Raw genomic sequence first — 288,358 nt, 5'->3', positions numbered from 1 at the left:
CAGTATTTTATAACCTCAGTTCACCTTTTAAGTTAGCAGGATAATGTACCATTCCATAAAGCATGCTGGTTTCACAAACGTAACGGTAATTTCAATTTTCTCTAATGGCCCACACAGTCTCCAGCTTCCAATCCAATGCAACTCCTTTGGAATGAGGTGAAGGTTGACATTTGTATCATAGTTTGTGAACAGAAAAATCTGCAAGATCTGCATTCTGCTATTAAGTCACCATGAACCTTAATCCCCAAAAATGTTTTCAGCGCCTTGTTGAAAAGATTTAGAATGTTTTATTAGCAAAAGTGGGTCCTACTCTGGTGCTGGGTGGTTGTACTTATACATAGTGATGAGTAAAACTCACTGGATTGCTTCTCCTTGAGTTCAGAAAAATGGCAGAGAAGAATAGAAGAATTTCAACAAACTCAGCAAAATGTATTTAAGTCAATAGGGAAGGAAAAACTGAATTAGTTTTGAGTACATTATAATGGTGCAATGGTCTTTTAAGTGTACCTTAGGGCTTAGGAACTGTCTGCCAAGTATTCAGGACCGATTATTGTGTACAAAACTGTGACCTGAAGTACAGTATGAGACAGCAGTGCTAATCACTGCACTACTATGCCACATGGACAAAACTCATGGAAATTTTGGGTCACACACAAGTGTCATAGCTCACGGTAATAAGACCCTTTATAAGTGATTGAATTGTGTGATGTAATTAGCTTAACGTGTCTGAGATGCTTCCCTCATGCAGCCCAACCCATCTGCAGAGCCAAGCTGCTTGAAAGGGGCACCACAAAATGTAGAGCAATAACATATTTTTACACTAGAAGTATTACAGCCATTGTGCTTTTATTTCATCAGTGAGCATGTTACACTACTGTCCTTCGTTGATTTTTCCTAAATTACTGTGCTTTAAGTGCATTTTGTTGCAACTCTGCAGTTTTATTCAGAAAACATAACTGACAATATATTTTTTTTATTGTACTACACAAAAGACAACCTATTACTGCCTTAGGCAACACAATGGAACATTGGTGCTCAGGTGCAGATCAATGTCTTGTTTCCTTCAACTTGTACTTGACTGTTTTCACACATTCTTTTTTCTCACCAAATCCTCTCCTGCAACTGAAAATTGAACATTGTTTCCCAGATGTGAATCTCTGTCTTCAGCAGACAACAATGAAATAATCAATGAAAAAATGTCACACTTATAATTACTCACATTGTTTCACTTCGCATGATGAAGAAAAAAACCAAAGCGGAAAACTTGAAAAGTCATCACAATGTTTTTCAGTACACACCATGGAATATGAAGTACACAGAAATTGTGAATTTGATGTGGGGAAGGAAGAACATAAGAAGTGGCACATAGTGGATTGAGAGAATTAGCCACAAATGAAGAGCACAGCAATGGACAGCAGCTCACTTACAATGTTTTCAAAGACATGGCAGATTTGGTGAGCTTACTTTATTAAAACAGAAGTACTGATGCAACATAGTTCTTAACAGTAAATGAGGCACCTTTCAGGGGATTTGAGTACTTAAATGCTGGTGCACATATTGAAACATATATCCACTGTTTATTTTCATATTTGCATACCTTGTCATGTCTGCCGTGTCTGTCAAAACATTGCAAGTGAGCTGCATTTACTCGTGGATCAGTATAGCCTTGCATTTACTTTAATTTTCCATTAGTTAATCCAAGAGTGAAAACACAAAAGTTTGTGTGAAGTGAGGTTCAATACACAAGATACAACAATACACAAAATACAGCAAAAAATATATATTCATCAGAAAAAATGTATGCATGCAAAAGAGGAGGGTCAACATAGGGAGAACGCAGAGTAACAATGGAAAATATCTGAAACAAACTCTTGCTTTCCCTGTAAGCCTAATTAAGCAGTTTCTTCTCCTGTCGAGATTGGCTAATGTCTAGATAAATAATTAGCATTTAGATTTTTTTTATTATTGTACTTAATATTATTACTGTTTTCACATTGTCCACAGCCACATATATATATGCAGTGTGTTCATATTTTAAAAAACACATAACATATAGAACAAAATGTTGATAGTTGTAACGACATTCAGTCCATCTTTTACTAGAACATGTTTCACTCCAAATATATTCTTCCAGGAATTTCAGGCCCATTATGCTCAGCAGGTCTGACTTCCTACTATTTTAAGTGCCTTTCTATCCAAGTGAGAATTTTCTTTTAAATTGCCTTCAAACTGTGAAGAAACTTGACAGATTCTGTAGTAAATGTTTTAAACATGAATTTATTTTAGTTTTTAAATGTGAGCCTGCAACTAAATGGTTTCAATATCTTTCAATAGTTTAGCACATTTGTAACACTTTAAGTAGGAATCTAAAAATGCCCCATATCTAGATATTGTTTAATTAGCTTGTGAAATGAGTAATTGTGTTATTCCTGCTAATATAAGAGGCCCACTATAGCTTTATTAGTGTCTATGCGCTGCAGGGAGTTCTCAAAGAAATATAGTGATGGCAGTAATTTAAGATGAATGGAACAATATGACTTTCTAAATTGCTTAAATACCTATATAGGTGCAGACTTAACAAATATCTAAGGGGAGTTTTAAATTTAGATCAATGGAACAATATGACTTTCTAAATTGTTTTTGTTCTGGGGAAAAATATTTTTTCATGTTTATGTTAGGGACCTAGAATTCTAGATTGAATACAATTCAAAACCTCTTCTACGCAGTGGTGTGCTGGGGAGGCAGCATTAAGAGGAAAGACGCCTCACGTCTGGACAAACTGGTGAGGAAGGCAAGCTCTATTGTTGGCATGGAGCTGGACAGTTTAACATCTGTGGCAGAGCGAAGGGCGCTCAGCAGGCTCCTATCAATTATGGAGAATCCACTGCATCCACTAAATAGTATCATCTCCAGACAGAAGAGCAGCTTCAGCGACAGACTGCTGTCACTGTCTTGCTCCACTGACAGATTGAGGAGATCGTTCCTCCCCCAAACTATGCGACTCTTTAATTCCATCCGGGGGGGTAAACGTTAACATTTAACATTATACATAGTTATTGTCTGTTTTTCACCTGCATTATTATCATTCTTTAATTTAATATTATTTATTGTATCAGTATGCTGTTGCTAAAGAATGTGAATTTCCCATTGGGATTAATAAAGTATCTATCTATCTATCTATCTATCTATCTATCTATCTATCTATCTATCTATCTATCTATCTATCTATCTAATTCCCAGAGAAAATAAAATTTGCTTTGTTCCTGTCCTGTTAACTGTCTCATACCAAGTAACAGCTAAAGCAAATTGATAACATAGAATCAGCTGTGTTGTGGTTGGTAAATGTTTAGTTATGTGCCCTATCCCCTTAAAATACAGTTTCAGGGGGCATGGCCACCATGACATCACCATCCTCTGGATTTATATTCTAGTGGAGGAGATGAGTCCAACAGTGGTTCAGTGAGACTTGGAGTGCTAGCTCATTTCTGCAAGTATTGTTTGGATCTTTCTGTTTTATGATTTGTTTTGCTTTGTTCTTGGATTTCAGATTTGGATTTGTTAGCCTTGAGTTGCCTTTACATTCTTTGCTTATTTCCTGCCTTTTCTTTGTCTTTTTTCCTTTTTAATTATTTTTTTTAATTTATTCTTTTATTTTATTTATAAAGATTCATCATTGACCCTGTCAACTGGAACCAGAGTTTTGTATGGTTTTCTTTCCCTTGAAGTGCATTTTTGTGGACTTAGGACATTTAAAATGTGTTATTTAATTTAAAAATAACTGAGGCACACTTTGTGCCTTGAAGCCTGCCTGTTGCATTTAGGGTCAGGCCTATTTTAGGGTCAAACTGTGAGGTCCTGGGGCCTCATGTATAATGCCGTGCGTAGAATTCACACTAAAACATGGCATACTGACAAAAGCAGAAATGATGCTGTGTACCAATAATCTGATCAGCTGCTGTAGAGATGTGATTTCACACTCAGATACAGTGGGATAAATACTCTGAGTGGTGCATTGAGAGGAACAATGCTAAAGCAGCTATGGTATTTGGAATAGTTTGGCCATTCCGTGGACCATTATATTGTTACAGGTTAATTACAATCAGATGCTTTAAACTATTAAACTCTATGAGGTTAATTTCAGTGTATTTCATAAAGCCGCATAAGGGATCTGATTTAAAAAAGAAAGGGAAACCACACTGGAAGAAAAGCACTGCTTTGATGCTGGGTGCTGCCAGTTTGCAAAACCGAGCAGAGAACTTGTGTACGCCAAGCATTTAGCTGGGGTGAAAATGTACGTGGCTTTACGCCAAGTTTAATAATAATAATAATAATAAATTTTATTTATATTGCACTTTATATTTTAGCAATCCCAAAGTGCTACAGAGTAAAAATAGAATAATAAAATAAAAAAGAACAGAAGAGTCTATAAAATACTTTAACAAAATGACTTTCTAAAAAGATGAGTTTTTAGGTTTCGCTTAAAGGCCTCAGTCGACTGTGGGGCTCTCAGGTAATCAGGGAGGGCATTCCACAGCCTCGGCGCCACCGATGAAAACGCCCTGTCACCCATGCTGCTGAGCTTAGTTCTGGGGACTTGAAGAGTGTTAGTGAGTACAGAGCGGAGGGAACGTAAGGAGTTATGGGGGGTAAGGAGTTCCTGTAGATAAAGAGGGGCATGTCCATAAATGCACTGATGGGTAAGAAGGGAGACCTTGTACTCTATTCTGAATGAAACAGGGAGCCAGTGAAGGGTTTTCAGGATTGGGGTGATGTGATCATACTTTCGCACCCTCATCAGGATCCTGGCAGCGCTGTTCTGAATATACTGGAGTCTCTGGATACTCTTGCCAGGAATCCCAATGAGGAGTGCATTACAGTAATCCAGCCTGGAAGAGACAAAGGCATGGACGAGCTTCTCTGCATCTGCCAGGGTGAGTAATGGGCGGAGTTTGGCGATGTTCTTGAGATGGTAAAAAGATGACTTACAGAGATATTTGATGTGGGTGTCAAAAGTAAGTTGGGAGTCCATTCTAACACCCAAATTAGTAACAGATGTGGAAAGAGGAATATTTTGGCCAGAGAAAGTAATACTGGTGATGGTAGAAGAGCGAAGATGATGTGATGTACCAACTAAGATGGCTTCTGTTTTGGATCTGTTCAACTGAAGAAAATTGAGCCTCATCCATGCCTCTATCTCCTCCAGGCAGGTAGACAATGTAGATGTTGGCAGAGGAGCAGTAGAGGAGGTGGGAGTAGTCCTGAGGTAAAGCTGAGTGTCATCGGCATAGCAATGGAACGATAAACCATGTCTGCCAATGACAGTTCCAAGGGGGAGCATGTAGATAGTAAAAAGGATAGGGCCCAGCACAGAGCCCTGTGGAACACCACAGGCGACGTTGTGGGTGTGGGACTTTGCGCTGCCAAGGGCGACATGCTCAGTTCTGCCAGTCAGGTATGATGTAAACCAATTTAGAACAATTCCTGAGAGTCCAATAGTGTATTGCAGGCGGTGAAGAAGGATGTTATGGTCTATTGTGTCAAAAGCAGCTGTCAGGTCAAGGAGGATAAGTAGTGAAGGTGAACCAGTATCTGCCGTCATCAGAAGATCATTGGTGACCCTGACCAGGGCTGTTTCGGTGCTATGGCCAGGGCGAAAACCAGACTGAAACTTTTCAAACAGATTGTTCAGTTTGAGATGATCGTGAAGTTGTGCTGCAACTACTTTTTCCAGAACTTTGGAGAGAAATGGAAGATTGGAGATGGGCCTATAATTGGAGAGAACTTCAGGATCCAAGGTGGATTTTTTCAGTAGAGGTCTGATGACAGCAGTTTTTAGTGCAGAAGGAATATGGCCAGCCAGGAGGGACTGATTTATTATCCTGGTGATAAGTGGAGAGATGGCAGAAATGTTGGCCCTCAGCAAGGGTGAGGGGAAAGGGTCCAGGGAACTAGTAGACGGTTTCATTTTCCTGATGACATCCTCCACCTCTTCCCGTGTGGCAACAGAGAAAGAGCAAAGAGGATGGACGGTCTCGGACAATGAGTCAACAGTTGGGAAGGGCAAGATATCCTTGGTAGAGAGGTGTAAACGGATATTATCAACTTTTTGTTTAAAAAAGTTGATATACATGTTGCATCTGTCATCAGTGGTCTCAGAATGGGCAGGTAAAGGAGGTTTGACAAGATGATTTATGGTTGAAAAAAGTTTTTTAGGGTTGCTGGAGCCATTTCTGATGATGGTGGAATAAAACTTGGACCGTGCAACCTTCAGAGCTTCTGCATACGCTCTCATGTGTTCTCTGTACGCCTGTTTATGGACAGTCAGCCCAGAGGCCTTGAGCCGCCGCTCAAGGACACGCCCAGCCGCCTTCATTTTTCGCAGCTCGCAGGTATACCAAGGTGCTGAGCACGAGAATGAGACGGACCTAGATGTTAAAGGGGCGTGGAAGTCCAGGAGACTGCTCAGGGACTGGTTGTAAAAATCCACAAGGTCAGCAACAGAGAGGGAGCTGATAAAGTCAGAGGAGAGAAATGTAAGGTCCAAGGCCAACGCATCCACATTGATATTCTTCAGATTTCTGAAGTAGATCTGTCGTTTTGGTTTGATACGGGAGGAGAAAAAGGGCAGCTCCAATGACACAACTTTGTGGTCTGAAATACCAAGATCAAATACCTGTAGATTCCTGATTGGGGCACAGTTTGAAATGACCAAGTCAAGAGTGTGACCCCTAGAATGTGTGGGAACATCAACATGTTGTTGTAGGTTGAGAGAATCTAGCAGCTCAAGGAAATCAGCAGTGAGATAACCTGTGGGATTGTCAACATGAATATTTATATCTCCTAAGATTATGATGTTGGCAGAAGTAGCACAGAGTGTTGTGAGAAGATCAGTAATTTCCGGAATAAAGGCAGAATTGGGTTTTGGAGGTCGATAGATAAGGAGAACAGTCAGGGGAAACGGGGGCTTACATTTAAATGCAAGGCACTCACAGGAAGATATTGCAGGTATCGAGATAGGGGACAACCCCAGGTCCTGACGGTGGATAACAGCTATACACCACCACGCCCAGTGCTGCGAGCTGCCTCCAAGTAACTGTAGCCAAGTGGACAGGCTTCATTTAAGGCAGAGTAAACCTCTGACTGGTGCCAGGTTTCTGTCAGACACATGAAGTCAAGTCCTTTTTCCCTGATGTGTTGTTCAATCAGTATGGATTTATTGCTGATAGATTGAGAGTTAAATAGTTCAAATTTAACCAATGACTGTGAAGTAAATCTCTGTACAGGACGCAGAACATTAAAATCCACTCCACGCAGCTTAGAATTCATTCCACAAAATAAATCCAGCCGGGGATGTGAAGACCTCGCGATATTTCTGTCAGTGGCTCGGGTGTATCCCATGCTAGAGTCCAGAGATCTCACGATACTTCCAGTGTTGATAGTAATTGGAGCGACTGTGCTCTGATGACGCGTCAAACGTGCGACAGATGACCAGAAAGAAGGAATGTTGGTAGTAGAACACTTTGGGTGGTTATAGAAGACGAACTTTCGGCTGGATCCTCTGTGAATGTAACGAGGACGGCGAAGAAGTCCCAGTTCTTTGATGTGAGCGTGGAAACTGGCCTACACAACATTTTTCTGCGTACGCACCGTTTATACAAGGCCCCTGGTCTAGCCTTTTTGCCAGTTTTGTGGCCTGCACCCTCTTTGGTCATTTTGTGTCTAGTAAATCATAACATATGGGTGTATGTAATACGCAGAATTTGGAAATACGTGCATGTGACCATTACTGCGAATATAGGATCTCTAAGAACCATGTAATAGAAAAGAAATGTCTCAGAAAATATTGGATGTTTTTAAATTTTATTAACACTAGAATTACCAGAGCCAACGAAAAAACTCGTAGATCCGGCCCACCTTAAATCGCTTCTTAAATCCATTCACAACTCTCCGCCAGCGTCTTTTGTCCTCTAAATGTGCTGATAAAGACAAGCTGCCAGCAGCCGGCTAGTCCATCCCCCCACCGACTTAGAATGTGCACGAACTTCTCCCAGCTCATGCCTTGATTGATTATCTGGGAGTGAAGTGGAGTTTTAGAGTGGAAATAATAGATCGTTATTTGGAACACACACATTTCATGTGTGTTCCGTTTCTACAGTAATCTGTGTAAATACATTGTTAAAACAGAAATTTTTCATATTTTAGTAATAAATGTTACAAAATGTAGGCATAAACTATAGAATGTGTAAAGCCTGAGTTCCAAAGATCAAATAAACACTTTCACAAAAGGTTCAAGGATGATACAACAGTTTCCGTGGCGTAGCGCGCTAAGATTTGCCTCCCAGACGTGAGTTTGATTCCCCGCTGGGGATAAAGTGTTACTTTTTTTTTCTTTTTACCCTCAAATGGACATAATATTTATAAATTGGTATGTACTGTCAGTTAATGAGATCGTTATATTTTCATGTGGGATGCTCCTTTTAAAATATTATTTTAACAATTGAGACTGCAATTAACATGAACAACTGTTCCTTATAACTGTTATGTTTAACATCCATAACACACAGACAGACAGAGCACTGCGTAATAGAGAGACAGACAGGCAGAAAAGTCACTAGATATATAAATAAACAGGGAAGGCACATGTACTGAAAGAAAAAAAAAGATCAACATGTGCGTTGTTCCTGCTGCACTGAATAAGCTCACGCGCTCTAACATCACCCCTCCCCCCGATCTGACTCTCTAAGTAACAACACAAGTACAGACGCAAACCAAGTGCATGTGTGTACTGTATAATATTAACAAAAAGAGCTCACTGATGCCCTGATCCAGAGCTGGGAGGGGATCCCTCAGGACACTATCTGCTGTCTCTTCAGAAGCATACAAGTATGTGGGGGCCATACACACTACAGTGGTAATATTCACGCAAGTTGGATCAGCCTGTGATTCCAACTTTTTCAGTGTGATGTTGAATCCAGCCCTCAATGGTTTGGTGATTTTGGTTTCCATTGACCGTTACTACTTCATTTTGTTCTCCACAAATTACACAGTATTACTCAGTAAAGATTTTCCTCTTGAACATTTCATTCATCGAGATCTGCTTTAATTTTTAAACCAGGAAACTCAAATAAATAACAATACTCAGGAAAGAGACTCCAACCATGAACAAGGAAATACTGCTTGAGCTTCATCTTCTCTTCATCTTCTCCCAGTAAAAGGGCTCAGAAGTAGTGATGCCAAGGTGGCCCCACCACTTGTGGTACCAGTCACAGAACACAAAGAATAAACTCATATTTAACACTAGAATTCCTGAAGCCTATAAAAAAAGTTGTAATGCCAGGACACCTTAAATTCCTTCGCACCTTGTCATCAGCGCCATTGTTTTGTTCTTCAGTCTTCACACAATATACACTTCATGTCAGAATTTTGTCATTATTACTATAACATGAAAAAAGTTTCTGTTTTAGTTATGTGTTCAGTATTTCTTGTCTCACATTTCCTGTCATCCTACATTTACATAAATCATCGTATCTAACTTCAGCTTTGTTAGTGGGGGATGGGACTGCCTACTGCCAGTGCTGTTTGACACATTTGCAAAACAAAGGTGCTAAAGAAGGGGTGTGAAGGAATTTAAGGTAGCCTGGCATTACAACTTTTTTCATAGGCTTCAGGGATTGTAGTGTTAAAGCAACAGTAGGCCTATGCAATTATACAATACAATACAATTTATTTTTGCATAGCCCAAAATCAAACAAGAAGTGCCGCAATGGGCTTTAACAGGCCCTGCCTCTTGACAGCCCCCCAGCCTTGACTCTCTAAGAAGTCAAGGAAAAACTCGCCAAAAAAAAACCTTGTAGGGAAAAATGGAAGAAACCTTGGGAGAGGCAGTTCAAAGAGAGACCCCTTTCCAGGTAGGTTGGGCATGCAATGGGTGTCAAAAGAAGGGGGTCAATACAATACAAAACAATACACAGAACAGAACAAATCCTCAATAAAGTGTAAAAATAAAAATTTTAGGAGTACGGAGCAGCATTTAACAGTAGATGATATCACATAAGAAGATTTGGATATATTTAGAGTCCTGGAGACTTCATCTATCAAGCTGCCTCCCCCATTTGGCCATTCCATGGCTGAAACAGCGCTGGGCCAGCCAATCCGATGAAAGGACCACTCCTTCGCATAATTCCTGCGATCCTCCATCAGGGATGACTTTACCTTAGGCAGGCAAAACAACTTGACAGGTGGGCCGTGGCACCAAGTGCCACATTTGAATACCGAGAAGAGAAACAGAATAGGTGAGGGTTAGTATCCAATTATAACATATCATGTTACTTATCATGTGCTAATGACTAACAACAGAGATGCAGTCTGTACAGTTAATCAGCAGCTTTAGTCAGGATATGCTAAACTGAAGTAGTGAGTCTTCAGCCGGGATTTAAAAGCCGAGACCGAAGGGGCATCTCTTATAGTAGCAGGCAGAAGCATTCCACAGTTTCGGGGCCCTGTAACTAAAAGCTCGACCTTCCCATTGTTATTTTATAAATCCTTGGAATCATAAGAAGACCGGGATCTTGAGATTTTAATGTGCGCTCTGGTTTGTAAGTCATGATAAGTTCAGACAAGTAAGCCGGACCTTGGCCATTTAATGCTTTATATGTTAAAAGGAGGATTTTGAAATCTGCCCTAAACTTAACTGGGAGCCAGTGTAAGGATTTAAGAACTGGAGTTATGTGTTCGTATTTTCTTGTTCTTGTAATAATTCTTGCAGCCACATTTTGGATTAACTGGAGGCTGTATAGAGAACAGTTTGAACATCCAGTGAACACCGCATTGCAGTAGTCAATCCTACTAGAGATAAATGCATGAATTATTTTCTCAGAATCCTGTTTATTTAGAAAGTGCCTTAATTTCCTAACATTTTTAAGATGGAAGAAACATGATTTGGACAACTTTGTAATATGCGCTTTAAATGACATGCTAGAGTCAAAGATAACTCCTAGATTGCGGGCTGATTCAGTAAAATTAATGGGGATTCCAACTGAGTTAAATGATGAGAAAATATTGTTATGATCAGCATCATTCCCTCCAACAATTAACATCTCTGTTTTATCTGTGTTTAAAGACAGTAGTTCTCATTCATCCATTCCTTTAATTCGCTAACACAACTAATTAAAGACAACGTTGGAGAAACTTCATTTGATTTAAATGAAAGGTATAACTGGGTGTCATCTGCATATGAGTGAAAATTAACATTATGTTTCCTAATGAGAGATCCCAGTGGAAGCATGTAAAGTGAAAACAATAAAGGTCCCAGTACTGAGCCCTGCGGGACACGATATTGAACTTCTGTGTATAATGATGGAGTACTGTCAGCACATTTCTGTACATATTGGAATCGATTTGATAAATAGGAACTAAACCAAGCGAGCACGGTGCCTGCATTTTCTAGCCTGTGCAGTAAAATAGAAAGGTCAGTGGTGTCAAATGCTGCACTTAAGTCCAACAACATAATTACAGTGGAGTTTCCTTCATCAGAGTATATCAGAATGTCATTTACAACCCGTGTTAGTGCCGTTTCTGTACTATGACCAGTGCGGAAACCAGATTGGAATTTCTCAAATAAATTGTAATATATAAGGTGTGACTGAAGCTGACTGGCGACTACTTTTTCTAGTATTTTAGAGAGAAATGGTAAATTTGAAATAGGCCTATAATTATTTAGTATGTGTGGGTCTAGGTCTGACTTTTTAAGTAATGGTTTAATGACTGACACTTTTAGTGCATCAGGTACTGTGCCATGCAATAATGAACTATTGATAATGTTTAGAATAGGCGCTGCAAGAACATCCATTGCACTTTTTACTAGTTTTGCTGGCACTGGATCTAGGGAACAAGTAGTGGGCTTCATTTTAGAAATTAAAGTTAAGACTTCCTGCTCAGTTACAGGATTAAAATTATTAAAGTGCTGAATGCAATGTGAGGCAGGGTCTGCTAAGCTAGTACTTGGTTTGTAGTGTGATGCAGAGATCTGGGATCTTATATTTTTAATTTTCTCATTGAAGAACTTCATAAAGTCTGTACTGCTAATATCTGTTGGTATTTTGCACTGTTGATCTGAATTTCCATTTGTTAATTTAGCCACTGTTCTAAACAGTACCCGAAGATTTTTATTATTGCTATCTATTATTGTAGAATAGTATTCTGAGCGAGCTTTAAAGAGGGCTTTTTTACATTTATTAATTAGAAAGACATGTAGCCTTTGTTGTTCTCCATCTGCGCTCCAGTTTTTGGCACTCTAATTTAAGAGCTCGAGTGTTTTCATTAAACCAGGGAGAGTTTCTATGTACTTTGATCACTTTTGTTTTAAGGGGAGTCACTGTGTCCAGAGCATTTCTTAAGGTCACATTATAATGTGATGTTAGCTGATCTAAATTGTTTTCCACGTTTACATATGATGTTAACTGATCTAAATGGTTTTCCACAATTACACTCGACTTACTCAAAGTATCCATAAATTTTGAAGCAGAATTACAGTCTAGATGTCGCACTGTCTTTGTTTTAATCTGGGAGTGTGTTGGCAAGGGCAGGACTAAATCAAATGTAATTAAGTAGTGATCGGAAATAACTTCATTAAATGGAGTAATATTTAAATCTTGAATTTCAACTTCCATCCATCCATCCATTGTCTCCCGCTTATCCGAGGTCGGGTCGCGGGGGCAGCAGCTTGAGCAGAGATGCCCAGACTTCCCTCTCCCCGGCCACTTCTTCTAGCTCTTCCAGGAGAATCCCAAGGCGTTCCCAGGCCAGTCGAGAGACATAGTCCCTCCAGCGTGTCCTGGGTCTTCCCCGGGGCCTTCTCCCGGTTGGACGTGCCCGGAACACCTCACCAGGGAGGCGTCCAGGAGGCATCCTGATCAGATGCCCGAGCCACCTCATCTGACTCCTCTCGATGCGGAGGAGCAGCGGCTCTACTCTGAGCCCCTCCCGGATGACTGAGCTTCTCACCCTATCTTTAAGGGAAAGCCCAGACACCCTGCGGAGGAAACTCATTTCAGCCGCTTGTATTCGCGATCTCGTTCTTTCGGTCACTACCCATAGCTCATGACCATAGGTGAGGGTAGGAACATAGATCGACTGGTAAATTGAGAGCTTCGCCTTGCGGCTCAGCTCCTTTTTCACCACGACAGACCGATGCAATGCCCGCATTACTGCGGATGCCGCACCGATCCGCCTGTCGATCTCACGCTCCATTCTTCAGAATTTCAACTTTGTAAGTTATAATTAAATCTAATGTGTGGCTATGATTATGAGTTGGACCTTTGACATTCTGACAAATTCCTACTGAACTTAACAAATAAGTAAAACATTTGCTAAAAGTGTCAGTTTCCACATCAATGTGTACATTAAAATCCCCCATCAGTACTACGTGATCATAATTTATAGCCAAATCAGATAGAAGGTTGCTAAATTCAGTAATGAACAATGAATACGGCCCTGGTGGTCTGTAGACTAACACTATAATTGTGTTGGAATCTGTTATAATATTTAAAATGAATACCTCAAAGGATGTAAAGTCGGCTAAATTTTTAGGACGTGATTTGCATTTTGCTACAGTGAATTATTCCAAGTCCTCCTCCTCAACCAGAATCTCTAGACTTATGAAGGAAAGAGTAGCCATCTGGTGACGCCTCAGCTAGGGGGACAGTGTCACATTTACTAAGCCAGGTTTCAGTGAGAAGACACAGATCACATTTTGTACTTAATATAATATCATTTACCAAAACAGCTTTAGTGCCAAGAGAGCGGATGTTCAATAAGCAGCATTTAAAACTGCATGGTTCTTTCTGAACTGGTGATATATTTTTTGTTTTAATTTGAAGTAAATTTCTATTACAGATGCCCCTGGTGGAGGGTCTGGTTTTATCCCTTGGTATAATTATACACCTTATTTTTTGGTCATCAGTTAATTTAAGGTTTGTATCAAGACTAAATTTACTGGATGCCCCACAACAGGGATTTTGGGTAACAGCTTCAGGATAGTAATAGGTGGGATTAACAACAGCCTGTGATATAAGATCACATGACTGCAGCCTGGATGGTGCTCTAATCAGTCAACCAGGCAGTTTTGCTGCCATATTTTGGGATAATACATAAGATCCCCTCCAGTTAGGATGAAGACCATCTCTTTTGAAAAATCCAGGCCTTTCCCAAAAATCATCCCAATTGTTCACAAACGCTATGCTTTTATTTGCACACCAGGTTTCTAGCCAGCAGTGAAGGGAATGCAATCTGCTATAAATCACATCCCCTCTATATAATCTTGGTAAGGGGCCAGATGCAACTAAATTCTGACATTTTCTTTTAGCTTTGATGCATAGAGAGATGAAGTTCCTCTTTAATACCTCAGATTGCTGTGAATAAATGTTATTAGTGCCGACATGCAGCAATAAGGTAGATACTTCATCGTCTGAGACACGGTCCAATGCGGCCTCTATGCCAGAAATCCTGGCCCCTGCGAGGCATTTAACATTAACTGCTGGTTTAACATAGTTTGGAATTCTAACATTCCACACTATGGAATCGCCAATTATGAGCACTTTCTTATTCTCAGTTTCCACAGGCGCGCTGCGGAGTGCTGAGAATCTGTTCTGGGTCCGAATTGGTGACCTGGGTGCTGGGGGACTAAATTTTGGCTTCTTAGACCCCCGTCTTACTGTTACCCACTCGCCCTGTGGCTGAATTGGTGCTGCTGACTTCGGCCGCACACTGATTACAGTGGGACCTGGAAAGACTGAAGCCGAATCAGAAGTAGCTGAATTGTCTAAATTGGCTATCAGATTCCTAACGCAGTCCTCCAATTCGCATATTTTCCCAACCAACTCTAAATTAACTAAACACTTTTGGCAGGTGAAGCTGTCTACACTGTCGGCCGGAAAACATGAACTGTACATGCTGCAGGACATACAACATATAAACGTGCCCTCAACGGGCAGAGATCAGATAGAACTTACATTTAGTGTTATAGAATAATAAACAAAACCAACAAAACTAATAGAGAGAAATGGAAAATAATACTGTGACGATGCGGGTTCAGCTCCGTGCTCCCATCCACTTTTAGGGAGCCCTTGAACCCAACACCGTCAGTAATGTCACCAATGAGCTAGACAGTGAGGCAATAACATTAGAGCAAGGGGATGATGTAAAAAGTGCAAAGTGCTTTTATTTCAATAAATCAAAACAAGTGTTCAAATCAAGTGCAGTGCATTCAAAGTCTTCATTAAATTAATAATCCATAAAAGAAATGTGGAGGTTAAAAAACAATGCGAAAAAAACAATCCTTTAAAACGAGGTTAAAACGTTGTTCAGGAAGCAGTCTTTCTTAAAAACCAAATGCCAAGCCAGGTGCTTCTTTTAAACTAGCGTCTCACCTGCTTCTCCCGTTAGTGCCCTGCAGCAGGTGAGACGCTCTCTCTGCAGCTGACCTTCTTATTCCTACTTCTGCTACTGTCAGTCGCCTTACCGATCCTTGGCTCCGGTCGGCTCCCCCTGACAGTGACTTGGGATTCCCCAACAACCAAGGCTCCCATGCTGGAGACACCACGTCCCAAGTCCCGACTCCCGCTGCCTTCCGCGGCCTTAAGCAGAGAGTCACTCGTCTCCCGGTCACTTCCGCCCTTCAAACTAAACTCTTCGAAGTGACCACCTTTACTACTTACCCAGGTGTTGGCCAAACACCCAGGCTGCATGCTCAGCTTCCGCGAGCCTGCTCACGCTCGCTCGCCTGCACCTGCTTGCCAGCTCGCTTGCTGCTTCCTCCTGCAACCTCCGTCTTTCTCTTTCTTTCTTCCTCGTTCTCTTTTCTCCTCTAACAGTCTCGGGCTTCTTTATATATAATGGACGTGGCAGCTGTGGCAATCAACAGTTCCCGGGATCAATTATGCTGCGGACTGTCCCTCACCTGTGCACTAAGGTGAGAAATGCCCGCAGCACGAATCCTCCCGGAAACCGCTTCAGCCACACTACCACGCCCCTCACTACGCGGTGATTATTCATTTAAGACAAACTGGCCTTTGCTGGGAGAGCTGTGGACCCACAACACCACACATACTTCAAATTTAACAAAAATAAAAAGGAAACATAAAATACACAAACCCAAGTTAATACGTAACACAAAGCACAACAAGAACATATGATGTTATGTATGCACATGTATGTGTGTATAAATGAACCTCACAGTATGGCAACGTATACCCCTGGAAAATGTCATTAAAGTGCAACAACTGAAATGGAAAAACAGAAATAAAGCAAAGAAAAAAAAACAACTAAAAACAAAGCAAAAAGGGCAATAAATTGCAGAAACTTTAGAAATAAAGCAAAAATGCAGGTATATTGACAATTATGAAAAGTTATAAAAAAGAATGAGTGAATAGAACAATACTATTAAATCCAGGTATGATGTTTTGCCACCAAGTGCTGGAACCATATTTAAACTGAGGGCCATTTACAAAGTCACAAAAAATGATCATAATGACACATAAAATAGCATCTCTGTGTAAAATATTCTACCTAAAACCTCATTTTAAAACCCTCTTATTTCACTCAGACATTTTTGGCAGTATCCTGAAATGTTGATCAAAGGTCTGTAAACAAGTGATTGCATGATGCCACATGATCTGTTGCAGTTAATTAAATCATGTAATGGAAACAACACTATTTTGGTTTGCTGACCCCTTCCTTTGATAGTTCAGTCTGGTTGGCAACAAATGCCAAGAGTCACTTCTTTAGTTGAGGCTAAAACCTCTGATCAGTCTGAGCTGTAAACATTGATGTGTAAGTGAACTTTTTCCCTAGTCAATTTAGTTCTGAAGGTGACCCATGGTCAGGCATCTTGTAGGAGCAAATCAAAACAAAATAAAAATGACTTCCTTACTATTGATTGGTCACATATCATAGTATATTTAAAGTTACAGTAACTTGATGTTGGTGGTAGGAGTAATGGCTGGACCAAGGTTATTATAGTTTTGCCTTTTTATATTAGTTTTTATTTCTATATTTTTTCTGACCTTACTTGTAAATTCAGTTTAGTTTTAGTTTTCCTTTATCATGTATTTTTAGTTTTAATTTAGTTTTTACTTTACAAAGACATTTCTATTTTATTTTTATATATATTAGTTTCAGTTTTAATTTTAATAATTATAGTATGGCTAAAGAGCTACTATGGAATTTAGCTTTTGTGTCACAATGAGACAGAACTGTACACTTAATGGGTTTGGATATAATACGAGTTTAATGTTAGTGGAAGCTTACTACACTACACAACACACTTTACTGTTTGGTTTTGTTTTTGTCTGATAAAAACAAACATAATGAAAACCAGGTACTGAATATGAAAATTTTACACAATTTTATAATTTTTTAAATATTTTCTATGTTATTTGTGCTGAACAAATCTGCGCTAAATGTTAGCACTTTTTTCTTTTCCTTTTATTGCACAGAATGGGCAAATTTGTAATGAAACCTAGGTGAATTTTAAGGTTTGAGGTTTTTTTTTTACTCTAAATGTTGTCACACACGTGCGCATGGGAGGCAGCTAAAGGGCTTGAGTAAAGGCAGTTCTGAGGCATGCCGGGATGTGGCAGAGTGCACTGACTCTTTTTCTCCCTTCCCTGTAGACCATTCAAGGGAGATTCCACCTGGCTCTCTTGACATCACTTCTGGGACCGAGCCAATGGAAGGAGACCTTGCCGGCTCCGGCCCCTGTGATGTCACATCTGGGCTCGAACCAATGGCTGAAGAACATGAACCCGATCATTATGATCTCACTTCCTGTCTTCCCCTTTAACAGCCTGCACCTTTTCCCTATTCCCTCAGTCTTGTTTTGGACTTGGTTGTATGCACATCAGTGCTGTATATTTTGAGAAAGCAACTTTGCAGCCAGGAAACCAAATTATACGGGTGGCTGCCCCAAACCTTTATATGACTCTGTCTCGAGTTTGTGACAATGTCTATACCACACAACATATCTCACTTCAGTGACAATGTGCTTATAATGAATGCCTTCAATATTGCATTCAAAAATCTCAAACACTGGGCTTTGTTATTTTCTACCAGCCATCTTGATCTCTGATTCCATCTTAGGCACAAAACGTCAAGATTCATCAAAATGTCGAGGTCAAATTGTTTTCATGATTACTATATAGGGTGGTCCAGATCTAACTATGAAAAGTTTAATGCAATGCAATGCAATAATTGCATAGTTAGATCTGGATCAACCTGGTATTTTCTCTATACTTCGTGTGTGAAGTGGCAGGTGAATTACTGTCAACAAAAAGCAGGCACCTAAGAAATACACTGAAATGTTACTCACTCGTGATTTTTCTGTCCATATGGTAAAGTTTTTGTTGACCAGCACATTCCGATTTCAGGTGTTTGAATTACATCTTGAAATACAAGTGCAAAAAAAGGTGGAATGTAAATCGCTTTCCATTCCACAGGCTTTACGTGCGTATTCAGCTTGCTCTGTCACCGCAAATGCTGTGTGAACAGCATGAATATATGCGCGTGGGTTGTGGTGGATGACTTTAAGTTTTAGAGTTAAAAGTTATAAGGGTTAAAAACTAACAGCAAGAATATTCATTCAAAAATGAAAACTAAAATTATTTTTAGTAAATTATTAGATAGATAGATAGATAGATAGATAGATAGATAGATAGATAGATAGATAGATAGATAGATAGATAGATAGATAGATAGATAGATAGATAGATAGATACTTTATTAATCCCAGGGGGAAATTCACATACTCCAGCAGCAAAAAATATTAAATTAAAGAGTAATAAAAAATGCAGGTAAAAAAACAGACAATAACTTGAATAATGTTCAACGTTTACCCCCTCTGGTGGAATTGAAGAGTCGCATAGTTTGGGGGAGGAATGATCTTCTCAGTCTGTCAGTGGAGCAGGACAGTGACAGCAGTCTGTCACTGAAACTGCTCCTCTGTCTGGAGATGACACTGTTTAGTGGATGCAGTGGATTCTCCATAATTGATAGGAGCCTGCTGAGTGCCCGTTGCTCTGCTACGGATGTCAAACCGTCCAGCTCTATGCCAACAATAGAGCCTGCCTTCCTCACCAGTTTGTCCAGGCGTGAGGCATCCTTCTTCTTAATGCTGCCTCCCCAGCACACCACTGCGTAGAAGAGGGCACTCACCACAACCATCTGATAGAAAATCTGCAGCATCTTACTGCAGATGTTGAAGGATGCCAGTCTTCTAAGGAAGTACAGGCGGCTCTGTCCTTTCTTGCACAGAGAATCAGTATTGGCAGTCCAGTCCAATTTATCGTCCAGCTGCACTCCCAGGTATTTATAGGTCTGCACCCTCTGCACACAGTCACCTCTGATGATCACGGGGTCCATGAGGGGCCTGGGTCTCCTAAAATCCACCACCAGTTCCTTGGTTTTGCTGGTGTTCAGTTGTAGGTGGTTTAAGTCGCACCATTTAACAAAGTCCTTGATGAGGTTTCTATACTCCTCCTCCTGCCCACTCCTGATGCAGCCCACGATAGCAGTGTCGTCAGCAAACTTTTGCACGTGGCAGGACTCCGAGTTATATTGGAAGTCCGATGTATATAGGCTGAACAGGACCGGAGAAAGTACAGTCCCCTGCGGCGCTCCTGTGTTGCTGACCACAATGTCAGATCTGCAATTCCCGAGACGCACATACTGAGGTCTGTTTGTAAGATAGTCCACGATCCATGCCACCAGGTATGAATCTACTCCCATCTCTGTCAGCTTGTCCCTAAGGAGCAGAGGTTGGATGGTGTTGAAGGCGCTAGAGAAGTCTAGAAACAATTCTTACAGCGCCACTGCCTCTGTCCAAGTGGGAGAGGGATCGATGTAGCATATAGATGATGGCATCTTCCGCTCCCACCTTCTCCTGGTATGCGAACTGCAGAGGGTCGAGGGCGTGTTGGACCTGTGGCCTCAGGTGGTGAAGCAGCAGCCGCTCCATGGTCTTCATCACATGTGATGTTAGAGCGACAGGCCGGAAGTCATTCAGCTCACCAGGACGTGATACCTTTGGGACTGGGGTGATGCAAGATGTTTTCCAAAGCCTCGGGACTTTCCCCTGTTCCAGGCTCAGGTTGAAGATGCGCTGTAGAGGACCCCCCAGCTCTGATACACAGACCTTCACCAGTCGTGGCGATACTCCATCTGGACCTGCTGCTTTGCTGGCACGAAGTTTCCTCAGCTCTCTGCTCACTTGCGCTGCTGTAATTGTGGGTGGGGATGTCTCTCCTATGTTGGTATCAGCAGAAGGATGTGTACAGAGTGCAGTACTCCGAGGTGAGAGTGGGTTAGGGTGGTCAAACCTGTTAAAGAAGATGTTCATTTGGTTTGCTCTCTTCACGTCTGTCTCGATGGTGGTACCCCGCTTTGAGCTGCAGCCAGTGATGATCTTCATCCCATCCCACACTTCCTTCATGCTGTTGTTCTGCAACTTCTGCTCCAGCTTTCTCCTGTACTGCTCTTTCGCCGCCCTGAGCTGGACTCGGAGTTCCTTCTGCACGCGCTTGAGCTCATGCTGATCACCGTCTTTAAAGGCCCTTCTGGTTCAAAAAAAATTTTATTTCAGTGCGTCTTTCCAGTTACTTTAATAGTTTCGTTTAGTCTTAGTTTTTCATTTCGGTTTTGTTAATTGTTTTATTTCAGTATATGAAAATATTTTTTAAATAATAGTTTCAGTTTTGACTTTAGTTTTCGTTAACTATAGTAACCTTGGCTGGACAATTGTTTAAATGATGTGTAATTTTCCAGAATAATGTATGTGGCCTGAGTAACTGTGCTATCACTTGTTCTTACTTCTTGCATTTAATAAAAAACAGTACTGTGTCAGTCTTACTTTGCTTTCTACAGCTTTAAGTTTTTTTTCCTAGTATCTTCACCATCACTAAAGTTTAGTTTGTCTTGTTAAAGTAAATTGTCCAATACATGTTTTCTACTATGATTCCCTATATTGTTTGTGTAGATTTTGTTCTTAGTTATTTATGCTTTATTAATAAGTCAAGTGCTTTTTACATTTTTTGTCAAAAATGTTTATAATTTTTAGTAGTGCTTAATTTTTTAACTGTAACAATCATTTACATTATTTTACAGTTTTTACCCATTGCTTGAACACTATAGACACATGCTTAAACCAAAGTAACATAACTTGAAGTTGTTGGTTAAACAAAGTGTAACCATACCTTAAACAAAAGTGCTGCTTTGCACTTTAGTTGCAATTCTGCAACACGCTCGCTCCTTTCTACAACACACTTGCTCCTGCACACTACACACTATTTCATACATAAGACACTTCGTTCAAAAATGAAATCTCAGGGTACCATTGGGAAAACACATCTATTCAAAATACAAAACACATTGGGTAATTGAAAATACTTAGACACACACCTGCAATTACTTACTTACAAAACGGAACACCAATCAGCCAGCTAAAAAAAAGACCTCACTTAAGCCATTTTGAGAACTTTGCAAGCTTGAAGCAGGGAGAGCTAGAGCCAGAGGTAGAGGAAGAGGAAGACAGAGAGAGAGGAGGATGTGGTCGAAGAGGCCATGCAAGGACCATTATTTCTGATGACATAAGAGCAACTTTGGTGGACCATGTCATAAACCATGGCCTGACTATGAGGGAAGCTGGGCAGAGAGTCCAACCTAATCTAAGCCGTTTCACAGTTTCATCCATAATAAGGACATTCCGACTGGAAAACAAGTATGTCTTCAACTCTCTTCTCTACTCAGACTGTATCTAGAGTATTTACAGTACTGTACCATATCACATTGCCATATCACATGTACTGTATTTCAGGGTGGCTAATGCTCCTTTTCAAACAAAAGTGGTAGTTTTGTGAAACATACGATGATAACGTGTTGAGATGTTTCAGTACTGTGTATGGTATACACAGAAAAGTACAGTATATACAGTACTGTAAAAAAGAAGAATTGAGTAATGCCATCCACAATATGTATTTTTTGTTGCAGAGAATCTTGGACATGGATGGAGCTGCTCAGCCTCATGACTTTATTTACATTGACGAGGCTGGATTCAACCTTAGCAAAAGTAGACGACGGGGACGTAATATACTTGGCCAAAGGGCGATTGTGCACGTCCTGGGGCAGCGCGGGGGAAATATCACATTGTGTGCCTCCATAAGCCTCGGAGGGCTACTGCACCATCATTCCAAACTGGGTCCCTATAAAACGCAACACATAATCACATTTCTAGATGCACTTCATGATGAAGTTGTACAGGACAGACCAGAGCAGCCCAGGTTTGTTGTTGTCTGGGATAATGTCCGTTTCCATCAGGCTGCTATCGTCCGGAACTGGTTCACCAACCATGATCAATTTGAAGTTGTGTATTTGCCCCCATACTCGCCATTTCTCAACCCTATAGAAGAGTTTTTTTCCGCTTGGAGATGGCGCGTATATGACCGGCAACCACATGCCCGCATGCCTCTTCTGCAGGCAATGGAACAGGCCTGCGGAGACATTGAGGTAAGGTCAATCCATGGATGGATTTGGCACACAAGGGGATATTTTCACCGATGCTTAGCAAGAGAAGACATTGCTTATGATGTTGATGAGATCCTGTGGCCAGACCCCAGCAGATGGCAGGATCTATAAGCCCACTTACGCATAATTATGTTTTTCTGTGTTTACAGTAGTGTATTGTTTGTTTTATTTTTGCTTTACCTGAATTTACTGTACTGTAAAGAACACGACTGTAATGTACAGTATTTAGTATTTCATTTTTTGGGTGTTGTGAAAACGTGCCTTCTGTGGAACTGAATAAAAACAGTGCAAACAAAAGCCTGCAGTGTTTTACAGTATATAAAGTAGACTAGTGTGTTGCTGCTGATTTGAAAGTGTATTCATATGATGCAAGTGGGTATCATTATGTTATTAGAATGACATTCTGACAAAGGATTGTTAGGTTTTGATAGCAGAGTTTCAATTTGACATAGATGTGAATGGTTTATTTCCCAGTGTTGTTTCTTATTTACTTGTGTGTAGAGGTTTGACATGATGAGCCAAGTTTTGCAGAACCTGTTCAAAAACTGTAATAGTAATGATGATATGTGGTGAAGTATATTAAAGGTTATAATTAATTAAATGGAAAAAAATTAGCAATTAATATTTAGTACAATTCACTGATTGTTTTGTAATGGGACAGAGTAGTGGTTGTGGAAACTAATTTCAATTGCAGCCCTAAAACTCTGGAACGATTTGCCGTTGCACGTTAGGCAGGCTCCTTCACTAGCTGTTTTTAAATCTTATTTAAAAACACACTTTTACTCTCTGGCTTTTAACCCCTTATGATATGTTGGCTATCTGTATATTTTTTATTATGAATCTCTTCAGCTCTTATGTGTTTATGTGTTTCTGTTTCATTTACCCTTTGGTTATTGTGAGTCTGATATGTTGGGTTTTTATTGTACAGCACTTTGGTCAGCCTTGATGTTGTTTATAAAGTGCTTTATAAATAAATAAATTTGTGTGGCTCATCTCTGACACATTTTGCTTTTTTAAACATGAAGTTAACTCCAAGTTGTTCACTTCTTTCAGCTGATTCTTTGAAATTGTTTTGTGAAAAATGATGTGCAATATAGTTTTATTCTTGTGTGAGTCTCCTAGTAAGTTACAAATGATGTTTTTGCATTTTTACCATGTGAACAAACTGAGTTGCGGTATCCATGCTGAGTGAGCAAAACAAGTTGAGACTCCCATATCATTATATGACAATATAATTAACATCTAATTGAGTACTGAAGCAAACTTCTTAATGAAAAGCTTGGAATTTTAAATACCACTTAAACAGTGTTTAGGAACCCTGCAAGGAATGCTGCATGGTGTGCCGACTGTTCCATAATACATCTACTGGCAACATCAGCATGCAGCACGTTACACAGCATCTCTTGTAGTGTGTTCTACAGTTCTGTACAAATTTAAATTTCCACTTTGAAAAAAAAAAATCACAGAGCCGTACTCTATATGTATAGTACTAAATAAACTAATCATGTTGTTTGTCAAGGAATATTAATGAAATTAATTCTGTGTTCATATATCGTAATGATTTATATAGAATTCCTGTATTTTTATTTCATACATGCCTTTGATATTTTCTACTGAAGTATATAGACCATTATAGTAAATGATTTAAATGTTTTTAAAAAATTTTTGTTAACAAAAATACATAGAAAATGTTATGAACAGCAATATATTTTTAATGTAATCAAAATATATCCATAGTCTTCTATATGACCTTTTAATGCAAAAACATGTCAACAAACTATAGGTCACAATTGTTGAAAACATTTTAGCATTACACGCTTCCTATTCAAAATTTATCATGAACAATAATTCATGGTAATTTATAAAGTTATTAGCTGAGTTATCTGGTGTCAGAAAGTGGAAAGGATAAAAGTAATTACAGATTAACAAACTATAGAACCATTAATTTGGTGTGAACTATTACAAAACGTTTGTTAGTAATGGAGAGCTTCTTGTATAAAGACTATAAAAAGTATAAAAAGTTAAAGTTTTCACATTTGATTGCTATACAACATTGAATCACAGTGGACTTAATTTTTCCTTTTTGACACTGATCAATAGAAAATGACCTTTTAATGTCAAAGTTAAAACAGATCTCTGAAAAGTAGTTTAAATTAATTACAAATATAAAACACAAAATCATTTCTCACTTAAGTATTCACCCGCTTCAAGTCAGCATTAAATAGATGGAGCTTTGGCAGCCTTGAATCTGTGCAGACAAGTCTCTATCAGCTTTGCACATCTGGACACTACAATTTTTCGCCATTCTTCTTTGCAAAACTGCTCCGGCTCTGCCATGTTGCATGGAGATTGTGAGTAAACAGCGCTTTTCAAGCCCCAGCCACAAATTCTCAGTTGATTTGAGATCTGAATTCAGACTTAGCTAATTCCTGTTTAGGTTTGACTTTATGCTTTGTGTCGATGTCTTACAAGAAAGTTCGGCACATGCTTCTTGCAGGTTACATCAGATTTCCTCCTGGATGTCCCTGTATTTTTCTGCATTTATTTTACCCACTTTTCTCACAGGCCTGATGCTGCCGCTGCAATGCTTCACAGTGGGAATGGTGTGTTTTTGCACAGTGTTTCAACATGGCGTTCAGTCTGATGGCCAAAATGTTCAATTTTAGTCTCATTAGACTAGAATCAGAATTGTCTTCCAGATGACTGCAGGACCTCTCATGTACTTTTCTTTAGCCAAGATGTCAGTGGCTTTCTTGGTGCCATTCTCTTGTAAAGCTGTGACTGGTGAAGTACAGAGACAAAAGTTGTTGTATGCACAATTACTCCAATCTTATCCGCTGTAGCTTGTCTCTCCTTTCGAGTTATCATAGGTCTATTGTTGGCCTTCCTTTGTAGTTTTTTTTTTTCTTGCTCAATCACCTTTTATGGATGGACTGCAGTGGGCAGATTTATAGCTGCGCCATACTCTTTCCATTTCCTAATGATTGATTTGACTGGACTCCAAGGAATATTCAGTGACTTGGATTTTTTCTTGTATCCATCCCCTGACTTGTTCCCATTTTCATGGAGTTGGTTGGAATATTCTTTTTGCCTTCATTCCACCATATTGACTCACTACAAGACCTTCCTCATACAGGTGTATTTAAACACTAGAATTATCAGAGTCTACGAAAAAAAACTCATATATCCGGCCCACCTTAAAACCATTCTCACCTCTCCACCAGCGTCCTTTGTCTTCTAAATGTGCCGATTAAGACGAGCAGCCGGCTATTCCATCCCCCACCGTTGCAGAACGTTCACTAAGTTTTCCCAGCTCACGCCTTGTTTGATTATCTGAGAGTGACTAAACTGCTGGAGTTTTAGTGTGGAAATAATAGATCGTTATTTGGAACACATGCATTTCATGTGTGTTCCGTTTCTACAGTAATCTGTGTAAACACATTGTTAAAACAGAAACTTTTTCATATTTTAGTAACAAATGTTACAAAGTGTAGGCATAAACTATAGAATGTGTGAAGCCTGAAGTCCAAAGATCAATTAAACACTTTCACAAAAGGTTCAAGAACAATATACACCTTCTGTGGTGTAACGCTAAGATTTGCTGACTCAGAGTGCAGCAACCCTACCGTGCCTCAGAGACCTGAGTTCAATTCCCAGCTGAGGAGAAAGTGTTATTTTTTTTTTCTTTTTAACCTCAAACGGACATAAAATTTATAAATTGGTATGCACTGTAAATCGTTAAGTTTAAAATGTCGATCGCCGTTATTTCTGTTGATTAATTCATGCTTTTTACTTATTCAGCTTCTGATCTGACTCTAACAGCGGCAGTATAAATTCACACCCGATCTGACGCTGTTCGTTTAAAAAATAATATTGCATTATAGCACGTCTTTATGTGAAAACAACAGTGTCAGATGGGGAGTGTCTGATGATTGCATATAGCGCTGAAGTTACTGCTCTTTACTGTGCTTTCCTCTGCATGTCCTGGAGTACAAAAGAAACAGCGGTAGTATGTATCATGATACACTGCAGAGTTATAGCGCGTCTTTATGTTTAAACAGCAGTGTCAGATGGGGAGGGGAGGGGAAGGATCCTGAACGCAACTGAGAGAATGAAAAGTGAATAATAAAAAAAAAAAAAAGACAAAGCTAACCTTTACAATTACCATAAATTACACCCGCTGTTACAGACTTAAATCAAACGTATGTTTTTATTCTAAAATAGTAAGAATAAGAGCAGCTCACTTCTCAAAAGGGAGTCGTGCAGGATCAAACTCGTGACCTTTTGATTCCTAGTCAGCAACTGATACTGTTCCACCACAGCAGCAGTCATAGTAGATGTGGGTCAATGTCGCATGCTAAGGTGGCTTTTTTCCTGCAGTTATATTTTTGAATAAAGGTGCACTTGTTCTGTTATATTTGTACCTTTTTTGAAAGCGTTTCTTTGATATTTGGACTTCAGGCTTCATACATTATATAGTTTATGCCTACATTTTGTCATTTACTACTAGAATATGAAAAACGTTTCTGTTTTAAAAATGTGTTTACACAGATTACTGTAGAAACGGAACACACATGAAATGCGTGTGTTCCAAATAACGATCTATTATTTCCACTCTAAAACTCCACTTCAATCCCAGATAATCAATCAAGGCATGAGCTGGGAGAAGTTTGTGCACATTCTAAGTCGGTGGGGGGATGGAATAGCCGGCTGCTTGCAGCTTGTCTTTATCTGCACATTTAGAAGACAAAAGACGATGGCGGAGAGCTGCAAATGGATTTAAGAAGCGATTTAAGGTGGGACGGATCTACGAGTTTTTTCGTAGGCTCTGGTATTCACTACAGACAGGTGACCACCATTGAACAAATTATGTGACTTCTTAATTAAACCAATTTGCAGCACCGGTGATGATGTGGTGTTGTCATATTAAAGGGGTTGAACACTTATGTGATCAATTATTTTGTGTTTTATATTGGTAATTAAATTAGACTGCTTTGCAGAGATCTATTTTCACTTTGACAGTAAGGACTCTTTTTCTGTTGCTCAATGTCAAAAAAACAAAGCAAATTAAATTCATTGGGATTCAATATTGTATAACAATGAAATGTGAAAACTTCCAAGGGGAGTACATATTTTTAAATTGGCACTGAATATTATATTTTTTCTTTTCCTTTTAATATTAGGTAGAAGGCCAAAATTATATGTCAGAATCTTCACTTATGATATGTGCCTGTGTGTCAAATTTCATTTCTAAATGTGCAGAAGAAAACAAACAAGATTGTGCTTTATAGGTATAGAGATAACTAATAACTAATCTGGCTCCAACATCCTTTCTTATACAGTGGCGTGCAAAAGTATTCAATTTCTTTAACAGTCATCATAATTTACGGCATAACAAAAGATTTGTACACATACTGTATTTATCCATTCATTTTTTTTTGTGAACTCTTATGCTATAACAATACATTTCCAAAGTCAAAATAAACCATTTCCTTTCGATATTTAACAGAAAAAGAAAAAGCCAAAAGCTTGTGTTTGTATTAAGTGTTCAAACCCTACACATTAATATTTTGTGAAAACCCCTTTTGCTGTAATGATGAATTATTTTGGGGTAAGTATGTACCAGTTTTAGAAATAGTTCAGGAGTGATTCTTCTAGATTCTTCTTGGGAGAATTAGAGAGATCCTCTAGGTTGGTGGGATGGCACCTCTGAACAGCAGTTTTCAAATGGTGCTAAAGATTCTCAATAGGGTTAAGATCAGGACTTTGACTTGGCCATTCCAAACAATTTACCTTTGTTTCTGACCCATTCCAGTGTTGCTTTGGCCTTTTGCTTAGGGTTTTTGTCATGTTCAAAGATGAATCCTCTCTCGAGCCGTAGATTCATAGCAGACTGGAACAAGTTCTTCTGCATTATTGGGCGATATTTGTGTCCATCAATTGCCCCTTCAACTCTGACAAAATTTCAGTCCTAGCACATGCTGCTCATCCCCATAGCATGATGCTGCCACCAGTGTATTGCTTGAATTCTTCTGCAATATTGTGTGGTATCTGTGTCCATCCATTGTCCCTACAACTCTGATAAGATTAGTCAGTCTCAGCACATGAAAAGCATCCCCTTATCATGATGCCGCCATCAGCATGGTGTTTCTTAAGGCATAGGCAGAGTTAATTTTACGTCACATATACCCTTGAAGTCTGGCCAAAAAGTTCTATTTTGGTCTTACCTAACCATACAATTTAATTGTACCAAATGTCTTATGTGCTTTTATGTGGACTTTCTTAAGGAATGGATTCTTTCTTGCTATCCTCTTATTGAGGCCTGTTTTATGGTGAGCTCTTAAAATTGTGGACCCATGCACTCCAATTGCAGTCAAAAAGCACTGCAGTCTTCTGAGACTGATGGCTGAATATTTAGTAACCTCTTTCTCCACTCGATACCTTGTTCTAATGTTTACTATTGAGAGAAGGTCTGTTCTAGTAAGAGTCTGCATGCTGTGATGAACCTTCCACTTTATCATGATGGATCCAACAGTGCTTAACGGAACATTCAAACTCTTCAATATTTTTTGTAGCCATTCCCTGCCTTGTGTATTTCAGTGACTGTGTTTCTCACAGAATGCACCTTTGACTGCATTTTTGCAGAGATTGCCCAACAAAGACAATGCTCCTTAAAAAGGGCGATTTTTATATCCAGAGAGATATAAAGGATTCCAAGTAGTACCTAATTATGTTTAATTATGGTCAAATGATTGTCACCTTTGTGTTGTTTGTGATGAATGTATCATTTGTGTAAACCTGGAGCTCATAGGAAACATATCAGAAGGCCAAAGTGTGTCTTCAAAGAAATCAATGGGTTCATAAACAGCCCTCTTATACTTTATGAATACAGTAAGTTTAAAATCGAAATGTCTCAAGTGGATAGAAAGCAAATATTATTTCTGTTTACATAAGAGGAGACAAAGTAGACCCAGTTAACTAAAGAACAACAGAAATAATCCTTCATTTACTAGTAGTGTTCTCATACAGTAGGGACCAATAAAAAGCTGCTTTAGTGTGTCAGACTACTACTGCATGAATCAGTACAAATATAATGTGGCTCATTAGCGTAAGGCGATGCCCATGAGCACTATTATGCCAGCTTCCCAACAGCTTCCACAAACTTGGTGGACTGTGTTTGTGACACAGAGCAGCATATTTCAAAAAACCAATGGATTTTATAGACCATTACAGCATAAAAATATAATATTAGTCTCTTTGTACAGAAATTTCAGAGGTCTGTGATATCTCTGTATCCTCTGCAAATTCATGTTCAGATTTGACTCCATATTCCCAGGAAACCCAGATCTCAGGTGAGATACGTCCGTCAAAAGAGATATTCACATCAGATGAATATAGGGCACTGGTGGAAGCTGGAGTTTATAAACAAACATATGTTCAGTCAGCATGAAATATTCTAGCAGGCAGCAGTGCTTTCTTTATACATAGAATGTGTTCAGGAAATAGCTCTGACTGTGCTGCATCCATGTCTAGAAAGTCACTCTTTGGTCTTATCTTGAAAAACAAAATACAAGGCTTTCAACTAGTTTCTGTTAAAATTTTTAACATTTGACCAGGACTGTTCCATCATGCACAATTTAGAGAAGCAACTTTGGTCCAGTCTGTCTTCTCTAATGTTGTAAATTTAGATTTTTTAAAAAGAAGATCAATCCCATCATCTTCAGGACATAATAAGCTCACTGTAGGCTTGTTATTAAAGGCTTGATATGGTATTTTTAGGGTTTGTCTGCTGTCAAATTATGAGTTCTAGTGAACATTATCTTACTTTTGAACAGTCTCTTATATGCCTTTACTTTGACATACTGTGCTAAATACGTGTCTTTTTGGTTAAGAATTATTTAGATAGATAGATAGATAGATAGATAGATAGATAGATAGATAGATAGATAGATAGATAGATAGATAGATAGATAGATAGATAGATAGATAGATAGATAGATAGATAGATAGATAGATAGATAGATACTTTACTAATCCCCAAGGGGAAATTCACATAGTCCAGCAGCAGCATATTGATAAAACAATATTAATTAAAGAGTGAGATAAATGCAGTGCAAGTTAAAAAATGCAAGGTGGAAAGTACGAGGCAGGTATAACAGACAATAACATTGTATAATGTTAACGTTTACCCCCCCGGTTGGAATTGAAGAGTCGCATAGTGTGGGGGAGGAACGATCTCCTCAGTCCTTCAGTGGAGCAGGACAGTGACAGCAGTCTGTCGCTGATGCTGCCCCTCTGTCTGGAGATGATACTGTTAAGTGGATGCAGTGGATTCTCCATTATTGACAGGAGCCTGCTCAGCGCCCGTCGCTCTGCCACGGATGTCAAACTGTTCAGCTCCGTGCCTACAATAGAACCTGCCTTCCTCACCAGTTTGTCCAGGCGTGAGGTGTCTCTCTTCTTTATGCTGCCTACCCAGCACACCACCACGTAGAAGAGGGCGCTCGCCACAATCGTCTGGTAGAACATCTGCAGTATCTTATTGCAGATGTTGAAGGATGCCAGACTTCTAAGGAAGTATAGTCGGCTCTGTCCTCTCTTGCACAGAGCATCAGTATTGGCAGTCCAGTGCAATTTATCATCCAGCTGCACTCCCAGGTATTTATAGGTCTGCAGTCTGCACACAGTCACCTCTGATAATCACAGGGTCCGGGAGGAGCCTGGGCCTCCTAAAATCCACCACCAGTTCTTGGTTTTGCTGGTGTTCAGTTGTAGGTGGTTTGAGTCACACCATTTAACAAAGTCCTTGATTAGGTTCCTATACTCCTCCTCCTGCCCACTCCTGATGCAGCCCACGATAGCAGTGTCATCAGCGAACTTTTGCACGTGGCAGGACTCCAAGTTGTATTGGAAGTCCAATGTATATAGACTGAACAGGACCAGTGAAAGTACAGTCCCCTGCGGCGCTCCTGTGTTACTGACCACAATGTCAGACCTGCAGTTCCTGAGATGCACATACTGAGGCCCACTTTTCCACGATCCATGCCACCAGGAATCTACTCCCATCTCTGTCAGCTTGTCCCTAAGGAGCAGAGGTTGGATGGTGTTGAAGGCACTAGAAAAGTCCAGAAACATAATTCTTATAGCACCACTGCCTCTGTCGAAGTGGGAGAGGGATCGATGTAGCATATAGATGATGGCATCCTCCGCTCCCACCTTCTCCTGGTATGCGAACTGCAGAGGGTCGAGGGTGTGGTGGACTTGTGGCTTCAGGTGGTGAAGCATGTCTTCACTGGATTTATATGTACAAATTGCATAAACATGCTGGCATGAGTGAACGATTAACACTGAAAATACAAGTTTCTAAGTAAAGAAAACTTCAATCTGCTTCATTTCTGAAAACTTTTGTTTTTTAGTCACACATCTAAATTACAGTGTTTTGTAAAATCACTGACTGAAAGCAATAGTCTTCTGGAACTAAAGTGCATCCTTGCCCAATCTGTCTTGTAGGCTGCCTAACAGTCTCAGCTGTATAGAGCTGAAAGGGGTAACGTACCACAACACTTGACTTTTAAGTGAAGATCAAAATAATTAAATAAATGAAAAAGTTAAAACATGACAACAATGTAAAAATCATATTATTGTGTTGCATTGTAGCTCAATGACAGGTATGTTTTCATTAAACGGTTATTGATTAAGGGTAGTGCAATGGCATAGGTGTTACTACTTTTTTGTTGTGTTATCAGATCAACAAACGAGAAAGGTGCCAACTAATTGCTTTGGTTCTTTCCTGAATGAGGGATATTTGTACACTGGTACTTGCCACCTCTTGTTTGTGTTACTGTCTGTATCACAGGTACTGTATATCTCACGTGTTCAACATTTAAGGACCTCCAACAGCAGGCTGCTTGCTGACTATAATCCTCTTTATATGTGCATGAGTTTGTTCTGTTGTCCTGTGATGGAATGGTTTCCTGCCAAGAATGGTTCTTTCTTTCTAATTTATTTTGCAAAGATAGGTTTCATTCTATTGGATAAAATGGATTCAGGAAACCACTAGACAGGTGTTATGTGTTGAAGCATCTGGTGGACGATACTACCAACAAAAAGAGAACTCCTGCAGCAGCTAAGTCATTACAATTAAACAAATAGGATTTCTTTTTAGTCCAACAGTAAGACATTATTTGAAATAGTTTATAAGGCTCTTTGTATATCAGTATTTGTTTTTAGCAGAGCTCCAACAGTGACACTCCCAAGTCTTCCCAGAGATTTCAAGGGCTATTGCCAATCTTACACATTAAAGAGAACCCTACATGCACTAGCCGCAAAAAGTCAACTGCCTATCCCCCCTGCGCTTGTCCCCTTTACTGACATTGTCCAGGTCATGTTGTCAAAAATTGTTATTCTGTGCACTCCTGTATTGGACATTATGGGTTGTGTCTGTGGTATAGATGTTCCCATATTATTATGAACTAGTCATTTAGCCCATTACAATACGCTAGAACTGTAGTGCATATACATTAGTAGGAACAGTCTATATTAAATGGCAAGGGACTTTGACCTCATTCTTTTTGTTGGTCGTATTTTTCTTTCTTTCAGCTTCTCTTTTGTTGATGTTTACTTGCTGAGCTGACCGTTCTTCGTGGGCTGCCGCAGTGTATTGTGTATCTTTAATTTTCTGTGACAGTAATACTGTCTTGTACGGCTCTATTCAATAAGGGCATGCACAAAAAGGCGAGCTTCAAAAGGGCGACCTCAATTGAGCGCGGCGAATAAAGGCGTTCGTAGATAATTTAGTTCAAATGGCTCTGGAATATGTGAAGAGCAACAAAGGTGCAGATCTTTATTTACGCGCGCCTTTATTCGCTGCGCCCAACTGAGGTCACCCTTTTGAGGCTCGCCTTTTTGTGCGCACCCTTATTGAAGGATACTGTCTTGTATGTCCGCTGGCTTGTACGTCTGTAATATACCTTTAATTTTCTCTGGCAGGAATACAGGCGTGCGCGTCAGTAATATGCCTTTAATCTCCTCTGACAGTAATACTGGTTTGTATGTGGCTGTAATATGCGTCACTGTATTGTGTACGTTTAATTTCCTCTCGCAGTAATACTGGTTTGTATTTCCGTAAAACGCCTCTAACTTTCTCTGACAGTAATATCGCGCATCGCACCGTGCCCCGCGCATGCGCACTTCACCAGAAGACACCCACACACGGACACCTGGATGCACATAGGGATTTTATATATATAGATTGTAGTCCTTGCCTCCTAAAAAAACAGGACAGGCTTTAGAGGTTTTCCTAATGCTCCTACCATGGATGCCACAGAGCAGAGGCAGTGCAAGCTGTGACACTTTTACCAAACAGTTCAAAAGAAAGTAGACAACCAATGTTATATCAATGTCAAAGCAATGAATGTAAGACTAGGCTTTTCAACACTGAGTACATGAAAGAGGGAAGAAGAAAAAAATACAGACAACACAAACAAATGCTGAATATTTCAGACCATAATGAGGAGCATTTCTTTTCTATTGAAGCATCAATTGGGGCAATCATTCTTGATTTGATCCATGACTTATGGCCAAGTAGAATAAGATGATGAGTAATGTTTGATGGTTTCTTCCAGGTGCTCCGGTTTCCACCCACAGTCCAAAGACATGTAGGTTAGGTGCATTGGTGATATTAAATTGTCCCTAGTGTGTGCTTGGTGTGTGGGTGTGTGCCCTGCGGTGGACTGGCGCCCTGCCCAGGGTTTGTTTCCTGCCTTGCTCCCGGTGTTGGCTGGGATTGGCTCCAGCAGACCCCCCGTGACCCTGTAGTTAGGATATAGTGGGTTGGATAATGGATGGATGGATAATGTTTGATGATGTCTGACTAATACATTCTCGGTAATGTGGATGGCCTGGATGTAGGATGATGCTTTATTGTCGCCAAATCTTTTTTTCACTCTTCATACCAAAATGCAGAATTTTTATACAATAAGCATTTTTTAATGTGGTACATTTGTTAAGACTTCATAGGTTTTGGAGATGAAACATCCTTGCTGTTTTATTGTGTGTTCTGCAACTTCTTATTTGTCTGCTAAAGTAGTAGCTCTGATAAGAAATGAATTACCAGATAAACTGATAAACTAGATTTATACAGTATATTTTGAAAATGCAGCACAAACCAGTGACATGCTATTACATGCCCAATTTTATTTGGATGCACTGATTAGATTGCTGCCACTATCAGAAAACCAAGGGTGACTTAAATAAAAAGATTGCTATGAAGCAGCATAATGAGAAGAGGAGAAAAATTCAAAGAAGCATAGTGCAAATAGCATAGTATGCTCAAATGCCGGGCGTTCATGCAGTATGTTGAAACATTTCTGAGATTTAGTACGTTGACATCCAAGATAGCACTATGGATCAAAGCATTATAAAGTTTATTTGGTCTATTTATTAATTCTTTTTTGTGATATATTTTTTTGAAATCAATTCATTTGATTAGATATTTCCTATGAATGAAATAACATTTCAAAATCATTTTTTACCTGCCTCAGTTAGTGCCATTTTCACATTTGCTCTTCCTGTGATTGAAAGTAAATGTATTGTTAATTAAAAATGGAATTAAAGTCACTCTCCTGCTCCATCACAGGGCAAACACTGGACACACTGGGAGCTGTTGTGGAAAAGAGGATGATGGCAAAATTGGATGTCATTATGAAAAATCTCCTCCAGGAGGTGCTCTCTTGGAACACTTTTAGGGAAAGGCTCATTCCACCACGGTGTGCTAAGAAGCGCCTCTGGGGGTCTTTTCTGCCCACTGATATCAGGAAATTCAATGCACCTCCAATGCAATTCCACCTGATTTACTCATTAAGTTTATTTGTATTTATTTATTTATCAGTTGATTGACTGATTGGCTGCATTATCTGTCCTGTGAGTTTTTATTGTTTCTGTTGCTGAATTCAACTGAATTTCCCCGTGCATTTAATAAAGTTTATCTAATTTAATATAATGTGTGAGGAGGCATGATTTACATAATCATGCAAAACAAATTAAAGAATAGCCGATGTACAATACAGAACAAATACAGCTTTCAACAATGTACATTTTTCAGTGTAAAAGTATAATATTTTAGGCTCCTGTGATAATCGGTTTAACATCCATCTAGGAATCAATGTACTTTTAACTATTTAAACTAATTTAAACCTGTGAACTATTTCTACCAAACTATAGTGCTGAGAACTGGCTAGGGTGGCTAGAATCCTGTACAGCGTCCCTGTAGTCTCTAGTCTTATGTAGTTTCATTAATACAAAGCTACCTAATGGTTCCACAATTAGAAAAATCATACTTAGGGGAAAATGAAATCTTTATAGTTAAGAGGCTAGCCATCCAAACCCGGGAAGAAAATATATATTTTATTTTTGCTATTATAACTTTCAGAAGCCACTTGAGCACAGAATACATGTGGTGCCAAAAGCTTGTCAGGTTTGCTTTAACAGCAGCTAGGTCATGGTCAATGGATGGTATCACCGTTCACTCCACCCTCTTCTATCAGGACCTCCATGAACATAAGGAAACCCCCAGACAGGTTTCTGTGCCCCAAATGCCTGAGAGTTGGCATCTTCTCCTCTTTCATTAGATCACAACTTAAAAGACATGAATATAGCTATAAAGGTCCGTGGGAATTTGTAAATTATGTTTACCCAAAAATAATAATTGGTTTATGAGGGGTGAGCCTTTTGGTTTATGCTCCCCTGTGAGTGTTTTTCCCTAATGTTATTTCCATTTAACTAGTTGTGCACTCTTTGAAAATCTCTTATATAGTTTGGAGATACCAAGCTAGAAAGTATACTTACTACAGTGGATACTGAGAGAAGGCTAGGAAAGTTGGTCATGTTTCTTTTTTTCAGTGTTTATCTTGTGTATAGCAAAAGACATTTATTATATGGAAAATGACTGTATATTTGAGTCACAGTAGTTAAAAGAGTGCAGATATATTGTCAATACACATACCTCTAAATGTCCCAGTGTCGAGTTTATTCCATACAGTAAATATTGTGTAATATGAGGATGGTGGAAATATATACAGTAACTGTCTTGTAAGAGTGCAATTAGCCCTTTTCACAGTTAGCCAGAATCCCATTTTTTTTACAGGTTTCTCCCTTCACTTCTAAAAATCAATTTTAGCAATGTAAGAAGTATTGTTGAAAAGAATTACACAACAAAAGGCTCAAAAATGGTTTAAAGGCTATATATTTATTCTTGTGGAATTCCTTTATAATTACTGTACCAATATACGCTTGTTACCTTCTTACTAGTAGGTTAACAGTTTCAACTAACCTGTTTTTATACTGTATTTAACATTACCTCACTCCGTTTGGCAGATGCCAATATACTGTAATATAGAATAAACAAGGTAAATTAGCTGTAATCATATAAATTAATAATATTTGATCTGTATTTATTTATCTGCGTACAGCCGCCCTACACTGAAAAAAAAAGGTGATGATTCACACTTAATATTTTCGATCTGAACCAATATAATTCTTTTTAGCTTATTGATCCCACAATTTTTAAGTTGAGGCAAATCATTTTGAGTGATTGGGTGCAATTCACTTGTTTTATACTAAATCTATATTTTAAGTTGTTCTTTTTTGGTAGTTGGAAAGCCATCACGCTGGAAAGTTCGACCGGAAGAATATACAAATGGCCCCTCAAACACAGCACACGAACAAATTAAATATTAAGTTAACTGAAATAGGTTTAGTCCCTCCACCATAACTTACTTTGGTACAAACAAATTTTTTTACTTTGAGATCTGAAACCAAATATTTCAAGCTACAACACTAAATGACTAATCTTAAGTTGCTTGAAACAGAAAATTTATGTTGAATGAACAATATCAATGTTATACTTTTTTCCGTGTAACCCCGACACAGACAGGCAGATCACAGGTTAAGCACACAACACCTGGTTTATTTTCAGTTCAGCACACAGCGCACAAATCACCAACGCTGCATGACACAGTCCATTTTCTGCTGCCAGTCCCTCTGCCTCCACTCCTCCTCAGACTTTGTCCTCTTCCTTACAACTCTGACCATTGAGTGTTAGTGACTGGCTCCAATTATAGAGCACCCAGAAGGACTCCAGGTATCCAACGATCTTCCAGCCACACTTCCGGGTGTGGAGGAAGTGTGGCCAAATAGGGCCCTGGAAATGTATATGCACACCCTGGCGGAGGTCGTCCGCCACAGCATGTACAATGTGCAATGAAATGCAACCCTGATTATCTTAGCAGACTGTGCATTATAGAAATAATATAAGGAATAGATACAGATACATAAAAAGATAATATAATAAGTAAAAAAAAATTAGATAAATAAGGGGTGCGCAGCAGTGGCATGTCCCGATTAAGATGTCTTATGGCCTGAAGGCAGATGCTCCTTTTAAGTCTCTCAGTTTTGGCCATAAGACTATGGAAATGTCTGCCTGATTTCAGTAGGCTGAACAGACAGTTCATGGTGTGCGAAGGATCTTTAATAATTTTGATTACTCTGGTTTTACATCTATTGTAAATGTCCTATAAGCAGGGCAAAGCACAACTGGTGAGATGCTTTGCTGTTTTAATCACTCTCTGCAGGGCTTTATTGTCTGGCGCTGAGTAGCTGCCATACTAGGATGTAATGCTCTGGGTTAGTATGCTTTCTATAGCCCTGTTATAGAAAGTATTAAGTATCACTGGGGATAACCTAAATTTTCTTAATTGCCTCAAATGATACAACTGCAGTCTTACCTTTGTGATCAGGGCTTGTGCGTGTAAAGTCCAGCTTAAATCCTCTGAGATATTAACTCCAAGGTATTTGAAGGTGTTTACCCTTTCCACTGGGATCCCGTTGATGGTTAGTGGGGTGTAGGACTGGTGCTGCTTCTTCCTGCTGAAGTCCATAACCAGTTCCTTGGTTTTACTGATATTTAGCTGTGGGTTATTTGCTTGATACCATGAAGCCAACTTCTCTACTTCCTTCATGTATGCTGCCTCATCATTATTTGAGATGAGACCCAGCACCACAGTGTCATCAGCAAACTTTATTATGGAATTAAAGTTGAATGTGGCTGCATAGTCATGAGAATACAGAGTAATGCAGAATCTTTAGATTCTTGCAAATTTTTTAAAACATTTGCTATATGTGACTTATTAAATACTTGCCATGAAACACACAGACATGAGCATTAGATGTAGTTTTAAACTTAAAATTCATTTTAATAGTCAGTGAAAATTTAATCACAGGCAGTTATGTTGTGTATACTAAAACTATCCTCCTTGCGTGAAGTTTGCATGTTCTCCCCGTGGGTTTCCTCCAGGTGCTCTGGTTTCCTCCCACAGTCCAAAGACATGCAGGTTAGGTGCATTGGCGATTCTAAATTGGCCCTAGTGTGTGCTTGGTATGTGGGTGTGTTTGTCCTGTAGGTTGGCGCCCTGTCCGGGGTTGTTTTCCTGCCTTGCACCCTGTGTTGGCTGGGATTGGCTCCAGCAGATCCCCGTGACCCTGTAGTTAGGATATACCAGGTTGGATAATGGATGGATGGATACTAAAACTAGTTGACAGTAATTTCTCAAGATTCAAATGTTTCCTTTATTGGTACTAAGTTCTAAGTAAATGCTAAACCATTGGATTTCTATTTAGGTAATGGTCTTGTGCATAGACTACTATTTTTTAAAGGTATGTGGTCAGCAACCATTTACTACTTGCGAATTTTTCACTCTCATCTATGGAGCCTTACCACCACTAAAGCATCGACAGAAGTGCAGCTTTTTCCCAAAACTGACTCAGCAATAATCGCTTAGGAAAATAAGCTGTTCATTATATTCATAAATAAAACTTATTGCTTAGCCCAGTTGTGCAGTGGTAGCACTGCTGCCTTGCAGTAAGGAGACCAGGGTTCATGTCCTGTGTCTTCCCTGCGTGGAGTTTGATGGACTGGTGGTCAGAGGTTAGATGGACTGGTGACTAAATCAGTCCTAGTATGTGGTTGGCTGGACTGGCACCCTATCAATAGTTCGTTCCTGCCTTGTGCCCTATGCTAGCTGGAATAGGCTCCAGCATGTGCGCAGACCTTTAAAGGGGTTAGAAAATGACATGATATGACTTGTTCTTTAAAATGTATAAAGATTTTTCCTGTTTTTTTATTACACATAAAGTTTTCTGTGTACTTACAATCCAACAGGAGAAATATAACACAAGGATATATTTTAAAAGTATGATATGTGGTAGTATGTCCCTATAATAGTACATTCTGAAGTTTCAGCTCATGACAGAAACCAAGACTCACTTTTTGACAGAAAGAGAAATTGTTCGCCACATTAAAAAAAAGTCCACAAATATGAAATAAGGAATTAATGCATTGTAAAACTCCACTGATGGCCTAGAAAATTTTTTCACGTATAAAAATGATAGAAGACTATGATAGAAGATTAAACCACTTTAAAGTCACAGTTTGTTTCTTCTTAGGAAACTAAAGCCAGTTGTCACATTAGACGACTTTTTGAAGGATTTTCAGTCTTACCCTTCATTTACATAATTTCAGCGAGTCAGACGCAGTCAGCGACACGCTCATGTGAAGCCGATTGTTTAATGTGACATACCTGATGACTGAGACCAACTAGTCTATGACTACCTAGGATAAAATCAAACAGTTTTAATTAATAACTCTACATATAAGAGTCCAGAACCAATAAGCGTTCAGCCGGCAGTACGATGCATAGACTGTAGTGACATGGAATAAGGAACATGAGTGTTTTAAACCTTACAAACAGAAAAGAAGCTCATCTGTCTGATACATATTTTATGGACTAAAACACAATGGAAATAAGAAAAATTTCCAGAGACTGAGGCTGAATGCATCATAACTATTAAAATTTCACAAAGCGCTGTCAGGCAGCATGGGGGCTGTGAAGCTCACAAACAGAAGAGAAACTCATCTGTTTGATGTCTCAAATTATACATACCATAACAGAGTGGGAAAAAAAAGAAATAAAGGGCAGAGATTGCTGCTAAACTCGCTGAAGCTGTTAACAATTTGTATAGCGCCCACTCAGTCGGGCAGCACACTATTGGCTGTCAGTCAAAGAGGCACGCATGACTGCGCTGGACGATCAGAGCTCAGTCAGTAAATATAACATGGATTGTGACTTTCAGTCATGTAATTTAATATGGTGTAGAAATGAGGTCGACAACAATCGGCAAATCTGACATACTCCAAGACAAAAAATCAAGTAATGTGACACCAGCTTAAGTTACAATGCTGAGAGCAGAATCATAGAAAATGGTATATGATAGCTTTGCCCTGTGGTTGTTTATAACCTGTTCAATTGTAGAAATTCAGCGATTAAAAGTAATCAAATAGGGTGGTGCAGTGGTAGCGCTGCTGCCTCGCAGTTAGGAGACCTGGGTTCGCTTCCCGGGTCCTCCCAGTGTGGAGTTTGCATGTTCTCCCCGTGTCTGCGTGGGTTTCCTCCCACAGTCCAAAGACATGTGGATTGGAGATTCTAAATTGGCCCTATTGTGTGTGTGTGTGCACACCCTGCGATGGGTTGGCGCCCTGCCCGGGGTTTGTTTCCTGCTTTGCGCCCTGTGTTGGCTGGGATTGGCTCCAGCAGACCCCCGTGTCCCTGTAGTTAGGATATAGCGGGTTGGATAATGGATGGATGGAAGTAATCAAATAAATTCAAACAGCAATGAGTGGATCACTTCACCTAGCATGCGGACTACTTGCCATCTGTTATATTTTCTAGTTGAAATGGAGAACCTTTCAAGAATGGTGGACTTTTGTTAGTATGTCACAGTGACAGAATGAAATTAAGTAATGCAATTGTTGAATTTCTTTTGCAATATTAAAAACATACATTGTTCTCTTTAATAAAGAAACAAAAACTATTGTAATTAAACTGGAAGTAAACCAATTTGATTATGGGTTGTAAAAGGGAAGAACATCAATATCCAAACTTGCAGTTATTTATAGGGAGATTTTATAAATTACTTTTAATATAAAGTAGTATCTTGCATTGAATTAGCCTATCACACACAGGGCTGTTTCGTGCCCGGCACCAGTGCTTTTGCAAAAGTCTTCACATCACCATTGTCCTAAAACTGAGTTAGGATTCAATATGTGGATGGACTTGTAATGAATTCATTAATGCTAACATGTTTTGAACTTCCCTAGAAGCACTTGCTCTCCTTAAAGACCTATGGATCACTAGCAGTGGAAGTCTGACTAGAAGCAAAATGAAAGCCTTCATACTCCATTTTTCAATTGAGTAATATGCTAATATGGAAATTAACTGAATGAATACAGCGTTTGCTGCTTGCAAAATTTTGCATGACTGTTGCTGTTACACTGAAAAAAGGCCTTTGACTTACATGGCTTTTATGTCACTGTCAGTGACTAAAGCTTGTTCAGAATGTTCTTGGCAGGTTATCAAGCAGTAAAGTAGTGCTGGGCTTCAGCCAAGATCACTTTATAGTCGGAGCCAACCCAAAAAGTATCAATTTATGGCATGATTCTGGTTCATTCTTTTAATATATTTGCTTCTTTTCTTATTACCTCTGAGCAATTTTTTTTTTACTGAAAGTCCACAAAACATATTTATGGTGTATTACTTTGCATAGCTAATCAGTTAACAGTGCTCTATTGTGTATCAAGTTACTTCATGTCTGAATATAATGCAAGCAGATCCCAAAAAAGACAAAGGCAACAAGAAAACCACCCTACTTCAGGCAATATGCACACTTTATCTTTACATAATCCATTAGGTGCACTTCACTGCTCTTCAGTATTACACTTGGTTGACCCATATAGAGTGTATTTTATTTTTATTAAATAAACAGCCGCACAGCCACATATCAAGTAAAGTGTAACAAATTACAACAGGCAACACTTAAACATGATACAGTGAATTAAATGCTATGCTTGATTAACATTACAAAGTACATTGCAGTGCACTAACTAGAAAAGTCTGAATTTTAGAAATGCATTAGTGTAAAATCAATAACAATGTTGTAAGCCAGCTGATTAGGAAATACATTCCGAATGAATAATGCACATGTATTGTTTAATTATTTCTTTGTACTTCAACTTTCCTGTCTTTTTTTTTTTTTTTTGCTCACAAACAGTTGTATTTAATCTTAATATGATAATCTAGTGCTGCATCTTTCCCTAGGTGATAAAAGCATGCAAAATGTTCCATGCCTGGCAGATTTTTAACATCATTCATGCATGTTAAGATATTTACTGTTTATGCCAAATGATACATAAAGTAACCTGCCTCATGCTGGCTCCAGCAGACCTTCCATTTTATAACAGTATGTTATACTACACGTGTCTATTAGTTTTCAGCAAATTAGATTTTTTTTTCTTTTGCCTCAACTGAAATTAATGTGTAAATAAATATATATTTAGAATAATGAAAATAGTCCCTGTAATAACTGAATGCCTGTATCATACTGAATAATTTCTTAGCACAAAAATTCTGCCCATTATAATATTTGAAATCTACTGTGCACCTCTCATCTTCATTTCAGTGTGAAGTTTTTTATCCCTGGTCATTCCATCCTGATGCTAGCTGATGTCTTTCATAAGTTCTAGAAAGACTATGCCTGTGAATGTACATGGCTGCAAGCAATAATAAATAATAATAATAATAATACATTTTATTTATATAGTGCCTTTCCCATGCTCAAGGCACTTAAGCAAGACTAACAAGAAGCTGTGACACAGCTCATTATTATTACATAAGCAAAATAAAACAACTGCTTAATAAGAAATGGACCAAGAGGTAAGAATTACCTGAGAATTATTTAGAAGGATGCAGTTTCTTTCCTAGCTTCTCAAATGAATTCTTCCATCTTTTGGGTGCTGATCCTACTTTGTGACTATGGTCAGTCTCCTAAATTAGGTCCTATATTTCTTGAAGCTTCTTTGTAGATGTAGGTTTCTAATTGTGCACGCACAAAACATTTAAAGGTCTTGCTTTTAAGACCTGTGCCATAAGTGGCATGCATATGTCCAGCAGTAAGGTTAAAATTGTTACAATGTAGTTTTTCTTTCAGGAGGCTATTGTAGACCAAAAGCAGCTGGAGAGCAAGGTGAATAAGCAAAGAATGCAATTAAGCATCTCTTGTAAGGATATCATTAACTTTGCAAAGTGCATTATAATATTCATGGCAGATTGCCATTGCAAATGATGTTAGATTGCCAGAAAATGTTTTAGGCAGTAAAGCTCATTTGAGATTGGAAGGAGAGTAAACAAAAATACAGAGCAATTGTCCGAACTTAGTTTCCGGCATATAGCCAAGAAAAGGCAGTAAGTAGAAGCATGAACAAGTAGAGATGGTAGACAGCTGTTGAAATTGCTGCAATGGATGATGTGAGAATATATAATTTACTACCCTTTTATCCGTTCTCTTTCTAAATCTGCAATCTTAAAAATAACAGTTCTTTAATGGCACTACATAGTTCTTTACTGAGTTGTGTGGTTCCTCGTAGAGCCAATGCTTGACAAAGGACAATTTCATTCTGAGAAATGACACCTTTACATTACATCTTGCCTGAAGAAGGAGCCTGAGTTGCCTCGAAAGCTTCCATATTGTAATCTTTTTAGTTAGCCAATAAAAGGTGTCATTTTGCTTGACTTCTCACTACATTCATAATGGCTAACACAGTACAACACCCTAGTACTACTTTGTGCTTTGAAAAACTTCATAATATGTAGGGAAAAACAAGAAATCTTTAATGTATGGTAGGCTGCCTAGAAGGACACTAACAGAAAATCTGGACTCAGCCTGTATTGTTGAGTCCTTTTCATGAGCCATCAGTATTTTACAAAACTGTTACCATCTTATTCATGATTATTTACTGTATGGATTCATGGAGTCAGTTATGAAACTGAATAAAAAAGGGACTTTCTGAAACCATCATGTGGATGAGTCTTTTGGGAACCAAAAATCTCCCCTCTATGGCATCACTCTGAAGTACCCCTCTAGCATGTTTTAAGAGTGTACTTTGCCTATTTAAAAGACATAAGACATGGCAGCCTTTCTTGGCAGCAATGGGCACAAAGGAGAAACCAATCAAGCCAGTTCAGTTTGTAAAACAAAAGCGGCAGTTCATTTAGGCACCTAGTTTATCTGATAAAACTACTATTTAAAAGCTACTTTTTAAAGTTTTATTGAATATAGTTATTTAAGAATTTCATGTGATATCCGGTAGAATTTGCTATAATAGCAACAAATCATTTGAAAAAACAAATATGACAAAAGGATGATACATAATCCGGAACAAGCATCTCAACTTGCTGGTTTTTAGGTACCCAGAGGCTTTCTAGTAGAAGAAAGCACACAGTTCAGAGATCTAAGTTATGTTACTTTTGCATAGCATTACCAAGTAGTTTTTTTGCCATTATTCTTTACGCATAACTCCATTATTAGTATTATTTCCTCACTAATAACTTGTCCGTATAGCAAGGGGGTTGTCGTGGCTCAAGGGGAATCAAACTGGTATGGGGCAGAAAAGTGACTGACAGAATAACTAGGTTATCTTGAATAAAAAAAGTCTTGTCAAAAACAGCTGTGAGTTCCTGCAGGCCAGTAAATCGCTGTCACTGGTATGAATCTGTAATATAAAACAACAGACCACATGGAATGGATTATTGACAAACCAGCTTTTATCTGAGGCCAGAACAACAAAATACTCCATTTGAATTATTTTGATTATATTTTAATAGGTAATTAATTTTAAATTTTTTGATTACTCAGTATATTTTTTATGTACACTTTTTTTACTATTTACTTTGAACTTTAAAGAAATAACCAGTTACAGAACACAGGCATGTGAATCTAACACTTTTCAAAAATAGAACAGATTAATATTTCAGCCTTAGGAATCACATTACTATAATGATAAAATTACATTAATTAAACAACTAAAGTTAACCCTGCAAATGTAAAATTAATTTTCAGTATTGATGTATGAACCTAAATCTGTGTGCCAAAATTCAGCGGCAGGGTTGTATTGTGGTGAAGACATTCTTAGTAATTAATACAACTGATCATTGTTGAGTTTTAATTTCTTTGCTCATTGGAATACCTGCTGTCTAAAACTATTAACACATTAAGAGAGTGCTTTTACATTTTTAGGAATGCTTCATTTGAAGGGCCACATAAGTGCTTACTATTCGAATTTTAACACTATTAAACACTATTAGCTAAAAAGAGGCTCTGATAAAAATGAATGCCTTTATTGTGCACAAGAATTTTATAGAACATTATTTCTGTCATGATGCAGCAGACCATACAAATAAAAATCAATATTTATGGTTGTTAAATTGCAGTTAATTTTATGAGTGACAGAGTACAAAGTCTGCCCACTAAACAGACTCAAAATCAAAAAATCCAACCCAAATTAAATCCTGAAATCTTTAACATAACTTTTCTAAAATGGGGTTTGGAGATCCCAGCCTCCAATCTGTCTGCCAACTGATAGGGCCCACTGTTTGGTTGACTAAATCCCTTCCTAATAAAAAAAAAAAACTTTTTGACAACAGTTTTGTCTACAAACTGGTAGACGCTTGTTTTGTACTAAAGCAGTATCATTTATGTCCTTGATTGAACACAAAATGGTTTCCGTGATGTAACACATCAACAACAGCATGCAAGTGATAATGACAGTAGTATAGCAACCCTAGGCCCACAATTTGCTGAAAAATGTCATCAACTTCAACCTTCATACAGAATGCAGCATGTTAAGTGTGGCAGGGATTTGCACAATGTGTCCTTTCTCCTGTTAAGGCCTACTGTATGTACAAGAGCACGCTACCTTTTTGTTGAAAGAAACAGAAAAAAGGCAACAATAACCAAAATATGTTAAAGCTAGATAAGCTACTATTTACTGTCCGATAAGGTTATACATTATGGTCTATGATAATTATTTCTATTAATCCCACAAAACAAATCTATAATAAATATATTAGTGTGCTAATTGTGCTTTTTTGTATGATGCCATGGTTTGCCTTTGCTCAAGCAGCACATATTGACTTTGATTATAATGCTTCTTTGCTTCTTAGGGTTTCCAGCCACTCTCCACTATTTGAGTTTTATTAATTAACTGTTCTTTCACGGTGCACAGCATTTTATGCCTTTCAGCTGAATCCAAATAGAAAGAGAACTTTCCACAAGTGCTAGTTCAATGTACAAGCTGGAGCAAGTAAAAGCATTGCTTTACTCCCACAGTAATAAAATTGGAAAAACTAGCAAACTATAATGGTGGAAAGTGCCATCTTTATGCATCTTTAAATAAAAACATTCTACAAATGACCATATTTATCTACAGTACTGCTCGTGAAACTGCAAAGCTTCGATCATTTCAGATCCTTAACTGTAGTTTAGTGCTACTTTAATGCTGACGTGACGGTGAAGGGGCTGATATTATGAAAAGCTTCTACCCTCCATTTGTAAAAAGCAGGGCAAAATGTCTAATAAAGTGTGTAAATATTTTTGTTTGTGTTATGCTGGATAATGTTTGAACTTGCTTTGTTAAGTATTCGCTATGTAACACTTGTAAAGTGAAAATTGTAAAGCACGGGCAAAGATACATCATAATGACTGTGTGGCATCTTCTGCAAAACTCCAGTCAGAATTTTGTCAGATGCCAAACATGTACCAAAAATATGTTTTGTGTATTTGAACCACTGGCATCTAACACTTCATCTTCAGTGTTGAATGAATCACTGGTGACAAGTCTGTTGCTTTCAGGTCATGGCACTAGTGAGATGCTTTTTTTTTGACAGGATAATTGCTTGGAGACTGGGAGCACATTCACTTTTGAGAATGTAACTACTGATAGTAGCGATTGCTGTGTCCTTCATTTGGGGTAGCAGAAATCAAGCCGGCATAATAACCTGAGCTAAACTTGTGGCAGTGGGGTCTTTGAAGAGCAATGACACTTGTGCAGGCGGCAGTGGAGTATCACAGTGGGTAGTGCTGCTGCCTCGCAGTTAGGAGACCTGGGTTCACTTCCCGAGTCCTCCCTGCGTGGAGTTTGCATGTTCTCCCCATGTCTATGTGGGTTTCCTCCAGGTACTCCGGTTTCCTCCCACAGTCCAAAGACTTGCAGGTTAGGTGCATTGCCGATTCTAAATTGTCCCTAGTTTGGGTGTGCGTGTGTGTGTGTGTGTGTATGTGTGCACACCCTGCGGTGGGCTGGCGCCCTGCCTGGGGTTTGTTTCCTGCCTGTGTTTCAATCCCTGTGTTGGCTGGGATTGGCTCTAGCAGACCTCCGTGACCCTGTAGTTAGGATATAGCGGGTTGGATAATGGATGGATGGATGGACACTCGTGCATTCAAAAGCTTCCTGGTGGACTCACGTTCTTCAGCACTGTTACCCATGAATGCTGTTTTTAAGTAAGAGCTAATGTACAAACACATGTGATGCTGCACAGTTCAATCAAATGTTTTGAAATAGTGTTTTTTTCATTCAAAAGCATAAATGATTGCATATTTCTCTGGTATTTGATTGTTATATTTTGATACAAATGTATTCCCACAGTTCAAAACCAAACATTGTCTCCTTCAGATGACTCTAGAAATGTGTGTGTGTGAAGGGGACAGTGGGCCTTTATGGACTGCTCAGAAATAGGACTCTTGTAAATGTAGCTGTTGGCATAGGCTTTAGTGAAGAGACAGAATGAAGAAGCAGGTGGGCTGATGTTTTCTTTTTCAAAAAATAATTTTAAGAAATAATTTTAATAAAAGAGCAGTGAAGCATCTCTTATAGATAACAGCAACAGTCTTAATGTATTAACAGTAAATGTAATAGAAAGATGCAACAATGCATTTCATACAATGTAACATTCAAATAAAATGCTGATGTTCAAAGGACTGCAGAGTGATACTGAATGTATATTTACAAAGCCGTATTACCACACTTACACAATAATTTAGGGATGCATTTCTGGACAGTTTTATTTGCGTTGGATATTAATGGTTCTGTGAGAACGAGTGAAAATATCATTGTTTTTATATGTGTTTCTCATTTCTTTATATTAACCAGTTTCTTCTTGTAAACATGCAAGAGACAGGAGCCAGAACCTAAAAAATAATTTTCACTATAAATCCCAAAAGCTGAAAACACCTACAAAGAAAAAGGTATTATTATTTGTCTTTTGTTTTTGTTATTTAATGATCTTAAGACATACAACACATATACAATAATGTACATTGTACTTCAGGGTTCAAGAACACACTGTAATAATTTCTTGCTGAAAGTCTAATACACAAAAGATATTAGTTATATGTGATACCAGATGATCAGTTCTGGTGGCTGCCTTTCATCTTGTTTAAATTTGTTATTTTTGATAATAAGACATAATAAGAAATCATGGGCATACATTTTAGGAATATTATAATGGCCCTAAAGCTATACCCAAATTTCCAATGAAATTAAAAACATAGAAATAAAAGGGAAAACTAATTTGTGTCCAGGATTAAAATTAAAATAAAAATTACAAACCTTGTCTTGTAAAGTACCCCTTCTCTCCTACTGAGACACTGCCCACCAAAAGGTCTGCTGGGTGCTTTGTGGGATTTCCCATTGATCTTAGCACGACTTCATAGGAGGGGTGCATAGGCTTTCTCATCAGTTTATTCCAATTTTCTGGAGGGGTATTCATTACCCATTTACCTCATTCTAACATTGAGAAATTACATTGGTGTGCTTTAAATTACATTTAGTTAACCCTTGATTTATATTCAATCCATTTTCTTATGTTTAAATGTTTAATGATTAATTTTGTTAGAGCTTCATATGTATACATATATCTCGGGGAGACACTTTGAATTCCCGCCAGACTACTTGCACGTCACATCCTACTTACAAACAATTTCTCTGAGACACTTTAACATCCCGGGAGAACAAGGAAGTGAGACAAAAGGACAGCTGCTGTACAGGCTTTTAAATGATCGACACGCAGCACGACATGCAGATCACGCAGCTCGGTAGCAGCAGCTGCTGTACAGGCTTTTAAATGATCGTCGCGCAGCACGACATGCTGAACATGCAGGGCGGTAGCCGGAGCTGCAAGCAAACAACTGATTCGTCAGCATCTCTTTAGTGTGCATTCAGCCCCCCTTTTACAAAACGAGCGGCAGAGATGCAAAGTGGCGTGCGTGAAGTGCGCCCCCGGAGAGAGGGGTTGGGGGGGTGGGTGAGCGAAGCGAGTAGGGGGCAAAGCTCCCTAGTATATATGTTTATACAGGTTGGGGTAAGGGCTCCACCTCCAAGGATACACAAGCAAGACAAGCACATTGGCAAAGCGAAACCTCCAAAGAGCCACTCACTTAGCGGCTAATACAGAAGCGAGGCAAGCACATCGGCAAAACAGTATCCTTTTTAGTTTTCCTCCTGCCGCTAATTCACAAGCGAGGCGAGCACGCCTGCAAAAGGAAATCTCAGACGAAAGACAGTCGCTTAGCCGCTAATACACTAATTATGCAAGCACGTCGGCAACATGAAACTTCCTGATGATTTCAATACCTTACACAGCTAGTATATATATTTATATTTATTGTAAGGTTTCTAAACTCTTTTGGGACTCCCCCAACAGGATGACACGCCGAAGAGCGTCCTGGAGCATGATCACTGTGTCTGTGGAAGACAACTTAACCGTCACCAGGGCAACTGCAGGGTCCCAGCACTGCAGCGGATCATCGCAAAAGCAAATCTGAGCCGACCGTGGTCGCGCTATAACCACTGTCATCGATGGGTGATGCAAGGAACAATATAAATGCAGGGAACAGTATTACTTGGCGACTAACCTGGCCACAACTCTGCCTGATTGCTGTGTCTGTGTATAGGAGAGTGGTAGATCCCGCTACAATAAATAACCGTGCTGTTCCTATTTCAAGCTGAATAAAGCTGGTTTTACTAAAATACTGAGAACCAGCCTTGTGGTTTGGGGTGCAAGACCAAGACTTAAACGTCATTATATATATATACAGTATATATATATATATATATATATATATATATATATATATATATATATATATATATATATATATATATATATATATACAGTATATATATATATTATATATATATATATTGTGATATGGGGCCGACCGTTCATCCTGGCCAATACCCCCAGGCCGCCAGGTGGAGCCCTTTCTGCAGCATGGAGGAGCCCCGAATGCCAGCAGGGAATTCTGGACAATGCAGTTTTTATCCCCAACCCTGCTGGATGCCGTGGGGGCCACTAGGGGATGCTGCAGGGAGGAATAAGGATTATTTGCCCTACGCCCCGGAAGTACATTCAAGTCACATGGACAGGAGGAATGACGTGCTTCCGGGGTGAAGAAGAAAGGATTTTTATCTGACCCAGAAGTGTTCCAGGTCACGTGGACAGAGAGGGTGAAACACTTCTGGGTCAAGGACTATAAAAAGGACTGTGAAAGGCCAGAGCGTTGAGCTGAGCTGGGTGGAAGGGTGGCAACGCGTCTGGGAGTGGAGGATTGTTTATTGTATTATTGATTATTGATTTATTATATGAGTATTGTGGAGTGTAGGTGCTTTGTGCACTTTAATATTGTCCAAATAAATAATAATTGGACTTTTACCTGGTGTCTGAAGAGTGGTCAGAGGGTTCAAGGGGTCGAGAAGACCACAAACTGTCACTATATATATATATATATATATACATATATATATATATATATATATATATATATATACATACTGTGTATACAGTGAACCCTTGACTTACGAACTCAATTCGTTCGCGAGAGTTGGTTGTAACTCAAGTTGGTTGTAAGTCAAGACTATTTTCCCATAAGAAATAATGGAAATGCCCTTAATGTGTTCCGAACCGCCCACAGCAACACTTACTTAACTTTTTTTAATAGAAAAGGGTTGTATAATGTGCATAATTTACCAAAAACACTAATAATGTTTCTAATGTACTAACCAAAAAGTTATAAAAAGTGCCTAGCCTAACAGAAACAACAATTTCATACTGTACTCACCATTTCAGTTGACATCTTTGGCTTGCAGGAAGGAAGGAGGAGGAGAATGAAATGGAAGGTGGTTATTGTTTGGAAGGAGTTTCCTTATACAAATCTTTTCTTTGTAAAATTGTCGAGATGGTGGATTTCGACATGCTGTACATATTAGCGAGATTGATCACACGAACGCCACTCTCATATTTCCACACAATTTCCTTCTTCGTTTCTATTGTGATCGATTTCTTTACCTTCGTTACCTTCGCTTCCTTCCTTAGCAATTATCGAAATAAATTATATAAATCACTGCACTGACCGAAATTACGTCCACAAACACATGTATCTGGGCTCCGACTGACGCTTACAAATGCTCTCGGCTGTTTGTTTACAATCGCATAAGCGGGATACACGTGACCGCATTCGCGTCGTAACGCAAGATGTTGGTCGTAATTCAAAACAAAAATTTTGGTCATAAAGCAAGTTGTTCGCATGTCAGGCCGGTCGTATATCAAGGGTCAACTGTATATATATATATATATATATATATATATATATATATATATATGTATGCATATATTGTGGACACCAGGGGGTGTACAGCTCCCCAAACCCTGGACACAGCAGATGCAGAGGCCAAGTCCAGCACACAACACCCCTTTATTCGGCTGTAGGAAACGCTTTTGTCTCGGTTCCCACACCAGCACACAGTACAAAGCACCAAATATAGAATACCCAGTCCTTTTTCTTCCTCTCTCTCTCTGTTCTCCACTCCTCCTTCCGCAAGTTTTATCCACCTCCTTCCGACTCTGTCTTCCTGAATGGAGTGAGCTGGCCCCTTTTATAGAGCACCCGGAAATGCTTCTGGTGTTCCAGAATGTCCTTCCGGCTGCACTTCCGGGTGTTGCAGCAACCCTGCAGAGGAGGGCTCTGATGTTCTCCATGCGCCCCCTGGCAGTGGCCACGGGCCCCAACATGCTTGAGCTTCCATGCTTCAAACCCGTAGCACTCCAGGGGGGATGCCCTCTGTCTTCCCGGAAGAGGTGTTGCCCTGTGCAAGCTTCTTCCCCCGGTCCTTCTGTTATGGCGGTGTCCCAACCGGGTTAAGAATCCTGGCTGCCCATTACATTACCCCTCCCTCAGCTGAACTCCGTGGGGCAAAGTGTCCAGCCCCGAGAGGGTCAGGAGGGATCACAATCGGCCAGTCAACAGCTTCATCATGCAAAACAGAAACAGTGCAGCGGGGGATGCTGAGCCAGCGTTGAGTTCTGGCTTCCCTTTCTGTGACATCTCCACCTGTGCCCCTGTCGGCGGGATTCATAGCACAGCTGCCTCCCCTCTTAGTGCCCACGAGCCATGGGTACAGAAACAGGATGGAATGTCCTGCTTCGCCTCAGACCCTGCCCAGGCTGCAGAGAGAGGTTTTCAGGTGTAGATGAGCGCACTGACACACAAGATGCAATGTTAGGAGACCCATTCTTTTTCTTATGAATCCCCTTTTTTTTCTGGGGTAATGTGATAGTCTGGGTCTCCATATGGCATAGTGGGAGACCCTGTGCTGTCTGCACACCTTTTGACCTGCGTGTGATGCCTGCCATCCTGGCAGGGGGTTGGTGAGCCTGGACACCAGCACTAATAAGCTGCTCTGACTCTTCCTGCCCCGACTCTTTCTCGTTCCCTGCAGGGTGGTCAGTCATCACCCCCACATCTACTGTTGCACCTCTTGCTACTCGCTTTCCCTCAGATTTAACATAAGGAGACTCAGATGTCCCTTTTTATGTGTGGTACCGGTGTCACTGACCTGCAACGCCGTATCTGTCTTAGGAAGAACGATCCCGAGTTGCCGCAGATACAATTCTTTCTCCAACTTCACCTGGTGGTCTCTTCCAGTTCCCTGATTACCTTTTTAATATTTTCGCAATCTGCAACAAAGCACGTACAGGCTAGAAGACTCTCTCCAGTTCCAGCAGTGTCAGATCATTAATCAGTTCAGCTGGCAACTTGATTGGGCTTCCGTTAGCCTCGTGAGCCAGTGAGCATGCAGCTCGTGGCTTATGGGAGATGGAGTTCTGGGGGCTAGCCAATAGCTGTCCAGATTCCGCCTGCCTTAATCCCTCAGCCAAGATCTCAGACATCCTCCGTCCCTCCTTACCTTTGCGGAGACGGCGTGTTCGTTGCCCACCTCCCCCTTCACTTTTGGCAAGCCAATATCCAGCAGACCAGGCTCTGGGCAATCGGAGGACCATTGCTGACTCCGGTAATCCCACAACACCTTGGGATGGTGCAGCTCATCCTACTCCGGGAACAGGGCAGTGAGATCCTCATTACTTGAGTAACTTGAGGTGGGCTCGGCATCGTCTTTCCCCGTGCAGCCATTTTGACATAAATTGTTGTTCGGGTATTCACCACCTAGGAGGTACGCACACATAAATGAGGAATAACACTGGCAGGGTTTATCCACCCTCCCTCTGGTATGTACCTCCTGCCGGGCTTCGTCTGGCAGCACTTTTTTTCCCCAGTCGTCCTCCTTACCTCCCAGGACTTCATTAGAGCTACCTTCATCAGTTACCCACAGTAAGCTCTCCAGAGCCCACAATCTTCCCTGCTACTTCCATCTTTCAACAGATTTGATCATCTCCCAGGAATGGCACTTCTTGCTTACTCCCTGGAGATTCATTCGACCAGTCCACTTTCGTTTGTACTCTGGTTCTTTTGCTAGCATTCTCTCTTTTCTCTCTATTCTCTTTTTCTGTTTTCCTCTCTTCTCCCTTAACATAGACATTTTACACCTTGCAGTGTAGGAACTGTGCTCATCGACATACAGAGCTGCGTTGAGGGATGAATGATCACTCACTTGCTTGAGCATAATTAATTAATTTATTCTCCTGTCAAGTGTTACATGTCAACACATCTTTCCGCCCTCTCCACACCTACGCCACAAATTTGAGTAACACATCTATTTTAACATTGCATCCTGCTCTTTTGCCATGGTGGAGTGTCACAACATGTTTTTGCTAGACCTGAGGCTTTCATTGAAGCTGCCTATGACAAAGGTCAGCTGGTTAAAAGGGAAAAAATACCATTTGTTTTCTACATCAGTAAGCTCTGGAATAGTTTAGTTTTTGTTTGAAGAACCTTTTGACAGAAGAAAAACAAGCCATTATAATGACCTTTTAGAACTCTGCCCTGACTCATCATTGGAATTTTATGTGATATAGCATATCTCCATATACTGTATAGAGTTTATTTTTGTAAACTTCTGAAAATGGAATGTTCTAAGAAATATTGGTCTATGCTGGTTAGGTGCATTGGCGATCCTAAATTGTCCCTAGTGTGTGCTTGGTGTGTGGGTGTGTGTGTGTGCCCTGAAGTGGGCTGGCGCCCTGCCCGGGGTTTGTTTCCTGCCTTGCGCCCTGTGTTGGCTGGGATTTGCTCAAGCAGACCCCCGTGACCCTGTAGTTAGGATATAGCGGGTTGGATAATGGCTGGATGGATGGTCTAATACAATGATTTAAAATGTATGCTCTGATAAAGTTTACACACAAAACTAAAACCTTCATGGCAGAATTGTACTGCACCTTAATTTAGTACTATAATATAAATTAAATAATGGACATGAAGTGGGAACATGAGGTTGAATTCTTTGATCCATACTTAATTTATCTACCATATAAAATTACTAAATTATAAAAGCATATGCTCCTAAAATGTCATACCATGACATGTTGTTCCTTAAAATTTCTGCCACTAAATATATAAATGAAAGAAAGGTTTTGCAATGTATCATATATGTACAGTATATTTATTAATGAAAAAATAACCTTTCATCTTCTTTTTTACATAAAAATTACTCCACACTTCCTTATTGTTCTTTGGGCAATCTATTGTACTGTCCATCAGCAAATTGTTTTTGAATTCTCCATTTATAAAGATCTTCCACTGTAGGTTGTAAAATTATACAATCATTTAGTTTTTGTGAGAATAGACTGAAAAACAGTGATTATATCTAATAATTTTTCAGCATTTGACAAACTAGACACTATGTCAGGGTGTAAACAGATACTGAAAATATGGTATTATTTACTTGGTTAGTGCTCAGATATAAACATTGTTTCCCAGCTTCTGCTGATTAAGCAATCACAGAGACTAAAATGTACTGTATGACAGACTTTATACAAAAATCAGTTACCTGTATGCTTAGAAATCTAACCATTTTTGATGCCTGGGTTGCCTGCAACCTTGGCATCTCCTTTAGCCATTGATAGTCATGCCAGGGATAGACAAGTGCAATGAGAGCACAAACACCACAAGATTGGTGCTTTAAAAAGTGCTCAGTGAGCATAGGTAAGTTATCATATTAATTCACATACTCATCCCAACTCACTCATACAAGGCCAATTTAGAATCACTGATCAATGTAATCAGCACATCTTTGAAAGAAGACACAAACAGCTCATTCACACACAAGAAGTATATACTAACTCTTCACAGGCAGTAAATAAGCTAAGATCTGAACATTGGTATGCAAGTCTTCTTAACTTGTTATTTGCATTTTTCTATATTTAGGCAACATTTTCAAGTACTTGCCTAGCTTTGAATTATGATCAGGCCTGTTGGGAGTGTTTTTCTGCTCCTAAACAGTTTTATTGTCATCTGTAAACTTCAAAAATATATTCGCTATGGAGCACTCTCTTTACTTACCAGCTTGAAAACCAGTTTCATATTACTGTTAATACAATGAAGGTACAAATTTGGCATCTCAGTGTGGAACAATATCAAATGTTTTTTGAAAGACTTCAAAATGAGTAGTCTACCAACTTTCTTTGTGGAAATGTCTTCATCTATAACCATCTTGGCTGTCATTTGCCATAATATTTGTACAGCATGTATGTGGCACTCTGGTTTACTTCTGACAACAGTTTCTATAATATTTCTTTGCACACAGTTTACCCTTATTAGTATAAAATTATTGGTTACTGTTTTCTCCAGCTACTATGTATTTCATTTCCATTAGCATTATTTATAAAATCCCATTAGACCGAAGGGTTTTTATAGTCTTTATCTCACCAAAGGCTGTTATAATTTGAATGGGTTAAACATGAAGTTTGTTTTGAGTTCTGCAGAGGTATTCTTTTTTTTTTTTTTTTTGTAAATATGTAGGTGAAAAACTTATTTACATTATTTATTATGCCCTACTCAATTTGTCATTGGCATGGCATGAGTGCCATTTCTCCTGAGCCTTTTTAAGCAGTCATTTACGGTTGTAGTTTTGGGTCAGTAAACAGATAGAAGTTATATATATAAAAATGGAAAATAGTTTACATAAATCAAAAAAATGTTTTGAATAGTGCATTTGATAATTTTTTGTTTATCATGCTATTGTAGAATGTTGTCATTTGCATGGTTGTACATGCAAGAAAGAATTTCACTTTACTCTGTACATGACATTGATCCCACTTCTACTAATACTTGTTAGCATACTGCTATGTGAAAGGTAGCCAAGAAAAAGACTAGTTCACATAAATTAGTTTTAAAAATTATTTTTCTAAGCTTTAGCAGTATGTCTACTGGTATTTAACCTTGTAAACTATTTTATTTACCTTTGCATTGTAATGAAAACAAAGAGACACTTAAAAAGGTTTGGGGCACCAAGGTGAACCCCTTATATTGTGATGACCAGAAAATGAAGTTTTTAAAATGATGTTGCGAACCGGAAGAGGAGGGCCCAAGAGCCAAGAAACTGGAATTGACATCAGAGGTGGAAGGAGTGTCAATCATCCATTTTACAGAGGGAAGAAGAAAAAATGTGTTAGGTAATAGCGCCACACTCTGGTTCAGAGTGCAAAAACCGTTACATGAGCCCTAAGGTTGTCTAAATGCATGTGTGTGACAGTGTCTGGACTGTATTCAATAAAACTGGGCAAAAGCTATTGACAGGTGAGACAACCATCCTTCTCTTTGTACCGTACCAAAAAAAAAAAAAATCTTGTTCTTTGTTGAGTAAGTATTCTGCTCTTTCATGAGATGCTTTGATTTGTTAACACTTTTATGTGTTTTATTTTGAAGATAGTATTGTGAAGGTCTGGGTTGGCTCCATACTCCCAGGTTGCTTCTGGGAGCCTTTTGAACCCATAACCATTGATAGTCATTAACCAAATTGAGCTGGGCAAATGAAGACATATGCATTCAGCAAAGGGATGGATTCAAAAATGCCAAGTGCTTTTATTAAAATCCACAAGCACAGAGTGTCTTATTGTGCAGTAAATGAAAGTCTTCCATAAATAAATAATCCATAAAAAATGGAATACTCCTGTAAGTTAAAATCCAAATAAATCCAGATATAAAATCAGTATAAAACAACAGTCATCAGGTCCTTAATATTTCACCATTCTTTTCAAACTGAGCCCAGTGCAACTCCCTATCTGTCTGTCCAGCTCACCCATAACTTGCTCAGCCGGCGAAAACTCCAGCAGCTGCAGTCTTCCTTACCGACCCTCGTATTGCCTGCTTCCATTGTAATCTTTCAGACTGCTCGGAGATGGCTGTCCTTCCATCTTCGTTCTCACATCCCTGAGGTGGACTCCACAACCATCAAACCCGTTCCTCTGAAAAATCATAGGGGAAGGTCTTCCCCTAGAGTGCCGATCCTTGGTTCTCAGGCACCTGATACATCTCACTCATGTTCTTCTCAGTTGATCTTGTTCTATTCCTTGATCCCCCTCTCAACCAAGCATGCTCCTTTTTACCCTGCCAGATTAGGTGCAGGTGCTATCCTTCTGCCACTTTGAGGTATGAATGAGACACCTGACTGATCTGCTCGTTTTTGTATGTGTACGTGTGATCAGCCAAGCATCCCAGTCAACCCCGGAGCAACTCTGGTGTGCTCACACATTAAATATACTGCTGAACTAACTGCATCATTACTTTGACTTCACTTCTGGTTTATTATTTTGGACTTTGTCAATCAAGTTTTGTTTTTGACTTTCTGGCTTGTTCAGACATTGATTCTGCCTGTTTCAATATGGAATTTCCTGGTCTTACTTATTCTTTACTATGCTATTGTATTCAGTCCTCGTCTCTCCTTCTCATGTGAGTATTTCACCCAGATTATACAGAACACTTTGAGAAATAAACACCACTGCTTGGATGTATCTGAAAACATATCATTTCAATCCTAAGGAGAAGGAAATAATGTAAAGAAGCAGAACATTTTGTATTTGAGAACAAAATGTATTTGAAAACTATATTCTCCGTTTGTCCATCCATGCATAATGTATACAAATTATTAAAGTCTCCATTTTGAAGAAATCCGAACATAGTTGTATATTAGATAGGTATGGATATCCTAAGTCTAGTCCTATTTTATTAAGGTTGTGTAGTATTACTTATACTAATTGCAAAGTTTATTTTAATTGATCTTTAATGAAATCTACAATATATGCCTCATAATGAATTCTATAAAATCCTGTCACATATGCACAATATCCCAATCATACACTCTACAATTCTAAGCCAAAAGATGCTGTTCATAAAGTCCAGCTCAAGAATCCCATCCAAGCTGACCCAACAATTTCCAGACACAATACATTTCCTGTTTCAGTGTATGTGTTAACAAAGCACACAAAATATCATGCCATCTGTGGTTATGATGTTCTGACATTCATGTGAGTGAATAAAGCATGAGATACTCGGACAATGTCATATGAAATTAGCCAGATCTTTTTGTGAAATGTCATCAAACGCTGAAAGTAAGCTATTTGAAATGTGAGTGGAAATTAGACAGCTTCTGAAATAAAGAAGCAATTCTCTATCCAAGCCGAAGAAGAAACAGCTGCTTAATATTTACTAAATTGTTTTTCTGCTACCCATATACAATATTGTTTCTGTCTTTAATGCATCTACTTTGTTCAAAAATATAAATAAGTAAAGCATATGCAGTTTTCAATCATTAGTACTCAAAATTGCATGTTTAAAAATATAACATGCGGTTTTCAGTTGTTACTCATCATTACATGAGGGGCACAATGAACTTTTCACTAGGATTGAAGAGGCTTCAAAAATACTAATGTGAGGAATTTGTGATATTTAAATTCCAGGTCCTTTTTTGTGATTTCTTTTTCTTTATTGGGTTATGAAAATTGCACTCCACATACAATACAGAATGTTTCTTCTTTATGTTTGTGCAGATACAGTGGTGTGAAAAACTATTTGCCCCCTTCCTGATTTCTTATTCTTTTGCATGTTTGTCACACAAAATGTTTCTGATCATCAAACACATTTAACCATTAGTCAAATATAACACAAGTAAACACAAAATGCAGTTTTTAAATGATGGTGTTTATTATTTAGGGAGAAAAAAAATCCAAACCTACATGGCCCTGTGTGAAAAAGTAATTGCCCCCTTGTTAAAAAATAACCTAACTGTGGTGTATCACACCTGAGTTCAATTTCCGTAGCCACCCCCAGGCCTGATTAATGCCACACCTGTTTCAATCAAGAAATCACTTAAATAGGAGCTGCCTGACACAGAGAAGTAGACCAAAAGCACCTCAAAAGCTAGACATCATGCCAAGATCCAAAGAAATTCAGGAACAAATGAGAACAGAAGTAATTGAGATCTATCAGTCTGGTAAAGGTTATAAAGCCATTTCTAAAGCTTTGGGACTCCAGCGAACCACAGTGAGAGCCATTATCCACAAATGGCAAAAACATGGAACAGTGGTGAACCTTCCCAGGAGTGGCCGGCCGACCAAAATTACCCCAAGAGCGCAGAGACGACTCATCCGAGAGGTCACAAAAGACCCCAGGACAACGTCTAAAGAACTGCAGGCCTCACTTGCCTCAATTAAGGTCAGTGTTCACGACTACACCATAAGAAAGAGACTGGGCAAAAACAGCCTGCATGGCAGATTTCCAAGACGCAAACCACTGTTAAGCAAAAAGAACATTAGGGCTCGTCTCAATTTTGCTAAGAAACATCTCAATGATTGCCAAGACTTTTGGGAAAATACCTTGTGGACTGATGAGTCAAAAGTTGAACTTTTTGGAAGGCAAATGTCCCGTTACATCTGGCGTAAAAGGAACACAGCATTTCAGAAAAAGAACATCATACCAACAGTAAAATATGGTGGTGGTAGTGTGATGGTCTGGGGTTGTTTTGCTGCTTCAGGACCTGGAAGGCTTGCTGTGATAGATGGAACCATGAATTCTACTGTCTACCAAAAAATCCTGAAGGAGAATGTCCGGCCATCTGTTCGTCAACTCAAGCTGAAGCGATCTTGGGTGCTGCAACAGGACAATGACCCAAAACACACCAGCAAATCCACCTCTGAATGGCTGAAGAAAAACAAAATGAAGACTTTGGAGTGGCCTAGTCAAAGTCCTGACCTGAATCCAATTGAGATGCTATGGCATGACCTTAAAAAGGCGGTTCATGCTAGAAAACCCTCAAATAAAGCTGAATTACAACAATTTTGCAAAGATGAGTGGGCCAAAATTCCTCCAGAGCGCTGTAAAAGACTCATTGCAAGTTATCGCAAACGCTTGATTGCAGTTATTGCTGCTAAGGGTGGCCCAACCAGTTATTAGGTTCAGGGGGCAATTACTTTTTCACACAGGGCCATGTAGGTTTGGATTTTTTTTTCTCCCTAAATAATAAAAACCATCATTTAAAAACTGCATTTTGTGTTTACTTGTGTTATATTTGACTAATGGTTAAATGTGTTTGATGATCAGAAACATTTTGTGTGACAAACATGCAAAAGAATAAGAAATCAGGAAGGGGGCAAATAGTTTTTCACACCACTGTATGTCTATGCATTACCCCTATTTCTTACTTTAGAAGGTAGGTGTGGCTGAAGGCAAAAATGAAAACATTTTCCATAAATTATAACAGGAAAGCTTGAAGGCTGTAATAATGACATCAAAAATATGGCAATGTTCCTGAGGATTTAGTGTCAACCAAAATGATCACAGAGCAGAACAGAACAGATCAGTTCGACATCCATCCAACGTCCAAAGATCAAATAATTGCATCAATATACTGTACATGTTAAGGTGAAAAAAATGAAATAATAGAGAAACTGTAAGAATATTCCAAAAATGCTCTGTTAATAAAAAAGTGCTTCTATGGTCAGGTTGTACCCGTCAGAGGTTGCTGCGGCAACTGGTCCAATTATTTACTGAATAAGGGTGGTTCTTATGAGCCTGCTATCATCTGCATACACTTCGCCAAAGTTATGTGAATACTTTGTTTTACTGACTTTGTTCAGTAAAAGTTCTTTTCAGTATGTGACCAAGTTATACTTACTTATTTCAGCCCACCTTTAGATTTTGTGGGAGCCTTCATTATTTAGCTGTCACTTGAAAACTGTGCCTTTTCAAGCTTAACTTGTGGACATTTCTTTGAAATAAATAAGTAAACAAATATTAATTTCTATTAGAAAATGAAACTACCCAGTATCAAAATTAAACACTACTTTGCCTATACAAGAAAGCAGTAGTTGTGTGACTAATTTTACTAGTTAAGATTATTTCTTCTTAAACACAATAAAGTAAATTCATCTAAAGAGTGCCAACACCAACCAATTTCTTGACCTGCTTTCTTTGTTATGACCTGATTCGGAGCCCTGTGAAAACTGTGTGAGCTATTTCAGGCAGCTATCATCTCTATTATCTGTAGAAAGAGTGCCTTTGGAACACTTAACAAGCTCAAACATTGAACACTGTTGCATTGTCTGTGCTGACTTGCAGAAGCCAGAGATACCCGTCAGATTAAATATCATTTAAAAAAAGCAGTATGCTACTTGTGGTCATGCTGTAGCAACATTTTTTATGTCATAAATTATACACAGATTTACATAAGGCATAGCCAAATGATGTAGCTCCTTTCAAGGAGAAAACAAGAGGGAAAACCCTCAAAAAACTTGTTTCTATTGTGCTTCAAGCACAACGTATAAATACAAAATTACTAATAATACACATACAGTTTTTCAGTGTCCTAGATGATTTATTGAAAAGCATTGGGAATGTTAGTAGTAGGCATAAACTGATATAATAGTGTCGTATAGCCGAATTAAAGTCCATTGTTCATATGGTGTATATACTGCATTTAGCAGAAGATAGATAGATAGATAGATAGATAGATAGATAGATAGATAGATAGATAGATAGATAGATAGATAGATAGATAGATAGATAGATAGATAGATAGATAGATAGATAGATAGATAGATAGATACTTTGGGGGTTTTGATAAAAAATGCAATTTTGTGCAAATTTTTTGCAAATGATCCATTTAATATTTCAGTATTCATTAAACTGTACTGTAGATTACTATCTATTTCACACCTTTAAACACCATTTAGAATGCTACCTGTTCCTAAAGATGTCCTATATGAACATATCTAGAGCAAACTTTAAGCAAAAAAGGAAAAAGAGGAACATGATTGAAGTGTTTTAAATTAGTACAATGGATTAAGATCGAGACTATTGCTTTAAAATAAGTTCATCAGGAACACTGGAATACAGTTTGAAACTTGTTAAGGGTAAATTTTGCACAAACAGTAGGATGTTTTTATTTACACAGAGAACCACAGACACATGCAATAAGCTACCAAGTAATGTGGCAGACAGTAGGACTTTAAGGACTTTCAAAATTAGACTTAATATTATTTTGGAAGAATTAAGACTGGTGAGCTTTATTGGGCTGAATAGTCTGTTCTCATCTAGATTCTTCTGACGTTCTAAAAATGTGTAACAAACAGAATGCTGACTTGAAAATCAGCCCTTTTAACTCCATCCAAACAGTTAAGTGAGTGGTTCATAATGCTTTTTGCAAGATCATTAAGTAGATCTTTACATACCACCTGCCTCCTTTCCATAACAGCATCAGCTCAGCCACAATCCTGCCACACTTCTTTGTTTCCTTATCTTTATTTCCTTTTACCGCCTTTTTCTCTTTTGTTCACCAGCACGTGACATGTCCAACCAGAGGTGGAAACACACTCGATCATTGCTACACTTGGTTTAAGACAGAGTACAAAGCGCTTTCACAACCGACTTAAGGCAGATTGGACCACACTGCCATTTTACTTCTCCCCAAGTATAAACAAAGCATCCTGAGATAGGTTCTGGTGACGAGAGAGATCAAACACTGGTCCGCCATTCAGAAGCCATGCTTAAGGATGCGCTTGATTACGTGGACTAAGACATGTTCCAGTTGAGTTCTAACGACATCAACGAGTTTGCAAGTGTTGCTGTGAGCTTTGTTGCTATGGTAGCAGAGTCCATCATTGCAAACAAAAACAATCTGGTGTTTTCCAAATCAAAAGCTGTGGGTGGACAAAACTGTCTTGGATGCAGTGAACGTGCACACCATGGCTTATAGTGAGGGAGACTGGAGACTATAATGAATACAAGGCAGCCTGCCACTCTCTAAGGAGAGCTGTGAAGAAGGCAACGAGAAGGTATAAAGAGAAAGTGGAGTCTAACTTTCATCTGGGGCACAGCATATTAATGTAGAAGAACTGCAGACCTTTACGGACTTTAAAGGTTAACCCACTTTGTGTGTTCACTGTTCTCTGGATGACGACCTGAACTCAATGCGCAGTTTGACACTAACGGAGCTAGTATTAACTTGCAGGATAGTGAGGATAATATAGCATATATTAGCACCACTCAGAACAGCGGAGTTGCAATCTCTTTTTCAGAGCACAATGTTTTCGTACTCTGAGGCATGAAAACGGCAGGAAAGCACCAAGTCCATATGGAATCTCCGGGTGCATTCTAAAATCATGTACCAATCAGCTAACTGAAGTGATTGCATCCATTCTCAATGACTCTTTAGCCAAGTCTGTGGTTCCTACCTGTTTTAAAAATCTGTCTTTGTACCCATACTGAAGAACAACAAACAACGTGCCTTAATGATTATCGCCCTGTAATACTCACATCTCTTGTCATGAAGTGCTTCGAGGGGATTATCAAAGACTTCATCTGCTCCTTCCTTCCAAGGGACTTTAATCCACTCCAGTTTGCATTATGTACAAACGGGTCTACAGATGATGCCATCTCATATATTCTGCACACCTCATTGTCCCATGCAGGTAGCAAGAAGGGCAGTTATGTAAGACCGTTGTTTATAGACTACAGCTCGGCCTTTAACACCATTGTCCCCCTATTATTTGCCACAAAAATTAAAGACCCAGAACTGAACATCCCCCTCTGTGACTGGGCACTGGATTTTCTAACAGGCAGGCCTCAGGTGGTGAGAACAGGCAACTGCTTTTCTAACACTATCGTTGTTAACACAAACGTTCCATAAGGCTGTGTACTGAGTGCTCTGTTGTACTCCCTTCATACACATAATTGTGTTGCAAAGCACATTTCCAACACTATTGTTAAGTTTGCTGATGACACAGTGGTCTTAGGCCTCATTTCCAACAACAATGAGCAGGCCTATCTGGGCAAGGTAGAGAACATGGTAGTGTGGTGCCAGTCTCATAAACGCTCTCTGAATATCAGCAAAACCAAGAAGCTTGTGGTGGAAGCAGTATCAGATCTACAACCCCATCAGCATGAAGGGAGTTCCTGTCGAGAGGGTGAGTGGTACCTGGGTGTGTGCCTCACCAAGGACTTGACATGGGCCTAGCAAACACAAATTCAGATCAGAAAGGCAAGGCAATGCCTTTATCACCTGAGGTGGCTGAGGAAATTCAAGGTCTTCCCACATGTATTGAAAACTTTATACACCAGCATCATAGAAAGCATCCTAACACAGAGCTACTCATCATGGTTTGGGAATTGTTGAGTTCGGAATTGCAAAGTCCTGCAGAGAGTGGAGTGCTCAGTAGAGCACATCTTAAGGTCAGCAGAATATCTACACCAAACACTGCAGGACCAGGGCAATCAAAATAATTATTGACTCTATCGACCCCAGTAATGGGCTGTTCAGCCTGCTCAACTAAGGCTAAGGCTGTTCAGCCTAATGGCGAAAACTGAAATACTCAAGAGGAGCTTTTACCCTCAGGCCATCACAATCCTGAACCCTGACATGCCAACGAACATTCAAACCTAAAATTCATTGTATATTCATTTTAACCTACTGCACAGTCATTTTATACATTCTGCTGTTTCAGATTTCAGATTTTAACTTAACTTTAATCTAGTTTAACTTAATTTAATTTAATCTGTCTTAATTTAGTTAATCTTTTAATTTTGGTTAATTTTATTATCTTTTTATTATCTTTATTATTATTCTATTGTGAGCTTGCTTTTGTTTTACATAGTCTTGGAGTAGGCCAACTTTTCATTTTCACTGCATGTTATACCTGTGTGTGTGACAAATAAAACTCATGAATCTTGAATCTTTTCTTTCTCTTTTTCATCCAATCTGTTGAGGCTCCTTTTTTATCCCAGTGGGTGCAGGTGCTGTGTGACCCTTGAGCATTAAAGAGTAAATTGGATGAACCACGCATATCTACATGTGAATGCATGCTCCGCCAGTTCCCACACGACTGGTTTGCCATGATAACATGCACACCTATGCCCCTCGAAGCCAGAAAGCACTGTTTTCTCTAAAACCTGGACATAACCACAGACCCCTAAATCCACTTTACCATAGCAATATTGTAGTATAATAATCCCAAAACAATCTCATGTCCAGTGCATGATTTTTCCCTACAAAGAGCTATGATTTTAGGTATAAAATATTGCAGTGGAATTGAAATGAAAGAAGTGTATCATGCTTGAAAAATTCGAAAAAATTATTTCTGTAGAGCCAAATTACATTCAGTTAGAGTGATCTATGTTTGAGTTATTACGTCTAAAGACATACTGCTGATATACACAGGCATCACTCCAAAAGTTGTCTAATTGTGAATGCCTAATGTGTAAATCCATTTAAAACTTAGTCAAAATGTTAACCCTGACACAAAATGCCCCTATATATTGTGGAAGTAACAGAGATATGGAGATGTAGGAGATGTAAGAATGGTTGGGGAAATTCCCAGTACACCTACTTTGATTGTCAGAACTATACAAAGTAACTTACTAAGTAGGATTATGGTATTGGTTATCACTGGAAAAGTGATGGAAAAGTATTAAAAACTTTTTGTAGGATAGGTTTTTAGGTGTTATATGTTTCTCCCTAAGTCCAGTAGGAAAGTTCAGATCAGCATCTCACAAGTTAAAACACAGAACAAACTGTGTGTGTGGGGTGGGGGTAAACCAGTGTAAATTAGCTGTGAACAAAAGAACACCACAGTGTATGTGTAAACACTAGAAATTTAATAACTAGATAAAGAACTATAAGCTATATGGGATAAAAGATAAGTTGTCATTCAAGTCTAATTCAGTTCAATTCAATTTATTTTTATTTTTATAGCTTAGAGCATTGCAACAAGTTCACAGGTAAAATTCAATTACAGCCTATACAACATATATAAAGTTACAGATTAGTTTAAATACACAGTAAAATTAAGCAATTTCAATCTGATTAACCACAAAGGATACTAACAATATATATCAATTATTATTATTGTTCACATATTGCCAATTGGAAATGTAAAACTTTGATCAGAAGAACCCCTTGATAAAATAACCTCTAGGGGGTCCATGGCATAAACAATAAAGACAAAAGACACAGTGACAGTCCTGATGTTCTTGGCTAGCAAGACTCCCACCACATCCTTGGCATTCTACTATGGAAGTTTGTGCTGGGCAGATGACATAATCCAATTGATTTCAAGGCTTCCTGTATGTCTTGTACCTTTTCTATAGGCAGGAAAATAGCTTGAAAGTAGAGCAGTGGCAGGATACAGAAAAGAGAAAAAGAACAGTGGGATAATTATTGTAATACTTTTTTTTTTTTACAAAAAACATATGAAGGTAACCATCCATCCATCCATCCATCCATCCATCCATTTTCCAACCCCCTGAATCCGAACACAGGGTCACGGGGGTCTGCTGGAGCCAATCCCAGCCAACACAGGGCACAAGGCAGGGAACAGCACCTGTAATAAGGGTGTTCTAAAGTAGAGAGCTGTCAGCCTAAAAGCTGAGACTGATGGGACATCTCTTTTATACTGTAAGCAGGCTGATCGTTCCTCAGCTTTGGGGCCCTGTAGATACTGTAAATCCTCGATTCTTAATGCATTCTCCAGGTTGTATCTAATGATCAATTCACTTAGGTAAGAAGGGCCTAGGCCATTTAAAGCTTTATATGTAAGAAGGAGAATTTTGTGTATATTCATTGAGTAGCAAATGTGAAAGTTAAGCATAAGACCTTACATATAACCAAGAACTTACCAAGATGTTCTGGTTATTGAAAGATGTAAGGGCAAGAAGGGCTGTTAAAGGCAAATAATAAAAAGAGCAAGTGGAACCTCTTGCTAACCTCTATTGTCCAGTACAATGGTTTAACATATAAGAATAAGAAACTCTGCAATTGATATGAAAATTACTCATGATCTGGTTTCTCAGTTGGAGCAGAGACTGATTATATACTGCATTTTTGTGCCATTACAGTGGTTTGATTCCTGAGATTAAACTGGCAATAAAAGTAAAATTAAGCATTACTTCTCTGTACTATTTAATCTTTTTGACACTTACAAACATACCACCTAGAGTTGATTCTTGCATTGGTCCCCTGTGCCCCTGTACTGATGAGAGTGAATAATAAATGTCAGAATGTCAACAATGAAAAAATAAGCTGATGAAAAGAATCAAACTTAATAATTAGAGAAGCCTTGCAGTTTAAAGAGAGGACTAAAATCAGTTTTGTTTTGAGATAATTAGTGATAGGTATATTGTGGCACATCAGAAATTGAATTTACTGGAACAGAATAATATCCAAATGGATATTATGTGGATATTCATATTTATTAATGTTAGAGTTTGACAGAAAATATTATTTATCTATTTATATATCTAAGTATATTAATGAAAGAACCTTTATTTTTTACTAACATATCAACTGGTTAGCCATGTTACATATCTTAGAGGATAAGTTACAGCACATTGTTTTTATTTAGTTGTACTTGTTTCATTTCAGTTCCACTGACTTTGATATTAATGGTATTTTTAATACACATAGAATCTATGATAACATTTACAACATAATGTATGTTACCATAAATTTCATGTTGTAAAAAGCTGGACACCCCTGTGGTTTAATATTGTAAGTCTTTCCTGGACAGGTTATAATTTAACATGATTGACTAGCAGACAGACACCAAGATTAATAACATTTTCCTTTTCAAGGCAGAACATGTTGCCCTCAAACAGAAAGTTCAACACATAAAGTATTGTGTTATTGGTGACTTGAATTCTTGATTTTTTTATTCATATTTTTACTATGCATTTAACTCCTACTGCTGTAAACTTTAACAAGAGAAAACTGTAAATGGCTTAGATTTATAATCAAAGAATCTAGATAGATTTCAGGTTTAAAATAACATTTTTTACTTAATTTTCATCTGTCTCCTTTATATTTTTTCTCCAGAGTGGCACAACCAGCCCTAAATTGCTGCACACATGTACACATACCAGCCTACACAAATTCAGCTATATTTTACTATACTGATGAAATTTTTGTTTTATTGCTATTTTCGATGAAAAACAGAAGACACCTTTAGAAAACATAATTTCTCTCTCAAAATGTTTGAAATAAAATTATGCATTTCAATTGCACTTCTGAGCTGCACTTGACAACGGATGTAAATAAATAAATATTGTTTTGGGGAACATTTTGAAATGTTTGTAACGAGAGAAAACCTAGTAATCTTAACAAGAATACTTCACCATCTTTATTTTAGATCTGGGCCTTTGCTCAGAAAGTTCTGCATTTCAAATTGAATAAAAGATCCCAAGTTCTTACCTTGGTTACTAATAATTTAATAGAACAAAAGAAAATGAAATTGTCCTCCACAATGATGACTGAAAAACAATGCATTGTGCTCTCGATGCATGATGAAATATTACATCCAATTAATATCTGCATGTAAAGATAGAACATACTGCATATTAATATTATTTAATTCCTACAACATCTCAGACCATTTGTACATTAACAAAGATTAAAACAATAATTCAGTGAGAAGTAATAATCCAGCATCTATTGCATTTAACCTACTGAATCCAAACTGTTATGAAGACTGGTGAATCTAATTATTTCCAATGAATGAGGAATTCCTTTTAAATGCAGGTAATAATGTACAAAGTAATTAAAGAAGCACAGCAACTTTTTAATTTAAATTGTGTGGCCTGTCGATCTCAATTTCTTAGATCTTGCTGACTCTTCTGTTGACCTGGACCATGAACCACATCCGTAAAATAATAAATGATATATACTGCTTCTTCTAACATTTCTATTAACACCTCTGTTGCTCTGTTTCCCTGTGCTCTCTAAACTCCTTAGCTTACTTTTTCCATAATGGGTACTGATCCCATATCCTTTACAATGGAAAAGAAACAAAACTGTATGCCTCTCATATCCAAGTAAAATGATACCATGTGAAAAGACATATGATTTGGGTCTTTTATAAACACAATGAGTAGATTTACAAATGAAGAATAAAATAGTACAAAAAAGACTGGACTAACAATTAGTTGGTGTACTGGATAGAGTCTGGACTCTTCTCTGTTCAGATTACAGCATCCATTAACCTCCACAGTCCCACTTTCTTAAAAAGATGGTTCTCCTGTAAGTTTGCCTACCATTTCTCTAAGGTAGCATGGCCTTTAGTGCTGCTTCTACACTAGTGCGACAAACCAAGATAATCCAGTTTAAGTATAGTTTCTGGTTTATTTTCATTATTTCTTTCTAAAGTTCCTGGAACCATCTATGAAATTTCATATGTTGCAGACATTGTGGATATAGTTTAAAACATTCTGTATGCCTGTTGATTAGTATATGCAAGAAAGAATTTCATTGTACTCTGAACACATTACATTAATGACACTAGTACTAGGGTGTTGTACCGTGTTAGCCATTATGAATGTAGAGAAAAGCCAAGCAAAATGACACCTTTTATTGGCTAACTAGAAAGATTACAATATGCAAGCTTTCGAGGCAACTCAGGCCCCTTCTTCATCTTGCCTGAAGAAGGGGCCTGAGTTGCCTCGAAAGCTTGCATATTGTAATCTTTCTAGTTAGCCAATAAAAGGTGTCATTTTGCTTGGCTTTTCTCTACATTAATGACACTATATATTTATAACTGCGGACTGAGCTGATGATATTCAAAACAAGTTTGAAACCTTGGATTGAAACAAGAAAAACAAGTATAGTCATGCATAGTATGAAAGAAATCCAAAGTCCCATACAGTCAAAAAAGAGAAAACATGACATAAAACAATAATAATAACAGTAACATTAAAATAAAATCTACCATATGTGGGTAAGACAGAAAATAGTCATTATATACTTATATTTATTCTTACCTCTCCTTTACCTTTTTTGCTAGTAATGGAAAGACATCATTAAGTACTAAGTCAACCTGATTTTGGTATTAGTAGAATAGCGACATTTTTCTCTAAACTTCCTGCCAGAACACCATACACTCTGCTGTGCTGTAGAAGTCTAACTTGTAGCACACCGTTCAAAGTAAGTGGTCCCACTGGCCCAGAGGTTGCCCAGATAGGTTTGTTACTGGGTTCTGCCTCAGAATAGTTCTGCCTGTGCCCTTTTATACTGGAGTGTGTCTGCTATAGCAATTATTCAAAATTCAAAACAAGTACCATGGGTTGTACCGCTCTCTTTTTATATTTTCTTCTTACCAGCTAGAAGGCCACATTCAGATTTCTGATCAATTCCTTAGAGTTGGGCAATTTGTGTCAAGTTTCGGGGAATCTAAATACCTTTCTAATGTGTTTCACCCTAAATCCCTGAACATTTAACTGGAAGATGTTACAATAAGATTTAGATAGATAGATACTATATATGGACAGAGAGATACACTTAATTTGTCCACAAGGGGAAATTAAAGGTTTACAGAAGCTCAAGAAAATATTATAAAAGAAAAAACAAAAAGCAACCCACTCCATGCCACATACTATAAGAACTTCTGTCTTGGATAAAAGATAGTTGGCAGTAAGATAGCAGGAAATGTCACTGGTTTACCTTAGGGCTACATTTACATTTTGGGGTGGAGTGGTGGCTCTGAGGCTAGGGATCTGCACTGGCAATCTGAAGGTTGCCAGTTTGAATCCCGTAAATGCCAAAAGTGACTCTACTTCGTTGGGCCCTTGAGCAAGGCCCTTAACCAGCAGTTACTCCGTCCTGGGTATGATGTTAATCTGCATCCAGTCCTGCATGTAGGCCCTCTAACCTGCAGGGGAAAAACCTGGGGGTTGGTGGCAGAATAGGCATTCCAGCCACCATAAAAAAACTCACACTGTTCCATTCCATCTGAACTATTGTGGTGCTGAGGTGTCACCTATTGCATGGCTGCACTCAAGTCCTAATCTGGGATCCTGAGTCAGTTTGTTATGTGGTGGGTGCGGCAATGCGCTATATCAGCGCCTGCTCCTAACCTCTCCTCTACATTTAAAGGCATTAACATCTGAATAGTCCAACTTGTTGTGTCCACAGAAGGAACATACTGTTATTTCAACCAAAGCTCCCTGGTGCTGGAACTGCTTCTCTGGTAAGATAGAGCTTCTTAGGTGGTAGTGATCGCAGTGCTACCAGGTGAATAAGGGAATATTTAATATACCCCACTTTATGCTCCTCAGAATCTCTTAAATTATCAGATGTTGTACAGGTAAAGTAACCTTTAGATCCTCTATGTTTACCCTGTGATATCTCTTAAATTTGCTGCTTATCCAAAAGGCAGCTGAGACAGGCCGGAGCTCAGGTTAGAGATGACAGAAGCATAATCCATTTAAAAAAAAAACAGTGGATAAAACCCTGCCTTTTGTACAAATCATCATTCAGTAAAACTGATTAAGTCAAGTCCAGGAATTTGTTTTTTTCCTAAACCTGCACAAACCATTCAGGTATACAGCATCACAGAATAACTTTCTGTGTCACATTTTAAATACTTTTAGTTTAAATGTAATTTAGGGTTATACATATCCATCTTCATTTTACTCCACTGGTGACTATATTATCATTCTCATTTTACTGCACAGTCAATAGATGTTTGTCCACCCTTTGGCAAACCACTCCTTCTCTGAGTATCTCAGGACTATTTAATCTTTAAACCCTCTCTTTCCCTTTGAGCTTCTAAAACTTGTGCGGACTCTTCTAGCCATCATCAAAATAATGCTTTTTACAGTCCTAGTTTATCATTAAGAATAAGAGCTCACAAGAAACGTCATACTGCATCTAAATGTCGCTCTGTTTTGTTTCTTACCTTTGTACTATATGTTATGTGTTAAATCAAGTCAAACAAAAATGGCTAAATATCATCTTCATCAACTAATTTTTCAGAATAACAAAGCTGTTTGAGTGGTTTTGCCTAGAAATGTGAAATTTGCTATACTTCCTGTTTTTTACAACCTTGCTGTATTAGATTAGAATGAATAAATGTTTTACTCCATCCAGAAAAAAGAAATCCAATGAAATAATTCAACTGAAAAATACAGTCAAATTAATCAATATATTTTCTTCCATTTGCATTATATCTCCAAGTAAACAAAGTGCCTTCTGGCTCATCAGTCTATACTTTTTACTGATTCATCAAACATCAGTTATTGCTCTGCCCTTTTTTTTTTACAAATTAGCCTATGAGCAGCAACTGTTCCATGAAATAAGTCTCCCTGATATTATCTTCTGGCTGGAGGTGTTGAATGTTCAAGTTGTGGCAAGTTTGCTGACTCCTGTATTTTGGTTAATATGTAAGGCAAATCTGTATCACATAGTCACCAGCTTTCAAATTTACAAACTACAGACTGTGTAATTCATAGGATGCTTCAATGATTTCTTATTAAATGCTATTATTGATAATTTTTAAATGTTATACTTTCTAACTTATTGTTTTCAAAAATATATAAATATCCCAAATGCACTTAATCCAATTCTAATGTAGTAATGGACTTGAGCCTGTCGTTGCAGCATCATGGGCAAGACAGAAACCAACATCAACACAGAAGAAAAAAATCTGACAATAGACTACCCTCCCGAAATAAGCCCAAAAATCAAAAAAAATTAGCAAAAGTGCCACACATTGTTCTTTTCGGAAAACACAAAACATGAACCCTTTAATCTGTTTGAGCATGCTTACACAGATCTTGCTTCTCTGTCTATCAGAATTGTTAGCTTAGAAATTTATTCTCCAAAATAGCGCCAAGCACTCCTTTTCCCACCTCCTATAGGGTGATTCAAAAAGAAATATACTGCTTAGTAAGTGAGCATCGCATGTTAATGTAGTCTAAGGCAATTTGTAAAGGTACTCTCAAAGTTTTTTTTTTTTATCTTAAAAATGCTCAATATGCACTCCTCTTGTCATGTAGCACTATTTAATCCTGTAGTCAAATTCATCCCAGAGACTAGCATATCATTGATGATGGCTGACATGGTAGCCATGATGCATTCCTGCATTTCATCACTTGCCAAAACCTGGAAAACAATTAAAAGCAATTCTACAATTTAGTGCCGACTATACGATCAAATGATGCTTAGTTATGGAGTGAGATATTTTTGCAAGGGTGCAAACCCTATGTACTGTGTACCTCTGTCTCTTTTTGTTCTGCACTCTTTTGGCTCTTGTCTCTCTATTTCCTAATAGTAGCATCTCTTCCCCCAATTCTAGATTCAAATTGCCTGTTGCATCACATATTCACTGCTGAGTTCTAGAACCTCTTTGAGATTCAGAAACTGTCCTAATTATGCTAGAACGTCCTCTAGTTATCTTTGGCATATCTGCTTTCCCAGTCTTCGGTTGCCCTTAACACTAGAATCCCTGAAGCTTATGAAAAAACTCATAATCCCAGCCCACCTTAAATTCCTTTGCACCTCTCCTTCAGCATCTTTTGTTTTGTAAATGTGTCGATCAGCATAAGCAGCAAGCAGACTGCTATCCCATTTCCCCTCATGCAGCTTAAAGAGCAAAGTTTTCTCAGGCAGTTATTTCATTCCCTGTAAGAAGCAATGCTACGCTACCCAATAGAGGATGGACAGGAGTGTACTGGTCTCTTGATAGATCTCTCTGGAGCTTTGACTTCAAGACCAGACCCTAGCCTCCCTAGCTAGTAGTACTGTGGTGCCACCCCGAAAGCAAGGAAGTTCTGCTTTCTTGTGCCTGTCTCCCATAGCCCCATGTAAGGGTATCACTCTAGCTTAAAATATATACATATTTCATTTTAATGAAAATAACAAATAGGCAAACAATCATGCTATTATATCTTTGAAATGGTAAACACAGGTGAAGCTCAATTTGATTGGGTTTCTTAAAAAGAAATCAGTAATGAAGTCATTAAAATGATAACTGGGTAGAGAATATGTTTATTGGTTTTAGAAAATAGAGATTTGTTTTTGAGTTCATCCTGATTCTTACTTGAGGAATATCAGGTCATCTTAAAATGAAGGATGTATAACAATAATAACAAGTTAGAAAATGTATGCATGGCATAGACATACAGTGTAATGAAGAAAAGTGCAAAGTGCTACACATCGGCAAGCGGAATGTTTAATTATAAACAGAAAATGTGAGATGCTATTTTACAAGAAGGAACAACTGAAAAAGATTTATGGGTTTGTGTTGCTAAAACATTCTCATCATCTAAGTCATGTACAAAAACAATTAAAAAGGCAAATAAAATCATAGGATATATTCTTAAAACTGTTGAATATAAATCAAGGAATGTAATGCTTAGTCTACATAATGCGCTAGTGATGCTGTATTTGGGCTACTGTGAGAAGAAGAGAGCAACTAAGTGATCTCAGTACTATGGCATGTAGTACTTTGACAGACCCAGGGAATTTATGCTGTTTAGTCCTGACCAAAGAAGGCTGCATGTGGGAATAATCCAAAATTTTAAAATGCATCGGCAAAATGGATAAATCCTGCATTTGAGGACACCATTAGAAGGTAAGGAGAATTGTGCTTTGAATAATTAAAAAAATATATCTTGCCCAACCTGCTGCTTTACATTGTAGGCTATGGGGCATGGAGGAGAAGCTTAAACACATACCAAATACTTCAATTTTTCAAGCTAAGACAGTTGTCGAGTATTGATCTATGGCTTGTAATTACAAACACATTATAAAATAGTTTATACATGTCATTTTTGAACAAAAAACACCAATATTATGAGATTCAGCCATTTTAGAAGACCAGCTATGTGTGATAGCTCAGCACTTAGTCTTCCTGTACAACCAAATTTCCTCTCAAAAGACTACACAATGGTAAACTTCTCATGCCACATGACTGGTTTCATTTTGATTTACTTTTGTATTTATGTGAGAACTCACACAAGTGAATACCATGAGAAAAATGTACCAGGAATATGTGATTAAATAATTTTTTCCAGATCCCTTTTGTTATCACAAACGCGCTAAAAATACGAAAAGCAGTACTCTTGGCTTGAAAAATGGATGTATTTGGTAAGTATTTAAGCTTTTCCTCCATTGTAAAGTGCTAGTGTGGGCAAGATATTTTTTATAAATTTATAGAAAGTGCTTAACTAGCCAATTTACATGGCAAATGCATTTACACCATGTTTGTGAAGAAATAACTTTCAGCTGAAAAATACTGAATGTATACCTTAAGCATGACACCATAAAGCCTTCACACAGAGATTTCTGGGAATCTTTGACAAACTACTAAGTCATGTAGTGAAAGTACAAACCCTGACAACTTTTAAACAGTATCTGGATGAGATATTGGGATAACTTAGCTAGTAGCTTAACAAACAATCTTGGGTTACTGAATGGCTTATTCTCATTTGTCAAATTTCTTATGTTCTTATTTAGTTAGGAATAAAGCCCAAATAGATTTGTGGCAGCTATAATAGCTGTTATAGACAGCACACTCCAACTCAAGTGATGTAAAAAATTGCAATGATTCATATACTGTTGTTAGATTTGGCTGTGGAGAGTCTATTGTTAATTATAGTTTAGTTTGAAATTCTAAAACATAACATCATTGAAAAATGTACACAGTGGAGAGGTACAAGAGATCTCCGTTAAAGTGGCTGGGATATTTTTGCTTACCTTAATGATATGACTGTACCAGTTTCACAAGGTAAAGCTTTTTTCTATGTGGAGAAGTGACTGTCAAATTTTCTTTGAGTTCTCATTTCAGTGTAATTGTGATTACTGCTAAGATAATTGCATTGAAATACCGGTAGTATATATTTTAAATCAAACAAAAATTATATTGTCTTAATGCTTTTTCATTAATTCTGTTCTGTGATCTGATGGTAAAATGATCAGATGATTAAACTGTTGCTCTGCCATTCCACGTCAGTATAGTCATGGCAACTGGATTGCATATACAGTGTCACTTTTGTGAGTGTTAAAGTCCCTGAAATACTAACTGGGTTCAGTTCCCAGTCTGGGCATTATTTTGCATATTTTATCTATGGTTTATCTTTTGAAGACTATTTAGGTTATTCACGAGATCTACATCTGTACTACATGACTGAAAGTAGATGTATGCTTGAGTGTGTCTTGCAATGGACTGGTGCTCTTTTCACAGTTGTTTCCCACCTTTCTTCCCGTACTGTCATGGATAAACGTTTACTCCTGGGACACTTAATTGAATATCCAAGTGGGAAAGTGTATGTGTGAATGCTTATTAAGAGATTTGCAGGAACAGGCCCTGGATATGGTGTTGGACAATTGTAGGGTACACTCACCTATATAACCACAGAGCCAATTTAGAATCACTAATTAATGTAATCCATGTGTTTTGGGGGGGTGTGGGGAAAAAAAAAACAGAGCAACCAGGGGAAAATCCATGCAGACAGAGAGAACATGCAGACTCCATATGAGTAATGAAGTTGAGAATTCTAGGTAGCATCTCAAATCAATGTACATATCACTGTGCTGCCTAGCCCTGCTTTAATTATTAGTTTATTGCACTCTGTGAGTACCTTGGCAACTCATAATGTGATTTTAGTGTGTCCTTTGATCATTTTTAGATGAAAGGCAAGACAAGACTAACATTAGTCTTCTTTCACAGATGCTTTTTTGAAGCATGACCAGTGCATTAGAAATAATAATAATAATAATAACATAAAGCTGCACAGTTAAATCTCTGACTGAGGATTTGCTGAAAGAGTCGACGACTAAGATAAAAAAAATACAGCACAGATGCACCTTTCTGGATCATTTACATTTACAGTAAAAAATAATTATTAAACATTTTACTAATGTATTTCTAAAAAAAGTGGTAAAAACACCAACCATAGATCAAGTATGTATATACCGTAAAAATGAAAAATTGACCATTTATTTTAAAGCTCAATCAAAGACCATTCATCTGCAAGAAAACTGATTAATCACAACTGCCCTCAGAAAGATAAGTAGTCAGTCATGCTTGTGTGAGAACTGCATATTGTTTAGTGACAGAGGAAGGGGAGTGAGATGAAGTTTCAAAGCCATTTGAAACTGCTGATCAAGCTTGCAGTGTCCTCCCTGCTTGAGTAAAAGCAGAGCTTCCTATAACATGGTGAGCTGAAATAAATAGCCCGCAACTGCTCAGAGTTACATACAGTTGTAGAATAAATATGCAAAAAAAAATATACATATTAGTATCCATTCATAGAAATTTCTGTGCTCATAAGGTATTCTAGGTATGCAAACCTTTTCTTTATTTTAATTTGGAAAGGTAATTTTATGTTTTCAAATTGCTTTTGAATATAATTAATGTATCATCCATCCTAACCAACTAATACAACTCAATTAATTTGGTGTTGGGATCTTGCAAGAACAAGGTATTATTAAATATTTTTTAAGAAAGTACATTTTTTCAGTCCTTAGCATGTTGTGTTCCCCTTTAAACTACACAAGGACTGATCATTTTATAATTCATTACCTGAGAACAATCAGACATTGCAAATTGCAAACAAAGAATCACAACAGGACTTGCTGCATTTTAAATCTGATGACCAGCAGACAGACAGACAAAAGGCAGCTTACAGGCATCACACAAAAACTGAAGCAACAGAGTTCTGGGTTTAAAGTTGCTGTTTAAACAAGGCCCTCCATAGACTGTCAGAAATGGGCAGAAGATCCTCCAATTGACCTTTCTTTTACCCAGCTTCTGCTTTAGGCTCCTCCTATCTATGTTTGTTGCTATGCAACACTTTTTTTGCTGCTGTCACATAAAGAGGGCAGAGCAGATCAAAAGAGGAGTTTCAGATGGTGGCATTGCTTGAACATTTATACAGTCTTTGTGATAGCTACCAGTTTAGCTCTCCTTAAAGACTTCTTTAGTTCTGTTGTATCAATTTAGATTTTTTGCCTAATGACTTTTTTTCTCATTTTGGATCAGTGTTTGATAATTTGCCTGTTTTTTAGAGCTCTGTTCAATTTTTGTCCTTTTTGGGTTTTGTAGCTGTTTTTTTATAAGTCTATGCATTAAGTCTTGCCTTTCTTTGGGAATTTTCCTTTTAGATTTAAGGAGTTTTACTATAATAAATTAATAATTAAAAAAAAATCAAAAACTATTCTTATTAAAATCAAAACAGAAAGTTCTGTTAGTTGCTCAGTGAAAAAAAAAAAATATATATATATATAGATGGCTTTAAGGCCGGCTCACTTAGCTAGTATTTGTTTTTTGTGCAGCTCTGCTCATGCCTCCCTTCAACTGAATGCTTCCAAGAAGGACACCTTCAAATTATTTTAATCTGAAGGAACCGCCGATGGAACAAAACAACTAAGAAGTTGTCAAGTTTTATGTGTGTTTAAGTAAAGTTTCAATACTGAATAAAGCTATAATGCTGTTTCTTCAAGTGCAAAAATAAAAGTCTCTCTGACCCACCCCTCTCCTGGCTGTCTTTTTGTGCAACTTACAAGTCCACAATATACTTTCGTATTTGTGGACTTTAAAGGGGGATACCCTGATTATTTAAGAAGCCTCCAAAAACACAGAACAAGGTATTATTTTCCTCCATTTCATGCACTAGATAAAACAACCCCAAAAGTAAAAAAAAAAAAATCAGTTCATTCCATGGGCAGCCTAAATGCATACTCTGTGAATGTCACTGCTGTTTGCAATAAGTTAAACTTAAATGCAATTCAGTGTTAGTACTCGTTTTGTCTAATATATTACTCTACTTTCCCCTTTTGTATTATTAATATGTAGCCTTTGTCAGAATGCCTCAAATCTCCCAGACTTACCACTGTTTATAAGGTATTGTACCATATAACGTCTCCCCACCTTCCCTTCTACATTTATAACCTCGGGAAATTAGGTGTAGTAAAAGACAAGCAGGAGTTAAGTTACAATTTAAATAATGTATTATTGATAATATTCATAAATAATAACAATATGCAAAGTACATTTGAATATTGGCAACCATACAACCTGATAAATGCTAATGTGTAGTTTCAGGCGGCACACAGACTTGTTAGTTACTTAAAATGTCTCTAGTTAAGGCATCATTGGTGGTCAGCTTTTTAAAAGAACAGGCTGCATGCCTGTTTCAATATGGCTGCCAAGCTGTGCTTGTCATTGTGTTGTCCTTTTCAGTTCATGGTGTGAGATGGTCTTTCATCAGTTTAGTAAGAGAGAGAGAGAGCTGGGTAAAGCAAACTAATTTATAGGTTTTCTGTCCAACCCCTACAGTCAATAGGGCGTCATGGTACATAAAAGCTTTTTATACAAGCCAATTCCAAACAGCCATACTTCAGACCAATAGGGCAGAGAACACCTTCATACCTACCCCTGTGAAGCTTGCCAGTTAGGCAGTCTGGCTTTCCTGTGGGGGTTGACTGAGAAACAGCAGAGAAACACTTGCCAAACTTGTTTGAGGCACTTCCCCCAACCCTGTCGTAAAATTACAAAGAGACTCATTCCTAAAAGTGGGGAAGGGGTTCTTAAACCATTGCTGTTATTATCAATAATGTTACACTAATATTACATTGCTTTGTCTAAATTACAAATAAAGACATACAAAACATTTATCAACTTGTATGCAAAATTTCACATCACAACAGTACTTTATTGTGTGCCTATGGCTATCATGGACCCGTGATCATCAGAGGTGACTGTGTGCAGAGTGTGCAGACCTATAAATACCTGGGAGTGCAGCTGAATGATAAATTGGACTGGACTGGCAATATTGATGCTCTGTGTAAGAAAGGACAGAGCCTACTCTACTTCCTTAGAAGGCTGCCGTCCTTCAACATCTGCAATAAGATGCTGCAGATGTTCTATCAGATGGTTGTGGGCGAGTGCCCTCTTCTACGCGGTGGTGTGCTGGGGAGGCAGCATAAAGAAGAGGGACGCCTCACGCCTGGACAAACTGGTGAGGAAGGCAGGCTCTATTGTAGGCATGGAACTTGACAGTTTGACATCTGTGGCAGAGCGACGGGCACTGAGCAGGCTCCTGTCAATCATGGAGAATCCACTGCATCCACAGAACAGTATCATCTCCAGGCAAAGGAGCAGCTTCAGCGGGGGTGTAAACGTTAACATTATTCAAAGTTATTGTCTGTCTGTATAACTGCACTGTTATCACTCTTTAATTTAATATGTTCTTTATTAGTATGCTGCTGCTGGCGTATGTGAATTTCCCCTTGGGATTAATAAGGTATCTATCTATCTATCTATCTATCTATCTATCTATCTATCTATCTATCTATCTATCTATCTATCTATCTATCTATCTATCTATCATAAAAAAGGTTGAACATACAACTGATGAAAAATACGAAAATACACACTTGATTCAACAACATACACAAGTGAAAATTGTGAACATCTAATAATAACATATTCTCATTTCTCAATTCTGATTACCCATTTCAATTCAAAAGAATACACTTATCTGTAAAAATGTACTTTGCAATGACCATCAACAAAAGCCATGTCTCTAGGAAAAGTGGAAATTGATCTAATGCAGGAATTTTTTACTTATGTGTAATTGTCTACGGCATGTTCAAGAGTAAGCAGCTCTAGTGACTTGATTGATGCCTTTATCCAATGTGACTTACAACATTTCAGACACAATTGGTTGTTTCTTTTACGTTGTTACGTTTCCACACTGCCAGCTAATAACATTAGCCTTTGATAAAAAAAATATAATATTACATTTGATTAACTGATGGCATAATACTGAAGGTCCATTGTCTCATGCAATTTCCTGAGCAAAGCCAGTTAGCACAGCTAGTAATGATTAATTTAAAATTTCTACTTTGCTGTCAGAGTTTGTCTCAGTTACAGACATATGCCAAATTGTTAGATAGTAGACCAGGCAAAACTAACCTGACATAAAAATCCAGAGCAAAAATTTATTTCTATGCTGACATGGCATTCTTGCAGTAAAAGAATGGTTTAATGTATACTGCTCCAGGTCAGATCAATGAAATGCTATGCAAATCACAAAAAATATTAACACTGATGTGTGTATACAAAGCTGTTAAATAGGAAAGTACATGTTATATACAATACAGTATAATCTGAATTCACAAAGCTAATGTACTATATGGTTTGATAGAACTCAAATTCATAAAGCTATGGTTTGTGGTTCTGGTTGTGTACCTCAGATCTGTTTATTTTGATAAGTTCAGGGCATAATCATGCTCACTTCTACACTTACATCAAGCCAAAACATTTTCAAAAATGAACCTAGCAAGCATTTGGAAGAAAAACTGGAGTGTCCGGTTATGATGAAAATACAGAAAGAAAAAAAGAAAATGCACATATTGTGCAGAGAGTGACTGGGTGGTGAATAGGCAACACTGATATGCAATACACACAGTTATTATCGTTATTATTATATGATTGTTATACACATTAAATGTATATCAGTCATAATAATTACTTCACTTTTTATTACAAATATAAATACAGGTACATTTTTCTTTTGAAAAATTTATTTTCCTTTTAATACGCTTTTCTTTGTAACATATATGTAACAAATCTTGTGGCTCATTCTAGGATTAGGCAAATAGTTGATTGATGTATGCTGACAGAGAAGCAGGCAACTGTTGATGCCTGAAACAATCTCAGATATGACTGATTTAAAATGGCACTTGCACAGTTAAAACAAAAAAATGAACCTTACTTTGCTTGTAATCACAGTTGAACTGTATTCAGTTAATCAATTGAAAAAGAAATCAACAAATATAGTAAGAATATTCACTGTATGAATATATGTTAGTGCACATAATGAACAATTGCACAGTTGAACAATCAATCGCTTTACAGTGAACATTAACATTATTTTGAAAGATTATTTGGAAATACATTTCAATGCAAAACAAGCAATAATAACTTTAGAAGTATTGAACATTTACTACGTTGAATGTAATATTTTATAACAAATTTGATAAATGTGTGATATTTAAATAATTAGAAGTAGATTTCCTGAAGTTAAACTTAACATACCAGTCTGTATCTTATTAATCTAAGTAGGGTTGTGGTGATCTCTGCACATCCCAGTAGCATTACACACAAAGTAGGAACTAACCCAGGATGAGACACCAGTCCACTGCACAGCCCATTCACATACACACAATCGCACTGGGACCATTTGGAATCACTGGTGTACCTAATGTTCACAGGAATGAAAACAGGAGTGCGCAGAGAAAAACCCCAAGCAGACACAGCCATGTAAGTCTGACCTGCAAATATGATAGGGCTGTTTCCATACAATGACTGCAGTTGTATAGCCCTTTATTTCCTATTAAAACATGTTAAAACTCATTTCACATTTCATTACACAGGTTATAACTAAATAAAAGCTATACATTTATCTTTTTGAGCAAGTTTGATTCTAAATGATCCAGTATTCCAATAAATAAATAAATATAACAAGAGTCATTATATCACAAAGGATATTTTCTATCAGAGGAGTTGTGCAGCTCATGGATTTTGGATGGCTACCATTTCTGTAGCTTTCCATTTCTGCTTCACTAGTTTGAGGCAAAACACAATATTAAAGAGCGAATGCCCTTTGGCTTATCTGAGCATCACTTTTCCTATATTTCACTGTTCAAAAATGGATGTAAACAGTTTTGCTATTCGTGATCTTGCATAAAGGCAGCAGCCAAATATACATTAATAATGATATTGTGTGTAAATCAAGAATCTGCCTTTTATTTTCTGTTGTATTTCAAACAATTACCTTGTTGTAACAAACTCAGATTTTAATGATACTTTCAATATCAGTTTAATAAATTAAACAAATATAAAGTATATTATTGGATAAGTATATTTAAAAAATTAAATTCTTAATTTTTATTGTGCCCTTTGTGAAGCTTTAAAAGGCATTGACACTTCACGACTCTACTTGATGTGTTGTACCATGACATTTATGTTAGCCTCAGTATATATAACTCTCCTTATACAGTAATACAAGGCTTGTCATCCATTTTCATTGCAACTGTCTGTTTTTTTAAAAGTGAAGCACAGATAGGTAAAGTGACTCATTTAGAACCACACAATGAATCAGAAGTGAGCCTTTGTATGTGAGGCTCCATTGGACTGGCGTCTAATCCCTAATTAGTTTCTGCCTTGTCTCTGATGTAGGCAGGGATTCTGGCTGCTACACCCTGTAATGGAGCAAACAGATACAGAAAATGCATGACTGAATAATTTATTGGTGTGAAGTACTGTTAAGAAAAAGCTAACAGTAATCTACAAATACTAAAGATAATAGTAATCTTCCTTTAACATTTTAATGCCTTGTGACAAAGCTGACATGATGGAATTTATTCTGTTGTGACTCATTTTCATTTCTTTTAAAAAATAATGAAAACAATGTAACTTACAATATAGTAAATGCTAAGTTGTGTTCAATTCCTACATTTTAATTTCCTCATTTAAAAGAATAACCCTCTCAGAGTAAACTTAAAACATTCTATAAATCTGATTGTCAGTCCCAGACCCTATTTTATATAGCACCTTACAATGAAGAATAATATTATAAATAAAGGAGTTGCAGTCTACATGGTCTGTTAGTTTTAAGTCCTACATTAATGCTGTTCTGACTCAGACCACAGTTGATAACATATTAGTCATTCACATTCAGACTCTGCTTAATGAATTAATATATTAATTTGGAGAAACAATATAATTAATCTATCCACAAAATGAAATGAATGCACATTCTAATGACTACAACTTTTGTCCTGCAAGCCTTTTTTCACTGTAGAATAAAGTCAATTTAAAATATGTCCAAATAGGTTTAGGTAGGGAATTTACATTATTACAAACATCTTTTTCCCTTTCTGTTATATTGTGGGAAAAATGTGTTTTTTTAAATGTGTTGTGGACAACAGTTAATACAACATCACATGCAGTACTCTAAAACTAGGAATCGTGCAGTTCTAACTTGACTGTTACATTGAATGCATCTTTTGTACATTTGTCTGAACTTGTTTGGTAATTGGAACTGGTTGTCTATTTCAGACTGTTTTGAAATTTATCCTAACTGAGATCTTGATGTATGATTTTTACCATATTTCTTTAGAAATTCAAGAAATACTGTACTCAAAACATCATGTCATCTCAAAACATCTAATTATGTTTATTAAATAAATAAAGCACCAATTCTACTGTAAATTGTATGTTAAAAGAACCAATTATTAGAGAAGAACACTGAATGGAATAGAAAATGTTCATCTAAACAGTCTAAACACTATTCTGAATCTCTTTTGGCTAACAAACACTGTATTAATACCAGCAGATTCAAAACAAATAATGTATATCCTGCATGTCATTTATATGAATGTGCAATGAAAGATTGTTATGTAATTTACTGCATGTACAAGAGTATGCACAGGTTTGAATGAATTTTATATAAACATACCATTGATAAAAGCATAAAATTGAAAATAATAGGTTTCAAGTTATAGAATATGTGAATTCTTATTCAGCTGTATTTTTTGAAGTTTGAGGGGATACCTAAAAACCTGGTTGTAGTACCTTTGAAAAGTGGCAATATGCCTGTGATAATGAGGAGAAAGCCAAAAGTAAGCATGAAAAGTGGCCATGCTGTTTCAGAAAACAGACCACTTATTCAATACACCTTACAAATGTACAAAATGACAAAGATCTTAGCATTATTTTTGCAGCTATGCTACCACTCTTCTGGTCTATTAAAGATAAAACACTCTATTTAATATTAAGGCAATACTCAGCACTAACAGTCCATTTACGGTAAACTGTTGCTAAGAGTGTTTCCTACACTTTTAAACTACAAAACTACTTGTTTTAAAACTAGTTTTATAAAAGAATTAACACAAGACTTCCTAACCCATTCAACAAGAAAAATAATAAAACCACTACTTCCAAAACATGCCTTGCTCCATTTTAGAGAGTAGGAAACTTTCATTAAATCACTGTATTACTGTAAGAAAGAAAGAAAGAAAGAAAGAAAGAAAGAAAGAAAGAAAGAAAGAAAGAAAGAAAGAAAGAAAGAAAGAACATTCACATTGAAAGCTTTTATTGCATTTACTGTAGCTTCTTGTAAAAGTTGAAGAAAATGACTTGAAACTTCACAAAAATAATTGTCAACAACATGCTGATCTAAAAGTTATATAAGGACAATTAGGTAATTGCACAAATTATTTATGGTTAAATTATATACATGTACTTTTTTGCATTTATAATAAAGCATAACATGATGTAACAATTCAATTTAGTCAACCTAATTACTATATTTTTTATATCTTTCATAATAAGCTTCTTTCAACAGCTGCTCAAATTACTATAGCAACATAAGTGGCTGCTTTGGCTTCTTTGGGGTCCCCACTAACCCCCCAGCAAATTAGTTGCTCCATAAAGTTTGTGTGCTGAGTGAGCTGTAGTGTCACAAAGTTTTTCCACAAAATCACAAAATAGAGTAAGTAGAAACCTAACCAAAATACTATATACTGAACAATAAATCAATCAATGAATACAAAAGAACCAATTAATCAAAGTATGTAATTACACTTTATGTATATTATTTATAATAAAGCAAGAACAATCTTTGCATAGGAAAAAATCATTATACATAAGTCAAAAAAACCCATCTCAAAATCAAACCCAAACTGAGAACTCAAATAAAATTAATGAAAAACAAATAAAATCAATTCACAATCAACTCATATAACCCAACAAAGAAACAATTAAAGATTACTGGTGCCAATTACCCATTTACAGAGTAAATGTCTATGAAATATGTATAAAAATAAAAAATAAACAATAAGAAAATAGATCCAAAGTAAATATAACAATAGAAAAAAACAGTGTGAGCAGTTATTGAAAAGAATATATCATGAAGCCTAAACAAGCATAGCCTAAGGAGAAACTGAACGAAATGTCACTGGATTCCTGACCCCTTCATGTGATATAAAGTGTAGGTCTGGCCAACACGTTTGCTTCAGGCCACAGCCAACAGCCAACTAGTACTGAAGTTAAAAATATAATAAAACACTGAACAAGTAAAGAGAATACAATATATACATAAAATACCCAAAACCAGCGACACTGAACTATCTATTATATAAGGTCAGGTGACTCATAATAGAACATCTATCATCAATCAAATGACCAAAAACAATAAAAATGGTAGTCACAAATTAATTATAACCAAATGTATAAGCACTTAAGGAAAGAACTATTTAACAAGAGGTGAAGCTTACCTCACCAGTATATAAATAAATAAATAGTAAAAAAAATCTCGACTTAAGGAGCTTGTAACTTAGCGGAAAGGAAAACAAAACAGAATACAAAATCAATAAAATAGATCTAGATAGGGCGGCACAGTGGCGCAGTGGTAGCGCTGCTGCCTCACAGTTATTTCCCGGGTCCTCCCTGCATGGAGTTTGCATGTTCTCCCCGTGTCTGCGTGGGTTTCCTCCAGGTGCTCCGGTTTCCTCCCACAGTCCAAAGACATGCAGGTTAGGTGGATTGGCGATTCTAAATTGGCCCTAGTGTGTGCTTGGTGTGTGGGTGTGTTTGTGTGTGTCCTGCGGAGGGTTGGTGCCCTGCCCGGGATTGGTTCCTGCCTTGTGCCCTGTGTTGGCTGGGATTGGCTCCAGCAGACCCCCGTGACCCTGTGTTCAGATTCAGTGGGTTGGAAAATGGATGGATAGATCTAGAAAGCCAGCAAACGATGCAGCGTGAAAATAATGAAAACCTGTTTACCTTACACAGTCAATACACAACACATAAGTCTGCAACTGTCTGAATAGAAATGAAAGCAAAAGGATGTAAACACCCAGGGGTATATCACAGAAAATACGCCCAATCAAGTGACTCATTCAAACCAAAGGGGTGTAAAGTCTTTAACTGAAAACTCCAGTGTGCTTCCCTGCATAGCAATAAGTTATCAAAGTTACCCCGACGGGAGCTGTGATTTTACTATTTCAAGAACGGTAAATCTAAGGTTTGAAACTTTGTGATTTGTAGTAATGAAATGCCTATGTACAGGAAGTTTCATTTATTTGGTCCTGATGCTGCTTTTGTGTTGTGCAATATGATAACGAATGGAACGTAGGATTTTACCTATGTGTAACAAAGGACAGGAACATAACAATAGAAAAATGACACCTTTTCAATTGCAATCAGATCTATGTTTAATATTAATGTCACCCTGTGGAGTAGTGATTAAGATTGCCTAGTAAAACATTCCTACAATAACTACAACTTAAAGGAAAATGTCCAGGAGTAACATGGTTAAAAGTTGTGATGTAGGGAATAGAAATTATAAGTATCATCATAAATGAAAATAATAACCAGTGTGAAGGGTAAGTCTTTATCTGTCATAAGCTGCTCTTCCTAAAATCATAAGGACGTTTCAGAGCAGCATCTCACACACAGAGAGAAGTTGTGTACCAACAAACTGTTAACAAATCAATGCTAATATCAAAGTGCAGACACTAGAAACTTTTCCATTAAACTGTCTGAAAGACCGAAATAACATTTTAAAGCTAGCCCAGAAAGAAATATGTTTCCGGGTTAATTCTGTATATAAGAATTAAGGATACAGAATTCACAAAGTGTTTGCCTTTGTATATAGGAGGGAAAAAGATCAAACTAAGCTTGTGTAGATTTGTTTTATGTTGTTCATTATTGTCATTTGTCTGTGTATACAGTACTTGTTTAACGTGTATATACCTATCTTCTATTGTTCTTATGTTGTGAATAAATTATTTTATTGGATTTATTGCAGCGAGCTTGTTTGGGTTGTTTGTTGAAAAATACAGAGAAAGTGAAAGTTGAATAGTTTTGACTTTTCCCAATTTATGGACAAAGGAACTTTGTTCATGTATTTGTGCAGTTCTTGGTGAACTGGCTGAAAGGTGAAGCTGAACTCTCATATACAATAATTGGCAGTCTTATCTTGTAACATGGTTTGTTTGTAAGGATTCGAGTTAAATTTGTGATTCGTAAATACTTTCTATATTTTACATACTTAATGAAAAATGTTTCAAGAAAATCTATCTGTACTAAATAAAAAATGTCATATTACTAAACAGATATATTAGAAGACATCATATATCATATGACTAAGGGATTTATGTTCAATAGCTGTTTTAAGTGGGGATACTTCTCATTCAGTGCATGCATAATAAATAAAATACTAATTAACTGTTTCCAAGTTTAGCAGATCAAACAGGAGGTATTTACGAATGTATATACATCAGAGGTTTGTGTATTGCAATTATATGAAATTCATTTTTAAAAGGTATTTCAGATGTAATTGCAGTTTTGGGGATAGACGAACTACATCCAGCTTCAGGCTCCCTAAAGGCTAGAGCCAGCTCTGGTAAGATCAGCTACAAACATAAATAACTAAAAGTAAGAGTTCCTTTTTGATTAGGGTAATAAATAACCATCCATTTTCCTAACCTATTTATTCCATTGAGGATTTCAGGAAGCTAGAGGTCTTATGAATAGCATCATGCCCAAGGCACAAAACAAGAACCAGCCCAGGATGTGTGCCAGGCCATTGCAAATTACTCACATCTTCTTATAAAAGGACAATTTTAGAATGCAGATAAAGTATTGACAAATTGCTGTTGCTTCAAAGAAAATCAATACATCAATCACATATTATGATCTTTAAAGGAAACATATATTTAAGTTGTTTGATAAAGTCCAACAAGCTAAAATAACTGATCAAATTGTTCCTAGCAATTCCTTGAGAAGATTGTTACCTTTAACTGATATGATACAAAAATGTAAATAAACTTGTAAATGAAATGAATGCCACAAATATTGCTTAGTTTCATTTTATTGAATACTTTGGTGAATACAAAACCCTTCTCTGTATCCATTAAAATCCATTAATATTTTAACCTCCTGCATTTTGCACCTTTCCTAGGCAGTACTGAGTGGAAGGCTCTAACTAACTAACTTTGGACAGGACAACAGGTCACCACTGGGCAAATTTATTAACACATACACCGTCTCATACTGGGCTAATTTAGAGTTACTAGTTATTAGACATGCATGCCTTTGAGTGGTGGGAGGAAAAGCAAAGACATTTGAAAAATAAATCACACAGACATTTATTTTTCTTTTATTGTCTATGCTATTACTAAGGAGAATATTCAAGCCCATGACTGTGCAGCTGTTATGGACCACTGCTAACCTCTGTGTTTTGTGCTGCACCAACACAAAATCTGTGATATAAAGGCAAACCGTGGCAAATACTATGGCCAGGTTCACACAGTTACACATGAAGCAATGTGATTTCATATTCTTATAACTGCTTGGTAGGCTACACTGCTTAACTTTCCTGCTGAAAGTGTAAAATTTAAAAATTATACTTAAAATAATGATAAATAGCTACAGTATCAATCACAGTAAACTTAAAAACTTATTTCGATTTGGAAGTTAATTGAGCTGCCGATTACTGTAATCATACAGTTCAGAGTGAGTGTGTAATCTGGGGTAAGATACTTTGCCTTGCATTCACCTAGTATGCAAGTAGAGCTTATTTCTAAAGTGCATTTTACACTGACATTTTGATTATGGTACTATTTAGAAATGTAGGTCCCATCTCATGGGAAGATTCCAGTCTAAGGTGGGAATAAAGCTCTTAAGTGCCTGTAATTAGCTGATGCACTCTTAATTGCTGTAAAGTCATCAGTCAAGAGGATTCAAGGGAAACAAATGAGAGAAGTGAACAATGTTTGTTCAGAGGCAGTTGGAAAATTTTAATTTCCTACATTTAGGATGGGAATAAGGGATAGGAGATACACCTGTGCATTTGATAATAACAGATGCAAGAAGAAATGTGCTTGTTTTCTGTCAAGATGCTCTAATTGAAGGAACATGTGATGATGATCGACAGAATTGTCCATGATCAAGAAAGAAGAAGAAAGAAAAAACCTAAAAGTAAATGCTTATTACCGTAACAGGTTGCGAGGACAGACTCTGGCCTCCATATCTCTGAAATTGATTCATGATTTTACATAAGAACTTAAGGGATTTAATAAAGAAGTAGAACTGAATCAGGATTGTTTTGTAACTGTAATAATTATGCTGTTAAGTTGTTTTTTTTAAGTTGTCAATGTTTTTCTTTTAAGTAGTTGTGATGGAAATCAGTATTTTAGGTCAGTTGTTTATATTTATGCCATTAGTGGACTTGTCACAAAAAGCACAACAAACATTCAGATAAAAGCCATCAACTTCCAGTCTCCACTTAGTGCTGGTCACCAGTGCAGCAAAGGTAGAACAATACATTTCTGGAGGGAACAGATAACAAATGAATTCCAATTATTCTGATAATAAGGTTTTAATGATGGGTTTTCAATCAGGCACACTGTACAAGAATTAGATAGATAGATAGATAGATAGATAGATAGATAGATAGATAGATAGATAGATAGATAGATAGATAGATAGATAGATAGATAGATAGATACTTTATTAATCCCAATAAAGGCAATGGTGACATATAACCAAATAAGCAGAAGAAATGCTTTAAGGAATGATGATATAATTCTTACACAATCATTTAATCTTTTTCAGTTACCTCTAATTATTTTAAGAAATTAAGCTTATGGTACTTCTAAAGTATGCTTAAACTGTATAAACCAATGTGTAGCTGTGACGATGCGGGTTCACTCCACACACCCATCTTGCGTCTGGAAGCTCTTGAACCCGACACCGTCGGTAATGTCACCGATGAGCTAGGCAGTGAGGCACGGCATAGCAAGGGGATGGTGCAAAAAGTGCAAAGTGCTTTTATTTAAAACCAACAAAACAAATGTTCAAATAAATAGTGCAGGGCATTAAATCATTAAATAAATAATCCATTAAAACAAAAGTGAAATCGTGGAGGTTAAAATCCAATAAATAGAAAAAAAATCTTTTAAAAGCAACAAGATTAAAACCATGGCTGGAAGCTGTCCTTTTTACCACAAAGCCTGGTGCATTCTTTTACTAATGACTCCCCTGCTTCTCCCATTCAAGCTATGCACCAAGGGAGCCACCCTACCTGCAGCTGGCCTTTATTCTGCCTTCTGGTCTGGAGGATTCCCGATCCCTGGCTTCAGTTCTCCAGACCGAGACTTGGGTTCCCCCCAACGGCCAGGACGCTCACGCTGGGGAATACTCCTCCCAAGCCTCCCGACTCCCGTTATCTTCAGCGGCAAGCCATCCTTCTTCAGGTCACTCCTGCTCCTCACAAAATGCTCAGCGGGAGCAACCACTATCAACTGCCTTAGGTGTTGGCCAAACACCCCACTAGGGAACACTGTCCAGCTGCCTGAGAGCCTGCGCTCGCTCTCTCTCTCTCTCTCTGTCTCTATCGCACCGGCTAGCCTCTCCCTGCTTCCTGACTTCTTCTTCAGCAACCTCCATTTGTCTTTCCTTCTCTCTTTCTTCCTCCTTCCCCTGCTAGCCACCTTGCGCTTCTATTTACAGTATCACTGGGATATGGATCAGATCTTTTATAAGAGTTTTTAAAACTAAAATAAGTTTAATAAAAAATGTACTTCATTTGACATCTTAATTCATCTGATATGACTTAAACAAGGAGATGACTGAAGATTGTTCTGTGAATTTGATTAAGACTCTTCTGTGAACAATCAGAGTAGTTTTCCCTTAGCCTGAACAAAAAGTTAACTGACTGCTGTTGTGTGAGGCATACTAGTGGTATATTGAAAAAATCAATAAACCGAGATCCTGTAATCTGTATCATTACTTACCAAACTAGACTTCTAAAAGTGCTTTTTTATTTTATGCACAGATCGACTACTTGTGGGTTTACAAGTGGGACTCCTTCCATCTGATTGTGTGTGGTGCAGTGTCCCATGGCTGGGAATTGTGGTTTCATGATAGTTTAAGTGTGAGATTAGTTCTCTTATTGAGTTTTGAAAGTGGAAGCAGCATATTTCAGGATTTTAACAGCAAAACATTAGGCTAAATGGAATATGTTTTTGTAATCTCAACTGATTTAAATTTCATCACATTACAGCATTCCAAATTTTACACCAGTACTGAGTGAAGAACTCCGCAAAGCCAGACACTTGAGATACATCTTGTGAGATGTGAGATTCCAGAGGTATGAGCATGTTGTAACTGCTCAGCTGTTCTTGTGAGGATTAAGGTATAAAATTAAAAGTGTTACTATGTTTGCCTGTGTACTTTCATATGTTTGCTTAGCTTTTCCCACTGATATTAAAGATAAAGTTACTTGCTAAAATTCCTTAACAGATTTAGAGTTGTTGGAAAGGAAATACAAATTAAAGGACTGTGTTAAAACCTTAATAACTTTAGAAAAAAAAGGAAATTCTACTACCTTAAGTGTGCAGCTTAGTTATGAATCTCTGATTTGAAAGTAGCTACTGTTAGGCAATATGAAGCATAGGTTACAGTTAGACAAAGGTCTAAGGCAGGGGTCCTCAATCACAGTCCTGGAGGGCTACAGTGGTTGCAGGTTTCTGTTCTAACCCGGTTGCTTAATTAGAAAGCAATTCTTGCCAATAATTTAATTTCATGGCTTGTTAGTGCTTTGACTCTGCCGTGTCAGGTAATTCTCATATCCTAGATTTTCTCCCCTTTTCTAAGGATATTATCCAAATGATTTGAAGGCTAAAATGGATGAGCAATTCTCAGTCCTTCACTTTTTTCTCTTCATTTCCTCTCAAGTATTTAATTAAACCCAATATTGCATGATAAATACACACAGGTGTAAATGGTAACAAGCTAAATGGAGAAATGCTGGTCTCTTTTGTCATTTGCATGTTATTGCTAATTGTGAGCAATTAAAAACCAAGAATACAGCTGTTTAAGACTGAAAAAAGCAATTAGGGTTCAAAATCTTAAAATGCGAGACAACTAAAGTGAAGCAGAAGTGTTACTTGAGCAATAAGTGGTTCTCATTAAGCAATTGGGTTGAAGCAAAAACCTGCAGCCACTGCGGCCCTCCAGAACCGTGATTGAGGACCCCTGGTCTAAGGCTTTAAGTGTTAAGGCCTCAAAATTTAAGTCTCAATTTTGAACCCATCTGGATTTCATCAGCATGTTCATTAAGATACAAAAAAAAAACACTTATAGTAATGAAAAATCCAACAGTGTAAGTAAAAACGCTACCAGGAAATCTTACATTTGTTCTGAATGGTCCAAAGTAGATAACACTTACAGTAAATGTTCGTCTTCTTATTGCATATTGCCACTAATAAGATTTGTTTTAGTAATCACAAATATTAAAATGAACCTTCATTTCACTTTGCATACCAAAATAATTGAAAATTTTAAAAGTTAATTAAATTTCAAGATTACAATATATTGAGGACCTACTGCCAATTACAAATCTGATTTTTGTATTTACATAGAAGTGAAACAAACATCTTCATGTTTTAGTATAGTCATTCACATCTTAATAATCATAGTTTAGATTTACCTATAGCTCATGTTGGTAAAATTCAAATTATAACTATTTTGCATCTTAATAGAACCATTTCAGTACTGACTACTTTTGATCAATTTCTTCCTTTGCCTGTAGACACACAGTTAAAACATATATGCTAAGATATCTAAATAACAACAGTAATTCAAGGTTGATTGAGGTAATGAAAATTTCAAACCTAAGCTCAGAGTGATTATAATAATAATAAAAATATTATAGGTTAAGTGACTACAATGTGAAACAGGTAACAGATACAGCAGGTTCACTATGCAGTGTAATTGACGTTAAAGAAGATCTACCATGGATTAATGATATAATGAAGCTCTCTTAAAGTGGAATGCAGAAAATGTGATTTTAGCAATTTACATGGAGTTATGGCTGCCATAATTTGCTTCCCTACCTAACACAGAGAAAAAATGTGAAATCTTTTGCCAGTCAAGTTGGAAAAATCATTGCTCCCTTCCTATATAAGAAAACAGCACACTACTCTCTGCATAATCCCCTAAACTATTCTAATTAGTTACTTGAAAATTCTGGAGGGTGTTATGAAATTCCACATGCTTATTTGATTTTGGTGCATGTATTGCATTCTAGCCTTTTTGCTTTTTAACCCATGCTTTTCATTTTTGACCTTATTTTATCTCTCATCTCCTCCATGTGCCAATATTTTTTGCCTTTTCCCACTGTGGCAGAGCAAATGTATTAAACAGTACAAGATGACTCTTTACAAGGTTCACTTTGATTATTTCCCTGTATCAGAACATGAAAATGTTAACCACCCTTGCGTTTTTAATTAGTAGAATCAGTAACGTGACAAATGAGATCTGAATTGCCTGACAGAATTGTACCTAATATCAGCAACAATGTTTTGTAATAAAAAACTAAATTACATTCAATGAGGATTGTGCAGTCAGTTTCCAGATGTAGTAGTACCTGGTAACAACATATCAATCCTTAATTTAAAAATAGAAAATACATGCTAAGGTTTATTTCAGAAAATAAGATTTCAACCTGTGTCTTAGCCTCAATTTAAATTAGATTGTTGAAAAACTTGTTTGAATTTCCAACATAATGTAAAACACCAAAACAGAAGTGCCTAGAATTAGGCTTTCTAAAAAGAAACTTTTCTCCTTCTAAAAGTTATATTATGTTATATGGTCTCCTAAGTGAAAGTCTTTATTAAAAAATGCAACCTTCCTGAGAAATATGAGTAAGGATTGTGCTTTGGTAATATAGAATTTTAGTTAATATATAAAGCTATAACAGAATGATTTATTAAACATAAGGAAAAAGGCTGAAGGTAACTCAAGGGTGAACTAAATGTAGCTTAAAGTTTAAACATGTGAGATCTTAGAGAAACCACCAACTTGATTTTTCAAGATTAGAATGAGGTAACTGAATAATGAACACCCTTCTAGAAAGCGAGGATAAACTAATGGAACAGCCTAAACACCACCTTCTATGAAGCAGTGATAAGATCAATAGAATGATCCACAAACACCCCCCTAAGGAAGCGGCGTTCAGAATAATGGGAGAGTCAAAAAAAGTCTGGAAATTACTTGTGGCTTTAGTTGATTGGATAAAGTGATAAAGTTCTGAATATTAAGAGTCAAATGATGTAATGTATTAGATGAGATAATGGTAATAGAATAGTATAAAAGACGAAGAATTGTTTAATTGATTGCTCGCTCCATGGCTGAGAAATTTGTACATATCTTTATGTGAATAATGAAATATTCCTTATTTTTGGTTCCATGACTGCCTTCTTTGAAGATGGAGGAAAATGTTTTCCATGACAGTAACAGCATTAACTTGTGTTATAAGTGGTGTTCTAATTTCCACTGGTGCAGGAAAGCCAACCATTATCATGCATTTAGATTTAACCACCGCTTAGCATTCTGTAAAGACTTGAGAATTTAGCAGGACTATGAGGTACTTTTCTTAGTTGGTTTAATTTATGCAGTAGGCAGTATATCCTTCTTTCTCTATATAGTCAGTATGGTTCAAGGCCAGGGTACATTCTTTTTTCGTTCTCAGTGGTGCCAATACAAATGTGATTCTTAAAGTTAATATTCATTTTAAACTTATTAGTCATTACTTAACTGATTTATTAAAATAGCAGATGAGAACAAATAATTTTACAATCCTGTGCCCATTAATTAAAACTTGATCACAGAAAAACAAATGCATACTTTTAGTTCATGGAAAGTGTGCTAGTAATAAGGCCATAAAACTAAATAATTATTTTGACATTTTTATTCACACAAATTTTGCAAAATGTTAGTAAACTGAGATGTGAAGATCACAATAGTACAAATTTCTATTACACCATTATGAAATTTATTCTATTTAAGTTCTATATAACAACTAAAAATAAATAGGGTTTAAACTTTAGTTAAATTCACTCAAATTGTAGATGCTGTCCTTAACATAGATTTATCCTTTGCTTCTACATTTTTCAAATTTCCATGACCTTCTTTTATCCAAGTAGAAATACTGCCACTTCAAATACTGTGCATTCCTAATATTCTAGATTTGGAACTATTTCAGGATTTGCAGTTAGTTTATCGATCTGTATGAACCAGAGTTGACTATTGTAATATATTGTTGTAGGGTTGTTGAATTAAATCTCTTTCAACAATACAAAAAAAGTCAAAAAAATAACAAAAAAAACCATGGAAGATCATAACTAGAATTGAGTTGTACTTTAGATGTTAAAACATTTGTTTCAAGTTAAGTTTAAAGTGCCTTTCAAAATGTGAAGGTGTAACTAGATTAAACTGTCATGCAAATCTTCTATAACTCTGGAGTGTATTTTGATGATCTCAAGAAGCCCTGTTTAAAATTATAAGCATAAATGAAGTACCACAGAAGGCAGAGTCTTACATACAGGGTCACTAAATACTACAATGATCTGAGAGACTATATCAGCTAATAAATCCAGTTTGAAAACCCATTACGTTACACAGTTTAGTTATTGTGCCTAAAAATATTTCTAACTAATTAATAATAGCTGTAAATGCTTAGGCTTCTATGCTGATTAATTTTCAATTTACTTTTTTCTATAGATTTTGCTCACTTAGTTGTATCCAAATGCTGAAGATTAGCAGCGCAGGCAAAGGTGAAAACAACATTGAATGCTAAAGGTGAACAATTACTTCCCTGCCATTTTCACATGTCTGATCATTAAGAAATGTTTCTTACAAGTGAACTGACAAGTGAATAACTGAAGTAATTTCTTCCCTTTAGCATTCAGTGGTGTCAGCACTTACATATAATTCATATAATTAAGGGAGCAAACTCCATAGAAATGGGAGAATTACAATGAAAATGGCAAAGGAATCCAAGGCCTTTAAAATTTTTGCAAAACCGACACAATTTCAGAATAAGGAGAGCTCACTAACGATCAACTTAAGTAAGAATGATGCACTGATTTTGAACAGGTGTCAATGAAAAAGCATAGCCACTGGGTCAACAAGCCACTAGTATAGCACATTCCTGTCCGTATTGTATTTTAACATTTATAGTAAATGAATCGTTTAAATTGGTAAGAGTTGAAATATTAGACTAGAGTGTATGATGCATTTAGAAACTTAATCTAAGTTGGAAAAAGCAGGTTTTAGGAAGTTCAGCTATGTAAACATTGTAGGTTAAGCAAGTGTAGAAATAACACTTAAATGTATTGATGATATATGATGGCTTAGTTGTACTAATGGCCATATTGTTTGCATTTTTTTACCATCTCCTTGATATTGGCTGAAGACACTCCCTCTCCAACCGCTTTTCCAAAAAAAAAAGGAACAAACACGGATAAAAATGTGCTATGCCATGACACTGCAAATTAATTGCCAGCTGCAGATGCAATCCTTCTTGTATGCTACATAATTTTCAGGAGTCATTTAGTGCAAATTTTTTGCACTGTGTTGTGCTGGGCTGGTAACATCACTTCAACAAAGGCCCTCCGAATCAACAAGCTAATTAAAAGGGCAAGCTCAGTTATAGGACACACTCTGGACTGACTGGAGGTCGTAGCAAGGGACAAAATTAAAGCAAAACTGAGTGCCATTATGAACAATGCTGCACATCCCCTTTCTGACACACTAACACTGAGTACTTTCAGCCAATTAATTATTCAGCAGAAGTGTGTCAAGAAATACTACAGGGGGCTTTTTATACCAACAGCAATACGTCTGCATAATGCCTTACTGTGACTGGGACTACAGAAGTTTTCTCTTTTTTTTAAATTTTCTTGCTTTTTAGTCATTCTGGTATGTGTTCAGATCATATTGTGTGTGTATATTTATTTATCTATCACTCAATTTATGGATTATGCAAAAAGCCAAATTTCCCTCTGGGGACAAATAAAAGTCTATCTATCTATCTATCTATCTATCTATCTATCTATCTATCTATCTATCTATCTATCTATCTATCTATCTATCTATCTATCTATCTATCTATCTATCTATCTATCTATGTGTCAGTGTGATGACATGTACCATTAGTTGCTATGTAAAAGCACATATTTGCTAACTATAAAAGTATACAATAAATTGGATCTGAATTAATAGACAAAGACTGTAGCAGTGTTGTCATTTAAGTAATGAGCTCGTTTATATATGAGTGTCTGCTGGATTAAGCATTTCATTGGAAGTCATGTTGGGCCTACATAATTTAAATTGTGTTCTTCTCCTTTAGGGTTTCAAAAAAGTTTAGTCACTCGTGCTGTATGATAGACCATCAATGGGACACTGTATTTTGTTTAATTATTGAATTGACTATATTAAGTTGAAATTGATATATAACAAGATAAAACATTACTTTTGAAAATGAAAAGTATACTTAAAGAAGAGTTTTCAAAAATGTAATGTACTGTAACCAGTACCCAGTATCTGATAAAATTTAATATTGATAAAGATTTAAAAACTAATTTTGAGTTGCACAGCAGGGAAGAGGCAGTTCATTTTTCAAAATCTTATTGTTATTGTGGTCAAGTGGCTGCCTTTGTCAAGATGATGCCTGCGGAAGTAAATGACTGATTAATGAACTGAACACAGTGATGAGAATGATACTGAGAATAATACTACAAATATCTTTTCGGTGACATTTTTTTGCTAACATATTACAACAAATATAAAATAAAATGTTGTACACGTTTTTATTTTCTTTTTTGATACCATGTCAAAAAAAGGAATCTAACAGCTTTGGCATTAATCAATACCTTCACTATGGGGAGTGAATTTAAAATAACATTCTTTAGTAGTATTAGTATTTTTATACTCTCCCATAGTCTATAGAAATGGATGAACTTAAATAGCTATATAATGTATGCATTTATTTTAACATATCTGCTACTCATATTTGATCAGCTTATGCTCCAGTTGTTTCCTTCTTCTTTTTTAATGTGAAGCCTAGAGTAAAGAGTACTTTTGAGCTACTTTCTGTCAAAATGCATTTTCCTTTTCACCAGCCAATGACTGTTTCCTTCCTACAATATATGATAGCCAAGTCGTTTTTTTTTTTCTTCTTCAAGATGATATAGAAAAAGAATATTTTTTATTAAACTAGGTCTCTACATAACAATTCAGAAATTCAATTTTTTTCTTTGCTGAAAATATATTATTCTTAGCAGTAAATTAGAAAACATACAAGTCAAGAGACATATACTTTATTTGAAAACTAAACAAGCATTCTGCTTTAAAAAAAATGAAAATCCTGTGTATTCATTGTGTGGTGCAAACAAAATTCCTGTTTGGTGTATGAAACATAAGGACCTCAAAACAAACAGCTGTAATGGCAATTTTACACAGTGAAATGCAGAGTTTGAGGTAAAGTTATTGGTGCTAGTGCCTCATAGGTCTGACAGCTCAGTTTAAAACCTAGCCTGGTTATTGTTGCTTTTAAGTTTTCACATTGTCACCTTTTTCACATAGGCTTCCTTTGAGCCTTTTTTTTTCCTTCAACATTCCAAAGGAGCACATGTGTGGTTCATTCAAATCAAGCCAGCTTGATGTACTGTAAGTATGTGTACCTTGAAATGGACAAACAGTCAGGACTGGCTCTTGAATAGCTAATTTATTATATGAAACACGTTTTACTTTGAAACATTTTCTGTGTGTGACACAATGTGTACATTAAGGCTACTGTCTACAGATATTCGTATTCTTGATAACAGAGGCAATACAATACCATCATTCTTTTTAAGATCTGTTTACATATTATGAGCAAAGGACCTATTGTGATAGCCATGTCTGTCTGTCTGCAAGTCCACATGAAACAACTCAGCCCCTTGTCACTTCTCTGGAAGTAAATGGAAGGGAAAGTAATTATGTAAAGTATATATAAAAGTTTATTGATTGAACTAATATTATGTGCAGATTACCATTATAAAGATTTTGGAGATAAATGGTGTTGGAACAAATTAAGTACATGGGAAAGGTGCAGCTGCCCTAAGTGACAGAAACATAGAACAGGTTTGGAAATGGAAATGCAGTTGATTTGCAAGTAGATGATTGGAGCCGTTGGGCATTCAACCAGAACGACACTAGCCACTAATAGCATGGACAGGCAGGATTACACTTCGCACCATGCTGATTACTTAATGGTATAACGCAGGGGTAGGCAACGTCGGTCCTGGAGTGCCACAGTATGTGCAGGTTTTTGTTCCAACCCAGTTCCTTAACGAGAACTCAATTATTGCTGATGAAGCACATATTGCTTAAGTGACATTTTAATGCTTCATTTTAGTGGTCTCACTTCTTAAGGTTCTCCAACCTTAATTGCTTATTTCAATCTTAAACTGCTGCATTCAGTGTTTTAATTGCTCACATTAGCAGTTCTACATGGATGTTTTGGCGCCTGTTTATTCTGCTGGGATTAATAAATATTTCCACTCTCAATAAATTTTTATATGGTGAAAAAGCTTAGATGTGTTGTGCTTTCAATTTTAGCTTTCAGTATTTAACTGACTATTATCTTAACTTAATTAATGACACAATGTTTTGGCTGTATAGCCTTCATCAGTTGTGCAACTGTAAAGGAAAATGCAGGTACTTATATAGTAGGTGAATGTGGGAATAGAGTCAGTGCAAAAGAAAGGAGAAAAGGTGAAAATAGCTGAGAAAAAGCTGCCATTAGAGAAGATGATCGAAAGATTAAAAAGTTAGTCATTAAGACCTGGAGAAATATATTATCTAAGGCTGACAGCGAGTTTAGCTCCTTCTTGTTTTCTTTCAAACATGTCTTTGAAAACCTGTGAAAGAACACAAACAGATCAGCATGGCTCTGGTCAAGGAATGTGAAGTGTTCTACAATAGTATTTATAAGCTCTTTGATTTTAACAATCTGAATACGCTGTCTGACATGGTCTGATAGCCGTCTACCTGTTTCACCTAGTTACTGTAGAAGGGTGAACAGTTCCTACAAGAAATTCTGTAAATAAGATTTTTAGACTGGCAAGAGGCCTGTTGTTTAATTTTAAATTTACAGCAGGTACCAGATACAAGCATATTGTTGGTAATATACGAGGGACGTTCAAAAAGTTTCCACATTTTTGTTTTAATTCTATTTATTAAGAATTTCAAAAACAAATTACATCACTTTTCTACATAGTCACCTTCATTTGCAATGCAATTTTTCCCAGCGTTGTACCATCTTTTCAATGTCTAATTTCTACTTCTTCCAACGAAAATATAAAACTGCTGTAACTTTTTGAACATCCCTCATATTTGCAAGTGACACAGCAAATTCTGTTACCACTCATGAATGTGGATTTCATTTGTGAATTGAGGTGCAGAAGAGAAATTTGCATTGATTTGCTGGTTGACAAAATAAGATGAAGGGAGGGTTAGGAAAAAAAGGCTCTGCAAAATTGAGATCTTTTTTTGATGGCAGTGCGGATGTGTGTTAGGGTGAAATAGGAGGACCAGCGGAATGCAGGTTTCATTATTGGGAATCATCTTAGAGTGGCTGTTATGATATTTACTCCTGGTTTGTTTGAGAGCCCTACCCAAAATATAAAAAAGGTATCTTCTATCAGTGAAGAAACTCCTCTACAGAAGTCAACATCATCACTGCTGAGGAGACCGAGTCTAAGAAACTGTGAATAACTTGCAGAGTTTTTAGTATGCTAGGAATTGAAGCAGCTGTAAAGAAGGTACTAGGAATTGAATCAGCTGTAAAGAAGGTAACTGTGTGAGTCAGTTGGCTTGTAACAAACAATGTCTTAAGTCTTGGAAATACTGAGATCTAAAAATGATGGAGTTGTGGTGGAAATGTTGACTGTAAACCTAAGAGATGAATAGAAACTACTAAAATCATTAATTAATTCCAGTAGCTGGCTTCTGGAGCAAGAGGGAGCACACACATAATCGTCGATATGTCTTTTGCACTGGTTCAGTACAAAGCTGAGGTAGGAAGAAAAGAAATGCTCTTCGATCTAGCTGACAAAGATGTTGACATAGCTCGGTTTCATTCTAAAACCCATTGCAACACCAGTGACCTGGTGAAAAAAAGTTGTTATCAAAACAGAAAGGGTAAAAACGTTTTCTGCCAGTCTAATGATTCTCATGGGAGAATTGAGTTGCTTTTTACAACATGAAAGAGGGACAGTGGCCTTAGTTTAACCCCATATCGCAGGGTAAATTATAGCAGTAACAAACTTTATTTAAGTAGCACCCTTTATCCAAATAAGCTCAACATGCCTTTCATGATGAAAAATTATAAATATAGTAAGGACAATGAAGTATAAAAATAAAAACAAGCAATGCTGTTTAAAGCATTATAATAAAAACATAAAAATAAATACAAGCCTAAAATAAAATGCATAAGACCACAAAATTATCCAAAACAGAGTTAAAAAAATATGTCTTTAGCCATAGTGATGTGTCTGCTGAGGTTAGCTGTCTAATAAAGAGGAATCCCAGTTGCACTGAAAACAAACTGCTGCTTCTCCATTTCTCCTATGTTTTCCATATAATATTAGAAGAAAAACAGCATTTATAGACAAATATGTGTATTCTAAAACATTCACAGCTTTAAAAACAAAAAGAGAAACTTTAAGGTGACATGAGTATCCAGTGCTGTTCCTTTGAATCTTTAGTGATGTGTGCTTTTATTTATTTATAGATAAAATCTGTGTAAATCTCAATGTTTTCCAGTTAAATTTATGTTAATGCTTTATTTGATACACTGCAACAGTTGTTCTCTTTTTTCTACTACTGTTAAAAGTCTCCCTATACTAGTATGGAAAGTAATTTAGAAATTGCTATGGATGTCCGATCATTTAAGGCTCATTTTAATAACATGATTCAAACTGCTATTTTGCATTTACATCAAATAACTCAATTGTACCTCATTTGACTGCAGATAAATCAGTTCATTCATTGTTATTTCCACAGATGGTTTATTACAATGCTTTATTTTGTGGTTTAGTCATGCTAATAAAAATCTCCATAAAGGCCATATTATTACAAGACAGGTGCTGACTAGATGTAAACCCTGGGGTCGCGTGTCTCCAGTGTTAAATGAAGTACCATATTCACTTCAAAAAGATCTTTTGCTGTTTAAGGTCCTAAGGTTCTATGATGTTATCTACATTAGTTACACTGGTATTTCCAATGAGATACATTTGGTCTGAAAAAAAGAAAAAAATGACTATAGATTTTAGTGAGTATCCATCATAATTTTGGATTTATCTAAAAATAGCTGTTCAATTAAATATTAAGGTCTGTGATATTTTTACGGGTATATGACACTGTTTAAGCCAAATACTTGTATTATTATTGTTTAAATATTTCTAAAGTTGGAGCACAGTTAGAATAAATGTGTTCTTAAGAGTCAAAAAGTGTGTTAATATGAACAGATTGTGTGATAAATATTAGTGTTACATAGATATTGCATTTATCGGTGGCTCTGAGGCTAAGGAGCTGCGCTGGTATCCCGATGGTTGCTGGTTCGAATCCCCGTCACTGCCAAAAAAGGCCACTGCTCTGCTGAGCCCTTGAGCAAGGCCCTTAACCTGTAATTGCTCCAGGGGCGCTGTACAATGGCTGACCCTGCGCTCTGACCCCAAGGGGTATGCGAAAACTACCAAATTCCTAATACAAGAAATTGTATAAGGCAAAATAAAGAACAAAAAAAAAAAAAAAAAAATTCTTTTATACTCTGTTTTTCGACCTAAGTTATTGGCTGACTTTCCCATATAAATGGACAGCCTATGAAACACACAGGAATTAGAAAGCAATCCTATATAGAAATATGTCTGGAGAAATAGCCTATTGTATTTTTTGCTGCGGTTCTTAACAATACTGATTTCAATACCTTTAGTATTTCAACTGTTTATTTTTCTCACTAGAAGAAGAAGAAACAAACTCAAGTCTGTTGGCCCTGGAGGGAGAAGCAACAAGCTCAATAGACTGGAACTGTTTCACTGGAATCAATATTTCATAGTATTTGCTGAGAAACCTGCTATATCCTAACACAGGGTCACGGGGGTCTGCTGGAGCCAATCCCAGCCAACACAGGGCACAAGGCAAGAACAAATCCCCAGGCAGAGCGCCAGCCCACCGCAGAAAATGTTTTGTCTTTAATTAATTTTATTTAATTTGCGCCAGTTCCTGTTTTCAGTATCTTCAATTACATTTGGACTACTTACAGATCTAATTAGAGATACCTGTAATTATGTTTGGTTATTCCAGATTACAAATATCTTTTGTAACCACAAGGGGGCACCAGAGAGTCCTGAACCACAGTCCCAGCCATACAGCACATGTTAACAAAATAAAATAAAGGATATTCATTACACAACGTGCCACAATTATACACACAATCTTCCTAAAAAATTCAAAAAACTGAATCATAACAAAAACACACAAAAACATTCTTTAGTTGGTGGGGTTTCATTAAAGGTAACATTCCTTGACATACTGTGACTTTAAGATAAAAAGCAGTCAACCAGAAATGCTCACAATTAGATTAGATGTTACTGACTCAGAGCGTACTGTCTGCCATAGTACAGCTAGGGTCCTTTCCTCTGGCTCAAGCTTATTTTTTATGTAACTAGGGGGCTTCGCCCCCTGCTCGCTTCGCTCACCAACCCCCGTGTTTGGTTTTCCGGACACACTTTTAAGATTTTTTTTTCTTTGAATTGTTGATATTTCATTAGTTTCACTTTTATTTCGGAACTTATGTAAAAACAATATTTGGAATCTTTCCAGTCCCGATATGCTGAATCTTTTAAATGAGGTCAGTGAGACTTGTGTTTAATGACTTTGTCAGTTTGGAGATAATGAAAACTGGAATTCAAAAGACCCCAAAAAAACGTAGGCATAAAACACATGCAGAGCAAGATACAGAATACGAAAGCAGAAAAAAACAACAGTGTCAAAAAAAAAGAAAGTAAACATCGCATTAGCGCAAAAAAAGAGAAATTATTACTCAGAGAAATAACTAAAAGGCGAATAGAGATCGAATATATGAACATACGTGATATGTCAGAAGTATGTAAATATTGTAAGGCTTTGAAGTTTAACTCAGAGAATATCATTTTACCTCACATGCATTTATTGGTTACTTTGCAAAAAAAAATTATTAACTGATGAGGATGTAGATCGCTTTGTCGGTGCTGAAATTCCAAACAGAGAAACCTATCCTGAATTATCTCTAATCTGCTCTGCATGTGTTTGACCCTTTGGTTTTGTAACCTCTTTATGACGTTTTATTTTGTTATCTACTCTGTCTTTTATCTCTGACCTCGCTTTGTCCTGCTTTTTTTTTTCAATGACACCTGGTCCGTTGTGATTATTTTCCCTTTTTCAAGTATTAATTTCCGTTTGTTTGCGCTACTGCGATCTTTACTTTCTTTTTTTATATTTTCTAATTTTCCTACTTTCATATTCTTTAACTTTCTCCACATTTGAATTGCTCATACTTTTTTTTTTTTTTGGTGCCTTTCGAATTCAACTGCTTTCATAATCTGCTCCGCATGTGTATAGCGCCAACGTTTGTGAACATCTTTATGAAGTTCTACTTTGCCTTTTACTCTGTCTTTTAATTCTGAGCCCGATTGTATGTGCTTTGTTTCAATTCCACTTGTTATGGGCTGATAATTACTTGCCTTATTTTCTGAATTTGCACCTAGATTATTTTTTATTTTTTCTTTCCAATGCTTTTGAGTCTCTTTTCTCTGTGCTGCTTTCTTCTTTGCTTATTCGTCGACGTTTCATTTATAACATATTGTCCTTATACGCTTTATATGCGCTGAGACCCTGGATCTGTATGTGCTCAAATCCTTCACAAGACTGAATGTTTTGCTGCCCCGTTGTCTTAATTTGATATTGATTGTAAGTAGGGCGTGTCTTGCAAGAATCTCATGTTCTACGTCATCGCGAGACGGTCCTGGGTCAATCTCTTGGCACAATGTGTCATGTTTACGGTCCCCACGAGACGCACAGTGGCAAGTCTCTTTATTCTCGTGGGTCTTTTAAATGTCTTCCGAGAAGATCACATATTGTAGCCTTGCTTTTGCTTTCCAGGATTTTTTTTTTATAATAAAGAGATCTTTTTGTTATTTTTAAATATTGTTTTTAATATTATAGTATTAAATCTTTTTTAGTTTTATTCTATCTACACTGTAATATTTTCATATTTATTAGTATCGAGGCTGTTTTATATAAAGTTTATATAATTGTAATAGTTTTTCTTGTTTTCTCCCCTTTCCCCTTTATTTAGACTGCCACCATCAGATTAAAGGGAGTTTTATTTTTTTTTATTGCTGTGTTTTTTATTGTACATTATTTTTTTGGTGTATATTTTGGTTTTGACCCCAGCTTCACTTATAAGGCACTGTTTTGGTTTGTTGTTTATTGGATTTGTTCGTTTTGGATTTTGCAAAACCTAATATTTGTTCTTTTTGTCCTTGTCCTGCTTTTTCTGTGAGCTTCTTTTGAATCTTAAAATAATTGTTCTAAGTATAGGCGTAGCTGCGTTTGTTTAGTTTTTCCAAAATTCTGCAGCTTGCTTCATAAGGCAATGAGTGTGATGCATGTGCAAATAATTTCACAGTTCAATTACCTTTGTTTTACAAGTTTTAGTAAACCTGAAAGCAAAACAACACAAAAATAAATAGAAACATTGGAAAAATGTATAATGCAGAAAAAGGGAAATGTACAGGTATAAATGTTTCTGTTTAAGGCTTACGTTTTTTTTAATGTTTCCTTAAATGTCTATATATCACATTCAGTGCATGCACAAAATATGGTCATATGGTTAGAAAACTATATGCATTTTTTCCTCCAATTTGTGAAAACAAATTTAACAATTGCTAGTAGACTGACTGAAATTCTTTTTTAACATTACAAATATAGCTGAGCAAGAAGGATGTTTAGCTTTAGGAAATAAAACAGAATCTTCCATTATCTATGTAGCAATGGGAAACCTACATGCTATTGAAATTAAGCAAATGCATTACAAATACATTAAGCGAATACATTAAGCAAAAACATAAATTTAACATTTACATTAATCTTTTAAGGTTGGCGCTTACAATAGAAAAACTTTGTATTGTTTGTCCTGCTTCAGAGTATTCAACTGTTTTCTTCTGTTTCATTTGGGAGAGTTTTGAGATTTTATTTTAAAAGCTTTAGCCTTTTTTTTGTGACATTTGAGTTTGGGGCTCGCTTGTGGTTCCATACCTGTAAAGTCAGTCGGTCTGTCTTTTTTTTCTTTTTCTTTTTTTGCAGTGGGACTGATAGCACTGGAGTAAAGTCATAGATAGATAGATAGATAGATAGATAGATAGATAGATAGATAGATAGATAGATAGATAGATAGATAGATAGATAGATAGATAGATAGATAGATAGATAGATAGATGATGATGAGTATTTATTTAAGCAGAATCCTCCTACAAGAGTTCACAAATGAACCTGCAGGCAGCTGACAAAAGATAGTGCAGCTGGCAACAACAATAGAGAAGTTAAAAGCAGCTGCCAAAGTAGAATAGTCAAAAGCACGTTTTCAGTTAAAAACTAAGAATGAGCTGCGTCATGCAGCTCTGTGCAAATGCATGAGCAAAATGCAAGCTTCTTCCTTTGTCCTACATGCTTTTATCGTGCCATTTAACAAACTGATCTACCCCTCTATGAAGAATTCCATCAAAGCCCTATACTCATAATAATAGCCTTGTATTTTCATTGAACTTTCATTGAAATGTTGGCAAAATTATTTGTTGGGCAGGAAATCTTATGGCCCTAAAGTGCTGAACTACTGACGATTCTCTGCCTGTTGTGATCTAAAAGAGACTGGATAGAAAGAAAACAAACTACTGGGGTATGCCAGAAAACACAGTCTAGTAACAGGCAGGGTTCAGATACCCAGCAAAACAAAACAATAACAGAATAAATAAAACAAGAGCCATAGACCAGAATTTTTAAGTCAAAGAATGTTGCCTAAAAGTCCTCACACAACCTTGTTTAAAATTCCCTTAACTCAATGGCAACTGTAAACTGAATCCAATAAATAAATGCCAGAAGCTGTGCCTCACCATCTTATATAGGCAGGATGTGATGACAAGATATGTCACATGATCCTTGTGGATGTGACAGGCAATGGGAAGAGTGACTGTAAACAGTTTTGTTTTTTCAATGGAAACCAAGCACCAAGGCCATGAAAAACAAAGGTCCCAAGTTAGTGCTTGAAATTTCACATCACAACAATAAAATTATGAACCACAGAAAAAGGTAAAAATTATTCTAACATAAACTGAATATAGGAAACTTCTATCCCACACTGACTCTTCCTAAGAATTTACATTTTTTACAATTTAAAAAATAACATGTTACTTCTTGTTTACCTAGTTATTTGATATGCTCATCTTAAATTTATACACATTTCAAAAATATCTTGATAAATTGCATTCAACTGTGTTAATTATATACACTTACAAAGATCTTTGTTGTATTGTGCATCTCTTTGCGACTGTGACCTGATTGCCAGTTAACATCAGTGCCATTAACCAAGTCTCCCATGATCATAGGTTATATCTTATATTGTGCCTTTCATTACAATAAACATTAAAAACTGTGTACAATGACAGAAATATAGTAAGCTATGGGCAGTTGACCAGGGAGGAGAGGAAAAAAAAGTAATCTGGCATGAATACTGTAGAAAATAACCCTTTAGTGTTCCAAGAATAAATGACCACCAAGAACTACCTAAGCACTCTGCAGATATTAATCTCTGCATATGATAAACACTCTACATAATATACAGTAGTACTTTTGGTTTCATCATAGGAAGACCTTTTTCTTTCTAGTGTCAAATGTGGCTGTAGAGTACCTGGGCCAGTTTGAGAGTAATGTAGTATGCCACCACAGGATACTGAAAAGAGAATATGAAGATAAAACATATTAGTTCCTGGTGCATTTAAGTATGAATAATAGGGATTGTCAATAGTGCTACTCTATGAAGACAACCTTGCACTCTTAAAAGTGCTGATAATTTAATGATACTATATTGAATTGTGTGGTTTTTTGTAGAACTATTGCTTTGCAAAGAAACCTTTTATTCTGGGAAGCATAAGCTGCATTTGAAATTGTGTTCTTTGAACTTTGAAAAGGGTCCTAATATGTGGACAAAACAGAAAATTTGAATGTACAGTACTGTGCAAAAGTTTTAGGCAGGTGTGAAAAAATGCTGTAAACAAAGAATGCTTTCAGAAATATAAATAATGATTGTTTATTGTTATTAATTTACAAAATGCAAAGTGAGCGAACAAAAGAAAAATCTAAATCAAATCAATATTTGGTGTTACTACCTTTTGCCTTCAAACCAGCATCAATTCTTATAGGTTCACTTGCACAAAGTCAGGGATTTTGTAGGATTATAGTCAGGTGTATGATCAACCAATTATACCAAACAGGTGTTAATGATCATCAATGTCACACGTAGGTTGAAACACAGTCATTAACTGAAACAGAAACAGCTGTGTAGGAGGCTTAAAACTAGGTGAGGGACAGCCAAACTCTGCTACCAAGGTGAGATTGTGGAAGACAGTTTCATGTCATGTCAAGATTGAGCACAGCAACAAGACACAAGGTAGTTATACTGCATCAGCAAGGTCTCTCCCAGACAAAGATTTGAAAGCAGACTGGGGTTTCAAGATGTGCCGTTCAAGCTCTTTTGAAGAAGCACAAAGAAACGGGCAACGTTGAGGATCATAGACGCAGTGGTCGGCCAAGGAAACTTAGTGCAGCAGATGAAAGACACATCAAGCTTATTACCCTTCGAAAGTGCCATCAGCTCAGAACTGGCAGAAACCAGTGGGACCCAGGTACACCCATCTACTGTCTGGAGAAGTCTGGCCAGAAGTGGTCTTCATGGAAGCTTTGCAGCCAAAAAGCCATACCTCCGACTTGGAAACAAGGCCAAGCGTCTCAAGTATGCACGAAAACATAGGAACTGGGGTGCAGAAAAATGGCAGCAGGTGCTGTGGATTGATGAGTCAAAATTTGAAATATTTGGCTGTAGCAGAAGGCAGTTTGTTCGTCAAAGGGCTGGAGAGCGGTACTATAATGAGTGTCTGCGAGCAACAGTGAAGCATGGTGGAGGTTCCTTGAAAGTTTGGGGCTGCATTTCTGCAAATGGAGTTGGAGATTTGGTCAGGATTAATGGTGTTCTCAATGCTGAGAAATACAGGCAAATACTTATCCATCATGTAATACCATCAGGGAGACGTATGATTGGCCCCAAATTTATTCTGCGGCAGGACAACAACCTCAAACATACAGACAAAGTCATTAAGAACTATCTTCAGCGTAAAGAAGAACAATAAGTCCTGGAAGTGATGGTATGGCCCCCACAGAGCCCTGATCTCAACATCATCGAGTGTGTCTGGGATTACATGAAGAGACAGGATATGAGGAAGCCTACATCCACAGAAGATCTGTGGTTAGTTCTCCAAGATGTTTGAAACAACCTACTAGCCGAGTTACTTAAAAAACTGTGTGCAAGTGTACCTAGAAGAATTGATGCTGTATTGAAGGCAAAGGGTGGTCACACCAAATATTGATTTGATTTAAATTTCTCTTTTGTTCATTCACTGCATTTTGTTGATTGATGAAAATAAATGATTAACACTTCCATTTTTGAAAGCATCCTTTGTTTACAGCATTTTTTCATACCTGCCTAAAACTTTTGCACAGTACTGTATATCAGGATGACCTAGCAGGATAGAACAGATTGAGAAAATCTGAATTTAGCCTGCATTATTGTATGCAGTAAGATTCCTTTCAGTTTTAAAGTCCGAAACACATGGGTGTTCAACAAATCTTCTGTCATTTCTTAATTGTTATTTATGGAACCTGTTATGGATCTAGATAAATTGAGGTCTTTGAAGAGCCTTCATCTGCATTGTTCTTTTGGGAAACAAATATGGTTCCCCTGTGTCCTCACTTTCTAGAATGACACTGGTACCTTTGTTTTTAAGAGTGTACATACCTCTTACAACAAGGGTAAAACTTTAATAGAATTCATTTTAATCAGTAAAATTAAATGTATTACATTTATGAAAGGCCAAATTGAAAAACTGCGTTTTTAATTGTTTTTTATAATGTGACACTATACTAGCTTAATATATATTTATTGGTAGTATAGTCTAGATTTTTACTGCATAAAAGCATAAGGCTGCCTCACCAATTTGTGTAAGCTTCATGCTAGGAACATTGAGTACAACAGCCATTGAAGACTTGAGATTGCTATTATGGATATATGGTGGCAGGCATTTGGTAATGTAGGGTAAAGAGGTGAAAGATTGTTTATAACCTTACAGATTCCTATTAGAATTCTAAAATTAATCCTAAAATTAATTGACACAGGAAGTCAATTTAATGGTGCTAATGATAATATAATATAAGAAGGGAGGTGATGATTAGTGAGCACCAGTATGGTTTCATGCCAAGAAAGAGCACCACAGATTGAATGTTTGATCTGAGAATGTTGATGGAGAAGTATAGAGAAGCTCAGAAGGAGTTGCATTGCGTCTTTGTGGACCTGGAGAAAGCATATAACAGGGTGGTTCGAGAGGATTTGTGGTATTGTATGAGGAAGTCGGGAGTGGCAGAGAAGTATTTAAAAGTGGTACAGGATATGTATGAGGAAAGTGTGACCGTGGTGAGGTCTGCAGTAGGAGTGACTGATGCATTCAAGGTGGAGGTGGGATTACATCAGGGATCGGCTCTGAGCCCTTTCTTATTTGCCATGGTGATGGACAGGTTGACAGAGAAGATTAGACAGGATTCCCCTTGGACTAGAATGTTTGCTGATGACATTGTGATGTGTAGCGATAGTAGGGAGAAGGTTGAGGAGACCCTGGAGAGGTGGAGATATGCTCTAGAGAGGAGAGGAATGAAGGTCAGTAGGAACAAGACAGAATACATGTGTGTAAATGAGAGGGAGGTCAGTGGAATGGTGAGGATGCAAGGAGTAGAGTTGGCGAAGGTGGATGAGTTTAAATACTTGGGATCAAAAGTACAGAGTAATGGGGATTGTGGAAGAGAGGTGAAAAAGAGAGTGCAGGCAGGGTGGAATGGGTGGAGAAGAATGTCAAAAGTGATTTGAGGGGTATCAGCAAGAGTGAAAGGGAAGGTCTACAGGACAGTAGTGAGACCAGCTATGTTATATGGGTTGGAGACAGTGGCACTGACCAGAAAGCAGAAGACAGAGTTGGAGGTGGCAGAGTTAAAGATGCTAAGATTTGCATTGGGTGTGACGAGGATGGACAGGATTAGAAATGAGTACATTAGAGGGTCAGCTCAAGTTGGACGGTTGGGAGACAAAGTCAGAAAGGCGAGATTGCGTTGGTTTGGACATGTGCAGAGGAGAGATGCTGAGTATATTGGGAGAAGGATGCTAAGGATAGAGCTGCCAGGTAAAAGGAAAAGAAGAAGGCCTAAGAGAAGGTTTATGGATGTGGTGAGAGAGGACATGCAGGTGGTGGGTGTAACAGAGCAAGATGCAGAAGACAGGACGATATGGAAGAAGATGATCCGCTGTGGCAACCCCTAACAGGAGCAGCCGAAATAAGACGAAGAAGAAAAAGTAGAATATTGGTGAAATGGGTTAATTATGTAGACTTAGAAAGAGCTTTGTTGCTTTGTTCATCTTTTTGTGACTGTAAGATGATTATCAGTTAACAGCAGTGCCATTATCCAAGTTTAAATTATTACAATATTATATGAGTATTCACTCTATTCTCTGAATTATAAAATATTATGGTATTATTTTACTCTTGTCCAATTTGATATGATTTAAAGAACCTATAATTATATCCCAAACCTATAAATGCAAGTACAGTAATGTCATTGAAAAATGTAAAAAAACAAACTTTTACCTTAAAAATTCTAAGTTTATTGTATTATAAATGTTAAAGAACTATTGAACACAAATATGGATTACCTTTACCAGATACAAAATATAATAATTATTAAAGTAAAATATAATTTGTTACTGTTACTTTTAAAATCAGTAAAACCTAACCAGCAAATTTCATTATATTCATTCTGAATTTCCTCTTCTTAGTATGGAGACATGGGGAGCTCTCAGTACATCCTTATAAGCACACTTGCACCATGGCCAATTCAAATATAAAAGTTAACCAAATATGAATGTTATTATGAAATCTGAATCTTCAGAATAAAAAAAAAATCATATAAATCCACTGACCAGCATGTTTCTGCATAGAAAATTGGAATCCCTTGGAAATCTTAAAAAAATGATGACAATTTGAAAGATGAATCACATGCTGTCTGAGACCTTTAAATATTTAACTTTTTACTAGTGTATAACAGCTTTGAAAGTTAGTGGTCTCCAAAAATTTCATACAAAGCTGTGTTTTTTTTTCTTTCCATATTTACTTTGGAGTACAAAGAGAAAACTCTGTGAAACAGTTTCTTTTCTTTTTTACTTCAAAGCACAGTCACATCAAATATATTTAATGTAGCTCAGTGTAATCAATCAAAGTACTTTACAAAGGAGATTGCTGTGATGCAAGACATCCCTTAAGACTACACATTGGGAAGATAGTAGTGATAAAGTTTTACTGAAGTTAGACACCACTTATCAACCTTTCTGTCACCTGTGCTCTTCAATCAACCTTAAAAGGATTCCTTTACACTTTATATTGCATTTTTTACAGTGTTTTCTAATCACATTCAGAATAATGCAAATGAGCATTTAATCAAGTAAAAACATTCTCCGCCAAATCAAAAAAATATGATTCATCCTACAATCCATGTTTTAGATATAAAACCACATTAAGGAGCAATTAAAATTTAGGTTTTTCTGTATTTTCAGAGAGTTGCTTTTGCAATTTTTAAGGTCATTAACATTAGAGATGAGACAAGGTTAATCTATAAAGTTTCACTAACTGTTTTTATTTTTATATTGTTTGTAATAATTATGCACTCCCAATGGAAGTTTCAAATTCTATTGTTATACACAATTGGACCAGAAAATTATAAGTATTCAAACCCTTCAAGTCACTACTTAGCAGATGGACCTTTGGCAGTTGAGGAAGGAAATTCAGAACTTTTCAGGAAAAGAAACAGACTTCTCTTGTAATGTTTAAGAAGTGGACCTTTACAAAGATGCTTTATTTTAGAAAGATGCTTTATTCCTGTCAGTGCTGAAACAGTTTTTTTTTACTATACAAAAGTTTACTTGTTACTTGGATACTTTAAATTGTACATTGGATGTTAATGCTTTGCTGTTTGCTTAAGAACTACTTGAATGTTTTGATCATTGTTCTAAGTAGAAAGTTTAATAAGCTCTTCTATTGTGTAAGTCTAAGCTATTGCTTGATTTTACATATTTTAATTGATAGGAGATAAGAACCAATTAAATCAAATGTATAATTCAGAACTGCTACCATAAAGTACAACGTATGTATGGTTTTGAAAGTGGTTTCTTAGTTATACAATTTGTTGTGCTGTTGGCTCACATTTAAGATGTTGGTGCTGTGGTCAAGCCAGGGTTTTTTCCTTGCCTTATGTTTAAATGGCTTCTTTATGTCTTCTTTGATCACTTTTCATTATTGTTCAGTGTTTTCCTTTATTCTTCATAATATTGTTGTATTCATTTATTATTTGTCTAATTATATATTATCTGTTCATTTTATTTTGTGTTGCTATTATAAAGTAACGATGTGTGATTTGAGGTTCTACTATAATCCTTGCATTTTGTGGAAGGATCTCAAAGAAGTGGACCTCCCAAACTCCCAAAAGGCCAGCCATTTCATTTGAATTCACTCTGATGGAGTTCTTTCTCCATCCATCCATCCATTATCCAACCCGCTGAATCCGAACACAGGGTCACGGGGGTCTGCTGGAGCTAATCCCAGCCAACACAGGGCACAAGGCAGGAACCAATCCCGGGCAGGGTGCCAACCCACCGCAGGGAGTTCTTTGTTATTTTGAGAATTGTGATTTTCCTTGATTTTTTGCTCTGGTTCTCGACTTTTTTCTATTGGTTCTTGGATTATTCTTGTGGGTTTTGATTTGGAACTTGTTTATCTTGGACTGCCTATTTTTTGCTCGTTTGAACATTTTGTTAATTTTTTCCCTTTCGTTAAACAGATCCTGCTTTATTAAGATTTCTTGTGGCCTTGCTCTTTCCAAGCTTCATAAGCTAAGGATTGACGGTGATCCCCTGCCAAGTTGGGCATTTTGAGTGTATTTTGGGACATTACAGAATAATTTTTTGGACTGTGATAGTAAAGTACATTTTGACCCAGGGTAAACTGTAACCTGTCAATCAAGGAGAAACCTTCTTACCTATTGGTGCACCTCCTTTGGGCAGATTGATGGGATTCAGGCCTGGGGGTATTTTTCGTACGTGGATTAGTCGTTTAGCTGGATGTAATTGTTGACGATTTGGCCTGATCCTGGATCTGTCGGTTTTTTGAAACTCTTGCTGGAAGTGTTGTCATAGCAACACATCCTAATCCTCAAACCTGCTCGGAGCAGGTTTGTTCGATGTAAACAAAGATTAGCTCACACACTTAATCAGTGTCCGTGCGTGGAATTCATTGAGTCATGGCTTCGCCGTTCATGAATGAGCGACCAATTGATATTGGTGCGCAAATTATAAGATGAGAATTTCATATAGAGAGGGGTTTCCGCGATCGGCAAGATCCTTTATTGCTCCCGGAGGAAATTCTTTTCAAAAGATACCGCTTTAGCCGAGGGGGAATATTGTACCTCAAAGATTTATTAGCACCTTATATTCAAAGTCAAACTAGGCGAAGTCGGGCTCTCACAACCACATAGACAGTAGGCATTGCTTTGAGGTTTTTTACAAGCGGCACTTTTTTATATACTGTAGGTGATGCGGAAAATCTAACTAAAAGTGCAGTTTGCCAGGCAATTCATAAAGTCTGTTTGGCTCTGAAATATTTCCTTCGGGTTTTCATAGTGTTTCCTGGACACCTGCATGTGCAGACAATAAAAGAGGCATTTCATGCCATTGCAGTTAGGTAATATTCAGGCTAAAACACCCACAGTTCCATGAAGAATCTCAATCAGCCTAACATTCTCATTACCAGGATTTCCAAATGTGATTGGGGCACATGGGACTGATCAGAGTGGAGTTTGATCAAACATTATTTGGAAAATGTACCTCTCCTCCTGATGAATAATCAGACACAGTGTCTTCATCAAATATTTGACCTTTGTCAATATCTCGTTGGTCAGACACAGGTTCAAGGGATATGACATTCCCTGCAACTGACCCAACAAAAAAAGGGCTATATGGAACATACCTATGGCACACATGGAGGACAAATATATGCAATGACCATCCTTTACCTGAAATGAAGTGACCACTGCATCCTGTCACTGGTTCTGAGGAGGAGCTTCCACCTGGAATGCCCTCAGAAACAGGTTGATGGGCATTTTGCTGGAGAGCCAACTCTTCTGCAGGGGTGGACCTCCACCTGTTTTTTGCTTGTCTGCCTTCTTATTAGCTTTAAAATTAATGTTTTTTATATTATATATGATTGTTTATGTCAACAATTCTTTAAATAGTTATATACCAATATTTACCAGTTTGAAATATATTCTTGTACTTCACTTTAACCTGTTCCCATGTTCTCCTTGTGCTCACGTTTTATCTGGAATTATGACATATTAAATAATAATTAATCTGACACATAGGAAATGAAACGCTGCATTCAGTAAGTACAATGCACACTACTTAGCATTTAATTTGTCGGCCACTTTTTTCCAGCCGTCTTTTCTGCTCTGGGCTGCTTTTGCAGTGTTACCCCTTGTGCATATTAAATCTTGAAATTCTTCATGTCCTTCGAATAAAAGGTCTTGCGCCACGTGTGTGAAAAAAAAAATATGCCCGTTCTTTCGTCATTTTGTTACAGCCTATCAAAGACTTGCTGATCATGTTTTCTAGACTCAATATATATGGGCTTTTCACTCAGCGCGGGCACTCGCATTCATCTCAGATGGTTAGATCCAGCTAGACTAATCTACTACACGGCGGCGTTTGAAAAACCGACCTATCCCGGATGAGTGTCACCGGCATTAACTCATCCAAGATGAGGCACCTGATCTCGGATGATTTAAGCGACGTACGAAAAATACCCCCCTGATCCCTGGCTGTTTTTGAGGATGTCACACAACTTTGGCCACTTTGTGAAATAAACCACAACAGTCAGAAATTTGAGATAAAGCAAATGATTTTGGAAACATTATTTTTAATGATAGCTTCTTAAAACCTCCATTTGTAAGTTACACAAGCACACCTCACTATGGCCTCACTGTTTTTGATCAATTTTTTATTTGATTTCAAAAAACAAGAAAAATATAAACATTTTCATATATAAATTTGAAACTCCTCCACCGGCACCCAAGAATTTGAATTTTAAAAAAGGCAAAGAAGTCTTGGAGGCATGATGGCAACATCATGCTTAGATTACCTTTATAAGATCAGTAAAAAAGCTGATCAGTGAGAAGAAGAAAGGAGGGAAAAGACAAGACACAAATGCTCTGGGTTATTGCTGACACTTGCAATACAAGAAATGGGCCACCTGAAAAGATTTAACATCTAGAAGTAGCAGGTCATATTGGTGTTTATAGCCACATTTTTATTTACTTTTGGGCAGTATCTATTTGAATAATGCTTAAAGATTAAAATTTACTAAAGACTGCTTTTCTGTCTACATGTTTGCTTTATTATAGCACTGAGGGCTGATAGCCAAGTCCCTTTCTCAGCTAGGTCAATCGAGGAGAAGGGAGAGAGCACACTCCCAATAGGAAGGCTATAGTGACAGTCATGCCTGGGTGAGGGCTGAAGGAACTACTTAAAAGTAGTTAAAAGAAGTACTTAAAAGAAGATAGGGGACTGTAATCCTGTGTGCCAGTGTATTGTTATTGCAAATGAACTACTGTATATATCCTCAAAGTTTGTTAAGGGTTAAATATAAGCACATTAAAGTAGCGACAGAGAATTTAATGTTAGTCCGCATTATAAAGAATCTGTGCACTTGATAAAAGGGATTTATGATTTAAGGAGAGGCATCCACCAAAGCCTTTCCAAAATAAAACAGTAGCCATGACAGCCTTGAGGCTGTGTGTACAGGACCCTTCACTTATACTGTATATATCTGGACATTGCATTTGTTTTGTCCTCTAGTCTCACAAGTCATCCATGGCCTGTAGTAAAGAATCTTCCCCACAGCATGACGCTTCCACCACCATTCTTCATGGTGGGCTTGGAGTGTTTTTGATAAAGATTTGATCTCCATCCGTGGCGAGGTCACGTGTGTGGCTTTTTCTTTGCCACTCTACCATAAAGCTGTAACAGGTGAACCTCCTGGGCAACAATTTTTGTATGCACAGGCTCTCTAATCTCAGCCATTGTAGCTTGTTACCCCTTCAGGGTTATTATAGGCCTACCTCAGTAGTCTTCTTGCACAATCACTCAGTTTTTGTGGATCGCCTGCTCTAGGCACATTTATAGCTTTGCCATACTCTTTCTACTTCTTTATGACTGATTTTAACATGACTTCCAAGAGATATTCATTGACTTGGATATGTTTTCTCCATCCACTGTCTTGTACTTTTCAATCACGTTTTCACAGAGTTGATTGAAGTTTTCTTTTGTCTTTACTGTGTAGATTAGGCCATGATACTGTCTCACCGCAAGTTAAACTTTCCAGGTAGTGTGCAATCATACTACAATCAAATGACATCTCTGTGGTACAGACAGGTGATATCTATTAAACTAATTTTGTGACTTGTAAAACCAATTGGCTGCACCAGTGATGATAAAGACTGTAAATACTTTAGTGGTCAATCATTTTCTGTTTTATTTATTTATTTGATTTGATTGATTTTATTAAAAACAAATAGCATTCCATACAAATAACTCAAGTTTAACAAAAAAAAAGGTTCAAAAACAAATCAACCCCTACCCCTGAGAAAGAGAGCTAGGCCATCAGAGTAAAACTTAAAGCTAGTAAAAGTAAGTAAATAGATAAATTAATAAATGAATAAAGATAAATGGAGTAAAAGAAGAGAGAGAACCTGCTTCCCCAATTTAAATGCTTATTCTAAAATGTTATTGATTAGATCCTGCCAGGTTTTGAAAAAGTTTTGTACAGATCCTCCAAGTTTGAATTTGATTTTTTCCCAATTTCAAATAGCATATAACATCAGTTACCCACTGACTTAGAACAGGAGAGTTAGGATTCTTCCAGTTGAGCAAGATAAGTCTACGTACCAATGGTGTAGTAAAGGCAATTACAGTTTGTTTGTCCTTCTCTACTTTAAGCCCATCTGGAAGTACCCCAAACACAGCTGTTAGTGGATTAGGAGGGATTGTGACACCAAGGCTGTCTGAAAGGCATTTAAAGATTCTGGTCCTGAATGGTGTTAATTTGGTGTAGGCCCAAAACATGTGGCCCAGTGTGGCCAGAACTTGATTGATTTGTAATCAATTTAGACCCCATTGCACAGATCTGTTTTCACGTTGATATTAAAGTGTCTACTTTTGTTGATTAGCATCAAAAACAAATTGATTTTTTTCATTGCTCTAAGGAGATACAGGTACAATGCTTCTAATTTAAAATCTCTTCTGAAAATATGTATCTTAAAAAATTGAACACAACTTTGAAATATTATATAGTGTTAGCACTATAATTGTTTACTTAAGATAACTATTAAATACCTGTATATTTAAGAACATTTGTTCATTTTTATTCTTGTGCCCACACTGGTGCTTTACTACAAGCCCTAGGCCCTCTTCTTTATTTACTTAAAGCAACTGAACAACACTTATTTCTTAATTAAAAACTTCTATCAGCCTTTTTGATTAACCTCTACTAAGCACTCACCATGTTGATGTGTGTAAAGGTCTACATCTTCCAAAGTGCCATCCAGAACTGTAAACCTGAAAAAGGCAAACTTTAGGATCTTTGGAGCGACAATCAAACTTTAAGTATGTAATAAAACTGGAACAGTTGGAAAAAAAGGCTGCATTCTAATGTAACGTGTAACCAAATCTTACAGGAATTAAGAAAATGTACATGATTAAAGTTTCTGATTAATTTCAGATGTATGCGGTGGTTGCAGATCCTGATCAGGTTCAGGCTTGGTAAGCAAAGACTATAAAGCCAGTATAAAAGAGTATAATAGGTTGCTATTCTGTGAGTAAGAGGAATGTCCATTCATCTGCCTCAAATTGTAGGGGATAAAATGATTATATATGTGAAAGTTAATATTGTTTTATCCTCAGAAGGGAAGATGAAAAATGCCCAGGTAGAAAATGAATAAATTGTTTTGTACTTTAGTGTACATAAACTCTATATATTCATTTTAAAATATCTTGATAAACATTTTCTTCATGAACTGTTCATATGTATTTCTCTTTAAAACTTTAAATTTTCAAATTAATTTAATATTGTATTGAAGTTAGGCTCAAGTAAGCACTGATATCAATGACATCCACAATTAAAATGCATTCTAAAAAGCATTAGCTCCTTAGTGATTTACAAGCTCATTCTTAAGCAGCTATAGTATTTATATCTTTTTGAACTAGGAAAGCCACCCATGTGTGTTAATATCATACAAAGTAACAGAAAAACTGTTGATTGCCACAATGAATGTAGACACATGAATATGATTGACTGGTCTGTAAGCAAAAAATGTGTTACAATAGAGTTAAAAAAACCATTGTTGAGAATACCGCATTAAATCAGTCATTTAGGACACTAACAAAAGAGTTTTTCTGTAATCTAAAACATTTATAAAATACATTTCATCTGAATTTCTTAGATTCACATTCAGATTACTTTCTAAGATGAAATTGTACACAGATGTCTTTGCATTTTTACATGTATTCAATTTATTGTGTTATAAGGTATTATTGTAAGCTGCATTTTGTCTTCTACCTGTTGCAGCAGAATTATTAAAGCACAAATATTCAAACATTTATTGCTCCTCACTTTCACTGCAGCAACACTTTTCTTAGTCATTGGTGGGGGAGAAGTTGATGTGTATTCATGTCAGCTTCATCACCATTAAATTCCCCTTTTTTTCTTTGGCTATCAGAAAATTGTTCACCACAGTGTGACGATGCGGGTTCCGCTCCATGCGCCTATCTTGCTTCTGGGAGCTCTGAACCCGACACCGTAAGTAATGTCACCGATGAGCTGGGCAGTGAGGCACAACAATTCTGAAGCAAGGGGATGGTGCAAAAAGTGCAAAAGTGCTTTTATTAAAACAGTCAAAAACAATAAACAATATGTTCAAATAAATAGTGCAGTGTATCAAATATCTTCAAATAAATAATCCAATAAAAACGAGTGAATTGTGGAGGTTAAAAACACACTAGAAAACAATCCTTTAAAAATAACGAGGTTAAAACAATGGCTGGAAGCAGTCTTTTAAAACAAAGCCCGGTGCCTTCTTTTACTGGTGACTCCCCTGCTTCTCCCATCCAGGCTATGCACCAGGGGAGTCACCCTACATGCAGCTGACCTTCATCACTTCTCTGATATGGTGGCCTTTCCGATCCCTGGCTCCGGTTCTGCTCACCCAGACCGAGACTTGGGTGACCAGGATGCTCTAACTGGGGCTTCCTCTTCACAAGTCCCCAAACTCCCGATGCCTTCGCTGCAGCAAACCAACCTTCTCCCAGTCACTCCTGCTCCAAACAAGTGCTCAGCAGGAGCGACCACTACTGTCGGCCCTCAGGTGCCGGCCAAACACCCCACTCAGGCTCGCCTCTCCCAGCTGCTTGCATTCAGCGCGAGCTTATTCATTCTCACCGGCTTTCTCCGTACTGCTTCCTTCTTCTCCATTAATCTCCCATTCTTTTTTTCTTTTTCCCCTTCCTAGGCGCCTCGTGCTTCTATTATTTATCACGGGAACATGGATCAGGTGTGGCAATTAGCAGCTCCCGGCATCAATTACGGATGCGGACAACTCCTCACCTGTGCACTTAAGCGAGGACCACCTGCATCACGAATCCACCTGGGAACCGCTCCAGCCACACTACCATGCCCCCTCTCTAAGCTGCGAGTACGGCGATTATTTATTCAAAAAGTGGCCTTTTTGACTTGAGCTGTGGACCCGCTACACCACACTCCACACACAGTCTGTTTATTATTTATTTGTGAAAACATTCACACCACTTGCTTTGACATCTGTCAGTTACAGAAAAACAAAAATCAAAACTAAAAAAGGGCAGCATTGCAGTGTATTGTCATCTGACCCTTAACCGTGTTATCTAAGTCTCTTCAAATTCTCCCCTAAGGTGTGTCATTTGTCAACCCCCAAGCATATGTGGCAAACCAGATATGTGCATAATATGATATGTAAAGTTCTGAAATGAATTGAAGTCATTTTGAAAAAAACATCAATAAATTTATTTGTAGATATTTTGTATATTTCTTTTGTGGAAATAATTTTGATTAAATTCCACATCTTTAAAATTCCAAGTGTTTGGATTATATCTGTGTGCACTTTAACACTGTCCAAAATTATTCGTTTTTTCTATAAAATACTTAGCAGCTATTTATATAATTGCTCTCTTGATTATTTACATGGCATTTATGGTATTTTATAAGTAGTTTATATATGCAATTAAAAATATCAGATTTTCAGAATACCTCACAGCATGCAATTAAAGCAGGCGCAATGCACTGTTTTGAATTTAGATATAGTAATGTAATCTTCTTACTCTTTTAATCAAAAATTTGACACATTTGCTATTAGCTGTTTTATGATTACCTGCAGCTCAGTACTTTTGATCTATGAATCCACAAAAACAGCATTTTCTGTGGTTGCAAAACATAGACAAATAAAGTCACATTTAAATTACTATTAAGATGAAATATTTAATAATCTTTTGTTTCTTTAACTATTAAATGGTAAGCATCTATAGATATGATACTGCTAGTATAACAGGAAATCTTTTCCTTTAGATGTCAGATCAGCTGTAAATCTGGCCTTTGTCTAGCATTAATAATAATAATAGTAATAGTAATAATAAAAACAATTCTTTACATTTATATGGTGCTTTTCTCATTACTCAAAGCACTTCAATGAGCTGACAGCCACTTTAACCAGAGATAGCCAATTAGAGACAGGGGATGATTAAGGGGTCAGAATGACTAGGCTGTGGTGTGAAATTTAGCCTGGACGTCAGGATACACCCTACTCTTTACAAAGGATGCCCAGGGATCTTTTATGACCACAGAGAGCCAGGACCTCAATTTTGCATCTCATCTGAAGGATGGCACCATTTTTACAGGACAGTGTCCCCATTACTGCACTGGGACATTGCGATCCACATTCAGACTACAAGGTAAGTGCCCCTTGCTGGCATCACCAACACTTCTTACAGCATTAACCCAAGCTTTTCCTGGTTGGTCTCCCATCCAAGTACTGGCTGGTCTCGAACATGTTTAGCTTCAGGTGAATGACCTGTTCTGAAGTGAATTTTAAGGAAAATATGTATCAAGATAGTAATAAGAAACTACCTACATTAATTGTATGTACAGTATCATAAACATTTACAGTACTATACCATTAGTCTCTGAGGTTTCTATATTTGTCTGATCAATTTTACTGACTTCTGCATTCTTTTTTTATATCCACATACACATATGTTATATATGCAGTATATACAATATGTCATATCAATTACAAATGAGACATAATTTCACATTAGTATTTTCACTAGGTTTCCTAGAATACATTATGTTGGAGCAATTATTCAATACAGTTCAATTATTTATAAAGTATACTTTGACTAATAAGCATGCATGCAGTGTACATACTGCCTGTTTATGTACAGAGAATGTTTCTTTTCTCTCTCTTTTTTGATTTTATTGATTTTATTAAAATAAAATAACATTCCATACAAATAAATCAAGTTTTACAAAAAAGGTTAGGAACAAATCAACCCCCCACCCCGAGAAAGAAAGCTAGGCCAGCAGAGTAAAACTTTAAGCTAGTAAAAATAAGTAAATAGATAAATTAATAAAGATAAGTGAAGTAAAAGAGGGGAGAGAACATGCTTCCTCAATTTAAATGCTTGTTCTAAAATGTTATTGATGAGATCCTGCCAGGTTTTGAAAAAATTTTGTATAGATGCTCTAAGTGCGAATTAGATTTTTTCCAATTTCAAATAGTATATAACATCAGTTACCCACTGACTTGGAATAGGTGAGTTAGGATTCTTCCAGATGAGCAACATAAATCTACTTGCAAATAGTGTAGTAAAGGCAATTACAGTTTGTTTGTCCTTCCCCACTCTAAGCCCATCTGGAAGTACCTCAAACACAGCTGTTAATGGATTAAGAGAGATTGAGACACCAAGGCTGTCTGAAAGGCAATTAAAGTTTTTGGTCCAGAACGATGTTAATTTGCTGCACACCCAAAACACGTGGCTCAATGAGGCTGGAACATGATTGCAACTTTCGCAGGTTGGATCTTGCCCTGGAAACATTTCGGACAATTTTAAATGAGAGAGATGACCACGATTGCCAGATGAGTATGGCAACGAGCACCTGGAGCACTTCCGGGTGCCTTATTAAAGAAGCCAGCAGACAGCACTGCAGGAGCCAGAGTCGGGAGGATGGAGATGAAGCTTGCCGGGAGGAGTGGAGGAGAAAAAGAAGAAAAAGGAAAAGAATTGTGGTTGTGTTTGGGACTGTGTTGCTGTGCTTGTGGGAGATGGGGAAGATGCTTCCCCGAAGGGAAAAGAAAAAATACAAGCCCTGTGTACTTTGAACTTATGTCTTACACCTGTCTATGTCAGGGCTGGCCTTTACACACATAAAGCTTGAGGTATTCTCCAGCATTTGATAGTATAGACGGTTATACAGTATAGTACAGTAGATTAGTGGTTTAACACTATTTAGATTCTAAAAGTATCACTTGAAACCTGCAAAGACTGCGCACATACACAAATTGTTTTCTGAGATTGCATCTGTCCTTGAGAAGGGAGCAGGGTATTGGAGACAAAAAGGTACAACATAATTGGTGAAAACAACATGAAACTACTTGAACTATTTGATTTTACCATGAAAGTGGACTGGCGGCACGGTGGCGCAGTGGTAGCGCTGCTGCCTCGCAGTTAGGAGACCTAGGTTCGCTTCCTGGGTCCTCCCTGTGTGGAGTTTGCATGTTCTCCCCGTGTCTGCGTGGGTTTCCTCCGGGCACTCTGGTTTCCTCACACAGTCCAAAGACATGCAGGTTAGGTGGATTGGCGATTCTAAATTGGCCCTAGTGTGTGCTTGGTGTTTGTATGTGTCCTGTGGTGGGTTGGCACCCTGCCCGGGATTGGTTCCTGCCTTGTGCCCTGTGTTGGCTGGGAGTGGCTCCAGCAGACCCCCGTGACCCTGTGTTCGGTTTCAATGGGTTGTAAAATGGATGGATGGATGAAAGTGGACTAAATTAGGTTAGCATTTTTACTGCAGTGAGTTGGAGGATTATGGAAAAACAAAAGAGTAGTCAGCCCAACAAGGTGGTCTAAGATATCTTAAGGAAAAAACCAAAGACTGAAGACATAATATATTAGCTATATTATTATCTATTCAGAAACAGTTGCCTCTGTATTTATATATTCATGTCTTTAATAGAACAACTAATTATACCAAAGTCATTAATTCATTCTTTTCTGAACCTTTTTATTCCAAAACATTGGAGAGGACATTCAGTCAGTATAAGCCAAGAACCAGCACTAGATGATGTACTAGTCTATTACCACTGTCATTAGCCTGTTACTGTGATGCTGGCAGAAGGAGGAGTACCATAAAATACAGAAAAGAAAACACAGATACTGTATGCAGGCATGAACAAAAAGTAAAAACACCATTTAAAAAATGCACAGGCTGGAATTTGACCTTAGGACACTGAAGATATGAGGTAGTGATATGTATCACAAGGCCATAGTGCTGCATTTTATTATTTATTTCCTATTAATTCTTTACTTTCTTATCTCTACCTGATTGAATGTTGTCTTGTTTGATTGAAACAAAAACCTTTAGTCATGAAGGTACTCCAGGACCCTATCAGAATATCCACTTGCAGTTTACTGTGTACATGTTATAACAATCACAGAGAAGACTGGAGCAAGGCACACAAACACACAAAATTTAGTCAAGTCCCAAATGAGTTTACTCCTCGATATATACAACAATCACTTGTCATGTGCGAGTAGGAGGCAGCCAACAAGCCCTACAGTGAGTGAATACTCGCGAGATAAGGGGTTACGAAGGAGTACTAACGTCTCTCTCTCTCTTTTTCTTCAGAAGCAAAGATTGAAAATAAGCACACCCTACCCCATTCCAGGACTCATCATGGCCGACTCCCACCGTCACTTCCGTCTCCCTCCCGACAACGTCACTGATGGTCCCGCTATGATGAGGTCATTTCCTCTTGTGTCATTTCCTGTAGCCATTTTGCCTGTTTTGTTTTCCCTATAAATACCCCACTGTTTCAGATGTCTGTGTTGAATGTCTATTTTTGAACCTTTCGTTAATTTCATTTTGAGCTGTCCACTGGACAATATATGGGGCAATTCCCCAACTCTTGAAATGAATGGAAGTCGAATTCTTTTCATTTACACACTTCAATTTTGTAATTTACCTGATTAATGTACATTTCTCACAATGTCTCTCTCTACTTTGTGCCCCAATACATGAAAGAAGAAGTATTCTCACGTTGAACCCATTTTATTCTCTCCAAAGGACAATGTACTCCCACGTTCCTTCATCATCTCAAAGGATCTTCAAAGAACGTTAGCATCTCTGATCTGATGTACCTATTTTAAGCCCAACCTCTCCTGAAAGTGCCCTCCACCACTGCTACAATATTTTTTTTTGGGCCAATGAAATTGTACTGTTTTAAAGTTGTCAAAGTGTTCTGTTCTTCACTACTGTATCTCTTTTTGTTTCTTTATTAATTGAAGAATCAAGTTACTATAAAAACCCTTTTCTTTTTGAAAAGGTTCCCCTCTTATCGTGCCAGTTGTTTTACCGCCCCGCGATGACAGCATACAACCTATCCATATGTAAGCTGCATTTTACATTCTTTTGACTCTCTTGCATAAGAATGTTTTGAAAATTGTGCATGTAAATTTTTTAAATCCTTTAGTTGACTCTTTATTTGCTTTTAATTCTGCAATAATGTGATCTGAAAATGTCTTGAGACCTTCATTAATATCTAAAAATATATCATTAATATAAGTAAGGAATAGCTATAGTCCTAACACAGATTTATAATAGATTGCATTAATCATTTATAACTAAAAATATTTTCCTATTCCTTTGCTGCAAACCTTTTAGTCCATAAGGGTACCATACTCTGCAGTTTTAAAACATGTTTTTTATGACTAAATTAATATTATATTGACATTAAAAGAGAATTTCACATATAATTTTATGCCTGGTAGACAAGACAATGTAAAAAAATAATTTTATCGATTTTCCATGTGTCTTTAAAAGCCTATATATTTTTATATCTGTGTCACCATGCAAGCTATTGTGGTTGAATTTTACCTCTGAAATTCAATAAATATATAATAAAATAAATCAAAGAGCACATCAATGTAGTATTATTTAATAAACTTCAGTTAAAAATGGTTCTGTTATTGAGAAACATAAAATCATCTCTAATGGAATTTACTCTTCAAAAAATTTACTTTTTAGTAGTAAATCTGAAAACACTGTGCAAATTAATAATGCTTAAAACAGGCTATTGCTTATGCTGCAGGAGTTCAGTAAAATATGTTCTCCAGATAAAGCAGCTACTCTAGGTAATTCCTGCAATGTACACTATACCTCAGAATAAAGTGCTTTCACTTTAAAGTATGCAGATGCACTCAGACTTATTAACAAACTATTTATGATGCATGTTACGTCCAAATAAAGTAAGAATATCTGTGTTGTGATTTAAGATCTGATGTTTAGTTTTGGAATCATACAAGTATAGTAAACTTTTCTTTTTACCTCTTTGTATGTAATAACCACAGTCTAATTGCACTTGAATATTTCTCTTGCTCCATTCAAAGCCATAGTGACAAAAAGTGGTTCTCAACACACTTAAACTTTGTTTTTGAACCCCTACTGTCATCTGGGGATGCTATGTGTACACTTTGCCAATTATGAAATGTTTAAATTATTATAAATATGATGACACAATTTGTGAAGAATGATTTATTGTTGTGCTACCAAATTTACATATTGACTCTGTATTATAGATTAGTGTGTCGAACACACTTCTGCTGCCACACTCAGGAAACAGCCAGAGTCGTGCTGAAGTATAAGGCGATCTTGTTTTTTGTCATATTGTTTCTTCATTTAAGTCTCATTTTAATTCATTGCGGAAAACAGAATCCAGAATTCTAATTTGTTTACATTATGACAATGGAAAACAAAAGTGGCTAGAAGCAGAATTGAATCACACCCAACATTACCTTTTCAAATTTAAAACACTGTGGTGCATTATCATTTTTCATTCAATCCTGGCATGTGTTGATCAAAAAATGACTATGCCAAATATTGCTTATTTAACATGTTGTGTCATCAGACTCCTAGATGTGAGATTTAGTGCTCCCTTTCCAAATGGATTTTGAATCTTCTACGCTGCAGACCTCAGCATGTGTGATTTGGCTTCATCACTTTGTTCATACTCATCCTCTCCACAGGCAACCCTCAGGACAGTGTGCTGAGCCTCCTGTATAACAATTTTTTTAATAACCTATTTTTATTACCTTTAAATAGAGAAAAAAGGGAAACAATAGAATAAGAAAAGTGCTACATCAAAAACAGAATATAGTCACCATCCCACCAGCGCCCCCCATCCATTTGGAAATGGCTGAAAGACAAAAAAATTAGTGCAAGCAGCATGTCCTACACAAGTGTAATTCATTTTTCTAAAGATGATATTGTAGATGGAAGAGAAATAAATATGTTTCAAAAAATGCAGTGAATTGTAAAAGTGAAGCGTTGAAACGCCACCGCGCAGTCCTAGAGGACAAAAGTGGAAGATGAAGGTTTAATACTGAAAATCTATGATCAGAAGACAGGTGCAAACTAATGATAAGTGTTGATCAGTGAATTTCGCCAAAGTGTTATTCACAGCAAAGTTGCTGCATTCGCATTAGCCCATGTTCATCGAATGATTTACTGATAATTCAGCCGGTTCAGGAAAACTTTTTTCCCCAGTGCTCCATAATAATTTGTGAAGCCAGCACAACATCCCCCAGAGTCTCCCAGGTATATAATGCTGATCATTTGCATTACAGACTCTGTGGCACTTAGTTAATGGTAGAACAGGTAATTAAAGATTGGAGGCTCTAAAATTTTTTTTTATAAAACATACAGCCTAAATAACGAGTTTTCTCTGCTTGTCACTAAATGTGCAGGTTGGTCTTCGAGTTCCACGTCAGTATGAAAGGAGGAGGCCCATGTCCTATACATGCATAATTAGCCACGTAGAGATAAAAAATAAACCTTGAACGACCATGATGCCCCACCCCAAACACAGGAGACTATATGAAATAATAATAGTAATGAATTATTTTTTACTATTTGCAAAATGTTTCTATTTTTTTGATAGAAGGAAAAAGTGCAAAGCAGCAGGACTGACAGTTGGGAGAGCATTCAGCACGACTTCAAAAAATAGAATGAGCCATCACGCAGCTTCAATCATGACGTGCCACTTTGAATTTTCTGCCTTTAAAAGACCTACATATTTTATTTGACTTTTAGCTATGATTTTGGCATTTACGCATTGTTTTGATGAAATATATGATTGCACATCTCTGACTGCATTGTTTCTTCTTTGATCTCACAGAGACACGACGGTGCAGTTGTTGGCACTGCCGCCACACAGCTCAGGTCACCTTTTTGGCCACAATAATAAGTCCAGTATAGTAGGCAGATGTTTCCCTAGCCCTCAGGGACATTTTAAAGATGATTGCACATTACAATTCATTTAAATCTAGTTCAAGTAGTCCTTCTCCTTTGACTTCAAACCTCAACATTAATAAGGATGTATTAAGAGAGTGAGATGTTAGTGTTTTTAGATATAAAAATATAATCAATGCTGGAGAAAGATTTGTGATGTGTGAAAAAAAGAGAATTCTTTAAAGGATGATTAAGGAGGAATAAATCAACCAATATCAGATCAGACTCAAACTTGGCCAGTGCTGAAGAGGCAGATGAATCGAGCTGATAAAGTGTCAGATTAAGGGGAAAGCATGAACGTGACTAAGAGAATAAAACTGAATAGAAAAAAAAAAATGCTAACCTTTACAAGTACCATAAATTTACACCAGCTGTTGCAGACTCAAATCAAATTTATGCTTTTATTCTATTATAGTATCAATAGCAGCAGCTTACTACTCAAAACTTTAATTCTAGGAAGCACCCAGAATCAAAAGGGCAACCTCTTGATTATGAGGCAGCAGCTCTTATCACTGCACCACCCAAGTAGTTGTGTCAGTGTTGTACCCTAACCCAATTTCTTTTTCTTCGGTTATATTCTTGAACTTGTTATACATGTACCTTCTGTGAAACTGTTTATTTGATATTTGGACTTCAGTCTTCACACATTATATACTTCATGTCAAACTTTTGTCATTAGTATTATAACATGAAAAAAGTTTCTGTTTTAGGCATGTGTTCAACATTTCTTGCATTTCCTGTCATCCTACATTTACACAGATTGTTGTAGACACGGAACACACATGAAATGCATGTGTTGCAAATAACAATATATTATTCACCCTATACAATTACAGACATCTCCACCACAGATAAAGAGCCTTGAGCTGGGGGATCTTTTTGTCCCAGTTCCGGTGGTGGGTGGATGGGATAGCAGGCTGCTTGGTGCTTGTGCTGATCGACACATTCACAAAACAAAAGATGCTAATGGAGAGTTGTGATGGAATTTACACGTTTTTTTGTAGGCTTCAGGGATTCTAGTGGTACTTGTCTGAACAAACCAAGTCAATCCAATTTTCAGTTTGCCTAATCACTATCAAGTTCCTAACACAGTCCTCCAATTTGCATATTTTCCAAACCAACTCATAATTAACTAAGCATTTTTGCCAGGTGAAGCGATCTGTACTTTTGACCGGAAAACCTGAACTGTACATGCTGCAGGACACACTCAATGGGCAGAGAACAGATGTAACTTTTGTTCAGCGCCATATTCATCCTCATCCCTTTCTGCAGTAGCTTTGGTGCTTTATACTCATACTTACTGAGTGCATAACATTCTGGTAAGGCACCTGCTGTTTTCGAGACACTTGCTACCTTAGAAAGGCAAACAGCATTATTAAACATGTCAGCCATCCTACACAAACTCTTTCTACTTTTCTCAGTGTAGAGACCCTCCTTGATGTTACATTTTAACTTTTTTTAATGGTACCATTTTAATCGGTTGTTTTTATAATAACTTTATTTTTTGTGAAGTTGGAAGCTGTTGATATTTGCATACATGAGAGGATGCAGGTGTTTACTGACTTTAAAATTATTCCTTGCCTTTCCTTATTAATTTCATTTCTCTTCAATTATTTTGTATCCTGTTCTAAGACACTCCTACTTGATAAACAGTCTGTCACTGGGGAAAGACAGCCTAATGACTGCATATGATGGATAGCATCTGGTCATGCAATGCACTGTTTCTGGATACTAATTTGAAACACTGTGTAGAAGAAAATGTCTGTAAGGAAACCTTCAAATGAGGCTAGAAAATAAATATTCTAGCGTTGTGTTGGGTTTCATTAAAAAATAATTTCTTCAAAAAATTTCAGACAATATGTCTGAATAGTATATTTATATACATATATATACATATATCTATAGCTGCAGTACACACACGTAAATATGTTGTATTTTTGTGTGTATTTGTCTATTTGTGTATACATATAAAACTGCACAATATGTTAGCAGGCTAATATAGTTAGATGCCATTTATGTTAAGTAGTTTGGAGCCGCTTTGTATTCCAATATGTAAGTAAAAGCACATCTACTATACTGGATGTGTTTATGTGTGAAGTCCGTATTTACCTATTCTCAGTGAATAGTGCTATACAAAAATAAGATGAACTGAATTGAAATAACACTCCTGAACTGAATCCTGCCCTGCACCCAGGATATGTATGTACAATGGTAATCTAAAATCTACAAATTCTAGTGTTACTGTAAATGCTTAAGACAGATCATGTCTTTTTCGATAAGTGGTTTTAAAAGAGATACTCATAAACAAATGTATTTTTATTTCACCTGATATCAGCCCTAAATAAAATAAACTGTTCTTCTAGTATTTCCACAACAGTTTTTTGGTTGCAGAAATAACTATGTCCAGAAATAGCTAATGAAAGATCTTTGGGATTTAATTGTTGAAAGATACAGATCAGGAGAGAGGTATTAAATAATTTGTAAGGCATTACATATATCATGGAGCAGTTAAGACAAAATAAAAATACCTCCTCCCAATTGCACCCTCGCCACACATCCATCCCATCTAAACCAGTGGGTGAAATAAAAATTCCCCTAGTGGGTCAAAGTCTTTAATATGTTTGCAGACAAGTAGGAGAGACATGGAAGACACAGGAAGCCCCAGAGCTATAGAAATATAGCAGCAAAGCACTAAGACTGGAAGCATAATGTTACCATTGGCTAGCCAGACCCTGGTCAAGTGCACAGTATCCTTTTATTTCTCATTATTGGAGACTAAATAATTACTGATCTGAAGTTCCAGTGGGATTAGGTTAATGAAAGAGGATTTCCAGAATTTTAAAGATAGACAATCAGGAGATTACTAGTGAGAGGCTAAAACTAATTTTACAGCAAGAAGCAAACTGTGAGGATGAAAGGGAATTTTAACAGTGGGAACTGGTAATAGAGACAACATACCAAAAGGCAGGAACTGGGGGACAATACAAAAATATATGGAGAAATTTGTCAGTGGAGTTTAGTAAACAAAAATCACAGAAATGATCATGACCAAGTGCATAGCATAGGTTTTGCAAAGTAAGTTATAGGTGATGTATGGATTCAAATTCTAATAATTTGGACAGAAGGTAGTTTCCATTAGATGGAGGGAAGAAATAAAGTCACAATGCTAGCAGTTTCTTTCTTTATGGTTGTGTATAAGAATGTCACAAGTTTTAACTTTAGAGAGAGCATACATGAACACTTGTAGAGTTGATGGGAATGAAGTGGAGAAGATAATAGGACACTATTACCATAAGGGATGATTAGTGTTATAGAAGAAGAAGGGGGACCCAGAACCTAGACCACAGTGATAGTAACATTTTCACCAGTCAAAAATCTGAATAACTTTTTTCTTCTCAGGGAGTAAAAAATTGTTTTGTGACAATAATGGACAGTAGCATTATAGAACATGGTGTGTGTTTGTGCCAGACCAGAGGGAAGTTAAGATGATTCTCTGCCTATGCTTAAGGTGGAGAGCACAGAACACTTAAGAGACTTAAATTACAGGAATGCAATTTCATTTTTTCAAAGATGTATGGAAGTATTGAAAGAAATCTGGATAAACCACATTGAGTTCATTAAGAAACCAGGATTTTATACTGATGTTGGGTATAGGGCCAACATTGTATTAAGTATTGGGTATTGAGTGTCCACACGCATTGAAAATAATTCCAATTTTTATAGTCAAAAGCCTTCTCCATGATAAACATGAGAAGAGCTGCAGGCTGTGGCAGGATTAGATAAAATAAACTTTATTAATCCCATGTGAAATTCAAATGCATGCAGCAGCAGAACCATAAAAAAACAAGATACAGACTTACAGGACAGATAATACATCCAATCAATCAATCAATTGCTTTTTTGATAAGTTTGTTCAGGCATTGTGCTTCTTCTGTGCTCAGATTGCTTCCCCAGGGCACTGCAGCATAGAACACCACACTAGCCCCTATTAGTATAACATTTCCAGAAGCTTGCAGTACAGTATGCTCTGGCCCTTCTTCTACAGTGCCACGGTGTTGTCAGGCCAGTCTAGTTTGTTGTTTATGTGAACCCCCAGGTACTTCCCCTGAATGGTAACTGGTCTCAGTGGCTTCTTAGCGTGTCGGAAGTCTACCACCAGTCCTTTTCTTTTGCTGTTGTTGAGCTACAGGTAGTTGTCCCTGGTTGGTTGGTTAGATTATCAACAATACTTTGAGTAATGTATATAACTTGGAGTGTTATATACCACACTTTGTATATAAAGGCTTATTTTGCTGCACCATTTCTGACAAGCAGTGTCTCTTCCTCACAAACTGCTGTCTGTTGGTCAGGTAGTCCATGATCCAGTAGACTGTGGGAGCATCAAGATTCAAAGCCTTGAGCTTTTTTCCCCAGTCAATGAGGCAGAATGGTGTTAAAAGCACTGGAAAGTCAAACAACTTGATCCTGATTGTGATGTTGGCTTTGTCCAAGTGGGAGTATGCAGTGGGCAGCATGTACATTAGAGCATCTTCCACACCTATGTGTGCCTGATAAGCAAACTGCAGAGGATCCAGATGTTCTGAAACCAGGGGTCGCAGCTGTTTTAGGACTAGACTCTCAAAGGTCTTCATGATATTAGAAATAAGAGCACCTGGTCTGAAGACCTTTGGATCACTGGAATGCCCTTATTTTGGTACTGAGACCACAAAGGATGTTTTCCACAGCTGGGGACCTTCTGCAAATTCAGGGATAGGGACAACAGGTGCTAAAGCACCCTGCAGAGCTGGTTGGCACATGTTTTGAGTACCCTGGTGCTAATTTTATGTGATCCTGAAGCCTTGTTTATTCTGAGTTTTCCCAGCTCTCTCCTCACTTGATCAGCAGAGACTCACAATCCAGGGAGTGGAGGTGCTGGAGACCACAGGTGTGATGTCACTGTAGGTTGTGCAGGGTGCAGATGGCAGTTGGGGTTCTGGAACATTCTCGGTTTGCAGTCTAGCAGTGTTGGGGGAAGGCTGTACTGACAAGAATTTGTCAAGCCTGTTCAAGAACTAGCTCCCTTCCACTGCATCCTTAACAGTCTCCTTGTAGCCAGTGATAAACATCATCTTGTTTCACACTTCCTTAATAGATAAGAAGGGGGGTTATGTCTATGATATGTGGGAGGCAACAGATGTTATGTGGTGCTTAATGAAAAAAGTCTGATTGGGATGAATTCATTTATGAGTAACAAGCTGCAGATGGTGTGTAAAGAGTTTTTCATTAAGGAAATTGGCAGATAGTTGCAATAGTCAGACATTTTGGAGCAAGAAAAAGCAGAATCCACTATCTGCATACATGGGGTACTAATTCTTTCCAGAATTCCAAAAAGTAGGTCAGGTAGCAAGGCATCAGGCTCCTTTGGTTTCCATTGGATTCAAGGATTCCACAGCCTCCTTAAATTCTGACAGTGTTGTTGGAAATTTTATTGTAGCATTGTCCTTCACAGATTACCTCAGAAGGAATAGATTATTTCAAAAATAATTAATTTCAGAAGGAAAGAGAATGAGACTTTTAGAAAATAATACAGGATAAAACTTAAAATGCTGTTATTAATGTCTACAGGTTTTTAATAAGATTTCCAAGTTTATTTTTAAGAAAGTTATACACACAATGGCTTTACTTTTCCATAATCCTAATGATAGTAATTTACCGGTACTAGTTTTGGCTGCACACTCATAATGGTAAGTCCTTCTATGGTGGATCTCAAATTCTGCTTTTTGTAGAAGTAAAGAATTCAGTTCAGAGTGTCTACTTGTGATTATAAATTTGTTTTCCAGATTAACACACAGGGTCATAAGTCTTCCAGAGATGGATGCGACATGAATCGCCAGTTCATGCTTTTATCTGCCAGTGCACCAGAACCAGGTTACTAGCATTGTGAAGTCCTGATTAATATCCTTTACAGCCCACCAGGATGAGTGGGGGTGCTTAACAGAAATGGGTTTAAATATCAATAAACCTTTCAATTTTAGTGGCCAGCTGTTCTAGAACAGTGAAAAAATAAACCTAACAGGTAGAAGAAAGCAAAGGGAAAACAAATATCATTCACTTGTGGTCAGATTGACTAATTGTTTCAAAGATTCATTAGCAATAGAGGCAATAAGAAGTTTAGAAATTAAAATGTAGTCTAGTCACAAGTGAGGACAGTGCCAGAGAGAAAAGAAAAAAAAAACTTTTTAGTGGAGACATTCAAAAACATAAAAAAAATCAACCTGATTCAAATCAGAGGTAATTCTGCAAAATTTGACTGGTTATAAAAGGAAGAAAGATCATCAGTGTGGAGCTGTGAAACAAATACTGCAGACAACTAATTTTATTGCTGCTCTTCTATATGAGTGTGTAACAGAATCTACCAACAGCCTCTGTACCAGTGACAAGTTTTTTTGATCAGAATAAGCACTGCATTCTGTCTATAGAGTTAGCTGATGCATAAGCCTCCATCGGACTGAATGCACAGGGAAGGCAGCTGAATTATGAAAACTAGAATCAGACGATAAATCATAGTCAGAATGTAAAAGATGTAACCAGGAAGTCAAGGAACTAATAACTAAGGCTAAATACAAATAAAAAGTAATGGGACAGCAAATCAAGAAACCGAATTTACACATAACCAGAGCCAAATATTAGTGTGAGATATGGATTCAAACAGTGAACAAATGTTTCTAGAAAGTTTAGTATTCTATATTATGGTTTTAACTCTCACTCTTTCTATTGACTCTGTGTGCATCTTAGTGTTTTGACCCCTGGGACTGAATAGAATTTTCTTGCTATACAATCTTTTGCAATTCCATTATGCCTACGATAATGACTAAGCCCTTTGGAGTAAAAACATATCTTTCAGTCACCTTTATTACAAATTGTGCAAGTGAGAAGGATGGGATGGACTGGGGAAAAAAAGGCAGACAGCCGATTTGTAAAAGAAGATAAGTTTTGAGCATTTGCTGTGCAGGTTTTTGGACCATTTTTTGTTTTTCTGTGACTGGCATAACAGCAGCTTTTTTTAGTTCTTAGTATGTCAATGACTATTCATTCTGTCCCTTTGAGGGTGACTTCCTGGGCTGTCTGGTGCATGACTTGAACACTGAGGCAGGTTTTTGTCCCGCCTCCCTAGTGTGATGCTCTCATTCTGCAGTTGGCTCTTTGTTCTATTTTTAATCTATTTATCCATATGTTGCTATCTTGAGATCTAAACATTTCCTAACATACTAGTAGAGAGTCTGTTTGTCAGTTGTATGGCAGTGTTGGCTTGGGACAGTTTACATGGTTTAAGAGGTTTATCCCTTTGTTAGGATTTCTGCTTACTGGTATTTGTGCCCCATGACTGGGTAATGGAAAGAAAGAGTGCATTAAGATGTTTAATTATTGTTTAACTAGCTGTGACAGCCATCTAAGTAGTCAGTGTAGACCTTAGTGTTAATGTTTGCAGTGCAGCATTTATTGAAATGTATTTTGTAAAGCACATACAAATAAAATTCATTGCATTTGTCATTCCAACAGAATACACATTTTAAACATCCATCTTAATTAAAGGATAAGTGTCTGTGTGTCCATCCGGTTGGTGTTTCTCAGTCACTCCAAATAATGTCACATCACAAACATTTTTAGCAATGAAATGCATTGCAGTTGTCATTCTTTTATGAATTCCAAGGTGTACTACAAACATGAAAACTTGATTACTTAGATTTCAACCTGTTTTAGACAGGTAGCACAGCCAGTTTGTAATAATAAAATGAATTAATACAAATGTTTGTGATACACCATCTGTTGGAATGACAACATGTTTGTGATACGCAATATTTTGGAATGACAAATGCAATTCATTTTATTACCACAAATATTTCTGATGCAGCATCTTTTGGAATGACAGAAACACTGCAAACTAGATAGTCACATAGGCACACAGACACTTTATTAACGTTGCACATTGAATGAGGATCAACTTCCAGGATTACCAGAGGTAAGCAATACTACCCCAGGGTGCGATGGGGCGCAGCTGCTAACATCTTTGTCTCTTCTGTCATTCTCAGCAGCGAGAAGATGCCCACCAATGGCAATTGACTCTGCCCCTAATGGCTGGTGGGCTATAAAAGAAGAGACATCCAAGAAAATGTCATCTCAGATAGGACCTGAGCTCCCGGCAACAATGACCAGTTTGATGAAAAGCTTGACTGAGATTCCCGTTATTTTAGGACTGTTTTAACACCATTGAGCATTTTTTTTGTTTAACCTTATTATGTTGGATTAAATGGGGCAACCCAGCTGGCACCTCAACACCTTTTAGACTTGTGTCCTTCCAAATTGTTCACAAGGTAAATGTTTGATGTTCTTGCCCTGTAGGTGTTTGGGGAAGGAAATGGAATTGCTTGTGAGGCTGTCAACTTCAACAGCCTTGCAGTACTGAGAAACAAGAGCATGCATCCCCTTCTTCTGCAGGTCTGAAACTGCAGTCACAATCACTTCTTTACTAATCTTGTCATTACTGCCAAACCTTTTCCTATGGAAAGGATCTTTGAAAGTTCCCAGGAAGTAGAAATCTGACGAAGCAAAGTCTTAGCTCTAGTGCAGGTGGAGAAAACAGTCTGCCTGAGCTTTATGTTTGCTTCCTGTATTTCAGACCTGGGTGTGGATGGGTATTGTCATGTTAAAGGAGGATTTCAGAAACATCTGTGTAAATTCAAACTCTCTTTAAGAATACCTCTGCATCTTTTCATGACTGTGAAAGTTGAATTACCAATTTGACCATGTGAAATACTGTATACATTTTACCCTCCTAAAACAGTTAGCTTATACTTCTTTCATAGTGAAATGCCGGGTGATAATATTACTTTAACTGTCTTTTAACGTCCACTTAAAAGTCATAAATGCATGTTGCATTTGTATTGATGTCCCTTAACAAAATAATTTCACCTTCAGTCTTATAACAGGAATGGAAATCTGTACACATCTCGTTCTACCTACTTTTTATGACAGATATATACTTCATTTGACCTAGGAAAGGGATTTTTCCTTGGTGTGCTTTGGTGGGCTTGGGGAGGGGGAGATTGGATTGTGGCTATTACAAATTTACCACAGAATAAGTTAGAAACATTTCTTGATCATTTTAATTACAGTATAGAATTTGTTGTTTTTTTGGCCATCCCTTGAAAAATGTACTAATTCTGCACAAAAAATATAAAGTCAAATTAAGTTTATTATCATATACTGTATATGTAGTAGAAGGAAATTCTTACTTGTATGGTATGTCTCCTGAAAAGTAGTGTGGCAGGGTGTAGGAATGACAGATCTTGAAAACGAAAGTTGCAACACCAATGGGTCATCCCATTTAATTTTACAAAAAAGTTTTAATGAAAAATTAATGGCTCTTGTCATTTAGGCGTATGTCCCTTGGGCTTTCAAATAAACAAAAAGGCTTGGCTTTAGCCACAAGTTTAGGATCTGTTTGTTCGGGACCTCAGGCCAAATAGATGCCTCCTTCTAAGCAGTCAGGGTTCTTGCAGCTGTGGAACCAGAAAGGACGGGACTAAGTGCCCTCACTGGGTGTTTTTTTTTTTTTTTGAAGCAGGGAATGCTAGTGACAGCACCCCCACTCATCCTGGTGGGTAGTTACATACTTCGATCGAGCCTGTGAGGAGATCCTTTGACGTGCATGCATAACAGTAAATTAATGAAAGTTCCTATCAGCATTCAAGGTTTATATCTCTTGTGAGGGATAGCCAGATGGAGCCTTCCCGGCAGCATGGAAGTTCCCCAAATTCCAGCAGGTGTAGTTATAAAAACTACAAAGTCCATGAGGCCCTGCTGGAATTCTGGGAACTTCCATGCTGCCAGGAAGGCTCCATCTGGCGGCTTGGAGGTGTTGGCCGGAATATATGGCCGGCCATCCCTAACACTCTCTATTATATAAAAAAATCTTGGGACAAGACGACACCTGCTCAGAGAGACAAGATGTGACTTTCTCAGAAAGACACTTTCACGTCCTGCGAGACGAGACTTTATGCCAACAGACTTAACCATGCCCGGGCCGGAAAAAGACAAAGAGTAGATGACAAAGTAGAACATAATAAAGAATTCAAAAATGTTGGCGCGATTATCATGCAGAGCAGGTTAGAGATAATGGAAGTAGGAAAATTCGAAAGTCTCAAAAAAATTGATAGTAAAGATTGCATTAGCGCAAGCAAACAGAAATTATTACTCAGTGAAATAACGGAACAGCGAAAACAGATCGAATATATTGTTTGGATTTATACTCAGACACTTGTAGATCGTCTAATTCGTGTTGCCAGGAGGGGACAGTTCCGTCTCTCAATTAAAAGAATAGAAAATCTTCCTCTTCATAGGAGCACGCCTTGGGAGCAGGACCCCCAACAGGAGCAGAGGATGTCTGAGGGAGAAGAGAAACAAGACAGTGAGACAAAAGGACAGCTGCTGTATAGGCTTCTAAATGTTTGAAGCGCCGCACAAGATGCAGATAATGTGGCACGCAGCAGAAGCAAATGAGCAGCTGATCAAGCAAAGAGAAGGTTAAAAAAAACAAACTGTATTTGTTTCTCATTGTATCACCATTTAAGAGGGGGTTTCGGAGGAGTGATCGCGTCTCCTTGGGGTGTATTCAGCCCCCCTCTTCACAACGCGAGTGGCAGAGATGCGAAGTGCCTGGCGTATAGTGCAGACCAGGGTTGTTGGCAAAGCCCCCTAGTTACACTTATATTTAAGGAAGCATTCAAATAGTACTTAATCATCAGTTCTGTATAACCTTATTTATGCTAATCTAGTTTATAAGATACCTAGACTGTTATGTATAACCATGACTTTAGATTATTCCTTTAAAATCAGATGATCAAATACCAGTGTTTCATACAGCCTTACCTGTATGACAATTTCATCTGTTCTATAAGAGTCTCCAAAATGTACAAAAATGTACGAGGGGTAGATATTTTTATCAAGTGTGGACGATTTTAATTAAATACATTAGCATACAATTCTCAGACCTGTTTAACTCACACAACTTTGGGGATGAATTAGGAAAATAACAGTGCCTAGAAGCAAATAATTCAGACACAGAGAAATATGCAAACTCCACATAAGAAAATGTGAGCAACACTTGTACCTAAGACACCCAATCCATTGAGGCAGCAGTGCTACCCACTGCATCACTATGCTGTCAACAAAAAGTTAAGAAATTGATTTTTGAAGGTATCATTTTATGCAATGTTTTAGATCCAATGCAACCTGGAAAGCTTTGCCATTGCATGTCTCTGTAAAAGATACAATCCTCCTTGAAGAATAAATAGAAAGTCCATCTTGTTACAGGTTAGGGGAATGTATCTTGTCCTTTATTATTGCACTTTACTCTGCATCATTTCCTGCATCATGCTGCATTTAATAAAATTCTTATGTTTAGATTTAATGAAATATTAAATCTCTGTTTTACCAGAAATTAATGACTGATACCTACACATCAATTGTTATTAAATAAACCTCTTTTGGAATGCATTAAAACTAAAGCTCATTTGCCAAGTTTTAATGTATATGGATGAAAAAAAAACTAGGCTATAATTAAATTATAACATCATTTGGAAAAAACAGGACTTTCAGAATTATTAAAGGATAATTTGAATTTATGTTACAAATGATCCCTCATTCTTTAACTCTTAAAGTCTATTGCTATACAACACTAAGTGGATGTTTTATCTGCCTTATGTTCATAACAGACCGATTCAAAAGGAATTCAATTTTATCTGCTCAATAGGTAAGTTTTTAAAATATTTTAGCAGGCAGTATAATATAGTGGCTAAGGCATTGGAAGTTAAACCACAAGCATGTTAGTTAATCTGTCTATACTGTATGTAAACAACATATTAACAGGTATAACACGTGCTGACCTTGTAAGCTGCCTTAAATAAAGGCATCAGTTAAATATGCAATAATAATATTTTAAATAAAGTAATGTAATCCACCAATTTTTTATCTCTTTTTCACACCTTCAGAATTTGTGTTTTAATAATTACATTTTATAGATTACTGCCAATTTATGCAATTTTTAAGCCTACCATTTGACTTACACTATATCAGAACATAAAAACCTGGTCTTTAACTTTAATGCACTCAGAACGTCTTTATGGCGTATTTTGGTCAATGCAGATACAACAGCATCTCACAGCCACTGCTGATTTTTCAGTCACACGTTGATGACCCAAACCTCCCTTTCCATCTCATCCCATAAGTTCTCTGTTGGTGATCTGGGGACTGCGCAGGCCATTGGAGTAAACTAACGTGTTATTGTTATGTTTGTGGATCCAGCATGATTTAAGACATGTTTTATGGTGGCGCATTATCTTATTGGAGGAATTAATTTGTGTTTGTTTAGACTGTAGCCATAAAGGACTGCACATTGCTAACCATACCTACATTCAAATGATCATAGCAGAAATTCAGATTAGCTAGACCAGGCAGCTTTTTTTAAGTCTTCAGTTTTGGTGATCATGAACCTACTTATAGCCTCATCTTTCTGTTCTTAACTGGTCTTCTGCTGCCATTGATGTTGAGGTATAGTTATACAATGTTGTATGAATTATCATTTGATTAATTATGATCTTTCAGTTTTTGTGCTTAAATAAGTTGGAAAATTCTCTTCACACTTTTATCACGGTCAAGGTGTTATTGACCACACTGCTACCACTGGATGTTTCTTGTTTATGACATGATTCTCTGTAAACTCTCGTGACTGTAATAAATGAACATCCCATGGTGACAGTTTTTTGAGATGCTGTAATTGCCACGTCTGGCACTAACAATCAAGCCATGGTCAATATTGCTTGGATTATGTGTCTTGCCCACTATAGTATTTGCCGAATCAACAACCTCTTGAGCATGTGTGCATGCTGTATCTCTAGAGCTGCACTCAAATAATTGGCTGGTTGGATGTTTAACAATTAGATATATCTAATAAAGTGATCATTGAGAGCGTGGGTATAGATGAATCTGCAGATAGATACTGTAGACTGTAGTGCATGCTTTTCTTGGAGCAGAGTAAGTGAATAACCACCCTTGCAATACCATCACCTTCTCTTCTACACTGTCTTGCACAATATTTTTCTTTTGTTCTGCCACTCTTACTCACACCTGTAGAGCACTTCTTTATAATTCTATAGGGTCATCATACTGGCAATCAGAAGGGCTTTGAAACACTGGGTCGTAACCACTTACAGGTATACCAATTTGGAATCCTAGATAACATCTAGCAGACCCAAGTCCTTCTACATTCACCCAGCAACATATTATTGAAATAGGCCACTCTCTCCAGTTTTTCTGAGGTGATAAAATATACAGTGCTACATAGTGACCTGTAGCAGCTTGTAGGACTCTGCTCAAACAAATTGGAGTCCCAGGGTTTTGTGTAACTAAGTTTTGAATTGGTAGGACCTCCTGCTGCCCAGAAATAATGATGCCATTTAGGAATACTTCATTGTAAATATATTTCTGTATATACTATGTATTATCGTGGACCTTTAATTTTGACATTTAAATGAAGCTGAATTAATTGTACTCAAAAAAATCTTTGTTCTTACTTTGAGGCAATAAAATGTTCATGGCGCTGTATCCAATGGATTTCAATTTATGCTTTCATTCCATAGAACATAGTGGAAATGTACAATTAAATTATCATTAGTACTATAATCAGGAACTTTTAGTCAAACTCCTTGATGTTATCAGATCACCTCAGGTCTCTGCTCTCAATGATTATACGGAACACCCAAAAACCAAGGAAGGCCTCTGTGATGTAAATTAGTTTTCAAAATGGTTTTTGAAGGACACACATAAATTCAGTACTTTTCCTGGCCACTTCTTTTTGTAGATTAACATGGAGTTAAACATGTACAGAAGCTGGGCTCTACAACTTATCTTTGTAAATTCATGTAATATTTAATAGCAAATTCTAATTTTGAGGCACTTTTTTAAATTAGTAATGGGTTTAAAGCTTTAAGTGAACACAAAAAGTGTTAAATTAACAAGGACACAAAGAAACTAAATTTCAGTGCAAATTATAGTTTTACCTTTGTAAAAAAAAAAACTTTATATTGGGAGCAGAAATAATTTAAGTAAATTTAAAAAATAATATGCTTCAGTACATTTTCAGTTTTTCCCAGCTTGTTTTTAATCTTTACATTCTGTCAGCTTTATAGTAAAGGAAACTGTTTAACACCTATCAATAATGTTCTGGTGTCTGATGAGACATATGGTAAATATGCCATTGGTTATACTGTTCTCCTAAGAGCAACTCTGTGGGCCAGATTTATTTCAATGTCCAAATAAGACATTAACAAAAAGAGTAAGAAAGAGAAAGTACTGTGCATCTCAATTTCAATGATTACTTATTTATTAGAGCTACATTATTCTTTATTAGAATTAGTGAATCCTTTGTGAGGTCTCTTATCTAATTTATCATTGTAAAAAATCAAGATCAGTGCGAGTTTTCAGTTTAAAAGAATAAGTGAATCTAATAAATGAATCTGATGAAATAAATTGTATCAAGTTAAGGAATTCGCTAAAAAACTGCTCTCCATAAATTTTAAGAATTGTCTGCAGTGCTTCAAACTTAACTGTGAAACATGACTTAGCAGAGGACAGAAGTGCAGAAATTCCAAGACAGCAACTACTCTTTCACTTCATATGTTACTTCTACACTCTCAAACACTACAAGTTATTTTTTTTTTTTTGTTTTTTTGTTGCTTGATTGTTTAACGTGGAGCTGAGTAATCATCAGTTTATGCATTTCCAGAGATATTTACTTTGTTTAGTTGTTTCTTTCTCCGCATTGTAGTTTTATCTGTCATTCATCTATATTGTCACCAAGTTCTTGACATGTACAATATATTTCTTCTTTGGTAATTATCTATATGAATTAACAATTGTATTGATTGATATTTTTGTTACTGGTGATGTGTGTAGTATACTGTACCATCTGATTGTTGAGTACACTACATAAAAAATAAACTGCAGCTGTTATTTGTGCTTTATCAACCATGGATCATCTGTGACACTGAAGGCATGCACTAATGCAGTTCAGGTTGGCAATATGGAAAATGTAAGCTTAGGTTCAGGAAAGCAATTAAAGTTGTTGAACTGAATAGAGTAGCACTCATGAGTCACATACAAGGTGGCAACACATACAGGTGCTTAGGTTTATAAACCTAATTGCAAACACATTTGTCCCTCAAGACATAAACCTAAAGCTTTCCAGCCCAGATGTACATAAAATAACAGTACCTGCAGCACCACATGATTCATCTTCCAGTGTTTTAGTAGGTGAACTAAGAATGATTTTAAAAACCTCTAGTGACCAATTAACACAGGTTTTAACAGATATTGTTTAAGGACTCATTGAAATAAAGTTCTTTACTCACTTCAAAATCACAATAATTATATATGTGCCTGAAAAAACCAAAGGGGACTCTCTCAATGAATACCATGCAGTGATTCTTACAGTGGTACTTTGAATGGATTATGAACTGATTCACATTCAAGTATGCATTTTATATGGACAATAGGTATATATGAATCAATGAATTTCATATGTGAAGCATGTGGTCAGGAATACATTAGACTTCTAATGCAAAAAAAAAAACAAGCAAAACAAAAATACAAAAAATGACAAAATAAGCATGCAAAAACTGGACCTATATGGTAACATGGAAGAAAAGAAAGGAAAAATTAAATTCCAACACTTCCTTGAGTAGCTAACTCAGGTTGAAACTAACATAAAGACTAAGATATCAAAAGCTGGGCAGTACATTTTATAGGCATGGCAAGCTGACCCATACTGTCACTTCACTCCATGGATATAACTATAATAAGTGCTTGGCCACAGTCATGCAAATACAGTATATCACCAAATGACAGTGATCTTGTCAAAAAAATATGTCACCATCAAAAGATAAATTTAAATAAATATTAAGAAATCTATAGCACCATCAAGACTTTTAAGTAAATAAACAATAAAGAAATCCACAGACAAAAGTTCCAAAAATTAAACATACTACCATACAGACAAACAGAATCAGTTCAGGATGAGTAACACAGATTACGAAATGTTCAATTACCTAGCAAGTAACTGAGTAAAACTAAATGATTTAACAGAATGGCTTAAAATAGCTGGACTGATAGAGTTCATAGGACCTTTAACAAAAAAACAAACAAACAAAAAAGACTAACACCACTCCAGGCAACAACTTTTATAACAAATAAAAAACCTGCTCCCAAACAAAAAGTTCCTGCTCTTAAACTTAGCATCAAAAGATGTGTTTTGAGCTAAAAACAAAATGTATTTTTCTTTAGAACAAAAATAAAAAGGGGTTGTTTTGAAGTAATACATTCTTTTTCTCTTAAAAAAAAAAGAAAATCTGTTTTCTGTGTATCCTTGGAAAAGCTGCCAATCTTCTGACTGTCCAAAACCAAAATGATGTATGTGGCTTTTTATCCAAGAATTGCTCATGTGAACACACCAGCAAATTTGTACAAAATCCATAGCCACACCATTGTATCATTATGATTCTCTAGCCACACCTACCAAAAGACATGATGAAAACCAAGAAACAAAATATATAAATTATGCTCGGGAGGAAAACACAAAAATACATTGAAAATCTGTTTAGTAGCCCCACAATCCTGACAGTATTAAACTCAATTTTATTTCCTTGTTTTTCCAGGAATTCCTGATTGGAAATGACATTCAGATATACAAACATTATTCTGCTGATAACAGAGTGAAATGTGTAACACATAATATTACAGATAATCATACAACTATCTTTGCAGACACTAATCAAAATATGGGTATCAACCTTAATCAACAGGAACAGTGATGTGTCAGGACAAGTAATATATTTTTTATCCTGTTTGTATGATTTACCAACAATTCTGGAACTTGTTCTGGTCATCTACAGACACAACCTATCTGTGCAAACATAACATGTGATCTGAATTACTCTTTTAGCAACTCTATTGTTCTTAGGTGTTGGTGATTATATGAAACCTGTCTGTAATATTTATACAAGTTGAGACAGCTTTCATTGGTCCCTTTCATCAATGTCGAGTATGTCCGTGCTGTGTAGCTGATCAATTACCTTTAATTCTGCCCATCTTGTCGTGTTGCTAGGCAACACGTATTATGTGGCAGTCAAGTGATGTGAGGGTTGAGAAATATGAGTAACAGTGGAGCAAGCTTTTCATGGATTCCACCAGCATTATATGTGTCTGTATTTTTAAAAGACATTTTAGGGTCTAGTGTTATTGAAATTTTGTTTTTGAAGTTTGCCTGCCTCTTTGAAATTTTGCATTTGTGTATTATATTTGGATAATTTGTTGACCTACTTCCTCAATATTCAGGATCTGACACTATCACTTGACATATGGTAGGAAACAGTCCTGAACACAGCCCCAGCCTATCACAGGACCCATTAACCTTCATGAGTTTGGGTTGTAGGAGAAAACCAGGGAATGTGGTATAGAGTCAAAGAGAGGAGAAAATGCAAGGATGGTGGATTCATTAAACAGCAGTACCTCTATGCAACCCGTACAACCACCTCATCTTATTATGAATACCTGCCCAAACCAATTGAGGTTTCAAGGTAGTTATACTCACTGATCAAGGAATCAGAAAGTGGTACATGTAGATTAGCACATGCAAATAATAATCCAATAACATAATATAATAGTCTTTCTTCTCAGCATATGATTCTTTAAAATAAAACATTTAAAATAGCAACGGGACAGCATGGTGGTACAGTGTAGTTAGCAGTGCTGCCTCACAGCTCTACAGACTGCATTTGAATCCCTACCTAGGCACTCTGTGTGAAGTTTGCACATTCATTCCTTGACTGCATGGGATTTTCTTCAAACTCTTTGGCCTTTTTTTAAATTCTTAAATCCTACATATTTGGCTGATTAGTGCCCCTAAGCTAGCCCTGAGTGTGACCTGCAGTGTGCTGGTCCTCCATCAAATGGTTGGTTGCTGTTTTAAACTTAATGGAGCTCTGTGCTGCTAATGTTGAGTTAATTACAGTAGATTCAATGGTGACAGCAAGAGGATTTGAATTTTCTTCTTTTAATATATTTGGTCATTTCATTTGGAAAAAAATGCATTTATGCTCCACATGATGGCACCAAGGTAATCGTTCCTGCCTCACACATCCGTATTTGGTGTCTAAATCTGGTTATTTTTTGTTTAGAGTCTGCAATTTCTCTGTGTGTGTGAATGAATTTTTCTTCAGGTTCTCAATTTTTTCTATGCTTGATTGGCCAGCAATGCCAAATGGGAGATGCTTGTGTATAAGTGAACCCTGTGTTGAATAGGTCCTGCATCCAAGTGCGGCTACTGTCTTTCACTTGATGCTGCCAGCATAGGCATTGGTCCTTACAGCCCACAAAATGCATGCAGGTTTGAGAATGTTATGCTCTAAAATACAGTGGTGCCTCATGCTTCAAACTTAAATCATTTCAGAAGGCCATTTGAACTCTGAATTGTTCAAAGTCCGAATCAATTTTCCCCATTAGAAATAAAGGAAAGTGAATTAATCTGTTCCCAGACCTTAAACAATACCCATTTCAATAAACCTAAACAGCAAATACACATAATTTCAGGTAAAAATAACACAATTAAATGCCCTAAATAATAAATTAAAACATGAAAACAATAAATAAAATGCATAAATACTGTATAATACTGTATAATAAAATGAAAATTGCATTTACTGTACCTTAGTAAGGAGCGGTGATGTCCCATGTGGATGCCATGGTTAATAGATAGGGGTTATGTATATAACCAAACACACCAAAAATAAAACAAAAAAAGCACTGAAAACACACAAGTGTAACGCAAGAGATGCTTTCACAGCTAGAGCGAGAGTGCACAACAGATGACCATCTGTTGCTACTTTTTTTTCTCTATGCACACAGTTCGACTGTACAATCATCGTTTGCACTCCAGGTCAAATTTCTCACAAATTCAGCATTCAAACTCTGGAAAGTTCAAAGTTAGAATCATTCGAAGTATGAGGCACCACTGTATATTTAAACCAGAAACTTTAGCAAACCAGAAACAAACAGAAGGGCACAAAAACACAAATGTTGCTCTACAAGTTGTCATTAGTAGCCATTGTCATTTATGCCTAATGCATTATGAATGAATGCTTAAAAAGATAAGAAACATAACAACCTTCCTAATATCCACCAATTCATTCACTTATGATAGAGCATTAAAAGTTTAAAAGTAAAAACCGGAAAAACAATTTCAGATTTGCTTCCAAAGATGCCCAAGCCAAAAATGATATTGCTAATAATTTGAAAAACACATGTTTATAATATTATAGTATGACTTTAGTTTTGAATTTCTACATGATTCCTAAGAAAAGTGCTTAAATATGGAAAGAAGGCACTGTGAGCCCCACAGCACATAAGAAGTTGTGATTGTTACAAGCAGGCAATGAAGCAAAACCTGTTTGCTCTACCTAAAAAGTGATTCTGTTAGAAGTGATGTGAATATAGCCAGCATTCATAAAGCAAGCAGACTTCATTGATAGGCTTCTAATATGAGCTTTCTAAAGGTCTGAACATGCATTGCTTGTTCTCCATAATGACCCCTGGATTGCTGCAGGCACATTGTGTCGTGTAACTTGTTTTCTGGAAGGCTGACAACACTAAATTTCATGTATTTGGATATAAAATTGGTCTTTTTAACATATTAATTATGGGTGTCTGCCCAAATAAACATATACATTTCAAAGTTTTCATTATCATCTTTTTTTCATTAGTACCAGGTGGAAAAAAATACATTTATTATTTCGACATAGTAGAGTAGGAAAAAAACAAAAACCTAGGCTTGTGCTGTCATGCTGGTAAGTTTACCATGTATTGGAAAATTCACCTTTTGTTTGTAACTTACTACTTATGTGAATAAATAATATTTATTTGCTACTTGTTATTTTTTCAGTTTTGTCAATCTGTACTGCATTTTGAGCCAATCTATTGTAAATTAATTTTAATGCTTTAGCAACACTTCATATGTCACGCTACTAAAGAACAATTGAAATGTATTTTTAAGTTCCCTTTGGAACCTTGTGCTCTCTGAAGAATGTCTGATTTAATTACATAAAGTTACATTCTGTAAGAATAACAGATTTCTGATGAGAATAAAATGCTCTAGGGGCTTTAGGTTGCTCTGTGAAACTGTGATTTTAATCATATAAAATGTTTGTCGTCTGAAAATTTTAAACTGCAAAACTTTTTGCATTTGGAATGCTACGCCTCCTATTTTTCTTAACTACAAGTCAAAAAATAACATTGAAAAAGCATTTTTTTTTCTTTATGACAGAATTAAAGGATTGCTTGAAACCATTTCTTGAACTACCAGAGGTAAGCATAATTATTGGAGCTTATCCATTCAGCAAGTTCTAAGAAGTAAATATGTGATAAACACATGGCTGTGTATGCTCTGAAGTGGGTCACTTGAAAAACAATCCTGTAAGTAATGGACCTAGGCTGGAGAATGACAGGATCCACATGACTGCTGGGTTTTTGTGCCATCTCCACAACATCTGCTTTCTTCTATTTATGCATTCCATTCTATGGTTTGCTTGCACAAAATCCACCAAGTATTTTATTTACATTACATTATATACCATTCTGAAGGTAAAAATAAATATAGTAGAATCATCAAATTGCAACTAACTTGTCTTTTAAAATGTATTTTATTTGTGAACTACTGTACATATTTCCTCTGTTGGTGTTCTTTTTGTCTAATACTAAATGCAAAAAATTCAGACAAATCTCATTTTATTTTCTGTCATCTATCAAAATGTAGACCAGGTTTGACAGCTGCTGAAAGGAATTAATGAAACAAATGTCTTACATTACAATTTGGCATTGTTCAAGTATCATGAAAAGAACAGAAAGTCAGTTTGTTTTTTGTGTTTTTTTTCACTGAGTTACTTTTTGGCAGTTCCATCATTCAGTCATAATTATCACTGCATTGATATACCATTTCTTTGATCCTTTCTTCACTTGCTTGTCATTTTTCATGTTATGCAAAGTTCACAGTTTTAGACTTGTCATCATGTATGACTGGTTTCTGCATACTGAATAACAGTAATTGGAATTTTTCATGTAGTGTGCTTATTTATGTCACTCTGTTACTTTCTCTGCAGAAGTTTAGTCCATTTGGCAGACATTATAAAAATAAATCAACATACTTATTTTAAACTTGATAATATTGTTTTCGAAATAATAAACTTAACATTATACAAACTGACTGATGTTTTAAAAGATCATCACTCTTCATATGTTTTAGAAAATTTCCATAGTAATCAGGCCATTCAGTCCAACAAAGTTTGTCATCTGATATTCCCATAATGCTTTAAACTATAATTAGGCCAGAGTTGGTTCTCCACTGCACTGCTTCATAATTTGCTCCATGTATTAACAGTTTTATAACATGTCATCTCATTGTCCAACCTGCTTCATCCTGGGTAGGGTAGCCTAACCCAGCAAGTATAGAGCGCAAGACAGGGACAACCCCTGGACAGGGTGCCACTCCATCACAGGGTGAGCACACACATACTAGGGATTAGTGACAGAATCCACCTAACCTGCATGTCCTTGGACAGTGGGGAGAAAGTGAAGCATCTGGAGGAAACCTGTGCAGGCACAGTGGAGAGCATGCAAGCTCCACATAAAGAGGACCCGGGACCTGAACCCTGGTTTCCTTACTATTACTGCGCCCCCGTGCCACCCAGTTTCATAACATTTATGTGTGACTTACCTCTAAAAAACTTTCATCGGTGCCCAAATATTCTGGCTGAAAGACTGATTTTAAAGTAATATTTGGCATTTACATTAGTCCTTTCACAGTTTTAAACAATTTCACTAAGTCACATTTTAATCTGTTTTCTTAAGATGGAAAGATTAAAGTCTTTAACACTTTGCTCATTATTCAAACCCCAACTGCCAAATAGGACTAGTAGCATATACCTCAACATTTTTATAATAATACAGACACCAACACTCTACGCAGCAATTTTGAACATGAAATTTCTCATGGAGAACAATCAAGTTACAAGCTTACCTGAGTGCAAGGGTAAAAATATTAAATATATTTGTATAATGTGGTTGTGATTAAGTCCTGTTCTGATTACTACTGCAAATTAATATATAAAAATATTAATAAACCTTGACATCTACTTAATTAGCTTATACAGAAACAGCAATGATGAAAGTCCTAACTAAGGTTATTTTAGTTACTTTTTTTATTTCTATGCTATTTTCATCTGTCAAATTTCCGTAAAGCTTCAGGTTCATTTTATGAGGCTTTGACTATTTCTATTGTTATTACCGGTGAATTACCTTAATTAGTTTTTATTTTGAGAAAATCATTCTAGCTGAAGTTGAATGGAGATTAAGAAATGCATGCCATGCTTCCATATCCGCTACCATTGTAGAAACATGCTGATATGCCCATAAAAGACACAGTAAGTCTCTTCCTGCTCCAGCTTTGTATAGAGTTCTTACGAACGTTATATAAAATGTGTCTCATTTGTGTTTGAGAAGGGTTAATCTGTTCAAGGAGCAATTTATTTACTTTTAAAGAATGGATTAAGTACTTTATAGTAATTCACGTAGCCTGCTAGACATTCTTGATTCAATAAATAGCTGTATCTGCACACGTCTGTTTCTGAATTTGATTGACTGATGTACACAGAAAAGGTTTCTTGGCTGCCTTAGCCTGTTAACTTGTGGTATTTGGTGTGTTTACATTTTTTCAGTGTGTCATATTCCTCAGCTTACTTGTAGACATCAATATATAAATAGTTTATGTGTATTTTGTCTCCAACAATCCAACTTCCTACATGTATTATGCACTTGCTGCTGTTACTGACTGTGCACCTATCTGATCCAATACTTGATCTCAGATCAGACATTAGGGACTTCTCATTCATATTAGGGTTTTGTTGAAATACTGTATTTGGTTATTGAGCTTTACTTTTCCACGTTTCATAAACCACTAATACTTCAAAGCAAATAATCACCTGAATTCTGCACAAATAACATTTACAATGGTGGAACATAAGACAAAGCAAATGGGTCATGTTAATTGTAACTTCCAAAGAACTCACCTCCGGGCTTAATAATTGATTTCTGTGAAGACAGCCATTCAGTCATCTCTCCTTTGTCATCTTCCAACAAATCGGGTAAATTGTGTGGTTTGGAATGGGGGAAGTGGATTTCCTGATTTGCTTCTTTTTTGTGTGCTGAAACTAAAAGGTTGTGTATGATTATGCATACTTCAGAAGGAACACAAACAGTAGGCTACTAGCAGCTGGGTTCATTTAAAAAAAGAAACAACACATTTTCATTTTCGTCCATTTTAGGTGTATTTGTTATTTTTTATTTTTATTTCCTTTTCTTTTTACTTTTTGCTTTTCAATCAGCTTTTAGTTTAACCATTTTTTCAGTTAGCAATATGCTTTTTCAATCATTTCAGTTTTTGTTAATGATAACAAACATAGTCCAAACACAGTTCTTATTTTAGCCATAAAGCATATTGGGATTCTAGAAAGTTTGGATGTAGAATGAAATTTGTTTTTTGGTTCTAATTAAGATGAGCTGACTCTTCCACTACTAAGATTGCATCCATACTACTATGTCTTTTTAACACAGACATTAGCTCCATTTTTGCCTTTTGTTCACACTACCCCAGTGTTTTTTACTCCCGAAAACTTTTGAAAACACTCTCCAGAGGCATATATTGCTGAAAATGGTGGCTTGTCATTGCAGTGTGGATGGGTGAAAACACACATTAGAAAATACCGACTCTAATTATGCTTTGATTGGTTTGCGCTTATTATGTGTCCTTTCCCTGTTTGGATACCACTTTTTACAATGTCTCATGTTAGGTCACCCTTCATGGGAAAAAAACAAATTCCAACACAGTGAACAAAGAGGAGTTGCTTTCCATGGCGCTTGTTGTGTTGGTAACCTATGTGCATCTAAATTGTCTTTTGAACAATTTGAAAGTTGCATTCATGCGCACAACACAGATACTTTACTGGTGGCTATAGTTTTGTAAAAAAAAAAATCTTGTGTTAAAGAACATAACCATCTCTTCATGGTGAAAATTTCTTCTTTCTGTTTCCACTGATGCGTTCATGTCCAACAACTACAGTATGTGATATGCATTTTTGGTCATTCTGGTACAGGTAGAGATGCTTTCGTAAATGTTGTGAAAACTGTACTGTGGATGAAGATCATTTTCCTTTAAAAGTTTGTTGTTTTTAAATCAAATCCTAGTAGTTTGGGTGTAGCTTAAGATACTGGGACTGTGGTACACCTGCATTTCCCTATCTGTGGCATCATCATAAATGCAGTGGAGGCCAACAGCAGACTTTGGCTTATTTCATGCTGATCGGCTGTTGTCTAAGTGCAAAGTGCTACACGATAGTGAAAGGAAAAATATAGTTTTATGATAGTCGAGACACTACATTACAGGAAGGCATTTGCACTGACACAACAATCTAATTGTCTAGGCCAAGTGTCTCCAACTCTAGTCCTAGAGTGCTACTGTGGCTGCAGGTTCTCATTCTAAAACTCTTTGTAATTAGTGACCAGTTTTTCTTGCTAATTAACTCTTTTGGTTTAATTTTAACTGACTTGCTATTTAAGATTCAAGTCCCTTAATTATTTCTTTTTTCCTTAATTAGTGTTCAAACAATAATGATATACACAAAAGCCAACAAAGGAGAACATCTCAGTAATGTTGATCTGTTCAGCTTCACAAAACAATTTGATAGTGCCCTGTGAAAAAAGGAAATTTCTGCAGTGAAAGAATTAGAGCACCAACGAGCCATGGAATAAAATAAAAAGTTTAACCAACAACAAGAATTGTCTTCTAATTAAGAATCTGGTTGGAGTGAAATTGTTTGGAGTGTGAGGCCCATACTAACAGTAGCTGGCCATTTGTTGGCTCACTTCACATCTAATTTCTGTTTGGGTGCCATTTAAAGAAAAAAAATAAGCAATTCAGGGGACTGAAGCTTAAACAGTCAATTAAAATAAAGGGAAAATAAGTTAATTAGCAGCCAACCTGATTCTTTTTTATAGGATTTGTGATCACTAAAATAGATTGTTTACTCCCAAATATTAATATATCCATATTTTCTTTATTGCTAAAAAAGGATACAAATTCTATACTGCTTCAGAGATTCAGGTCAATTTTCTCTATGCATATAGATGCAAAATTACTGGATAAAATAATTGGAATCCTTTTTTGAAAAATCTTTCATAAATTACTAAATCCTAAGGAAAGCATATTTTTTGTTCTAAACAAACTTTTGATCATATTCTCAGATTTATTCATGTTATTGATGTAGCTTTGGTTTCAGAGTCCCCTGCTGCTCTTCTCTCTATGTATACATGTGATGATAAACCCTTTAATCACCTAAATTGATCCGGCCTATACGATGGACTTTTATTTATTAACAATCCTTTACATACCACCTTTGCCTTTAGCATTTGAAGTAATTCAAATTGGTCTCTCCCTTTGCCAGGTCCAAAATGGTTCAGTCAAGGATATCCATTGTTGGGTGGCAAGGTATCACAGATGTAACCTTGCTGCCTTGCAGCTAGTGATGAGTAAATCCTGCTGACTTTGCTTCACCTCAAGACTGGTGAAAGTGCAGAAATGTTTGGGAATTTCGGAGAACTCAGTGAAATGCATTGAAATTTTTTTTGGGAAGAGAAACTTCACTATTTTTGAGTGAATTATAATGATGCAAAGGTCTTTTAAGTGCCCCTAAGGGATAAGGAACTGTCTGCCTGGAATTCTAGACCAACTGTTATGGCCATAAAGTTGACATGAGCTGTAAGGCAGCAGTACTGATTACCACACCACTGTGCCTCTCTGAGACCACAATGCTTCAAGTCCTTTGTTTCTCTCCCTCTGCATCCCACAAGTTCCTATCACTATGACTAAATATCATCCAAAGATCCTGTGATACAAGGGATCAGTGCTATATATTCAGGAGGTTGTTCCTGTCAGTATCATATCTTTGCTACATCATGACGAGTATAACAAGGCTACAAAGCAGCAACAAACCCTGGACAGGGCACCAGCCCATTACAGGTCTATAACACACAGAAACACATAATAGAGCCAATTTAGCATCACCAATTCACCTAACCTGCATAAATTAGACAGTGGGAGGAACCTGGAGCACCCGGAAGAAACCCACGTAGACACAGGGAGAATATACAGACTCCAGACAGGGAGGACCTGGGACACAAACTCTGGTCTCCTTACTGCAAAATAGCAGTGCTACCACTGAACCACCATGCCACACCAGTTTTGAAAATGTGTGTTGCAAATTGGTAACATCTCCATCCAACATGGCGGCTACAGCTTTGTGATATTACACTGACCTTGCAAAGGTTCTCATGGTGCAAGAAAAAAAAAAAGTTAGTCTAAGCGGCCCTCCAACTTGCAGGGACAACGAGGGACTTGGTGGCAAGATTAGCACTCCAGCCACTGTGAAAAACCTCACAGTGTTCCAATCCCATTTGAACTAGTGTGATGCTGAGGTGTCACCCATTACACTCGGGTCCTCATTTTGTATCCTGAGGTGGTTTGTCATGTGATGGGTGTGGAAATGTGCTACGTCAGTGCATGCTCCCAACCTCTCTCTCTGTCTCTATAAGTGGGATGCATAGTGAATCTTCAGGGAAAAATCTGGCAAATAAGGTAACCAGGGAATAAAGCAAATTCACTGGAAAAAAAAAACTTTAGTGAATTTCACCAATCAACAGTACTCTGAACAAGGAGACCGTGGTTTCTGCATTTTCTTCCTGTGTCTGCGTAGGTTTTCTCTGGAGGTTATAGTTTCCTCCCACAGTCCAAACTGGTGTTAACTTTGAACTAATGAATGTATGTTTGTGATTGTATTTACCCTGCAAAAGACTGGCACCCAGTACAGGAATTGTTCCTGCCTTGCAACCGCTGACTGGCTGCAGCTACACTACGACCCTGCCCTGGACAAGTGATTTAGGAAAAGGATGGAGTATCCATTGTCCCCCCTCATATTTTATCTGTTACTGGAACAACTGGCTGAAACAGTTTGTGTTTCCCTTAATGTAGTTACTTTTTCCATACACGATTCTGTTGACATTCTTTAGTTTTACGCTAAACACTTTTTCTTAAATAATGCAGCATCTGACTTGCTGTATCTGCTGAATTGTATAGATTATAAACATTCTCTGAGTTGAAAATTAATTGGTCTGTGTTAACACTGTTTTCTCTGGATTTTCAAGATAAATCTGTTAGCTCCCCTCCTAACACCCCTGTTGTTACCTTGTTTAAATAATTTGGTGGATACATAAAGTTTTTTTCTTCTTTAAACTGTATTGCTCATGAATTACCTTTACATCATGAAGGTTAAATCATTTCATACTTTTTTGTGTAATCTATACCTTTCTATATCACAGCCAAGGTAAGCAATGTCTCCCTTTTTATGCTATAAGCAGAGCTGACTCAGGGGTATGCTGCACCCCTATGCAGTGCTGGTTTCAAGCACCCGAAAACAGTCATCCAAAAGAGAAACCCCTACCCCTTGAGGACTGGCGCCCTCGCAACCACAAATAAAATTGGTGAGCGGGTTCCCCCTTCAGATCGGTAACCTGAACCTCACATATGAAGTCAGTGAACTTTGATCAGTGCACGTCTCTGAACTAGGTGGACTGGGGATTCAATAAGAGGTTTTGGCACCTATAGGCCAAGGTCTACTTGACCTATGGCAAGAGCTGGCCTAGTTATAACGTCTATCATCACACATCCTCTTCCTCCTCCTTTCTTTTCTTCCTGCCACCTCTAGAGTAATCAACCAGAGTCAACTGTATATTTTATAATAATTCTTCCCCAAATAGAAGGAATCCCAAATGCACACATATTAATTTCACTCACTCAAAAAAGTGCTGCTCTTGTTCTTTTGGATCTTACATGACATGATGTGGATTTTGATACCTTCCACGGTCCCGGCTTACTGTGTCACTGGTCCTCTCTTAACACACTTTTGAAAAGTTACTTTCTACCCCATACAATTTGTACAAGATCATGTTTTCTATTTTTTTTAACTTTGCATTATCAATTACTGTGGACCCCTCAAAACGTTTATTTATAGAGGAATACTGCTGACTGGATTGTTTATTTGTATCATCTGGCTTTTTCAAAAATGGTTACACTAATGAGTGTACATTTTTTGGATCCATTTATGTTAATCAGTTTAAAATTGATTGTTCTTAATCTGTAAAAATTTACAGCAGTGTGAACCTGATCTGTTAAGTCAAGGAATTCACTCAGCGGCAGCCATCATTTACACTTCAGCTGGGACATAAACCAGCAACTTTCAGGTTAAAAGGCACACTCACAAGCTTCATATCAAGGAGAGAAATAAAAGAATTCCCAGGCCTCTGCTTGTAAACTGCCAGTAACATGTTGTCATATGTGAGATATCAGGCTGGCTCTCTCCCAGACACCCACTCCTATGCACCCTTCCAGATGGATACATCAGTGAAGAGTGCTATACAAAAATATACTGAATAGAACTGAATTTAATTGAATTTACTCTATCATGTATCTGTACTGAAGATACTATGAGCAGTTTCTTGCCCAAACAGTCATATTCTGTCATCATTTCTTACCATATGCATTTCTGTACTTAACCTTTTATCTTTTCCCTAAAGAAAGACTATGCTAAGTTCTCCTTCTGTTTGATTTAATTGCGATTTTTGGCCTCCAATCTTTGCCACTAGTGGGTGATTCAACAATTGTAGCTTTGAGAGGCTTTCATCACCCTTGAACACTTGGAAAATAGCAGTGCTATTTGTTATTCTCATTTTTAGTTTATTTGCGGTTATATATTGAACTATTGAAAGGTGATTAAGTGCAGAGGGCAGACTTACACTACTTATGAAGTCTTAATTGGGATTTTGTGTGATATTTTTTCAAGGGAGGTGAATCTCCTTTAGAAAAAGACTGAATATTTTAGGTTTAGTTGGTGATGGGCGTTGTTTATCTGCCATTTTCTGATTTAAATTATTTTTTTTATTTGCAATAAATGTGAAAAATAAATAGCAAAAATGAAAAAAGGAAGCATCATCTGAGATTGTACTGTGCTATATAGTTTCAATATATTGTTCAAAATGGAGCAATAAAAAAGTTGGCCAAAAAAATTTAAAAAAGGGTTTCAAAAACTCAACGTATATTTCAGGTAAAATGAACCTTTATGGATCACCAATACATATTAAACGGTTGTGCTGGAGATTACTTAGTGTTGAAAAATAAAACTATGAATTATACATATAACAAATGTCGACTAGAAGAATGCATAACACTACAGAAACAGCTTCAGTAATACAAATCACGACACCTCACTCACCATAATACTCTGCCTCTTCTCAGAAATATTCCCCCTTTGCCTCTTCTTATTATTATTATTGATAAAGATAAATCAAAAGTAAATGTAAATGTTGTTTCATGTTTATAGCAAAACTACAAATTTGGCTGGCAATTTCAGTTGTTGTTATGGCTAATAATACTAACAGGTAGATTGCAGGTTCATGAGTTTGAATTATTAAATATTAAATAAATCAGGTGGAATGTGTGCTTGTTTACTTGTATAACTGTTAAGGTAAAAGGGGAAGTGTACATGTGTGACTGGGATTGTTGTTTATACAGTTGGAAGATGGGTTAGGAATGGTACAGGCAAAATAGTACAGACAAATGGTTTACTGACAATGTGTGACCATAAGCAAGTCTGTTTGCCTGCCTGTACTAGAAATTAAAAAACAAAAAGAAATGTAACCAATTGTATCATAAATATTGTAAGTCGCCTTGGATAAAGGCATCAGCCAAATAAGAAAGACCTCAAGAGGAAATGAATGAAAAAGAATTGTTCTAAATACATGAGCTGCCTTCCAAAAGTTATTCATTTCATTTTTGATGGTGATTCTAAGTGGAAATGATTCCAGGACACAACAGAGGTTTCTTATGTGACCTTTCCATAGTATCCCTCAAAATTATTTATCTATTTAGGGTATAAATATATGAAACTTAAATGTGTTATTTTCATTTAGGTGATGTTTTCATCCCTTCCAGACTTGAATCTAGGTCCTCAATACATGCAGAATACAAAAAGCAACCACCTTACTCAATCCACCCAAAATCAGCATTAGTTACAGATTGGACTGTGATAGCATTTTTTTTTTTCTTCGAAGCAAACATATTATATTTTGAGCTCCACAAAATATAACTCCATTTAAAGTGTTAATAATTAAAACATCTAATTAGTTAATACTAATGTTTTATGCATTACTAATTTCTACTTCTTTCTCAAATGTGCTTGTCTATTTTATGGCAAACTAGACGGTTAAGCCTTTATTTTCTGTCAATATGGTTTTAATTATGTCACAACAAAGAAAACATCTGAGGGTAAAAGGTTAGGCCCATTGTGAATTTAGAATTTTTTATTATACCTAACACATTGGGTCTGTTGGACCCCAAATATGAGGGCTAGTTATGATATTAGTAAAAGGATAAGTAAAAATAAAACATAAAAGGGGAACACTTATTAAAAAAGCCGGGGCACTATGAGCAAAGTGACTTATTTTGTTTAATTCAGAGTCTTGTTTGTAATATGGTACATTCCGCCTATCATCATTATTGTTTTTTTTATTTTTATATTAAACATTGGAAGCCACTGATGAACGCTTCTTGTCATTGCCAACCCTAAGTATCAAAAAATAAAAGTTTAACAGTATGCCATTGGACTTTATTGTCAGTTTGTGTAATGTTAATTCAGATTGCCAGGATGTGTCACTAGAGAGGATAATGTCAAATGCTTTGAAACCTCATTTCCAACACAAGTGCTTCAAATGTTTTGGTATTTTATGAGGCTTTACTCTGCCCATCAATACTTTCAGATAAGTTGCATTTATGCTACAATCAATTGAAATACCATACAGGAAGTCTCCATGTAACTAATATTGTGACTTCTAAGGCCATTTGGCTGCACCAGTGATAATTTGGATGCATTATATTAAAAGGGGGTGAATATTTATGTGATCAATTATTTTGTGTTTAATATTTGTATTTAATTCAGAGATCTGCCTTCACTTGGACATTAAAGACTTTTTTCTGTTGATTAATATCAAGAAGCCAAATTAAATACAGTGTTATTCATTGTGATATAACAATAAAATCTGGAAACTTTCAAGAAAGTGAATACTTTTTCTATCTATCTATCTAAAATTGTTATCATTGCATATTTGCCCAAATTATTTACTCACATAAACTCAGAAATACTTCTATATACAGGTCATTTTAAATTGGAGCATAGATGGGTTAAGTGACTTACAGGGTAATTCATAAGTTAGAATGAATGCAGTATCACTTGGGTTTGATGTCAAATAACATAGCCCTTGCACTGCTCTACTTAAAAAATAAGACACTGTTTGTAACTTGAATCATGTAGTCCTACAGAATAAAAATTATTACATATTTTAAATTAGTATATTTTCCCTGAAGTAAAAAAAAATAATACTCAGAGTGGAAAAAGAGGAAAAAAAATAACGTAACAACAACAACATTTATTTATATAGCACATTTTCATAAAAATGATATAGCTCAAAGTGCTTTACAGGATGAAGAAAGAGAGAAAAGACAAAATATAAAAATAAAATTAGGCAATACTAATTAACATAGAATAAAATTAAGGTCCGATGGCCAGGGAGGACAGAGAAAAAAAAAAAAAAAAAACTCCAGACGGAAGGAGAAAAAAACAAAATCTGCAGAGGTTCCAGGCCATGAGACCACCCAGCCCCCACTAGGCATTCTACCTAACATAAATGATCTAAATCAGTCCTCATGGTATTCAGGCTTCACATGGAAGAACTTGATGATGACAGTCATGTGGACCTCTGGCGTTTAATCCATCAATGTTGGGACATCAAGGTGCTTTGATCGGGTGGTGGTGGTGCAGATCGCCACCACAGAAAAACAGAAAAAGAACAGCAGAGAAAATAGAGGTTGGTACGGATTTTGGAGCCATCATGAATGATGATGATAATAATTAAATGCATATACAGAATATCAGGGTTAAACTAAAATGAAGCTATGAGAATGCCATGTTAAAATAATGTTTTTTAGAAGTTTTGTTAAAATGCTCCACCGTATTAGCCTAGTGAATTTCTATTGGTTAGCTATTCCAAATTTTAGGTGCATAACAGCAGAAGGCTGCCTCACCACTTTTTCTACATTTCGCTCTTGGAATTATAACCAAACACTCATTTGAAGATCTAAGGTTATGATTTGGAGTGTAAGGTGAAAGACATTCTGAAATATTGGATGGAGCAAGATAGATTTAAGGCTTTTTAAATAATAAGCAGTATTGTTTAGAGTTGTGTTGTATCCACATATAAATAAGTCCACTAAAACAAAACATAAAAAAGCAATGTAAAATATCAACTTATTGGACAATTTATTAGGCACATCTAATAGCCTGTAACACAATATCTAACATATTTAAACATAGTGAAGAAGTTTAAATGTTGTTCAACTAGAGGTTTAGACGTTGTTCAACGAAACATTTATATAAGCGAAACACATGGTCTTAGTGAGTTTGTCTTTGATATTTGATGCCAGAGCTGAGGCCTCATGTATAAATGGTGCATACGTACAAAAATGTTGTGTACTCCCGTTCCCATGCTCAAATCGCTCAATAGCTTTTTCCCTGCTACAGTCAGACTGATGGCAAAACAAAATTATTGAATATGTGTAATAACCTCACGCTACCTCACTTCACTTGTCATGTAAATGACAAGTGAAAAATGTGCAATATTTTAACTGGGCAGTACCTACAATATATTGTACTTTTTTTGTGTGTAGATATTACCACCTTTCTGTATAGTGCTAGTATAATCTACATTATTTATTATTTTGTTTTACCGTTTTTTAATCTTTTTTTAAACGTTTTACTATGACTCGGACAGAGCTCTGCACAAGAATTCCAATGTGCTTTAACTGTTTGTTTTATGCACAAATGACAAATAAAAGAACCTTGAACCTTGTATAAAACCTAAACTTGGCATAAAACCACACACATTTTCGAGGTAGCTCAAACCCTGGCGTACACAAGTTCTCCACTCGGTTTTGCAAACTGGCGGCACCCAGCATCAAAGCAATGCTTTTGTTCAAGTGTGGTTTCCCTTACTTTTTTAGATGCACATCCCTGACGCGGCTTTATAAATACACTGAAATTAACCGCATATTGTTTATTAGTTTAAGGCATCTGATTATAATTAACCTGTAACAATATAATGGTCCACGGAATGGCCAAACTATTCCAAATACCATAACTGCTTTAGTGTTGTTCCTCTCACTTCTTCTTCTTCTTTCAGCTGCTCCCATTAGGGGTTGCCACAGCGGATCATCTTTTTCCATATTACTCTCACTGCACCACTCAGAGTATTTATATCACTGTATCTGAGTGTGGAATCACAGCTCTACAGCAGCTGATTGGAAAGAGAATTATCGGTATACAGCATCAAGCACATGCTGCCTCAGCCATGCTGTCTGTTGAACTGCTCTCATATGTAGAAATGTACTGTAGGGACATCGCGGTTCAGAAACAGTTTCATCCCAACTATAAACACACTCAATCAGTCCATCAACTGCTCCTTGTAGAACTGTTTGTACTTATTAGTACAATTACCTCACTGTAAACTTGCAATACAGTTATAATATTGCACAACCTTAGCATGTATTTACATATGATGACGATATCATTTTTAAGATCAAATGCAGCAAAATATGTTTATTACATTATACAGATAAAATCTTAACATCATTTAAATAAACATATGAGGACACAGTGTCGCTAGTTCAGGGATTGTTCCTGCCTCACACTGTATTCTTGCTGGGACTGGCATGACACTGGATGAATAGATGGATAGAATAATTAAACATGTACTACGAAGATATTTCAATGTTCCTTAAAAGTTTTGAGGAATCAGCATTCTAAGCTTACAGATGGTTTAACGTCTATTATAGAGCTGATTGTATGGTGATTGGTTACTTGGAGAAAGAAAAGGAAGGACAGGAATTGGAGGTTAGTACGTTTTAAAGAGACAGTACTGCTGCAATAAATTATTTAACTGAAGGTCGCGCAATCCGCAGCAAGCATCTTCCTGTGTCTGCGCCACCGTGTCCCATGTTTAATAACATGCTTTAGCTCCTATCATCATGAAAATGATATCAAGTATACATCTCAGTATTTTAATTATTCAGAGAGCTGTAACATCCTTAATGTAATGGATTCTGTGTCCAGTCGGAGGAAGAGAAAGCCTGTTTAAGATGCACATAGTGATTCACACACATAGAGCACATAGAAGAATACATACAAAACAAAGCATTTAATATGGTACTTTAGTTATGATGGTATTTGAGAAACTAGTAAATTAAACGATTTTAAGATGAAGTTTATGATGTTCTACTTTAATGACAAAATAAACTATGTGATTAAAGTGGAAATTTTGAGATTAAAGTTGACATTCCGTGCTTTTTTCTCACTGCGTCCTTATTTTTTTGCTTTTCTCTGTACCCTAATAAGCTTTCATATGACACTCAGACAGTGGGCTACGATTCGCCTTTTCACGGCGACTTTGATATGTGATATCTTCTTTGTTATTTTGGGCACTGTGCGACTTTGTGAACTTGAGCTTTTGAGTTTCTCTGACACTATATGTCACTTGATCAACTTCCTTTTGTTGTTTATAACACTGTTTAAACCAACAAATAGTATGTTTTTCTTTGCCTTCACTTGGTATTCGCTGAAATTCTTCTATTTTAATCCCCCTGCTTTTGCCATTGACTTTTCACAGAACACTGAGCTTAAGGGCTATTTATATTAATTTGTATATTCAAAGAGGTGTAATTCTGGGAGGAGTTTGGGTGGGGCAGCAGGCGCATGCACATGTGTTACTTTTCATGCTGACCGGGATTTATGTACGGAAGCACGTGGAAGTTGGCGAACGCACAGATTTATGCATCTGGATTTTTTTGTGCATACGCACATTTCCATTTTTGCCCTTACGCCATGTTTTAGTGTGAATTCTGCGCACTGCGTTATGCATGAGGCCCCTGGTGTTTCCTGGAATTCAGAAACATACAGTTTGTCCCCCTGGAATGTTAATACACTGCAGTCTCTAGAGTGTGTTGAATAAAATGTGATAACACGCTTTGACTGGCATGTTCTTTTGGGAAAAACATCATATTAATGACAGAGGTCAAAGGCAAATGGCCCAACTCATTTTTGCTAACTGACATGCCACAAATAATCTACTAACTGCTCTTCACAACTGTGTTAAGTAGAACAGTATATCTGAATACATTAGAACTTTAAACAGATAGGCAACTGGCAAAAGTTTGTCAACTATGAAATGAAAGATGAACTTACAATAGGCATGTGATTAGCAAAATAAGAAAAATTAGAACTGGAAAAACATCCTGTGGTATGGTAATTTAAAGTTTTGCTATAACATGCAGAACATACTGTATGTTCAGAACCTGAAATGAAAAGCAAGAATCTATGTAGCCATCGTACCTTGGATCAGTAGTACAGTATGACAGTTTTAGCTAAGATGTGTGAGGTATGTTTTTCTTGGCACACATTACAGTAGATGTCTTAATAAAAATTAAGAGACATGAGAATGCTACAGCACACATAAGCATTGTTGCTGACCATATTCATACCTTTATGGAAATTGAGGAAGTACCTACAGTACTTTCCTAGAGATACTTTCAATAGAATAATGCACCATGTCACATAACATACATTATCTCAAGATTGTTGCTGCAAATATGACAGTCACTTCACTTATCTTCAGTGGCCTGCACAATTTCCAGATCTCAATCCAAAAACAGCCTCTTTAGGATGAGTTGGAAAGGGCTGTTTTCTGCACGCATGCTTGGCCAAATCTGCAAGAAATGTGTGATGCTATCAAGTTGGGTTGCTCCTTAAGCAATGTTTCAGGCAGCTTGTAGGCAAAAGGATATTCTTCCCATCATTAACATAGGTGTATCTAATAAGGTAGCCTCAAAGTACAGTACATGGTAGTTAATGTAGTAAAACTTACTGTAATGCCCATTTAATATTACTTTTCTCATATTAATTTTAATTTGTTATAATTTCTTATCATTAGCATTTAACCAAATTTACTATTGTGCAAAGAGTTTTATTTTATTTTTCATGCAAGTTTTGCTTACTTTTGAAACCAGTTTTGTGATTTGTTTTAGATACTGACCCTTAAGAAATTGATACCAGAGAAAAGTGTAATTAAAACAATTTCAATAAGAGTCAATGAAATGTTATAACAAGTATTTAAATGTGATAATATCTGTACAAGTTGCAGTCATTCATTTAAATTTTCAAAACAGGAAGATTTGGATATGATTTTATCCCAATGGCCTGGGCTCATATTTGATGTTCCCTTTAACCATTTTTTCTTTTTCTTTCCAGCTGTAACTGACATCTCATTTCAAAATTAGATAGCTTCTCTACTATAATTTAAAAAGGAAATATGTCTGTGACCTACTTTCCCTTCACATTCTACCTAACAGCAGTATTTAATCAAATGGAACACATTAAAACTCAGGCACAAAGTAGACAATAGCTTTTGTGATTGCTTAGCTCAGCTTGGTAACACCATGAAAGCTATGAAAGACATTTGTATCAACTCATTACCATGTCCCCTTATTTCATTGCAAGACAGCCAGTTGCAGGTGTATTCTGGTTGTTAGTTTAGTTCAAATTTGAATAGGATCCATGTATTGGGAATTAGCCTGGGCATTTATGAAGAATGAAGACAGGGACAAAAATACTTAATAAGAGTAAAGTTTTATGTTATTCTAACACTGATTGTATCAGCAAAACCAAACATATGTATTAAATGTCACAATGATATCAATATTTATTATATAATGTTAGGGGCTTGAAGTATTTGACAGTTATACTAAAATAGTATTGCTCTCTTTTGCAGGGAAGATTAAGCAACTACAATATCCTGGCTATAAAATTGTGAAATGAATCTTTGAATTATTAAAATTAAGTTGGGTCTAAATATTTTACATAAAAAGAAATTTCGATTAAATGAAAATCTCTCTTCTTTCGCTCTCATTTAATCTCTTTGACCCTGAAGCGTCTACTGGGTGTGACTACCCAGAATAAATTTCTCACTGAACAGCCAACTTGTTAACACTAGAATTACCAGAGTCTACGAAAAAACTCGTAGATCTGGCCCACCTTAAAACCGTTCTCACCTCTCTTTTGTCTTCTAAGTGTGCCGATTAAGACGAGCAGCAAAAAGCCGGCTATTCCATCCCCCACCATCGCAAAACGTTCACTAAGTTTTCCCAGCTCATGCCTTGTTTGATTATCTGGGAGTGACTGAACTGGAGTTTTAGAGTGGAAATAATAGATCGTTATTTGGAACACACGCATTTCATGTGTGTTCCGTTTCTACAGTAATCTGTGTAAACACATTGTTAAAACAGAAACTTTTTCATATTTTAGTAATAAATGTTACAAAATGTAAGCATAAACTATATAATGTATAAAGCCTGAAGTCCAAAGATCAAGTAAACACTTTCACAAAAGGTTCAGGGCTGTAACAACACTTTCCGTGGCATAACACTGAGATTTGCTGACTCAGAGCATGGCAGCCCTGCTGCGCCGTAGCAGCACGAGTTCGATTCTCCACTGTGGAGGAAGTGGGGTTTTTTTTCTTTGTAGCCTCAAACGGACATAAAATGTATAAATTGGTATGCACTGTCAATCGTTAACTTTAAAATGTCGATCGCGGTTATTTCTGTTGATTAATTCATGCTTTTTTACTTAGAGTCAGAACAGGAGCTTATTCAGCTTATTCAGCTTCTAATCTGACTCTAAGTAACAGCGCCAGTATAAATCACACCCAATCTGACGCTGTTCGTTTTCAAATAATATTGCATTATTTGATGTTTTCTGATTGATACTATTTGCGTCATAAAATGATTTCTTCAAAACGTCACATATATTTGTTTTGAGATAATGAATACAGCTGCATATTACAGGTGCTTGTTCAGTGTAATAGGAACCATAGCACAGAGAGGTGTGTACACTGCAACACAAGTACACATGTCGTAAATGTAGGAAGGGTGCTCCTTGGGTGAGCTATAGCGCGTCTTTATGTGAAAACAGCAGTGTCAGATGGGAAGTGTTTGATGATTGCATATAGCACTGAAGTTACTGCTCTTTACTATGCTTTCCTCTGCATGTCCTGGAGTACAAAAGAAACAGCATACAGCAACATGTGGGGACTGGCAAGATTGGGGGAAAAAAAATATGCGGTCGTATGCATAGTGATACATTGCAGAGCTATAGCACGTCTTTATGTGAAAACAGCAGTGTCAGATGGGGTAGGGAAGGATCCTGAACGTGACTGAGAGAAAAGTGAATAAAAAAAACAAAAACAAAGCTAACTTTTACAAATATCATAAATTACACTGGCTGTTACAGACTGAAATCAAATGTATCTTTTTATTCTAAAATAGTAAAAATAAGAGCAGTTCACTTCTCAAAAGGGAATCGAGCAGGCTCAAACTCGTGACCTTTTGATTCCCAGTCAGCAACTGATACTGCGCACTTGATACAAGCGCACTTGTTCTGTTATATTTGTACCTTTCGTGAAAGTGTTTCTTTGATATTTGGACCTTCAGGCTTCATACCATTATATAGTTTATGCCTACATTTTGTCATTTACTGCTAGAGAATATGAAAAACCGTTTCTGTTTTAAAAATGTGGTTTACACAGATTACTGTAGAAAAACGGAAACACACATGAAATGCATGTGTTCCAAATAACGATCTATTATTTCCACTCTAAAACTCCACTCCCAGATAATCAATCAAGGCACGAGTTGGAAGAAGTTCGTGCACGTTCTAAGACCGGTGGGGAGATGGAAACAGTCGGCTGTTTCCAGCTTGTCTTTATCTGCACATTTACAGGACAAAGGACGCTGGCGGAGAGGTGCGAAAGGATTTAAGAAGCGATTTAAGGGTGGGACGGATCTACAATTGTTTTTTTCGTAGGCCTCTGGTAATTCCAGTGTTAAAAATAAATACATAAATAAATGTGAGCTGGACAAATTCAAACATAAAGCAGTGGAAAATGCTGCAACATTCTTCTCTTTCTTTAAACTTTAGATTGTACTGCCTTCCAAAAGCAGGCCTATTCCTTGGCATAGCAATGATTCTTCAACGAGCGAGCCATTTGCCAACCTCGATATTGAAAACCTTGGTTAGTGGATAAAATTTCAACATGGTGTCAATCCTCTATTATGTGCAGGAGACAGATGCTGGATGGTGGGATCGCCTAAGTGACTTCTCAGGGTTTTTCTTCCTAGTAATTTATTTTCTCTCACTGCTTGAAAATTGCTGCATAATTTCAAGAAATGCTTAAAGAAAATAATGTATACATATTTTTCCCCCAACTTTTTCTGGTAACTAAGATTATTGTTTTTGAAAATTAGATCATTAAATCATGAAACTTTCTGGTACTGTTAACATAAAAATACCTTCCTACAAAGAAACAATTGAAAACTTCAAGAAATTCTGATAACAGTTTTTATGATACCATTAGGATTACAAAATTTCTAAGACTGTCAACTGGCAAAAGTTGGCACTGTACTATCTGAACAACCACAACATATTGCTTTCAATGCCTCCACATGACCAAGGAAATGAGTTTTGTCGTTCTTTTTTTATTGTTTTAACTACATAACTTAATTTAAACACTAAATGAAGGGAAGATGCATGGAGAATTAGCATAGGGACTACACACTTTTTCTTCCTTTTGTCAATGGCACAAATTTACTGGTTTGGAAACACCATATCTTGCAAGAAAGGCTTTGCTTCAAATAAAATTTTGTGTGAATCACTGGATCATCACTATTATAAAAGTAAAGCACAAATTTATATATAAATAAGGCTCGTTATTACCTCAAGCTACTGGGCTAAGATGGCCAATACACAATAGTTGCCCTCAAAAATGCTCTACCGACCAAATTATTTCATTTTAGTTCTTTCCAATTCATTTATTTTCCTTTTTTTTACATGTACAGAATTCTACTCTGGCAGCTCCACATTTACAAACTTCCATCCATTTATTTTTCTTATATCCCCCAAATAATCAATTACAATGAACTAGGTTGTGCTCGGTTTCTTCCACATCTTAACTGGGCACATTTTAACACTAGAATTACCAGAGTCTACCAAAAAACTCGTAGATCCGGCCCACCTTAAAACCGTTCGTACCTTTCCGCCAGTGTCCTTTGTCCTCTAAATGTGCCAATAAAAACAAGCTGCAAACAGCCGGCTATTCCATCGCCCCACCGACTTAGAACGTGCACGAGCATCTCCCAGCTCATGCCTTGATTGATTATCTGGGAGTGAAGTGGAGTTTTAGAGTGGAAATAATATTATTTGGTTCCATTTCTACAGTAATCTGTTTAAACACATTGTTAAAACAGAAACTTTTTCATATTTTAGTAATAAATGACACAAAATGTAGGCATAAACTATAGAATGTGTGAAGCAGCATGAAGTCCAAACATCAAATAAACACTATCACAAAAGGTTCGCAAACAACAGCTTCTGTAGCGTAGCGGTAAGATTTATTGTCTCAGAGCGCAGCAGGCTTACTGTCCATCAGAGACCTGAGTTTGATTCCTCATTAAGGAGAAAGTGTTATTTTTTTTTTCTTTTTAACCTCTAACGGACATAAAATTTATAAATTGGTATGCACTGTCAGTTAATGAGATTGTTATATTTTCATGTGGGATGCTCCTTTTAAGATTTAAATTTTTAACAATTGAAACTGCAATTAACATGAACAAGTATCCTTATAACTGTTATTTTTAAGATCCATAACACACAAACAGAGCACTGCGTAATAGAGAGACAGACAGGCAGAAAAGTCACTAGATATATAAATAAACAGGGAAGGCACATGTACTGAAAGAAAAAGAAAAAGATCAACATGTGCGTTGATCCTGCAGCACTGAATAAGCTCACGCGCTCTAACCCCCCCCCCCCCCCCGATCTGACTCTAAGTAACTGCGCAAGTACAGACGCAAACCAAGTGTATGTGTTTACTGTATAATATTAACAAAAAGAGCAGCTTACTACTGAAAACAGCAAATATAGGAGTGAGTGGGGATCGAACCGGGGATCACAGATGGGGGGGATGTTAGAGCGCGTGAGCTTATTCAGTGCTGCAGGATCAACGCACATGTTGATCTTTTTTTCTTTCAGCAATAGCGCCAGCATAAATCCAAACCCGATCTGACGCTGTTCGTTTTCAAATAATATTGCATTAGTGCGATGATGTTTTCACATATATTGTCTCTTTCTTTCACGTGTGTAATAGGAACCACAGCATAGAGAGAAGCGTGTACATTGTAACAGGTACACACGTTGTAAATGTAGGAAAGATGATCCTTGTGTGTGTGTGAACAGTTAACATTTGAATCTGATGATTGCATATAGCGCTGAACTTACTGCTCTGTACTATTCTATCCTCTGCATGTCCTGGAGTACAAAAGAAACAGCATACAGCAACATGTGGGGACTGGCAAGATCGGGGAAAAAAACACGCAGTCACTGATTACAAACCACAAGATGTTATGCAAATGAATATGAATAATATGAATAATGTTGCATCCGTGCCACAAAGTTTTCCGAAATGTACTATACAGGTCATAAAACGAATAATTCCAAATATCATATATACCTACGTCTGTGTTTTTTTTTTTTTTGACATCATACACCATAAGGTGCACACTATTTCAGCATGAGCAGGAACGCTCAATAAAACTGAATAAAAAAAAATCAAGTGATGGTGAGTTACGAAGAAGGCAGATTCGCCAGCGTTTGTGTGTCAGCTTTAATCCCTCCAGATGAGAGAATGTCCAGTTCCATTGTCTCAAAACACCACTCACATCTCCAGTTATTCCGTTTCAAATGAAAAATAACAGCATCAGATCCCCTTGGGGGGGGCGGTAGAATGTATCGTGATCATGATTTAGAGAGAATAAAAGTAAAAAAAAAAAAGGTAACTTTTATAAGTCCTATAAATGCACACCGTGTGTTACAGACACAAACCAAATGTATGTGTGTACTGTATAATATTAAGAAAAGGAGCAGCTCGCTACTGAAAACGGCAATATAGGAGTGAGTGGGGATTGGAACCGGGGACTCTTGATTACAAGTCAGCAAATCTTACTGCTATGCCAATGAACCTGTTGTCTATTCCTTGAATCTTTTGTGAAAGTGTTTACTTGATCTTTGGACTTCAGGCTTCATACATTATATAGTTTATGCCTACATTTTGTCATTTAATACTAAAATATGAAAAACGTTTCTGTTTTAAAAATGTGTTTACACAGATTACTGTAGAAACGGAACACACATGAAATGCGTGTGTTCCAAATAGCGATCTATTGTTTCCACTCTAAAACTCCAGCATTTCAGTCACTCCCAGATAATCAAACAAGGCATGAGCTGGAAAAACTTAGTGAACGTTCTGCGGCTGTGGGGGATGGAATAGCCGGCTGCTTGCTGCTCGTCTTAATCGGCACATTTAGAAGACAAAAGAGAGGTGAGAACGGTTTTAAGGTGGGCCGGATTTACGAGTTTTTTCGTAGACTCTGGTAATTCTAGTGTTAAAGATGTACTCATATTTAGCAAACTTTATTAAAAATGTGAAATTAAGCCAAACAGAAATTCAGCAGCATTACAGGCGTATCAAAGTTGAAAATAACAAAAGAAACAATTAATCTTACTGCCTTCCTGGGACATCCTTATTACAGGTCTTCCATCCCTGCCTATCTTGTCACGTGGCCAGTTTACTTATTCAGCTTAAAGTACTGTGTTTAATTCAGGTTTCTATTCCTTTCTGCTCTGGTGTATCCTTCATCCATCCAAGTATTTAACTCATCCACCTCCTGTCCAATTTTTGTTGGGAGGGCTAAAAGTCACTCATTTATCAGATTTGAGTTTCCTGCCCCCAGGATGGATACTTACTGCTCTATAATCATCAGCCAGTTCTTCTTCTTTGTATTGCCTGGCACATGACTCTACTAAATACAAGAACTGTTAACAGTCTATCCACTGGAAATGTTTATTAGAACCCACATTTCCTGCTTAATTCAAAGTAAACAGTCAATTTTATGTTAGAGCAAGGCAAACAAATTGTAGCACAGAGTTTGTAACCATCTTTGTCAGTAAAAAATTATATCTACTATCTAGTAGTATTGTGACTAAGTGACTGAAACACAAAAAATGTCTAAGATGTGCAGTCAAAATGTTGATTTTTTTACAAACTAAAGAGAAAGGAATTTGCAACTATTCTTGCTGCTTGATGTCCATATTACTGTATATTCCCTAAGTCTTCATTCCTAAGTCATATCCATTCCATTTTATCTGGATTCTTCTATGTGGTTCACTTTTCTCTTACTCTCTCCCATACATTTATCATTTGTAAATTAGCTTAACCTACAATAATTGAAAAAAGTCTTACATTTTTAATTAAAAAAAAATCACTCTACTGTAGCTCCTCCTTTTGGCTTGTTTATGAGAGTAGTTCTGTTTTGTTTAAAGTCTTATATTGTAATATACTTCATCACTGTTTAATCTTACAGTTTTGCCCCTAGACAGATCTTAGATATAAATCTACATACAGCTGTAACCCACTCTGGAAACAGTTTTAGAAGTAATTCCATAAAATTTTACTATGCAAAGTTCATTTACCTTTATCTGTAGCGTTTATTCACATTCAAATAGAGCTTCCTCCAGTTGATAATTTACAAATATTTAATGTGCCAGTCATATCAATAGAACAATTTACTTTTCTTTTTGTTTTCTAGTGGGTTCCCTGTATTGACAACTCATTTTTCTGTAGCAGAACTTTAGTAAAGTCTCTTACTAAATTCAATGAAGTCATCACTTCTAGTTATGCTCACTCTCATCATCTTTTGTATATCCAAAATCTCTGTCATCTGTCGGGTACGTTCACACATCTGTGCCAGTGTATAAATTTACTTGTTCATCTCACATTGATTCAGGTGAGACACTCTCTCTTGACACACTCAATGTGAACTAAAGCTCTGACACAACAATTCTATTTTTTTTGTTCGTCATCCTAGTGATTTGTGCAAAAGAAATTTGTCTCTGTGTGGAAGGCGAGACTGCTCTGAACACTTGTTAATAAAACTGTGCAATGAAACTGTCTTCAATTTTACTTTTTACTTAAATACATTTGTATATAACATTTATAAAGGCTTATGCAATCTATATTGTACATTGCTGCATTTCTGTTTTATTTGTGCTGACTTCTTTATTGTGTCATACAGGTTCTTTTACAGCTGTTTAACAGCAGGTTATACTTTAGTGAGTTTGCTCAAAAATAATTATTATTGAAACACTACCCATTTGAGGACAGACTGTACTAGAGTTTAAAATATTCTTTTTTTGTAAACTTAACTAAGTTTATTGATTTTAGAAAAAAATGACAGGAAGCTTTCTGTAAAAATCTGTAACTGCCTTTATAGTAAGATACTGTACTATATCCCCAGAAGTGGAGGAAGACACAGTTGCAGACTCAAAACTGTAAAAAACAGTCCAATATCAGTTATGCCCACAAAGTTTGCCATACATTGACACTGCAGTCCATTATTTCATGCCGCTATATGCTGCAGTACTGTGTATGGATGGTATGCCAATAAAACCACTTGACTTGACTTGAAATACTGCATTTTAATCAATGACATAGCAACAAAAAACGTGACATTTTTGCAATCTTTTGTGTTTACCAGAGGGTCAGTGATTTTGAGCCATATTATTTCCTAATATTTTGTATTCTTCTACAAATTAAGTTAGGAGGACACACCCCAGGGAATAAAAAATAAAATTCTGAAAAAATATACTGCCTAGATATAAAAGGCTTCCCTGAATGTACACCAAAACGTATTGAGACTAGAAAACACTATGAAACTGAAAACATCTCAGTGTTAATGACTAGCAAACAATGAGGCTTAGGAACAAGTATTCATAAAACAGTGGGTAGACAAAATGGTATCATGTAACGAAACTGAAGTGCCTGATCAGAGGTATCCTGTGCATAAGAGGCAATTGAGTGTATCTGTGGGTGTGACATACTGTAACATTTTTAGCTTTTTTACATGTACAGGTTTCCTTTAAATTCTGTATGTATGTTGTACATTTAATGATAGCACCATTTTGTACATGCTTGCTTCAATCTACATAGTATTACTAATTTATTAATAATACAAATAATGATACAACCAACACTAATAACAATACCAATAGTAATAACAATACTTTTTAGCCAAAAACAATAGGATAGCAATAATATTAATTGTGAAGCTTTAGCCTGCAGGATAATAGTCAAAATGTGTCATATATAGTGCGTAGAATCATTCTTGTTTTAAAGGTCATGTGCTTCAAGGAGAAATGTAAGGATCTAAATCATTTTAGACTTCAGCAATGCTTAGGGGAAATGTAATTGAGGTATATATAACAGTGGAAAGAGTGGACCAAATCAACCTTGCACTGTTAGCCAATTAAACTAAAGATATATGACACAAGGATATGTGGTAGGGTGATGTTAAACTAAAAAATGTTTATTCAGAATAAATGTCATGAATTAGTGAAATGATCATAACCAATCATATATTAGTGACAGAGTTGGAAGCATGTTATATATATACAGTACTGTGCAAAAGTTTTAGGCAGGTGTGAAAAAATGCTGTAAACAAAGAATGCTTTCAGAAATATAAATAATGATTGTTTATTGTTATCAATTTACAAAATGCAAAGTGAGCGAACAAAAGAAAAATCTAAATCAAATCAAAATTTGGTGTTACTACCTTTTGCCTTCAAACCAGCATCAATTCTTATAGGTACACTTGCACAAAGTCAGGGATTTTGTAGGATTATAGTCAGGTGTATGATCAACCAATTATACCAAACAGGTGCTAATGATCATCAATGTCACACGTAGGTTGAAACACAGTCATTAACTGAAACAGAAACAGCTGTGTAGGAGGCTTAAAACTAGTTGAGGGACAGCCAAACTCTGCTACCAAGGTGAGATTGTGGAAGACAGTTTCATGTCATGGCAAGATTGAGCACAGCAACAAGACACAAGGTAGTTATACTGCATCAGCAAGGTCTCTCCCAGACAAAGATTTGAAAGCAGACTGGGGTTTCAAGATGTGCTGTTCAAGCTCTTTTGAAGAAGCACAAAGAAACGGGCAACGCTGAGGATCGTAGACGCAGTGGTCGGCCAAGGAAACTTAGTGCAGCAGATGAAAGACACATCAAGCTTATTACCCTTCGAAAGTGCCATCAGCTCAGAACTGGCAGAAACCAGTGGGACCCAGGTACACCCATCTACTGTCTGGATTAGTCTGGCCAGAAGTGGTCTTCATGGAAGAGTTGCAGCCAAAAAGCCATACCTCCGACATGGAAACAAGGCCAAGCGACTCAAGTATGCACAAAAACATAGGAACTGGGGTGCAGAAAAATGGCAGCAGGTGCTCTGGACTGATGAGTCAAAATTTGAAATATTTGGCTGTAGCAGAAGGCAATTTGTTCGTCGAAGGGCTGGAGAACAGTACAATAATGAGTGTCTGCAGGCAACAGTGAAGCATGGTGGAGGTTCCTTGACGTTTGGGGCTGCATTTCTGCAAATGGAGTTGGAGATTTGGTCAGGATTAATGGTGTTCTCAATGCTGAGAAATACAGGCAGATGCAACGACCCCAAACATACAGCCAAAGTCATTAAGAACTATCTTCAGCGTAAAGAAGAACAAGAAGTCCTGGAAGTGATGGTATGACCCCACAGAGCCCTGATCTCAACATCATCGAGTGTGTCTGGGATTACATGAAGAGACAGAAGGATGTGAGGAAGCCTACATCCACAAAAGATCTGTGGTTAGTTCTCCAAGATGTTTGGAACAACCTACCAGCCGAGCTCCTTCAAAAACTGTGTGCAAGTGCACCTAGAAGAATTGATGCTGTTTTGAAGGCAAAGAGTGGTCACACCAAATATTGATTTGATTTAGATTTCTCTTATGTTCATTCACTGCATTTTGTTGATTGATGAAAATAAATGATTAACACTTCCATTTTTGAAAGCATTCTTTGTTTACAGCATTTTTTCACACCTGCCTAAAACATTTGCACAGAACTGTATATGTATATGTGTGTATATATATATATATATATATATATATATATATATATATATATATATATATATATATATATATATATATATATATATATATTGTAACAAGGTGCTATATAAATGCCTGACCTGACACAGATTCACACTGGAGACATGTATAAACTAAATAGACTTTTATTGTTCTTCACCTGTGGGGTACATCTTCCCCGTAATCCCCACAGGCACAACACAGTCCCAAGTGTACAAGAACACCAATAAGCACACCACACTCCTCTCTTTTAGTGGCACCACTTCTCCTCTAAGATTTGTCCTCCTCCACCCGACTCTGGCCCCTGAGTGGTGGTTGCTGGCTCCTTTTATTGGGCACCCGGAAGTGCTCCAGGTGCTTGATTGCTGACATCCGGCTGCACTTCCAGGTGTGGCAAAACTAGTGCCCAGAAGGGCCTAGCAGGTCCTGCTGAAGCACACCCTGGCGGTGCCTGTGGAACCCAACAGGGCTGTACCAAACTCCAACCCCCATGAAGCCCTGCGGGAGTCCGAGGCACCGCTGCAACCCAGGGAGGCTGCCATCTAGCGTCCAGGGGGAGATATTGGGTTTCCCATGCTTGCTCCCCTGGAACATATGCTGCAGGGGAGTCCCGGCCAGGCGTGGGCCCCGGCCATCCGTCACAATATATATCTCAAAAGAACAATATTCATGTTAAAGTCAACAAATGTAAGGTAAGGTAAATGCATATTGATTCTGTTACTACTGTCTCTAAGAATATGAATTATTGTGAATTGCTTATTTGAAAAAATAATATTGGTAATGCTCTATAATATTCATCAGAATTTAAAATTCTTGTAGTAATTTTCTGATTAACCTTTTAGATTTTTAAGTGCTTCAGCATTAGTAACAATCATTTTTTTTCAGATATTAATAATACAGTAGTAAATCTATTTCACATGTTTCATTTTGAATACTCAACCAAATTTAATTTCTTGTGTATTTTTTTCTGCTTTTAACACAAATGTATTTTTAGCACTAAAGGAATACTCCACTCAAGTTTAGTTTAATGTTTACCTGTATTGTTTGCAGTGATAAGTAAGAAAATCTTTAATGTCAATTTTTATGGAGAAAAGAGATTAAAAAACATTCCCCTGACACAACTGGTTTCTATGGGGACCAACACTAAACAGACAGTAAACAATATTATATTGTACATCCAAAAATCCAAATCCATATGTCATTTACCCAGTTGTCTGCTCATAATGTCTGAAACACACATATTTTTTCTCAAATATTGTTAAATACCTCTCTCCCAGAAAATCCTCTAGTGAAAGGCTGGCTACTGCATTCAAAACAGGATTGTTAGAATGTAATCTTTTTAAAACAACCTATAAACTTGAGAGCTGCCTATAAGAGCACCTGTTTCTGTCATCAAGTACCAGTAAACCAGCAATTCTCTAAAGAATTGCAAATCCAAGAATGGCAATCACTTTCTGTTAACTTCGATCTTTGGAGGGATGAAAAATGATGGAGGGTGGGAGCGTCCTGGGAAGGTTTTCATTTAATTAAATAAATATATTTGTACTAAAATTAACCAATTTATTAAAAGTAAAATTGAAATGTAATTGTTATATCATTCAAGTCCAAAATGTCTTTGAGTTGCTGCACTTATAAGCAAAAAAAATTGGAGTGCAAATGTTTAAATGAAGTAAATTGGAAACAAAAAATTCATAAAATGGTAAATTCAAAATAGTTAATCAAAAATTTCTTTATAAACAACATTTTTGGTAAAGATGGTTTCCTGTCGTTGAATTAGCTCTCCCTGGTATGGAGTAGTTAAAACCTTCACTTTAACGTCACACAAACACCGAACTCTTGAAAAGGCAACATAAAGTTGTCCATGTCCAAATACAGGCTCAGATAGGTAAATGCCTACTTTGTCCATGGTTTGTCCTTGGGATTTGTTGATCGTCATGGCAAATGCAGCGTTAATGGGAAATTGGCGTCATTTAAGTTTAAAAGGTAATTCCAGGTCAGAACCTGTAAGGTCATTTCTGGGAATCAAAACAGTATTGCTAGTATGGGATCCCGTAAGCACTTGTGCCTCAGTAATATTTTCTCTCATGCTGTTCACGATGAACTGTGTACCGCTGCATAAACCTTGTTTAGTATTAAGGTTTCTTAATAGCATGACTATTGTCCCTACTTTAAGGTTAAGATTGTGTTGTGGTAATCCAGCCGGGTTAATAGTGTTTAAATATTCTAATGGGAAATTTAGATGGTAAGTTTAGTCTTCAGAATCAACACTGTCAGTAGACACGGCTTTCTCCAGGAAGATAATGCAATCACTTGGTTATTTATCTGGTCATCGTCAATATTCTTTGGACATAATATAGCCCGGTGCGTCCAAAAGTGGTATCTGGTCTAATGATATTGCTTCACCAAAAACCTCTGTTACCAAGTCGTCGCAAATAAAGGCATGAGGGATTTGAATAATATCTGGTGAAGTTCAAACACATTGGTAAGGTTTCCATTTCCTAGTTGCAACAACCAATTGGTATACAGTAATCCCTCGCTATATCGTGCTTCGCCTTTCGCGGTTTCACTCTATCGCGGATTTTATATGTAAGCATGTTTAAATATATATCGCGGATTTTTTGCTGGTTCGCGGATTTCTGCGGACAATGGGTCTTTTAATTTCTGGTACACGCTTCCTCAGTTGGTTTGCCCAGTTGATTTCATACAAGGGACGCTATTGGCAGATAGCTGAGAAGCTACCCAACTTAATTTTCTCTCTCTCTCTTGCGCTGACATTCTCTGATCCTGACTAGGGGGATTGAGCAGGGGGGCTGTTCGCACACCTAGATGATACGGACGCTCGTCTAAAAATGCTGAAAGATTATCTTCACGTTGCTCCCTTCTGTGCAGCTGCTTCGTGAAGCGACATGCTGCAGGGTGCTTCGCATACTTAAAAGCACGCAGGGCACGTATTGATTTTTGCTTGTTTGTTTTTCTCTGTCTCTGTCTCTCTCTCTCTCTTTGTCTGCTCCTGACGGAGGGGGTGTGAGCTGCCGCCTTCAACAGCTTTGTGCCGCCGTGCTTCGCATACTTAAAAGCCAAACACCCCTATTGATTTGTTTGCTTTCTTCTCTCTATCTGTCTGACATTATCTTCTCCTGATGCGCACTCCTTTGAAGAGGAAGATATGTTTGCATTCTTTTAATTGTGAGACGGAACTGTCATCTCTGTCTTGTCATGGAGCAGAGTTTAAACTTTTGAAAAAGAGACAAATGTTTGTTTGCAGTGTTTGAATAAAGTTCCTGTCTCTCTACAACTTCCCGTGTTTCTGTGCAAATCTGTGACCCAAGAATGACAATATAAAAATAACCATATAAACATGGTTTCTACTTCGCGGATTTTCACCTTTTGCGGGGGGTTCTGGAACGCAACCCCCGCGATGGAGGAGGGATTACTGTATTCTGGATCTGTATACCGCATGTTCTCTACCAAGCTTAGATTTCTCAAAGTAATGCCAATTTTCTGCATATTTCCAACTGGACTGAACAATAGCTGAACGCATGGCGTGCAGAACAACAGCCAAGCACTGTCAAAAATCTCCTCCTAATAAAAGTATGTTTCCTCAAAATGGAATATTATTATCCATTAACGCTCTGAGAAGTTTATCAATGGTATTGAGTAAATGACTGGATGCCATTGTACATTCGTCTAAAATCAATAGTTTTGCTAGATGGATCTCATTTGCACTGTCACTTTGCATTTTCATAGTTGAAACCGATGTTTCCGTGATTGGAACTGGAAGCTTGAATAAAGAGTGACATGTCAGACCATTTATCAACAAATTAGCTGCTAGCCTGGTTGTAGCTGACGCAAAAAGGTGTGCGCGTTCACGTTCGGGCAGCGGTTGTATTGTGCACGGCTTGCTTCTGGTGTCTGCAATCCTTGTATATATACAAACATTACTAAACGAAGGTTGTATATGCGGTGGTGTGAACGTTCGGGTGGCGGTTGTATTGTGACCTGAAGTTTAGTTTACAGGTTGTATTGTGTTTTTTGGGCGCCACCTACTGACTCTGGGAAGCCTCTGAGTTTGACTCTAGGACGCTGAGGCGCAGTGCGCTTGCGGTGCTTCTGGCCTCTGGCATCCGTGCATATATACAACCTTCGTTTGGTAATATAGATTAGCTGTTTCTGAGCCACAATACCATACACAAATGGTTTACTTATTTAACGTTACAAACAATCTGATAGTTTGTATCCACTCAATGAGCTAAACATTTTCATTGAAACCTCCATTTATTAATTTTCTTTAACTGTGTTTTTCAAATTAGGATACTCAAGTCAGAGTTTAAGCTAGCAGGACACTGACGGAACTCATAATTATGATATCCCTGTTAACATTTCTTGGTATTGTAAAATGAAAAATTTGAACCATTTGACATCTGTGATTACTTTTGACACTTACTGCATAGAACCTATTACAAAAAATAATGTCTAGATTTATCTAGACAAAAAGAATCATTGCACTTTTTACACTTCTGTCCCCCAATGCTGAGGGAAAAATAGTTTTTATTTATTGGTAATTATATTTTATACTTTTATAGCAATAAAAATATTCCAATGGCTCAGATTTATATCCATAAATGTAACATTTTTAACAGAGAGAATGTCATCTATAACTGACTAGACTGATGTTTTAAAACATTCCTTCTGTTAAAGTTTCATGAGATTTCATCAACTTAAAATAATGAATCCAGTTTCTTACATTAAAGTAAAATCTGATTAAAGTTTAATCATAAGCTGATAAAAGACATACTTCTTGGCCACAATTGACTATTATATCAGCACTGACTAGAGGTGACCTACTGAGCTGCTTTTAAATTCTGCAAGAAGAAAGATTCCCTTCAATGAACTACTGACACATTAGTTTAAGTCCACACAATTTCACATCCAGAATTTTTATTCTTTTTATATAATATGGTTCTGAAAATGCAAACTGTGCCAGCAGATCAAAAGTTCATAACTGTTCATAACTGTGGACTGCTGTTGTGTTGGAAAAGTACAAAACAAAAAGATAATAAAATGACCTGCTTTTAAAAATATGAAAGACATTTTAACATATATCTCTGGTAACTTGACCTAATAAGATATATGCCTATTTTGAAATGAAAGTAGAATTTATGCATTTTTTTTTCTGTTAGTTTGTAAATACTGTCGTCAGCTGAGGAAACACACTTGTCACAGAGAAATCAGGCCACTCCTTTTAATATATTTACAAAGTATTCAAACTAAAAAAAAACACTCAAATAAGGCATAAGGCAGGTTAACTGAACAAATAAGTGGATTTTCAATCTTTGCTTGGATACATCAATGTTCAAGTAGGAGCTCCAGTCATCGGTCTGCTTTCACTAGAATGAGAAGTGCCATCCCAGGAGTGTCTCAGTTTTGAAGAGGGGGGACCAGAGGGGGTGAAGTCAGTTTGTCTCAGTGGATGGTTTCTCAGGGCTGTGGGAGAAAAGAGAATTGTAACTGTCGGCATCAGCACACACTCATGTCCCAGAGTGGTACTGCTTCCCTCAGATGAGCCCTGAGGCAAACCTCAGACATGCATGCGTGACAGTACATTAAGAAAACAACCATTCAATTCTTACTGAATTCCACTCTCCCATATATATACACTGTTCAGATAGAGCGATAAAAGGTGGGACTTGAAGCATAATGTTCTTGACTTGTAGTCATAATATGCAACCTGTGCTACTGTGCTGCCACCATAGATCCATCCTAAGGTCACCTTTTTTTCAGCTATTAAGTGTGAAACATCACCATAGTTTTTTCTGATTTTTTTCTGATTAATTTAACTTTTTAGGGCTACACAATTGATTCATAAGTTAAAAAAAAAAGTATTTTCCTTAGTTTTCCTACAAATGGCCAAGAATTTATTCTCAGTCAATCAGTCAGAAATACTAACATCTGCGCTCTTGGGCATCTGGCATAGACTCAACATTTCTCAAAAGTAAATGTGAAACACATTCACAGTTTTTAATTTTTTTTTTTCATTAAATTAACTTTTCAGTGAAGTTGTATCTTGTGAGACTGGTCTATTATTGAAAATCATTTTTCCTTATGGTGTGTGCAAATAGCCAAAAATTTCTTGTCAGTCAGTAAAGAAATCGGTCAAAGACATGTAGTTCTATCTATCTATCTATCTATCTATCTATCTATCTATCTATCTATCTATCTATCTATCTATCTATCTATCTATCTATCTATCTATCTAATAAAACACTAAGGTCTGTGTGTCCAGTCTCTCTGAACAAACTGATTGGCCAGTTTGGCTTTGGTGTGATTAGTTAGTTTGGCTAACTACTGTAAGTGCGAGTTTGACACTCCTGATGAGGAGTAAAGGCTAATGAGGTTGGTTGAGAGAGATGTCTTCAAAGATGTCAAGTACAAAACTGGACATGAGATAAGAATGCCGCCTCAAACATAATGAGAGAGTCTGAGAAGCAGGCTTTACAGGAACACGTTCAAGAGAGGAAGAAGGTATATATAGGGCAAGAGATAGCAAATATTTTTTTAATTATTCTGTTACCTGTCTTTGAGGGGTACCATGGCTAGCAAAGTTCCCGGACTCATTCACTTACTCATCAACAAAATCACTATTTCCTGTTTAGTTAAAATGCTGAAATTTGGCAGGATAGTACATGTAGTTTAGTAAGTATCTGCTAAGAAAGGATATTTCAGTAAATCAATATTTAGTAAACCAACCCCATTATAGAAATACTACCACAAAAACTGAAAAAAGCCTTGAGGGATTTGATTGAGTTTTAGTAAATGTGTGTGAGTGCATGTGAGTATAAGAAATGTGGTATGTATGATTGTACATAGTATATTGTGGACAAACCAGAATGGTAAATCTGAGAAAGATAAGAAAATTAACCAATTATTAATCAATAAATAAATATTCACGAAGCTAACACCACAAACTCTCAGCTTCAAAGACCTGGATTTGAATTCTTCTCTGGTGAATGTCTTTGTGGATTTTAAATGTTCTGCCCAAGTTTTTCTCCAGCTATGTGAGTTTCAACCCATGTTCCATTAACATGGGTATTACGCTAATTATCAATTAAGTGTTGTGTGATTGAGTGAGAATGTGCATATCAGTATCCATGGTTTTTGCTTTTCCTTTATTCTGACATTGAAAAAAAAATGTTTACAGCAGCTAGATGGATAGCTAAACATAAATACAGACTACAGAAAGTAACTGCTTTGGTTATTTCTGTGCGACAAACAACAGATGTTAAAGAATATAACATTCTCAGAACCAATTAAACTGAATCAGGTCCTCAAGAAGACAGGGCCTGTTCCAACAGAACTGCACACATAACAGGTGCCAATTTTGGACAAGGCATCAGTCTTTACCACAGAGCCCAGTAACACACTCATTAAGTCATTTTAGAATTGTCGCATAATTTAACATTCGTCTTTGCCATTAAAAACCAGGAGACAAATACATGAAAACACAAGGTGGCCATGCAGAGTCAATACAAATGGACACCATTTGCATGATTCACGACCAAAAACAATTTATCTGTGAAAAAGCAGCACCAACGTCTGGCCTACAGTGCTGCCCACATATAAGAGTAATGGAAATAAGTGTTTCTATAATTCTTTGCCAAAGGTACACTAAAGACTAAGGGCTGATGTGGAGATTTTCAGTCAACTGCACTCCTTTCCAGAACTTATCTTTGCTCTGAAGTTTGTATCATGAATGGTGTATCCCTGTCCCCTAAACAGCAGCATTTTATCCTTAAAAAACCTACACACTAGCAAAAACAGTATCATAGGCTGGAGTGAACACCTTGTATTCTGTTGTACTTTAATGACATTTAAACTTCTTTTCACAGCTAGGAACTCCAAGCAGGCTGTCATTCCCATCTACACGTATTGCTTTTAGGAATAGAAGGGGGAAATTTTCATTAAAATAACACAGTCAAATGTCTATTGGAAAGTAATGAAAGCCTTCTTTTATATTAATAACATTACAATAAAGTCACTGAATTGTAAGTATTGACCTAATTTTTGAGCGTCTTTCAAGTAGTGCTCTCATCCATCCTGCTGTAAAAAGCATTTAATAGGAAACCGTAGAAATTTGACACTATTTGAAGGCATGGGTACTAAACTAATTATTTTAAAGTACTGCATATAAGACACTACTTTGAAAAAGCTACAGAAGTATTAATCAATCTAAACCTTTTTAAGATTTAGTAGTCCTTGCTGAAGCAATATTTTTGTGTGGCTTTGCTCTAAGATTTTTACAGTAGAATAGTAAAGGTCCCAGTCTGTGAGCCATGGCTCAATATGGGGACATAAAATAATAAAAAAGAAAACTCCACCTCTCTGTGATTTCAGTTCAGTGCCAAATAGTTTGCTTTGTGTGTTGCAAAAACAAGTGATATTATTGCCTGGTAATACAAGAAGTATTACAAGAAGTTAATTAGCAGCACAAACAGGGCACACATTAAAAAAAAGGGTTAGAATGAAAACCTGCAGCCACAGTGGTCCTCCAGGACCGGGGTTGGCGACCCCTGTTCTAAAGCACCTTTCATGTTCAGAAACCAAAGGAAAGATGAATCTTTATAAGTATAGATTATTTCATTTTTTGGAGACAGGTTAATCCAGTTAAGGACTGAAGGAGCCATCGCATATCCTATAGCATCAGCAACACATGCAAACCAAGACACCATACATTTTTTAAAAATTATTTTTATGTTGTTCTTCTTGTTTGTATTATGTTATTGTAAGTTATATTGTAGTTATTTTTTCACAAAAGTAGTGTTGTTTGCTTTTTTGTACCCAGCTGGAGTGGCACTCGTAATTTTGTTTAAATTTTTTACAATGACAAAAAAGGCTTTCTCTTCTATTCTACTTATACTGTGCAGACTATTAACATTCATTGCTCAATCATGAGAGTACTCACAGAAAAGCCAAAACAGAAATGGGCAGAAAATGCAATAGCCTGCGATTTGTTAATCTTACTTTTTCATAAATACTGGTCAAGGATTAGTATAACTAAGTTTCAGCAGAATTATCTTTAAAATTTGCTTAATTTTAATTGAATGTGAGCAAAATAAATATAATAGACACAATGTACCAGTAAATGAACTCCAAAAGAATCAGTTTTTTTCAGCTGCATAATAACTTGAAATAGCAAATAAGCAAATAAGTGTGAAACTGACACAAAAACAAAAGAAATACCATACATCAGTATAAGAAAATACAACGACTAAGCCATTGCCATTTTTCATTTTGGACAGCTGCCCATTACCAGGTAAATGTATAGTGCAGGTTCACTTTCAGAATTATAAGATGCATCTCAGTCAGTGCTTGGGAAAAAACACTGGTGTTCAGCCATTGAATGAAAACAAATTAATAATGGTGCTTAAGAATAAGTCTGCTATGGGTTTAATAGCTTGATGTGCTAATAGACTTGCCCACAAAATATTATAGCACATCTGTTATTAATGTAAAAGTCATACCAGCTACTGAGATCATGAAAAAAAATGCATTTCTTGTGATTAACATATAAGCAGCATGATATTATGGATTCAAGTGTAATATTGTTTTTGCTTGTAAATGCAGAAGTATGATTATGAAAGTAGCAAGAAGAGGTTGCTGCTTCCTCCAGCATGCTTAAAAACAATATTGCTAATAATGCAAAGGTACCGCAGAAAAATATGTCAACTATTTCAATTAAAAAGGGAGCAGGCATGTACACTAAAATATCTGTAATGTCTATTTTTGGTGGTGACTGCAAACTGGGAAATTGCATGAGGAATAAAAGTTGAAATAAAGGAGACTATGCACACTCAGAAACTTTCAAGTCACCAACTAACTTTTATTATATGCTAAACAATGCTATATAAGACAAGATAGAATAAAAGATTTCAGTACTAAAACATGGTCAGCACAGGCTTAGACAAGGTAGTTGCTAATGTAGTAATATATAAACAAATGTTGTTGTTACAATATATGAAAGTAGCTCAAATTGTTTAACAATAATAATAGTTAAACATGGTTACAAAAAGGAAGTAAAAACTAAAGGATAGTTATTTATATCAGAAGGGAGGCTCAATGTCCATCTTAATTACAGACTATGTGCTCAGATGGCCAGGGTGGGCAGGAAAATAAAAACTACAGTTGTCAGGATGTTGGAGAAAAAAACCTTTTCGGTTCCAAGGCCAAAAGGCTGCCTTTACATTCTGGATAATCTGTGATTTCTACATAAATTTTGCCAGTACCAGATTTTATTTTAAAACAACTTCTTTGGAAATAGAATGAAACAATACTAGAAACGGGTTAAGACTAAAAAGTACTCTTTTTTATAATATTAATTTTCCTTTTATAAATACAAAGGATTATCAGCCATATTCCTCATGTAATATATGTGTCCACCATATTTTGTTATTTCACCTTTTATTCCAATTGTCTCCCTCTTCTTCCTAACCATTGCATTCTTTTTGTCATGACGGGACTCATTTGCTCCAATACAATCCTGTGTATTTATCTACATGCCCATCATTGGAACTGCTTACATTCATCTGATCTGATCATCAAACTCTTTTCCAACTCTGCATTATGTTATGCTATCATTGTTAATCTCTCAGCTGACACTTTATTTACCTCCATGCGCAACACAAATTAGTTTGCATTTCATTACCATTGACGTTCTCTTTCAGAGTGCCTTGGAAAAGCATTCAGTCTATAAGCAAATTGTCTAATTTTACTATGTAACAAATCATACACTTGCATTTTTCTCTGACATATTTGAAGTACTAATTGTATAAATGCTTTATTTTTTAATGTAGCAATAGTTATGTGTTAGAAAAACATTGTTAAAAAATATGCAATCATGTTAGTATTTAGTGCCTTTTTTGTAGAGCCACCTTTTGCAGTAATAACAATTTTAGTCGTTTTGGGACAAGTGTGTGTCACTTTTGCACACTGTTCACAAGTGAGTTTGACCCATTTTTCTTAGCAGTTTTGCACCAGGTTTTTCAATTTATTGAATGATGCTTGTGAGTAGCAATTTTGAAATAATACCACAAATCCTCAATTGAACTGTGATCAGGGCTTTGACTGGATCATTATAGAACATTCACAATTATTGTCTTGGGCAACTACAAAGTTACATTAGCCTCCTTCTTGGGAATATAGGCCTCTTGAAAGATGGGTTTTAGCAGGAAGATTCTCTTGCAGTAGTTACTTGGATTTTCTACCATCCATTCTTTCTTGTACTTAACCAGATGCCCGGTTCTGGATAATGAAAGGGAGCTCCACAGCATAATGCTACCACAATCATTCCAGTCATTATTGAGACTTTTTTAAGTATATTTGCTCATTTGTGCCACCTCGATAGAGATCAGTGTTATGGAAAACTCTTGATATGATTGATTGGTGCACCTTTATTCCAGTCTCAGCTTCTGAACTATCTTAAACTGTAACAGTCTTAAAGTGATTGTTGTCTCCTTCTTGACTTGTTACCCTCCATTCATTGGTTAATGGCCCATTTCTTCAATTCAAAAGCTCGTAATCACTTTGAACTCATTTCAAATTTGTGTTACTTCTTTAAACTGTAGGAAGTACTTAACAATATTTTAGCAAAATATGCATGCGTTTTAGACATTGTGAACATACAACTGGATAACTGATTAAATGACACGTATAACTTGTGATATTTACATGGACATTTCTGTTCTCCATTAAAACATGAGATTACAAATTTTTCTTGGCCATCAATACAAACAATACAGGGTAAGTGACAGATGAAAAAGGTAATGTTTGGGTGGAGTATTCCTTCAGCTTTGTGTATAATTAAACTATGTCACACTAAACAAACTCATTTTTGAGATGTCACAGAAAACAAAATATCAGTATATGATGCTATCTAGTAATTTGGGAACAAATTTACAAGGCATTCATTGCATGTCCTAGGTATCACAATATTGGTGGTTCTGTGTGTTAATCCAATAAAGAAGAAATAGGGCATTAGATAGTAGTATGACTTCCTAAACTCCATTGTTTTTTTCTGCCTTCTTCTTTCAAAGTACCACCTTGTCATCTTCTGCCTGCACTGTCATAGACTGGCTTGATATCACAAAATACCACAACCTCCTTTGGTTCTTCATCATTGTCTGTGTAATGAAACATAGATGCTGTAATACGTCAATGCTGGACACGTCATTGTTGTTATTGTATTGTATACATCCCTCCTCGGGCGGACATGGAGATAGCAGGTGACATCATCCATTCTGATGTTGCTAAAGCACCCCGAGGCGCTTGTGCTAATCGCTGGAGACTTTAACCATGTGACGCTGCACAAAACATTACCTGCCTTCTCCCAGTATGTGGATTGTAACACTCGGAGAACTAGGACTATTGACCTACTGTATGCAAACGTTAAGGACGCATACAGTGCCACCCCGCTGCCTGCGCTTGGGAAAGCAGATCATAACCTGGTTCTGCTTCAACCTCACTACAAACCAAGGGTGAGGGAGCTACCTACAACCACATGCTCATTCAGGAAGTGGTCCCCTGAGGCAGAGCAGGGTCTGAGAGACTGCTTTGGAACTACAGACTGGGATATCCTGCAGGGATCATATAGTGAGAACATTGAGGACATTGTTGACTGCACTACTGACTACATCAACTTCTGTATGGACATTGTAGTTCCAGTAAGAACAGTACGCTGCTATGCTAACAACAAGCCATGGATTACAAGTGACATCAAGGGCCTTTTAAACCAGAAGAAAAGGGCTTTTAAAGGCGGTGATCAGCATGAGCTCAAGGGCATGCAGAAGGAACTCCGAGTCCAGCTCAGGGCGGCGAAGGAGCAGTACAGGAGAAAGCTGGAGCAGAAGCTGCAGAATAACAGCATGAAGGAAGTGTGGGATGGGATGAAGACCATCATTGGCTGCAGCTCGAAGCAGGGTGCCACCATAGAGAGAGACGTGGAGAGAGCAAACCAGATGAACAACTTCTTTAACAGGTTTGACCACCCTAACCCACTCTCACCTCCGAATACTGCACCCTCCACCCATCCTTCTGCTAATACCAGCATAGGACAGAGTTTCCCCCCACCCACAATTACAGCAGCCCAGGTAAGCAGAGAGCTGAGGAGACTTCGTGCCAGCAAAGCAGTGGGTCCAGATGGAGTATCACCACGACTGCTGAAGGCCTGTGCGTTGGAGCTGGGGAGTCCTCTACAGCGCATCTTAAACCTGAGCCTGGAACAGGGTAGAGTCCCGAAACATTTTGCATCACCCCAGTCCCAAAGGTATCACGTCCTAGTGAGCTAAATTACTTCCGGCCTGTCGCTCTGCCGTCACATGCGGATGATGCCATCATCTACGTGCTACACCAATCCCTCTCCCACTTGGACAGAGGCAGTGGTACTGTAAGAATTACCTTTCTGGACTTCTCTAGTGCCTTCAACACAATCCAACATCTGCTCCTTAGGGACAAGCTGACAGAGATGGGAGTACAGTAGATTCATATCTGGTGGCATGGATCGTAGACTATCTTACAGACAGACCTCAGTATGTGCGTCCGTCTCGGGAACTGCAGGTCTGACATTGTAGTCAGCAACACAGGAGCGCCACAGGGGATTGTACTTTCTCCAGTCCTGTTCAGCCTATATACATTGGACTTCCAATACATCTCGGAGTCCTGCCATGTGCAAAAGTTCGCTGACAACACTGCTATTGTGGACTGCATCAGGAGTGGGCAGGAGGAGCAGTATAGGAACCTAATCAAGGACTTTGTTAACCCTTTAACCGCCAACTCCCTAAATATTCCCCACGCCAGGCGAAATCTGAAAAATTTTCGTTTTTTTACTTTTTTACATTTATTCAAGCAGTATTGACCACTAAATGTTGTGCAAGTTCTAGAAATGGGCAAACACATACAACTGGAGTACCAGTTATCCATCCAAATGGTGTACCCATTGTCCAATAGTGGTAGGGCAAGGTACACAACAATTTTCTCTGAAAGTCCAAAGTCCTTACATTCATCTGGCAACACTGCTGAATACTACTCATAGGATCCTCTTTGCCAGTGTATACACGAAATCTATAAATGTAACCTGAATTCTCAGCTAAGCAAAACATCTTGATACCAAACCATGCCTTTTTCAATGGTAGATACTGTCGAAACTGTAAGCGGCCCTTCCACAACAATAAACTTTCATCAACTGCAACTGACGGTCCTGGCATGTAGGGCAACTGAAATGTTTCAAATAAATGGTCAATCAAAGGACGTAGCTTGAACAAGCGGTCGCGGTTTGGATCTTTCTTATCTGGCTCATTTCTGTTGTCATTCAAATGAAAGAATTTCAGCAGCAAAGAGAATCGGTTACATTTCATGATAGCTGCAAAAATATGTGTTGCATACATAGGATCTGTAGACCAGTACATCTCAATATCTGGTTTTCTGATTATTCCCATCAACATCAAAATCCCAATGAATTTTTTCATTTCGTTTTCATCAGTGTCTACCCAAGCACGAACACGGGAATGTGGAGGTAAATTGGGATTTTTCTCAATAAACTGTGCTGCATACAGATTTGTCTGATGAACAAAATGTCTGATCAAATCAGGTGACACAAACAGCTCATAAAACTGCTCAGCAGTGTAATTGTTTACATCAACAGTAAAGCCACACGTTGGCTCAAACGGATGCAGAAAAGGTAGTTCACCACGGGCAGCAGTCCAGTTGAGATGCTGGGGATACACCCACTCATCGCCGTCATCCGATGCGTCTTCATTCACAGTATCATGCAGCGCACGTTGCTGCTCATCATTGTCGCTAAAATCTTCTTCAGAACTGCTACAGTCATGATCAGAATTGTCCAAAATCGCCTGCAAAGCCTCACTTGAAGTCAGTTTACGTTTCGCCATATTCACAGCTGTCACTTCCGAATCACGTCACATAACCGGCCAAAACAACCACAGAGTTGTCGAAATACAATGTAGTAATAATACCCACGCCAAACCGTCAGTTATACTACGCGCCAGGCATTCATATAACCATAGGCAAATGTGCCGGATAATTCCGGCAGTATGGCGTTAGCAATAAAACAACGATGCCGGATATATCCGGCAGAGAGCGGTTAAGGGGTTAAATGGTGCGACTCAAACCACCTACAACTGAACACCAGCAAAACCAAGGAGCTGGTGGTGGATTTTAGGAGACCCAGGCCCCTCCCGGACCCTGTGATCATCAGAGGTGACTGTGTGCAGAGGGTGCAGACCTATAAATACCTGGGAGTGCAGCTGGATGATAAATTAGACTGGACTGCCAATACTGATGCTCTGTGGAAGAGAGGACAGAGCTGACTATACTTCCTTCAACATCTGCAATAAGATGCTGCAAATGTTTTATCAGATGGTTGTGGCGAGTGCCCTCTTCTTCGCAGTGGTGTGCTGGGGAGGCAGCAAAAAGAAGAAGGATGCCTCATGCCTGGACAAAGTAGTGAGGAAGGCAGGCTCTATTGTAGGCATGGAGCTGGACAGTTTGACATTTGTGGCAGAGCGACGGGTACACAGCAGGCTCCTGTCAATCATGGAGAATCATGTGCATCCACTAAACAGTGTCATCTTTAGACAGAGGAGCAGCTTCAGTGACAGACTGCTGTCATTGTCCTGCTCCACTGACAGACTGAGAAGATCGTTCCTCCCCCACACTATGCGACTCTTCAATTCCACCCGGGGTGGTAAACGTTAACATTATACAAAGTTATTGTCTGTTTTACCTGCGTTTTTATCACTCTGTAATTTAATATTGTTTCTTTATCAGTATGCTGCTGCTGGAGTATGTGAATTTCCCCTGGGATTAATAAAGTATCTATCTATTGTGACAGTAGGAGGCGCTGTCGCACCTCCAAACCCACAGACAATACGCCAAAACACCAGGTAAAAGTCCCACTATTAAATTTATTATAATAATAATGTGCACAAAGCACCTCCACTTTACACAATAATAAACAATAATCCACAATAATCAATTCCTCCACTCCACCCAGCAACTCTGTCGCACTTCCTCCCAACTTCGGCTCAATCTGCTGGGGTTTCCCATAGTCCTTTTAAAGTCTCTGACCTGGAAGTATTACGTCTCCGGGTCAAACGCCTTCTTCAGGTGTCCCGGAAGTACTGCGGTTTTCTGTCCTTGTGACTCCTAAGTACTTCTGGGTTAACGGAAAGTCCTCGGGTTCTTGGTGAGCACCCCCTGGCGGCACCCATGGCACCCAACAGGGCTGAAGAACTGGACTCCATGTCCCATGCTGCCCTGCGGGAATCCGGGGAACCATTTCCATCCAGGGGAGCTGCCATCTAGTGTCTTGGGGGATGCAGTGTCCTAAAAAGGGTCTTTCTCTTAGTTGATGGACGTCCCGGCCAGACTGAAATGCCGGCCATCTATCTATCTATCTATCTATCTATCTATCTATCTATCTATCTATCTATCTATCTATCTATCTATCTATCTATCTATCTATCTATCTAATAGTTTCATTCACGTTTTAAAATGTTTTAATCCGCAGGGCATGACAACTCTTTTAGAAGTCAGAATGGGGGTCTTCTATGCATCCCATTGCTAATAGCTAATAGCCAACATTCAACATGTCTTCTATATAACTGAGCATATTCATCCACACGTTGTTTGATAACATTTAATCTATTGCAGGGCTATCTCTGCAACATCTTCATTGGTAATATCTAAATTTACACTGATGACATCATCTGGTTTTCCATTTTGATTACATTCATGTGCTCCGATGGCAGTGCATCATAAATTTTTTGTCACAATTTTTATCATCATCATAGAAAAAAAATTAACCCATTAATCAAGAGGAAATACATGCTGACGCCTTACTTTCACCAAAAAACATTCAACCCACCTGCCATTCCAGCAACTATTTGTCCCGTCTCGGTTAGCCAACTCATAACAGAATCTGTCCAATCATTCAGATCTGGCTTTAGCAATGGTTTTATCACTATGTTTTCTCAGATTTATCAATGTAAAGAACAGTCTATTATTTGCTCGATGGTTTTCCAGCATTATTAATTTCACAAATTATTAAATATTTTTTGTGCAGGCAAACGTAAATAAATAATATTCATATGAATGCAGCAACCTTGTGTACATTTCAATCTTAACACAATGTTTTTTGGAAACACAGGAGGGTGGTATTTGATATAATGGCCTTTTGTCATTAAATAATTTTTGTTCATTAATGACATTTGTCCTTAAATTTTAGGATTAGTTGAGAAAAACCTCAACGCAAATAGTAGAATTTGTGTTTTATTTTGCATTAACCTATTTTGCCTTTTCCTGAAGTATTCATCTTTAACTAGAGTTCAGTTTTAAAAGTATTAGCCTTTGTTAATGTGGAAAGCCTTGTTACCTATGAAACACGTGTGCCCATCTTTGACACTTAACTGTGGTTATTGTTTTTGGTTTCAGTCTTAAAGCACAATGGCTTAGTCAAATAAAATTTTACTGTAACAGTTTAGGTCACTTGCATAAAATGACCTATAATTGTTCTCCCAAGGCTATATAATTGTGTTTCTTTTAGTCAGTTTTAGCTCAGTTTTTTCAAATTACCTGGCTTCCTTTTCCTGAAAGAGTGTAACATGTCAATCCTTTTTAAAATATGTGTGAGATCCCAAGGCATAGGGCAAAAATAACAGACACTAATATTTGTTCAAAAATACTACATAAAAGAAGCTGAACAACTGCATTGCTAACAGAATTAAAACAATACAAAATGAAAAAGAAAATGCAAGTCCTGTAAAAATATGCCTTACTTATTTTAGCACAGGTCAGAGAATCATCCTAGCTCACTGATAAGTGATCTGCAATTATAACAAATTTTTTTCTCCTTTTCCTCTATAACAGCCATATTTCTCATTTTGGACAGCTTCTGTCTTAGCAAAGTTATATTTAGATGGCAGAAACTCCCAGCTTCTCCAAAAACGATTTTCTCTGAGTACAAGCATTCTAAATCTTTTCCTAATCCATACATGAAATCAAAGGTCTGAACAAAATCATTGCCAAATTAAAGACAGAATTCAAAAATCAGTAGCTGAATATAATTTTTACGAAGTCACTTACTACCAAGGATGACTAAATTCTCATACATTTATTTGGAAATTGTGAATTGGCTACTGGCTTACATGTGTGCAACAATAATATTACATGGACCTCAACATTGACACAACATAATGCAAAATTTATTCCACAATTAAAAATAAAATAAAATCATAATGAACACATTTTAAGACAAAATATTATACATGTCACTTGATATTCCACTAAATAATGGCACCATATGCATAAGCTTGACAGTACAGTGGCACAGTGGTAACGCTGCAGCCTCGCACTAAGGAGACCTGAGTTTGTAACCTGGGTTCTCCCTGTGGGGAGTTTGCCTGTTCTCTCAACGTTTCTATGGGTTTCCTCCAGGTGCTCTGGCTTCCTCCCACAGTCAAAGACATGCAGGTTAGGTGGATTGGCGATACTAAATTGGCCTTAATGTGTGGTTGGGTTGTGTGTGTGAGTTTGCTGCCCTGCAATGGACTGGTACCCTATCCAGAGTTTGTTCGTGTTTTGCACCCTATGCTATCTGGGATAGCCTCTGGCAATCCCCCCAAAACACATGCAAAAGCACTGTTCTCTATGAGGAAATGTCTATTGATGCGTACTGAACCATATGTGTAGTAGAATCCTCAGTTGGCATTGATGTTACAGAAAGAAGGGTTGGAATTACAGGACAAGGAGTATTAAGTGACCTTGGTGGTATTGTTTCTGGATTTCAGTTCATTATAATAAGCTTCATTATCCAAAATAATTGAACATTATAGAAACATGAATGCGCATTATGATGACCTTGTTGGGGAAGGTGGTTTGGATAGGGTGTTGCGGTGCTCATGCCATCTGCCATTTGCTTCCAAGACAGCCTACAACTGTGCTTCTGTGCATGACAACTAGTGGCACCTTCCAAGTGGCTCCACGTGTTTTCATCTGCCTCAACCACTGCCTAGACATTCATGCAGACGGCTCTACCTCTCACCTCACTTGGGCTCAGACTCAACACCATCTGCCTCATTTTCCCCAACTCTGTAAGATGATCCAAGCCAGGATCCTTAAGGAGAACTGTGGGCACACAATCAGACTATTGGACTTTAACAGTAGAGAAGCATCTACAAAGCGTTTACATGTAGGTGCACTCTGTCCATACTCCCTTTTTCACACTGCACTGGCTCTTTTCTTGTGTGAGTGACAACCATAATGATTCTATTACATGCCGTTTCCTTTCTCCTACTTTTACAAGTACCCTCTTTATATTCTGCAGTATGCATTAAATCACTAAGCACTCATGTATAATAACTGCATTGTACAGCACACACATCAATGACACAAGCACCACAGCATGCTTTATGCTAACTTTGCTATAAAGGAGCTTCATTCTCAGAGGATTTGTTAACCGAGGTATTATTGTATAGGAATATCTCCACAGGATAGCAGGTATTTTAGTCATTGTTACTTCAGGAGCACTGAAGCAAGCAGGTAGCAATGGGAGTCAATAGCTTATGTGGTAGAAGTCTATCATTTTGGTAGGTTGCAGCAGGGGTGCCTGTACTCTGTTTGGTATCCTACTATAAATTATTGTTGGCACAGTACCTGGGGATTTCCTTGCCTTTTGGGAGGAGAAGAAGCTAGAGGAATGCCACCTCACTAAATAGAGAGGGAACTAACCCATACAGGAAGGTCCTGAGCAGCAGCATGGTGTTTACATTTTTCTGTATGTTTGTTGCTCTAATTTTTTATTTCTCCCCTCTGCATATTATTAAATTACTTCACACTGGCTTTATTTTCTTTTAATTTTGTTTATATATATAGAAACTGCATTATGACACTACCATTTTACAACTCCTTTTTCACTCACTTCAAAGTAAGCCTCCCGATAAAATGAAAAGGCACATACAGCCTAGCTGTGACCAACAGAAACGGTCTCGCCAGCCTACATACGCACACCAACACACAGAAGCAGAAACATGTACATCACGCCAGACTAACCAGCACAGGCAAGATGCCTTATAACAACAAAGACAACGTATGGCAAACCACAGCGCGACATTATCTGAAGATTAGCAGCAGCAAGTCTTGTAAATAGACAGTGAACGAAAAATGAATTACACACACATCCTTTCTGAAGAGCAGCGGCAAACTGCCAGACAACAAGAAGCATTACAATGGAAAAACAAGAGGGATTCCATAATACTGACAACTCAAAACAAGATATTCCCTTTTTGTTATGCATGGGAAATTCCCTCTTTGTTTAGAATATTGTATGACTATCACCAAGTCACAACGACAAATATTTAATAATGTTTGAGTTTATCTGCCAGGCCCTGTTTTTACCCTTGGCTAGTTGTACACTACATTTTCCAGAGTTACATCGAAACCCAGGTTAAACGTACAGGTACTTGCGGGATACACACTGAGGAATATTTTCGCTGGCAATAACGTCTATGCAACAAATTGCATTTTCCAATAATTATTATAGATGTCAGCATACTACATTACCTGACGGACACACTTCACACATATTGACTTACATGTGCCCTGCATTTCCATTCTTATCCAATATGTTCTGTTAACCTGTTCACTTTGTATTGTAAATATTTATGCTGTTGTAAGTGACTATAATAACATCCCATACTAATCATGTGACTATTCTAATAATGAGTCCTCTCACAAGTCACTACTAAAATAATCTCCTTTCTTACTGTAACGTGCAATATTCTTCTCTCCCTCACTATTATTTCATTAATGCTTTTATTCTTGCGAAATTTTCGCAACCACGATTTTCTAGTATATATATATATATATATATATATATAGTAAATTATTGTTTTGTTGTTGTCAATAAATATGTTTTTGTTAAACTCTTTCCTTTTGGGTTTCTTTTTCATTAAGTTTTTTTTCATTTTGCCTGCCTTTCTTGTTATTTGTCTGTTGGGCCTCCTACTTCAGTTGCTGTTGAGGCTACTTGTCTCAATCACTGTTAAGGAAAATACTCTGTAAATAAATAATAGTAATTGTTACAAATGTATCCAAAAGTGGACATCCTTTATTTACAGCAGAGCTTATGTTCTTGTTCAATGCAACATAGCAGACTGACTAAAAAGACAAAACAAAAATCTAAAGTACAGCAGATTCCTTTACATATCATATTAAAATAATTTAATTTTACCTCAATCAGCACACATATAAATGATGTATTCTAGTAACATCCCTAATGTCAAGTATAATCTAAAGGTCTCAGTTTAGTTAAAATCTGAGTCTTAGGTAGAATGTTAGGTTAATATCTGGATCATAGATTAAGACATTTTTTGACTTCTGTAAATTATTGTCTGAGAAGAAATTAAAGAAACGATTAGTTAAAAAAGTTAAAATATCATATGACCGAATGTCTAACTTAATGTGTTAGTACAAATTAAATCCTCATGTCCTTGTTTAAGAAGCAGGCGCAAAGTTTGAATAATCTGAAGTACTTTTACTTTCCATACATCATCTTTTCCCCTTAAATCATCTACGTAAATGCTTGAGACATACCCTTTCTGCTCATTCTGTTTTGCCCTGTTTACATTTGTGGAACTATTCCTCTGTTTAGACAATAAGGGTACAGGTTTTGCAATTGGAGTTTTTGCTCTGTTTATTTTTATCATTGGTATTGCATATTTGGCTTTAACTCTTTTTTTATTTACCTTGCTTAATTTTCTTTTTTAAACCTTTGCTTTTGGAAATATTTATATCTCTCTATTATATTAAAAAAGTTTTTTCTTGTGTCTGTGTTATGCAGCCTTCACCATTCCCCTCCACAACCCTCGCCCAATCATTACTCCTACTGCGCACATCCTCTCTCTGTACCACCCTGTGACACTCTCAGTGCTAACTCCCCCTTAAAATGCAGTCGGTTATAATGGCAAGACAGAAAAGCAAATCATCTATTCAAGAATGTCAAATTTTAGATTGTGATAAAAAAAGAGCGGCAACAGCTGATAATGAACATCAAAAAAGAGAACATAAAAAAAAGAGCTACATATAATAAAAATTAAGAATAAAGAGAATCGGCCAATAATCAAAAAAGCGAAAAATATCCCAAACAATATACAATCAGAAATACAAAAAAGCAATGTTTATAGAATGTAAGTTAGAGGGTAGAATAATATTGTTTTTGACAAGGCGTTGAGGTTAGTTAATTTTTCTGTACCTTGTATTACGTTTAAACACGCTTTACTTCATTACTTCTACTTTTACTTTTTACTACGTTTTATTATTTATTGGTATTTAAAATGGACAGTTGTAGTGAAATACTCAAGTAACTGATATTCAATCTATAGTAACTGAGGGCCAACCCGTCTTCCTCTCGCTCTTCTCTATACCATCTCTTTAAATACAATCACTTTCTCTAACAGAAGAGTGCCCTGACACCCTTTGAGCGGCTCAGCTGTGAGTTAGTGGGCGCCTAGAGCCTGCCCACGGGGGTTGGCAAGCAAAGTGAACAGGGGGCTGAGCCCCCTAGTATATTTAAAATGCAAAGTGACTGACTGATTCAATGACTCACTCGCTCATCAACAAAAACACTGTTCAGCTAAAAAGCTGTAATTTGGCAGTGTGGCACAGCTGGGGAAGTAGGTATCTGCTAAGAAAGGACATTTCAACAGATTATTATATAGGGGTAAAAATTCCCCTTAAAGTAGTAAAACTAAATTCCCCAAAATCTCAAAAAACATTTAAACTAATTTCACTGATTTAAATTTGGTGATGTTACAGAATGAAGAAAATTTGCCAACCCATGTTTTTTGTCAATATTTACTGATTATAGTGCTGTAACCATTAGGCAGTTGTAATCATGCTGAACCTATATTGTATTAAGGCTGTAATCATGCAAAGAAATGGGGCTGCTGCTTTATGTAAGTGATGCTAAGTGGAGGAATGAAAGTTCATCAAAGCTCAAAAAAGATGTGCTTATCAAGGTGTGACCTTGGGTTTACGTGGTGCTTCTTAATCTATTGACTTCTTTTTATTCCTAGCAATGTAAAATTCAAACAGATTTGAAGAAGGTTGGTTGGTCGTTGTCATGCTTGGATTGATGATTGCGCTTATATACATATGCTTCGAAGAATGTTGTGGGTGGCCCTTGGGGTTGAAACACTTGCAATATTGTGGAGAACTGGGGAGGTCAGACCATGTTGTGCTGTTATGTACCAATTTGCAAAGCAGAAACATTGAAGGGCTGGTACAACATACTAGCCACTTCAAGCCACGTGTACTACAGACGGCATGCCTTGGTCAGTTTAAATGCTTGCACAGCTCAGTAAAGGGGTCACCACTGACAGAATGCATAAGAAGGTGGACAATGTACATTGTTCACCATATTACTTCTTTTCACCTGTTCCTTTCTAAACAATTCTTAACACAATTAATTCATTGCATGCATCACATACAATAAATGTGCAGATAGTAAACGCCAAATTCTGCATATAATAATAAGTAAAATTAAAACGCAATTCAGTGTATATTGGTTTTGATCTAATTCTTCTAAAATTTTGTGATTGGACAAAATTACAGATCAAAGTGTTACACTTAACTCTGAATGAAGCTACTAGTTTTATCGGATGCGCTACAGGGCAACATTACATTTATACCCAGAAATCCCATTATTACTACATAACAAAGATCATACACAAAAAGTACTCAGTTAGTTACATTGTACTTCTAATAAATCCAATTAACTAAAAACATTATAACTGAGGCCCATTATCTTAGAAAATTTCTCAGGCAAGGCTGAGTAACACAACTAGTTTACAAATAAATGGAAAAGTAGGGAAGATTCTGGGCATATTGTTAGTAATGCCCTCGGACTTTCATTAGAAAATTCTAATATTTTTTCAGTGCCCTCGAATTTTTGATCAAAGTGTAAATCTAAAACTTCACATTTAGAATGATAAGAACATATTCTAAATAAAGAACATTAAAGAACTGCTAAAATACGAAGATGTCCAAATTTAAATAAATACTGCTTGATTTACTTTAATTTCTTTGCAACCATTAATAAGGATGAGAAATATGCATCTACAAATCTGACAGACATTCCCTATAGCACAGTAACCTCTCTGTCAGTGCAATAAGAAAGATTAAAGATGAATAATTGCCCAACTATTCCTCAAGTAGCAGAATTTCCAACTTTTTGGACTGCAGTCATTCCTCCGAGACCTGCAGGCCACTCTTTCACCCATAGCAATATATGAAGCATGGTAAAAGAATCAATCCTTGACAAAGTCAAAATTCTGTTATCTCTAAGCTTCTCAGCCAGAAACATATGAAAGAGAAAAAGGAGATTGAATTTCTTAGTTTGTCCATCTGTATTTTTGAGAATATGCTCTTAGTCTGGGTGATAATAAATTAGTCAAAATCTATGGAAAAACTAAAGTTTCTATACCTGTTCATTGACCAACTACTTCTCTTAAGTAATGTGTTTATACAAAATAATATTCTGAGTTAATTACTGTATATACCACCTTGTGAGATGTACAAGTAGTGAATATATTCTGCTGTACCATACACTATACAATATTTATGTATTACACAAATATTCAATTGAACAATTAAGGTTTGGCATGAAACCAGTTAAAGGCTATTTTTGTGTACTTGTTTTTTTAAACAGTTTATTCTTTATCCACATATGCATTCACCTACTATAAAATTACATATCCATCAGGCAAGAGTTTGGCAAAACAGCACATCCTAGAGTACATGCTGTTAGAATGATAACTGATAAATCTGACAGCTCATCAGTTATTATCCTATTGCATATATAACAATCCTCGGCTTTCGGCACAATTTTAGATCATCTTAGTACACCAGCTATCATTGATTCACAGCTTTCCACTAGTTACAATAGCAGCTATTTATTTTCTTCAGTCACAAGAAGGCTCAACAAAATAGGGGTTAGCAAAAGATAATGGATAGATGAAGACATTAAATCACTTAACTGCTCATAGGTACCATCATTTGTTATGTTTTAACTTAATTTGTTTATTTTACGAGGAATTTCCAAAGACAGCAGTGATACAATTGCAGCACACTGAATAATTAACAGCATACCTTAACAGATTATAATGAAAATGCTTGATTAAAATTTTGATCATGTGTCTACATTATTGTAAGATAAATGTGGAGCTATTATATTATCCTTATGGTATGAAATAGAAAAATATGGTAAATAAAAGGCTAAATATTTCCCTTGGAATTGTGCTTTTGAGAAAGCCACATGAAAAGGTTTGTTAAGGTCATCATCTAATTACTGTGTATTCTTTTTCAAGATATTAAAACTCAGAAATAATCATAGTCATTGTCATTTTGCATGGATTTGGTGAATGCCAATAAAAAATACAGTTTTCAAGACATAATGTCTTAATACACTCACTAACTGATGATTATATACAAATGATTCTTGTGCAGTCATTAACTTCAGACTCAGTAACACATTTCCAAACAGAGAGAAAATTGTACTTGAATTTAAAATTCAAACTACATCTTAGTTGTTAGTGTGGATGCAATTCTATAATGAACTGGTGTCCCATTAAAAGCTGGTCCCTAGGCTGCAGCCTCCTTGGGTCATATATTAGAATGTTTAGAATATGAATTAATTTATTTTGGCATCCAAGGAATGGATTTACCCTGAAAAGTTCAATATTTTCTAGTGGAAAAATACCAGACTTCTCTCATTCTGAGCCCGAAGGTACTACAAATGATATTTCTGGTACTATATGGTAATTAGCAGTGTCTTCATTAAGGGATCATCACTTTAGCTATTGTATGCAAAACCACTTCCACACACATGGAGATCCAGAATAAAAAATATTAGTATTGTATTTAAACAGATGTGATTCAAAAAGAATATAGCAAAACCTGAATCCAACCCTATATTTAAGTACTACTAAAGTTTTAATGACTCAGAAAGAGCGTAATATCATATGCCAGGGGTGGCAAACTCCAGTCCTGGAGTGCCACAGTGGCTGCAGGGTTTCATTCTAAACCTTTTCCTAATCAGTGACCAGTTTTTACTGCTAATTAACTTCTTTTTCCCTTCATTTTAATAGTCCTGTTTTTAAGGATTCAGTGCTCTCAATTAATTATTTTCTTCATTAAATGACAGCCAAACAGAAATCAAATGTGAAACAACTCAGCAGTTGACCAGCTAAATTGGGGCTTCAAACTCCATTTACTTTCACTCCAACCAGTTTCTTAACGAGAAGTCAATTCTTGCTGTTAATTAAACTCATTATTTAATTCTATGGCTTGTTGCTGCTCTCATTCTGACACAGCAGACATTTCCTATCTGTTGATTTTCTGTTTTTCTAAGAACATTGTCAAAATGTTTTGGGGACCTGAGAGATCAACCTTACTGAGACCTTCACCTTTCATTATTTTCAGATATTGTGCGATGGGCACGGGTGAGCTGGTCATGTGGCACCTTGTTTTGTGTCTCATTATTGTTTAGCAGCTAATTAAAGAAAAAGAAACAACTAAGGGGCCTGAATCAAGTTAATTAAAATTAAGGCAAAAGAAGTTAATTAGCAACCAAAATTAATGAAGAAGATGGTTAGAATGAAAACCTGCAGCCACTGCATCACTCCAGGACTGGAGTTTGCCACCCCTGTTATATGCCATACCATTCTCAAATCAAAATGTTGCAGTCATGGGTTATGTGAATAAAAAAGTGAACGGGCTTAGCATTGAAATCCAGGACTCTGAATCTTTGACGCAACAATGCTAACCACTGTCACCTTGTTATCCCATACTGTTACAGAAATAGCAAAGTATACAAATATACTTTATCCTTTGTGGCCGTTCTTAACACCACTAAGGAAACATGAAAATAAAATGCTGTGCATCCCCTCAAAGCTCTCTATACATCAGATACTAAAAGATAATCATAAATCAATAGTAAATACCTCAATTAGCCACAACATTAAAACCACTGACTGGTGAAGTGAATAACATTGATTATGTTATTTGAAATAACTGCACCTGTCAAGGGGTGGGATATTACAAGGTATCAAGTGAAAAGTCAGTTCTTGAAGGTGATGTATTGGAAGCAGGAAACATGGGCAAGTGTAGGGATCTGAGCAACTTTGACCAGGGCCAAAAATTGATGGCTAGATGACTGGGTCAGAACATCTCCAAAATGGCAGGTCTTGTGAGGTGTTCCCAGTAAGCAGAGGTTAATACCTACCAAAACTGGCTCAAGGAAGGGCAATTGGTGAACCAGGAACAGTGTCATAGGTGTCCAAGGTTCTTTGATGCACATAGGCAACAAAGGCTAGCCTGTCCAGTCCTATCCCACAGAAGAGCTACTGTAGCACAAAATGCTAAAAAACTTAATGCTGGCCTTCAGAGAAAGATGTCAGAACTCACAGTGGCTCACAGTATGCTGCATATAGGGCTATGTAGTGCAGACCAGTGTGAGGGCCCATGCTGACCCCTGTCCACCTCTGAAAATGCCTGCAATGGGCATGTGAGTGTGAGAAGGTGGCTTAGTCTGACAAATCATGTTTTCTGTTAGATCATGTTGACAACTGGGTGCATTTGTGTAGTCTCCATGGGGAAAAGATGACAGCATGATGAACTATGGGAAGAAGATGAGTCAGAAGAGGCAGTGTGATAGTCTTTGCAATGTTCTGCTGAGAGACCTTGGGTCCTGACATTAATGAGGATGCTACTTTGATACATACCACCTACCCAAAGATTGTTGAAGACCATATAACCACATGTATCCCTTCATCAGAGCAGGACACTTTCAGAGGCCTTTTGGAGAATATGTCTCAAAGGTTCACAGCTGTTTTGGAAGCACAAAGGGGATATATACAACATTAGGCAGGTGGGTTTAATGTTGTGGCTGTTCAGTGTATGTTTCTATTGTCACGACCATCCGACACCCCATGAGGCCCAGCACAAGAGTGAACGGAAACCCTAGCTTAATACAGATAGGCTGCTGATACCTCAAAAGCATGTTCTCTCTTTTTCTCATGTGAGGACCAGAATTGTGCAAAATAAGGCTGTGCCCAGTGAGGTCAAGGGAGTCACTTATACCAAGGTGCTTCCAAGATGAGCAGATGGGATGACCTCTTCCAGTCAGGTGACCCAGGATGACTGCATAACAGGACATCCTAGAAGAGGAATTGATAGTTTGACTATTGACAGACCACCTTGTACCAAATGTGTTATTTGTCATCTATAGGGCAAGTCTGCAAAGATAAATAAATACAGGAAATATTTTTGGATTTCCATTTCTTGGTTGAAAACAAGGTTAAGAGACTGAATGTGCTGCTCTTTTTTCATTTTTCCTAGTATTTGGTCCTTTTTTCCCAGATTTAATAAAGACTATCAAATGTACCTGTTACTTTTCTTGGCTGTGGCATGCTTTCTCTTCCCGGGGTTTGAGTACCTCCCATTCACACTATGGTGTATTCAGTAAATGGCTTTGGAAATGTATACACTATGCTGTATTTTTGATATGTATACTTATTCACTTGTAGATTTAGCCTGAATTTACATAAGCATAAAAGTATTTAGCTTAGACTAGAATAAATACTTTTTAGTACTAAAAACCTTTATTCACAATGAGCTAATATTTGATATAATAAACCTATATGACAATGCCCATTTCAAATGTAAATAACCAAAAACTGACAAACTGCAAAATAATAGATAAAGCTGAAAGTCAGGTATAACATTTCTAACAGAAAGCTAGAACATGTTCTTGTTAGACATTGCAACTTAAAAAAGGCTGTCATAAAAGTTAATAAACCCAAACATTCTCAAACCTTCCCACAGGTCATCCCACTGGGTTTGCAGGGAAAGATGTAAAGGGAACAAATGATGGCATTCTTGCAAAGTTTGTCTTTTTCCTTTAAAGTCTGGAACTCACAGATCCAGAAGAAGATTTGGGACCCTAACCTGAGACCACCACATCATGCAGCCTTATAAAGTTTGTTCTATGCAAAAAATTGGACTCTTAGGACTGTTTGCTTGCATCTGGATTATAACTTACTGTATGTTTTGATATTTCAGTATTTCTTCTTGATTTTTGCAGTGGCTCTCAATATCCAACCACTGAGTTCTTTCCTCATTCATATTCTGAATTTGCACTCAATGATAACTCTGGGAAATGTTATTTGATTCCACCCATGTCACATTTCCCTCTTTTTTTAAAAAAAAAAAAAAAATGTGCTTATACTCGCCTGCTTGAAATCAAAAACATTTATTTTTTGGTACATTTCAGTCTAAATAATGGCTGAATTTGAAACCCGATGGCTATTCTAATGTTACAAAACCTTTAATGTTCAAACTACATAGCTGTAGCTTATAAACGAACAGTTTTTATGTTTTAAGTGCCTTTATGTTGAAGTTTGGTAAAGGTGCAACTCACTAATAATTAGTAGGACATCTGAGTCAATGATGGACGAAATCCACAGAATAAATCATTGGACAGTGATGATGCTTCAGTATTTGTTCTTAATTCTAGAAGTGAAAACTGACTGATAGCTAAAAATGACCAATGAAATACAAAGAATACAGCAGTAGGTAGTGGTAAGGGCTACTTACATATGCACACCAATCAATCTTCTTGTCTAAGCTAATACTACCACTGGTTGTTTGTAAACATACCAGTAACCACACTCTCACATTTAAACATGACAGTTAAACTTCAGAAGGTTGACAATGAAAATGAGACATTTAATTTGTTTTTGCATGATTTAAGAAGTTCAAAATGATCTTTTCCAGCACATTTTGTCATTTCGCATGACAGGATAATGCCTAAAAATATGCTTACCTTACCTAAACAATACAAATAAAAGTTTGATTATGCCAATAATACACATGAAAAGTTAATTGAATGGAAAATCTAGCAAAAGAAAACACAGTATAGTGAACAATGATTACATTTTTAAAATAATTTTTACAAAGCTATGGCCCACCACAACTTTCTGCCTATTTTAAGTGATGCAACTTTTTATCAACTTGAGATTCCCCACAACATAACATTCTTAATCTTTGTAAAAGAAAACATAAGTTGACTATAAAGGGTTGGGGTTGCAGGTGGGATAATTCATACATATTTCAGAGGTGAGGTTTAGTTAGGTGCCCAAGAGCACTACCAATAATAACCACTGCACTTCTCAAGTTGTTGAAACGAATTTTCCATCCAATCAAAAGACACTATGGAAATTAATTTGATGAACATTTATAAATATGGACAGGTAGGTGAAGTGGTGGATAGATATGTGGGCAAAATCAAGTCGGGGTCACTGTTTTTCAGCTATTTCAGTAAACCTCATGAGCTTGGCGGGAACAGACAGATACATCTTCTTCTGGGACTAGCTACCCCCCTTTACTGTGTCCATTTAAATTGAATTCCTATAAGCACAGACAAATGGTCACATTAATGACAACATGCTTAATCTAAAACCGTGTCACAGAAGGTATAGCTAATCTCAGCAGGTTTCTACAGAAACACATACATATGTAAGGATGAGATGTAAATATATTACAAATTACACAGGTCGGCATTGTGTATCCTAAGAAATGTGCCAGCTAAAATACTTCTTGTGTCCTAATATGTGTCAGTCAGTGCCAAGCAGTAATGGTTGCAATGCTATTAACTTTAGGCGTGTCATATTAAAAATATTGGGTTAGCCATGTCACTGAAACTTGTTTTGATTTTGCACTACAGAAGAATGTTAATTGCCTCTGCAACTATACAGCGAAAATGAATTTAACTCCTAGGTTTGATTATATATTTTTACATCTTGTGTCAAGGGAATAACAATATTTCTGCCCTAAATTTACATTCTTATTCTGCTTCCGATTATGTCAGACATTCTTTTTGCTTATCTTGCCATCAAATGTAATACATTTGAAAAAAAAATCAATTATATTTTGATATACAATAGAAATCCTTCCACTGGGTCCTTTCTTATCTTTTTTTCCTCATAGTAGCTAACTTCATTTTTCATATTATCTTCAAAATGTGTTCCTTTAAGAAGATTGTTTGTTACACTTAACTGTATTTTAAAGGAAAGAGAAAAAATTGTGTAGATGATGAGGGATACAATTTTATATCCATCATATTTAAATGATGCATGACATTGTGTGCCTGGTTTGTTGAAGCAAGATAGAATATATGAATAAAAGATACATCACCAAGGCTATGCATCATTCTGTAATATTCTGGTAAGTTGTGCACTGGTTATTAAACATTTCTGATGCATCACATGTTGAATATTTGTAATCATATTTTGGAATATACACTGTTACCTAGTTCTTTATAATACATCTTAAATGATTTTCAATACAGTTATAGTTCTGTGGATCTCTTGAAATAAAATTAATTTTAAGGGCACACTTTGGAAATTTTTTAGAAATAAATTCAGCAGATTAAGTAATTAAGGAAAAACAAGTCAAGTACATTTAAAATTTTAGTAATGTACTTTTTAGCATCAAACTGGAAAAAACCTCTAAATCATGAATGAGTCTTTATTGACAGAGTTGTGATTTACTGGCAGCTTGTACACCAAAATTAATATTTAATGAATGAAATCACAAATGATTTTGTGAGAATATTTCTACATTAATATATTATTGTTTATCATGGGGACAGCTTGTCTAGGCCACTGTTCATAAATTTTAAATGTTTAAATAACATTCTTCAAACAGAAATAGAAAGGAGATGTTGACATTGAAATGCTCTTTATAAGCATTACCTAAATTCTGGTGGAAAAATTTAATTAACTTAAAAGTCATGTATATAGTATATCTTTTTATTTGTTTTTGTTATGTGCTTTAAAGATTAAGAGAATAATTTCACACATTATCAGTAAGCTGAGTATTTATAAGTAGTTGTTTTCTTTATAAATTGCTTTTAGTAAGTTTTATTTTAACAGGGAGCCATGATATTACGTTAGCTCTTACATTTGTTCATTTATAACAAGATTGATTCCTGAATTGAGGCTTAAAATACTGTAAATACAGCCAGAGTTTCCGCAAATGTATATAAATGTATTTTATTAGTCTAATAAAAAGTAGCAGTTTATAGCCATAGCAGTAGTTTTGTGTTAAAATGCCAAAATTGTGAAAGTAAGACAAAAGCATTCAACTGCTTAACTAGAATAATTGAAAGGCACCTAGTTAATACATAATATACAGAGGTGGGCAAAAGCAGGTTTACAGTTGTTCATATGGAAAAAGACATGTAGATTATGATTATTACAATAGTTTTATTAACTCAAAAGAATGTCACAATGGCACAGTGCACTTAAGTACAATCTCATAAGTGCTCAAATTGCTGGCCTTTATTATTATTGCTTGCTACACTCACACATTAATAATAATAAGTAGACAAATATAAATAATAATACAATAATTAATAAATAATAATGCAAGAATAAACTGTGTTTTGCATACTCCCAAATGTAAACCTACTTTTGCCCTCTCCTGTATATATATTTTTTAATCTGTTGTGTTACAAAATTTTGAGACAAAAAAATTAAGAGCAATACTCACAGGTATTAATATCCATTCACTTTTAGACCCACTAATCCAGTTCAAAGTGACAGGAGCTGGAAAATATTTTTCTGCTTCCTGTCTTGTACACAATACAACTAGGATGAAGTTTTTGCTACAAGAAAGAAACTAGATGCAACCTTCCCAACAGTCACCTCCATCCACCCACGTACTTCAATAAATTTTGCATTGACTTTATTGTGGCTGTGTTCCATCATTCATTTCCTATATCATGGGTCCCATACAGCAGGAAGCTGCAGCCTGTGCTGTCATAATCTGGTATAAGGCAAGAACTACACATAGACTAGGTGTCAGTCAGCTATATGAGCAAAAAGGAGTACCTGAATGAAGCTAAAGTGGACATAAGGAGAGCATGAACTGATGGAGCTATGAGGCAGCATTATTAACCACCAAACTGAAATTCTTTCAATATTTTAGTAGTAAAATGTGAGTCTAAAGACTTTGTTCTCAGTAAATGACAGTATTGTCAGTTTAGTGTGGTGTCTACTACCTATTGTTGTTTACACCACTGTGTTGAGAAAAAAAAAAACACTGAGTACCGGTAGATTATATTCTTGCTGACTGACAATGAGTCTGTTGAAAAGGTGGTTCAATGGTGCTAGAATATTTTGGCAAAAAAATCTCACTAGAGGAAGTACAATTATTTGGAAAAGACAAATTGTATAAAATAAAGCTGTAAACATAAAAAGCAAAAAAAAAAGCATGCGTGTAAACCATCTTGTGTGAAGGATGCAGAAATGTAGTCCAAATAGCAGAAAGAATAGCCAGCTGAGTTATTGTCCATCGAATCTATAGTCCGAAACAACAATGAGGGGTCTTTCAATACCTTGTGTCTGTTGCTAATGGTAAAGGCTCTGACAACCTGAACATGATTAAAGACAGGGGGTTTAGCAGTATAATTTAGGATAAAATATCAATGTATTTTGGAAGAAATACTACTTGTATAAATTATTGGGGCTGGAAATAAAAGACAAAGAGTAGGACAGCTGCTGTACAGGCTTTTAAGTGTTTGAAGCGCTGCACGAGATGCAGATCACGCATCGCAGCAGCAGCAACTGATTGAGCTAAGAGGAGTTTAAAAAAAAAACTTTGTTTCCCATTGTATCACCGTTTAAGGGGGGGTTTCGGAGGAGTGACCTCGTCTCCTTGGGGTGCGTTCAGCCTGAAGTGGCTGGTGCATACCGCATCTCCCTCTTCATCTTTTATGACTGTTTTTTTCACTAGTTTTGCATTTGGCTACAGTCAGTGTCACTACTGGTAGCATTAGGCAATACCTGGACCTTACAGAGGTTTCACATGTAGTCCAGCTTCTCCAGGATGGCACATCAATACGTGCCATTGCCAGAAGGTTTGCTGTGTCTCCCAGCACAGTCTCAAGGGCATGGAGAAGATTCCAGGAGACAGGCAGTTACTCTAGGAGAGCTGGACAGGGCCGTAGAAGGTCCTTAACCCATCAGCAGGACCACTATCTGCTCTTTTGGGCAAGGAGGAACAGGATGAGCACTGCCAGAGTCCTACAAAATGACCTCCAGCAGGCCACTGGTGTGAATGTCTCTGACCAAACAATCAGAAACATACTTCATGAGAGTGGCCTGAGGGCCTGACGTCCTCTAGTGGGCCTTGTGCTCGCTGCCTGGCACAGTGGAACTCGATTGGCATTTGCCATAGAATACCAGACTTGGCAGGTCCACCAGGACACCATCCGTCATCTCATTAGGAGCATGCCCCGACGTTGTCAGGAATGCATGCAAGCACGTGGGGGCCATACAAACTACTGAGTACGATTTTGAGTTGCTGCAATGAAATTTCGGCAAAATAGTTTAGCCTGCCAGTTCATTTTTTCACTTTGATTTTCGAGGTGTCTTTGAATTCAATCCTCAGAATATATATTATATCTATATTACTAAACGAAGGTTGTATATATGCACGGATGCCAGACGCACCGAAGCGCACTACGCCCCAGAGTCAAACCCAGCGGCTTCCCAGAGTCAGTAGGTGGCGCCCAAACAACACAACACGACCTGTAAACTAAACTTGAGATAAAGCGTGCATGCCAGGTTGTACAGTATATATGCAAAGATGCCAGAGGCCACAGGCAAGCCGTACACACTACCACCGCCGCCCGAACGCGACTGCCCGCACCACCACATATACCAATGTACCCCTCCAAGCCTGGGTCCGCCGCCATCGTCACTTCAGCATGCGAATCTGCTGCCGTCAGCAAACAACTTCTAGCTAACGACACAGCAATAGAAAAACAAAAACGAGACTGCATGGATAAAAAAAATAAATGAAGGCGCCTACAACACGCTTCTGAAACACCAGAACCAGATGAGTCACAGCTCCAAAAAGAAACTGCTTTAGTACAAATATGTTTATATAATTAAATGAAAACTTTCCCAGGACGCACCCACCCTCCATGATTTTTCATCCCTCCAAATATCGGAGGGAACAGAAAGTGATTGCCATTCTTGGATTTGCGATTCTTTTGAGAATCACGGGTTTGCTGGTATATGTATAAAACATAAAATAAGTTGTAAGTAATAGGATATTCCTTAAGCTGTCCTTGGAGATAAGAAATTACAGAATCCTTGCATACAAAAATGACTGTACTTATTTGCACAGCACTATCTGTTGTTATGTCACAGAACTGCTCATACTATTGTAGTGAATTCCTTTCTAGGCTGCAAAGGCTGAACGGAAACCAACCCCTTAAAATGAGCTGGATCCTAAGATTTACTTTAAGTAAACATCTTCAAAGTTATACTTCCCACAGGTCTGGACAAAGTAGAGGGGGGAAGCAGAAATGAGAAAAAACAAACATGAAATGAAACCAACAGGTAACTTTTAGTAAACAGAAGGAAAATGACTTAAAACCAATAGGTTGCAATTAAGTTAAATGATGTACATAATGATATGACTTCTAAACCTAAAAGAGAGGGAAGAGTAACCAGATTTGGAGCTGCTACTCCCAAATGGAACATCCTTCCTCCAACTGTCCAAATGTCTGTGGCTTGAGGACTGAAGTCATCAATGATCAAAGATCACAAATACAAGCTTGACGGACATTATTTTTGTTCTGAATAACTTCCAAGACAAACAAATTATCTTAGCTCCCAAAGTACCACAGATGACCTTAGATGCTGGAAATCACAGTAATCAGACTTTTGTGATCAATTCCTGACTCTAGAAGTACAGTAGTCAATTGACAGGTATTTAAAACAAAAAAGTATTTGTTATGTCATATTTTCCAATATATTCAAGAAAGTTTGTGTTTTTGGAAAGTTACTAAAATACAGTAAAAAAAGTCAATAATCATTTCAATTCCAGATGCATGAATGCCATCTCTGTTTTAAAAATGTAAAGATAATTAGAACTCATATTTAAACTAAAACAGTGGCTAAGCCACATTGACTACATTTTGCATACTAAAGAAACAGGTTTGTTAAAGATCTACTGTGATCAGTGCTCAGTTTCAGCAATGGCATCTGGATAAACAAAAGCCACATGCCTAGTACTTTTTAATCGTTTTTTTCTCAACAGTTTACAATTTTCTACATCAGTTCTTAGAAGGAAAGTTTGTTTTTCAGCTGTTTTAATTGTAATTTGACCTTGGTATATAAAGTGCATCCCTATAACCATGTATTTGATAAATTACGTTAAAAACTTGATGGAAGTGAGGCCTACTGTTGTGTCACAGAACAGCAGAAACTACGGCAGTGAATTCCATCAGTATATATATATATATATATATATATATATATATATATATATATATATATATATATATATATATATATATATATATTAATAGCCTAACAATTCACTACATTTAATCTGATAACTCAAACAAGGGTCAAGATAAAGTACAATGTATGGTTTTTAAAGAGTTTAGTATTTTGTGCTACATATCTTTATTTGAGATAAATCTCTTAGGTTTACAACAGCTAGAAGCTTTCCTTTCAAAAATAGGTGATGGGGCATTGGCTAAATTTGCAGGCTCACAGTTTGAGAGTCTTGGGTTCAAATTTCCTTTGTAGATTTTGAAGACTTTGAAGATTGTTCTGAATTCTGCATGGACTTTTCTTTTGGTCTTCTGATTATCCTCTTAGCCAGTTGCACATTATATTTATTAGTTATTCTAATTTGGCCAGTGTGGGTGCACAACTAAGTGTGCAATGTAGTTGGCTGGAACGTGCTTGGTTACTTCTTATAATGAAAATAAATAAATATCTGTTATTATCTATACTCACATTGTGTTGTCCTTTTGTTTTGTTTATAAAAAATGGCATCAGACTAAGAAAAAAAATCAATCCAATATTTAAAAACTAAATTTTGACCTTAAATAAAATATTCTTTTGTTTTTCTTGTTATCCCTTTGCTGAACAGTCTGTATTAAAATTGATTAAAGCATCAGAATTAAAAGCTTTTAAAAACAACTAAATATTTCAATTAAGGTCAAAACTGAAGTCTGTTTTCTTTGTGCACCACTCTATACTTTCATTTGTATTGAATGAGTATAAATTGTGAAATTTATCACCAAAAGGATTTGGGGGTTGCAAGATGGGTGTGTATTCCTGATGGAGATTTCAAGTGCTACTGCACGTGTTTGTATTTCGATGGAGTTAAAGATCTCCTCTTAGCCACAATAAATATACTGTATATGATTTATGATTCATTTGTGTGCAACTAAACTCAGTTATACTTACTTATTTTTTTTAAATTATCTCAGCTTTGAATGGGTGAGCCAGCAGTATGTCTGGGTGGACAATTGCCATCCTAGCACATAAAATGGCCCCACCACTGGTTTTTAGCAGAAGAATATGAAAATTCCTTAGCAAATGAAACATCCTCCTAACTCACCTTCAAAGTGAGCAGTACATTTCTCGTGATCAGTACATACTCAATTTCAGCCAACAATTCAATGAAAACCCAAACCTTAATTTGTTAATTTATCTTTGTTGTCATATATTATTTTCTTTAACCCATTTATTCCTATAATAGTTTTATGAGAAGCCAGCATCTTACACAACCCTGCATAAAGTCACACCCATTGGGTCTGTAGTGGGGCTGCTCAATTAAACCTATCAACTGACATTTTCTAACATTGGATCATAGATACAAGGAATTAAATGTTTTTAGTTTTAAGCACAGAAAGCTGCAAGGGGACCTAATTCAAGTCTTCAAGATTCTCAAATCCATTAATAAAACTGATATAGAAGAATTCCTTTGACTACGTAGTGAATCATGTACTCAAGAATATTGTTAAAAATTAAGGGGAAATGGATTTAGGATTTAAAATAGTGTAGCAGCTTGACTATTAGCTAACCAAAGGAACTTGATAAATGGAATGCCCTCCTCACATTTATTAAACTTCTTATGTTCTTATCAGTGTAATATTTAGAGAAAAATCAGTCAGGCATCTTAACCAAGGAGTGGGAGGTTTTGGGGGGTTGGGGCTATGAGGTAAAAGTGTAAATAACTGGGTCATTGTGTCATCTACTTTACACTAATTTAATCCAAAGAGATAGTGCAGGGATTCGCACTGCTGCCTCATAGGTCTACCATTCATTTGAACCCTGCTCCCAGTTGTTTCTGTGTGGTGTTTTCATGTTCTTCTCATGTCCGTGTGGATTTTCTTGCCACATCCTCAAAGATGTACTTGTTAGTTTTCATTGTAAATTCTAATCTAGGTGTGTGTGAGCAGGATCTAAATAACACCATTACCCTATCCAGGGCTGTCTCTTGTCTTGCACAAAGTGCTACTGTGATAGATTTTGGCCCCTCTGTAAGCCTGAACTGGAGTAAGCATGATGTAGAATGTTATATAATTCTCCAAAGCAAAGTACATGAAGTACAACCATAGATTAAATTGCCACTTCACAGTGTTTGGACCTTGGTTCCATTCACAACTAGGATATATTCTATGTGAACTATGCAGATAGTGTGGTTGGACTGCATTACTCTGTGGACTCTGTTTTTCTCCCACAGTATGAAGATATACTGTTAAGTTGATAGGAAACTCATAATTGTCAAAGTGTGTATGAATGTACCCAGCAATGGACTCTCATTCTTTCCAAACTACTTCCTGACTCATAGCTTTTGCAGCCTGGGCATCCTTCAGCTTGCGAAAGTCTGGGAAATTATTTTTGGAAATAAAATGAATGTATGCAAAAAAACAAATACTAGGGCAGCTAACAGAATACCAAATGAAGGTACCTTAATTATTCACAAGTGCAAATTAGTTCAAGTTCAGATTCAACTTTATTGCCATATGTTCATGGTACAATGAAATTAGGTAGGTATTTAATATATAAAGCATCCATCCATCCATCCATTTTCCAACCCGCTGAATCCGAACACAGGGTCACGGGGGTCTGCTGGAGCCAATCTCAGCCAACACAGGGCAGGAACCAATCCCGGGCAGGGTGCCAACCCACCGCAGGACACACACAAACACACCCACACACCAAGGCCAATTTAGAATCGCCAATCAACCTAACCTGCATATCTTTGGACTGTGGGAGGAAACCGGAGCACCTGGAGGAAACCCACGCAGACACGGGGAGAACATGCAAACTCCACGCAGGGAGGACCCGGGAAGTGAACCCAGGTCCCCAGGTCTCCCAACTGCGAGGCAGCAGCGCTACCCACTGTACCACCGTGCCGCCCACAGATACTGTCACAGCATGTAAATGTCATTGCTCAGGGGTTCAAAGTTTGTATTTAGTTTTCATTCTGAGCTAAATACATAATATGATGGTGGGGTTGTGCCATCATAGTTGTATAAGGCCAGCAAATGAAGAATTTTTGTTTTTATTTGACTAGGACAGGTCTTGCTGTTTTATATATTATGTGACAAAGCTCTACCACAGATAGCTACCCTACCAGCCTAATAAGCCAACAATAGGCTTTTGAAATTAATGTGTGTCAATTAGTGATCTAATAGCAAAAATAAATGTTTAACAAGAGAATGTAGAGAAAAGCCAAGCAAAATGACACCTTTTATTGGCTAACTAAAAAGATTACAATATGCAAGCTTTCGAGGCAACTCAGGCCCCTTCTTCAGGCAAGATGTAATTACAAGAAGGGGCCTGAGTTGCCTCGAAAGCTTGCATATTGTAATCTTTTTAGTTAGCCAATAAAAGGTGTCATTTTGCTTGGCTTTTCTCTACATTCATAATGGCTAACACGGTACAACACCCTAGTAACAAGAGAATGTAATGGAAGGTTGCCATTTGCCAAAGTAACAGTCTGCATTTGCCAAAGTAGTGACAAATTGCAATACTACACTAGTTAAAACATGTTTGCACTAGAAGCTGTGCTAAAGTTGTGTTCAGGTCCAGATAGATCAGGGGTTGTATTGGAAGGAATCTGCAGAAACAACTGTTTCTCATCATGTCATGTGTGAAGGTGTCACTGTGGAGATTCAGAAGTTGAATTATCTATGGTGTGCTGCTTATAGTGATTCAGAAGTTACAGACTATCAACATTTTAGCATAGAAGTGGAGTAGAGGGGCAGATATGGACATGCCATTCAGTCATCCATGCATGAAAAGAGCAAATCACTCATATTTTTATTTAACACACTAAACAGAAACCATAATTGCAAGAAATGTGAGGCTCGATTGATTGGGCAGACCAGAAATCATAGTAAACAAAGTTAATTTGCAATTCCTAGCAAAAACTGAGATTTTTTTAGTTGAGAGTATTTCGTTTATTAAGTATTTTTAAGAAGCACAGATAATAAGTAGTCCTGGCCTTTGGTCTTAAATGAGAGAGCATCAAACGTGTCTTCGTGTGACACATGCACAACACTGTTTTATTGTGAGAATGTTACTGAGTGACCCCACTTCACTTATAATATCCCTAATTTAGCTTCTTTCCATTTCTCAGTTAGTCAGGGGTCAGGCTACAATATCTGTCACTGACACTGATCCCACACTGACCAAACCAGGATTGACTGCACATGTCATTTATCATTAACTTACTCAGAGACAGTAAATAGAGTGTACAGCAATCAAGCAGGGGAGTGGGTACAAGTTTTTATTCACCTGTTATAAGTCTTAACCATAAACGCCCTTAACTCCTAAATGTACCAAGACCTGAAGCAAACACATTGCATATGGGTGTGGTATTTACTCCAAATACAACCTGGACGGATAGCAGCACATCTCGTCAAAGGCTACAAACCAAATGTCTCTAGTGCTCAGTTGGAAGGTTTTCTTTTGTTACACAGCGAGCTAATCAGTCTTTTTGGCAGGGCCTCCAACTGCGACAGTTGGGGTGGGAACCCAGACCATAGATTTTCCCTAGTGGTTATGCCCCAAACACACACACACATACACACACACTACCCTGTGGCATTTTTGGACCAGTGATGAATTGAAGACCTTAGCATGGTGGCCTTTGGCCCCTCAACCAAACCTACCCAGGTCCTAAATTTATTCTCAATTCTTTCATTAGTCAATGTTTGAACAATGACAACAGTCTCACAAGATGTGCCTTGCACTTTTACACCTTCACTCCGTACACCCCCATTTATCTGATTGCCCAGTAATACAGCCAGCCAAGCAGCTTGGCAAATCTTACAACAAAGTAATCTGCTAGACAAAGTACAATCAATCCAAAACATTCCTATGTTTTACTACTACTGCTTTTATCACTATTGTGCAATGTGTCTAGTCAGTAAAATAAACATTGATTTAGGAATGCAATTATTCAGAATTCATCATAGTTCAAAACCATATCAAACACAATAAAAGGGAAAAGTATCCCTTGATACCAAGAACTTTTGTAACACAAAATGACAATATAAACACAGTGACAAAAAAAATCCAGAAGGACCCAAAATAAATTTAACCTGCCAACAATTCTATCAGCAGAGATCTGAGAGAAGGTGTGTGTCTCAAAAAAAGGAAAAGATAGAATAAGTCAAGTGTCAACAACATAGGAAAAGCTTTTTTGATGCAATAATATAGACTGGGAAGTTGGATTATTAGGAAAAAGAGGGAACACAGCATTGAGTCCAAAGTAGATGCCACAATATGTCAGGGCAAATAATAATGTGATGAAGTATAACCAGGAGGAGTTAGTCGTCTGTATGCTGAGGGCCACAAAAAGTTCTAAAAAGAAAATGGATGACTAAAAACAGATGTGTCTGATTAGAAGGGTTCAGCGACTGTTTAAAGTCAGTTTGGTTCCAGTCAAGAAGGTCATTCTGGGAAGGTGTGGAGTTAGTCAGAGATTCAATATTCCAAAGCTTACACATCTTAACACTGTTATACAGGTTTACTGGTGACTCAAAGTCTAGTTCATAAAATGCATGGTTGGAAAGCAAATGTGAATGCATTGTGTGATATTTTTATTTTTTGTAACTTTCTCCATCAGATACTTGCTGTCTCTAAAGTATTCTTTGATGTAAAGCAAAACCTGAGGAATCGTGCTTTCGGACTTTTGGGTCAGTAAAAATAACAATTTCGGATATATGAAACAAAAACTCAGCTTCACTGTTATACAAAATGATTCTTAAAGTGATGCATGTACATAAAAGCCTTGAGGCAAATTTTGCTTTTTATTTATTTTCTTTTCATTTTTAATGACTAATGCAGCTGTGTATTATATGCAAGCTTACTGATTGTTTCTTTAGAGAGGTCATTCATTGGATTATGTTTTCTTCATTACGACTGAAATGTATATTTACTCTATTTTTGCACATTTCTTTATAATCTTCATAAGCACAGGATTTTATTTTTTTTTATCATTGGGATTTAAGATTCACTTAAATGCCCAGCCATGGACTAATACTTTATCCAAAACTGGTCTAGTGCCTGATACTGCTGGAATAGGCTAGCCCCCATGTATCTCACTCACTTGGTAAATTAGATTAAAATATATAGAAATAACTCAAAATAAATATACTCTTTTAAATACCTAAATTTAAAAGCATGTGCATGTACTGTATGTACACACTGGAGAGACACTGAATGATGCTTTAGGAAAAGAAGGTATGGGCCTTTGAACACCTTTACAGAAAACTCTGATAATGCTTTACTTTAGATGAGCAAAAATTAATGTACAGTTAGTTAAAGATATCAAATTGCATTAACTTGCCAACAGTCAATTTTTGCTAGATGACACAGTTATCATTTTCTAACATCACAATACTTCAAAATTAAAAATCTGGAAAAAATATAGGCTTACAAATCCAATTACAGTAGTTAATAAAATACTCTGGTAAATAATATAAGTGCAAATATTTTAAACCTCCAAACATGAAATCCATCCACCCATACATCCACCTTCCAAACCCACTTATCTAGGACAGGGTTTCGGGAAGGCTGGAGCCTGTTGAAACTCAGATTATCAAATGTTAACAAGTCGGACATTGTAAATGGTGAAAGTTCAGTTAACTGTTAAGTCAATGAAATACACAGCTCAATGTGTAGAAATAGAAATAACCACTATTGCAAATATAAACTAAGAACAATAACAATTGCACTTAATAGAATTATTTTTTTCTCTAAAGGAGAGAGTGGCAGTCTTTTGTTTTTGTCAGTCCTTTTGCTTCTGCTAGTCAGTGTGTGAGGAGCAGCACAACTCCAGCAGTCACTTGTTTTTGTTATACAATGTAAATAAATGCAGCACCAGAGCATTCACTTGCTGACTGCCTCATTCGGTGTCTTGCCAGCTGAACAAGCTATAACATCAGATCCTCTGTCATTAAATTCCTGTCACATTTTTATGTGAAAGAGGTGCAGCTATTGATATGCCCTTCTCTCTTTGTTCAGGAATCACAAAAATATTGCATCACTCACCTTTCATAGCAATATATTTCATCATTTCACTTTCTTTTATTCCTTTATTTGAATTCCTAGCAGGGCATACCATAAAGGAGACATGCCATTACACTGCTGCCTGCTCTGTTTGCACAAGTTATAAACACTACAGAATTTCCTGGTGCTGGGCAGCTCATTTCTTGAAAAGGCCATTGATGGTCACGCTCTGTTTCCGAGTCTGACATAAAAGGTAGGCATTCACAAAAGGCACAATGCCAGTTATGCTGTTTCATATCTTATAAAAGAGCTTCGCTGTTTATTTAGGTCAGAAACAATTGAGTTTTTAATTGAGTAAAGGTAAAGTAAATGGGGTTCTACATCATACATAGTTTAACTTGGGTTTAGTCATCTGTTTTTTCTACTCAAATAGACATGAGGGAAACAAGCCAACTTCATACACATAATAAAGGAGCCCAGGTTCTATGAGGCACATAACTAACCATCATGCCATTATGCACTTTGATTCTCGACCATTGACAGAAATTAGTCCATTGTATTAACACCATATACTCATACAAATAGGGAAATTAAGATATCCTCATTTACTGTACAGTTCACATGATGAGACATAAAGAAGACAGATTCAAGTACAACAATGAAAATTGTCCCACAAGGGCCAGTGCTTGGGCCATTGCTATTTTTAATATATATATATATATATATATATATATATATATATATATATATATATATATATATATATATATATATATATATAAAATGATCTGGATTAGAATATAAATAATAAGCTGGTGAGCACTGCAGATGGTACCAATCTAAGCTGTATTTTCAGATCAAATCTAGAATATGCTGAATAATTACAGAGGGTGTTGGACAGCATATAGGCTTGGGCAGATTCGTGGCAGACCAAATTTAATGCAAGTAAATGTAAAGTATTACGTGTCAGATGTAAAAAGTTTCGGGTTGAATACAAAATGGGGATCTGAAAATTGAAAGCTCACCTAACGAGAAGAATTTACGAGTTGTAGTGAACTTGTCCCCTCCTTTAACCGTCACCTTATCGTGGTGGAGGGGTTTGCGTGTCCCAATGATCCTAGGAGCTCTGTTGTCCGGGGCTTTATGCCCCTGGTAGGGCCACCCAAGGCAAACTGGTCCTAGGTGAGGGATGAGACAAAGAGCGGTTAAACAAACCTCCTATGAAGAAAAACAATTTTGGACGGCGTTTTCCCTTGCCCGGCACGCGGGTCACCGGGGCCCCCACTCTGGAGCCAGGCCTGGAGGTGGGGCTCGATGGCGAGCGCCTGGTGGCCGAGCCTGCACCCATGGGGCTCGGCCGGGCACAGCCCGAAGAGGCAACGTGGGTCCCCCTTCCCATGGGCTCACCACCTATGGGAGGGGCCAAGGAGGACGGGTGCAGTGTGAGTTGGGTGGTGGCCGAAGGCGGGGACCTTGGCGGTCCGATCCTCGGCTACAGAAACTGGCTCTTGGGACGTGGAATGTCACCTCTCTGAAGGGGAAGGAGCCTGAGCTAGTGCGCGAAGTTGAGAGGTTCCGGCTAGATATAGTTGGACTCACCTCGACGCACAGCTTGAACTCTGGAACCAATCTCCTTGAGAGGGGCTGGACTCTCTACCACTCTGGATTTGCCCCCGGTGAGAGGCGCCGAGCAGGTGTGGGTATACTTATTGCCCCCCAACTTGGAGCCTGTACATTGGGGTTTACCCCGGTGGACGAGAGGGTAGCCTCCCTTCGCCTTCGGGTGGGGGGACGGGTCCTAACTGTTGTTTGTGCGTATGCACCGAACAGCAGTTCGGAGTACCCACCCTTTTTGGAGTCCCTGGAGGGGGTGCTAGAGGGCATACCTTCTGGGGACTCCCTCGTTCTGCTGGGAGACTTCAATGCTCACGTGGGCAATGACAGTGAGACCTGGAAGGGCGTGATTGGGAGGAATGGCCCCCCTGATCTGAACCCGAGCGGTGTTTTGTTATTGGACTTCTGTGCTCGTCACGGATTGTCCATAACGAACACCATGTTCAAGCATAGGGGTGTTCATATGTGCACTTGGCACCAGGACACCCTAGGCCTCAGTTCGATGATCGACTTTGTGGTCGTGTCGTCGGACTTGCGGCCACATGTCTTGGACACTCGGGTGAAGAGAGGGGCGGAGCTGTCAACTGATCACCACCTGGTGGTGAGTTGGCTTCGATGGTGGGGGAGGATGCCGGTCAGGCGTGGTAGGCCCAAACGTGTTGTGAGGGTCTGCTGGGAACGTCTGGCAGAGCCCCCTGTCAGAAGTAGCTTCAACTCCCACCTCCGGCAGAACTTCGACCACATCCCGAGGGAGGTGGGGGGACATTGAGTCCGAATGGGCCATGTTCCGTGCCTCTATTGTTGAGGCAGCTGACCGGAGCTGTGGCCGTAAGGTGGTCGGTGCCTGTCGTGGCGGCAATCCCCGAACCCGCTGGTGGACACCGGCGGTGAAGGATGCCGTCAAGCTGAAGAAGGAGTCCTACAGGACCCTTTTGTCCTGTGGGACCCCGGAGGCAGCTGATAGGTACCGGCAGGCCAAGCGGAATGCGGCTTTGGTGGTTGCTGAGGCAAAAACTCGGGCGTGGGAGGAGTTTGGGGAGGCCATGGAGAATGACTTTCGGACGGCTTCGAGGAGATTCTGGTCCACCATCCGGCGTCTCAGGAAGGGGAAGCAGTGCAGTGTCAACACTGTATATGGTGGGGATGGTGCGCTGCTGACCTCGACTCGGGATGTTGTGGGTCGGTGGGGGGAATACTTCGAAGACCTCCTCAATCCCATTAACATGCCTTCCAATGAGGAAGCAGAGCCTGGGGACTCAGAGGTGGGCTCCCCCATCTCTGGGACTGAGGTCACCGAGGTGGTCAAAAAACTCCTTGGTGATAGGGCCCCGGGGGTGGATGAGATACGCCCGGAGTTCCTCAAGGCTCTGGATGTTGTAGGACTGTCTTGGCTGACACGCCTCTGCAACATCGCATGGACATCAGGGACAGTGCCTCTGGATTGGCAGACCGGGGTGGTGGTCCCCCTCTTTAAGAAGGGGGATCGGAGGGTGTGTTCCAACTACAGAGGGATCACACTCCTCAGCCTCCCTGGAAAAGTCTATTCAGGGGTCCTGGAGAGGAGGGTCCGTCGGATAGTCGAGCCTCGGATTCAGGAGGAACAGTGTGGTTTTCGTCCTGGTCGCGGAACAGTGGACCAGCTCTATACCCTTAGCAGGGTCCTGGAGGGTGCATGGGAGTTTGCCCAACCAGTCTACATGTGTTTTTGTGGACTTAGAAAAGGCATTCGACTGTGTCCCTCGGGGAATCCTGTGGGGGGTACTCTGAGAGTATGGGGGTACCGGCCCCCCCTGATAAGGGCTGTTCAGTCCCTGTACGATCGGTGCCAGAGCTTGGTCCGCATTGCCGGCAGTAAGTCGAACTCGTTTCCAGTGAGAGTTGGACTCCGCCAGGGCTGCCCTTTGTCACCGATTCTGTTCATATCTTTTATGGACAGAATTTCTAGGCGCAGCCAGGGTGTTGAGAGGGTCCAGTTTGGTGGGCTCAGGATTGGGTCACTGCTTTTTGCAGATGATGTTGTCCTGTTTGCTTCATCAGGCCCGTGATCTTCAGCTCTCTCTGGATCGGTTCGCAGCCGAGTGTGAAGCGGCTGGGATGAGAATCAGCACCTCCAAATCCGAGACCATGGTCCTCAGCCGGAAAAGGGTGGAGTGCCCTCTCAGGGTTGGTAGCGAGATCCTGCCCCAAGTGGAGGAGTTCAAGTATCTCGGGGTCTTGTTCACGAGTGAGGGAAGAATGGAGCGTGAGATCGACAGGCGGATCGGTGCGGCATCCGCAGTAATGCGGGCATTGCATCGGTCTGTCGTTGTGAAAAAGGAGCTGAGCCGCAAGGCGAAGCTCTCAATTTACCAGTCGATCTATGTTCCTACCCTCACCTATGGTCATGAGCTATGGGTAGTGACCGAAAGAACGAGATCGCGAATACAAGCGGCTGAAATGAGTTTCCTCCGCAGGGTGTCTGGGCTTTCCCTTAAAGATAGGGTGAGAAGCTCAGTCATCCGGGAGGGGCTCAGAGTAGAGCCGCTGCTCCTCCGCATCGAGAGGAGTCAGATGAGGTGGCTCGGGCATCTGATCAGGATGCCTCCTGGACGCCTCCCTGGTGAGGTGTTCCGGGCACGTCCAACCGGGAGGAGGCCCCGGGGAAGACCCAGGACATTCTGGAGGGACTATGTCTCTCGACTGGCCTGGGAACGCCTTGGGATTCTCCCGGAAGAGCTAGAAGAAGTGGCCGGGGAGAGGGAAGTCTGGGCATCTCTGCTCAAGCTGCTGCCCCCGCGACCCGACCTCGGATAAGCGGGAGACAATGGATGGATGGATGGATGGATGGTAGTGAACTTGTCAATATTAAGAAGGTTAACAGAATGTGAGTTCTTATAGCACCCTGATGTGTAGAATACAAGTCAAAGGAGGTTAAGTTCAAGCTTTATAACACAATGATTAGAACTCACCTGGAGTACTGTGTACAGTTTTTGGTCTCCAGGCTACAAAAGGACATAGCAGCGCAGGAAAAAGTCCTGGGAAGAGCGCCTAGGATGATTCCAGGGCTACAGGGGATGAATTATGAGGACAGATTAAAAGAGCTGTGCCTTGTAAGAGGAGACATAATTGAAGAGTTAAAAAATAATGAAAGGAACTAGTACAGTGGATCAAGACTGTTACTTTAAAACACAGGGACACATTTGGGAACTTGTTAAAGGTAAATTTTGCACAAACATTAGGAAGTTTTTCTTTACACAAAGAACGATAGACACTTGGAATAAACTACCAAGTAGTGTGGTAAACAGGAGGACTTTAGGGACTTTCAAAACTCAACTCGATGTTATTTTAGAAGCATTAAGTGGATAGAAGTGGTGAGCTTTATTGGGCTGAATGGCCTGTACTTGTCTAGATTGTTCTAATGTTCTAATTCCTATTGAAGGCATAACATTTTATAAGTCCTGCCAAGGCATAACCTAGAAATTAAAAGTAATTTAGGTAAATTTTGAATAAGTATCATGTACTGTATAGGTTATAAACTTGGCAGGTGTGGATTGGGAATAAAAAAATAGATTTCCTGCAAGCATATGCAAAACAATGAAATTATAGCTCACTTAGAAAAATGAAATATAAACACTGAATATAAAAATAAGTAGCTCAACAAAGTAAACAATAAATTAATATCTAATATATTTAAAACAGTATACTGTGAAAAGAAGTTAAAACTTTACAACTGATGATTAGATACAATGCTTGGTGTTTGTGTGTGTGTGTGTGTGTGCATACCCTGTGGTGGGCTGGCGCCCTGCCCGGGGTTTGTTTCCTGCCTTGCGCCCTGTGTTGGCTGGGATTGGTTCCAGCAGACCCCCGTGACCCTGTAATTAGGATGTAGTGGGTTAGATAATGAATGGATGAATGGATTAGTTACAACTTCAGACTGGTACAACAAAAAACTATCATTAGTAAATAGTCACAATAACAAAAAACTACAGACGGCTGGAGAAAAAAAAAGAGAAAATCTGCATGGGTTCCAGGCCACGAGACCGCCCAGTCCCCCCCCCTAGGCATTCTACCTAACATAAATTATCATAAATGATCTCAATCAGGAAATATTAACAGGAATGGGAGAGGCATTTGAAGGTGACTAAAAGGGAATTTCTGAATGTTTTATAATAATGATTGGTTAACAGTTCCAGGAATTTTCGGGACCCCTTGTATAAACATATACATAAGCCTCAAACAATGTGTCTCAGTCTCACCTTTCAAATAGAATATAAACAAGTCAGTTTGCAGTTTATAAACTTACATGCTATTACTAATAATATGTGAACCAAATTGAAATGTAAAATTCAGTTTAATTGCCTTACTTAATTGTTTCAGCTAGGGAGACATAACTTGGGTTGCCTTATTTGAACTATTCCTAATGTCTGGTATGCTACCGGGAGCAGTCCTCTTCATCAACACAGTGAATTGGCAAATTTCTTCTCATATACTGTATTAATCCTGACAGTGATTAATATAGTGAATAAAAAGTGAATATTTATTTGTTATGACTGTTACATTCTTTTTCTCCTTCTCTGACTCACTTCTTTTCTCCCTTTCCTTTCTACTTCATTTCCTTTGTTTTTCCCCTTAAGTTCATCCTTAAGTTCCACTTTCAGAAGTTAGTCTGCACCACCGCTTGAACAAAGAAGTAATATAGTTCCTAATTTAGGAAATACATTGAACAATTTAGATATTAGTGTATTACAAAAACACGTTACCTAGGATTGCTTGAAACATTTTACTTAACACATTGGCATTTTGAGTAACTCAGCTTCAAATGTACTTTTAATGGAGAGTATTTAGAAAGCAAAAGGCTTATCCAAGCGATAACTAATAATAAGAATCCCTCCTTATATTTTAATAAAAACAGCTGGTACCAGATTGAGTTTCCTATACTGCTTAATTGACAAAGAGCATAACCAGAATATGATTACAAACACTGTAGACTTTCATTTTCCAAATCCATAAGCATTACAGAAAACAACTCTTAATTTCATGAAGATATTTATTCATTCCCCTTCATATATTTATATCCAATTTTTTTTTATGTCCTATCTGTTTCCTATCTGCAGCCATTATTTAATCTTAGTAAATGCACTGGATACCTTTTCTTCCAAATCTCTTGTAATAGTCAACAAGCCATCTTATTATCCACAGGATTTCTGTTGTACTTGGAGTAAATTGAGCCCTGTTGCTTTACCTCCCACTCTTTTAAGTGCTATCACTTAACGGCCACCACAGCGCAACTTTGGTGAAAGCTGAAGGCATACAGGAGGACCATTGGAAATCATAAAAATGTCGTGCTGTTATGCTACTTGAGTGTCTACAAGGCATTTACAATAAATGCTGTTGTTTCTATATGTTAGTAATCGCTTCCAAAAATGTATATTTCATTGTATATAACCATATATGTCTGCAAGTGATACACTATTTTTTAAATAAGTTTCAGAATTTAACTAGCAACTTTAATTATGTACGAACGCTACAAGTTGTTACAAATAAAGGCATATATAGTCAAACCTGTTAGGCTTTTTTCCAAACTGTTGTGCATTCTGCATAAATAAATGTGCCTACGTTGTGAATTTAGAAATGAATAGAAAAACCCATTTGCCATTTAAGAATAACAGGTGGTGGAGGAGACTAAGACGTTTCAAAATCTATTTAAAAAGTGAACACCCTAAACAGCATCATATTCAAAATCTTTGCCACCAAAGTAATCAAATCTTGTAAGATGCCCATTGAAATACAAGAGAGAATACAGCAGCAGTTTTCCTGTCTTGTAGCTTGCCCCTATATATAAATTGTCTAACAAATGTCTTTTTTCTGAGGTATAGTGAGAGGGGTAAATCTACCATCAGGGCATTCTAGGTGCATGTCCAGGGACCAATGTTGGCAAGGACCTTTTCATGTTGCAACTTTAATTTTAATCGCAAAGGTTACGTTTACTGAAGCCATCAAGGGGGACCTCCCTTAATGAAACAATCAGGTGTTTGCATGCTGAAATCACCAAGCTGGACCAAGCCCTTCCCTCCACCCCATCAATGAAAAGATCAGATGTCCACATACAGAAACCAACAGTTAGAACGACCATGCTACATGAAATGACTGGGTGTCTGTACACTGAAATGATTTGTTAAAAGTAAGATTAACTATCTGTTAAAGAGCACTATTCATTAAGTCAACCAGGAGCCTGTGGAGATCTTATATGGCCTTGGGTATAGCGTTTGTGCCAATTTCCTTTACTCCATTTGATTTTGGTTGTTCAAGTTTTAATTTTTGCTGAAATACACTGTGGGCCTTAATCTAACCATATAATACAAACAAAAAATGATAGTTGCAAAACATTAATACTTTTTCAGACACAACTCCTTTCTATATTTTATCGGCAGCCATGTTACCTAGGTATATACATTAATAATTAAAAATGTAAAGAGGCCTGTAGGTCATTGGTCTGCAGAATGAAATTAAAAGGTGTCAATACATGGTAGCTGCCCTGGAGAGGGAGAACGGCCAGACAAAAATTAACTTTAGCATTGTGGTATGTCTCAAGCTTTGATATGGTGGTGCCCATTTACAACATTTGATGTTTATCACTAGACAGTAATAAGCTTGCTGCCATGAGTTGAAGGGCTAAATATGTTCTAATTTCTTGCAAGATAATGGTAAAACATTCACAGATGACTACTGATTATTATTGAATTATTTTAATACATCATACCAATGATAATAATGAATTGATGGGACCTACCCCAGGGGTTACTAGAGCAGTTCTACTAACATTCAAGTTACATTTCAACTACAAGGTATTCTTTCTGTCTCCACATATCAAACCAAAAATGTTATTTTTTTCCTTGCAGTTCTTATCAGTAAACTTAAATGTCAGAAGTACTGCACCATCCTCTTATATAGCAGGCCATTTGATCTTCCAGAGTCATAGCAACAGTAAACTATACGGCTTTAGTCATCAAAACGATGCCAAAAAGAAAAAAGAAAGAAAGAGCAGAAAAGCCAAATCAACAAAATGGCGATGACGTCAAAATGTAACAATAAAATTTAATGACCATTAGAAACACACAACAGAAACAAACTACAATAATTCAGGATGAAATTTGATGCCTAAAAAGCAAGAATCTTGACAACGCCTTCTATAAAATCCTGCCTCATCTTCTGTGGATGATGAAAGAGAGATACACACATCAACAAAAATATATGCACTTTTAGCAGACTATAATGAGGCAAAAATAAAAACATGACAAAAAACATAGCCACAATGCTGTCAAGAGGGCTGCATCCTGAAAACAGTTACATCCACATTAACATGTTTAAAAAAGGAAGAGCGATGAAAGAATTTACCATTTTATTTACTTGTGATTAATCTGAAAAAATTAAAATATCTTTTTTGGATAGCAACATTTTTAACAGTCTTGTTTAGTATTGTGTTGTTGTTTTTCTTCTCTTCCCTCTGCAACTTTTTTTTTTGCAATCCCTTTCTACCACTACTACTGTATGTTTTAGTATTGCTTATTTTTCCTGCTATCATGATTGCCCTTTTCCCAGAAACATTTCAAAAGCCCTAGAGAATTTGAATGCCAGCTGTTCTAACACAGATAAACTGTTACCTTTGTGTAATTTCACAATATTATAATAAGATTTCTAGAATGGATATACAGTAGATACAAATCAAAGCATGATGAAACTGTAGACAAAAAGCCATTTATCATCCACAAGTCTACACTGCACTGTTTTTGTGTTTGCTCACTTGGTCTTTTGTACATCGCCATTGTCTTGTCAAATAACAATGATGTTCAAATAATTGGTACAGCATCTGTTATCTGTCTTGGTCAATGGCAGCAATTGATGTTATACAGGTGTGATTATTCTTCAGTTGCTTCCCTGCAAATGAGTGTTTGTTCATTTTTCAGGTATTTAGAACTGGAGGTTAATGAATATGGTTTCACCTTAAGTGAATGGAGTATCATCAAAGAATCTGGAATTTATTCCATTGGATTCATAACATATGTTATTCATGATAGATGAGCCAACTCATGTCCATTTTTTCCCAGAAGTCGTTTCAATCCTCTCAGATTTTTAACACAGAAGTAAGGATTAACCAGAACACCAGTAGCAACTGTTTTAATTTTTACATTATTTGTTGATATTTATATGAAGACTAGTGTTATTTTTATTTTATTATTACTGCTACTATAGTATTTTACTTTGCTAAACATGCAAAATGTTAAAGATATCATTATTACTATCTGTGGGGTGTTCTAAATGGCACTGCTTTTGAGAGTTGGGAAGACAGCTGGGCAGATGGGAACTGTTTGAATTCAAGATTATTCATCTTTTTTAATCTTACTTTTTTTTTCTTGAAATCTAAGTTATGACATTTTAAAAACATTCTGGATGTATTCTACTTTTTCCTCCTTATACAAGTTGCAAATAACTACTTGCCTTCAGTTATTTCAACTGAGTAGAACTGAGTGCTACATGAAAATTCTTCCCAATTGTCTTCTTCTTTTACTTGAAACCAATTCCCACATTTAGAAGTTAGACATCTAGATCTTGTCTCCATGTATGTAACATCCTTTACACTCACAGCCAGCATCTTCAAATCAATTGCCACCAAGTCTCCTCACTTAAGCCTCTGCATTCGTCTCAATTTTCATTCCCTCATCAACGTCTTCCTTGCTTTTCCAATCAGGTCAGCCACTCTACTGTGAGCAGTGTGCCCAAACTACCTTATCCTACTTTCCATGACTTTCTCCATAATAGATCTGACTCCAGCTATTTTTTGGAGTTCCTTATTTCTTTCTGTTTCTCTTACAGGGATCCCCAGCAGCAAATGAATTTTGTTTTGATGAGTAATTCCTCCTCCTTCTTCCTAATGGCCCAACCTGTTGTGATAGATGGCCAGGAACCCTGCCCTGCCAGGATGCCTGGAGGAAGGAGGAACCGGGAGAGTGGCGCTTCTTTTCCCTGGTAAATGCCGGTTGCCGAAGCATACTGCTCCAAAAGCCGGCAGCAGACTCATTGAGGTCCACAGGGACGCAGATGGCATGGGGGTCTCTTTTTATCTCATAAGGAGACCCAGACTGTCATTGTGTCCCAGAGTAGAAGGAGGAGGAACCAGAGACAGAGGTCCGGACCTCCTGACAAGGGGCAGGCTGGGCCCGTGTGCCCACCTGCTGTCGAGAGCCACCCTCTGTGGGTGCAGAGGGAAGCCCCGAGCCTAGCTGGGGTCCAGGCAGAGCACAGAAACCCGTCCTATTGCCATGTCCAGAAGGCACAGGGACATGGAGGGAAGCGCCGGTGCTTTATTTGAGATGGCAGTGGTCACAGGTGGAGAAGCTGCCTGTATACGCTGACGGATGACGCCATGGAGTGGCATTGTGGACGCGCCTCCCTGCCCTTGTTGTGTTTATCTTTTTCAGGGCGGAACTGTGACCCAAGACAGGCCGGCACCCCAACCTGTCAAAGGACAGCCCTTGCGGGACAGGCCGCTTCGCCCTACCGGCTTCAGCTGGGGGACGGGCAGCGTGAAAGATGGTCAGGAACCCTGCCCCGCTTGGATGCCTGGAGGAAGGAGGAACCAGGAAAGTGCCGCTTCTTTTCACTAGGCACTCGGCCAGTCCTTGCTCCTTGGGGGACAGCACTTCCAGGACACCAGGAAGTGCTGACAGACCAGGGATGGAGTGCTTCTGGGTGCAAGGGCAGCACTTCCGCCACACTGGGGAGTGCTGCTGGAAGTACATCGTCAGGCACCTGGAGCACATCCGGGACAAGATAAAAGGGGCCACCTCACTCCAATCAGGGAGCCTGAGTCAGGTGGAAGACAGACGGAGCTTGCATGGCAGGAGTGGAGGCGGCCGAGAGAAAACCAAGGACTGTGAACTGTAAATAGTTGTATATATTTGTGTAAAATAAACGTGTGTGTAGTGGACACTGCGTTGTTGTGTCTGTCTGTGGCCGGGCTAGCTTTTACACTGTATGCACCTACAGCAACACTGATTGGACTACTGTCATATATGACTTATAAATAATCTACAGTTGCCAGGAAAGTGTGTATCTCCTCTCACTTTCTTCCATTTTATACATCCTGTTCTAAAACATGATACAGTTATGAAGGGAATTAATACAGTAGATATACACTGTAATTCTTCAACAAGAACACCAAAACATGACTGGAAACTTGTTAAAAGCAAATTTCGCACAAATGTTTGAAAGCTTTTCTTCACCCAAAGAACCACAGACACAAAATAATTTGCCAAGTAATAATAATAATAATAATAATTCATTACATTTAAGTAGTGCAGTAGAGAGTAGTATTTTGAGGGACCTTCAAATCTCATGTTGATATTGTTTTGGACAATCAAGGTGAATAAGATGGACAAGCTTGTTGAACTGAGTGATCTGTTCTTTACACAATTGTTCTAATGTTCTAACTCTCTCCTTTATTACTGCATCACAACCACCTGCCTTTTGCCTTAAATATTTAGCCCACCTATCTAATGTGGTTTACTTGTTTAGCTTTACATTTCATTTGTCTACAACTCTTATTCTTTATTCTACTTCTATACTGCACACCATATTTTCTGTGTTTACTTTTAATTCTTTGTGTTCAAGGGCTTCTTGTCAATTCCATGGTCTTTTGTGTAGTTCACCTTCCAAATCTGCTACAATGTCTACATCATTGATAAAGAGTTGTTCCCCTAACTCTTTACTCCTTTCTAATTGTAAACAAATAAGTCTAGCTCCTATATAGCCAGTGAATAAAACCAAACCTCATCACTGTCAACCGCTCACTGAATTTATTAGCTTAAATTTTTTGGATCCGAGTCTGTCATGAATTTAGACTACTAAGGGGCTCTGCCCCCTGCTCACTTTGCTCGCCAACCCCTGGGTTTGGTTATCTGTATATACAATTTAAAAAGATTGTTATTTTCATTTCATTCATTTTCATTCATTATTTATTTCTTGATATTTGCCAGTAATAAAGCTGTAATGACTAAGTTATCCCCCCCAGACCGGGGGTTCTAGTTCCGTGCTGCATGATCTGCATGTCGCGCCTCGCTTTGATCATTTAAAAGCCTGTACAGCAGCTACTGCTGCTTGTAACGTTCTGTGTGATCTGCATGTTGCGCTGCGTGATGATCATTTAAAAGCCTGTAGAGCAGCTGTCCTTTTATCTCACTTCTTTGTCTCGCGGGACGTTAAAGTGTCTTCGAGAAATTGTTTGTAAGTAGGGCATGTCGTGCAAGTAGTAGACTTCAAAGTGTCTTCCGAGAAGACCTGCTGTGCATGTGTACCGCTCCAACATTTTTGAATTCTTTACGATGTTCTACTTTGTCATCTACTCTTTGTCCTTTATTTCCGGCCCCGGGCATGGTTAAATGTCTTTCTCATGGGACGAACACCGCTGCTCGTGTTGTGAAGTGGGGGGCTGAATTCACGCTAAGGAGATGTGGTCGGATCAGCTGCTGTCTTGTTGCTGGCGAGCTGCATGTTCTGCTTGTCGTGCTGTGCATCGATCATTTAAAAGCCTGTACAGCAGCTGTCCTTTTATCTCACTTCTTTGTCTCGCGGGATGTTAAAGTGTCTTCCGAGAAGATCACGTCTCATCTCCCTCATCTCCCTTCCAAGATTTTTTTTTTACAATAATAATACTAATTCATTACATTTACAGTATATAGCACTTTTCTCAGTACTCAAAGTAGAGAGATTAGTATGTTTGGGTAAGAAATTTCTTGTTCTAAACGTTAATTTTCCTTGGTGCTCATCCATTTTTTCTGCATTACATGTTTTCTGTTTTGTGTGATAAGGATTTATTTAAGTTTACTATTTTTGTTTCTGAAATAAAAATTGACATGTTATTATTTTCAATCTTGAAGTTGTCAAGACACACCATTGAGTTGCTAGGGAATGGCTTCTGGAAATTGTGCCAGTATCACATTAGTTAAGATGATGATATTTATCTGGTGGAACACCTTTGAAATTCATCAAAATTTCCGGTTAAAAAGTAAAAGTATGATTTTTTTTTTACACCTTAGTTTTCAGACTATGATTTTTTAGTTTGCATATTTACTGTGTTATTCAGTAAAATCTGACTTGCTGTTTTTTAGTCTAGCTTTTTTAAGACTTCATTTTTGTTTTCCTCTCTTGGTCCATCTTTTACTCTCTGCCCATCTTTTCCTTTATGAGATAGTACATAATCATCACTTGAGCCTCTCCTTCAGCCTAATTTTTCTTACTTAAATGTGCATGTAAGTGTACAGTACTGTATGTTAAAGCCCTCTGAACAACATTTTTTGCACTACATCAAGTGCCATCTCATTTTGCTCATTTAGCGAAATCCTAATCAGAGACACTCAGAGATTTTTCAGTTTATGGTAGTCCTACTTTTCATTATGCTATTCTTCTTCCTTTTATATTTATTTTCATTTTCTGTTTCTTTTTACCCTCCTCCTCCATCACTTCATTGGGATGAGAATGAGGTACTTGACTAACATTCTAGACAATGCATTGTAAAGAGAAACACAGAAGGTAATGTATGGTAGTGTGTTCCTAACAGGGGACACCCTGTAGAAAGTGTGGTGTTTGCTAGAGTCTCTGTAGTAATGATGGTAACTCAGAAGTGCTTTCTGGTGGGATGAAGTGGCACCACATGTACTTCTAGAAAAAAAAAATGAAAAGGGCCTCCATCTCTCCAGTCAAAAGAATCTGGAGTTGAAGGAGTAGTAGAGTCAAGGGCTTCCCTGCAATAGAAGGGGAGGAGAAAGAAGAGAATGTGTTTTGTTTTCAGGGATATATTTTTTCTCACCTGAATGTTGGTGCCATCATTTGTGTCTGGGGTATAAGTGGTAGAAGTTCTAGTACAATCAAAAAATTAACGTAGTTATATGCCATTTATTGAATCTGTGGCAAGAAATGCAAGCAAGAATTTCACATGAGACATGTACATGAGTATGAACTTGAATTACACTGTAACAGATGGAAGAAAATGGTGCTGATGGATTTTTCATATGATCTATTAATATAATCTTTTTCAACTGTGGTGTATTTAGAAATGCAATGCTCTTCATACATTATTTGCTCCTTAGTTGTTCTTACAGGAGCCAGGTTTTAAGATTATGATTGTATAATGGATAACAATAGCAAGTTGGGTTAATTGCTTGTGTAATGAATACTGCCATCTGTTGTTTTAACCTACCTACTGTAACAAGAAAAGCACTTTTATGTCTAAAGTGCTTGTACTGTATATGCATTGGCTCTTTCCTTAGGTATGACTGAAACTTTTTGGCAAGGCCACATATGTTTTGTTCTTGATTTTTTTGGAATTAGTGTGATAAAATGGACATAATATTAAAACATATGATTGTAGTAAAGATATGCAGTCAGAAAAACAACAAGACTGCAAATAAGTACAAATCTGAGCAACCATCACCCATTAAACAGAGGTCAGATGCAGACCTGAATGAGTAACACAGGGTGTCCAAACATGGGCCCCAGCTTCAGTCTTCCATTAATGCAGTTAAAGGCACCAGAATACTGGTAAGGAACGTTTAAATTTGTAATTTGGCTCCAGTCTCTGTGATGCACACTGTATTCTGTGAACAGCCCGTACAACATTTCATGGGTTACAGTTGTTTGAAGATAATGAAAGTTAAGTCAAATTGTCAACACACCAATAACAAACTGTGTATATGGCAATATTTAATCATTACTGATTCAATAATTCTAAATGTTAGAATTTCTACTAATAAAAACCAAGCAGTGCAAATGAGATGTTGAGCCAAAGTTTCTGGTTTCTAGCACTTTCTAGCAAAGCAGACTTCTACCACAGTTCTGCATTTCCACTGAAATATCTTTTAGCTTTACTTTCACCCATAACTCATGCATATTATTACAGACCTGCTAAAAATTTGTACTCTTAAAATGTTTAGTGACCTCATGCCTAACATAGCAGTACATTATGATAAAGTACTAATTTTGTTGATTTGATATAATATTGGCATAGCTATTACATCCCTCCATGACTCTGTAAAGTCTTTCAATATTGTTCATTTCTCATACAAACTCATATTCATGTTACACCTAATTCTCACCTACTTTCATTATTTTCACACCATATTTTTATTTCCTGTTAATGAAAACATTTCAGATAATTACTTAATCATTTGTATTGTCTAACCAGACCAGTAAATAAGCAGGGAAGATCTAAAGTAATGCATATCAAAATAATAAAAATGCAGAAACACTTATCAAAATCTTAAAATCTGTTAGCTCTTAGCTGACCTTATAGCCTTGAGGTTCATATCGGTGAGGTTAAAAAAAAGTACAGTTTATGTTCAAAATAAGCTTGAGACACAATAGCTCCTCTCAAAATAAATTTTGACAAAAGAAAAGAAACACACCATGGCTTTATACCACACACCACATCTTCAGTTATAGCACTTGAAACTAAACAATAATCTTTTTATAACTCAACATAGACAAACAGCATTAAATAACACTAGCCAACCCGCGGCGTAGTAATTATGTATTGATGGGTGAACACTTCCTGAACGACACAGTTGTCCAAATGGAGAGGGTTTGTGGATACCACTGTGAGTGAATGAAAAGATAGACCTCTGGAGAGAGCAACATATAATTGTCCGTGACTGAAAGGCGGGATCGTCTGTGACGAAGAAGGCCACGCTGGTGAAAGTTACTTCGTCGGTAGGGATAAGTGTCAGTACTTGTAGATTAAGGTGTAGCGAGTCTTCGTTGTTGACGCTTAATATAGCTTGCGTACTGAGATGTTCTGGAGTCACAGTTGAGAAACACTTTTTTAATGTCTTTTAAGCACAGGGGAAAAAATGAGCATGTGAAACATCCGTAATGTAATAAGCCACCAAGAAAAGTAACATTGCAACAATGCTATCTACGACCTGATCTCTGTAAACAGAAGTGAAAACAAAATCGAGCCCGGTGTATTCTTTAACTGCCTTGTGGCGCTGTAGAAGTGCTGCTGCTTTGCAGTAAGGAGACTGTGGAAGATTGTGGTTTCGCTTCCCGGTTCCTCCCTGTGTGGATAGTGCTTTGAATACTGAGAACACCGCTATATCAATGTAACGAAGTGTTAACAGGAAATTGTCTTCGTGTAATAGTAAAAGGCAAATTTTCCACGACAAACAAACTGTTTTACACGCTGCATACCAACCCGCGGCGTAGTATACGCCGCATAACCATGCCGCTTTTTAAATGTTTTTAAGCAGAGGGAAAAAAATGAACATTTGCAAAATCCGTAACGCTGCTTCAGTAAGTACAATGCACACACATTTAATTTGTCGCCCACTTTTTGCCAGCCATCTTTTATGGTTTGGGCTGCTTTTGCAGTGTTACTGCTGGTGCATATTAAATCTTGAATTCCTTCGAGTAACTAATTAACTAACTAACACCATCCCACCCACACACACAGCTTGTGTGAAACAAATGCGCCCGTACTTTCATAATTTTGTTGCAGCCTATAGTGGAGTCAGGCACAGAGATGGTCAGCTGCTGAGAGAGCGTCTCGACTGTTGCAGGGCCTGCATCGGTGAAGCAGGTGAGACGCTAATGAAACAGAGGCACAGGGCTTATTGATTTTTAAAGACTGCTTCCTTCATTGTGTTTTAACCTCAGTTTTAAAGGATTGTTTTAAGGATCACATGGGATACCCCTCGCAAACTGTTTTAGACGCTGCATTCAGCAATTCACATCCGTGACAAACATGCCTCTTCTTACATGGTCCTGCTTTGGTGGGCGGGGAAACGTTTTCCGTGTTCCTGCAGGACCATCTAAGGAGACGCATGTTTGTCGCGGATGCGGTGGACGCGGGCCGGGGAATAAAGAGTGTTGGTGGGTGGGGAAACGTTTTCCGTGTTCCTGCAGGACCATCTAAGAAGACGCATGTTTGTCGCGGATACGAATTGCTGTATGTAGCATGTAAAACAGTTTGCGATGTTGCACACGGTCGTGCGTCATAACCGAAAAGTCAACGTGGCTCAGAGCTGCATGTGGACTGTAGCACAGACAAACAGAAATGACGGCGTGTTTTCCGAGGCGTCGCGTCCAAGTTGGTGGGCGTGGCTCTGCGAGTTTTCGTCGTATCCAATGGTCTTAGAGTTGGTGGGCGTGGCTCCTTCCTGCGTGCTTTCATGGGTGTGGGCGTGGCTCCTTCCTGCGTGCTTTCATGGGTGTCTTGCCCGCTCTGGCGGCGGCCTAGAGAATTATATATATAGATAGTAAATACTTAAACATGTCATACTCTGAACAATATTCCACTTTAAAGGATTAAATTAAAATCCACAGTACCCTATAAAAATATGAAATCAGAATTGTCAAGTGTAATTCCTCTTTACATTAGTAGCAACAATATAAAGGGGCTCTTTACTTATACACGTTAGCATAACACAGCAGGTAAACTGATAGACTAGAGAGTTATAAAATTGAATCCCACATCATTACTTACTAGTAAGTTAATGGCATAGCAGAGAATTACAAAAATGAAAGCACAACAGCTTGTCTTGTAATGTTGAGCTGATTAAAGGTATACATGTAAAAATATTTATATATTTCATCCCTAAAAATATATCCTTATCAGTTGTCACTGTTCCTGATTACTTCAAAATAGGCAAAGTATATACACAGATCAGCTATAACATCAAAACATTCTCAGGTGAAGTGAATAACATTGATTGTCTCATTACAGTGGCACCTGTCAAGGGGTGACATACTGTATATTTGGAAGCAAATAAACAGTCAGTTCTTGAAGGTGATGTGTTGGAAGCAGGAAAAATGGGCAAACATAAGGATTTGACAAATTGTGACACCTAGACAACTGGGTCAGAGCATCTCCAAAACAACGGGGTCTTGTGGGGTGTTCCCACTATGCAGTGGTTAGTACCTATCAAAAATGGTCCAAAGAAGGACAACTGGTGAACCAGGGACACAGTCATGGGCGCCCAAGGTTCATTGTTGTGCATGGGGAGTGAAGGCTATATCTATCATAATAAAGAAGCTGTTGTTATTTATTTTTTCATGGTTGAAGCCAAGAAATAGCCTTAATCCACGCCAATAATGATAATGTATTATTTTCCATTTAGAAAAGGCAACATGTGCTGCTGTAGACCAAAGTTCAGCTTTTCCCATTACTTAACTCAGCATTCCATCACACAAGAGTAAGAATTATGACAGAAAATCAGCACATTGTCACACTGGACATAGCTACCATCTGATAAGTTCGGCACTCTTTGTTTGAATCCTGTTCCCAGGTGTTGCAAGTGTGGAATTTGAATGATGTTGCTTCTTTTGCAGGGTGTTTCCTCTGGATACTGCTGTTTTCTTTCCAATTCCTCAAAGATGTGCTGATTGGGTTAATTGGTGATTCTGAATTGGCTACCCTAGGTATGTGTACAACTTGCAACATACTGGACCAATTCCTGTCTTCTGCTAGGATGGACCCTAGCACCCCATAACTCTGGGTTGGATCAAGTAAGTGTGAAAATGCTATGTTATTAAATTTAAATTTGAAAACAGAATACGTTTAGTGTTTTACTTTGTGTCTTTTTGAAATATATAAAAATATTAGCATAGTGATATTATTAACTTATGTGTAATGGAGGATTTCTGTTACATCAAAAACTGTTTAGAATTTAACATAGAGATGTGGTAAACTGCCTACAAGGCATTACCACTTTAAAGGGAAAAAGTCATAAGAATAGGGTAAAGTCTACTTGTACAGAGTGAAAAGTTAAAGCACTTACCTGTTTAAATCATTGAAGTGCGGGGTGCGCTTTCACAAGCATTTTAACTTTGGCTTCGGCAGGTTCACGCAGTGGGACCTCTGTGATAGGTCAGGTGTGCCTCTGGGTCAGGCCTGCTAGAGGGCGTTGTGCGTAACCCACCATCAAGTCGAGCATGTTTTTAGCCACCTGCCATTAGCAAAGAGAAAGGTGCGGAGCGTTTAGATTAATTTGTGCATGCTTTAGGGCTCGTTTATACTTCACGCTCAGAATGTGTATGCACATGCATAATGGCTGTCACATGTTCCCAGCGTTCATTGGACGTGTCCTCTGAGGACGTCCTCAGAAATTAATGCGAAGCATGCGCAAGTTGCAGTACCAGCAAAAAGTTGGGTGGCGCAGTGTGATAAAAGTTGGAATGTGATGTCAGAGTCTCTGTTTACTATCTACATGTGACAGAAAGCTGCTTTGAGGATCCTCTGGGATCAATGTGCTTATTTCGATGTTTGATGAATGGTTCGATGTGGTGAAGCAAAATGCTGACATACAAATGCATTTGTGGTGCTTTTATATTTAAACATTGCATATTCCCCAACGTAATGACACAATACATTTTAAAAGTCTCACATACCATCTTCTGTGCCGTCTTTTTTTTTTTTTTTTGCACCTTCACAACAGCATCAGAATGTACAGCGGCGTATTTGAGCCACAGAGAAAAAAATTAAGGACATGGTGAAAAAATCTATTTTGTGATTAAAGTGGACATTTCGGCTTTAATCTCGAAATGTCCACTTTAACCTCATACTTTACTTTATCATTAAAGTAGACTGTCGTAAACGTCATCTTAAAACCGACCCAGTTGTTAATCTTTTGCTTCTGGGGCTTCCTCCTGCACTGACAGCAGCAATCGCCACACAGAACACTTTACATTTATGATATTCCAGCTCTCTGCACATTTAGAATCCTTAGATTTATACTTGTTATCAATTTCATGATTAAATGCATTAAACTATGTATATTGCATTTTACAGATAAATCGTTAACTTTGTTTAAATAATGAACACTGTTACTATTTACATATATTGGGGGGGCATGGTGACAGAGCAGTAACACTGCTGCCTCGCAGTAGAGAGTCACGTCCCTGGTGTTCCCTGCCTGGAGTTTGCATGTTTCCCTGGTGGGTTTCCACAGTGTGTTCCGGTTTCCTTCCACAGACATGAAGGTTTGAGGATTTGGTGATGTTAAAATGATGCTTGTGTATGTGTGTGCTTGTATTCACCTCCCCGTCCATCCCCAGATGGATTTAATTCACAACACAGCGAAACTGAATGTTTTCTCACCGTGATGATATCTCTCACTGCCACTTGGTGGAATCTTCTAGATTTATGTAAAATACATGCAAAAGTATTAACAGCACAATGCTTGCGTAGCAGTAGTGCCCACTGGAGTATGTGTCGTGTCGCGTGAAGTATAAACCTAGCCTAACTTAAAGAAGGCAATCCGCAAAAGTAACTTACTTTCATAGAATGTATCGGCTCATCCTAAGAGGGCACATCGAGCTGTTCTGAAGCTCACGCGCACACAAGTCCGTGGGCCTATTTAATACATGCCTTGCTGGGTTTGTGGTGTAGCAGCTGTGCCGAATGCACCTGCGTCAGTGGCTATTGGTGGAAAAGAGCGGCGTGTTTCAGGATTGGGTGAAGATTTGTTCCCCCGAGAATAAGAGGCCCTTCCTGCCTCTATGGGTTGTCTTTAGACTCAGTGATGTAAAGAGTGTGGTTGGTATAGCAAACAGCAGCTTGTCCCTTACTTGTGTATATTTTCTTTAGGATAAAAGTATAGATATCTCCTAGTTATTTATTGTTTTGGTGGAGGTATTTACATACATTTTGGGTTTGTGGTGCACTTCGGTTTTCTTGTATATACACTTTCTTGTTCTTGTAAATATTTTTGGAATAATTTGGACTTTGTTGTGTGAAGTTTCTTCCTAATTATTTCCTTTCTTTAGGAAGACTACCATTTTGTGTATATACATTTTTGCCTTTCTTTTTCATTTTAGGACTTGCAAATTCAATGTAAATATAATTCATTATTTTTGTTTTTGTGCACCTGTAAATAAAACTCATTTTTGTTTTTGGAAAATACCACCCTTTTGTGTCTGTGCCTTCATGTCTGACTTCTCTCAAGCCTGATCCTGAGTCCTGAACTACAAGATGCCAACTGTATAGCCTGGTGCTAACCTTGCCACTACACAAGGTGTCACAGGAGATTCTCTCCTTATACTGTAGCTGAAAATAATGCGCTACTAAAAGTGTTAGCATTCTGAAGGTTTCATGTAGATTCACCTTTTCATTTGTACACTCCACCCAATGTTGACTTTTAATCAAATTTTGTTCAAACTGCCTTTATTTTAGTTTGGTCTCATGTAGGATAATCTTTCTTTAAGGGACCAGTGCTAACTTGTTTGCGACTCTGTGTCAGGTAAGCTACTTTGTCTTTTCTATTAAAAAGTGGATTTATGTAATTGTAACACACTCTGGTTTATTATTAGACTGGAGATATTGATTTAATATGCAAACAAGAATTTCATTGTACTCTGTAAACCTGTAAGTATTACTACTATGTTTGATTTAAATCAATATTTTACATCTTGAATATGTATAATACCACATCTGGCGAGTCCTTAGATCATTGTCATGGTGTTTGCAGTACTAAGCCTAACTTGATTATTATATGGAAATGCGGACAAGATGATGTTATCTTTTTCAATACTATCGCAACATCCTGAAGTACACATCGAGTGTACACTTAACAGAAGGGTTAATGTTTACACCACGGGATGGATAGATAGATAGATAGATAGATAGATAGATAGATAGATAGATAGATAGATAGATAGATAGATAGATAGATAGATAGATAGATAGATAGATACTTTATTAATCCCAAGGGGAAATTCTCATACTCCAGTAGCACCTTACTGATACAAAAAAAAATATTAAAGATTGATAATAATGCAGGTAAAAACAGACAATAACTTTATATAATGTTAACGTTTCCCCCCCCCCCCCGGATGGAATTGAAGAGTTGCATAGTTTGGGGGAGGAACGATCTCCTCAGTCTGTCAGTGGAGCAGGACAGTGATTGGAGAAAGTACAGTCCCTTGTGGCGCTCCTGTGTTGCTGACCACAATGTCAGACGTGCAGTTCCCAAGACGCACATACTGAGGTCTGTCTTTAAGATAGTCCATGATCCATGCCACCAGGTATGAAATATAGCTTTCAGCTATTTCAGCTATGAAAAATATACAAAATATAAATAAAATTGTAGAAAGTAGATTGTATTGATTTATGACAGCAGAAGTTTAGATTAGTTTACCCACCAATATAAAAGATGGATGAAGAGGTATTCAAAAGTTGTTACTTCAGCATGTTGTTTAACTGTTCATATTGCGTATTTGTCAGGTTTTTCTCTAGATTATATTATTGCCATTCATTATATTGATATTAATTGTTTCTCAAATGAAATGGCAGACTCATCATTACCATATCCTGTTAATCGCACACAACTCTGAGAACAACAATGTTTACAACTTTTTAAGTTTGCACAGCTTTTCAGTTTTGCCATATGTTTAGCCTTGTTTTTTTTTTAAGGATATCAAAAGTGTTTCCAATGAAAACTTTTTTTTTAAACTTGAAGATTTTTAATCACACTTTCTTGAAAGGCCATAACTCCACATTCTAAAAGTTATACTTACAGGGGCACTGTGATATTTATGTTCAGGAACAATTAATTTTATGTGAGGACATCATAGTTTCCTTCATTCAACAATGCAAACAGTAGCTTGCTTTGTAATGTTAATAAATGCAAAGCTGGATAACACAGACTACCGTTATGTTGGTCAGGACTGCATTTGAAATCCTGATTCCAGCATTGTATTTATACTAGTATTTCTATTCGATAGAATTATCAACCTTTTTACTTGTATATTGATGTTATTCTGTTTCTACCCCTGTAATATCCAAAAGGCAGAGAACTGCTTGTGATATGACTTAAAAATTGATATTTCAGTGAGCTTTTCACCCCATATGGTAAAGACACAGACTGCTGATACATTAGTTGGAGCAAACGAATCGCTCAATGATTTTAGAAGGTAGGTAAAAGGTTTTCCTGATCTCCTTTGTGAATTGAGTAATTGAAAATACATGTAAAGGACAGACTGAGGAATGGCTGCTCAAGTGAAATGTAGTGAAATTCTATGCCTCCACAAGATTGCAACAGTTTCAAGCTATGCATGCACATCAGATCCGAAGGAGTTAGACTTCTGTTTCCATTTTTCTTTACAAGGCTTTGATTTTGCTTTTTTCTCTTTGTACATGTCATTTTCTCCTGAAATTTCTTGAAGACTTTATTCTTATGACCCTGTAGCATCTGCTGATGCACAGAACATGCTACTTTTCCTTTTTCTGTGAAGAGCAGTGTGGAATCCCTATGGAGATTAAAAATGCTACACTAAATGTATAATTCTGTTCAGTGTCATGGCAATTGTTATGACAGTAATACATTTCTTGCAATTCCAGAAAAACACAATCTTTTATTTAAAAAAAAAAGTACAATCATTTTGCTTGGGAAATTAATATTATGGATTAAAGAGACTTAGAGTTCACAGCATAGTAAGTTAAGTTCCATTTCCCACGCTGTCAGAAGAAACATGGAAAACAAGATTGATAAGCAGCTAAATAAATCCATGAGATGTGGGTATGGATTACAAAAACAAATACTTCATGGTAACCTGAAGTGAAGGTCTTTCTGCTTATTTTCAAGTTCTGATTATTTTATTTTCACTAGAAAGCTCAATGAAAAGGGAAGAAACATTAGAAAACAGTTTAGAAGTATTAGTGGATAAGATTTTTATTAGACAATGACAGCAAAATGTTGGTAAAAAAAGATGCAATTAATTGATCGAATATAAGGACTGGAAAAAATAAATTATAATTATGAATCTGGTAAAAAAAACTGCTATACTCAAATTCCCTTCATTCATCTGTACATTTCCCTAACCTTCTTGTGACGTTTACTGTCACAGGGCAGCTATCCCAGTAGTCATCAGGCACAAAGCAAAAAAACACCTGGTAGGGCTCCAGTCCATTGCAGAACACACACACACACACACACACACACACACTGACCAATTTAGCAATGCCATTCCATGTAACTTTCATATCTTTGGACTGTGGGAGAAAACCATAGCACCCGGAGAAGACCCACATGGTCAAAGGGACACCATGTAAAGTCCTTAAATGTTTATTCAGAAGTAAAATTTTCTATCCATTTTATGCTGGTCAATCTACAGTATATTATTCATATCAAATAATGGTACTTAAAAATTACTTGAATGACCTCACTTACCTGTAAAAATTATAGCAGTGTTCATTTGATATAGAAAAATATACTAACAGAAACTGAAAAAAAACATTTAGAATTGAATCATAGCTTAATATCCAGTGTTACAGAACTGTTTTTTCAATATACTCCCCAGCTAAACAGTTTCAATACATCTCAGTACAAAGGGCAACTGTGGTAGAAGTAAGACATTGTTTGGTTGGTAAGTGGCATGTCACCAAAAGAGTGTTGAGCTTTAATGTGTGTTGTGAAGACACCCATATGTTTATTAGTGCTGGTGATAGTGAATCCCAGTGTTGCCAGGTCAGTGGTTTTCTCGCAAAACTGGGGAAAAAGGTTTTGTGAGTTGTGTATTTTTTGGGCTACTTTTTAAAAAGCAATTTGGTATTTTGGGATATTTTTAAACCCCACATTAACAAGTTTTCATCATGTTTTTCATTCATCTGGTAAACCGTCTATGTTCTTTATGTTCTTTACCATTGTAAAATCTCTGAGGGGGAAAGCGTTGTGAGATACCCATTCTATCACTCTGAAATATATCTGAGGGGACACCCCATCCAGGCTTTGATATGTATACCTAAGCCTCCTGCTCTTACACCGCAAATGGTCCACCACCCACATTTTCCATTAGGTCACATTGCCTAACTCAGCTGTTTGGCTATTTTTTGGGAAAAATTTGCTATTTTTAAGCCATCTTTAGACTATATTTTTTTAGGAATCTGTCAACACTGACAGTCCTTATGTAGTGTACTAAGAGTGACAGGCATTTGGCATTACTCTATTACATACTTATGTTAAGAAGCTCCTATGTGGAATATGGTGGGGTGAGTGACAACTGGGTATCACTACAAGTTACTATTATCAGACTGGCATTACTTTTTTTTTTTTTTAATTTTATTGATTTTATTGTAATCATTCCATACAAATAGATCAATTTAAAAAAAAAAAAGGATTGCAAACAAATCAACCTCTACCTCTGAGAAAGAGAGCATGGCCAGCGGACTAAAACTTAAAAACAGTAAAAATAAATAAATTGAAGAATTTAATAGGCAGATACAGATAAATGGAGAAAAAAAATAAATGGGGAGAGAATCTGCTTCCTCAGTGCTTTAAGAGCTTATTCTAAAATATTATTGATTAGATCCTGGAAGGTTTTGAAAATGTTCTGCACAGATCCTCTAAGTGAGAATTAGATTTTTTTTCAATTTCAAATAATATATAACATCAGTTACCCACTGACTTTAAAGAGGAGAATTAGGATTCTTCCAGTTTAGCAAAATAAGTCTGCGTGCCAATAGTGTAGTGAAGACAATCACAGTTTGTTTGTCCTTCTCCACTTTAAGCCCATCTGGAAGAACACCAAACACAGTTGTTAGTGGATTAGGAGGGATTGTGACACCAAGGCTGTCTGAAAGGCACTTAAAAATTTTTGTCCAGAATGACGTTAATTTGGTGCAGGCCCAAAACATTTGACCCAGTGAGGCTGGAGCTTGATTGCAGCGTTCGCAGGTTGGATCTTGCCCTGGAAACATTTTGGACAATTTCAAGTGAGACAGATGTGCTCTATATATAATTTTGAGCTGAATAATTGTATGCTTTGCGCATATGGAGCTCGAGTGAATTCTCTGCATTGCTACTTTCCACTCCTTTTCTGATATGTTGAGTGAGAGATCTTTTTCCCATTGTCCTCTTGGATCTTTGAAAGGGAGGGACTGAGACTGAGCAATATTTTTTCCAGCATAGAGGAATGTGGGAGATGAGGAAAATCTGGCAGGTTCTGTTTGACAAAGTTTCTAATTTGAAGATAGTGAAAGAAATGTGTTGCTGGAAAATTAAATTTGGAATGTAATTGTTCATAGGATGCAAAGATGTTGTCTATATAAAGATCTCTAAGCAATTTAATCCTAAATGTTTTCCAGACATTAACAACTGCATATGTTTGCGAGGGTTGAAAAAGGTGGTTCTCATGCAGAGGTGCCACAGATAAAAGATTCTCCATCTTAAAATACTTTCTACATTGGTTCCATATTCTGAGTGAGTGAAGCACAATTGGGTTATTAGTATATTGGCGATAACTTGCATTTATTGGGGCACAAAGCAGGGAATATAGAGAAGTACTGCAGGATTTTATTTCTGTTGTGGACCAAGACTCTGTATGTTTATCTATTTGTGTCCAGGTTTGTATAGCTTGTATGTTTGCTGCCCAGTAAAAAAATTGAAAGTTAGGAAGAGTCATGCCACCTTCTGTCTTAGGTCTTTGTATAGTCGCTCTTTGGATATGTGGATGTTTTAGGTTCCAAATAAATGAGGTTATGGTTGAATCTAATTGCTTAAAAAATTATTTATTGATGTATATTGGAATGTTTTGGAATAAAAAGAGAAGCTTAGGAAGGATATTCATCTTAACAACGTTAATTCTTCCAGCTACAGTGAGATGGAGGGTTGACCATCTATGCAAGTCTTGCTTAATTTTTTCCATACAGACGGTGAAATTTTGTTGATAACGAGCTTTATGTTTACTTGTGATATTTACCCCTAGGTTATTTAAACTGATCTGCAATAATAAAAGGGAAGGTGTCCAATCTAATATTGTATGCTTGAGAATTCACTGGAAAGAGTACACTTTTATTCAACTTAATTCTGAGACCAGAGAAGACTGGCATTACTAAACTAGGAAACATGTTTTTTAAGGTTTAGGACATGAGCATGTCAATGAAGTATCTGTCAGTAGAAGAAGATCAAACAACACTGAGTGTGATTAAAATTGTCAAACATAAAATACCTGACCGTTAGTGATAACATACAATAAACACATCTGTATCTTTATTTGTATGCAATTTGTAATTAGTAATATGTAAAGGCTTTAATTGCAGTTTACCTGTGAACTTACTACAGTCCTCTGATGATAACGATAAAAAACTGAATTGAATACAATCATCAGCGTTATTTGCTTTGCTTTCATTGAGCAGATCGCCTGTGTGTTTTTACAATTCATAGTAAGTTCCATATGTGTACTTAATGACACTTCAGTGAACAACTTTTTTTACTCAACAGTTAGAAATGAATTCAAAATATATTTTAAGGGCAGGCACAAGTTGTCAAATACATGAGGAACCTTCGCTTTCAAACCTGGACTCCTGCAGGTTCATTTTTTTTATAACACAGCGGGCCAAAAGGTTTTATCTCTTCAGTAACAGCTAATGGATTAGAAGGAAAAAATGTCCACTAGCTGAATGACCTTGATTTAAATACTGCTTGCTCCTTTCTTTCCTTTTCTTTAAAATATTTTGAGTGTCCTGCATGATAAAATAAAGTAACAAAAGGAACATTTCAATAATGACTGTTTTTAATAAAACAGATGGTTAGGTGCTTTAATGTAAAAGTAATTAAAAGAAAAACGTTCTTGTTAATATTCAGCACCTGGCAAAGTTTCAGATTTAATGAAATATGTTATTACAGGTGCTTCAAATTTCATTTACACAATACTCTGTAGCCTGTTTGGAAAAACCCAGTGCATCTTGACAAACAGAATTATCGAATAAAAATTTGAAGTGGGGGGGAATTATATATTAACATAAACAAATGGTTTTGAGCTGTAAAAGATTTATATTTGCATTCCATATGTGTGAAAATAAGCTTATAATAATTTCAGCTTAAAATAATTTACCCACTATGTCAGAATTTCTTTTAATTAATTCTGTAAGCAACTTTCATAATAGCAAATATTTTTATTAAGGCATTGATCAAAAGAACATATGTCACCAAGTAACAGTAAATAAAGATGATGAACAGCCAGAAACAGACCTCACCAAGTTCAAAAATTAAACAAACAATCCTCATATTAGTTTTGCAAATGGATATTTATTACTTTCAAACTGAAATCCTGTCCTCATTTCAGATTTTCATAACTTCATAGATTTTAAAGTTGAGATTCCTTGTATAAGGATTGATTTAAGAGGTATAGTAAGAAAGATCTAATTTATTCACACTTTTCCCTAAAAAAGCTGCACCTAATGCATCCTTACACTTAAACTATCTCATGTATTTGCAGTGGTTACTCATTTACACGTGCACATTCTGATTTCATAGTACACAAGACTGCAAGCTGCTTTAGAAACTTTTAGTCAACAATTGCCATGATGCCTAAAAAAATTAGAAGCTACGGTGTAGGTTGAAGAAAGGTTATATACTAAAGCACTGGCCAAAAAGTTGATAACATTTCAAAATTACTAAAAACAACTGGAATACAAAAAATTACATACTGCATATTCATTTAATTTAAATTCTTATTTGCTTTGAAAAACAGACTTTTTAAATTGAAATCCTATGGGTATTTATATTTTAGTATGCATACACACATGCACTTTTGGCTAGTGGTTCTGGGAAAGACTCTGCCAACCCCAATACACCCCTCTGAAGTGGATTGATTGGGCAAAAGAATGCACATTTTCTGATATGCTTATTAAAAGGTATAGAATAAGAAAGCACATGTAATAAAACACAGATCAAAAAATGATAAAAAAAACAAATTTTACCTGACATTACAAACACTCCCAAAAAACAAATAAAAAAAAAACAGCCATGTGAATGATAGAAAGAAAAAAAAGAAACCGAGACATGCAAGATAAGTGCCTGGATAGTCCATGCTAAGGATCGCAAGAGCAATGTGATACAAACAGAAAAATATTTACTGCACCACATTAATCCAATCAAATGAGAGCTGACCACTCATTGACAGTGGAAATGGGGTCAGTTGCAGTGTGCTCTGAGCTGGGGATGATCTTGTGGTGGTCTGGTCTTAGTACGTATTTAAGGTAATAAGACTAACTTTGGAGATTAGCGCTGTTGCAGTGTGTGGTATAGTGGGTCCACAGCTCTCAGCAAAGGCCAGTTTTTAAAATAAATAATCACTGCGCTCGCGGCTTAGCGAAGGGGCGTGGTGGTGTGTGGCCGATGCGGTTCCTGAGGAGTTCGTGGTGTGGGCGTTTCTCACCTAAGTGCACAGGTGGGAAACGGTCCACATCCGTAATTGTTCCCAGGAGCTGCCGATTGCCTCGACAATCACGTTCCCCTTCATATATAGAAGTGCGAGCCGGGTAGAAGGGATTGAACAGAAAGAAGAAGAAAGAAAAGAACGACGGAGGTTGCTGGAGAGCACGAAGCAGGGGAGAGAGAGAGAGAGAGAGAGAGAGAGAGAGAGAGAGAGAGAGCCGGTGCGGGAGAGCGAGTGAGCGTGTGAGTGCTGGCTCACATGCAGCTGTACGGGAAGTCTGGGTGTTGGGCCGCCACTCAGGAGTTTTAGTATTGGCCGCTCCCGCTGAGTGATCATGTAGCGGGAGTGACCAGTGAAGAAGGACGACTGGCCGTGTAAGGCCGGGAAGGCAGCGGGAGTCGGGAGGCTTGGTGGGTGAAGTCCTTGATGTGAGCGTCCTGGACGTCAAGGATACCAAGTCTCGGGCCTGGGATGAGTGCGCGACTGAAGCCAGGATCGGGAGGCCTCCAGACCAATCGAGTGGAGTGAAGGTCAGCTGCAGAGAGAGCGTCTCGTCTGCTGCTGGGCCCAGATGGGTGAAGCAGGAGAGACGTTAGTGTAAAAGAAGCACTGGGCTCTGTAATTGTTTTAAAGTACTACTTCCTACGTTGTTTTAACCTCATTGTTTTTAAGAAAAATTTTTTCTTGTGTTTTTAACCTCCACGTGTTTCACTTGTCTTTTAATGGATTATTTATTTATTGAAGACTGTTTTTAAGACACTGCACTTGATTTAATTTGAACACTTGTTTTTGTTCTGTTTAATAAAAGCACTTGACACTTTTGTACACCATCCTCTTGCTCTATTGTTGTGCCTCACTGCTGAGCTCATCGGTAACATTACCGATGGTAACAGGTTCAAGGGCTCCCGGACAGATGATGGGAGCATGGAGCAGAACCCGCATCGTCACACAGTGTACTTTAAAGGTGCAAACTAGCAGTAGATCAAGACTTAGACTAAGTGCAGTTGCAGTGTACTTCATGGAGTGCTTGAAGGGGAATTAAGTTGTGTAGTAACTTAGACCACTTTGTGTACAGGTTTAGTGAACTTTAGGTAATTTAGGAAATTTAGGTAATGTTACAAAATAAATTTCTGTTCACATCAGATAGACTGTTACGAACATGAAAAAGCACAAATATCCCATTAAAAGTATTGAAACTATATTTTGTATTTAGATTTTGGAGTAAAATATAGCATGATGAATTTATTTAACTTAATGCCACAGGAATAAAACAGCAACACATGGAAATATTTATATTGTGCAATGTAAGAAAGAGAAAAATGCGGATCAACATATATTTAACCAATAAGCAAAAAGACTCAGAGTCGGTGACTCTAAAGAAGAAATCACAGTTTAGAAAGTGCTCACTGAAAGATGCCAGTGCTCTCCTGTGATGTTTGCGCTGCGATAAGGCATTCTTTACGAATATTAACCCCGGCTCTGCCTAAGTATTTTATACACTTTGATGACTGTTAGATTATTATGGTTATTAAGAAAAACTGAGTGCATAATGAATGTCAAGTATGAACTCTTCTGTATTGATTTGTATTGATTAACAGCAAGACCAGAGTAAGCCTCCCCACAGGCCCCAGAGTGTCACAAACATATATTTACATTTTTTGAACATCACATATTAAAATAAAACAAGCCAGGGGTGGTCTCCATTGGAGATTTAGGCCAGCAGTCACTTGTACATTGGGTTGAGGGGTGGCAATATAATGTGCGAGTAAGTGTGAAGTACCACTGAAACAGAAAAATGCTGGTGCGATTTAGAGAGGGCAAGACTTTAGAAATTTCATGACTTGTAGCTGCAACACGGCTTCTTTTAGTTAGAATTGAAATTTCTAGGTCAAAATGTATAAGTCAGTATGTGATACTAGTTGAAATCTGAAGTGATTCTGACCTTCCAGTCTGGAATTAATATGGGGAGAGTCTTTAAAACCCTGTTGCAGCTACAGTTGAATAACATGGCATAATTCTCAATGCAGTATTACACAAAATATAAATAAATGTGATCTTAGGATCTCTATAGGCTCTCCTAATAATAAAATAATATCTCCGTTTTGGCTAAGCTACTTCAGGGCTGGGGTTAACAAAAGAAACATTCTATAAAATGTCTGATTAAGAGGGACATATACATTATGCATACTGTATATTAGAAAGTCACCTGTTAATCTCTAACATGCATCTTTTGGGGAACATGGCCCTGGGATGATCAGCCAGAATTGTAGTTCTCCTCTGTTCTCATTAATGTCAACTATATTCCTTTAATCCTTCAAACTAATAAAAATAGTCACTCCTTAAAATTCTAAGCATCTATGTCCTTTTTTCAAGCAATAAACTATCAAAGTTGAAAACTGATTTATCAGTTTCACTTTTAAGCAAAGATATGAAGATGTTGGTAACAGCAGAGTCATTCTTCAGTGTACAGTTATAATACAATGTATCTCTGGATAGAGAGAGCAAAAAATGACAGAGATGAAAGGGACTGCTTATTTATATATAGTTTCAACCTGAAACAACTTTATGGGTCAAATCAATATTTTCCAACACTTACTCTTTATGTTAATGCAAACAGTATACTGTAAATCTCAAGTCATTCAACAACACCAATTCCCTTCTCTAAAACTACAGCTTTTAAGCTTACAATCTATACAACCAAAATGAAACATAAGGAAGTATGAGCTCAAATAAAACATATCTCTTTATGCTGCTTTTCCTGCAAAAAAAGGAGTACTAACTATGAGAAAAATAGAATAGGAAAATGTCAGTAAAAGCTGGAAATGACATTTTTATTTAAGAAATAAATGATACGTACTGTTGCAGTAAGAGCAGTCTAATCAGAAGCTTTAATTAGTCTATGCTAAACTAAATTGGTGAGTCTTCACTGCTTGATTTAAATGTTAAAGTGAACAGAAAAAGGGTTTAAGTGAGCACTCAAAATCCAAACAATGCAATTAACAACATACAAAAATAATAAAGTGCATTTACCTAGGCAATTAATGAGAGTGCTTTTTTTGGAAATGGGGTAAGGGCTGAGCATTTAATCAAATCGGTAACATTAAATGAGGTGTTCTCCCTAGTTGAACAAGATAGTTTAGGAAAGAAAGAAAAAAATACACAATAACATACATTTAAAAAATTCAAAAGATGTTTAAATTTTTTGACATGGTTTTATTTTGCAATTCTTTGTTGTTTTCTTTATATACTACAAAATCACAAATGTAATGAAAACTACATATACTGTAAATATAAAATTTTATATACAAGAATTTTAATAACTACGGGACTTTGCCCCCTGCTCACTTCGCTCAGTCACCCCCTAACCCAGGGTGCACTACACGTCAGCCTCTTCGCACCTCTGCGGCTCACGATTTGAACAGGGGGGCTGAACGTGCGCTAAGGAGATGCGGTCGCTCCTCTGAGACCCCCTCTTAAACAGTGATACAATGGGAAACAAATACATTTTTATTTACCTCCTCTATGCTCGATCAGCTGGCTTGCTGCTGCTGCTTCCGTGCTGCGTGATCTGCATGTCGCGCAGCGCCTCGAACATTTAAAAGCCCATACAGCAGCTGTCCTTCCGTCTCACTTCCTTGTCTCGCGGGACGTTAAAGTGTCTCCGAGAAAATCACGTCTCGTCTCCTTCCAAGCCTTCCAAGATTTTTTTTATAATAGAGAGATACTATAAAAAATGTGAATATGCAGAAAACCTTAAGAATCGTGGGCCCCTTTTTACTAAATTATTTTTTTTTATATACTTTGTTAATGCCCGAAAGGAAACTCTCTTTTCACATGACCTTTGGGGGTCAGAGCATGCGGTCAGCCATTGTACAGTGACCCTGGAGCAATTTTCAGGTTAAGGCCCTTGCTAAAGGGCCCCTAACGGAGTAGGATTATCTTCATAATTGTGTGATAAAATGATGCCTAGTTGACTTTATATATGTAGTGTTTTATTTAACATAGGTAATATAACTAGTACATTTGATAAAGTTTTAATATTTAAATAACTGTTTTGATTTTCATCAGTTACACATTTTTAATCCATATGCAATATGTTCTGTAAAAGAGAAATAGTATTGATAACTGAATTACATTTTTAGTAAAAGAAAATGCTATATAGCATGAGTGGACAGCCCTGCATTTCATAGCTCTTAAGTCCAGGATTTGAAGTCGAGACCTGGGCACAGACCTTGAGTCTGCATATTCTACCCATGTTTGCGTGGATCTTCCTCAGGATTTTCCTTCCATATCCCAAACATGTACAGTATATGTTAGCCTAATTGCTGCTCTGCACTGGCCCTATATGACCGAAAGTGCTTGTTGGAGGTCAATGCTTTCCCAAGTGTTAGCTTCTGCCTTGTACCCAGTTTTCTCTGGGTAGGATAAGCACGTTAAAAAATGGATGGATAGACCTTCAGCCATTTACTTTAGCACTGTCCTGGTGCCAAAGAAAACCACTGCAATATTAAGTGTACCGTATAGTACATAAGCTTTTTACTGCACCAGAAATGTATATTTTAATTGGAGGCTTATGCTGTTGTGTAAAAAATTCCTTGGTGCCATAGTTATTCTTAATTTCAAGCTACACTGACATTCATTTACTGCAGTTTCACTTGTACCATATCTGATTGCATTAATTCATTTGTAATTTAGAAAAAAGTAAAGAACAGTTTCTTGTGTTTCTGAATTTTGGAAAGAAAAAAACATTTTCCACCGCAAAACAATACTAAGATATCATGTTTTTTGAATTATCATCACAAGAAGCAATGTTCACCATTAACCATCCTGAGAAACATTAAATATTTAGTGGGTATTAATTCGCAATTAGACCAGCCATAGTCGAAGTTAATTGAAAATTTAAAAAATTAAACCACTACTTCAAAATCAGCATGTGAAAAGTTATCTTATTTAGTGTTCCTAATTCCCATGAGATGCCACAGTATTCCATACATCAATAATCCTTATTTATAATTCAAGATTTCTGACATGGTTTCATTTCTGAGCCTGTCCAAGGGCATGCATGTTCAACAAACAGAGAACAGTTATTATGCTCTACTAATTAGCTTTTGACCTGACTCCTTAGACTTTCGTTTATTCCATACTATTTTCTGAGATAAAGGTTTCATTCATTCAAGAGGTGATATTCTTATTAGTGCTGCTGCAGCACAGCTCCAGGTACCAGATTTTGAGGGTGGAGTTTGCATATTCTACCTAACGAATTCCAACAACACTACATTTTCGTGTAGCCTGCAATGCACTCAAGTCCAGTTTAGGGTTGGTTCATGTATTATACCCAATGCTGTCAGGACATGTTTTGGCCCTTCATGGCCTTGACCACCTTAATAAAAGGACAAGTGTCTTTGTTTCTGTTGCCATGTCTCTGTCATTAAAAAGATGGCACATCAAAGCATTCTTAGTAATAAAATGCATTGCATTTATCATTCCAATAGATGGTGCATCACAGCCATTAACATTGCTTTTATGAATCCCACACCAAATGGCATATAACAGAGACATATGAATTGCATAGTTCACTGCAAAAGTTAAAAGTGAGGTCTACATTGATTACTTAGATTTCAATCTGCCTTAGACGAGTAACACAGCTAATAATGGAATAAAAGGATAATGATAACTGAATCTCCACTTCGGTGAATTGAAACAAACTAATTATCCCACATATTGTATCAGTAATGTTAATTGAGGTATAGGTGGTAGTATTTTTTTTACATTTCTGAATGACTAATTTGAAAAACACAGTCCAGCATGCAAAACACAGCAAGATAACATTAATCAGAGTATTCCAAATAAAGTAAAGTTGAGTAATTATTATAAAATTACCTATTTTGTAATTTAGCTGTCATTGTTTTATAGCTATTTTGTATTTGTACTTCTTTTGTGTTTGCTATGTCAAATCTGCTGATTACTAATTTAAGCATATTCATAGTTATTTATACATTTGAATTGTCTCCACTTCAGCAATAATGCAATTTCAAAAATATACAAGAAACTACTAGTAATAAAATAATTAGGTAAATGCCTGTCAAATCTGCAATGATCTTCTTACTAATTTAGAAGATCTCCCATCAACCTCTGTAAACTCAGAAGGAAGGTATGAATCATTAGTTTGTGCATTGTCTTGTTGACTTTTTCTTGGTCACCAAAGTACTATTTTCCTATTAGATTACAGATCACATGAAAAGCGAAAAGCAAAACTGATAATGGTCACACGCATAATCTCTTCTGTTTGTGTTTGTTTTGGCAGGAGGCAAGATATTTAGAGCCATCAATTTAAAGCCCTAGATATTTATATTTGTCCTTGAATTTCTCCATGGCAAAGTTTGAAACACTAAAAATAAACTTTAATGAATTGGTGGGTGGCAGCTGCAACTTCCTAAAACACAGAGAATACCAGAATTTTACAAAAATAAGAATGAAAGAGCTCCAAACACAATTACTACAATTATTAATATTACAGTATTTAGTATTTAAATAGAATGTAGTAATTTTAGTGAAAAAAAACACTTTTATACAGTTTAAATAAATTTTCAGCTGACTTGGTGCTACAGGGGTTACTATGGCTGTGGCACACCTCTAGCAATTTCTGTTCATTTCTGTGTTCATACTATGCATGGAGTTAGACATTCTGCCAATGCTCGCCTACTTTTTCTACATCCTAGAGACAAGCACATTAATTTAATTCACAACTCTAAATTAGAAAACTGTGCTTTTTAAATATTTAATTTGTGCTATACACTATGTTTTTCTGAATTAGTGTCAACTGTTAACACCTACAAATGTTCACCTGTCTTGCTATTGTCAGCTGATTCTTCATAAGTATTATCATTTTTGCTAACATTAACAATGTACATGACACTATAGATTGGTAGGCTATTTTTAATTGTCGACTGTAAGTTAGCCTTGCACCCTTGAACATTGAACACATTGTTAAAAATAGCAACACTACAGTTTTTTTTTGTTTTGTTTTGTTTTGATTTATCCACAAATTCAGGCAACCAGAAAGTGTACAACATTAACTTTTATACTGTCATGGTAATGATATTACACATTGCACACTCCCAGTCATCCTTCTGAGAAACAGCTTAGCAACCCTGCATTACTGGTTCACCCATACAAAATAAACAATATGACATTGGGGGAAGACTTATTTCTTAATTAACACCTTCAAAAACATCAAAAAAGCCTTTTAAAGTCATTGGCTTCAATATCTCATATATTTTTGAGGCCAAGAAAAGGCTATAAAAAATTAAAACAAACATCAGGTCAGGACAGGTAAAATTTTTGCAACAAATTTCTGTGAAGTTTTAGATTTCATTGGATATTTGGTAATGGCTTTCAGGGCTGTCAGGCTTGTATGTTAAGCACGTTCGTTTGGTTTAATGATAACAAATTCTTTCTGGTAGTTGTTTTGTAGTGGTTTCCCTGACATTTGGCCTCATGTATAAATGCTCACATTGAAATGTATAAAACATTTCTGTTTTAGGTATATGGTCAGCATTTCTTGCCTCTCATTTCCTTTCATCCTACACTTACCCAGATCTTTGTAGACATGGAACACACATGAAATGGATGTATTTACCTTATACAACTCCAGGAACCTCACACGCAGATAAGGAGCCTTGGCTTGAGCCGGGAGAACTTTTTGCCCAAGTTGAGCTCCGTCAAGTGGGGGTGGGATAGCAGGCTGCTTGCTGCTTGTGCTGATCGATGCATTTACAAAACAAAACAAAAGATGCTGATGACAAGGGGTGTGAAGAAATTTAATGTGGCCCGGGACTGCAAGATTTTTTGTAGACTTCAGGGATTCTAGAATTAAAGAGCAACCGCACAAAACTGTACTTATTTTCCAGATGGGCCATGGTTAGATGGAGTGTTGGTGATATAGCATCATCGGTGCAGTGGTTGGGGTGGTATGCAAGCTGAAGCGGATTGAATGTTGCAGAGAGTTTGAATGTTATATGGTCCTTGACCTGTCTTTCTATATAGGGTGATTGCCATTGAGTGTTGATGATGATGACTTCTTTGGCACTGGTATGACAGTGGTCTTGAAGCACAAGGGTAGGATGGCTTGCCTCAGGGAGGTATTATAAATGTCTTTAAGGATGTGCATTAGTTTGTCAGCACATTCCGTGAGTACACACCCTGGTATGTTGTCAGGAACTATGAATTTCTGTGAGTTTACTTTGTGCAGTGTCCTCCAAACATCATCTGGGTCAAGATAGAGTGCTTCATTGTTCAGACTGGGAGCAGCTTTCATTGTTTTTGTTTTGTTCTTTTCTTCAAACCATTTGAAGTAAGTGTTAAGTGAATTGAGGAAATCAATATTGTCATCACAGAGTGGTGGAAGAGACTTGTAGTCTGTGATTGATTGTATGCCTTGCCACAGGCACTTGGGGTCTTTTGAATCAGTGAAGTGACCCTGGATTTTCTGTCTGTAAGCATGCTTTGCTGCTCTCATACCACGATTCATGTTGGCTCATGCAGATCTAAGAGCATTTTTGTCTCCAGTCTTGAAGGCAGCATTTATTGCTCTCAAAAGCACATGCACCTCTCTGGTGAGCCAGGGTTTCTGGTTGGCACATGTGGTGATATTCTTGATGATGGTCTTGTCCCATGGTGATGACTGACTTCTAAATCAATTTAGATTTCCAATAGCTATCTTCTATGAGCTCTGTGCTGAACTGGGAATTTCCTTACACTGTGGTTAAACAGACAAACATCAAAGCTCAATCTGCAGCAACATCCGGTTTTCCAAATCTAATCGAAGTGGTCGACTACATGCACATTGCAATAAAGGTGCCTTCAGAGAATGAATTTGCTTATGTAAATCGAAAGCATTTCCACTCTATTTGTGTGAAAATTATGTGTAATGCAAAAATATGTCTTATTAATTGAATGTTGTGGATCAACTCATGATTCATTCATTCAGAGAAATAGTAGTGTTGGGAACAAACTTGAAAATGGTGTTGTGTGTAATGGCTGGCTTCTTGGTAAGATTATACATTTAATATTACCCCTTTGGTCAAAATTGTAAGTTATCTGGATGATGTAACCGTGTAACACAATTACGTAGGTGACAGTGGGCAACCAATGAAGTCATGGCTTCTAATCCCGCTTGCCAACTCAATGATTGAACAAGAGCAACGTTATAATGACCTCCATTTTCAGGATCGGGCAATGGTAGTTATATAACGGGCCAGTTATAAGTGTCCTGCCAATAACTGCAGTAGCTCGCTGCTCAAATGGTTTGATCCCCAGAATTCACCTACCTCCTCTAGTGGTGTTGACACTCAGACGGAGGGCTGTGACTCACCTTTTTACGTCAACTTTGATATCTGAACACTTTTTTTTTTCTGGCAATGTGTGACTTTCTGAACTTGAACTTTTGAGTGCCTCTGCCATGCTGTGCCACTCCATCAATTTTCTTTTCTTGCTTATGCCACTGCTTAAGCCACCAAATAGTACATTTCTCCTTTCCTCCACTTCAATGAGCAGATCTCCATTTCACATTTGCTGAAATCTTCTTTTTTTACACATGCTTTTACTATTATCTTTTGGAAACGCATTAAACAGAAACAGCTATTTATATTGAATTGCATATTCAAATAGGTGAAATTCTGGGAGGAGTCGCGGTGGAGCTTTAGGCTTGTACATATGTGTTAAAATTCACATTGATTGGGATTTATAAAGGGAAAGTGTAGAACTTTGCTTACTCACAGTTTTATGCATCTTAATGTTTTGTGCATACACACATTTCTAGTTTTGCCCTTCCGTCATGTCAAGTGTGATCATATATTGGGCCTTCCCGAGTCTCTCAAGGACTTCATCCACACAAGGCATTGGTAGGCAATATGGGCATTTTCTGGCAACAACCCTGGGTTCTGTAACAATGTCATGAATAACCAGTGTAGCTTTTTCGGGTCATTAATTTACCACTTCCAAGGCAGATGAGATGGCTGCCTCTAGCTGTTGTCGCTGTTTGGACGTCAAATTTGTTACATAATTAAGGTTACTTTGAGCAGAGAAGACGCGAGGTTGAGCTAAGTGGGGATTGGGATCCCTTTCCTTTCAGGGCTTCAACAGGTTTTCGTGCTATACCCGCTCAGCCAGCCATCTGTTTAGTTGTTTCACCAGATAGTTGACCAAACCCTTCCTCTCCTTAATTTCATATGGGCCTTGCCAATGGGCTAATAATTTGGAATGGGAAATGGGAATGAGGACTATAACACAGTCTCTGGGGCAGAACTCATTGAGTGTCATGCCATGGTCATACTACCGAGCCTGAGCTGATTATGCACATTCAACGTTTTCTTTTATTATGGGCTGAAATTTAGCAAATCTATCAAATAACTGAGCGATGTATTCCAGAATATTAGTGGAAGCGACTGTGTCTTCTTCCCAGCCTTCTTATAGAATATCCAATATCCCTTGGGGGTCTTGTCTATATAGTGGTTCAAGGCTCTCGGTAACCAAACAACATAAGAGGGCTTAACTGATCTCAGTTTAGTCCATCCTCGCTAACCACCTTATGTAACATTTGTTTAAGCATCTGATTAAAACACTCCACTAAATCATCAGTTTGAGAGTTATATGCTGAGGTAGATGCTTAATATGGAGTAATTTGGCAACTTCCCTTAACGTCTGTAATGTAAATGGTGTCCCATTGGTCCATTACAACTTGTTTAGAAATGCCGACATGCGCAAAGACCACTCTGGTCTTTCCTATGAGATGTGTGTGGCTAACTCCAAACGCATTGAGATGACTTTGGGATAACAGGTAGCGTAATCCACCATGACTGAAATATATTTATGACTTCTAGCTGAGGGTTCAAGGGGTCCTACAATATCAACCCCAAATTGTTCAAAAGGAATGTCACTGAGCAGGACAGGAATGAGAGAAGCATGGTCCTTTAAAGGAAGCTGTCTCAGCTGGAATTTGAGACACAAATGACAAAAGTGATGGACCTCTTCATTAATCCCTGGCCAATAAAACTGGAGTTTAATTCTGTCCAAAGTTTTCTCTGCACCTAAGTGTGCCCCTAAGAGGTGGGGGTGAGCTAGCTTGCAAACTTGTCACATGAAGGTTCACAAAACTAACAAAAAAGACTTTATGTCACCATCATGCTATGCCACTCATTAAAGTAAATCATTTTTCAACGCAAAGTGGGCTCCCTGGGGCATGGGATAATTGGTACGGTTCCCGTCAATCAGATCTATCACATTCATGGCAAACCTCAGGGCATTGTCATTCCATTATTTCCTTTTGAATGAAGCTGGAGTTTGCCTAAATTGGAAGTGTAATGTGGAGAGTGGATCAGTAGTTACCTCAGGGGGTAGATTAGAGCTTTGTGACACCTCTGTAGATACGTCAGAGCAGGATCCTGTGACGTCACTTTCAGTCCACTGAGTTGTCACATGACCCTGCTCAGCTTCTGGTTGTGAGCGCAGCGTGGTAAACAGCTCGTGATGGGCCTTCACCATCAATTACCAGGCCATGTTTTAGAACAGGTGACAGATGTCATTCCGCTTTTATTTTTCGACCGGTCCCACCCAAGGATCATCTCTTTTTGTGTCATCTCTTTTAAGTCATGATACAGTGGGCAGATATGTGCTATCAGACATGTGCTATCAAGTTTCCACATGAATACAGGCTAAACTGGTCATTCCAGTTTCCCATTATCGCGGAAGGACATATCGGCATACAGCAATAGAGATGTTGCAAGCAGAAACAATGAGTGCAGATACCTTGTGCCTGTTGATAACCACCACCTCGCTGTCAGGGAGAGACAGGAGATTAGTGAAAAACAAAACTTTTCTCCTCATGCTCAACTGCAGTCCATAGGCTTGCTAAATTGGGAGCAGTTAGGGATGGTGTGGCCAAGCTCCCCACACTTGTAAGAGTGAGGAGGAGTCGTGTGCTTTTCTTTTGGGCATGCACTGCTTCCATATTGCATCAGATGGACTCTGTATTGGCAACATGCCCAGGATGGGACTTGTGGCGATCAGCAGACCGTTTCATAAACTCAGCTCTATGAAGCGGATAGGTGGCACTCGAGGGCTGCTATCAGTGAATCTAAGGTCTTATACTTTTTTCTCCAGGCTGGCCAAGCAAGGTAAAGAAAGAGGGTGTTTACAAGTATGTCACATGTCACCATCCCTGTGATCATTTTTGCCAGATTTACCTTGGGCTTTAACCATTGCCCAACTCTACCCCATAAGTCATATGCTTGAGAATGGGTTGGCCTCTCTGGATCAAAAGCCCATTCATGACATGCCCTTACCTGCTGGTCCGGATTAATTCAAGACCGCAGCAGCACCTAGGCCATTAGTTGATAATAATCCCTAGCTGGCTGCTCGTCAATGGTCCACTGTGCCAGTCCCCTCAGGAATGGCACCAGTATGAGCACCTGTTCCACATGTTATAATGTGTGGTGGTTCTTTCGAATACCAACAGGTATGTTTGAATGTTATCTTCTTGATGTAGTGGGAATAATACCTTGGATGGTTCCATCTGGATGCCCTCCTGAACAGCAACACAAGCTTGGTTACGTACCTCTGCTTCAGTGAGCTGGGTACATTGTTCCCCCACCTGGACCTTCAATGCATGGATCTCTGAAGCCATGGCCTGGGGCGCTGTCATCGTATCTGCCCACTAGAATCCTGCCAACTATGCCACTTTAAAGATAAAGAAACAACAATGTCAAAGATTATACCATGTATAATTGAAATAATTGAAAGAAAGCACATGTAAAAGCTAAAAAAAAAAAAATCTGTCTGATGTAGACTGCCCTTCTGGATTTCAGGCATTCTGGGAGGAAGAGGTGGGTCCAGGTGGGCTGAACCCAGAAGTGAAGTCAGGGATGAAATGGTGTCAATCTTCCTTCCTACAGAAGGGGAAAATTAGTATCACCAAAGCCTTTAAGCTGTTTCCCATGTGCCAGTGAATGATGATAGATATATAGACAGATCTTCTTCTTCTTTCGGCTACTCCTGTTAGGGGTCGCCACAGTGGATCATCTTCTTCCATATCTTTCTGTCCTCTGCATCTTGTTCTGTTACACCTCCTTCTTATTCTTCTTCGGCCAACAGTAGCCCAATTTCTGCCAGCACCATGTTGGCTAACAGTACTGGTGGTGGTTGTTGTTAACCCGGGGCTCGACTGATCCGGTATGGAAATTTGTATTGTTGTCCGCATATTGATTTGGCAAAATATTACACCAAATGCCCTTCCTGACGTAACCCTCCCCATGTATCCGGGCATGGGAAGAAACACACTGGTTTGTGCATCCCCTGTGGCTGGGTTAGATAGATAGACAGATACGTATATCATTTATTTACTTATGTTTCTGTGTTGGCCACAACAATCACTTTCTACTTGTGCTAGAAGAGGACAGCACGTGTGGAAAATTTTACTAGTTTCAAAAAATAAATTTTTTGAGTTTCAGGAATAAGCTTCTGTAGTTCACAGGGAATAAATAAACCTTTCAAAATGAACAATGGTAAGAGGCCTAATGGTAAATCAGTGTAAGTTATTGTTTTCAAAGAAGGTGATTCACTATTTTGCAATTGTATTTAGAATTTCAAGGACTGTGAAAAAGAATACTTAAAAATAAGACTGCAGTTAAGTGTGGGGGTGGGAGTAGTTTGGTTAAGTGACAATAAGGCAAATGCGTCAAACAGTAATTGAAATAGATGTGACATTCCTATGGACCCAACTACAGTACAACAATTTCATGTACTCAGTTTTTAAATGGATTGTTAATAAATAATTATGTTCTTTTAGGCTTATTCCAATACTATAAGCCTTTGCTTTGTTTTTTATCACTATGTAGAACACAACAACCTCAACTTACCAAAAAGTGTAGAAACATAACAGAGCAACCACAATCACTAACATACACACAGTGTAATGTTAAATATAACTATTAAAACGCAGATAACAGAAAGTGTTTTTCAGGGTCATTTAAAAAATTTAAATGGAAGAATTTTTCAGCTTTAACAAGGTCTTTAGTTATGAAAAGGCCAAGAAAAACAATGAGATGCTCAATATGGGAACAAGAACTGTAATTCTCTGAAAGCTGTAAAGTGCTGCTTCCTCTATTCTCAGATCAAAACTATAAATCCAGTAAATTTCCTAACAGATAAACTGCCAAACTCCAGCTACAAACCTTCACAGTATGTAGGCTTGACCCTTTCTTTATAGGGAAGTGTGGTTAACAGCTTCCAGCTACTGGGTTCTTAAATGAAGTCAAAGTTTAAAAGTGTTATTTTAAAAGATAAGTTATTCTTACATCTTATTTAGCATCTTCAGAATAAAAATGAAATTAATACATTCATATAATAATCTATAAGCTTAAAATATATAATTAAAATGCTACAAATACGAGGTGTGACAATTTAACTCCTGGAATGGCCATGTAGTGTCACCCATGACATACTGTAATTTAATCGAAATCACATGAGTATTCAGGTTTGAACATATCTGAACTAATATGTGCGTAAATTTCAAGCTAATAGAGCCAGTTGTTAGTCAGCTATTGGGAAGGTAATAGATATCTGCGTGTAAAAATGGGTGATCGAAATTTATAGCAACGTATTTAATATTCAGTTTTGTGTGAAAGACGGCAAATGCAGTACTGAAACGTTACAACTGTTGCAAGTGGTATATGGTGAAAATGTTGGTGAAGATCCCCGGGTTCACCGTACCCTAAAAAAGTATGCATGTCGCGCTCACAGTTTAAGACCATGCTGGTGTGTTTCTTCGATCACAAGGGAATAGTCCACCAAGAATTTATTGAACAGGGACAAACAATCAACCAACAATGCTATTTAGAGGTACAGAAGAGATTACGAGATTCTGTTAGAAGAAAAAGACTCAAAATGTTGCCTGACAAGTGGATCATTCATCATGATAATGCCCCATGTCACACTTTCTGGCCAAAAAAGTGATTACCCAATTAGATCATCCTGCCTATTCACCTGATTTAGCTCCCTGTCATTTCTGGCTATTTCCAAAATTAAAAGCTGCGCTGAAAGGACAAAGATTTTTTAATATAACTGATATCCAACAGAATGTGAGACAGCTGCTCAACAGTATTCAGGAAAATGAGTTCCAGACCTGCTTCCAGAAATGGGTACGCCGTTTAAGTCAGTGTATAGATGAACAAGGGGAGTACTTTGAAGATTAGTGTAGCCACTAGTGTACAGTTCCACATGTATATTTTTTAATGGTGAATTCCAGGAATTAAATTGTCAGACCTCGTACATGACATATTAATAGCTATATTTCTTGAATATATTTTACAAATGCTAGAAAACAGGTAGTGCCATAACCATAATCTTCTCAAAGATGGTAACAATTGGATTACAGTGCCATGCTCACGTGCATGATGTGGACATATTCTTTGTGTCAATGACCACAATTAATGTTTTATTTTAAATCTTCTCATAAATATGTTTATTTGAAGATAATCTGTTATCTGTAAGAAAGTACTCTATGCTGTAATACAGTATGTATCATTCATTACAAAACTGAAAAATTCCTGATCATTATATTAAATTCAAGATGGTTCATTGCCTTATTTTCAACATTAGAGACCTTGTTGAAGTCAAAATATATAATTCTTTAAGAAATGCTAAAAACTATTTGAGCATTATAACAACAGTGAAAACTCTGATATCTTTACAACCTGGAATTTATTAGTTTTTAATGCTGGTGACATATATTATCTTTCATTTATGGAGTCCTAGCACTTTCCAAGAAAGACATAATTCATGTAGAATAGTCAGTTTTTTTATGTATTTCCATTTATATTTAACTAGCTGTGCTACCTGTCTAAGATGAGTTGAAATCTAAATAATCAATGTACACCTCAGCACTTTCATTTGCAGTTCACCATGCAACACATATATCTCTGTGTATATGCTATTTGGTATGGGTTTTGTAAAAGCATTGTTAATTTTTGTGGTGCACCATTATTGGAATGACAGAGACATAGCAACCAGACGGACACACAGAAACACCGACACTAATCCTTTTATTCAGGCATAGACAATATAGTATACTAGTGACATTTTATGGTTTAAACAAAGACATAAAAATTTGAAATGTTTAAAAGTGAATGGATTTTGCACCTGTAAGCACAATAAACCCAAATTGCCCTAGTATGAGTTTGTGTTGCTTTTTCCTGGACTGATTCCTCTAACTCTTATTGTTTCAAAGATAGACTATGACTCTCAAAAGAGTAAAGAAGATAAAATAGTTGAAAAGGTAAAGAAAAAAACTAATAAAATGCAGAAGAAAAAAGCCAAAAAAAAAACTGTTTTTCGAAGGCAAAGGTCTACGTATTATATGCACTGAATAACACATAAGTCACAAGTAAAGAACAAGAGGTAAAACCTTGAAAAGCATGGCTAGGTAAATGTGATCCTTTGTTACCTATCTGATTGTGATAAGCTGAGAAGGATAAAGCCTTCTGGCAGTTATGCATCTTAGAAAAGAAATAATGCAGAGAAAAAACAGGAAAGGTATAATGTGCACGCATCATTCTCAAGAAATGGATAAAAAACATCATTCCAAGTCTGAGTTCCTGTAAATACAGGACATGCTAGAAAAATTAAAAGGCAAATTACAAAAATAAGTCCAATGCAGTAATGAAGAGATTTAAAAGTGTTCGTAGTGTGGTTTTACATTTTAATTTATTTCTAAGTAACTTTATTAAAGATTTCCGCACAGTCTCTTCTAGTAAAGCCTTGTTTTTCACATTTCATCCAAAGGACAACGCTCTATGGGGCTGAGTTATTTTCTGAAGGGCACACAGTGAGCCTGCAGGTTTGCTGGAATTTAACTTGAAGCCTTGGGGTTTTAAACCCTTATCTTTAATAACTTGCACTCATAGCCTCATTTCTTTTTGCAACCTGACTCAAATACACATGCACTTTTTGCTCTTATTTTAAGAAACATAATTAGAATGTACAGCTTTATAGCACTTCTAAACTAGATTTGCATTTATATTAAGGCTTTAACTGTTCATATCTCTGTGGTAAACTGCACTTCATAGACAGAAAAAGAAACATAATGATTCTCTTATCTGAATACTTATTCTTGTCGGTGTGGAGGAACAATTCTTAAATCTTTTTTTTAAGTGATGGACTGTTCCATTTATTTATTTATTTAAAATTGAATACAGTTAGCTTTGTGCTTTTTCCAAGAGAGCAGGCATCCCCATACATTAAAGAGCAGCTTTGACTTTAAACATTAGGTTTTATTTAAGTTAGACATGTTCTATTCTTGGATCAACCACTCTCTGTTTGGATCTTAGCCCTATTATCTTACCTAATGTAAACCTAACTTAGGTAATTTATTTAGATCTAGCCTTCCATTTTTTACCCAATGCAGTTTGTACAAAATGATAGCGGGCAGAAACATAGTTACTTATTTTTTATTATACTGCTTCAGTATGTTCTAATGGACATCTTTGTGGGGACAGTTTTTGGTATTACTGCTTGAAAACCACAGAGAAGGAAGAGAGCGGGCACAAAGCCTTTTTCTCCCTCAAATCTCACTATAATTATTTAGACTAAATGAGAAGAGGCTTGTTTATTTTTTTAAGTGTCACTGATGGAGTGTAAGGACTGGGCAATGAGCACAGAGTCAGATTGATTCTTTTCATTTGTAGACTCTTTTCTGTTTTTAATGCTTTCTGTCATTCACTGCATGAATGGATGGCTTGTGTTAAGCTAAAATATGCCCAGTAAAATTCCGTTTGTATAGCACAGCAAGTGTGCATGTGATTAGAACAGAAAAATTGGTGTTGAAGATTTAATTTGTGCAGTGAACTCATTGCTGCAATTTATTTTCACCTCTACGTGTTCACCGTGACATGCTATCTATTGCCTTCTGCAATTTTTTTTTAAGTAAGGCACTACTGTAGTCCCTTTTTATTACACTGAGGTGTTTTTACTTTTTACCTAGATTTATGAGGTACTGTGATTTTACGGGCTTACATTGCTTTGCAACTGAATCTAACTTATGGTAGTGTTTCCAGTACAGCAAACTAAAGCACCTAGCTTGCATAGAAACTCTAACACAAACAACTAGTGTAAATCTTTTTAGGCTTTCCCAGTTATTGTGGGTTTCATTATTCTGGCAGTGTACAGCACACTGAAGTAAATATAATTCACTTGACTGCTTCAGCATTTCCTTTGAGATGGATTATAGCCAAAAGATTAGTGTACTTAAATAGTTAAGTATTCATCTATTCCTAATTCATTATTTTAATTAAAAAAAGAAAGCTTTAAATAAAACAAAAGTAACTACTTACACTTTAACTACCTGGTTTGGTGGAGTCCAATAATGATTGAGTCTAAATGCTTTTTTTTTTAAGTTTTCGATTAACATTTTTTCAGGCCACTCTTTATGTATAAAAGTGTTTATTGAGTTCACCATTCCAATTAGTTATTTTTTTTTTACCTTATGCCCTTGGCAGTGTCTGTGACATTTATTTAACATTTCTCTGGACAGGGCATCAGACTTAGTGTTGGCCGTGCTTGGTGCAAAGACACTGGTTGGCAACTCACCCTTCCCTAACACAAGTTCAGTGGAGCTTCTGTGTTTTATTTATCAAAACAAAAATACATGTCAAGCATTGTAAATGACTTACTTACACCTAAATTCATGATCATTTCAAAAACACCTTAATGACTAGTTTAACATATTAGTGATACAAAATCAAAGATTTAAAAATATGATACTGTATGTTTAAAATACTTTATTTTATTTTCTATTGGATATTTCCATCTGTCTTTACTCTTTTTGATTACCTGTAAACTGCGTCACGTATGCATGTCCAAGGTACACCACGATGACTCATCCAAGGTTACCACTACTGCTAACACACTTGTCTCTTTTCTCTTCCTCAGCACTAAGAAGACCACTATAAAAGATATACACCCCCAAATGTCTGTGTCTCAATTGGACCTGAATGCTATAGAACAGGAGTCGGCAACCTTTTAGCAGTGTCGTTACAACGTTATTCCCTGTGCCGACATAATTCTGCCAGATTTGTTATACAGTAATCCCTCCTCGATCGCGGTGGTTGCGTTCCAGAACCCCCCACGAAAGGTGAAAATCTGCGAAGTAGAAACCATATGTTTATATGGTTATTTTTATATTGTCATGCTTGGGTCACAGATTTGCACAGAAACACAGGAGGCTGTAGAGCGACAGGAACTTTATTCAAACACTGCAAACAAACATTTGTCTCTTTTTCAAAAGTTTAAACTGTGCTCCATGACAAGACAGAGATGACAGTTCCGTCTCACAATTAAAAGAATGCAAACATATCTTCCTCTTCAAAGGAGTGCGCGTCAGGAACAGAGAATGTCAGAGAGAGAGAGAGAGAAAAAAACAAACAAAAATCAATAGGGCTGTTTGGCTTTTAAGTATGTGAAGCACCGCCGGACAAAGCAGCTGCAAGAAAGGGAGCAATGTAAAGGTAGTCTTTCAGCATTTTTTAGAGGAGCGTCCGTATCCTCTAGGCCAGTGTGCGAACAGCCCCTCTGCCCACACCCCCTCCATCAGGAGCAGAGAATGTCAGAGAGAGAGACAGAGAAAAACAAACAATCAAAAATCAATACGTGCCCTTCGAGCTTTTAAGTATGCGAAGCACCGTGCGGGAAGCATGTTGCTTGACAAAGCAGCTGCACAGAAGGGAGCAACGTGAAGGTAATCTTTCAGCATTTTTAGACAAGCGTCCGTATCGTCTAGGGGTGCGAACAGCCCCCCTGCTCACACCCCCTCCGTCAGGAGCAGAGAATGTCAGAGCAAGAGAGAGAGAGAGAGAGAGAAAAGCAAACAATCAAAAATCAATACGTGCTGTTTGATCTTTTAAGTATGCGAAGCACCGTGCAGGAAGCATATTGCTTGACAAAGAAGCCATATGTAAGCCCAGCAAGGAAGAGAGCAATGTGAAGGTAATCTTTCAGCATTTTTTGAGGAGCAGCCGTATCCTCTAGGGGAACGAACAGCCCCCATGCTCACAATATATTTGAGGAGTTTTATTTAATATGTAATACGCGCTCTGGTTGGGTAGCTTCTCAGCCATCTGCCAATAGCGTCTCTTGTATGAAATCAACTGAGCAAACCAACTGAGGAAGCATGTACCAGAAATTAAAAAACCCATTGTCCGCAGAAATCCGCGAACCAGCAAAAAATCTGCGATATATATTTAAATATGCTTACATATAAAATCCGCGATAGAGTGAAGCCGCGAAAGTCGAAGCACGATATAGTGAGGGATTAGTGTATATAGTATCAAAATTGGTCCGCTTATAATGGGCTTCAAAAGTATATACTTTTGTAGTCCATTATAATCGGATCTTACAATATATTATTGCTCATTAAATATTTTAAAATACATAGGATCATATGTGAAAAGAATGTTTTGTCAATTTTATTTATAACTACATTCGGGGGCTTATTTTTGGTTCCAATTATTTGACTAAAACAAGTAGTTTGTTTCTTGAAGTCAGAAACATCCCTTTTTATAGTCTCACTTTTCTCATCAGAGTTTTTAAACGTAGACTGATGTTTAGTTTAATAATGTCTTTGTACACTTGACGTACGACACATGACACTTTCACAGCATAACGCACACACGGCATGATCCTTTTGTTGTACAAATCCGTATTCATTCGTCCAAGAGTCTCGAAAAGAGAGAACATCAAGTTTTTGTCTTTTATGAGTAATTTTAGGGCAGTACATTACTTACTAATAAAGAGGTTTGTTTTAACATACCATGGCCTGCACTGAACACGTGCTTTCCCTTTACATGTGAGTCACATGCTCAAAACGTAGGTGGGAACATAGTGCACGAATGCATGTGCTGTAATTAAAATATAATAACAAGAAGTTGGTTTTAATGTTCCACAGCCTGCACTGAACACATGGTTTCCATTTACATGTGAGTCGCATACGCAAAATGTAGGTGAGGGGGTGAATGTGTGCACTGTAATTAAAATACATTTATTCACTTTGTTTGCCGAACAATTGAAGGGGGCACGATTGGGTTACAACAGGGTGAGTTTCTTTATTCTTTATTTGTCTTAACTCTCCAACATTCAAAAAAAGGACTGCTGAAAAACAGAGCAGCTATCTCCTAATCACAATCCATTTTCTGCTCCCTCCCTCTGAAATTTTGCACCTGCATCCACGAAAAAGGTTGCATCTAGAAAAAAGCCCAACTCAGAATCTTGTACTGTACTACATATTACAACTATCCCCAGTCTCCATTAACTTGGTTAATCTATGCTCTAAAGTAGTGCATAGTTTCTTAAAGTATGGTTTTGTAGTTTATACCTTTTGGGGTGTGCAGGGTCATGACTCACTGTTGTATTCAAAAGGAATGAGCTGCTTAAATTTTGTAAAAGTGCCTCATGATGGGTCGCTGCAGGCAGTTTAAATAATCAACATTGCTCCAAGACGATGTTGGCACCAATTCTCCAAGGGGAGAATTAAACTCAAGATGAGTTTAATGCACACTACTTGCCTTTTTTGTGATTTGATGAAAATTTTGCAATGTTATTCTTAGTCTTCATATGAAAATAAACCCAGTGTCTCCATGAGAGGACTTTTTTCACCTACTGATTCTTGTTTTAAGATACTGCTTAGTTTCCATAGTTATCAGGTGCTATTAGTTACAAATGGCAAGGAGAAATTAAAATAGCTCACAAACAAACAAAGTTGGGGTCTCAGGAGTATATAACTGTAAAATATGAAAAATTCCAAGGGGGTGTATAATTTTTGTAGGCACTGTATAACTATATATACTAAATGATTACACATTAAATGAGTACCTGTCACAGGGGAAAATGTAATACATACAATGTAATATAAAGAGAAGAAAACAGATTTAGTTAAGTACAAGAAACAACAACAAAAGAGCAATATATTAGCAGGAAAACAGCTAAATTGAATTTTAATACAAACTGCCAAGTTGAAAATTGCTGTGGCATAATTTAGAATAGGAAAAAAAGTGTACTATATACATGTAAAAGACAACCAATTTTGTAATAGGAACAGCAGTATGTCTAAACTGTCCCCTCGCAGGTCACGGAGACAACTGAATATTTGAGCTCTTAGTGCAGGCACAACAGACACTCAGTTAACAGTGAGGCACGACCTGCAGGAAAAGAAGAAACAGATTAACACATCAACTTCTAATCATGAATGTTTTTGTTTGTTATAATATCTGATGACAGAAATGTTCTGGCATTGTGATGAGACAGGACCTCAGCAAGTCACTTAACATATCCATCCATCCATCCATCCATCCATCCATCCATTTTCCGACCCGCTGAATCCAATACATCAATTATAATATGTTTCTATAGTGCATTCTGATAGTGGATAGATGTCCACTATCTTCTCACATATATATTGTTGTGAAAAGAAAATGACTCCAGTCGCATAAAGCTTTGGGGCATTGCCCCATATAATGTCCAAAGGACAGGTCAAATTATTTTCAACAAAAAATGTTCAAAAATAACCATTCGACAAAATGATCAGGGATGGAGGCTTATTTATACACAACACAAAATGGCTACAGGACTTGGAAGTGCAGGATGTGACATCATCACAGTGGGGCCGGAAGTGACGTCATCTACGGATGGATAGAAGCAGAACTGGCGAAACGGCCATTTTGAGTGCTGGAACGGGTATGTGGTGTTTATTTTTCTTCTTTGCGGCTGAGAAGAGATTACAGAGAACTGTGAGTACCCTTCAGTAACCCTTCATCCCATGATCTTTTGTTTACCTTAGGGTTTGCTGTCTGCCTCTGAATCATGTGTGTGTGACAATATATACAGTATATTGCTCTTGCAAGCGAACTATGATTCTTAGCGCGATGAGAGAAGTCGTAAAATCAGCCCGATCTAAATCCATTAAATAGTTGTCTCTTTCACTGCTAAGCAGATGTAAGATATGCCCAGAGGCTGGTGTGTGGGTGAGGAGGGCCCTGCCCCCTTCTCCTTGGCCCGCTGTGTGTCCCCCTCAGATTCGCCACCGCAAGAGAACTATGATACTTACCGCAATTAGAGGTGGCAACATCAACTGGAATGTTGAAACAAATTATAGAAAAAAACCTGATCTAAATCTATTAAGTAGTTCTCTCATGAAAAGCAGACGGACAGACAGACAGACAGACAGACAAACAGACGTTGGATTTTATATATATATAAAGTTGGGTTGGGGAGCATGCACCACATGACGTAACAGCTTGAGATCCGGAGGCAGACACACAGTCCAGTCCCACCCTCCACAAATAACATTCTATCTGCTGCAGCCAGGTGTTATGTGAGCTCCTGTTGGCTTGGTCCAGCCACTCAGGTCCTCAGCAATAAGGATCCTGCGAGCCACATCACCCTCGGGGAATTGCGCCACATGTCCGTAGTGCCTTAACTGATGCTCCCTCACAATGCATGTAATGTGCCTCATTTGGAACTCCATAAGCAACCATTCATTTGACACAAAGTCAAACCAGCGGTACCCAAGGATTCTCTAAAGAGACACAGTACCAAACAAGTCCAGTCTTCGTCTCAGGTCACTGGATATCGACCATGTCTTGAAACCATATATCAAGACTGGAGCACCAGGACTCTAAAGACTTGGACCTTTGTCCTTTCTCATAGGTATCGGGAGTGCCATCACACCCCTTTTCAGCGAACTAATGTCCCCCATGGTCTCCCAATCTGTCTATTGACTTCATAGGAAGAGTCACCATAGACATGAATGTCACTGCTGGGGTAAGTAAACCTCTCAACAAGATTGACACTCTCTCCGCAGACAGACACAATGCTGATGGATGTGCCCAAGAGGTCACTAAAGGCCTGGATCTTGGCTTTTATCCAGGATACTCGCAAACCCAGACACTCAGACTCCTCGCTCAGTCATTCAAGTTCCCCAATCAGAGCCTCCATTGGCTCAGTGAAGATCACAGCATCGTCAGCAAAGTCAAGATCAGTGAACCTTTCTTCACCAACAGATGCCCCACAGCCGCTGGACCCCACAACCTTGCTCAACACCTAGTCCATGCAGACTTTGAACAGAGTAGGAGCAAGAATTCACCCCTGACAAACCCCAGAATCAACCGGGAAAAATGCAGAGGTGCTGCCTCCACTCTGCACAGCACTCACAGTACCAGTGTACAGGCCGGCCATGATATTCAGCAACCTTGAGGGGATCCCGCTAAGTTTCAGGATGTCCCATGGGGCAGCTCAATCAACTGAGTCGAACACTTTATGAAAATCGACTGCAAAGGCTGCAGAGAAACTCTGCCGATATTTGCGTTTGAGCTCCATGAGAACCCTCAGTGCCAGGATGCAGTCGATGGTAGACCTCTTAGGCGTAAAACCAGACTGCTCCGGTCGCTGGTAGGTGAGTAAGTGATCACAGATCCTATTGGGGATGACCCTAGCAAGGATCTTACCCATCACCGAGAGCAGTGTTATCCCCCTGTAGTTGCCACAATCCAGGCGATCACCCTTACCTTTCCAGAGAGGGACGAGAAGTTCCATTTTCTAGTCAGTTGGGATAACGCCAATCTCCCAAATGGAAACAGAGATTGCTTGCAATGCCAGAAGGACAGCCTTACCACCAGCCTGGAGAAGTTCACCCTGGACACCATAGATCCCTGCAGCCTTCCCTACCCTCAGCTGGTTCACCACCTGTGCAATCTCAGTGAAACTGGGTGGTTCACAGCTAATTGGAGGATCAGTCTCAAGAACTGTGGACCCAGAGATAGCCTAGCCAGAGGATTAGCTTTAAACAGCTACTCAAAGGATATATACTGTATATTCTGTCTTTACTGCGGTGGGTTGGCACCCTGCCCGGGATTGGTTCCTGCCTTGTGCCCTGTGTTGGCTAGGATTGGCTCCAGCAGACCCCCGTGACCCTGTGTTCGGATTCAGCGGGTTGGAAAATGGATGGATGGATGGATTCTGTCTTTATACCTCTTAACATGTTTGTCTAGTCTACATAGTCAAATTCTGTCAAATGTAATTATATATGTATATATAATTACACAGTACTGTATTTATATTTACAGAATGAATTTGACTATGTAGACTAGACAAAGATGTTAAGAGGTATAAAGACAGAAGAATGATCCATACACTTTACAAAAATTCAATGTGAGTCATAACTCAAGAGGGAATGGAAACCAAAACTATGATTAAAAGTAGAGTATGACAAGGATGCTCCTTTTCACCAGTTATATTTAACACTTGCATTAAGCAGACAGTAGAGGAGGTGCAAGAGAAAGTTAGAGGAGGAATAAAACTGCAAGAAAGAAAATCAAAAATGCTACAATTTGCAGATAACAGAAAAGGAACACATATTCAGCGACTAGAATATGCAAATGAACAAGTAGAAAACACAAGTGATTGTGTGTAGCTGGGAAAACATGATGAAATGTCATTTAGATTAAGAAGAGATAGTGTTATTTACCTACTTGGGAAGCAAGAAAAAAGAGAGATGTGAGATGCAAAACAGAATATAAGAAAAAGAAAACAGCTGCTAAAATTGCATTTAACATCAAAAGAAGTCAACTTACTTCCAATAATATAAGTTTAGAGACAAGAAAGACATTGCTGAAGAATTATCTAGAGAGCTTTGCTTGTGGAATTGAAATGTGAACTATTAACAAAGGACAAGAAAACATTAGAAGCCTTTAAAATGTGTTGTTATCAATAAATGCTCAAGATACAATGGATTGATCTGGTTATAAATGAAGAAGTTCTTAGACAAGAAGTAAATTATGGGAATATCTGGTGAAGAAGAGTAAAAATCTCCAGCATGTTACCAGGCCCCCTTGACTGCTGCATTTAGCATGAAATTGGCAACTGAAGGCTGAAAACCTAGAGGAAGTGCACCAATGAAATAGAGCAAATGAAGACGTTGACTGTACCACATATCAGGCAGTGAAAAAAAAGGAAGCAAGGAAAAGGGAGGAGAAGAACCTGCAGGGACAGGCCAGACAGAGCTGATGAATGGGGACAGAGAGAGACAGTCAGGGTAAAATGTCATTTAGTCTTACTATATGTGTTTGGTTGCTCTTTTCTGCACCGTTTCTAGGACTGTAATGTCTTTTCTATAGTCTTTACAAGTACACTTTGCAGTCTGAGTATAATTTCATTGTATATTCTATAGTTTTTTACTATATAAACAAACATTTTATTTGACTTTTTAAATGCTTGTGTACATTTACTAGAGAATGAGAAAACTGCATTAATGTAAACCTCCTTTTCAAATTTGCAGTTGTTTCTTGTAGGTCAGCCTTGCAGTAAAGAGACCAGGACTCGTGCCCGTGATCCTCCCTGTGTAGAGTTTGCATGTTCTCCTACTGTCTGCATGGGTTTCTTCCAAGTGCTCGGCTTTCTACCCACAGTCCAAAGTCATAAAGGTTAGGTGGATTGGTGATGCTATATTGAGCCGAATGTGTGGCTGCAGTTTGTTTGAGTGTATATATGTTCATCCTGTAATGGACTGGCGCCCTGTCGTGGGTTTGTCCCTGCCTTGCACCCTATGTTGACTGAGATAGTCTCCAGCACCCCCCATGATCCTGTTCAGTACTAAGCGGGTTAGAAAGTGACCAGTGTTCCTACTGCTTGTATGTGGTGCTTTGTACTTTTCTACATTAAACTGCATTTTTCCAAGAGTTTGTATAGTTTTGTCCTGGTCTTTTCAAATTGTATTTTTTTAAATCCTCATCTTTTACAGTCTGTCTGATTTTAGTTCCATCTGTGAATTTCATAAGCTTACAATGTAAGAATCTGTGTTATTAAAATAAATTAATGTAGCCACCATGACCTTCACTAGGACAAAAGTGCAAAGACTGATGATTAGCCATCAGATTAGCCTTTAGGCCCCCCAAAACCCTGATTTTTAGTCCATTTGGACCATATTTTGTGCAGGAAATTACAACTTTATGATTAAGAGTAAACCATTTGGTGTCTTTAGCAAATATGATCAGAAAGACATGAAGCTGTGCATGCCACATCAACCAACCTCAGGGTTCACCCTTTACTGGGATACAAGGGGTTCAATGTACTTCTTTTTACAAAACTTTGAAAAAGTAGGGATCAGCACTATAGGCATGCGGAGTGTTATTTTATGCTCTTTGGAGGTTGCTGATCATGAATATGCTAATATTTATATTTGATTCTTTACTGATGGCCCTAGACCTACTAGAGCCAGTCCCAGAAGGTTAAAATGACAAAATTGAAACATTGTAATGTGAGGTGTTGTTTTAGACTATTTCAAGGGTAGTGATTATGAATGTAGTGTTATTTTAGACTTCTGATCCTTTACCATGGATCTAGTGCTGCATGGACCTTTATCAGAGGCTGAAAAGGACAAATTTCTATTATAATCGAGAACACACTTGAAGCACACATTTTAATATTTCAAATACTTGATGCAATTATTCTGTTTGTTATGTATTTCTACCTCATAAAGTGAATCATTATATTTAGATTGGATTACATTAGATAAACTTTAGGGGAAATTCAAATGCATACAGCAGCTGAAACATGAAAAAAAACCCGTACAGACTCACAGGACAGATAATACAGCCAATCAATTGATCAATAAATAAATAAATATAAACAAACTTAATGAGTACATCGCGTAGAAGCATTGAATTGCTGATAGCAGTATTAACACCAAGAATTAGGGTGGCTAAGAATTAGGGTGCTTGCCACTCAAAAAAATTATAAATTACCTCACACCGTACAAACACATGAGCCACTAAATTATGACTGTAATTAGTTTAAAATTTAAAAATATGCTGTAGTTTGTAATCAGAATAGCTACATAGTTTTGTTTTTATTTGTATTTGATTGCTTGCAGCTTAATGCCAATATTAAAGCAACCATATGTTACCAGATACAGTCAAACGTTGAACCTCTTTTGTGTTTCATTTTATGAACTTTTAATTGTTTTTAAAATGCATATTTTAGAAGGCTACGTAGCTTATGGCAAGTAAAAGCTATCATTTGTAAAACTGAAGAAATCCATTACTTAACAAGACATTATAATAATGCAGCAACTCTGCTGCAGTAGAAAGATTATTTTGTTTGTGTAGATTGTTTAGCTTTTCTTTTTTCTTTTAATTTTCAAACAAGCTCCAATTCCTGCCAGATACAGTAAGTGTACAGTAAATGTTAAAAACACATTACAGATAACATCTCTTAGGTCTTTTTTTCTATGTATGCATATGGATTTATAGAAACCTTTTGTAAGTTATAATGTACATGCTTTATTGGGCTAATGAGAAACCACTTATTATATACAAAAACAAATTACATTTTGTTACCATATTCAAATCAAGTCCAAAAAAATATCCTTGTTGTTATGCCCAAACCACTCAAAGGGTTCCTATTAAATTATTGCCATTATTGCTAAAGTAAAAGTCTGAAGTCAAAGAGATTTATTATATCTTAATCAAGGTAAGTGGAAATTTATGATTCCATTTTACTTGCTATTGTTTGTAATGAATTTAAAGTTGTATTATGCTGGCCCTCATCAGCAAAAAAAAAAGAAAAAAAGAAGAAGAATGTATCTCTTGGGGAAACTGATCGGGATATGGAAATGGAAAAGCCTATCATCTGTGTAGGGCTGCTTTCAGAATGCAGCATGCAAATTTAGTATCATGTTGTTTGTTTCCTGCATAACAGCATGAGAGATAAAGTTCTTCACGCGTGCAAGATTTATTGATGTAATGGTGTCCCCCTCACAAATATCCACATTATAGTCTGTATTTTGATTTACAATTTATTGACTCTACTTCTGCTCTGCATTGCAGCTTTGTTTTAATCTTCAAACAGAAATTACTATCCTTTTTCATCCAGGTGCTTGGCAATGAATGAAGTGTGTCTCATGTGTGAAAGTTGTATCAACAAACACAAAGAAAATGTTTTTTCTTTTCTTTCTTTTGACCAAATATCAGTAGGTCTCCTGCACTGCTCGTGTTAACCCATTTGCTTCCTCAACCTTTAGTTCGGACAGCAAAAAATGTGTGATATTTAAAGGTTAGAAACTGTAAAGGTCATTTCATCAGACAGACAAAGAAAAGAGAGGAAGGAAAAAAAAAACATTTTATCTGCAAATTAATCCAGATGTCCTTGCAAATGAAAGACACTGGTACATCTGCTATCAACTTACTATTTGCAGAAGGGACAAGTAGAACATTAACAATTAATCTGATTAGTTTAATATTGAACTCTTTTTCATTTTTATGAGTATACATTTGATGTGTTTATCTCTTCTAATAAGCTAGTTTTGCTAGTTTCATTGAAATTTTTTATCTGAAACCTCTGGAACTATATGTTTAAGGGACTTGTAGTCAAGCTCTATGTATAATACTTCACTGTTCTCTTTGTGTGCACTGTATATGTGTATTATATTTTTGCTTAGTTTTTTAAACACTTTTTGTGGTGTTGTGAGATTACATCCAGTTCTAGCTTTGCAAGTAGATACAAGGCAATCACCCCCTCATGGGCATATGTTAAAACTGTTTATGACATTCTAGCTAAATGTGTGAAGTCATAGAGATAGCTATAGGTGGGAGAATTGTTGGTACCACCATAAACACAATTCTTAGTATTGCTTGGTTGTGTCTTTTACATGCTACAGGCCTATTGAATTGTATAAGTGTCTGAGTAGCGTTGATGTCAATCCCTTTACAGATCTTTACACTGCATACATTTGATTGTGGATTACAAAACAATTAAATTAAACAATCCTTTCATATCTGTAAATATGACAGTAATACATCATCCAAAATTAATATGGTCTTCTAACTATCTTTAAATCAGGATCTAAACATTCCATAAGTAGTTACTTTAGACATTTTCCTTGCCTGGCAGGTTATATCAAGCAAAAACATCTTCTCCAATTGTTTCTGGAGCTGAGACATTGGCAGTAAAGGGACTATAGGAGATGTGGCAAAAATCAGAATGCCGAGATGAATGAGTGCAGTAGCAAAGAAGAACACAAAGTGAAATAAGATAATCAGAGGTACAACAAAAGTGAAACATATAACTTGGAAAGTACAGGAAAGTAAGTTGAAGCCGCATGGACATGTGGTGATGAGAGACAATAAGTATGTTGGCAAAATAGTGATGAGGATTGAATTACGGTGGAAGAGAATGCATGGTAGGTAGAAGTCAAGATGAAGGGATGGAGTAAAGGAAGACTTGAAGGAAAAGGGTCTGACTGGAGAGAAGGTGCAGGACTGAGCTGCATGAACACAGTTGGTCAAACATATTAATCCCACACAGAAATGGGATAACATAAAGACAAAGTAGAATAAGAAGTCAGTCTATCAATGTGTACTACAGAAATGGTAGTCATTATTATAGGGTTACAGTGAGTAGAGGAAGGTCAGTCAGATAAGGTGGTACTGTATTCTAGAAACCTTTTCACTTCTGATTAACCTTGGGCCATCTGAAATGCAGGACTGATAAAATTAATTGGCCACTTGCAAAGCTATGATCATATATTTGTTTCATGTGGGTCCTGTGTCTAACATTGATGGTAATAAGATAGCAGACATTTTGGAAGACTGTGAAGAATGATAAATCAGAGGATATGGAACTGGTAAGTTTCAGAGTCATCAGGTTATAATAAGGCTTGTGAGACACTGAGCACAGCAACAGACATCTTTATCTCTTCTTCTTCTTCTTCTTTCGGCTGCTCCCGTTAGGGGTTGCCATAGTGGATCATCTTCTTGCCTATCTTTCTGTCCTCTGCATCTGCAACAGACATCTGTATAGGATTCATAGTTTTAACAACATTAGGGATAAAACAAGAAGGGAAGAAGTCATCATGGCACATCAACTTGAACACACAATGCTTATTCACTCTTTACACCATTCTGGAAAACACAATAGGGTCTTCTGTAGAGCATACAATGTTTCAATTTATAGTAGGCAAAGAAATCAACCTCATTCATTCATTGGAGGTTAATATAGGTGTTTACAGTCGAAACTTTGTTGCACTGTGGAAGTGAAAATATTACACTGGATTTTTGAGATATGCTTAGAAATTGATTGTATTATCTTGGTGTTACTTTATTTTTTGTTACAAATCTTTTCACCACATTCTAGTCCTGTTGGCAGGGGAAATACAACTTCAACTTGGTGTTCATTCATCGTAGGTGAAAATGGAAGATAGCTAGCAGACCACTTCAGGGAGCATGCTTGAGCCATTAAAATCAAAGACCTTGCAAAGCCTACTGTAGAACACTTCACATCCCTTCACCATCACTTATGGCAGATTTTCAGATCTACTCTCACCTTTCACTCCTTTCATCTGTCCTGGTGTTGTTTCTTTCCCTTACTCTCCTATTATACTGTATGCAACCTGCTTCTCCTTTTTCAGTCACAAATCTGCTGAAATCTATACAGCTGCAGCATTGTGTTTATTACCTTCTTTCTTTTTGAGTGCATGAATAACCTTTAGCATGTTTTCCTTTAAGTTGGTCATTAAGTTGCGTCCGAGGAAGTACTGTACAAGAAGAAAAAGATGGTGAGATTGTTAACTCTTCTGATCTTTTGAAAAAGACAGACATTGTCCTGCTTCAGGTTGCCTAGAGACAAAGACAAAATATTTTATTTTTTACTCACTATGAAATGTTTCACATGAATTGAAATTAGTCTAAACCAATGCACAAACTACTCACCAAACCTCACCAAAAAACAAAGCATATAATTGTACTTGTCATGTTTCGGCTCAAGTTTGGCTAATCTTATTTACTTCCGTAGAGTTTTTCAAATGTTACAAAAGCTTGGTGTTTTCAGCTTTTAAACAAACAATAATGTAAAGGTAGTAAGTTGGACTGGGTGGGTATTCTGAGAAACAAAAAGGTAGTTGTTTGGTGATCTACAGAAAGGAAAAGAGTACAAAAAAGGATTTGTTTAGCCTTGTTACAAGGAGATTTGGCTTGTAATAACACAAATAAATAAATAGTATTTATCATAATGTAGCTAAATCTTCTTATTGGATAGGAAGCCATTAGTGTAAAGGCAATATATTAACATGTCTTTTTTGTACTATAATAATTTATATTACTATGTATTTGAACTTATTATGGAATGGTGGAGGACTACTTAGTAGGATTTGGGTTCAGATAATCCATATACAGTGCATTATCTTTTGTAATAGATACAGGTTTGCTGTCCTTTCAACATGGCCTAAAATGGATATCTTTATGATCAAGACAGTCACTTTAGTTATTTTAACAGAGTTAATAAATAAACCAGTCACCCTATAATGAAGCCAGAAATGTGGGATGGTGGTGTAGTTTTATTGTTTCTTCATAATCATGAGCTTTACAGGTAGATAGAGATATAAGTGGATAGAAACAAAGTAAAATGTTTAGGAGATTCTGTTATTGTTTTTCTTTGATGGATTATAGTGGCTTCACAGAAAACATTCCTGATTCATCTAATTCAGAATTCAAGGCAGATAATTAAAGCAATGATTAGTGTTAAAAACATGCTGTAGTTTAGACTCAAAAATGTATTCTAAAGGTAGAATAAGGACAAGATAAGCATGCAGCCAATGAAAACATAATATTTTTAATGTCATAAATATTTAGGTGTTTTAAATATCTGAATTTATGCTGCAATTAATGTAATAGGAACTAACTGTTAATGGATGGGAATCATGCCTACATTTCTTGGTAAGAAGGCAAAGATGCTAACCATCACACTACCTTAACAACCTGTGTAGCACTATTTCTCTGTCGATAGATCATACTGTAGTATTTTGTACAAATAGATCAAACCCCAGGCTTCCCCACCCACCCCAAGAAAGGAAGGCTGAAAGCTATATGTTGTGATGAAAATACGACTCCAAAACAACAGAAAAGAGTTGGGGACCATCCCCGTGTAATGTCCAAAGGACAATGAATGCAAAAAGACCAGACATTTGGATCAAAATATTTTACAGTAATTGACAAAGTACATGGGAAAAAATGGCGTTTATATATGGAGAAAAAATGACAGACAGAAGTGAGTTGGCAGGAGATGACATCATGGCTGTCAGATGGAAGTGACGTAATCTTTGGGGAAAAAGTAGCTGCCAATTTAAACTGAAATAGTCATTTATCAAAGGTTAAATTACTGTAAAGTACAATTCCAAAGTATGTTACACAAAATGATAAGCTAACATGGAAATATGAGGTTTAGAAAGAGTTTATACAGCTGGACAGATGATGCTACAGTTGTTCAGTTGTGTTCTCATAATTGTGAAACTATGGAGTTACAATTTGGGTATTGTGTTAGTCTACTTTATTTCCGAATTTTTCACTCCTTACTTGTTCTGACCTTATTAACTAATTTTGATCCAGTTATATAAAGAGTTAAGTTTAAATGTTCATAGTAACTGGAAATTGAAACATCATAAAGGTGATATCTGAATTCACCATGTTTGGAGTACGTCATGATTATGGATACCTTAATAAATTATCACACTATTAAGTCAACTGCTGGTATAGGTCATAGAATAGCTCCCAACATGTGATGACAAATACTAAATAATAATACCAATTAATTTAAATCTGGGTGAGTAATGAATATCACACTATTGCTTGACTTCTCATTGGATCCATATTGGTTAACAGTACAAAACCCTACTACTGCATTTTTTTATAAGGAAATGTTACCAAAAATTTCAACAAAAGAATTCCTTTAACAGCTGTTGTACCTCTAGTGGTATCTCTGTCTAAGTCGTTGCTGAGTAAATTAACAAACTGCCTATTCTTTGCAATATGTGTGGCACCAGTGACAGATGAAGGAACACACAGACATTGGACAAGATCATTCAGAAGGCTGGCAGACAAAGAATTGACAGATATGTTGAAAAGAGATTACAGATTGCAGAGAAGCAACTGGGCAAATCTGTTCTGCAGTAACAAGTGATGCTTGCAATTGCAACAGTAATGAAGGTTCATTAGCACCTCTACTTCATCAGACATCTCAAGAAAATGTGTGTGTGTCATCACAGGCACTTTGCATTTTCTTCAACTGTACAATACAGAGTTTACTTTCAAATTATATTACAGTCTGCTATGGAAGTTGTTCAAATTCTGAGTGCAGAGCCTTACGGTGTTGAAGGAAACTTTCACCGACTGAGAAAATTTTACTTTCCCTGTTGTCCTGTTACTGAAAACAATACAATCACTGATTAAGGTAATCAAGGTTAAGCAGTAGAACAGTATAAATGCCATACCTTCAACCTAAAAAACTGTGTTTTTCCTCAATCAATAAGAATTATGAATGACAGCTTATTCAAAATATGACCCCTTCCTGTAGTGTGATTATAATTGCACTGTAATTATGCATACTTTAATAACTCAAAGTACACTAATTTTCTGTAAATGTTAACATAGACCTATAGTTTCCAAAGCAATATTTACCTCTGACACCTTAGCACAAAAAATTACTTGTGTGGTGGTCGGCTGGGGATTGTGATCAGATGCGACACCTGGATGGACCAGGAGAGGGACTGTGCCTCCCCAGGAACACGAGAGGGCAGCCACCCTGCCTGGTTTGGGGGCAATGGGATCTGAGCATGGAAGCTCAACCCTGTAAGGGCCCGTGGCCACCGCCAGGGGAGCTGCACGGCCTAATGAGCCTGTCTGAGCGGGAACGCAGCCACATCTGGAGGTGCAGCCGGAAGTAGGTCAACGAGCACCTGCAGCACTTCCAGCTGGGCTATAAAAGAGGCCGACAGTCACCATTCCGAGCTGCAGTCGGGAGGAAGAGGACAGAGCTTGGTGGAGAGGAGTGGAGGCGTTGAAGGACTTGAAAGAGGGTGATTAGTGCAGGGACACTGTGTGCTGTGTGGACTTGATATGAATATATGTGCTTTTTGTAGACATTCCGGTGTCTGTCTGTCTGTGTCTGGGGCTGGCTTCCACACTTGGGATCAATCCAAACTGCACCAGTTAGTACAGAGGTATTGATTTAACTTTAGTGATGAGCCTTGCTTCCAACAGATTGCACAGCCAATCCATCTGTACACATATATGACATATTCAGAATAATTCTGGACTCTTGTCTTCACCTGTTTACAAGTAAGTATATCAAACATAGGTGGAATGGCATCCCACAGGAAAGTATCCAGGCCCTTATTGATTCAATGCCATATTTTGCCCAAGTATGCCCGTTAGCTAATAATGGTTTGAGGTTCAGTCCATTTAAGGGACACTGGAAGCCTTACTATGTCAGGAATGGGGAGTGCTATGTACTATACTGGGTAGACCTCTAGATGGTTGTCTGAACTAAGGTTCAAAACTAAGAGATCCAGATGTGGTTCCAGGCTAGAGATTAAAAGTTCCATCAGGCCTTAAGCCTTTTGAAAGTCAGGAATGTCTGTGTTTTCAGGAGCTGAAATGATAAGAGTAGGAGAAATTTAGAGGTGGTGAAAAACTATGGGAGATATATAGAGGAGTGCTGATTATAGGCATTATGGGTAACTGCAACATGCCACCTACTTTGGTAGTTAGGGATTAAAACTGTATAGGTAGGCCCAATGGGGCTACCAGTACTGGTTTCCCTTGATGTATCCTATCATTTACTCCTAATTATTATTTTTTCCTTTATATGTTTTGCTTTGTAATAAAACTACTTTTTCATAATTTGCTGATTTTTTTGGTCTTTATTTGGATTCAGGCACAGACAGCTTCCTACTTGCAGAGTGGATACAATACTGCCCCAGAGCCTGGGGTCATCACTTGCATCAATTGTTCATAGTGTTTCAGTTTCTATTTTGGGAAGTACACTTTAAATAAAGTAGTTATACTGTCATTTTAAACTTATTTCTTTAGAAAGATCAAATGTAATTAAGGAAAAAGAATAATAATAACAATTAAACAAACATAAGATTTTGTAAAAAAAGGCATGAACTAAAAGGAACCTAAGTAAGCACTGATTACAGAGACAGACAGTGTGACACAGTAGTTAAGGTTTTGGACTTTAAACCCTGAGGTTATGGATTCAGATACCATGGCAAATTATGTCACCTACAATTGGAAAAAAACAGTTGTACAGTAAGTTGTCTTGGATGAAGGCATTAGCCAAATAAAGAAGTGTTTAATATAGAATATAAGAAAAATAACTTATTTCCAGTTATTTAATTTAGTAAAATGTTTTGAAATAGCTCTGTTTTTATAAAAAAAATTAAGTACATTTAATGCTTTTATGTGGAAACCAATAAGTCATAAAATTCTAGTAATGCTTCATTTGTTAGTAGCGTATTTAATGTGTTACTGCAAGGCATATCTGAGAAAGTGCCGCCTTATTAGAGTATCACAGCAGTGTAATAATCACTACTTTTAGAAAAAAATAAATTATAGAATTACATCTTAGAAGTTTCAAGCTTTTATGTTTAAAGAGTTATGTTTAGGCAATATATTACAAATAACT

This window comes from Erpetoichthys calabaricus, chromosome 5 (assembly GCF_900747795.2).
Source record: "Erpetoichthys calabaricus chromosome 5, fErpCal1.3, whole genome shotgun sequence".
Lineage (NCBI taxonomy): Eukaryota > Metazoa > Chordata > Cladistia > Polypteriformes > Polypteridae > Erpetoichthys > Erpetoichthys calabaricus.
This window is presented reverse-complemented; position numbering follows the sequence as displayed.